Here is a 211,926-nt window from a genome sequence, read left to right on the forward strand (position 1 = left end):
CGTCTAACTTATTCCTGTAACTCGTCCCACCTGATCTGACAGTGAGCCAACGACGCCACGAATGAAAACCAGTCCAAATCCACGTGGGGAGCTTCTCAGAGCAGCTGTCCGGGCACATGGATGGACCCGGGCCACCGAACACGTCTGCACAGAACAACACAGACCTCTGTAGACGAGGACGATCCACAGGAGAGTCAGAAGATCATCTCAGAGTTGAGAAGTTGAGTAAATAAGTGAGATACACTTAGATGTCCCTGCTCTCGACCTCCGACCGAACGAGCCCATGAGGCCCAGAGAGGCTGGAACACATGCTGGGTTCAGAGAGAACAACAAACGAGAGGAGAACCACTGAATGTCAAGTATGTGGAAGCGTGTGTGCGGTTTACAGAGGCACCTTCTAAATGGGCTCCCTCCACCACCTAGAGCCGGCCTGCAGCTGGGAGTCTATTTTAGCCCGGAGCACAGCTGGAGCGCTCGCAGGGCCGCTCACCACAGCCTCAGCAGCTGCCACCACGAATTCAACTGCTCCAACTCCTGGAGAATATGGACACTTCCCACAGAAGGTGGAGCAGAGGAAACGTGTGATCACACTTGGATAATGAAACATGTTAAATGGATTATTTTTGGTGAAGAGGACGATTGTAGACTTTGCATTTTAGACATTTAGCAAATGTTATTGCACAGATCTTCAGACATTCAATGAAATTACAAGTAACTGCAGTGAAGTAGGGAAGGTCAAAGGTCACCTCCACCTCCACCAGTGGCTGTTTAACTGGGACAGATGTGCTCAGGGAGGAAACAAGGAGCCATTTAACAAACTTATACAACATCATATTTGGCTTGTGAGTCAGATTTCTTTTTATTTCCATTTGTAACTGAGCTAATCATAATTTAATTTCCCTAGAGACAAAATGTATTAGAAGTTTTACTCCAAGAGGAAAAACCCACAATAAAAAAGGTTCTTCTACATGTGTTTTGTTTTATTTATAAAATATGATTGATTGATTTTTATTAATGTCATGCACATCATTATCTGGAAAAATAAAAATGAGAAACATAGAAACCAGAGTCAATAACAAAACTAAACAATTGAACCATCCTGACATTTTTTTCATAGATTTTACCAAAAATTCAAATTAAACAGTGCAGAAGAACATTTAAAGAATCTGAACATGTAATATAAATTCACTTATCTCATCATTATAAGAGAAATACAGAAGAAAACATGATTCATTCTCCACCTCTCTTAATTCACTCAATTCACATTTTTTACTTTCAGCTGCATCTGAAGTGCAAACTACAGCAGATACGTGCAAACATCATCTGCATCTCAGCTGCTCTCAGATCAACAGATGGAAAAGCTTTCGTGCATGCGTGTTATTTCTAGATCTTTGTTTTTATAACTGTGCGTCAGTGATTTGGGACTAGAAATCTAGAAATGTAATGTGTTGCATTCAGGTGCCAGTTTAAAAACACCACAAAACTGTGATCTGATAACTGACATGAATTTGGACGTTGTTTTATCACAACGGATTAATTCATTAATTAATTTCAAGCTAATCAACATAAACATTAAAATCCACTTGATGTTTATGACAAAGCATCATATTCAAATCAGTAGTGACCTCTTGTGGTTGAGAGTGAACTCTCACTGTGATCACAACCTGTTTTCAAATCTTATTTTCCCAGAGTGGAACATACTGACTTAAGTGGCAATTTTTATTTTTTTATATTTTTGTTGACTATGTTATGTGTAAAATATAATGTCTCTTGTATCTTATATATATTTGAATTGATTTTTCTATGAGATTTCAACTAGATATCCACTTTACACATGCATAAAGGCTAACCAGCCCCATTCCAAGGTTTGGAAGCAGTTGATCAGGACGTAAAGAGGGTTGTCCATGATGGACAGTCAGTGGTTCGATCCCCAGCTCCTCCGATCCATATTCCGAAGTGTCATAGAAAAATAATAAATAATAAATTAATAGAGCTCAATATAAGATACTGAAGTGTTCTTGAGCAGGATACTGAGCCCCATTACACATATTTATTTTATATGTTTGTGCCTTGTCTATGTCATAATCCCTAACAGAATTGTGCATCAATACATAAGTAACAAACATAACAACAAACACCTGAGTAACTCCACCCTCATTATGTCCTGCAGCCTCCTCCATGGTCAGATGTGTTGAAATCTGACATTTGCATGTTCAGTATCAACTCATATTATCTCCTGAACACGAGAACTGTGGGCTTCACTCTGCAGCAGCTCGTTTAATGTTTAACATCCAGCTCGTCTGACAGGACTGTGACATTTTATGAATTAGGGCAACTGAAGCTGCAGAGGCCACTGACGCCCAGATCCCTCTTTGATGGTATTACCAGCATGTAATTATGTGTTATGCGTTCATCCCGGGCTAATTTTGTGCTAAAGAGCTGTCTGGCCCGGGTCACACGTGGCTCCCTGCTGTCAGGCCTCTGTGCCCCCCGATGGTCCCCCGTCTGCCGCTGGTGCTCGACCATCTGGAGCCTCCGCGCTCTGGAGGGGAGATGGAGGAGGAGGAGAGGGGAGGAGGAGGAAGGAGCTGAGGGGGACACAGGACGGGATGAGGGACAATAGCTCCATTTTTATATTGTTGGGACTGTTGGGTTCCTCTGTACATTTTAAGGTCTTGACCTTATTGTTGTGATTTGGTGCTTGAATTTGAAACCTTTTATTTTAGTTCATTCATTTTTTATTAATATAACAAGAAAGGGTTTTATCAACATGAATCAAAATGTCCAGTTATTTCTGTCATTATTGTCACTTTGAGAGCGAGGCTCGTTCATTTCATGCTTTCACTCAAAACTATGCGCTCTCACTCACATTGTCCCAGGCTTGTGCTTAAACTGGTGCTTAGACTCAAATATTTTGTTGCTGAGACAAATCTCTTGCACTCAATGTTGGTGTGTGTGTGTTAGCTTTACTTCTTTGAGAGTTAACGTAACCGCCCATGTGGGATCTCAGGGGAGTAAAGCTAACACACACACAATGAGTGGGGGATTATTTCATTTGTCAACACTCTACACCTGGCATTCTATTGGTCGCCATTTGTTTATTTGTTGACTCACTTGTTTTGAGCAGAGGAGGAATCCGAGAGCAGACGCGTCACTTGCACAGAATGTGAGAACAAGGACAAGATCTGAAGCAGGAAATCTGTCCAAGCAACAGAACATCCAAATGCAGGCATAATGTGAGCACAAGCATAGATTGAGTACGAGCGCAGGGTTTTGAGTGAAAGCAAAATCCGAACGTAAAGTCCATGAATCCTGTCTTCAAAGACCACACTCTTAAATAAAGAAAAAACATGGATTGAATATGAAAAAGAAAAGCTGCAAAGCTTTATTTATTCATTCCCAAACACTAGAAGGAACATTTCACCACTGTGGCTTTTCAATTTATCCATTTACGAAATAAACAAAATGTTTTCTGAAAACATGCAGAGTGCATATTTTACTCAGTTTGGTTTGGTTAGTGATGAGTGAAGGACTGGACTCTCACTCTGTTACAGATTAAATCTGGACTTTGCCTTGCACTGCAGAGCTCTTTGATAACAGCAGGGGCGATGTTTGAACAGTACGACCTCTCCTGGCACGCAGGAGGACAGATGGTGGCTCTGGGTTCAGCCACAGTCAGATCTAAATAAAGGAATTCAGAGAGTACCCAAGAGATTTTATGATTTTCCCACAACATTGGAAAAACCTTCATATCAGAATGAGCTCATTCATAGAGTGTAGATTATCAACCCCAATGAAAACTGGCTTTAAAACTATAAAACAGACCAAACAGTCTCATTAAACTCAAGAAGGTTTTATAGCGAAGCCAACGGAACAAAGCATCGTGAAATCATGATCTCCGTAGTGGACGAATTATTTATTGGGTTTTTTCCATCAAGATGCATAACTGTTTCTTTTTATGGTGACGTTTATGAGCTCATTCTTCTGCAACTGATAGTATGCTATTATATATATATGTGTGTGTGTGTGTGTGTGTTAAAGCCGAACAATAAAATACAGGCAGCACAGATGCTTAAATGCTGAGAAAACTTGAGTGTCTGCTTTTAATGAAGTGCTGCTTTCTTTACAGCCAGTAGGTGGCGACATAACTCTGCTCTTTAAACGTGAGCCACCACAATAAAACAGGAAAAGAAGGTGAGAATTACTTTTATATTTAATTAAATTTATTAGATACTTGAATTGAGTGTTGGTGGTTCGATTCAAGCTCAGATGTCAATGAAATTCCATATTCTAGATAAAATATATAATTTTAAATTCCTACCTATTTAAGTGACAAGGCTCAATTGTCAATGTCAAAAACATTTTACATCCTGGATAAAATGTATTTAGGATTCTAATGATATGGAAAATGAATTAACATTTACATTTTCAACTTTAAAGGTAATTTTTCAACCCTGGTTATTATTGTTTTGAACTAAAATCCAAGTTTGACTATTAAAATAAACATATATAAATATACACAATATTCATATATATATAAATAAATAAATATAGCTTATAGAGGTAGAAAAGACCTTTAAATTAATATATATATAAAACATACTTTAAATTGCTGCTTCTTAAAAAATCCGGGACGAAACCAGGTTTTGTTAACTTTGTGAAAAACGATACCGGAAGTAGCTGTGATGAACACTCTCGCTCCGCCCCGTTAATCTCCGGTGTTTATTCGTCTCCGCAGCGTCATCAGCGCTGACGTGGAAACTACGTGCGCGGAGCCGCAGGACGTCCGCGCGCACCGTCATCAGTGACGACGTAAAAGTTTGGTAAGTTCACGCAAGACCGTCGCGTTTTTTCACGCAGCGTGGAAGAAAACCCGCGTGTGCGCTGCGGAGGTTTTCACGCGCGAAGAAACGAAGCGGATCTGGTGAGAAACTGACACGTGACTCCGCAGCTTCACTCAGCTGCGTCATCACTTCCGCAGTAACATGAACAGGAAGTGTGAGCGAAAGCTTCAAAATAAAGCAAAAGATAAAGTGTTCTAAAACACGGGAGAAACACTTCCTGCCGAAAGTGTGGTCGAGTCATTTCTATTGTACGGTGGCCGAGAGAGCTCAATGCACCGCAAATTAATAACATACATGCAAGTGAAAAAATCACGAAACTGCGAAAACAGACATGTTTCCAGAGGACCCGATAAAGCGATGAACCTGGTTTTACGTGAACGTGAAGATACTGACGTCTGCTTCTCGTCAGTGGTGGAACTTCTCAAAGCATTGAACTACAGTCAGGTTCATCACTTCTTTGGGTCTCCCGGAAACATGTCCATTGTCGTTTTCGTGAAAAAACATATAATGAGCTTGAGAGATTGATGTTCGGTCAACAGAGATCGTCAATCAAAACAAAGAGTTTACAGTTGAAATAAAAGCCAAGAGTCTGAAGTGTGTTCATTGTGTTTGACACAAACACTGTCGTTATTTCTCTCTTTCCACTGGAGCTTCATTGTTTTCAGATCAGAAGAATCAGTCAAACATTCAAACTGCATTAAATCTGCAATGAATCAGCACTTTGACGTCTCATAATACAAAGAGAGTCCAAGTTAACTGCAGCAATTTCAAAAATGATGAAGCTGTGATCATGATAATGAAGCAATATCTTGCTTCACAATGGAAAAATACTGTGTGTGACGAGTCCTGGAGAAGACCAGTGTACATTTATTTAGGATGTATCATAACGGTCCCGGATGAAACAGTGGAAAGAAGACGTGACGGCCTCAGTAACAGAATCAACGATCTGCTCGTCTGTGTAGGTGACTCGTTATGGACACGTCGGTATCGTTTCAGTTCGACAGCAGTTTGAATGACTCGCTGTCAGATGAAGAGAACCAGAGTGAAGCCAGTTTATCTCCTGCTGCCCCTCAGGTACACACACACACACACACAAACACCCACACACACACACACACACACATCCATTCAATATGTCAAGATATTTTTGTTAAATGCGTTGCCAGCATTTGAAATATGAAAGATGAGACTTTGCATCCTTTTTGGCATTTGTAAATATTTACATTTAAATTAATTTATCATATCAGTCATGTGATTTCATCGTGTGATTGGCTACTCCTGATATTTCCTTTTCTTTCAGGTGTCTGTGGCAGAGTCACCCGGCGGGACCGTGGTCCAGCTGTCTGACGGTGAGACAGTGGAGGTCCAGAGGTTGATCCAGGCGCCTCAGACCTCTGTCATACAGTCACCTCAGGTTAACACTGTACAGGTGAGGGCTCATATTCGACACGAGCACAAGTGTCAGATCCAGCCTGAAGTCATTTTCAAGTTTGTTCGGGGAAACGTCGAGCTAAAGTCCAAGTGAAATGCCTTGTCCTCAAGTTCAGGTCGTGAGGTCACAGCTCCGTGTGTTTTGTGGAATCATTTACAGGTTGTGATGTCAGAGTCGGTGTGTTAGTGAATGAGGATTTAGCTGCTGTGTGCCGGAGGTTCACTGGAGCGCTTGTGCTCTAATGCAGTGCATCTGTTAATAGGATTGATGTGAGCAGCAGGAGATTTAAGCTCGTCACTATAACCTTCACATTCAGGAGATTTTGTTGTTGTGTCTGCGTCGGATGACCCCCCCTCAGAAACACCGGACAACAATGACCCTGCGCGGTTATAGCATGTTTGTGGATGAGCAGTGAAAGTTTATCGGTTCACATGTTTCAGCAGGTTTCCTCACGTCTGATCACACAGCTTGGTTTGCAAAGTGTTTCATGAAAAGTGTCTTTGAGGAGCACTTAAGAAAACAGAGCTCAAAGTCCTCATGACAGAGGAAACACTGTGGAGAGTCAAGGCGAGAACGCGTGATCACGGCGGCAATAATCCGACAAACGCAGCGATTGTGCTGCGTTTATAAACCACTGCTTTTAATAGCAGAAGTGAGCAAATGTCAGTGGACACGCCCCTCTTTAACCTGACATGAATCAGAATTGTGCCGGAGGAGCCTTTGAATTACAAAAACAACCATATCACAAGTTTGAGTCATTGAGATGCAGGGAGCTGCAACAGGTTAGGCAGAGGAGGGAATTCAGCTCGTGACTGATTTGGAGGCAGTGTACGTCACCAACCTCCACTCTCCTCATATATAAACAAACGCCTCCCACTCCGCAGGTTGTGGGAGTTTATCTTCAGGCCCCATGACACTAACTTTCTGCCAAAATCTCTAATAACTGTCGAGGTTTGTTTGAGGACTAAAATGTCTAAATGTGTTTTTATGATGTGTCTGGACGGTGATGCAGGTTTGGACTTTACAATTCATTATTTATGGGCGCAGTATGCACTTGTTCATAATTTTGATAATTAGTTTGGTATCATGTGTATCTTGGGTTTGTTGTTGGGGCCCCTTGGTACCTTTTAGCCTGGGGCCCCTTGAAACGCTCCTGCCAAACACAAATGTGTGTGTGTGTGTTAAACGTCAGGATTTAGTCATGCTTCAAGAAAATCGTTCCCGGTGAAAGACGGGGTGTCGACACCTACGTACACAAATAATTACAGTACATAGAGCGTGTGTAAAGAGGCGTGATGGGTTGAAAAGATCAAGGCTTAGAATAAAAAGCTTCTCAAATTCCTTCTTTGACGTCATCCCTCGCTTTCACAGATTGTTATATCAAACACATTCCAGGTCACTCACAAAAGCCTGTGTATGAAAAGTAACTCCCCTTCAGTCACACCAAACATGTTGCCAAAATAAAAAGTTTAACTACGGCTCGTTTCCTACAGATCGCCACGGCAGCAGAGCTGGAGGAGAACAAGTCAGCCACAGACGCTCAGAAGAGACGGGAGATTCTCTCCAGGCGTCCATCCTACCGGTGAGAAGACGTCACCAAACAACAGCCTGCTGTGCAAAGTGGCGTCAGATTTATTCAATTCAATCAAATCATCTTCTCCCCCGCAGACAAATCCTCAATGAGCTTTCGTCCGATTCGCCGGCAGTTCCTAAAATCGATGAGGAGGAGACTGAGGAGGAGGAAGAGGAGGTGTCGAGCGCAGCCTCAGCCTCCATCTACCAGACCAGCTCAGGACAATACAGTCAGTACACACACACACACACACACACAGAGGTTAGCTGTGGGTGAATCAGCCTCAGCCCCAGAAATATTCCCTTTATTGTTCCGGTATAATTTGCTGGAACTAAACTGAAAGTTGTCTCTGTTACAGACAGCGACACTGGACTCTATAACCACGTCCACTTCAGTTCTGTCAGTTTAATATGACAAATATATTAAATCACACAGAACGCAGTAGCTTCAGCGACTGTCCCTCAGGAGCTAAAGTCTCAACAGATGCATATTCAAAACACTTTTACCAACCAGGAGCAAAACGAGCTGAATTTTTTAAACACAACTTTAAGCTTTTACTTGATGTGTTGCTGCAGTGCTCCTTAGTGGACCTTGAGATTTTCTCTCTTAAGATGAGTTTTCCTGCAGATTTTCATGTTGCACAAAGTCACAGAATTAGTCAAAGTAAATTATTTTTCTGGAATCCTGTTTGCTGAAATACCCCTTCTCATTTGAAGCCTCGTTTTAATATGAACTTCTAGTTTTGATATGAACTTTGATGCCACAGTCGCAGTCACTCAAGGGGGAGCCATCCAGCTGAGCAGCCCGGGAGTCGAGGCCCTTCAGGGGGCTCAGACCCTGACGGTGGCCGACTCTGCCTCCTCGCAGCCCGGAGCCACCGTCCTCCAGTGTGCAGCTCAGCCTGGAGACGCTCCACAGCAGTTCTACATCCAGGGTGGACAGGTGCTCCTCCAAGGTAGGGTTATACTGACTTTTATATGAACTTGAATGAACCAGAAAATTAACAAAGCTGAAATTCGTTGGATATTTTGTTCAGGTATGTCCCCAAAGTCGATGTGTCAGAGATGATGTGGGAGGATAGAAAACCTGCCATGAGGCTCATTCATGCTGCCTTTACGTACAAAAAGACTTTCAAACGATGTCACTGCCCACATACTTCCATGTGTTAAGGTTTACATCCACTAGAGGGCAGCGCAGAGTGGAGAGCCTCTGACGATGACCAACATGGCGACAGTGGAGGAGGTTGAAATAACGTAACTTGATCCAAAAGCTGCTGTTTGTACCTCGAAAAGTTCTTCCCCCCATTTAAATTTCTTCCTCGTGTCTTCTGGTCGTTTCGGCTGCAGTGCCCCCTCAAGACTCCCAGTGGTACTGCTCTGTTTTGTCTGTTTCGTCCGAATCCGTAAGCTTTCGGGAGACGTGCACAAAAACGAACGAAGTGAGCGCAGAGTACGAACAGAGGGTTCTGTTGCCAACATAAACGTGCCTGTATAATCCAGCTCCACGTCAACCCAAGCGTTCGATGTTGCTGTTGAATGAAAACGATTTTTCACATGTTCTTCTTTTTGTTCTCTGCTGGATATTTTCTCTCAGTCTCCTCTTTCTCGCTCAGTCCTCTGTTGTGGCCTTGGTGCGGTTGAAAAGCTTGTGTTTTCATAATGTAGGTGCTGTCGGCCTCTGTATGAAGCTCAGCTGTGGATTCTTTACCGGCACGTGCAGGAATCGTCACTGATCGTCAGTAGAGTCAGACAGACTGAGTGGTTCTGGATCTGGATTGTGAGTGAGAGTGAACAGCAGGTTTCAAACCGGCCTGTCTGCATTCGCTCTCTGCTCTCACGGCGTCCACACCCACCTTTTGATTGGCAGCTGTCAGGGGTGTGCGGGAACGTCTGAGCAGCGAGTCGTCGCACCTGAGATGCCAGCGAGACAGGCCGGTTTAACTCAAACTCAGGAAACAGATCCACATCGTCCTTTGTGTCCTCGCTTCTGTTCTGACTCTTCATCAGAACTCCAGATGAATGAAGATGAATGCACCAAATCATCATTAGTGCTCTTAGAAAGTAACTCAATACTTATAATAATAATAATAATAATAAAGGGATGCGGTGCTGTTAAACACTGAAACAATAACACTAGATAAGAAACACATGTTTTAGAGATTGATTGAATGGTCTGGTCAGAAACTGTTCATAATAATATAATAGTACATGTTCACATCTTTAAAGACCTGCGGTCCCACATATCTACGGTCATTGACATGATTTCACTGAAAGTGTGAACATGTGACCTGCTCACTGACATTTCACAACCTCAGAAACAGTTTTTGTTTAAATGTTTAAAACGCTTGAAGTAGATTTTTTTGTATTTCATGATTATATATCCCTGTGTCAGATTGTGTGTTTGTGTGTGTGTGTGTGTGTAACAAACGAGTAATCAGCTGCTGTTACTGGAAATGTGTCACTTCCTGTGATGAAAAGGATTTTCCCTGCAAAGGATTTAAAGCAGCAAATATGAGTTTTTCCGCAAACTTGTTTTGCTCAGTAGAGTTCAGAGACATGTTGTGATGACTTTGGACAAATAGTGTTCTGCTTTCTGTTCGTTCTTTAGACACATAAACGCACAAACGCACAAAATAGCTGCCGTCAGGGTGCTCAACAGTTTGCACGCAGTCACTTGGGACACAATATCCTCTTGTTTGTCGAGCGTCTCTCCAGTTGCGTCACTAGTGCTAAAAATACAACCCCTCCACCACCACCAACCCCCCCCTGCTTGACTCCCCCGCCCTCCCTGCCTCCCTGCCCCGCTCACTGTGAGCGTCTGATCCGCAGGAGGGGAGGGGAGCGCGAGGGGGAGGAACTCTAATCCAGGGTGTTTTACTGACTTCAGCGGGCAGCAGTGATGTCATTGTGATGTCAATGCCTGTAATTGTAATCGGGCTGCAGAGTTGATGAGTGACTGCTCGTATGCAGAGAGAGAGCAGAGAGAGGGAAAAGGAGACGGAGAGAAAAGAGGGAGAGAGGGAGAGAGGTTTCAGTGGAGCAGGAATAAAGAGTGTTTTCACATTGAGGTGTTCTGCTGCCGTGGGGCTGGATTATTGGAAACGAGAGATGGCTGTAACCGGGGATGAGACTGAGTCAGGTAGAGTTTCTCTCATACATATCTTCATGCGTGTGTCATGTCTGCTTGTGGTCTTGTTGTCTTTCAGGGACATGTTCATATTCATGCATGTACTGTTGTCAGCTGTTTTCCTCTAAAGTTATAAAGTTGCACCTGCAGATACATACAGAATAAAAACAAGAACACTCCTGAGACTATTTTACAACTTGCAAGAGAAAGTCCTTCATTTGTCATTTGTCCAACTGCAGCCAGGCGAACATTGCTCTCGCTCAGGAAACACTGATAAAAACATTGTGCTTCACTTCGACGTGACTTGAACTTCATGCTTTGTGACTTGGAGGAGGAAACACGTCGCAGATTGGACGGCGGCTCTTCCCGTTTCAACACAGGAGAGACGCCAGGGCACTTTAGGGTTATGTTGTAAAACAGATCTGACAAACCAAACGAGTGTTTGGTTAGTTTGCTCAACTCCGTCCCTGCCAGTGTGTATCCTGCTGCTGCCACACACACACACACACACACACAGAGTCACAGGACAATTTTGGGGACGTGACTTTTGTCCTCTGTTTTACCAGAAGTCCACAATTAACTTGTCTGAGAACTATTGTCTGCAATTTGTGGTAACCTTTGACACAAACACACAAACACACACACAAACACACACACACACCACTCCAGTGGTTGTCAGGCAGAAAGGGAGGAAGGGAGGGTAAGAAGTAAAGGGGGCGGGTGTCAGTGGGAGGGGGTGTAAGATAGTCGTCAGTTTGACGTCACTCCGGTTTCCTGGAAGAGAAGCCAAGCAGGAGAGAGAGAATGCAAAAAGGGCGAGTGAGACGCACACGCTGTCGTCAGCAGAGCCCAGAGTCACTCTGTTATCACAATGAGAGTGTGTGTGTGTGTGTGTGTGTACACCTGCTGTGACAGTTGTGCATGTGTGTGTGTGTGTGTGTGTGCGCGCGTGCAGGAAAGAGAAGAGTCAGAAACTTCTCAGGAACAAAGTGAAGAAGAGAAACTGAAAAGCCGAGAGACAGTTGAGTCATCGATGACTCAAACATGAACCACGAAGCTGCTTTTTACTGGTTTTTGAAGAGTCAGTGGGACTTTTACTGACACAAATGATAAACAGCCACTTATCAGTGTGAGCAGCGGTTTAGAAAGTGGTGAACACGACACCACTTCACACACACAAGTGAAACTGAGAGGCGTGGCAAGTGTTATTGTGTTTGACAACATTTAATTCGCGTTTCTGACGACAACAACCATGTTGACAAAGTGGAGGTTCGTCCCTGCGCCTTGTTGAAGTGTCTCTTCAAAAAGTTCCTCCACTGCTGAGATGTCTTCCCTCTAAGCTAGAACTATTGGCTACGCTGCCCCCCCCCCACGATTTCCAGTGGTACTGCTCCGTTTTGTCAGTTTCGTCCGAATCCGTATCCGAGTATTTCTAACAGAGCCTGAAATCTGTCCCACTGACTGTAAATAAAGATGGACGACATGTCTCCACTTCTTCCTGTCGTGCAATAATAAAATGAAAATATCTCAGACAGTGGTGGTGAAGACATCCGGAGACAATTGCAATCGTGGCGTGGAGGCGAGACGTCGATACACGCGCTCGACCAATTGTCAAGTTTATCGCTGCCGTTGACGTGAAAAATTCAGATTTGCGTAATAAGTGCGTTTTCGTCAATCGGTCAGCTCGTTCTGCAACACTGAGCGGAGGCGGCCGCACACAGAAACAAACACAAACACTTCGTCACAGTCAGAGGAAATTCATCTTCTCAGACAGGAAGCAGAGCGGACAAACAATGTGAGTCGCTGAGGAACATCCTCTGCTGAAAAATGCACGTTTACTGAGATGTGATTGAATTAGTGAATTCTTTCATTCATCACATGTCATTATAGAGGAGGAATAATAATCCCCCCATTATAAAGTTAAGACAGTTGGAGAATTTGTAGCTCTAAGACTTTTTGTCCGTCTTCTCCCCGCAGCCGCCACAGGAGACATCCCCGCCTACCAGCTGCGGTCGCCCAACTCGGGCCTGGCGCAAAGCATCGTGATGGCTGCGTCCCCGGGCACCATGCAGAGCCCGTCGTCACAGCACGCCGAGGAGATCACCCGCAAGAGGGAAGTCAGGCTGATGAAAAACAGGTGGGTTCCCTGTAGCAAGAAAAAGTGATAGAGACGAAGGACGTTCATGTTTCAGAACATTAAGTTTGTTCAGAGTTCACAGTCACTACAAGTCTTTACAAGGATATATGAATTGCTAATGGCCTTAATTGGCTGCTTCTTCTTAGTTTTTAATCAAATTATAACTTTGAATTTTTCTCCTGAAATTAAAAAGATTGAACTGTGACTGTGTGGAATTGGAAACTTTGTCAAAAGTCTGTCGGGTAACTCTTTGTGGTTGCCGAGCGATAAATAGTGCTGTCAAGGCTTCAGCAAACTGCTTTTTTTGAGATGTGCATAAATTTGGATTGTTCATTTTTGACAATAAAATGCTGCAGCAGGTTAATAAGAAAATAAATATGGACCATAAGGACAAATAAAAAGATCTTGTCAGCCTTAAAAAAAGGCATCTGCCATATAGGATTGTGGATAGTTTGCATTATATCTGATGGTGCTTGAATTCGGTTTTTCCTAAGAATGTATTTTCCTCCTCTTTTTGTGTCCAGGGAGGCAGCTCGTGAGTGCCGCAGGAAAAAGAAAGAGTACGTCAAATGTCTGGAAAACCGCGTGGCCGTGTTAGAAAACCAAAACAAGACCCTGATTGAAGAGCTGAAAGCACTGAAGGACATTTACTGCCACAAAGGCGAGTAGCGGCGGCTGTTTGTGGTCACGGGCTGAAGACAGTGGCGTTTTCAAACTGCTGCAGAAAAACAAACACACACAAAAAAAAAAAAGAAGAAAAGACTCTGGAACAAAAACTGCTCTGATCGTCGTCGTTTCTCTGCTCACTCAGGTTTTACAAATCCAGAAGTGTCGCGGGGAATTCAAACAGCTTGTGCTTGCCAGTTTCGCTCTCGTTCTTAATCTTGTGCTCTTTGCATGTGAAGACTCGGAGTGTCGCACACTCTTCGCTCGCTGTCGCCGCTGTGCACAGACCTGAAGCCAGCCAAACGAGAGCCGACTGAAGAGGAGGAACAGGAAGAGGAAGATACAGGTGCTTCCCGAAAATGCACAGAGAGAAAGAAAAACCTTTTGCAGGTCAGCCAGGCAGCGACCTGGAAGTTTCAGAGTGCACAAGAAAAAAAAAAAAAAAAAAAAAGCTACGCAGATCCACCACCAGCTGCAAACCAGGCAACTCTACCATGTTTACCACCCGATTACGTCATCTGTGTATTTACGCTTCTGTTGTTGGTTGTTTCATGCATTCCTTTATGCAAAAACACAATTAAGGAGAAACATCCTCCAGCGTTTTGTGATTGAAGTGAATTCCATCGACCTGTTCTCAGTTTGTATGAACACATTTGATTCGTTTGGGGATTCAAGCAAAAGACATGTTTGGCTTTTAATGCACAGAACTTCAAACGCGTGTTTCAAGCGGATGTCGAGGGGCATTAATGTGAATCCAAACCTCACTAGCAAAAGTCCAGAAGAGTCTTTTTCATCACTAAAAGCACAGGAAGGACCAAAGTGTCAGTGTGGATATGATTAGAATTTGTATTCTATTGCATTTATTTAAAGAATTTCACTCCACACGTTTATATATACATGAAGATATATATATATATATTCTAAAGAGCAAATGTTACCGATTCAAAAAAATACAATCATCAAACCTCAGTTTTGTAAGAAAACATCTTAAAATGAGGAACAGTTGTGCTTTACTCCCACGCAGGCATGATTTCGTGTTTTTTTTTCAAATGATGGATCTCCGTTGTGGAATAAAAGCGTATTTGATTATGGCTGGATATTAAAATGCTCTGTTTAAAGGGTGACGCCAACTTTCTCTGTAGTTTCTTACCTTTTATTTTCATGGGAATACATCATCATCTCGTGTTTGTGGTGGTTTCGAAGAAGCGCTTGTTGATGTAGTCGCTGTTCCACTGAATATGTTTGACTGTCAGCAGTGATGGAGAGAGCGTCTCAGTGGCAGGTAACAGCTGTTCAGCTCAATGACGACAGTGTGAATCCTCCTGTGCCGCGGCAGGTGTGATATTTACCAACTAAACGACCTGGCATCGGTTTGAATTCACACCCGAACGTCTCTTAACTTCTACACCACAGCGGGAGACGATAAGATAAGATTTTGCTTGATATCAGTTGTTCTGTCTGTAGTTGTTTTTATTTGTGTTGTCCGTCTTTTATCCTGGTGTTCTTCCCTGTTTGAATTGTAAAATCAAAACTATTTTTTTTCTGTTTGTCTAATAAAATGTTCCAATGTGACGTGGTGTCTGATTTGCAAACGTGGAAACACGAGACAGGGTTTCATGTTGGTGCAGAAAGAGGACAGAGTTACATGAAATGTTTTTTGCTCCGGCCTGTTTGGTTGTTTATCAGCAGGATGACGCAAAAAAAAGTCCTGAATGATTTTCCACGAAACCTGAACGAAGGACGGGACGCAGGCCAAGAACCAACCAATGACATTTTAGTGAGGATCTGGACAAATCAAACAGATCCAGGAATGAGTTCTAATCACTTTCTCTAAAATCTGGCTTATTTCGAGGACTGATATCTACGAGTGTGCAGCTTGATTTCATTTAAGCGACCCTCGTTTTTGGAGATTCTTGTTGTTTAACTTCTCTCGTTACTTATGTCGAAGCTTGAAAACACAAACCGTGAATAGAATTCGAGCTGCACGCTCCAAACAAACACACGACTGGCATCAAGGCCAAAGTTTACAAATGTTGTTACCATTGTCGTCAGTGACTGTGTATAAAGATGAAGCCTCACGACTGACGGCTGAGGCTGACTCACGACTGGTCGAGGTCACAGAACTGGAACCGATGTAACGCACCAGGTTGTGCGTTTATGTGTGTTAACGTTCAAATCTGCACATTTCAACAAAATAACATTTGACAGGACGTCATTCTGAAACCAGCGGAGATCCCGGGAGCCGGTGATTAATTTTACTTCTTGAAACCGGGGGGATGTGCATTAAAAAAAATAGTTTCCATAGCAACCCCTGGTGATACAGCATGGATCATGATGAGGTTGATGGTGATAAAAGCAGAAATGATTCTGTGCAGTGTTGAAGCTCGTAGTAACACATCAACACACACTAACACACCTCTGCTTTATTTCTTCCTCTGTCACAGACTTACACATGATACACAATACTACACTACACACACACACACACACACACACACACACACACACACACACACACACACACAGGTGTATGCATTGATAAAGGAAGAAACAGCGAAACCCTGACTCTGCTCTTTATCAACAGAAAACCTTGCAGCTCCTGAAGCTTCACTTCCTTCAACGCGCTGCTTTTCTTCATTTGATGTAATATCTTCCTCACTCTTCGGCTTGTATGAGTCAAGTAATCATTGTTTATTTTATTAAAATCAAATGTGAACATTCATAATAAGTATTTTTAATTTCTCTGTCACATCGATTGCTGTTTCAAAACGGTTATATTTCATTTTCAAAATTATAAATCCAAACTTTGAATCCACCTCATTAACTCCCTCTCTCTTCTCGTTTGTGCCAAAAAAAAAAAAAATCAGAGCTGAGGTGAAAAGTGGCAGCGTGGGCGTCTGTTTAATATTTCATTTGGTTTTGTTTTTTTCTCTCCAACATCTTCATGGCCTTTTGGTCCAGTGTGGCTGCAGTGGAAATTTCCACACAGAGAAAAGAGATGAGGACTAGGACAACACAAACACAGAGTCAGTGAGCGGAGGAGGACCTCTTCTGTGCAACACACGCCACTGCAACTGAAACATCCCGTCACAACAGGAACTGACACACTGTGGAACATCCTGCTGTTTCCTGAGGTCACGTGGTCCAGATGTGCCCGGTATGATGGACTTCTTAATCCAAAGAGTACATGTCTGTGAACTAGTGCACTGATGATCCAGATTCTTGTCTCTATGCTTAGTAAAGAGATAATTCATCAACAGGCTCACATTTAAAACCATGTTTTTCTCGTTTCTCAAGCTCCGCAAATTTATTCACAACCAGATCACTAAACACTTCTTCACTAAGTCAATGAGCAGAGCAAACTTTTATTTTGGCTCCTCTCAGATCCATACACTTGCAATCCTGCGGGCTGACCAGCAGGGGTCCCCCTTTTAATCAGGTCAAACTCTTTAAAACTTCTATTTTTCCATCATTGATTCTCTGAGGTTCGAAAAGCTTCAGAAAACTACAAACATGGAAACTTTAGATTGAGAAACAAAACTGTGCTGTTGGTATTTTCCCTCAAAACACGTCACGATTCAATTATTTTGCTTTTTAAAAAAAAAAAAATGATCTAGACTCATTTTGGTTTAAACATCTGATTCTGGTTCTAATGAATTTATCTACAGCATCATCAGAAACATTGCAAGCTGCTGAGGCCTCTTTGACATTGTTTTATAATAAATAGAATATGTATTTATTTTAAATAACTGACCTTAATCTAATTCTTTTAACAGGTAACTCTGAATCTGATAAAGAAACACAAATATTATGTGAGATCATTTTATTGTCAGAATAAACACAAAAATAGAAATTAAACATTTTTATTCTGTTGACACGAACTACGCGATTTTTTTTTTTTTAACTATTACGCACTTAAAATAAAAAGTGTTGCCAAAGTCACTGACTGATCCCGCGGATGTGGAGGAGCAGCCTCTTGTGTTGGTGATTTAAATGAATGAAGCAGTGAATCGGCTCCTCCATCGCTCCCTCTGCTCGTTTGTAACCACCCACTTGAACCGGAACCTTTTCTCGGGGTTCGCAGCTCGCCTGTCGGTCTCTCTCTCCCTGACAGCCCGGCCACCACAGCACCCATCCCCGCAGCAGCGTGTGGCCGCTCCTCTGCGCCTGGAGCCCGGACGCGTCCTGGTTGTGTGATGCCGGGCTCAGCAGCGGCGGCTCGGTCCCGTTTACGCATCAGCTGCTCCCGGTAAAAAAAATAAATAAAAAAAAGTGACTCCTCCATCCCGTGTGACAGCTTCTCTCTCCGTGCGCGGACACCGACGATTGACAGGAGGCTCCATGGGCGCTGCGACACGGACGCACCTGACGCGCACTCGTGATCCGCGGTGACCGGGACTCGGTGGGGGGGTCGGAGACCCAGCGTTCCTCGCTCCCATCTCGGCGGAAGTGGACGGATAACGCGCGGCCTGGCTCCGCGGGGACAGAGGGATGGGGAGCACCACCTCATGCTGCGTGTCCGCCAGCCCCAAGCTCCGCAGGAATGCCCACTCCAGGCTGGAGTCGTACCACCAGGAGTCGGACCTGAGCCGGGAGGAGACCGGGGGCAACCTGCAGCACATCAGCGACCGGGAGAACGTCGACGGTAAAAAACAAAACAAAACCATACTGGTGGTAAAGCTGTGAGCCTGAGATGAGACGATGGAGAGACACGCAAACTCAAGGATAAAGTTATAAAACGATCCTGCACTGACAGAAACACATATGATAAAGTTTTATTATACTTTTACTGTGATTCACAGTGATGGTTTCATGTCCTAACTCTAATAACAGAATGAAGTACAACAACACTTTGGAAAAAAACCCAGAATGAAATCCAGAGAACTATTATTATAACAATATGAAGAATATATATATATATAAACATCTACCTGCTAATTCCACAAGCATCTGTCTGCCTGTATTTACCCACTTGGCATGTGTGTTGTAATATTTGTGCCAAATTTGGACACGCCTTGCCTTCAATATAAAAATACTTTATATAAACAAGCAACCAGCGTAGATAAACCAGGTAGGATGACTGTTTTCTGCTGCACCGTTTATTTAAAGCTCTGCACACAACGTCCAGCGAGGAATAATTCTGAAGTAGCTCCGGAGCGTCAACACAGGCCAAGAGAACAAAACAACATAAAGCAGGCGCTGCACTAATAAACTTTAATATGTATTTAATACTGTGTATTACAGCCTGGTGACGGTAAACATGTGTTACTATATTTATTAAAAACACCATTACAGTCATTGGTAATCGTGAATCAATTCCATTCGTGACCTCAAAATCTGCCCCTGTCTCACATCCCGGGGAAGCTGCTGCTGCTTCTACTCGCCATCATCTGTCAGTCTGATGCCGAGAGGCTGACGCATGTGGAGCGGTCGTCAGTGCAGGCCCCGGCACACGGATTAGTCATGTGTCCATTTTGCTCCCATGTGTCCTTGCAGGGAGATGTGTGCACGGAGCTGCAGACAACATCCTGTTCACGAGGGCAGACTCCTTTGTGCTGCTCTTTGTTTTCAGCCTGCGCATGAAAGAGACTGCAACTATGGAACGCAGCCCCCTCCACTGACACATGCTAATATGCATTACAATTGAGCCTTTCACGCTGGAGAGTGTTTGCTAAATGGGCTGCCTATTTTCAGCCAACGGCCCCGCGTTACATAGGAAATTGATTTTCTGAGAAACTGTACAAGACCCTTTTTTTTAATTTCAGATTTTCTTTTACAGGAAATTTAATTTCTTTATAACACAAATTACCGAAAATCAGCCTCTGTATTTTCAAGGACGACAGTTATTGGATTCATATTTGTATTGCAGTGTGTGAGATCGGGATGTTTTCACTAGTGTGTTTCACCTAAATAGTAAGAATTGTTGTTTTCTTTACCTTTATATTTAAATACTTTATATTTACATCAGGAGCGGGTCCTCTCTACGGAGGTGGCCATGTCTTTAACCCAGAAGCCCAGACCGGACAAACTTAACCTTTTGAGTTTTTATGACATCTGACGCTACCCCGGGATGGAAACGTTTGCTTCCTAATTGGTTCTTATCAGTGATGACTCGAGACAGTTCCACCTCGTCATCAGTCCAAGTAAAGAAATCCCTGCTCTTACTTTTCACCGGTACTGTTTCATGTTTGTGGTTTTTTCTGTAAATAAGAAACTGACCGCAGAGAAGACGATCCTCTTTCTGTTTACACCAGCACTGATTAAAAGTTATTAATCTGCATGTAGCCTGTGATCAGTTGATCTTTTGTTAGCTTAGATTGAGCCCTTTAGCTCGTCATCAGGATTCTCTTCCACCATGTTGCACCGCCGTGTTTCTACAGTCGCCTAGAAAACCAAGACAAACCAGAGCTTCTTCGTGTTTTTATCTCACCTGAAGTCACCGTATATTCTCCTTGATGCTCGGAAGGGAGGGTGATATTTAGCAAGTAGCTATTAGCAATGTCACGGTAAGATGCTGAACCTCTAAGGGTGCATGTAAATGGCTGCTCCTGGCTCCCACAAGTTGGACATTATCACGGCAGGGAAGCAGCGTAAGAATCTATTTTTAAGGTCTGCTAATTGGTGGATTGCCACATCAGTGCGTCTTCAGAAGGACTCGTGTGAAGCTGCTCTGTGGAAAGATTTGGTTTTATAAATTCTGATCTGCAGCATTTCTGGATTCAGTTTAAACGATGTTCATCAATGTGAAAAGCTTGTTTGCATCTTTACTGCATCGCACATTTGGCTCCTCGTGTTTTGACCAGTGCCTACTTGACAGAATTCATGTCGCTGCTTGTGTTTTGCACAACAAAAGCAACAAACACTTGAGAAAAGCTCCAACTCAACCTACGTTCGAACCTCCCAACAGCTGCTCAGCCGCTGCACGACGTGGGCGTGATTGTCGGACTGTGCTGCAGTGCGTCGGGTTAAAAACTAAATCTGGCCCAGTCACTGGAAACAAACGAAAAACAGACAGTGGCACGGGTCTTTATTCGAGTGTGGGTTGGTCTGAGTTTCTTTTCACACTGCATGTGCACGGAATCAGGGGAAAACATCTGCTTCGGACACAAACAACCAGAATGTCCGTACAGGTTCAAGCTGTGACGATATTTTGGTCTTTATTCGTAGAAGAAGAAGATGTGACACTGTCTCCTATTTGATCGGTCGTCTCTTTGCTGTGGGACGTCTTTCAGTCTCATCCCTGCGATTGCACCGTGTCAGCGTCCATTGCTGTCCATTGATCGGTGATGTCATTTCCTCTTGTAAACTTGCAACTTACACTGTACGTGCAATTTGTGGATGCTTTCAACCCGAGTGCTTTTTAATACAGCGTGTGATTGTACTGTTGTTATGGCTCCATGGCAGGGTCGGTCATATCAGTGCCAACATTGCACGGCAAAATGTTTTGGATCACTGCTTGAATAGGAGGCGCAGCAGTCTGAGCCTGGAGGCAGATGCTTGTCCTCCCTGAGCAGAAAAAGTGTCATGAGGAAGATTCAAAGGCGGATGATTGACGTTCAGCCGGCGCTTCTTGACGGGGGCTAACGACGAGTCACGCTGTGAAGCCCTCTGTCTCGGTGGTGCCGTGATTGAAACCGGAGCGTGTCTAATGGCTCGGCTCTGTTACGAGTTCACAGACAGAATGATGGAGATTAGGGGGCTTCATTAGGATCTGCACCAAAAAAGAAAAGCCCGGAGAGGCAGCTGTGAGCCTCAGTCGCAGCTGATAGCGGGATCACTGGGGACGGACGATTGTCAAGCGTTAACGCCTCAGTTTGGAGAACGACACGCTGCGTTCAAAGACATCGTCTGCTCCTGATTGAATGGGCTGGATTCTGTGCAATAAAAACGAGCGATATGATGTCATTCAGTTAGATTTTGAATTAGAATTTTGCACATAATCCAGAGTGCATGGCTCTGCTGCATTCAACCCAATAAGTGGAAGACAACCGAGAACCCCTTTGGCAGAAATCTTCAATTCTCCAAACGTTCAGTTGGACACAAAGGATGACCTGATTAGGGTCAAGGTCACGTTGACCTCACACAACGTGTTATCTTTACACCTCCAGAGGATTATTTTAAATTGGACTCATATGTTCGCTTAATAAACTCATGGATCAACTCAGGTTGCCGACAAGAATGGGATTAGAAAATAGCTGCTGATGTACGGAGGGTGTTTGAGGATGTACGGAGGTGAAAGTGCCGCCTCGGGTTTGATCGCAGTCTTACAAGCTGCTTAATGGGGGAATTATTATTTCTTGTGTGGACAAGCTGTCACACAGAAAAGGGATTACGAAGTTCAAGGAGTCATGGGAAACCTGGAAAGACGTAGGATTTAAAAAAAAAAAAGCTATTGAAGTGAAATGAGTGTGTTTTCTGTTGGAATCTGTTTTCCAGGGCAGAAAACTTTACGTGGAATATCATCCTTGAACATTGAGATTGTTTAAAATGTCAACTTGTCTGTGTCTCTTGGTGGATTTTAGTCTTGGAATCCTAAAAATGACCCCCCCCCCCCCCCCCCCCCCCCCCCCCCCCAACCCAGCACCCTCCTTCTTTTTTTCAAACAGATAATCACTTCATCACACCCTCATTTCACTGAGGCCCTTGAAGTCTGTCCGCAGCTGAACCGCTGGATAGAGTTTCAGGAAAGAGCTTAGTTTGGGGAAAATGAAGGTTCTTGCAGTTTTGCGTGGCTCATATTCTCTCACAGGTGCAGTTATTTTTTCTGGAGACGCAGGTTTTTGTCAGCATGTGTAAATGAGTCAAGTGCTTTAGTGAAGATCTTGTATAGATCTGTTACAGCATTTAGTTTATTACAGTAAAAACTCCAGATTAGATGGTTTGAGTGCGAAACTAGAAGAAAACAAATGTCCCGGGATGAAGAAGAGAAGACGCTGACAATCTCCCGCTGCTTTCTTCATATTCGAAAGGAACGGACAATTTGGTGCGGACATTCTTCGTAGTTAATGTCTGAATAAAGCTTCAGTTACCCACTGATAACTATCTAAAGTTTGCTAACATTCATTCACAATAAGTTCAGGCTCATACCAGAATGACTGTAGCAGCAAAACTCCAGAATAGGAACAAAGCTGCGTTCAATGATTTATGAATACGCTGGTTTTTATTTTGTAAGATGAGTATTTTCTTTCACAAGTTGTATCCCCTAAAACCCAAAACTGCACATTCTACTTTTTTACTTTCATTTATTCAGTCAAATAATTACCCATTATATGTGCGATGCTCTAAAAGTCCAATGAGTACGACAATGAGGCAATGGATGGAGCGAGAGAGAGAGAGAGAGAGAGAGAGAGAGAGAGACAAAGCCATCATATGATGTCCGTCTCTTTGACAAAGACGACTGTGTCTCCCTGTTGAGACGAGTGTTGTTTCTGAGGCATCGTGTGTCAGCTGATGCTCTTGAATTTAAGTACAGTCCATGTTCTGTGAGACTGGAAGGAAACTGGCTCCTCTAATGTTTTACAGCAACATTTGGGTGTTGTGGTCAAACGTCGATGTTATTTTCAAACTGATTCCGGAGCTGAACGATGACGCTGCTGGTTGGAAGTCAGGTTGATCTGCTCCATATTATTAAATATATCTTGTACAGCATGTCGACTTAAACTCCTTTAAAACGCTGCTGGAGTCTCTGTTTATTCTCTTCTGCTTCGGTTTGAGTGAGAGACTAAACGTGTGATATCCACTAACACGGAGTTTATGTTTGGTTTTGATTTGATCGTTTTTAATTTACTCCAACGACTGTTAGAGGCAGTCGTCAAAGTCCCTCTGTCTCTCTGTTGCACATTATCGATCAGATTTCATTGCCTTGTAATGTTCTTTTCTGGTGCAGTTTATTTTTTCTGCTTTTAAAGTCCTTTAAATCACTGAGACTTCATGAAAACAAAACAAAATGTCTGCACTCGCAGCACAGTGAATATATTTAACAATGAAAAAAATCGAATCACACATCTTCTTAACCGTGTCGTTTTTCAACCATGACAGCAATGTGAAAGTTTGGCCCGGGGAGAATAAAGCAATACAACACGGTTTTGCTGAAGTAGCGCAATGCATAAAATTCTTGTCACTGTCAAGCCACATCAAGCCCAGCGTCTACTTTCAAAACAGCAGTAGCAGTCATGTGTTTCACCGGGGACAGAGCAGATCTTCGAGTCTTACAGCAACCTAAAGGGAAAACAGTGTGACATTATGAGAAAGTGGAACTCACGTGAGAGTAAAGTCAGAATTTTAGGAGACGTGATCAGAAGATGAATCTGTCTTCGTGTCGGGATGAAGCATCTTCAGGTTTCACCAAGATCAAGACACTCGTCTCATCAGCTCCACGTGATTATAATTATCGAGACTCTGAAAAGATTAAGAGAAAGAAACTGAGTCTGTTGTGAAGAAAGAACCACGAACACAGACCTGGAGGAAACGGTCTCTTTATCGTTGGTCTCATCATATTCAAAGAAATTTGACAATTTCTCGAGAAACAAAATAGATTGACTCAAGATTTTGGATCCAGAAGAAAGAAACTGGTGAGCACCAGTTCTCCTCGCTGCTTATTGCCTGAAAATAGTTTTTCTTTTCTTCTTGTAAATCCAAATTATTATGACCTGTTCTCGTTAAATCGAAACTTTTATTCTCTATAAATGAAAGCTATGTTCTCGCAATATTACGACTTAATATTTTGACTATTTCTCATTAAATCGTAATTTCATGTTTGCTTTTCAAATTTTTCATAATAACACAACTTTATTTCCATGATATTATGTCTTTCTCATTAAATTACAACCTTACTCTGGTAATATGATTTTATTTTTGTAATTTATTTCTCGAAATCTCTGAGTATTTGTTCTTCCGCATGGTCCTAATACTCTGTTGTATAAATTGCGACTTGCAATTTCTTATTTCTTGTCTTGGTAATATATTGCACCACAGAGGATCTGGTTTTTCAGTCTCCTTATTTGATTCATTGACTCGTAATGAGACTCTAATTTCACTCCACAGTCGTCAGCAGGACCTCATCCTTCTAATTACCACTTCAGAAGGGGGCGTGCTGGCTTTGAGCTGCCGCGGCAGACGATCTGATTTACATCATTAGGGACCAGATCTTACAGCACAGAGTCTGTTCTCATTATGAAACCGATGAAAACCAGCGTCACACTGACACAGCTGAATTTGCATCATCTGACTCGGCCTTGTGATCCTCCTCCCAACCAGGGTCAATGCTGGTTGAGCGCCCAGCGTTTTACTGCGCTCATTATTCACATCTACCTACACGGCTCGTGTGTAATCCGTCTATATTTACTCTCGCTCCCCACATGAACAGAAACCGAAAACTGGAGGCGTTAAGCAAATTTTTCATGGACGTCACTGTTCCCAGTTCTTACATTCATACGTCTCTGCCGCTGCTTCTCTTCTCTTCAATACAGAAGTGAAAAACTGGAGTATCTGATGAAACCAGATGGAAATATCACGTCCAGTCTGTATGTTCCATATTCATAAAAACTCCAGAGGTAGAAGAAAATGTTGTAAATACACTTTGAGTTTGGTTTCATGTTTATTAGAGTAGAAAGTTTCATCCGTGAATAACAGACTCACATCACTTGAAGCAGGTAGCTGCCGCAGCTGAACACAACACGTCCTTAATCAATCTCTCACCAATCAATCCTGCATTTGCCTAATTGATTAGTTGCGTACTCCGTATAATGAGGAGGTTCCCAGCAGGGAGATGGACTAATTAATACAACCTAATCAATCCAGTGATTAAAGAGGAGCCAGTTTAAACCGGAATATAAACCTCAGACTATTCAGAAATCCTCATTTGAAACTGTTGTTACGTTTAATTATTCCTGCCTTTACAAAATAATGTTCCTACAGCCAAATGCAAATAAAGTAAAGTTGATAAAGTTGATTTCTACTTTCCACTTTTCACAGACAAGACTTCCTCGGTGCTTCACGATGCCAAACAAGTTAAAACAGTTGTCAAATTAGTTGTAGTAATATTAGTAATAGTGGCAGCAGCAGCAGGAGGAGGTGTGTGTGTGTGTGTGCACCTCGCACATGGGAACTTGCTCTTCCAGGAATACGGGGCTGTATGCATGTGTGCACAGGTTAGTTGTGTTTGTTTAACCTCGCTCTCTTCCACTCGGGGCCCAGTGTTTGTCCGAGGACATGAAAATAAAGATTAACACGAGCAGGTTATAGCTCAGCGTGTGTTTGTCCACATGTTTGCACATTTCACAGTAAACCGAACTCCCCTCTAATATGAAACCAGCAGAGATTAACGTGCGTGACTGAACAGTGACGAGAGCCAATCAGGGTCCATGCTTCCACAGACTCCAACAATAACAGTGGATAACATTCATATGGCTGCACATTGTAGATGTCAAGCTGCGTTCAGAGGCGGAGGAGAATCATCTTTTAAAGGAGACGTATTCTGCTCATCCTCAGGTTTCTATCTTTAATGTTTGTCATCACTGTAAAAATGTTTTCATGCTCCAATGTTCAGAAAACATCACTTTCCTCAAACTGTTGCAGCTCCTCTTTTCAGCTTCTGTCTGAAACACTTTTTTTTACCTGCTGTATCTTTAAGACCCCCCCCCCCTCCTGATGAAGAGTTAGGGTCAGGATTTAATGGATGGGTTTGATTTGTTGTCAAGAAAAACTGCAAATCTCACATTTGTGCTTCAGGCCACAGAGTAAAACACTGGGTCGTCGGAAACAAGAATGTGTGACGAGTTCAAAATGGTTCAAGAACATTTTTAAAGTGCGAACAAATAAACGTGTTGGAAAAACAATAGAGTGATTTTGGAGTTGGCTGCTGAGAGCAGGGTGCGCCTGGAGTTAATTCATTATGTAAGAGCAGACAGGTGCCGGCCTCTCCCGTTTCACCGTGCAGATGACGAGCACGAGTCTTCGTTAACGTTTACCTGAGGTGGTGAATATCGCGTATCAACACTCGACACCAGCTGCTGTGCATTCTGGGAATTCCAGCAGGCGGGCCTCGATCAGGTCCAGTCAGATTTATTCATAAATGTTTTAAACGATCAAACGTGCTTCACAGAGCGTGTGAGACAAACTTCAAACTGAGAAACCATTTGTTTTATAAATATATTGACATGAATATATGTAATTACTCTTTCGGTTCATGGGTTTCAATGAATCCATAAACAGAACGTGCTAACATGAGCCTGGATCTTAATCTTGTAGGAGTCTGATCATGTGACTGATCTGAATAATGTCTCTCGTAAATCAGCAACTGGATTTTTTTCCTTGAAATAAAAAGTTTTGGAAATTAGTTTGTTTGAGTTTCGGATGAGAAGAAGCCTCAGTTCATTAATAACTATTGTCTGTGATATTTTCAGAGTGCTGCCCTCATGCTTTAGAAGATACACACACACACACACACACACACACACACACACACACACACACACACACACACACACACACACACACAGTGCCATGATGAAGTCCAGATCAGTTCTGAATGGAAGCGTGAATCATGTGGATGAAGGTGTGCTTCACCTCATCTTGAATTGAAGAGGAAGTAAAAGTCATTGTGGGAATCTGATATTCCTTCATATGCGTCAGACTCAACGTCGGTCTTCATCTTCATTCATTGTGATTTTAAAAAGCCCGTCAACAAACCTCAACAATCCTCTTTTCTTCATTATGTTCAGTGTCGTGCTGTATCTGCCTGTATGTACTTTTTAATAGCTAATTTAATGCATGTGTCTCTCACACTGTTGTTGCCACTTCACAAAGTGACACATGTGCTTTGTGTGTTTTCAGAGTTAAACATGGAGTACAACCCGTCGGACCATCCGCGGGCCAGCACCATATTCCTCAGCAAATCCCAGAACGAAGGTTAGTGCCTTTGATTCAAAGGATTTAATCGATGTCTTTATTTTTTGGTTGTATTTTTTTATGAGCACGTTATTTAAAACATGTCACGTTTAGTTTTTAATTTAACATCAGTCATCGCGCTGAACAAGGACCAAGATCCTCAAATGGAATGAAGATGATAAGGATCTGTAAAAGAGATTTTCTCTGTAGAGACTCGTTACGTAGAGACTCTGATCTCAGAGCTGGTTGTTTATTCGGATGTTTGCAAATGTATGCGATGGCCTGATGGTGGGGGAGGGCGGGGGGGGGGGGTCACACTGTGACACAGGAAATATTAACATGTGTCTCGGAGCCGTGATCACCACAGCACAAGATCAGCGTTTGTCTTAACGGCCTGAGGAGAAAACAAGGAGACAACTCCGGCTTTGTGATGTCGAAACTGAGGAAAACCGATTCTGATAAATGCTTTTTCCTGTAAAATCTAATCCCTCACATTTTCTACATGTGGATTTTTAGATATTGTTTTGCATCAGTGGGTTTAATCAGTGGAACAACAATTTGTTCACGTGTGTGAGTCTGACATGTAAATGATGATTCGAATGATGAATTATTTTTTTCTTAACATTGTCGTGTGCTGTTTTGTCACATGTGTCTTTGTGGCTTTAAATAATAAAGCTTATATTGTTTTTACACTTTTTTATTATAATTTTTTTAAGTCGACAAATCCATAGAAAAAAACAAACCAAGAGTAAATTAAAATTACCAGCAAGTATGTAAAGTATCTTCACAATAATTTGGCTCCAGCTAAAGCCACCGAAGCTCTCAGAGGATTAGAGGAATAGATGAATAATAATAATAATAAATATTAATGTAAATATGGATTTAAAATGGAGACCTCTCCTGCAGGGGTTCCTCCTGGAGCCTTTTCAAACTGAGATGGTTCCTCCATGTTGAGGAACCCTCAAAGGTTCCTCTGGGTTCTCAGAGTGATGGTTCCTCATATCTGAAAAGTTTTCTGCTGATGTCACTTTGTGAGAATCAATGACTGCAAACAGAATAAGCTTTTTGGTTCCTCTTTTTTCAGAGGTGCCTTTCAGGAATGGTGAGTGTGAGCTTGTCTTTCTCTGGTGGTGTTCAAGCCCTTTCTCTTCTCCCTGCTGTAACTCTGACTCTTTATTAACTCTCACTGCTCATAAGATTATTAGAACAGAAAGCTTTTCATTGTCAAGTCTTGTTTTTCGTGGTGAGAACCGTGTGTGCAGCTGGTTGAGAAGTGCCGGCTTCAGTGTTCGTCTTTCTGCAGAGAAAATGACGTTTATTGATAAAAGCCTGTGTTTTTTTTTTATTTTTCCAAAGTGCACGAAAAGCGAAAGAGCCTCTTCATCAATAATGTGAGTGTGCGATTGTTCCTGTTTCACTAATCTAATCCACGTTGTTTCAAACTATGTTTCTTTATCAATAGCTCATGAAATCACTAGAGATTTGTTGTTTTGTGTTATTTTGAATGAAAATTGTAAGACGTCAGATTCTTAGGTCTGATGCTGGCGATTCTCGTTCCCCACTGTGATGCCCTGACGTGTTTTATGTGGGTCAGACAAAAACATGGACACTCTAATAACACTCACCGTGTGCGTGCGTGCGTGTCTGTGTGTGTGTGTGTCTGTCTGTGTGTGTGTTTGTGTGTGTGTATGTGTGTGTAGCATGGAACGTTGAAGCGGAAATACAGCTCCTGCTCCACCATCTTCCTGGACGACAACACCGTCAGCCAGCCCAACCTCAAATACACAATCAAATGGTTCGAACGCGACAACGACCAACAAACAACCAACATTAGAAATTCATTTATCTGCCTGATTCATATCAACGCTTTATGTTTTTTTCTCTTTTCAGTGTAGCTCTGGCGATTTACTACCATATAAAAAACAGGTGAGAATCCTGAGTCGTTTCAACATCTTGACAATGAGCTCGCATTATTTCCTGTGTATTTTTTATTGTGACCCGGCCTGTGTAATGGATTTTATTTATAAGTTCTAATAAAAATGTTATATTTTCATTATAACAGAAGATTCCTGAGCATTAGTGAATTTTACACTTTATCCACTTTAGTCTCCACAGTGACTCTGTTTCAACAATAAGTGTCGACTTCGCTTTGAAAGGTTTTAATGAACTGCTCTGTCTCGTTCAGGGACACAGATGGAGGAATGCTGCTGGATATATTTGATGAAAAGCTTCACCCTCTCTCAGTAAGATTTCTCATTTCATTCTCTTTTTTCATGTTTGATAGAATATTATATTCTAATTTGTTATTGTTATTGTTTTAATGCTTTTTAAATCTCTTATTTCTGTCTTATTTTCTGGAATTAGATTTTGTTTTACCTCTTGTGTTTATTTTGTCTCTCCTTTTCTTTCTACCTCTTTGGTGTCAATCTTCTCTAACTTTCTCTTCCTCCTATCACCATCGCATTTCTTCCTCTGCTTCCAGCTTTTCTCAAATTTCCTTTCCTTCCTTGACCCTACACTCGTTCCTCCCCTCCATCCCGGTGATGGCACCTTCCCTTCATCCTCTCTTTAACTTCTCTCCTCCCTTCCCCCAGAAATCGGAGGTGCCGCCCGACTACAGCCAACACGACCCAGAGCAGAGGCAGATCTACCGCTTCGTCAGGACGTTGTTTAGCTCCGCCCAGCTCACTGCAGAGTGCGCCATCGTCACACTGGTGAGATTCTTACCCTCCCTCGTCGTCCTATGTTATTTTTGTGGACCATGCACACACACACACACACACACACACACACACACACACACACACACGCGCGCACAGCTTCGACCGCAGGGGAACCTGATGCATTGAGACAAGTCAGGGATGTGTATAAATTGATGATGTGACTGTGCATCCAAAATCCCACACTGTCCACGAGTGTTGCTGAGACTCCGAGAGCAGCGATGAATGTAGGATGTCACAGAGGAAACAGAATTTATTCCTCCTGACGGCACCACGGAGAGATTATGAGTTCATCCACCTTATTGTAGGTCACGATGCCAAAAGATTCCTGAGTTGAAACCTTTACCAGAACTTATGAGATCTTTTTTTGTTCTTCTTTGTCTTTTTGGATCATTTTTATTCCTGACTTCCATGTCTGATATCTCCTTCTTCCGTGTGGCGGTGTGTAGGTTTACCTGGAGAGGCTCCTGACCTACGCAGAGATCGACATCGGCCCCGGGAACTGGAAGAGGATTGTTCTGGGCGCCATCCTGCTGGCGTCCAAGGTCTGGGATGACCAGGCTGTCTGGAACGTGGACTACTGCCAGATCCTCAAGGATATCACTGTGGAGGACATGTGAGTGACAGGCGGCTGGAATTCATGAAGAAATGCGAGGGACATTAAGTTCAGTGCAGGATTAGAAATCATATTCAGATTAGATTTGGAGGGATCAGCAAGAAGATGAATCTCTTACAAGGATAAAATCGTTTTCCTGTAGATTTTGTGTTATATGCAGAATAGAAGACAAACAAATGGGTTTTCTGAAATGAATGCGTATGAATCTCAGGACGGGATCGGATGAAACAAGTACGACTTGACATTCGGTATCTGCTGGGGTGTGTTTTTATTTTTAAAGTCACTGGTTCGGTCTGGTGACGCAGAACTTTTGTGAATCCTCCTTGTGAACAGGAATGAATTGGAGCGACAGTTTCTGGAGCTGCTGCAGTTCAACATCAACGTGCCGTCCAGTGTCTACGCCAAGTATTACTTTGACCTGCGATCGCTCGCCGAGTCCAACAACCTCAGCTTCCCCCTGGAGCCGCTCGGCAGGGACAAGGCCCACAAACTGGAGGTCAGGGGCTTCTACTCGTGAAAATATACACACAGTGACCTTAATACTCACAAATCCTTTTTTCTTTTCATTACTGAAATGTGCGTCTGTAACAGTTTTATTTGAGTTGATTAAAAACTCCTCCCCTCTTCTGTCCAGGCTATGTCCCGGCTCTGTGACGACAAGTACAAAGACGTGCGGAAAGCGTCCAGGAAGCGCTCGGCCAGCGTGGACAATCTCTGTGGAATCAGATGGGTTCCAGCGATTCTCTCCTAACCACTAATAAACTGCCATTTACCACAGACGCTAACCGGATGGGAAAAATAAACTTTGCAAACACAGGTTGATGGGTGGGGGGGGGGGGGGATAAAGACATGGAAGTGTAACAGTGTCTGAAACCTGGAATCAGCCTCTGGGCCGCACAAACTGTAGAAAAAGACCACATCTGTACTTTTGGCGGATGTGGTGAACTCCAGAGAGATTCCGATGCCTTCACAGTGCCTCAACTCAGCGACGACGGAGAGAAGGAAGTTCCTGGTTGTTTCATCACCTGTGGAGAAAAAAGAATCCAGCTTCGGATCGTAACTTCTCCTGACGGCAGAGTGAACCCGCCTTAATGTAAAGACTCAACAAACCTGCCTTTCAGACGTTATTTATTTCACCTCAGTGTTTGAACTTTTCAGCAGCTGCAGCCGTCTGATCCCCTAACTGCAACATTTCAAAACTTTTTGAATTTGTACCCGACTATTTATTTTCCTTTGACAAGTCTTAGAGTAATAAAAGTGTTTGCAAGTTTTCTTCTCTGGAAATCTTTGTGTCGAGGATCACAGTGTTTCTAGTGTCGCTCTTGATACTCAGGTCTGTGTAGTCTGGTCAATCAAACACTTACAAACTCAATGACATCGACACCAGGACACATTTCCCCCCCGAGTTCAAGTTTCATCAGGTTTTGGTTTTATCGGAACATTTTCAGCAGTTTATAAAAAATTGTCCTGAAGCCATTTGGAATGTCCACACTGCACAGAAGCTGAAGTTAACGCAGCTTTCTGCCGACATCTAGTGGATATTTGAGAGAACTGCTCATTCAGGTTTTGGGGGTTGTTAAAGGGACAATTCACCCAAATTCTATAAGTGGAGATTGAATAGTAGTTTAATTTTTCCATATGAAGAAGTTCCAATGAAAACAGAGAAGTGACATCTGAAGAAAGTCTCCTTTAAATACAATGAAGCTTGACTGACAAATTACACTCGTAAATATCGGGCCCCTAAATGTGTCAGATTTCTTTTCATCCAGATCCAAAAGTCATTCCCTGGGAAATATGTGAAAATATCAAAAACGGTGTTGAAGAGAGAAAACGTTTGGTGTTGTAGATGGTTTTGTTTGTTTCTTCGGCTGTGCTCATCCTGACGTTTTGTTTCTACCTGATAAAATAAATCACCTTTGTGTTGGACTGCGGAATCTGCTGAGTCACTGGTCATACTTGGGAGCGGGGAAAGAGGGAAGCCAGCTTATGTTATGCTCAGGTTGCCCGTAGGCCGGGCGTAACAATATTTCTGTGAAAAGTGTAGAAATGCAAAATGTACATTTGCTCATGAAGTAAGAAAATGATTTGTGGTGATCACAAACAAGATACTTAATGAAAACTTATCAATATTTCATCTTTTCATATATTTGATATTCTTATCATTATTATTATCACTGTCACTCTTTACTCATTGATGCTGCTGTCACGTGATGTCACATTTTTAAATTTGTATCAACAAACAACAAACAAGAAAAAGAAAATATATACAAATATATAAAAGTTCTTATTTTACCAAATCATTTCAAATAAACAAACCACTGTTCTCTAATTGAACAAAAGTGACGTCATTAACTAAATGTAATCAAACAAACAGCTGTTATGTCAAAACACAGAACTCCCGGTAAACTACAAAGTGACGTCACTTCCGGCTGAAGTACGGAGCCCGCGTTGGTCCAAAAAGCGCGGACCACCCCCCCCACAGACAGATCAGCTCGGTCAGACTGAGACTGTGAAGCTGAACCATGAGAGTGTTGATCGGTACGTCACGTTTTATATCGTGTTTTCTGTATTTAAAGTCAACGCGATGTGCTACACTGCCAGCTAGCTGTTAGCCACTGTTAGCACGCAGCAGGAGTGAAGCTGCGTGTCTCTTATGCACGTTTTGTTTTGCTCGTCCTGTTTTCGTGGAATCGAACGCGTCGCTCGTGAGCGCGTGAGTCTGAGTTCGTCCGGTTTAGCTTTGAAACGCGCAGAAGTTTCGTTAAAGTCGCACAAGGTCCCGTTTTGTAAGCGTGTCTGCTGCGCATGCGCACTGACCTCGCCTCCCTGCCGCCCTTTCAATGTAAAACACATTGAATTTAGATGTTTTATAATCTGCAGGTTTGTCTTTTTAATTAATGAGGTTCGGTTAAATAACAGAAACTCTTCTCTCTAAGCTGCTAAATGTCCAAAGTTTAATCAAACCTGTTAAATCTGACCATTGCAACCTTCATTAAGGTATTAAATTATCTCATACTGTGTGTATATATATATACTGCTTCTACTTAATACATTACTTCTAAAACATTTATAGTTTTTGTAGTATTGCATGTTTTACTTACCAATGTGGTTTTTTTTTTTGACTGTCCTCTTTGTTGCTGTAAAACTACAAATGTCCCTGTTGTGGGACTCATAATGGATTATCTTATTTTATCACATGTGACAGTAAATGCTAAAAAAAACAACTTAAAATTGTACCTGTTCTCCAGCTAATAAAAATAACTCAAACCTAACACACCTGAGGATTTATTAAGATAATAATCTGGTCATTTTAATGTGAAAAGGCTCAGATCACTAGGACGCAGTATTTAACTTAAATCTTTTATTTGGTCTGAAGCGTCGAGCCAACAATTCAAACCACTGCAGGGAAATAAAACAAACAGATTATGTTTTGATAACTCTGTGTCATTGTGTTTCTGTTCGTAGGAGGAGGATCCGGCTTTGTGGGCCGGGAGCTGTCCCGTCTGCTCAGAGACAAAGGTCATGAGGTCACACTGATATCTCGCCAGCCTGGTCCAGGAAAAATAACATGGGTGTGAAGATCTTTGTTTCATTTAGAATGACAGTGAGCGGAGTTGGTTCAGAAGCTCCTGAATCATCTCATTCACACCTGGATATGTGTAAACGTCTGTTTCAATTTCACAGTATATATCTTCATCATCCTATGCCGCTGAACAGTATTGTCTTAAATAACGTTAATATTTCCATCTGTAGTGAAAGTTGCATATTGTGTACATTCTCTGTTTTATATCATTTCATTTATTTATTTTTATATTTGTTGTATTTTTCCTCCTCTGTGCTCCTGCAGGGTGAGCTGGAGTCTCATGGCCTCCCACCATGTGAGGGCGCTGTCAACTTGGCTGGAGAGAATATCATGAACCCACTGAGATGGTGAGCAGCAAATAAACTGAGGCTACAACTGACAATCTTTAGTCAGAGCTATTGTCTATTAAACATCAGAACATTATGATTATCAGATCCCACAATGGCCTATTTAAAGTTGCTGTTATATTCAGCTCAAAAGTTACTATTAAAAATAATCACAAGTAAACTGGATATGATGAAGAAAAGCATTTTCCCCCTGTAACCCAGGATCTCATTCTCAACCTGTTGATTTGGTTTTATTTGTGGTTTCAGGTGGAATGAAAGCTATAAAAAAGATTTGTTCTCCAGTCGCATCGATACCACCAAAGCTCTGGCTGAAGCGATAGCTGCCTCGCCCACCCCCCCCCACTCCTGGGTGCTGGTGTCAGGTGTAGGTGAGTCTAATGACCGAGCTCCGCTGCTCAGGACGAGGCCGATTAGACGAACTGACTCACAGACACACAAATTGTTGTTTATCTCTGTCCGCAGCTTGTTACAAACCCAGTCTGACAGGTCAGTATACAGAAGACAGTGAGTGGACGCCGTTTGACCTCCTCTCCAAACTCGTCAAAGAGTGGGAGGCCGCAGCGCTTCTTCCTGAGACTGCGGCAAAAACCACCAGACAAGTCGTCATCAGGCCTGGTGATTAATCTCAGTCGGAATGTGTTTCGATTTAAAAGCATAAGAAAAAAATAAGTGCTGTGCAAATAAAGTTATTCTTATGATCACATCCCATCCCCCCACCCCCCCCTCCCTTCACCAGGGGCAGTGCTGGGTCGCGATGGTGGCGCCATGAAGCAAATGCTGCTGCCCTTCTGGCTCGGCCTCGGGGGAACTCTGGGGTCAGGAAGACAACCGTTCCCTTGGATCCACGTCTCGGACCTGGCGGGAATCATCGCCCACTCCCTGGAGCCCCTCGCCGACACCCCCCCGCCCTCAACACAGGTGTTCAATGGAGTCGCACCCGCGCTGAACACCAACTACGAGTTCACTAAGGAACTGGGTCGGCTTCTGAGGCGACCCACCATTTTTCCTGTACCAGGCTTCGTCATTAACGGTCTGATGGGCTCAGAAAGAGCCGTCATCCTCACGCAGGGACAGAAGGTCGTCCCGCAGAGGACGTTAGAGGCGGGGTTTCAGTACAAGTACCCAGACTTGACGTCAGCCCTGAAGGAGATTGTTGGGAGTTAAGGGATTTTGGAAGATGTACACAATTATGTCTATAATAATCCCTTCACGGTTACTGTATCATACATGGACAAAATATAAAGAAACTCTGGATAAATTAAATGTGTTGACACATTTCTGTAAATTGTTTTCTTCAGTTCTAAAGTAAATAACTGCTTCCACCATGTTTGAATTAAGTTTTACAACTTACAGATTTGCCTGTCACAGTAGACATCTTTAAAAACAGCTATGATTGTGTCCGATTGATCGAGACAGAGCAGAACAACTTCATTTTCCACAACAAAACAAACCACTGAAAAAAACACATTCCTTGATCACTTTATGCACCAAACTGGAATTATTCCTTCATAATTCTAGTCCTTAATTTAAGTAAGAGAAAGTAAAAGTTAATATCAGTGGTTATTTTGGATTCTTTCAGTTTATATTCATCTCTGATATTAACATGAACAGAAACGCAGGAGAATGTTGAAAATATTTCTCCACATTGCAACAACCTCTTAATAAACAGCACAGAGCTATGACTTTTTATTCATATTATCTCGATAATGTCACGGTAGCTGTTCAGAGAGTCAGTCCCCCCCCCCCCAATAGAAATGCAGATGTTTGTATAAAAGCTGATTCTTCACTCTGAATCACTCTGGACGTCGTCTTCATCTCTCTGAATGACCGGCAGTTGATCTCCCCAGTCGCTGTTCCGAGCACAACGATACACATCTCTGAAGGAAGAAGAAACACGATATTCAGGAAGATCTAGAAAACCCACGATCACAGACCTTGAAATCTTAATTTACAACTAAAAACTAAATCCAAACTTTGAATCCCAAGTAAAAAAATGAGCAAACCGATGCTGCTGCTAATGAGTTTGAAAGCGGGTGTGATGCCGTAACTTCACCTGCTGTGTTTTCGAGCCGTCACCACCATGTGATGCAGTTTTCCGTCGGGCGAACACATCTGACAGTGGACGTGTCTCGTCCGTCGCAGAACTGGTGCGATCAGCCGAGCCCAGTTCACACCTTCTGTCTCTGCCTCCGGGGGACCTCCGCGAGTCAGAATCAGGTAACTGAACTTCTCTATCTGACGAACGTTGTGCTGGAAAATGAGGTGGACGTGTTAGAAAATTATATCATTTCATATTTTTTACCTTCTGTCAGTAACAGATACAAGATTATTGTAATCAAACCTCTTTAAGTCTAAAAATGCTCTTACGCTCAGTTAATAATGATTATTTGACAATTTCACCAAAAGTATTAATCAGTATAAAATTAGTCAAGTTAATAAAAAACCTTTAAAAATCAAGAATCACCAGTTTGTCAAACATTTATTTTCTGAGGGTCAAAAATAAACTTTCAGGACAAGTACAAATATGATTCCATCCAGAGTTTAGACTCACCCCGGGCAGAGGCAGAGGTTGGTACAGCTGCTGGAAGTTGCAGGGGACGGCGAGCTCTCGGGCCAGTTTAGGACACGTCAGTTCATGAGGACACTGGAAAAACCAAATGATGGGGAAGATGATCCAATAAAGTCTGTGACACTGAAAGTGTTTTAAAAGCAGCTGGGATTCAAACCTACGGGGGCGAACACGGATGCTGGTCTGGGGTCATGGACCATTTTCTCTTGTTTCTGACGATAGAGAAAAGAAAATCACCATCATGTACACATCAGCACTAAACTAATTCCCTGGTGAGGACGTCAGACAGTGAAACCTTTAATAACGTGTCTCTGGCTTCCATAAGAATCTGATGTCCCTCTTTGGTCCCATTTTCCACCAGCACCTAGAAGAAACAATGCAAAATAAAAAAATGAATATCGTTAAATAAGAAAGATCCCACGATACTGAAATACATTTTGAAATCAACATTTATTTGTCAAATAGGAACTTTTACTCTTGGGACAGACACAGTTTTTCGACCATGTCGCAAGTGTAAGTGATCTAATCGGGAAGTTTCGTCATTATCTTGACCAACCAGGTACGAGCTGGTCTTTCTCCACAGAGTGAACACGGCCTCTTCTCGCTCCTTCCCACCGGGAATCTCTGACAGAGTAAAAGCTGCGACCACCAAATCAAACTGCACCTGAAAGTAGGAACGCAGCAGAAACAGGAAATTAGAAAAATCAATAAATCAAATTTCGTATTATTTATTAAAAATCAAATAAACACAATCGGATGGTTGGGCTCCTCCTAACTGAACGCTAAACATTAAATATGGGAAGAAGGAAGTAGAGGGTCTCACCTTAGGAGAGACGGGGAGGAACTGTCTGAAATAAACATGTTGGATGTGAGGTTGAGCCCGTTCATCATCGCCTGCTCAGAAAAACACAAAGATGCTTTGATTGATCAGACAAACGCACAAACTAAACTGTGACAAATCACATGATCTGTGTGTTTGTGTGAACCTTTGAGAAGTCGTTCCGCCAGAATGTTCATCGGAGCAGAGCTGTCCACACACACCATCTCCTTCAGAGAGGCGGCCCAGTGCGAGTGTGACGCCCTGCAGGAGAAAGACTGAATTTATTTTTAAATGTAATTCACGTGAAAACTCTTAATGTTACAGCAGCGTTGTACACGAACCAGACAACTGTTCCCAGCCCTGAACCAAAATCCAGAAGAGACTGAGGAGCAAAAGAGGAATCCCTCTTCTTGATCTGGATCGACAGAAAAAAAGAAAAACTCTGAGACATGCAGAGGCAGAACGTTGGAAAACAAACTAACTCTTTAATTGAAGCTCTGACATCATCATGTGAGTAAACTTAAGAGTCCCACCACTCGCTCATACCTCATTCAGAGCTCTCCGCACCGCAGCGTAGCCCCCGGCCAGCCGGGCCGCCAGGTACACGACACACAACTCTTCATCGTACCTGAAACACAGGCAGAGGGTGAGCGGAACACAAACTCATCTTCATCTCAGACTCCGGCAGGGTCAATCTGAACACACCCGTCATTTAAAAAAATTAATTAATTAAAAGACAAGAGAAATACTTGTAGATGAACATGTTACTTTAAGGCCTTCCAGTGATATGTTGTTCTCCTGAGCTCTGAGAACACTTTCCTCCGGATGCGGTCTTCCAGCGCTTCCTCGTCTATATCTGTAAAATAAAAGCATGTTCACTCTTTCACCAGCTGCTGCGTCACGTGATCTCTTTACAGTTAAGATACCTCCACACCCTCCTTCGTTTGTAGACGTTTACACTGTGTGACTCACTTCCTCCCTTCTCCACTGCTTTCTTCCAGAGTTCCTTCTCCAGGCTCACCGCTGTCCGTCTCAGTGTCACGACCTCGACGGCTCGTTTTCTGCTCCACAGGAAGTTTGCGAAGCTGTGCGTGCGCTCGTTCAGCCGATTCACCTGAGCACCTACGGGTGAAGTTTCATTTCGGGACAAGTCAAGCGATAGAAACATTTGGCATATCAACTGGGAGGGAAAAATAATAATGGAACCTACTCTGAATAATCGACCAGGCAGCCCTCTGGAGTTCCTCAGGGAGGCTCAGAGTTTTCAGGTTGGTCACACCTGGATGCTTCCTGTGCAGTTCTCCTTTTAGGAAATCTGCCTCAGACTGTGACTGTGCAGCCGTGCACATTCTCTGAGGATTGAAAAAAACAATAAACATTAAACTCTTCACAGTACCCAACTTTCAGAATCACTAAAATGAAGTAACTGAAGCACTAAAATCTGATGAGGAAAAACACATATGACAAACTTTTATAATATATACAATATCAGAAACACACGTGTCCTGTTCGTCTGCCGTTATTATACAAAGCAATTTGGAGTCAGCGTAATTTAAGCAATTGAAAATATGTGAATTTTTAAAATTGTTGATTTCAAAAATTCATATAAAATATCAGAACTAATCAAATAAAAAGTAGTGCATCTTATTTATCTAAGATAAAAGTTATATATGATGTGATTTGGAGTCAGAAGGTCAAAGCTTCGTAAAGCTTTTAAAATCAATTCAGCTGTCTCTCCATCGAACAAGAGTTTATTGATGTTTAATATTTTCTGACTCTCTTCAATAGATAAACACACGATTCAACAAATAACACGTTTTTTTTTTAATGCAGAAAATAATTACCAAACAAGAAAGAGTCAGATTTAGTCTTCGCCTACATTTCAAACGAGGAGTCAAAACCCAGAGAGAGAAATATATTGATGAGCGTGAGAATAATCATTTAATGGACAGTTCATTTCTCTTAGTCGTGTTTTTAAACTCTTCCTCAGTCTGACCTCTGGTGAAGATGCTGCGTTCAATGACACCAAGCCACACTCACCCTGAACGCCCCAGCTCTCTGGCCCAGGACCCTGCAGCTCCACGACGCCATGTTTTCTGTGTCTGCTCTGTTTTTATGATAGTTTTATATTTAAACTGTTTGATTTTCATTCCACACGAGGACGAGCACGGAGCAGCGGGCTCGGCTGGTTCCTTCAACAAAATAACTCCGACCCCCGGTTGAAGCGGAACCCTTTAACACCCAACTTCTGTTCCGCAGGTGAAGGCGCTCACTCCACGCTTATTTTTCGTGTCCCCTTCAAACTTAACACTTCACTTCGTTCTCACGGGGGGATTCAATTTATCAAAGTTAAGATCGAATCCGCAGTTTTAATAAACATGTTCGAAACATAGATTTTACACAAGAAGTTAATAACTTCACGCTAAATCCTTAATGTGTGATTTTCTCTGTTTAACCGCGGAGTGATACATCGGCGCGCTACACGATCTTCAGCGGCGCAGACCGGGAAGCGGCGGCGGGTAAAGTTTGAAGTCCCCCCTGTCTTCTCCCCTCAGCTCCTTTGTGTCTGTCCCATAGACTGTGGTCTGTCCTCCAGCTCCTGCTCCTGTCCCCAGCTTCTGTCCTCCAGCTCCTGTCCTCCAGCTCCTGTCCCCCAGCCGCCATGAGGAGAACCAGGGCGTCGAGGAGTCAGAGTCAGGCCGCGGAGGAAGGCGGAGAAGTCCGGACAGACACAGGTTTGTTGTTGACGGAGGAGTTCAGCTCCTTCAGCTCTGTCCGGACCCGGGACGTGTCCGCACAGAGCCCGGGAATCGACCCTGTGTAGCTCTGTTAACGAGGCTGCTAGTGGACGACCCACTTTCTCCTCAGACTGATGTTATCCAGATGTGTTACTCGCTGACTAGCAACACATGCTAACACGTGCTACTGTTTACAAGTTTATCACCGCAAACATCAAATCTATCTCATGATTGACTCTGTTGATCTATTTTATGTTAGTTACCACATCTGCTCCTTTTACTTTTCAATGCATCAGTCGATCTTTATTGTTTCAGCAACTTCCAAACAATTTGAATACAAATTAAACTTTAAAATGAATTAAGATGACTTACAAACATTCAGGTTCAGAGATTTAGAGGCAAATCTGCAAAATGAATCACTAGAGGAGAAGATAAGAAGTAAAAGGTTGAGAGTTTATAGAAGTAAATAAAAGCCTATTAAGTTTTTAATATACCACCATAGTAAACCACACACATGTTATTGTCTTCTTCCCCATTTAAAAAAATAAAAAATAATAATAACTTCACACAGAGTAAAGAAATAATGATAAAGATAAAAATTAATAAAACAAGTTATACACATCATGTGATATAAGATATATATATATATAATATGTCTTGAGAAGATAAATATAAAGTCAAACTAGTCTAATTTTCAGATGTGAACATTTTATAGTTTCCACCCAAGAGATATTTTTCATGTAAGCTTCTCACTTGGTTTAAATTATGTAATGACTTCAGACCCAAACAGGTCCATTGTCCAGTATTTCAGTAAAATGCCTATTGATGATAATAATCATAGTAATACGATTATTTATACAGAACTTTACAGAACAAAGCAAAGTACTTTACATGAATTTCACAAACAGTAAAACAATGTTATATAGCAACATTATTTTACAACCCTTCAGATTTATCAATCAATAAAAGGGTCTGGAGGGTTTTATCCATCAATCAACTGCTTTAGTTTAATAAAGCAAATGCAAACTTGTCTCTTTGTGATCAGTGTGGCAGTGGAAGGGTGACGAGGGTCAATGGGAGCAGTATTCGCCTGCAGCCTGCGCCTTGTTGAACTCCGCCGTCTCTTCGGGGGAAGCCTCCGTCAGTCTCGCTCTGGGATCTGGGACGGCCTACGAAGTCGACCTGAAGAAGATGGTGCAGATTAATCCGGTGACAAAATACAAGAGGAAGATTCGCTCTCAAACAGTTAAATCAGGTGTGTATGTGTTGTGGAAAAAAGTTTTTTTTAACTTTTATTTCATCAGTTTTAATCAACTTGGAACTTATATGATTGTGGCTGTAGTCGCCATAATAAGATGATCATGAAATGCTTATAAAATATAAAATGTAATTATTTTCCTATAACTGAAAAGCAGAAATTTGTGAATATGATTTAAGTTTTAATTCTGTCATCCCTTTATCCAGAGAGTGTTAATGAAGCCAGTGACTCTACTGCTCTCAATGGGATGACAGTTCAAGTTAAAGAGGAGGAAGAGGAGGAGGAGGAGGAGGAGAAACCTGCACCTAAGAGGAGGAAGGCGCAAAGCAAGAGTCAGACAAAAACTGAAAAAACACCCAAAGAAGAAATGAAAAATGAAGGTAACATACCTGTAAATTTCATATACTTTCTGTTGTATAAGTTAAACATTAAGTACACGTTTCGTGGTATTAATTACCTTCACTTAATATCAGATGTGACTTGATGTCACGAATGTTTTGTTTCTGATCTGTGGATGTTGTGCAGAGGTCACGAGGACGGTGGTCATGAAAGGCAAAGCTCCAGTGGACTCTGAATGCAAAGCCAAACTCGGAAAGGTAAAGTTGATCATTATTATAAAGTTTATAGAACGATAGATAGATGGATCGATAGTTAGATTGACCCTTGAATATAAAAAATTCTTCACTTTCTATTTCAGGCTCATGTTTACTGTGAAGGAAATGATGTTTACGACGTGATGTTAAATCAGGTAAAATATTCAAAATGATTGAATGCGTTTGAAAACCGAATGGATTCAGAATGATAACCTGAAATGTTGGGACGGACTTTTCTTACATTCAGCTTGTGCAGCAAAACGTTCAATTGATTAAAACAATAAACTCACCATGGTTTCTGATACTGATGGTCCTACTGCAACATTTACTTTACTACGCTTCACGTCTTGTTTTCCAGACAAATCTCCAGTTTAACAACAACAAATATTACCTGATCCAGCTGCTGCAGGACGACAGCTCCAAGCTTTACAGCGTGTGGATGAGATGGGGCCGAGGTGAGTTCACTATGCACTGATCAATGTAAATGTTTGTATTGACCCAGGAAATGAACACGTGTGCTGTTCTCACAACCAATCGTGTCATTCTGGCTGAATCTGCCAATCCTACCTTTTAATTGACGATTGTTTGGGTGTTTGTCTCTCTCGTATCTTCAGTGGGCAAAGTAGGTCAAAGCAGCCTGACACCCTGTGCTGGAGATCTGCTGAAAGCCAAAGATATCTTCAAGAAAAAGTTCTTGGATAAGACCAAGAACGAGTGGGAACACCGGGCCGCTTTTGAGAAAGTGGCTGGAAAGTACGACATGGTGTTCATGGACTACAGCACAAACGAAAAGGTTTGTTTTAAAGAAACCGATTCTTCTGCATCTCCTCGATATCTTTGTAATTAGTGAGTCTGACAGGAATCTCCACTGAATTGAAGATGGAGTCTGTTTTATGGACATCGATGTGTTTGTCTGTAGCAGGAGGAGACCACAGTGAGCACTGTACCCAAGAAGAAGAAGAGCTCCATGCTGGACGTGAAGATCCAGTCTCTCCTCGAGCTCATCTGTGACCTTAAAGCCATGGAGGAGTGTGTGCTGGAGATGAAGTTTGACACCCGGAAAGCTCCTCTCGGTGAGTCTGACGGAGATGAACAATAACATATTCGTACTAATTCCATTCCCACATTTTATCTACTTCTATGCTGAAGTTGTGACAACATGAGTAAATTCAGCTCTTGATCCTGTGGTTTTCAAACCTTTCCTTGCTTCATTCTTCCAATTCAGTGTTTCCTTTTTTCTTTCCACACCCACAGGCAAACTGACCTCGGAGCAGATCCGTGCGGGCTACACTGCGCTGCAGAGAATCGAGGCGTGTTTGAAGAGGAAGGGCAACAGACGTGAACTGCTGGAGGCCTGCAACCAGTTCTACACCCGCATCCCTCACGACTTTGGGTGAGGAGCGCGGAATGATGAGAGATTTAAAGGCTTTCAAAGCGTTTCTCATTTGTCTCCATCTTCGATCATTAAAAGACGCTATTCTGCAGGTTGAAAACTCCCCCGATGATCGACACGAAGGAGGAGCTGAAGGAAAAGATTGCACTGCTGGAGGTGAAGGGATTATAAATAAATAAAATAAATGCATATTGTAAAATTCTTTATTAACATGTTTAAATTAACCTTTGCTGTATATTTTATTGCCTCTTAATTGTCATATCTGATTTTACCCGGGGCTCGTCTTCTACTTCAAACATCGCATGACAAAGGAAAAACACACAGATAGCCAGTTAGCAAGTCGCCTGTTTGTTAATCCCACTGTTTGTAAAGTGACTCCAGTTTCTTTTGGCCCATGATATAGAACAAGTTATTTCTGTTTTTCTTTTCAGGCACTAAGTGACATCCAGATAGCCGTGAAAATGGTCCAGTCCAGCGAGAACGGTGACGAACATCCTCTGGACAGACAGTACAGCTCCCTCCAGTGCAAACTACAGCCTCTGGACTGCCGCAGTGATGAGTTCAAGGTCTGTGTGTTGAGAACAAAGTACCTAAAACCAATTTAGTTGCATTTCAGCCATCAGGTGAGAAGAGGAATCTGTTGTAGAAGACAACTCTTTCTTGTCTTCAATACTTTTATTGTCATTATACAAGTTACAGGTACAGTCAGAATTAGTGTGAGTTCAGATCCCTGTAAGCACCAAGCAACTCTTTGTTCTGAAGGTTATAGAAAAATATCTGCAGTCCACTCACGCCTCCACCCATCAGGACTACACCATGACCGTCCTTGACATGTTCTCAGTGGACAGAGACGGAGAGAGCAACAACTTCCTCTCACAGCTTCACAACAGGTAACACGGGTTAGAGACCAGCAGTGGCTTCTTTTGCCTCAGATGTTTTGCAGAAACGCAGCTTCTGTATTTGCTTGAAAATCTGAAAGTTGTGGCAATTAAAAATAATAAATCCTCGTTCGTCTACCAGGACTCTGCTGTGGCACGGTTCCCGTCTGTCTAACTGGGTCGGGATCCTCAGCCAAGGGCTCAGAGTGGCTCCACCTGAAGCTCCAGCCACTGGATACATGGTAGGATGGATGGATGGATAGAAATACCTGCACTGGATTCTTAATTTATATTTGTCTCAAAAATGAAGTCTGCTGCTCAAAAACGTCTAAAAAAGATTCAATAAATACACAATATTAAATGAATTCTGGGGAAAAAAATGTAAAATACAATCAACATAATCAAGTCATATGTCCCTGGCAACAGTATAATGGCTGAGAACTGTTAATACTTTGTATTTAGAATATAACACATAACCTCACCGTCTATAAACTGTAAAGAATCGTCACAGTGATATTTTTTACCTCAGTAGTAATTTCACTTCCTTGTCTATCTCATCTACAGTTTGGTAAAGGTATCTACTTTGCTGACATGTCGTCAAAGAGCGCCAACTACTGCTTCGCCAGTCAGCAGAATCACGTTGGGCTGTTGCTGCTGTGTGAGGTGAGTTGACTGAATGTTTTCTGTTTTGTGTTAAATGTAGTAATCTGATTACACATGCCACCCTCACCCATCCCGTCACATGTTTAGACCAGGAGCAGCTTAATGTCTGGAAACAGGAATCTTTTTATTTTGTAGTTTTTTTCTGTGTGGTCGTTTTGTCTGTTTAAAGATTGTACATTCTATTTTTGTACAGCCTTGTTTTTAACAAACTTAACAACTTGTTTTTAGAGCAGATTTTCTATTTCCAGGTCTCACATCTGCTCCTCATCACTTGTTTCCCAATAAAGCCAACATGGTTTTTTACCATCACATGATGAGCCCGGTCCAGATGTGTTGCATCACTGTCCATGCTTTGTGTGTGTGTGTGTGTGCGTGGCCGCAGGTCGCGCTGGGAGACTGTCATGAGCTGCTTGATGCCGACTACGAGGCCAGTAATCTGCCGGCTGGAAAACACAGCACCAAGGGCCTGGGACAGACCGGACCTGACCCCAAAAACTCAGTCACCCTGTGAGTCCGTCTCACAGCACTCATTCATTTCATACAGGCCGGACATTGATTTAACCGTGTTACACAACACAAATCTTTACATTTATCCGAGGGGGGGTTTGTTAATTACATTAACAAATAAAAGACGTGAATAAAAAGAAAAGATTTAAGATGAAACGTTTATAATTTGTATAATGTTTGTTTGTTATGAGACACAAGCTCACGTTTTAGTCAGTTTTATTTCAGGAGTAGTCAGTACTATAAAAAGTTGTTGTTGTTGTTACCTTCAATAATAAACTATTAAAATTTTCCAGAATTTAGGCACCGATTACTTTAAAGTTAAAACTTCAGGTTTGTGCTCAAAGAAATGACTGAAAAATCGAAAATCTGTTAAGAAACGTGTTTTGAAAGAAGTTATGCTGAAGTTTACGATCGTTCAAAGTGTTGATGATGTGATCCAACCATCAGAGTGAGAATATATCCACCTCTCTCCCTCTCAGGGACGGGGTCACAGTGCCGATGGGGCCTGGAGTAAAGACGGGGGTGGGTAAAAACGGCGCTTACTCCCTCCTCTACAACGAGTTCATCGTCTACAACCCTGCTCAGACCCGCATGAGATACCTGCTGCGGATCCAGTTCAACTATTCTTCACTGTGGTGAGGCTGTAAGAAAACCGTGTATCAGGATGGTATGTTACTTGAGCTGCTTTCAGACATGTGCTGAACTCCAGACGTTTTCCATGTAAAAAACTAAAACAATGCGAATGTACATGAAGGAAAAAAACAAGATGTTGAAGACGCAGACGAAAACATCAACTTGGAAAGACGAGCACCGAGAGTCTTGACGTTTAAGGTTCAGGGGGTGAGAGGAAAACCTTGGACATTTTCTAGAGTTCATGTCTGAAAACAAAGTCATTCTTTGTGGGTGGGGAGAGTTTGAAGCTTCTCAAATGTTTTTTTTTTTTTTTTTTTAATATCTGATGTTAAACTGAATTTATTAAAACTGTTTGTCACATAAAACAATTCCAACACATCACTTTGTTCTAAGAGAATATACAACTGGCATTTTTCATGTTTTCTGATGTGAGTCAACAAGTCAAAATATAGAACCACCAATATAATAATAATATTTAGCGCTATCTATGAACATCCTTAGAAGTTGAATTACATGTCACTGAATATTGTTTTTACCAATGTGTCTTATTAATGTTATAAAATTTGTGTAAACGATGAATTCAGTCCCCAAATTTTTTTTATTTATGTAAAAATGATACAAAAAGAATCTGTAAAAACAAAGATCATCATTCAAACTGGATGTGGTTCCGTTTTAATCATTACAATAAAAATAAAATACATTTTCATGTTGTTTGGAGTGTGTGTGTGTGTGTGTGTGTGTGTGTGTGTGTGTGTGTGTACATGTGTGTGTGTACATGTTTGTGTGTACATGTTTGTGGCTTGTTCAGTTTCACCTCCTCCCCAGTAGGAAAAGGAAGATGAGGATTATGTCGAGGTAGATGTTGAGAGCAGCGTTGATGTATTCTTCGGGATCCAGGCGGTAGCTCATCGCCCCCATCATCAGCTGACAGTCGATTATGAGAAACTGAGGCCGGCAGGAGGAGGAGGAGGAGGAGACGCAGGGTGAGAGACATTTTAACACATCACAGAAGGAAAACAATCGACAATGGCCGAATTTCAATTTTGCTGCTTCAGGTTCAGGATCCTGGTTTGAGCACACTGGCTCACAGAGGTACAAGTATTCAGATCCTGTACTTGCAGAAAAAGAAGTAATTGATTACGTTGCAAGTAAGTTTTGCATTAAAGGAAAACTCACATTCTGAGTTACCTTCAGTTATTGCTTTGTGCTCTGAGCTTTAAACCTCAGACTGTTTACAGGCTCCGCTACCTGAGTGATGTTGGGACTGTATGAAACCTACAAACCCAGAACTGCTTCCTAAATAAATAATCTAGAGCAAAAGTACTTTTTATGAATGTGTTCATCCTGCGTGGGTCTTGTTTGTGCATCATCCCTTTAGATAGTTGTATCAGAATCATATATTGTATTTTTTGTGTTTCCCGTACCATTGAATACAGCAGAGCTCCCAGACATCCGTAGGCGATATTAGCGATGTCGGAGTAATAGAAGATGGAGAAGAATCCAAAAATGACCAGGTTGACAGACAGCATCAGCAGCATACCATAACAAGTGGTGAAATCATAACGGGTCTGAAAATAAAACACAATTTCATTTATTTTAATTTCAACCACAGGTACATTTCGAAGCAGCTCCTCGGCTGAGCCAGCTTGACTAACCTGTGCTGAGAAAGCGATGATTGCAACAGTAACCGCCAGCGTCACTCCCATCGTGACGACCACGGCAGTGGTCTCGTACAACGAGGCGAGGGTTCCCACCATGTATGAAAAGCTCAGCGTGACCACAACCTGTTGGAACAAGATGTTTTTAGTTTTGTTGGTGGGTTTGTTCTCGGAAGCTCTGCAGAGCAACCAAACAGGAAGAGACTCTTCTACTTCAACATCCCAACAAAACCTCAGCGGCTCAATGAGAACTCAGATGGAAACCGAACTAGAACAAGTAGTGTCACATGCCAAGAGAGGTTTATGTAGTCTGGAAATAAAGATGACAGCCCCCCGCCTAGTGGAGGACTGCAGCATAGGTCATAAATCCTGCCTCCTCCATGTTAGCAGATGACATAAGGACCAAACTACTTGCGTGGTTGTCGAGTAAAGAGATGTTTATTCAGCAACATTTATCTGTGGCAGCAGCTCACCCAACATATTTCACTTCTCTTTCCAGGATGTGACTTTGTTTCACATTCAAGATCATTTTTACCTTTTAAACTTTCATTGTTTCAGTTATAAACATGAAATATGGGGATTACTGCTCGTTAGATATTTGTTGTGTGCGCATTAAAAACAGCAGGAGTTGGAGTATGGATAAAAGTGTAAATAGAAAGTAGAATTAAACATAAATGCAAAAGAAAGTGTAGTAAGAGACACAGAAGATAAGATAAAAGTTAAAAAGTTATAATAATGAACATGAGACAATGAGTCATGAGACAAAGTTAAAACAAGAATGAAATGTAGGACTTTAAATTAGATTTAAAATGATCGATAGAAAAACTGACAACAAAGGAGGATGAAATGTTTATAACGACGAGAACGTCAGAATAAAATTGTGTTTCTGACTCACCAGTCCCACGACGTTCCAAGGGTAAAGACGACGGAAGGATTTACAGAGGGCGAGGGAGACGGTGACCACGGCGAAGATGATGATGGAGCTGACGAAGACCCATATGTCGTCCTGCACGGCCTTTTGGACCGTGCTGGAGAAGGTGAACACACACACCACACTGAAGGTGAAGAGCAGCTGCAGAGTCACGATGCAGAACACCTGCACGGGGACGAGACAAAAGAATGAAGGGGAGCTTTATCAAAACATCAGCTGCAGCAGGAGTGAAGTTTGCAGCATTTAAAAAGCAAACTGATCGAAAAATGAGTAATGAGTTATCAGAATAAGAATCATCCAGAGTTAATGGAAGTGAAACCAACATAGTGTCTGGCATTGGTCGTTTTACTGTTCTGTCGAAATAAGAATGATTTATTACAGCAAATATTATCTTGAAAGCATCTGTTAATTATATTTAAATCCTTCAACCTATGAGGAGGAGTTTTAATCAGTAGCTTAAAAACTCACCTTTCTCACAAACCCTCTCCTCACCGTCTTGTCGTCAAAAGAACTCGAGGCTACGGGGGGAGTCGTGTCCGACTGGGTTTCAGGGCAAATGTCACGAAACGACTCGTACGCAGCAGGCTGATCGGTGCAGGCCGTCTCAGTTTTGGTTGGACAGTACATAGCTGGGACTGTGGAGTAGGCCGGAGGTGGCTGCTGTTGGTAGGAGTACGGAGGTGGAGATGAAGACATCTCAGAGACGGGGGCGTCCTGCGTCTCTTTGGACACGATGGGGTCTGATGAGTCGGACATTGTGGAGGAACCTGGGGTCCAAACACGACGGTCATTTCAGAATCAAGGTTTTCACACACGAGGAGATTGCTTTGCTGTTTTGGTTCATTACAATAAACACGGAAGAGAAGAAAGAGTAGAAAAATAAGGGGAGAAGCAAATAAAAAAACAAGTTCTAAATAAAATAAGACTCAAGGAAATTATACATTATCTGAGAACAACAAAATCAAACAAATTCACATGAAAAACCCCCAAAAGATTTAATTTTCTCACGATATAATACAAAGGACAGCAGATAAGTCCCTGAGAATATTTAAAAACTCACCTGATGATTGATTATCCTGGTGGTGGCTGATAAATTGACTGTCACTTGTTTAACTGTCTCATTATCTGGTCAATTTCAGCCTGTGTTGATGAAACAATGTGAGGTTGGTAGATTCTGTGGTTCATACTGTCGAGATGGAGAACTGTTGTAAATTCAGAAACTCCATCAGTTCATGGTTGGTTACATCAGCTCAGATTTTTCAAGCTCAACCAGACTTACAACAGACCTGTTGCTCGAGCAGAGTTAGTATTAGGAAATAAAGCTGGACTCGTGGGGACACTTCTGTTCTCAGCAAACAGTTCATGTGAAACACTTTCACATGACATCACATACAAGGTGCATCTACCGACTATTTAAACATCTGTATGTGGAACACAAATCTCACAGTCGGTTCAATTAATCGGCTTCGCACTTGGCGTGTGTGTTGTTAGTCGCCTGAGGAAGTGCACTATTGAGTTTGGTTTGATTTGAACTTGTGATACCTTCAGTATTAATGAAAAAATTAACAAACAAGAGCTCTGTCGCAGTCAGTGGGGGCGGGGTAGTGTGTCTTCAGCCAAGTCTAATCTCTATTTGGCAATTTGTCAAAAGTAAAAGCACATTTTTTGTTTCGTTGTTGCAATGCTTTAACCTGAGCAGAATTACTTTTATTTTGAAAAGTTGTCAATTTGGGTGTGAGGATTGTGTCGGTCATTTAGCAGAATGCTGAATAAGCCAAATGCAATGTATGGATAAAAAAGAATAAAACATTTACTTTAAAGTCTTTACCGCAGATAAACCAGGTAGGATGAACACAAAGTTTTCTAACATCACTCTGCACCATGATTATAAAATATGTTGAATTAAAACATCTTATTTTGCTTTTGGACATTTCAGAGATGTTGTGTCGACCTGCTGAGGTAGAGACTTGTTTCCTTGTCTAGATTTTATTAGTCACAACCTCCTGAATTTATATGAGTTTTAAAAATTCCATCGTTACTTTCAGTTCACCCACATCACAAACACACGCAAACGTCTGATGTATTATTCAGTTTGATTAGATACAAGAAGGAATAAGAGCCTTAAATGTGAGCTCCTGAAATATAAAGTTAAAATAAAATAAAAAGTTTTGTTAGTAAAATGCTAAATTCAATAGGTTACAATGCCTTTTTTTTAAATTTTACGCAGTTGTTTCTAATCCGCTGTCAGAGATCTTAAAACTTCATAACTACAGCAACTGGATGAGCAGATAAAATTGGATAAGATTGAAAAAATAATCTGTCGTGTTGAATTATACGAGGAAAAACTGGCAAAACTGTCACTTGGGGTCCAGTCCAAAAAAACAATCCGGACTGCGGCCCAGAGAGAACGAGGAGGGAAGACGAAACACTCAAGACCGCTTTCAGAAGGAAAGGAAATAAAGTTTTTAAAAAAAACTTTAGCCCCCGAAAATTCCCCTGAAATGTTTACAGGTAATAGAAAACAGATAACACCAAGTAAACAGCAGCACCCATTCACCAAAAACAAGCCCTCAACCTCCAGCTGGTTGAAAATAAAGCAATGTTAAACAGTTCACGCTTTCAGTGTGAGGTTGGTTCACAGAAGTGGGATATTTGTTATTACGTGTTTTAGTTCTATGAGGAGAATGATCTTACCTTATCTGCTGGATCACACTTGTGTCAGGTTGTGTAAGGAGGCAATAAGGACTGGTGTGTTATTTATATTATCAGTTTGTGGTTCAACTTTTCACTTCCTGATTGTGTGAGAAAAAAAAAAAAAAAAAGCCTGTGAGTTTGGAAACAAAAAATTTCCACTTTTACCGCAGACCTGGTCAGAGGACGATAAACTGGAGGCTGAGGACTTACAGGAATCCACAAACACAATCCAACTATCTGGACAATAAAAAGTCAAATCTTCACTTCTGTCAGGGATCATTATGATTTCATGGGTGTTTAGTTAGTTGGATTAAACAAAAACTTTAAACACATTAAAGAAAAGCCATAAATTTGGTGTGGATCCATATCAGGAGGCTGATCCAAGATAGTTTAAGATTAAGTGCCATTTGTCAACTACTAAATTAAATAAGTTACAACTGAAATAAAATAATTTAATAACATTTGTGTGATAACTCGATACCGCACAGTGTAATTTGTGTCATTTAAATTCCCCCATTGCAATAAGATTCTTGTTGCTTCAGGGTCTGAACGACAAGTACGACCACAAACACGTCACTGACACAGAACAGACGTTCACAAAACATCTCTCACACATATTTATTGTAAAAAATACATATAAAAACCATTTCTGAGACATACAAAAGATTGGAGCTTAGAAACAGTATATTGAACAGACAAAGACCAAGCCATTTTTCTTGAATTGCATTACATATTTACAATTTAATAAATAAAATTCAATTTGTTTTTAATACCAGAGTAAAAGGCAGATTGTCCATATCTCAGGGGATGCAGATACTGCTGTGGTGGCTCTTTGAAAAAACATTCTCGTCGTCTAAAGCGTTGGTCTCAAAGCACAGGGCGGACATGGGGCGGCCGGGCGGGAGGTCGGCGCCCTGTGATTTAGAACCGAGGAGTTTAGCGACATCTATACAAAACACCATCCTTGATTGGCGAGGAGCTGGTTTACACACAGAGCGTTTAGTTTAGCATTGGTAAAAATTGAGGTATTGCACCACACAGCTTCAAGGGGGTAAGAAAGTAAATGAGAGTAACGTGGGGTATCAGATTGTCCGTTATTTTTTTCTTCAATATAATCGACAACCAAACCACCACCCACCCCCCACCCCCGTCTCCCAAAAACACACACACACACACACAAACACCCCCTCCCCTCCCAGCCAAAGTATACAACATCATAACTTATCACCACAACAAATGTAACATCTAATGATCAATACACCTCATCCTCCGCACTCGCTCACACAATGCCCTCATTGCACAGACACACTTTTGGCATCATTTTTCTAGTCTCTGATACAAAATAAAGAGAGCAAACATGCACGGGGCTGCCCCCGAGTGGCGGGACGAGTCGTAGCACCTCAGTCTGCAGAACACCAGGGATCAGAGAAGAAAGAAAAACAAACTTGGGCGAATAAAGCAGCCAGTGGGAAGCCTGTGCACCGGGCTGACCTCGAAACTGATCAATGCTCGCTGCAGGAAAGACCAGGACACATGGCGCAGACTCGCCCTTTGAGCAGGCAGCCACAGCAATCAATTTTTGTTCTTTCCCAGTTTCCCTCGGCCCGCGCTCGACCTGCATCTGTCGAGCAGCCTTATTGTTGGGCCTCCGCCTCAGCCGGGTCACGAAAACACTACAAAAACCTGCTTGCACAAGAAGTCCGTCACCAGGCAAAGGCAATCAACACACACAAAACAAGGCAAAGGAAAGCCCTCGAACACGTTAAGCAGTAATCATGATCCTAATGTGATGATATCATATTTAAAAAACTTAAAAAATAGGCGGGGTGGGGGTTACGTAATTATTAACCATCAGCTGTCCGTAGCCTGCAGTGTCGGGGAGAGAGGCAGATGCCACATGGTGTAAACATGCCCCAAAAATACATCCCTCAACCCGTCACTTTCATCCCTCCCTCAATCTGGCTTTAATGGAGCCAGATGGCAAAACTGTCACTTGGGGTCCAGTCCAAAAAACAATCCGGACTGCGGCCCCGAGAGAACAAGGAGGGAAGACAAAACACTCCAGACCGCTTTCAGAAGTAGAACAGGACCGCGAGAGTCACCCACAGTTCGTACCAATGCCACATGTAACAGGATGTTCGCCGGCGTGACTCATAGAAAAAAGGAAAAGCTTTAAAATTTAAAAGGGTTAACCCGCTTCACCAAGCAGACTTCTGGGCAGTTTACAGTAAACACACACACACACACACACACACACTCTTGAATACACAAACATTCTCAGGACATTTCCTGTCCCTGGTTATCATTTTAACACACAGACGTATTCACACACTCACTACCCAGACCTTATGTGGGGGAAATAAAAAAAAAAAAAAAAAAAAAAAACAGCCTTGAGGGACAAAAGTGCTCAAATTGGTGCCAACACCAGCGCTGCTATGACCCTATGGAACTCCCACAACCTTCCAAACACTCACCAAGTAGCAGCACGTTAAACTCAGCGCTTACCAACCACCTACGAGAAACTGACCTACTGAGGAAAAAATAAAAAATAAAAAAGAGGAAAAACATTTAGCCCCCGAAAATTCCCCTGAAATGTTTACAGGTAATAGAAAACAGATAAGACCAAGTAAACGGCAGCACCCATTCACCAAAAACAAGCCCTCAACCTCCAGCTGGTTGAAAATAAAGCAATGTTTATGTGGTTAAACAGTTCACGCTTTCAGTGTGAGGTTGGTTCATTTGGGTTGAGCCGAGGAAAGATAACATTCATCGGATGTACGACGTGGAACAATACTCTTTTTGCAAAATACTTGATAAAATGACTGATCCCATTCGGAGGGAGAAAAATACACAGGAGCGTCCAGTCACAGTCAGAAAAGCTTGTTTTTCTCCATGTTCCTCCTCCAAGTTCAAGATCTGTCTGGGGCACGTTCCGTCATTCTGGTGGGATATCATGGAGTTGATGTTTTTTTGTTTTTTTTTTTAAAGTAAGAGTCAAGCCGAGTCCGTGAAATAAAAAAGGAACCCCTCCACTTCTGTTTCAACAAGGGTCCACAGGTTAGACAGTGCAGCTGTTTTTCTTTTTTGTTGTTGGAGTTTGGCTTGAAATGGTCTAGACCAAGTTCAAATGGACTGATCCGAATGGAGAGCATCGTGTGTGACGCACTGTAGCTTCCTGCTGTGATCTTCTGTTTTCCACTCAAATATGGGTTTGTGTCTGAGAGGGACTGGGGGCTTTTAGTATTCAATAACACATCTTTATTGGGATTTAATTAGGATTCAGTGTAGTCTCCTGTAAAGGAAGAAAAGGGAAGAGAGAGATGATTAGACAAAGTGCTGCATATTGTAAAGAATGTACTGAAACATAGTGTTAGTTGCGGCTCTAGTAACTCTAGTGTGTTGCTCAGTCGTGAAATAGTATAAACTGATCATAACGCTTTGTTGTTCACTGTACACCTTCCTCAGGGAATATAAAACCTGTTGCTATGGATACAGTACCACTTGACACAGCAGCTCACATCTGAATGATGCGTTTGCAGTGGACGTACGTCACTTACTTTAATGAACGTTTGAGACTCTTTCATTGTTCTTCAAGTTCTACAGATTTTTGTGTTCAGACATTTTATTTTCATCTTTTCTCATAGTGGGACATCTAAAAATACAAAGAGCCATTGTTGTTGCCAGGCAGGTTTACACATGCGAAGGATCTGCTGTGACGTGTTTGTGTAAAGCATAAATATAAAAATAGGAAACAGTATAAAAATCATGAGATGAAGGATTCTGTAATATGAGCAATAAATATTTACAATTTGACTTATGTCAAAAGAAATGATGATAACGTCCATGTTTTTTTATGCTGATTGACTCCAAGATTCTAGTTTATGTTACAGCAACTTTTTATTCACAACCATGGCACATGTGCTACTGCGCTTCGTCTACAACAGCACAGTTGTCTCTCGGTCAGTGTGACGTGTGCGTACCTGAGTCGGGTTGGTCACTGTGCAGGAACATGTGACCCGGGAGTCAATCGAAGGGATGCTCGGGGCAGCAGGGCTTCACTTTGGACCAGGAATCAATGCAGCTGCAGGGAGAAAGACCAGAGATAAAGATGATGATTTATTTTGATTCATGTTAATTAATATGTGAAAACCTCAGTGGTAGATTTTAGCTTGTGGCGCCTCCCACCAGGATGGATCCACTTACTGACAATATGAAGTAACACTAAACTTAATCATTAAAATGAGCTGTGAACATGTTTACGGTTTAAATACTCATGTAGAAATGAAACCACTGGTTTAACAAATAGCTGGCCAACATTTTAAATCAAACAAACTAGTCATTCACAAGTTGCAGCTTCTAAACTGTGACTGTGTTGCCGTCTTGGTATTTTCAGAGACTATCACAGTTTGCAATTATTTTTAACCGTCACTGTTTTGTCTCTGAAATTCCTGAGCTTCTCCAAATCCGTGTTGCTCAACTGGATGGATCAGAATGTTAAAAGGACAAACCTAAAAACCGTGCTACAAGACCTGACAACATGCAGCTGGTGAAAAGGAAAAGACTGACGTGTTGGGAGGGTTGGTTTTCCCAAAAATCAACTTAAGCGGCAATTTGATTTGTCCTAAGCTTCCACTGTCTCTCTGCTGGTTATCCATCACAGTTAAACGTGACACTGTCAGAGTAAAGTTGTTATTGTGTGGAACTGATGGGTTTTTTAATTAATCTGCGCTTCTCAGCAGGGACTGAACTACAATTGCGGGAAAAGAAAAAGTTGTTCAGAAGTTGGGAAAACCCAAAAGTGCTGAACGCAGTATACAGCATGCTTTCAAAATGAGAATGACTTGCATGTATAATAAATGAGCTGAAACATGTATAAACACCTGTGGTCCTTTAACAACTCGATGGTAATTTATTTTTCCAAGCTGAGGCTGGGAAACTCTTTGAGACTCCCCTTAATAAATGATGCGGCTGTTCTCACAGTTGCGAAAGAACAGAACGGCAACAAACAAAAAAAGTTCACAGTTGTGAAATCTGTGTTTGTAAAATATTCACATCATTTACTTGAAAATATGATACAAGGACAGAAACACAAGCAAACTGTCTTTTCATCTGCTACATAAAGTGAACAGTTTTCCACACTTATCTGCGTTATCTAATGTTTCACAGAATGAACCTCAATGACGGAGCCTTCTTAGTGGATATTATGAAAACATTTGAGAACATTTTTATCATAGAAAAGAACAACAGGTCTCTTTTCCGATACGTGAAACGGAGCAAAACAACTTTCTTGTTTTTCTACCTTAACCTGGTTAACACACTTTCTCATATCAAGAAATCTCATCTGAGCTGAAAACATTCGCCCACCGTGTGCAGAGCAAAGAACGCGTGTTCATGTTCTTCTTTGCATGACTAAAAGAACATGTTAAAGAACTGTGTGTTTTTCTGTCTGACTGGTTTATGGTAATGTGAACTGAGCTGTTACCTCTTATGGTAGACGCAGAGGCAAGCCAGCCTGGCGATGGTCTCTCCCTGTACCAGATCCTCCAAACAGATGGAGCACTCTCCACTGTCTTTACTTAGCACATCCGCTGTAAACACAAACACACAAAGCAACCATGAGTGTTTCCAGCTTTTAAAAATACATAAATCAATCACACGGCAACTGGTGTGTTACTGTGGTGTGATACTTACTATTGTAAGGTAGGGGAGGAGACGTGAGGCAGCTCAACAGGTGATCCTCGATCCGACCCCCGGGGAAAGGCTTCGAGCAGAAAGGACAACGGATATCTGCACAAAGCAGAGACACAGGAGAGCTGAGTTTAAAGCGTTGTGTCACACAGCGAGGCATAAATGATGGATGATGCTCACATCACATTTAACACAAGTGCTGTGTTTGGACATTTAGATTACACAAAGCAAAGAGCAGACTGACGCACAACCAGGCCGTGTAAGGGACGTGAATGATTTTACTTTGAGTGGAACTGACCCAGAAGAGTTTGAAGCTTTATTTGACTGCGTGCAAAACAGCGACTCCGCTCCGAGGCCACACGTGAATGGGACAAACCGTCAGAATCGGTGCCTTGCTGCCCTACATTCTCCTCCATCCAGGAGCTGCTGCCAGCAGCGAGCGCGCATGTGAAGTTGTGACCCATTTCCCTACACTTGCTGGAGGGCTGGCCCAGGAAGCCCCCCTCTGCACCGTGGCTGTGTTTGGGCTCAAATAAATGTCACGTCTCTGTGTGCGAGAGCAACAATCACAAAACCAAGCACCTACTTTCACTTCCTCTGCAAACTCTTGTTCCCATTTTGATGCACTCCAGCGGTCAGCTGCTGGTGTTTTCAACTTGCAGGCTGCACAAACACTGTCAACCGGCTTTGAGACATGAAAGAGCTTGGATATGTCATCACTTCCAGGTTTTAACGCCACAGCTCTGCCTCACACAATGGGGCCTCTTGATGATTTTAGCAGCATGCAAGCACGAGCAAAGAGATCATCTCTTCAGGAATGTAAATTCCACATGTAATCCATTTTAATTTCAGACTGGATGGATGGAGGGGTACCAAGTTAGACTGGAATACCAATGTTTGCTGCAGGTCACTGTGTTTTATTTAACTTTAAGGTCATTTTTCTCTGAACCCACGTCACTCTTTCCTATCTCCTGCTGCTATTTTATCATCTGTCTGATTAAAGCATCATCAGTCATACCCCAGATGTCGTCACACATTTTAATGCCGCTGACGCAACGAGTTATTTCCTTTTTGCTCCCGTTGCCAAGATGTGACACATCCAGGACTTTCCGAACAGCCGCTGCTGCCGAACATGTCCCTGGATGTGATCTGCTTTCATTTCCACCCCAACAAGTACCGATGGAGCCCAGACAGACATTGTGGGAAGTGTTGTGAATAAAATGTCATGTATAGAGAGTAGAACTGTGTGAACTCACTGCCATGTCGGTTGTTGACACGGTAAAGGCCGATCCATGCCTCTGACACCGGCCGCTGGTGTGTGCCCCGGACCCGGGCGGATCTTGCGCCAACGCTGCGGCTCGAAGAGTGCCGATTCCCGGGCAGCCGCTCGGAAAAAGTGCGGTGGGGCGTGCGGCCTGTCTCCTCCCCGGGCTGATGCTCCGCGTCGACGGGAGCCTCCGGGCTTGTGTTCCCGTCCTCCTCGGGTTTCCCCTCGCTGTTGTCGTCCGCAGGTGACGCCTGGCTGACGCCGGAGGACGGGATGCTGTGGTGGTCGGCGGGGCTGCCGTCGGCGCTCGCCCCGTGCTGCCCCAGGTCCGAGTCGCTGCCCTCCTCCGATCGGCTCCGGTTGGCCTCCGTGTCCTCGAAGCTTCCGGAGAAGTCGACCATGAGGCTGGTGGGTCTGGCGAGGCGGGGTCTCCGGTAGGAATCCCGCTTGGTGCCATCTTTCCCGAAGGCAGAGGGAGCCGGGTCTTCCTGGAGGCGGCTGGCTCTGGTGCCCATCTCTAGCGGGGAGCTAGTTCAGCGGTTAGCCGAGCGGCTGCTTCCTCAAACCACCGCGAAACCAGGCGGGCGAGTTCACCTCCAAACGTCCCCGAAACTTTCCGGTGTTCTGGTATGAGCTCCGGATAGTAACACCCGTCCAGACACCGAGCTGCTCGGAGGAGACGTTCGTAGTTCGACGGAGAGTCTCCGGCCTCAGTTCGTCTGGACTCTCCACATTTTCATTTTCTTTTTTTTTGACGTGACCGACGTCTCTGCTGCAGCGGAAACACTGAGCGCGGCTTCCTCCTGTGCGTCATATACCCACAGTTACGGTAGCGTCATCAACTGACCCCCCCCAGCAGCTGCTCGATAAACAAATAGATTTTTTTTTAAAAATCATATTTAAATATTAACCTGAGAAATATACATCATTTAATAATATGCATTTATAATTCAACGAGGAAACAATTCTAGGAAATCTAAACAATTAAAAAAAAAAATCTAAACACGAAACTATTAAAAGAGCGAAATATTAAGCAACACACGAATCTAAATATTAACCTGTGAATCAAACCTTTTAAAATCTAATTATCAAAGTTTAACATAAAAACAAAATCTATATATATTAAAACATGTATTAAATAATAAAAAACCTAAAAATCTGGTACTAGTCTAATTTCAACACAGATTTTTAACGATGAATTCAACATGATTGTGGAATTTGTTGAAATTATTTAACTATTAATTTTTTATCTATTTGTGTGTCTATTTATACAGATTGTTTTTCAGGTACTTCATTTTATACTAATTTATCTAATAATTTAATTGATTCATTAATTGCTCAGGGTTTTAGCTTTCAGCAGTTTGTTATTTGATCTTTATCCTTTTCACATCTCTTATTCAATCTTTTTTCTAATCTCTTTTGTATGTTATTATTTTATCTTCAACATTTGTATCCTTCTTTGTGTGTTTCCTCATTTCAAACTCATGAGAGTCATGATATGGGGGGGTTATAATATATATAAAAATAAAGCCTCTTCACCTCTTTATTAGTCTGCAAAGCACTTTGTGTCATATTGTTTATGTAAAAAATAAAATCCAAATAAACTGATTGACTGATTGATTAATTGATTGTGATGTTGATGGAATGAAATGTTCCGGAGAACATTAATTCAGGAATTACACTATTTATGCCTGAATTAAAAACCTGATTTAAAAAAAACTACAGTCCTGATCGTTCTGGGTATTTGTCTTTGAAAATGTGACAGTTTCAAATGACCAAACATTTAGTAGGAACCAGTGAAATTGTGATTTCCCTCTTTTTGTTGCATTATAATAAATAAAAATAAAGAATAACGCCAGCGACCGTTGAGGGTTGGCGCCTGCTCGCGGGTTATTACGGTAAAAAAGTACACAACAAACTGACCAATCAGCGCCCTCCAAATCCCGCGGAGGTGGGGCCGAGCAGCTGAATGCGGAAACACAGTGAGCGTCGTTAGCTTCATTAGCCCCACACCGATGCTAACCCCGCACTTCACACTGCGGGAGTCACACGCGTGTCCGGAGCCTGAGGAGGAGATTCTGCGGAAACGTTGCGCGGTGAGTGTTTGTTCGCGCTTCCGTTATAAACCGTGAGTCATCACAACGAGCAGCGACGTGACTCGTGAACTGTCGGAGTCTCAGGTTGACTCAGGCTGAAGTGAAGAGATGATGTGACACAGTCATTGTGTTGTGTCTGTCGTTGGTTTGTTGTGTTTGTTAATGTTTACATGGTGTTTGTTGCTCTGTGGTCTGTATTTTATGCTCGTTACAGCATAAGTTGCCAATTTGGGTAAAAAAAAAGAAAATAATATATGAACTCACGTGAAGGAAACTAATCCAGACCAGCTTAAAAACTTTACTATTGAAGAAAATATCAAAAACTAAAGCAACATAACATTTGCTTTATACATACATATATAGATGTATATATAGAATATTTATGTGAAAAAACGAGATTTTTATTTAATTTTATTTGACTATAGCAATAATAATAAACTTTATTTATTTCACGCCTGGTTACAAGTAATGAAATAATAAAAACAATCAAATAAAGCGATAAAACCAACACAAGTTAGGAGGGTTTTTTTATCCATTTATAGTTATGTGACATTTATAATTATGTGTTAAAATAAAATGAGCGGATGTGTTCCTTTCTTTAAACCACCAACGACATTTCAAATTCACCAGACGCTCAAATGAAACAGCTGCCACACATGCAGAGATGCAGACTTAAGACAAATGTGGAGTTGGTGTAGGTATTTTTTATTTGTTAAGGCTGCAACTAAGAATGAACAGTTTCAATCGTCCAGTCGTTTGAGGGAAAACTTGATTAAATAGTAAGTAATTAAACTCTCTCTGATCATGACGTGTACCTAAGTACTTATAATGCTTTAATACTTGTGAAGCTGAACGTTGCTTGAAAAATGATTTAAAACAATCAGTTGTTTGGTGTAATTTTTATTTTATTCGATTTGCTGTTGCAGTTCCAACATTTAGTTGAGTTTATGGTGTGAAATAAGCATTTCTTGTTGTTGAATTCTTTGCTGATTTGTTTTTCCACTGTCTGTGGAATTTCATAGTATTTTAGTCACTTTTGCATATACTTCATGCATTATGCTGCTGCTGGTGTCTAATGAAACAACGCAGAACATGTTTTCTGACTGTTTCCAGACTTTGGTCTCTTTTTATGGAGAGCGACACTCCCTCATCTACAGTAGCACAATGCTTAGTCAAACAGTTGAAGGAATGCTGCAGAGCTGCTTATCTAAGGACCTCGTCCTGCCTTGGATTGTTCGGGTTTTGTGATTGATGGGAGAGGCTCGAACCCGCTGCAGCCTTTGACCTTCTGATCGCTGTGTTTCTCTGCAGAGATGAGGGCCCTCACTTTGCAGGCGGTAAACGTGGCTCAAGAGGAGCAGCAGCAGGCCACATGTGGAAGAAGTCTGTCCTCCAACTACGCTCCTCTGAGTCTGGATAATAAGATCTTAGCTCAGAGCTCCCTGCAGATGCCCCAGCTCTCCTCCCTCGCCTCTCTCCAGCCCTCCAGTCTCTCCTCCACGTCATCCTCCCTCCTCTCCTCATCTTCCCTCGTGCCCTCCATCACCTCTTCCCTCCTCAGCACCCAGAACAGGCTCCTAACTAGCGATTCACCTCGTTTCTCCTTTTCTTTGACCTCCTCCATCTCTGATGACTCGCTGCTGCCCACGTCCGTGCCCAGCGGTGCTCTGCTCAACCGCTTCGCTCAGCCTCCATCATTCCTGCATCACGGTCTGGGCGAACAACAGAAGAGGGATGTCGGAGGAGACGTTGGCAGAGAGGAAATATCTGAAGAGATGCCAACTAGTTTTGAAGGAATATGTGTGGTACATGAAATATTCTTCATTTGTCTCGTCTTACCGTGGTTGTTGATACAAACTTATTTGAAATACCTGACAAAGACCATTTATGATACATCCCATTTCTTAGTATTACTGTTCTAATGTGTATTCTCATGCATCAGCAGCAGTCTGAAGAAGATGATATTAGTTCTGAAGAGGAGGAGGAGGAGGATTATGTTTGCTCCACTATGGAGTTATCTTTCCTGGAAACAGACTTGGTCAACGAGGAAATCGAACCGTCTGTTGCCATCGCACAGGAGGAGTTTCCTGTGTTTGATGGAGGAAATGAAAATATTGAGGAGCTGGAGGACAAAAAGGTAGAAGAAGCTATTTTACATTTGTAACAGTCTGACATAGAAATACTCTCCTTTTCTTCAGCAGTTGTCTGCACCAGTGACACCAAGCCATATTAAAATGTGCTTGTTTTTATTATATAATCACGCTTCTGTGTTGTTCTGTCTGTTGCTCAGTATCTCCTGCTGAATGCAGTGTGTTGCTCCCTGGTCAGTAAGAGCACACCTCCGGGTCAGGACAACTGGGACTCAGAGGACAGTGTTTGGACCAAAATCACAAGCCTGGCAAAGGACATTTCTGTCCACGACCCTGAGTTTCTTCTGAAGGTGTGTACACTTTACATGTCTTAACATTACAATTATGAATATTTTATATTGTTGTATTCAAATATGACTGTTCTCCTTTTTCTCTTCCAGGTGGCAGTTTATGCTCGACAGGAGCTGAACATTCGCATCACAACAAACTTCATATTGGCTCTGGCTGCCAATCAGCCCTCCACCAAGCCTCATGTCCGCAGATACTTCTGTGCCGCTGTGCAGCTGCCCTCTGATTGGCTGGAAGTCGTCAGGATCTATAGCACAGTAAGCATTAGTGAGCGTCCTCAGGGCGGTGGAATCCTGTTGCAACAGTTCTGTCTAAACTCTACGACTGTGTTTCCAGTGCTTCAGCCACTCCCTGCCGATGTGTCTGAAGAAAGCCATGGCTGACAAGTTCAAGCAGTTCAGCGAGTATCAGCTGGCGAAATATAACACACGCAAACACCGCTGTAAACGCAGCCCCAAAAATCGCAAAGTAAAGGTACTGGAACATTCACTCTGCTCTCCATTTATCTACATATATCACCAGGCTTTGTTCACAAAATGTTTTCCTCTGTCTTCATCATGGTGGTGGAGGCTGTTTCTTTATATATAATACGTCAGTTCTGTCTTTTCTCTAAAATAATTCAAAGATAATCTCTTAATCCCTCCGTTTTGTTCTGTTGATTCACCAGAAACCGACTGAGGCGCAGCTGAAACGGTGGGCAGACACGCTCAGAACAGACCAATCTATCCTGAAGAAGTTTGTGAGTCAACATGCGTTTCCATCGGGGAAAGTTTATTGCTGCAGGGGCTGTGATGTGTTTGAACTGGTTTGTGTTTGTGTTTACAGCTGATGATGGAGAAAAAGGTGGTGGATAAAAAGCAGAGTGAGTTCACTGTGAAGAAGATGATAAAGAGGCTTCACATCAAAGAACCGGCCAAACACGTCATGGCCATTCTGGGAAAAAAGTGAGACACTCTTCACATCCTGGTAGCCTTCAATCAATAAAGTTGTCTGGAAATAAAAGGAAGAAGCTTTGTTGATTTTAACATTTTCAACACATTTTAATTTAACCTCCCATCTATGATCTATAAATAAACAGATATAATTGTTTTAGCTCTTGCATCTCCATCTTTACGGAAACTGAGACAATGGTGTCATTCAGCATTTTTGTCATTCGTTATTTACACAGTAGAAAAGTGGAAAACTGAGATGCAGGAGAAAAAGGTCTAGTTTGGATCTCAGAGCAGGAGCTATGTACATGACACCCGAGAGGTGAGAAACCTGGGTCATCTCCTGCCATTTCGAAATGTGACGCTCTTGTGTGTGTGGCAGGTATCCTGCTGACCTGAAGGCCTTCACCCACAGTGGAATGAAGGGTGTGTGGGAGAGGGAGCAAGCCGGGAAGCGAATGAAGCTCAAAGAGCCGGAGACTTGGGAACGACTGCTCGGTGCAGAGGGCAACAAGGCCGCCACCTGGGAGAAACTCATAGGTTCGGAAAATATTTACTTCCAGCTTGGCATCACACAAGCTTTCTGGCCAGTTCAGTTTTCTTATCGCTACAAGTTCCCCAGAGCCAGTGAATACTTTTCCAAAGATGCATTTGGAAATCACACACCCAACATGATGATGAATGACGTCTTTTTCTGCACAGATAACAAGTCTCTTCCGTTCATGGCCATGTTGAGGAACCTGAGGAACATGATCACTCAGGGCATCAGCGAAGCTCATCACAAGAAGATCCTCAGCAAACTGACCAACAAGGTGAGACAGACGCTCTGTGGTGAAACATGCGGTAAATCTTTACGTAAAAAAATAATACTACAACTCTGACCAGCTGAGAGTTCATTAAGTTCTCGGTAATTATGTGTTTTTCATGTACTTGCAGAAAGCCGTCATTCAGAGCCGACAGTTTCCTTTCAGATTCCTCGCTGCCTACAAAGTCATCATGGAGCTTAACACTTTGGGTGAGATACATCATCAAGTGGCTATAAAACTCTTGTCTGATAGTTATATTAAAAAAAATACAAGCTACTCAGCTGGGTTGCTATTTTTTAAAATAGTAATAAAGGCAGAGGTTGATGAAATACTCAGTTCCTTTACTCATGTAGACGTGTACATGTACTTCAAGGACATACTCTTCACTCTAACTCCTCTTTACCTCTTTGTTCTTTAGCTTCCACATCCGAGCAAGCGGTTCCCTCAGCACAGGAGATCCTGAAGGCAATCCTGAAGAAGTTTCCCAAGTGCAAGCGTACCAAGCGTTTGGACTGGGAGACGACCGACAAGAAAAGGGTGAAGATGACGCTCGGCGTGCCGTTTATCTGTCGAAAGTACAAACTGAAGAAAGCCCAGCTTCTCAAGGCCAAGTATGAAAATATCCATCCATCCATTATCTATACCACTACAGTCAATAATTAACTCGATACTCACTCTTGTTTTTTCATTTGCTGGAGTTTTGTCTTGATTTCTTAAATTTTTGACACAGATTTCTTCAGTATTATGTGATTGAGAGTTAAAACAGTCCAACGTTGTTAGAAAATGCACAAAAGGACAACTGCATGAATTAAAAGGACGTGTACTCAGTGATATAATGCAGCTTCTTCTTTGTCTGTGCATCCAGTCAGAGGCTGTTCACCGTTGCTCTGCTGCAGCGTTACCGCAAAGCTCTGGAGACGGCGGTTCAGATCTCCTGCCGTTACAATGTTCCACCACTTCCGGGACGGACCGCTGTTTTCCTCGTCACAGACATCTCAACTAGTCGGACCACGGAACAGAAACAGGACTTCTGTCTCCCACCAGAATCCGAGCAAGAAAGCGATGAGGAGGAAGAAGACGCCTCAAGCTCGAGGAGGAGGAAGAAGAAGAAGGAGGAGAATGATGACAAGCTCAGTCCTTCTGTATGTAATATTTTATTTCAGATAAGCAATTACACAAAGGAAGTCATAACACAAAGGAAGTAGGGAATGAAATGTTTGACCTCTCCCGGGTTTTAAAGCTGATGGAGGTGGCGACGTTGCTCTCACTGATGATCTGCAGCAGCGCAGAGGACGGCCAGCTTCACTTAGTTGATGGCCACGGTGAAGAAGCAAAACTGACGTCTGACGTCCTTTTGGAAAATGTCAGAAGTGTCATGAAGCAAGTAAAGGTCGGGATTTTCTTTATTCACAGCCTTAGAAAGTTTGAAAAGTCTGAAGACTAAAATGCATTGAATACGATTCCTGCTCACTCATGCTGTTGTCTGTATTAATGAATGCTTCTCTTCTTCAGTCAAGTAAGATGATATCATACAATGAAAGGGACAATAACTACCTCTCCAAAGTACTTAACAAGACAAACAAGGTCAGTTTATATGTACGAATGTATTTTATTTTGATAGTGTATCATTTGTTCTTACCTTTTATGGTTTCAGGGTTATTTTATTTTATTTATAATCAATATTTTCCTTTAGAGACTTATTCAGCATCTTTGAGATCAGAGTGCTCATATGCTTTTTTTTTTTTATATCTTAGATTGACAACATCATCGTACTGCTTGACTACTCCAATCCCCCTCTTGAATACACCATCAATAACTACAGGAAGGACGTAAACAACAAAGCCCTCATGGTGCAAATCAACTTAGAGGGGTAATTTTTCTGGTATAAAGCCGTCATCTCACAGTATTAGGACGCCAACAAAGGTTGGTGATCCTTTGTATTTATTAGCATACAGGTTTGTTTTCGTAACGCACAATTGTACAATAGAGGAAGGTTTTTGTTTCCTGTTTCTAATCTGCTGTTGTGTTGATTTGTTACAGGTACACAAAACCCCCCACCGACAGAAACCATGTGATTTTGTCGGGCTTCAGTGAGCAAATGCTGAGGTAAAATATCTTATTTACATCCCAAAGTCTTTTTAGAGCATTCATTTAGACACAAACTGGAATCTCTGCCCTGCGGTAGTTTTCCTCCGTCACCAGTCCAGTGTCAGTCTAACGGTTTCCCGCGCTCATGCTCACCTAAAACCTTCGACCAAGAAAATGTAAATTTAGTCATAATGTTGTACAAAGTAAGAGATTGTGAACATCATACAACTCTAAAGAGAGTAAATAAGCTCATTTCATGAACTCTTTCTGTCGTCGTGTTTCCAGGTTTGTGGCAGAACGAGGATCTTCTAGGCTGATGGACCATGTGGAGCATTTGGACAAACTTTACAATGTCCCACCACCAGAGGGAGCTAAAGACCCTCAGACCACAAACAGTGTTGTCTCAATTCCAGCCAGCCCCAAGTTAAGGTAAAAAGTAAAACTTGTCCTTAGAACTGTAGTATACTACAGCATTAAATATCCATAACAATCAAATTAAAAAAACAATCTTCTCTCTTTTCTTTTTTTTTTAAAATATAAAAGAAATCTAACGTGAAACAAACGCACCTTTTCCTCACTTCCTTAACACCAGCTCCTTCCTCTGTCGTCAGGTGGCGAGGCGTGCGCGTGTTCATCTCCTCCACCTTCAGAGACATGCACGCCGAGCGCGACATCTTGGTGCGGAGCGTCTTCCCGGAGCTCCGGCGTCGTGCTGCGGTTCACTGCCTCTACCTGCAGGAGGTGGAGCTGCGCTGGGGCGTCACAGAGGAGGAGTCGTGCCGAGCCACCGAGCTGTGCCTGTCAGAGGTGTGTCGCAGCCAGATGATGGTGGGAGTCCTGGGGGAGAGGTACGGCCTGGTGCCCCCCAAACCCGTCCTCCCTGGCCTGCCACAGTACAGCTGGGTAAGACCTGATGTGATGAGATCAAATTACATTCGAATTAGGCCTAGACGATATGGGCAAATATTATATCGAGAAAAAGAAAATATCGTTAATTATCACGATACATGTCATATTATTTCTCTTAAATTTAAAGACAGATTTTTGTGCAATTTTTGAACGTGGGAATTTGAAATGTTGAAAACAAAGAAGAGTTTTTTCGTCTGTGTGCAGCTGGCGTCGGCCCCGGCGGGTCTGTCCATCACAGAGATGGAGATACGTCAGTTTCAGGCTCTTTTCCCTGATTCAGTGAACCAGAGAATGTTCTGCTACTTCAGAGATCTGAACATTACCAAGTATGAAGTCAGCAAATGTAACATGTTCACACACAAACACCACTTCTTTTAATTCTTCCTTTTACAGTTGAAATACATTTGTCTTTTTGCTGTAACTTTGTGACGTCTTTAAATCACATTGTGCTTGAAATCTATTTATAGTTTCATTTATCTTTTTTTTTTGTGTCTCAGATCAGTTCCGGTGGCCTGGAGATCAGACTTTGCTCCTGAATCAAAAGAAGCTGAGTCTAAAATGGCCTCTTTGAAAAGCAGCATCCGAGCCAGTGACATCAAGGTCACTGAGAAGTGAGTCGTCTTTTTTTATTTTTCCATTATTTTTATTGAGGTTTTCCAGGGCAGAGTAAAAGTGCAGTGCTGCTTTGTCACTGTTAATAATGAGGTATTTAAAAATCTGGAAAGTGTATGTTGAAGCTTTTATCTCCATTATTTAAAGCCTAATTTAGACTTAAAAGACTTGTCTTGTCTTTGTCTCTCAGTTACCCGTGTGAGTGGGGGGGTGTTGTGGAAGGGAAGCCGTATCTGAAAAACCTGGAGGACTTTGGCAAAGCTGTGCTCGACGACCTCTGGACGGCTGTGGTGAAGCAGTTTGTGGAAGTTAGTTCCTCTAAAATATGTCTATTTCATCACCGCACCCTTAATTAATCAAACGTTTCCTTATGAAAACAAAGAAATTACAAAAAACCTTTCCCTGGTGTATGGATATTTTATATTAAATGATTTGAAGTGATTTATTCAGAGTAATTTGTTAATACACACATTTGGTCAGATAATAATCACTATTACTTTCAGGAGGTTGAGGAGGCCGAGGGTGCATCAGATGTGACCGAGCAGGAGGTGCACCAGGGGGCGCTGCAGAGGCAGTTCTTTGGCAGAACGAAGCTGCTGTCACGAGCTGTGGAGGTGGTGGAGCAGGTCCAGACCAAAGGGGGGATGATGGTGGTGGACGGAGGACCTGGAGAGGGCAAAACTGTTTTCATGGTAAACTTCTTAAAGACGTTCACGTGTTGACATCATGTAGAGGATCCAGGGAAAATCTGTTTACTTGATCTCTGCACAGATTCTATCTATAACTGCCCGTGTTTCTCTGTTTCACACAGGCTGCTCTCGCTGACGCCCTCAGGACCAGAGACAAGTCCAAGTCCAACCTGGTCTGTGACATCATCTCCTACTCCACAGATGCCAGCCAATCAGCACGCTCTGTCGAGAACCTCCTCCGCTGCCTCGTTCAGTGGTTTAGAAGAATGAAGAACACTGAGAAGAAATCACCTCTTCCTCACTCATACAAGTGATTTTTACTTGTCTTCCACTTAGTTAATAAACTACATCGTGGTTCTAATGCATTAGAAATGTCTTTCACATGTGTTTGATTCTATATTAATCCCTTTCATCAGAGACTTGCTGTCAGAGTTTCACTCCGCGTTGAGCGACGTGAAGCGGAACAAACCTCTGGTGCTGATGGTTGATGGGATGGATGGCATCAAAGACGGCGGAGGTCAGCTCAACTCTGACTGGATACCACAGCAGCTTCCACAGGTCAGTCAAAAAAGACAAACCCACACGTGAGATATACATGTATGTGTTTATGTTTACATCATTTCTCTGCTGTAGTCTAACACGTATTCTCTCTCTCGTGTCAGGGCGTGTGTTTGATCATAAGCATCACACCTAAAGCGGATCTTTTACAAACGCTGGTCAAGAAGAGAAGCACTGTCCTGTTCACCCTGGGACAGCTCACCATGCCGGACAGGAGGGAGATCATTCAGAAAGGACTGGAAGCTTTTGGGAAGAAGCTCAGTGACTCTGCGTTCAACAACCAGGTTCTTTTTATTGTTGTAATTTTCCTGTACTTTTGTTTAATCAGTTTGATTATTTGTATTTTCTCCTAAAAAGCGCTGTCTGTCTGTCTGTCTGTCTGTCTGTCTGTCTGTCTGTCCAGCTCCAGAACCTGATAATGAAGAAAGGAGCGATGAGTCCTCTGTTCCTGCACCTGGCCTGTGAAGACCTGAGGAACTTTGCCTCCTTCGATCAGGTCTGACTGAATACGTTGGTTTCTTCAATTAGTCTATTTAATAGATAATACAACAGACTCCTTTTAACAAGAATATTATCCGCTGACAATAAAAACAATTAGCTGCGGCCTGATTAGCTATATATGTATATCACACATACACACCCTGCTAATTATTTAGCTTCATGCCAAAGGTGTGGATGATGATGTTGTGGTTTTTGTCTCAGTTGAAAGAGACCCTGCAGGACATGCCAGAGTCTCTGAGTCAGTTGGTGCAGCACAACCTGGACAGACTCTGCTCACAGCACAGAGGCATGCTGGGACTGCGTTGGACCCTGGCTGTCCTCACCGTCAGCCCGACCGGTAAGATGGATATCTTTTTTTCTCCTCTATTGTCTCCTCATAATTTTTGACTTAACATGTGACTCGTCTTGATCCACAGGCCTGAGGGAGAGAGACTTGTACTCTGTACTGAACACATGCAATCACCTGTCCTCGCAGGACAGACAGGTGTCATGGCAGGACATGCTTCAACTGTTCAGGACGCCCAAAGGACGCGTTCCCATGGCAACCTTCACCCGTTTAGTGCAGGGTTTACGAAGGTATGGGGTTTTATAGTGATGTGATGTGCTTTAGATTATAGAGGCATGTTAGAGGCATGATGCACATTTGGGTCTATTTCCCTTCAGTCAAAATTTCAGTCAACAACCCACATGGAGATAAATCTATTTGATTGGCTTCCTGCAGTTTGATTGGTTCGTCTCATTGGCACAACACCGACGACTTGCTGTCTCTAACGAACCCGGAGGTGCGGCAGAGTTTTGAGGACTTTTTCCTCCCAGCAGAAAGCGACAGGACCAGAGCTCACCTCGTGCTGGCAGGTAGAGTAAAGCACACGTCGCTTGTTTGTAATGCACAAAGTATAAAGTCACTGTGGCCTGTTTAGATTTTTTTCTCTGTTTCCTGTTCACAGCTCATCTTTGGACGCTGGCTGACCCGCAGGGAGCAAACACCTTCCTCCACTGTGAGGCCAACTCCCTCATGCACCTGCCTTCCAACCTGGTGAGTCACCTCATGTCACCAGTCGTCATATAGATACTGCTCAACATGAACAGCCCATGAATACCCTCCCTATGTAGTTTCTATTGAAACCTTTAAAAAACAACAACTGGATTTTGTCTCCGGAGTTTAAATCCACTCATCTTTTTTCTTCTCTATGTTTATTTGATATATTTTAAGTTCTGTGAGAGCTTGTAGAGAAATCAGAGTCAAGTTGTTATTGTGAATTGAGACATTTTACACAATAAGTACAGTTGCCTCAATATTTTTACTTCACCCCTTGGTTCTTCTATGTGTCTTTGGTCAGATTCAAAGTGGCCAACCGGAGGCGCTCCGTTCCCTGCTCTCCAGCTACTACTTCCTGTATGCTTGCGTGCGCCACGGCCTCCTGCACCGCCTCCTGGAAACCTACAGCTCATACGGTGAGTATGCATGAAGATCCTACATGATAAATGTGTAACTTTCCTTTTAATCCTTCGCACGTTGTCTTGTTTACGACTTCATGAATTAAAAATTGTTGGCAGGGCAGGTTAAATGATAATTTAACAAAAAGTCCTAATGATAGTATCCTGTGAATTTTTACTTTTCCTGCAGATAAGGAGCAGAAGTCTGCTCGCTCCTGTAAGTGCCTGCAAATGGACATCACTCAGAAACATTCCTGCCAGATGTTTTTTAGTCCTCATACAAGTTTCTCTTTAACCTTGCAGTCGGCGTCCAGGACCATTTAGAGGACTGCTGGAGTTTCCTGCGGCGTCACGCCTCCCTTCTCTCGTCCTGCCCACCTCTCTTCATCCAGCAAGCCTTCAACGAGCCTCCAGAGACCTCTGCTCACATCTGGGCACGAGGCATGGTGGGAAAAGGAGGGATCAGGGTAGTTGAGTGTCAGAACAACAAAGATCAGATTGTTCAAGACACCAGGTAAACGCATTGTCTGCAACATATTGAACTAGAGGTGTGTACATCGTGTTTGATTAGATTGTGATAAACTTATATAGAAACCTGCCGGTGGTCTTGTGTGTTTCACCGCAGTGAGCTGGTGTCGACCTTCTCCTCTGATCCGACCTGTTTGGATGTGAGTCCGGATGGAGAGCTGATGGTGATCGGTACTGGACAGGGAACGCTGCATTTCATCAACGCACAGACGGGACAGGTATGAACACAATTTTCCTATTTTTGTTTGCCTCCCTCCTGCATGTTCTTCATCTCGTCAGTCTTGGCTAGTGGCTCGTTTAACTCTGACATTTAGTTTACAAGCTCTACAATCCATTTCTCTAGGATTCAATGTGTCAGGTTTTTACATCTGAGATAAATCACGGTTTACTTCTTCTCCTGACTGTGAACAGAAAGTGAAGTCACTGGTGAGCAGCTGTGACGGCATCTCGAGCTGCGTCTTTCTGAAGGACGGACATCTTGCTACAACCTCCTTTGACGGACGAATAGAGATCTGGGAAATCAAGAACGGCTGCAGGTGAGAGGAGGGAGAATTCGGAACATATGTCAGACTGTACAGATCTCCGACTTTTCTCCAGAAACCTTAATAAACTGATTTGTGTTTCCTTTTCTTGCAGGACTGCTCTTATTAAAGGCCACACGAATGTGATAACAGCGAGTAATATCTCTGCAGACCATAGGCACCTTGCAACTGTGTCTCTGGACTTCATGCTGAAAGTTGGTCCCAAACAAATCATATTTTATTTTTTTTGTTGTGTTTTTTTTTGTTTACTTGTGTGAAGCTAATGGCCGTCCAATTATGCGCAGTAGAATTTACTGCTATTAAATTATACCGTCAGCTGTTTCTTGATTTTTACATGTCAGTGTTGTTTTCTGCTCATCAGGTGTGGTCCTCCACTAAATGTCATGAGGTAGCAGCGCTGCCCAGCCCCAGCCCCATGAACTGTGTGACCTTTGACCCCGAGGGTCGCCTGCTGGCTGCTGGTTGCTGGAATGGAAAAGTGATTGTGTGGAACTGGCTTCAGAATAAAACTCAAACTGTGAGTCACAGTCAGGAGAAACATCAGAAACACATGTTACTTGTTGAAGGAGCTAAAGTAATCTTGATGCTCACTCTCCAAAAAAAACTAAATTATAACCCCATATAGATTTATGGGGACTTTCTTAATTGCTATTTCTATCTCTCTCTGTCCATTTGTGTCCCTAGTCCCTGTGTGGTCACCAGCGTTCAGTACGCAGTGTCTCCTTCTCCTCCTCCTCCTCAATGCTCTGCTCTGGTTCGATATCCGGAGAGGTCAGGGTGTGGTCAGTGCCCACCTCCACTTGTGTGGGATGTTTCCAGGCTCACCGTGGAGCCACAGAGGTCCTCACCTTCCTGGATGAAGGAGCCATGCTGCTCAGTGGCGGCTCAGATCACATGGTGAGACATCGCTGCCTCCACACTCTGAACCTGGATCATTATGGTATAGTTACTTCACTGCTAATAAGGACTGTATGGTCATACTGCTTCACAATTACAAACCTTTACGAGTGTTTGTTGTCCTAAAGCACATTCAGAAACTTGAATGTCTCCCAGTAGAATGCATACCTCTGCCAATGCCCTACAGACGTCTTAGCGTCACTCATTTTGAAATACATTTTCTCTCTTTCCTTTCCCTGTAGATATATTGATCACTGTCTGTGTCTTTTTGTGATCATGTAGTTTCTGGTTTCATGGGATTAATATCCCGACTTCAGGTAGATCTTTAAAGTTTTGTGGTTCGTTTCCAGCTGCAGCTCTGGTCAGGAGGACTCGGACGTTCTGTCACTGCACTCAAAAGTGATAATGTAAGCTCTTATTTCTCTTTTATAATAAACCGTTACCTTCCCACATTGATGTCACACAGTTAATCTCAGTTTAATGTATCATGTCATGGAGTGTGTGTAAACAAACAACTGAATATAAAATAGACATAATTTGGTGAAAACCTAATGTCTGCAACCTGAAACGGTTTATTTTTATACTGAATAGTCAAATTTCTCTTCATATCCCTCAAATTATTAAACAGTTTGACCTGGAGCCTCCTCAGAAGAAACTCAAGACCGTAAACTCAGTTTTCGCTGCGCTGTGTGTGGCTGTGAATGGAGACTACGCTGCTGTGGGTTACCACGGTGAAGGCATCAAACTCTTCAATCTGGACTCGGGTGTGTGTCATGTTTTTTCAACCCCATACATACAGTTAATAAATAGAGGTATGGTCTATAAAGTTATACAGATACACAAGCTTCAAATGATTTTATTTTCACCTTAGGTAAGATGATTTGGTCGTCCAGGGACCTTGATGTGTCCATCCTGTGCCTGCTGTGGGTCGCTGTGGACGCAGAGCAGACCGAACCCGAGCTGCTGGTGTCCGGAGGGAGCGACAAACGTCTGAGAGTCTGGAGGAGAGAAGAGGGAGAGGAGGGAACGATGGGGGGCCTGAAAATGGTGGGAATGTTTGGTGGGCAACCAGGTGACATCCAGGCACTGGCTCAAAACTCTACTTACCTGGCTACAGCTTCAGGTAAGGATCATGACCATAAAGAAGATTTACATCAATGTGTATGTTACGTCTCAGGTAGACGGTGTTTTCAACCATCATATGTTCCGTTGTTTGCTCTTCTCCGTTTCACTTTTATCAGATAACTTCACCATTGCTTTGTGGCTGTTGAGCGATTTGGCCGTTGACTCCCATGTTGAGCCTCATGTGCTGCTGAGGGGCCACAGCGGAGGAGTCACCTGTCTGGCCTTCAGCCCTGATGGTGGACAGTTACTCTCCGGTGGAAAAGATGCGGTAAAAATGACCAAAAATACATTTTATGTGCAGGGATGTAATGCTGCTTATATGATACAGATCCTTTGTGCTCCCTCTGGTTCAGTCTTGATTTCAATGTGTTTCAAATGAAGGATAAACACATTGTCCAACAATTATTTTTTTGTCAGACCAATAATCACTTAACTTTAACTTGAAATATAAAAATCAGAGGAGAAGATACTGTAATGAGACAATCATGGTGGATATGAACCCATATTTACTGTGTCTTTGTCAGGCTCTGATGGTGTGGGACATGAACTCAGCACCTCCTGTTCTGTCTAAGTCTCTCCCTCACGCTCACAGAGACTGGATCACAGGCTGTGTTTGGACTCCAGACTGTGTGGTGAGTGCACGTATCATGAAGACATGTAACTGAACAAACCTGCGCTGCATGTCCTCCACCTTATTCGAGTGACGTCTGAAACTTGTCCTCGTCGGTCTCTTCCAGATCAGCTCGTCAAACGATGGCAGACTTTGTTTGTGGGATCTTCAGACGGGCAAACGCCTCAGAGAAATCTCCTGGAGTAGTGCTCTGACCTCTGTCTGCTGTCTGGTGAGAAAATCATACGACTAACTCAGAAAATAGGCACATCTTCTCTTACACAACTTCTTTTACTGTAAACTGGTGTCTGGGTGCAGTAAAAGAGTTAATAATAATAGTTGATAATCTCTTATTGGCTTTCTCATGACAAATAAAGCATTCAGCCTCATGAACCTCTGTGTTATTTCTGTGTGCAGGGCCAGTATGTGATCGCCGGCTGTGCAGAGGGAGCTCTACATGTGTGGAGCTGGGAAACCAACATAGAAATCTGCCACATCTCTGCTCACAAACAGCGAATACACCACTGCTCTCTCCTCACAGACACAGGTAAGTTGATCTGAGTAATGTAATGACTCACCAAGCCTCAGTTTTATATTGAAACTGACTATTGTTCTAAATTCTCGCCTTTGTTTTAAGACAAGAACAAAGAGGTCAACTCAGAAGAAATGACTGTTTTCACTGCATCTGATGACGGAACAGTGCAGCTCTGGAAACCACTACAGGTCTGCTGGTCAAAATAAAAGGCTCTGAAGTTATTAACATATTTCTGTCATTTTATTTCATGTCGGGTTTGTACCATTCATGTCTTTTCCTCATCTTTTATCAGCTCATATCTCCCATTATTGTTTACGATTAATCTGCAATTTTATGTGGCAATTTCATCTCATCTCATCTTAGTTGTTCCTTTCCTCCCCTTCTTTCCTCTTCCTCTCCTCTTCCTCCTCATCTATGTACAGATGCAACACTTCAACAGCTTCCTGGGTCACAGCGGTGCCATTCATGGAGTCGTCCGCAAGCAAGGAGTCCCAGAATTCCTCACTGTTTCTGAAGACTGCTCATTGCGGAGCTGGACATGGGCAACAAGTAATACTGTGCATTCTGCCTCTGACTAATTAAGAAAGACATTACAGTCTGAGATCAAGATGGAGACTGTTGTGCTGTTGTTAGTTGGAGTAGATTTGTTTGCGAGTCAGCGAAGGAGCACCTGGTCGCATGTATCAAGAGAAAATTATTACAAGCGGTTTATTAGCTGCTGTTTTGTTTTTGGAGTCATCACCTTTCTGTTCTTTGTTTCCTGCTCAGAGAGTCCTCTCAGACACTCGGACCACGTCACAGCTCTGTGCTTCTCTCAGAACGCTGATTTTTGTCTTGCTGGCTATACATCCGGTTTGCTGGAGATTTGGCAGCACAACGCTGTGGTCTGCCGCAAGCAGGTGAGGAAAAGCCCAAGAAAAAGGGATTTATACCTAATGCATACATTTGTGTTTGTGTAATGACGCAGTGTGTCTGTTTGTGTCAGGCTTCAGACAGCACCATCACGGCAATCTGCTCCATGCCTCACGGTCAGTTTGGCGTCAGCTACTCGAAATGTTTTGTGGATGTGTGGAAGCTGGTGTGGAATCAACAGCACGACAGTGGAAGGTAAACAACAACAAACCAGTCAGACTAGTTTCTGATGAACCTAACTAACTTTATTCTGTGTTTCTGTCGCCCTCAGTCTGGTGAAGGTGACCACGTACAAAGTGAAATATCCTCTGGTCAAGCTCTTCTTCTGCTCGTCCCTGATCGGGGTGTCCAGCATCGGGACAATATTTTACATCACTGACGATAGTAACGAAATATACAGGTTTGTTGTACCGCACGGACCAAAATCTTTATCCAGGCTTCTAATGAGTTGATTAAAGCTGATGATGATTTGGTTTTGAATTTGCGAGTAAAGATTTAATTTCACAGAATATTAATGTGATGAGGTTTTTCTTGGCCTCAGTATTTTTAATCCATCGTGGCTGCTGATATGTCTCTTTTGCGAAAATGTACTGATTACGTCCGCACTAATTGTAAATTAGCTGAACCTGACAAATATTGTTCATTTATTGCACAGATTTATGATTTATTTTATAGTTAGGAGTCATTTATACAGCTTCTATTTCTTTCTTATACACCGTGAGCTTTAATTTTAACCTCCAAGGCTTTAAAATGGCAAAATAAAATTCAAAGCTCCTTTGTGTTTGTCTTTTCGCAGCTGGTACTACAATGCCCGAGTTCTGGATTTGATCCGTAATGACGAGAAGAGCATGTGGCTGGTGGGCGAAGGGGACCGAAAAGTTTGCATTGGCTTTGTCGTGAGTTTTACCGAACCTGCGTCTCATATCCTCAATATCATTGTTTTACATGAAGAATACTTGTATTTCATGGTGTTTTAATTTATTTTAGTGGTGAAAAGGGCATTAGAACACATCAGAAGAGCAACAATTAAGATTAAGAACTTTATTTTATTATATTAAATATTATATTACATTGATTAGACTGCAGAATATGTAAGATTAATACAAACATATCATAGTATCCATATGAAGAAGTTTGCTCTGGTTTTCAGGGGTGTATTTTTGTGTATTAGACATTTTTATAATAAAATCTCCCCATTTAAAAACAAAACCCAAGTGTAGCTCACACCAACTTTGTTTTTAAGTAAAAAAGGATGAACGTGATGATTTTCTCTCTGTCCTCAGTTTACCATGAACCCCAAAATGGCACTCACCTCAGCTTTCAACTCGATCAACCTGAAGAACGAGGAGGAGGAGGAGGAGGAGGAAGAGGTAGAGAAGAGGAAGGACAAGAGGGAAAGCCTAGTAACAGCTGTAACAATGGACAGAGGTACAAACTATTACAACTTTATACAAGTAATATTTTGTATTTTTGCTTTAGAAATGACTGAAATTATCATCTGTTTGTCGAAATTGCTGCAGATTGATCAAGAAATCATTGAAGCTCTAATTCAAACTGCAGCTTTTACAATTACTACTCTACTACAGTTACTTCAAGCAAAACCACAGTAACTAGAACTACTGCCACCTCTGTACGTGGCAGCATTGTAATTCTGTGTTTATATATATGTTGAATTGTTTTTCAGAGTTCATGGTGTGTGGAGACACGAGGGGAAACATGTGGTTCAACCAGATTTCAGAGGATTCATTCTGGAGCAGCAGAAAACCTGTAAGAGACTCAGAACACACAACATAAGAGAATACTGCTCGTTTTCACATGTGGTGGGAAATGACAAGTACATTTACTCAGCTGCTGGATTCAACTACAAATCAACCAACGATTTCAGCAATTCATTGAAATAACCAGCTCCGATATGATTTTGAGTCAGCAAGGAAATAAATGCAAAATCAGAAATGATTGTGCGTCCCTTTAAACTTGTTTTTGTTTTATCTTTTGTTTTTTTTAATGATGTTCTATCGTCAGGCTCACAATGACAGGATCAGTGTGCTGAGACTCACTGAAAGCAGCATCATCTCTGCCTCCTATGACAAGACGGTGAAGCTGTGGGACAGAACCACTAAGAAACAGGTACAATCCAGTCTTTGTGGAGAAGTCTGGTGATATTCTGTAGTTTTTGTTTTGATAGTGACCCAAATAAAGAGACCAAAACCACACTGCTGCTGTAAATAGTCACTGGATGAATAAATAAGTTTATCTACTGTTAATCTAAAACCTAACCTGTGTTCCAGTGTTTCATTTTGTATGTATTTGTTCCTCTGCTATTTGTGCTCCTCTCTGTCGCTCTCCTCCTCCAGGTGGGCATGTTTGTGTGTGGAGGTCCTGTCCTGGTGTTGGAGGTGAATCCAGAAAAACCCACTGAACTGGTTTGTGCTGACGGACAAGGAAAGCTCTACTTTCTCTCCTGGAAGGAATAATTCACTTAACACACTTAATCCCGACCCTAACCAAATATTATAGGAATACATATACACAGCTGTTTTTGATTGTTTGTTTCGACGATGGCAACGTGCAATGAAATGTAATGAAATTAAGTATTTGTCTTTTGCAGAGGGGAAAAAAAAATTATCTATGTTTTAGTTGTAAAGCTCTAATTATATCATGTTTACATGTGCCTTTAATTTAGCCGAAGAAAACTTGCAAATATAAGATGCAAGTATAAAATATGGCAAACTTTAAATATATTATCTTGTGATTGTATGGGAGCTAAATTTATTATTGCTTATTTTGGAAAATGTGATAGAATGAATATAAGAATGTTGGACATTAACCATTCGAAGTGCATTGGGTTGTGCAATGGGTTTACTGACCATGAATTTTCTTTGACAATAAATTATTCGCACTTGTGTGTTGTTTGCTTTAATATTTTTAAATGACTGAATCAGAAAACCTGGTTTGGTTAAAAAAACACAAAAAAAACATTTTGGAAATGTGCATTTATCTGTAATTAGCGGTGTTTATTTTATAATCCTGGGTTTAAAAAAGTTGTGGTATTATTGTCAAATGCTGTATGAATGATAGATTGATGCTTGATGGAAACTGCTCTCAAACAAACAGTGAGGCTGATGTGTAAACAGCTTATCATCTAATGTGTTTACAGCTCTGTTATCTGTCAGAATATTAACTGTCGTAAAACACTGTTTAAACAAAACATACCATAAAATGAAAACCATGAAGCTTCTCGCATTGAATGTCTGTGATTTGAACCATGAAAGTATTAGAACCATTAAAATTAGGTTTTCCTCATAAAACCGTCAGGTGAGCAGGATCAACGAGAGGTCTTCAAACTTTTAATTCTCTTGTGGCCTCATTCACCGTGGGGTCGACAAAGTTTTATCTCATCTTACCTATTTTTTTATCTTGTTTAATATTATCTTACCTATTTCTTACTTATTTAATATTTTTTTAGTCTTACGTCAAAAGGTTCACCTCCATTTCTTATATTAAAATAAGATTTAATTAATGTACTCATTCCACCACTGGCAGACACATCTGTTATATCCTGGATATCCTTGAACGCAGCATCAGCCTCCTACCTGCAGCTCAGGTGAGACGGACACGCCCACTGTCATGGCGGACAATAAACAGGTGTGAACAGAGGAGGGTCCTTCATGAACACACACACACAGGTAACACACACACACATTCTAACACACACTCTCAGGTAACACACACACACACACACTCAGGTAACACAAACACACACACACTCGGTCACACAACATCAGGGGGAAGTCTCTGAACTCCGCCATCTTTATTTTCGTCACCGAGGAGGAGGAGGATCTCTAACTCTTCATCCCAGAGTCTGGCGGCGAGTCTCGGTGTCGACTCCGGAACAATGTGGAGGAAATAAGACTCGTTCGTCCTCTGACGTCGCTTCACCGGGTTTTAAACAAAGAGAGAAGAAGAAGAAGAAGAGAAAACTATGGTGAGTGAACTCCAGAAGTTCTTCTTCTCCTCACGAGCTGCTCGAGCTTTAACAACATCTTCTTCTCTGACAGGATCGATACGATGATCTGGATCTGGAGTGTGATGGAGGAGGTGTTGCTGTGAGTAACTAGTATTATATACTGTAATACCATGGATATTAATACTTCACTGTTTGTGTTGTGAGGGGGTTTGTAGTTTTAATACTCTAATGTCATGAATATTAATACTTTAACTTCTGTTTTGTTGTGAGGGGGTTTGTAGTTTTAATACTGTACTGTCATGAATATTAATACTTTAATACTCTAATGTCATGGATATTAATACTTCACTGTTTGTGTTGTGATGGGGTTTGTAGTTTTAATACTGTACTGTCATGAATATTAATACTTTAATACAATAATGTCATGAATATTTATACTTTAATATAATAATGTCATGAATATTTATACTTTAATACAATAATGTCTTGAATATTAATACTTCACTGTTTGTGTTGTGATGGGGTTTGTAGTTTTTAATCCTTTATGGTCATGAATATTAATACTTTAATACTCTAATGTCATGAATATTAATACTTTAACTTCTGTTTTGTTGTGATGGGGTTTGTAGTTTTAATCCTTTATGGTCATGAATATTAATACTTTAATACTCTAATGTCATGAATATTAATACTTTAACTTCTGTTTTGTTGTGATGGGGTTTGTAGTTTTAATCCTTTATGGTCATGAATATTAATACTTTAATACTCTAATGTCATGAATATTAATACTTTACTGTTTACGTTATGATGGGGTTTGTAGTTTTTAATCCTGTAATGTCATGAATATTAATACTTTAATACTCTAATGTCATGAATATTAATACTTTAACTTCTGTTTTGTTGTGATGGGGTTTGTAGTTTTTTTCACCCCTATAATTAATTTAATAACGTGTTTTTGAGTATTTGACCTCCGTCTGTGTCACTGGAAGTTTCACTATTTTTAGATGAATATTAGTTTAAATATAATGTTGTTTTTCTTCCTCTCCTTCACTCTTCAGGAAAAAGCAGCGTTATTTGGTGGGATGTTCAAGAGATCCTCCAGATCTGCAGCTCCAGTTGTCCAGGAGCAGGTGAGTTTGTACTTTTAATATTTACTTTATGAGACTTAAAGCTAGAAATGAGCCACTTCACACTTTGGTTGATGAACTTTGATTTGTCAGTTGTCATATTAACTAAAGTTGATAAGAATATAACTTTTTATCATTTTGTGACTCTCTGTTTTATATTTTATTCTCCATTCATTTCCCGTACCAGGTGTAAGACTCATATTATCCTAATTTTAGACAGTTTTTATGAAGATATACTCAAACACAGACTCTGTTCTGACATCACAGGACAATTTATCAGCCAGCAGTGAACTTTCAAACAGCAGCGACAGCCTGACTGACAACCACAAGGTGGGGAAATCATTTGTGTTTCATGTTTATATTCAAACCTTCTCATGTAAACTGAGGAAATTCATCACATTCTAAATCAGTGAAAGTTTATTATTCATGTTCAGGAGAAAGGAGGCGGGTTGAAAGGAATGTTTAAGAAGACGAGCAAATCTGCCAAAGAGGCTCAACCACAGGTTGAAAAAACAAGTTGTCTTATATCATTTATTTTATTGAGTTTTGTAATTAAATGATCCTGAATGTTTACAGCAGTTTTCACACTGGATAAGATCCAGCAACACTTTTGTTGTGTCGCGTTGACAGGTCACCCTCTCGTTACAAAACCCTGAACTCTCCGGCAGTAATGACAATTTAATGGAAAACAAGTCATCGAAGGTGAGTTCAGTTTCTGCGCTGTGATATTTTACACTTTATTTATGTTTTTCTTGGAAACTAAACTTTTCTCTGCCCTGTTTCATTCTCCAGGACAAACCAGGTGTCCTGGGTGGGATCCTGAAACTACCGAACAGACCGGGACACGTCCGGAGGCCGTCACAGGTGAAACACGACCCTCACCTGGGAAACACGGTTATCGGAAGAATCCCTCGCTTGTTGAGTCGTGAGGCTGACGGATTCATTTTGTGTTTCAGGATCTTTTGGAGAGTGAACTCTCAGTCAGCGAGGGCAGTCAGTCTGAAAACACCAAGACTAAGGTGAGTCTCATCAGTGTCTTTCAGGAATGTTCATTACAACAAAAAAAAAAAACCTGTCCACTGCTTTTTAAACATCTTTACTGACAAAGCTGTGTCATGTTACAGTTTCACACCAGAATAAAGTTCACAATCATCCCAACAGGCACCAAAATATGAAGAAATATATCATAAAACCCTTTAGAAAAAAGATAAACTAATAAATACATAAAAACAAATTGAGTATATTACAGTAGGTGTGGTATTTGTCCTTCTTTCTCCAGAACAACATCATGTGATTCGTCCCTGACACACGTTATGGGCTCTGATGTGTTTGAATGGAACATTTGCGACGTGTGTTGTTGTTTTTGTGAGCGAGGTTAACCTGCTTTCATCAGCACTTTGAACGCCAGCTCGGGCTGATGTGTAAATCCCTGCCTGTCCCTCTGACCGCTGCAGCCAGTCGAAAAATACGGAGTTTATTTCAATTCACACAGCAAAAGTAATTTATTATGTGACGGGTTTTTTTTTCTTTCTTCAGGAGTCGGGTGGGATGTTGAGTGGGATGTTTAAGAAAAAGAAGACGCAGTCTCAGGTGAGAGTTGAGGATCTCGCTCGTCTTAAACCTGTGTTTCATCGTTAGTAGGTGAAAATAAGTGTAGACGCTTGTTTCGGTCTTTCAGGAGGATTTGACGGCACCAAGCGAAAACGACAATCTCTCTGAAACGGGAAACACTAAGGTAAAGGTTTCTTCAAGCCTGTAAACTCTATGAACGTGTCTTCTACAGTTTGACACAAACAGGTTGTGGAAGTTTGTGTGTCAGGTAGAGAGACTGAAACCTGCACGGAAACCAGAGGAATGCTCCTCCGTGGGAAAATGTTCTTTAACTGCAGTCTTAATATTATTTCTATTTTTTTCCAGGATTTCGGTGGAGTGTTCAGTGGAATATTTAAAAAACCCCCAAAGGCAAAGACACGGTCTCAGGTGAGAGTTGTTTATCTCACTCGTCTTACTTGAACCTGTGTTACATTACTAGTTGATGATAATAATATGGACGCTTGTTTCTGACCTTCAGGAGGATTTGACGGCTCCCGGCGAGCTCTCGGGCAGCAGCGACAATCTGTCTACAACTAAGGTGAAGTTTCTTTAAGCCTGTAAACTCTGTGAACTTGTCTTGTCTTTAGCTGTGGTGTAAATATCGTTTTTATTTCTCCAGGAATCAGGAGGAATGTTCAGTGGAATATTTAAAAAATCTCCAAAGCCGTTCGGATCGAGGACTCAGTCTCAGGTGAGATTTCTGTCTATCGTCGTCTTATTTAAAAAAATGTACATCACTAGTAGATGATAATAATAGTAGATGCTTGTTTCTGTCCTTCAGGAGGATTTGACGGCTCCCGGCGAGCTCTCGGGCAGCAGCGACAATCTCTCTGCAACTGGAAACACTAAGGTGAGTTTTCTTCAAGCCTGTAAACTCTGTGAACTTGTCTTGTCTTTAGCTGTAGTGTAAATATCATTTTTATTTCTCCAGGAGTCAGGAGGGATGTTCAGTGGAATATTTAAAAAATCTCCAAAGCCTTTCGGAGCGAGGACTCAGTCTCAAGTGAGAGTTGTGTGTCTCGCTTGTCTCACATTTGCCCGTGTGACATTATTTGGAGATGATAAATTCATTTGTTGACATTTCTTTGTCACCCTCAGGACGACTTGTCAGAACCCGGCGAGCTCTCAGGCAGCAACGACAATCTCTCTGAGAACAGCACGAAGGTGACGTTTGTTAAAAGGCTGTATCCTAACAACTCCAACCGTAACCGAAAATAACTTCATGTTGAATTTTGTTTTCTCAGGAGAAAGGAGGAATTCTGAATAGCATGTTCAAAAAGAAAGGTGCCAAGTCTCAGGTAAGAGGAACGTTTTAAGGTTCTAATTAACTTTGTGTTCTCAACACTGAGCCACTGATTACATGATTTTCCATTTCTTTTCTTTTTTTGTTTTCACATTATGAAAGTTATAGTATTTCACTGTTTGCAGGATAATTTGTCTCTGGAGGTGGAACTCTTTGCCAGCAGTGACAGTCTGTCAGAGAAGTCTTCGAAGGTGAGGGAGGACGCTCGCTTGTTTGTTAACAACAATGTTTTTCATGAAGATGTCGGTTTGAGACTTTAAAGAGCTTTGTCTTCTCCGTCAGAGTGGAGCCAAGAACCTGAAGAATCCTTTCACCTCCTCGTCTCAGGTCGGTTTTCTCCCTTCAGGCTAAGTATCCCTCCAGGAAGTTGTTCATGCTGTCGATTGTTGAAACGCTGATAAAACGTTTTGTTTCATATCAGGACAAAGAAAAAACTGAACGCTCAGGAGAATCGAATGAGAGTAGCTCCTCCACAGAGAAACCCAAAGTGAAACAGGTTGGTTACTGAATCTCTTCTCTGCTGCTTCAACAGCTCGGACTGTGCTGAGACTCGATGCTGTGAACACTAACCGGCTCCAAGAGTTTTTTTTTTAATGTTTAAATTCTGCTGTAGATCAGGATCAGAGCTGTAAACTGTTTCTTTAAGTGGAGAAGAAAAGTGTCTTTGTCCTGTTTCAGAGCGGTTTGACTGCGATGATGAAGAACACGTTCAACGCCGACAAACGGGTAAGATGCTGTTTCATCTCGTGACACGGAAGTTATGAAGCTGAATATAGTTTTATCAGAACAACGATCATCTCCGTCCACAGGAGAAGAACTCTGACACTGATGATGAGGAGACCTCAGAGAATGACGAGAACCAGCCCGGCCACAAACAGGTCCGTCAGGTTTTTAAATGTTCATTTGCCTGAGGTTTTTGTTGCCTTTCATGTATTTGATCACGATTTGTTTTCTCTCATTCAGAATAAATTTGCTGAGGCGATGACAAAGCTGAATCCATTTCGATCTGCAGCCAAAGTAAGGGGGGGGGGGGGTTTAGATTGTGATGTTTTTATAGTGCTCAAGAATTAAGGAACATAACTATAGATGGATGTGATTCAAGAACTTTTTGTCGATATACTTTCATATTTAATATTTTATCTCATGCAGAAAGACACTGAAGACACAGAGACGCTCAAAGAGAACGAGAAACCAGTGGAAGAGAAGTCGAAACCGGTCAGTCGACATATTGTATCAGCAATGAGTCATCGTGACCACAAACACACACACACTCGTTCGTGCTTCTATCTTAGTGAGGACACTCATTGACCTAACGCATTGCCCAGACTCTAACCATCCAAACTAAATCATATAAGTGAGGTCTGGTCAAAATGTCCTCACTTTGTAAGGTCTTTGCTTAAAATGGTCCTCACAAAGGTACAAGTACAGGAGCACACACACACACTTACTTTGTGCCCCCCCCCCCTTCCTCCTGCACAACACACTGTGTGTGTGTGTGTGTGTGTGTGTCTCCTTGTCAAGGTCAAAAGCAACATGATCCAGCGAGAAACAACAGAAAAGAGTGAAACACCAGCGGTCCCACCCAAACCAACTGCAGAGATTTGCATTCAGAGGGAACATACTGTAACTGCTGCTCGGTGACCCGTGGCTCATGTGAAGCGTCTCCTCTGACTTCTCCTCTGACTGTCTCTGGCACTTTGTGTTGCAGGAAATGAAAAGGATATCCACACACGATAAAGTGAATCCACGAGGGACCGAGGATAATCAGGTTCAGTTTGCATTTCCCACATTTACAAAATGTGCAGGAGTCCTGTAAATGTTTGTTGTCTGGTACATTTAAAGATATTTGTGAGAATGAGAATTAGATTGGTTGAATAACAATAACAAGTGGTTAAAGTTTTGTTTTTTTTAACACTGAGTATTGTTTTGTTCTCCGAAGGATAAAATGGAAATGATCTCCCGACAGAAAAAAGACACGGCTGCGGAGACTCCTGTCGTTCCTGTCAGACCATCAGAAGAGGTGGAGTAAACCTTCAGCGTAGACGGATCGTTGACTGTTTGTGTGTGTGGTCGGAGTTCATGTGTGTCCGTGTGAATCGATGCTGGAGTGTTTACCTGAACTGTTCTGCTTTGATTACAGGAGATGAAAAGAAGAGTGAGACTAAAGCCCAGGAGCAACCATCAGGTGCTGCTCTTCACTATCGTCACACAATGTGCATTGATAAGATGCACTCACACATTTCAACGCATGCTTGTGCAATACACTGAAAATGAATCATTTATCAAATAAGTTGCTTACTTTGCTGCAGAGCCACTCCGATGATGAAGGTCTCAAACCAGACGAGTCTGCTGAGTCCAAAGACGGAGACGAGGTGAATCCTCCGGAGAGTAAAACAGTAAGTTTATCTCTTCACTCGTCGCTGTGGGACCGTTTGTCTTAACCTCGTAAAGTTTTGTTTGCCTGTTTATTTGTGATGTTGAAAAATCCTCATCCGCTGCTACATACAGGTGAAAACAAACATGGAGTATTTAACCACACGTGTTCTGCCGTGATTTAATCGTTCTACTTCCTGCTTCCTCATCATCAGTTCTCTCATGCAAACCATATGTGTTACTTATAGACTGGAGACACAGGAGCCTCCACCTGAACTTAGAAAAGTCGGACTGTTGACTGTATTTGATTGTTAATTAATCTTTTAGTGATAAGAGCTGATAGCGGTGAGATCAAGGATCCGAGCCTAGATACAGTTGCTCCAGTCCAATGTAATGATGAATGAAATGTAGTTGTTTGTCCTCATGTCCTCTAACGGTTTTTCAGACCAAGGTGAAAAAGCACAAGCACCACAACCCGTTTATGTCTCGTGCTGCATCAAAGGTACGTGGCACTGTTTTGTTCCATATTTGATTCGTCAACTTCTCACAGTTTTTTAACAAAAGCTTAAAAAGTCAACTTTATTTTAAAGATTTATTCTAGGTTATTTGTTTATGGTTTGTTTTAGGCTGCGTCTGATGACGAAGGACTGAAAGAAGAAGATGAATCTTCATCCAAAGAGGAAAAGAACGACGAGGAGGTCAAGGAGAGAAAAGAGGAGGTCAGTCAATGACATTCATTAGGATCCTTGTTATTTCAGCTAAAAGAATATTTTATAATTTGACCTGAAGTAATGCTGCTTTTTCTTTTTTTTTTCTTTTAGACCAAAGTCAAGAAACCTAAGCGTCACAATCCCTTCATGCCACGGGTCAAGGTAAATCTCAAACACGGGACTTGTCCTAACTTGTCTCCTCCCTTGACGACAGTTCCTGTTTGTGTTAACACTGTCAACGTCTTTTGTAACACGGCAAACAACAGAGAACCAGGTCAAATCACTGGAGAGGAATTTACTGTCAGAGCGGCAGAAGAGATCTAAAGGATGAAATCTTATCGTTTAAACTAAACCTGTTTTTTATGTCACTTTTAATTTGCAAACGCTGGTCAGATGAGAAGTGGGAACATATAACAACCTCATCAGCACTTTTTAATTCTTAAAAAAAGAAAAATCCTCATTATTCTCATTTGAAATGTGATGACGGAGCTGGAGAACGCTGTCGGACACGTCTCACGTCCAATTAGGTTTTGATTTCATGACCATGAACATAATCTTTATCGTCATCAAATCATCAATGAGCCTTTGTGACCTGAATGGAAGCATCTGTCTCTCTTCCTGATTACTCCCCGATCCCTCGTCTTGTCATGTTGTCAAGGTTACAGTTACAGTAACACAGCCCGAAGTGGAAACACATGCTGTTACTGGGTCATCGATATTTTACCCAGAGTTTTATAACTGGATTCTTTTGGTTTAACTGTGTGTTTTAACTGTGTGTTTGTCTTTATCTGTTTCAGGCCAAAGTTATTCAGAGGCCTGGGCAAGACGCTGAAGAGGTAGAGAAAATAAAACCCTCGTCATTCTGTGTTTCTCTGAGTCCAGAAACGTGTATTTTGATCTTTCTTACTCTCCATTATTTATTTACTCACCTCTCTCACACACTGAGCATTTCTCTACATGCTAATTATTACTGTTTCTGTGTGACGTGTTGGAGTCTTCGTGGTTCAGGATTACAAAAGGTCTGTTTCAGTCACCTGACTCTTCGTCTCTTCTCTAAAAACAACCTCGGCCGTGCAGTTATTCACAGCGTTTGTCCCCAGGGCATCGCCTCAGCTCCCAGCAGAGATGATTATAGCCGACCTGTTGAGTTGTTGTTCTTCCCAAGCTGACATGTAACCCACCCCCCACACCTTCGCTCACAGTTTGTGCGCTGCCTCGGAAGATGAGACGAGATTAGGCTGCAATGCGGCCAGACTTGTTTCTCTGCTTCCCTTTTCAACGCGTCCATTAAGGATTTCTTGTTCCCTACACTTCTGCAAAAAAAAAAACAGTAAAAACAAGTCAGTGTATTCAGAATCGCTTTCACTGTCACTTCCTCCTCTGAATCTGAGCTCACGCAGGACAGAAAGAGAAACAACTTATATGATTCTTAATGTTTTTCAGCCTCGTGTCTTCTGTTGTTCAGCTACTCTGCAGAGCCAGAGCTGTGATCTTGACACAGGGTTTTAGAGACTGTGTGTATATTGTTTCACATTTGTGTTATCTGGATATTTAGACATGTTTTTCAGCTGTATGATTTCTGTGGTCTCAGAATGAAGGTGGAAACAGGTCCTTGTTCGACCAGCTGGAGGATTTACGTGTTGACCCGTCAGAGCCTGAAACCAATCAGGTTAATATCTAAAACTAAATAAACATCACCACATTAAGATTTTAACTGATGCATGTTAATAAACATAAAAATTGCAAACCCACACAAACCCTGATGTTATCTTTCAGGATGTGGAGGATCTCATGGAGTGGTGGAACACGGTGGAGCGTAAGTGTAATCTGTAATCTGGAAGAAAAGTATACTTCAGTATATGATGTCCATGGGCCTCATGTTCTGGATATTTGCCTTGTAATGTGTCCAACGTGATTGGAAAACTAACGATTGTCTTATATTTACTTCCTCAGAATGGGAGGACACGCCTGAAGTTGAAGACATGACAGAAAAAGAAGAGGCCAAGTATGTTAAAGCTCACACGTGTCTTTTGCTGCATCTCTTCTTTGACCTCTTAATGGTCACTTCACCATGTTTATCCAGTTTTGAGATTTCCACGTCTAAACTGTCTCTCACTGACCCAATCAAACCACTTCCATCCACCTGGTTAGAAAACTTATTTTTAGATGCAGCGACTTCTTTGTGATAACTTTCAACTTTCTCTTTTCAGGGCGTTTGCTTTAACGGCTGAAAAGGTACAGAAAGGAATCCGTGTGTTCAACAAACTGTTCTCCGAGCGAGCTGAGAGTCTCTGGGAGCACGTCATCGTCCTCAACGGCATCGCCGACAGCTTGGACAAATTCAACAAGAAAACAAAGATCGCTCAAATCACCGGCGGCTCCACCAGCGCCATCGGGGGCGTCGCCACCATCGCTGGCCTCGCTCTGGCCCCGATCACCATGGGAACCTCTCTGATTGTGACGGCAGTGGGGTTGGGCGTGGCCACGGCGGGCGGTCTGACGTCAGCGGGCGCCGGCATCTCCAACCAGGTCAACAACTCCATGGACCGCAAGAAGGTGGAGAAGATCGTGGAGGACTACCAGGAGAAGATGCTGGACTTGAACAAGTGCCTGAAATTCATCAAGCAGGGAATCGAAAACCTGCGCAAGTTCGACCTGATCAAGATGAAGAAACACGCGTACAACCGCGACTTCCCTGTGCTCAGCAGTAGTTTCTACGAGGACGGCGCCATGGCAGGAAAAGCTATCCTCATCAACGCCAATGAGATCATGCGTGTGGTTCAGATCGCCAACGTGGCCGGCAGCACGGCGGCCAGAGCGGTGCAGATCGCCAGCATGGCCACTGGCGTTCTCACTGGACTGTTCGTAGGTATGGACATCTACTTCGTGGCCAAAGACTCCAAAGAACTCAAGAAAGGGGCCAAGTCAGAGTTCGCTGCCAAAATCAGGGATGTGGCCACGCAACTGCACGACGGTCTGGTGGAGCTCAACTCGATACGAGAGGAGCTGCAGTCCACGACGCCAGAGGCCAACGAAGAGGACGAAAAAGCTGCTCTGGAAAATGACGAGAAGGCGAAAGAGTATAAATATGACAGTTCAGATGAAGACGAAATCGACCGCATTAAGAAAGCCATCAAAGAGGACCTCGAAAACCGAGAGTATGTTTGAACGAGCTCTATCTCGTATTTTGATAAAACAGGTTTAGATTTATCAAAGAGAAAAGTGCAGAATCTTTTCTAGACTTTATATTTTTGACCTTTTTGAGTCTCAGCCAAGTTCGTCGGTTCATATCGAGGCACTGGACTTTTTACCGACCAGTGGCAGAGGTCGCGTGTTGTTAATGATTAGAAATACGGTGTGATGCAGTTTCATTAAGTTGTGTAGTTGAGGTGAAAGAAACCACTTTGGATCTGATGTGGGATGTTCATGGTTCGTTTGGCTCAATGATGATAACTCATTTTAAATATTGATCGAATATAATAATATAATAATACTAAGCTTTGTTTATATCTGCTGGGCAAAATGGATTTATTTATACAAAAGAAATAGTGCCAGTCCTTTGTAAATGTAGCTGTTACTTCATTTATACGCACAGGGAGAAAAATATTTCATCTCATCGGGTTTAGAGGGATGTTAGGGGAATAAACTAATGTTGTGTCTAATGTTATTAATGTCATTTTTTAAAATTGTGTTATATTGTGTCTTCCAACTTTACATCATTATTAAACTGCATTTTGAACAAGTGTCAAATAAAACATGCCAGCGATATTCTACTTTACGTTTTCACTCTAAATTCATTGTCATAGTTTAAATGACGATTTATAAAATGTACCAAACAGTGGATAAACCGGCTCCAGGCCTCCAGCCACTTACTGATCTCATTTTCTGATGTATTAGATGATTGAATGGTTTCCAGGTGTAACATACATCCTCCTTAGAAAACTGGAATGACACTGGACTGTTAGAACCAGCGACCTGCCCTGAAAACACCCAGGTCCTTTTGTTTTTTTTTTAAAGAGATTTATTTCATATTGAAGGTTCGATGTGTCGTCTTGTACTGTTTTATATTTATTGATCTTCGGTCTTACTCTGGGTTGATCTGGTTATTTGGTGACACCTTTTATGTGCAATATACTGTAGAGCTTCATGTGCAATAAATTTAAATTGTTAATAAAAAGTCAGAAACACAATCTGTGCAGTTTGTGAAGGTCTTGAAATGCAACGAATACACTTGAGTCACAAAATGTAGTTTTTATGTTGATATGAAGACGGAAACTCTGGAGACAATCGGCTGCAGGAGGATTTGCCTGTTGAAAATCTAGAGTCGTAGCTTCACGTTGACATGAGAATAATCAGCGAAGCAGAATCCGCTTCAATCAAACAGACACAAAGCTGCTGGTCGACGTTCGGCGCAGACGTCATTGTTCTTCTAACCACACCCGGCCGTGATGTCACCGTTTACTGACCCCACCCATGAGTCCACAGTTGACATCACTGAATTCATGAGAGTAAAAAAATAATGATAACAGATGTGAGAAGGAGCAAATGTTGTGAACATAGTGAGTACAAGGGACGTGTAGTTAAATCTCAGAGTTGAAAAGTTCATAGTAATAAAAGTAAGATTGCTCAGACCCACAGTTCTCTGGACTCCTCCAACATCAGGAGGGAGAAAACACATTTATATCAAAGTTTTCATCTAACGCTGATTTGGTGAAAACTGTTTCAATTACAGCAAAATATAAAATGTAATAGATCCAGTACTTTTTCCGATGAGCTGTGAAGTTTTGTTTCGTTTTAAACATTTTCGATGAAAATGTTGAGATAAAATCATTTTAGAAAGTAAATGATTCTCTGAAAATTGTGAAATAATCAAAGAAAACATCAGATTTCTTTTGGCAGCTACAACAAAAATGGAAAATGTGCTGTGAAATTATAAACCTGATAAACTGTCCACTGGGTCCGTTGATGACTAAGTTACTTCTTTTCTATTTTTGAAATCTGCTCCCCTCGTGTTTGTATTTTCTTCACGAGTTGTTGACGCTTGTGAAACCCAGGAGTCAAACCCATGAGTCAGAGTCTCTGCTCCACTCCCACAGACACAGGTGGGCCTCAGAGTGTCCCCGCCCTTCTCCCCAGGTGAGTCCTCCGCCACCACGCAAGCAGGAAGCAGACAAAGCTTTCTGCTCCTGCATCCTCTCAGACTGAAGAGACCAGGTGAGACATTACGCTTCTGATCCCGGTGCAGATCCTCTGAACGTCTCTTTGTCCCGTCACAGACGTGTTCACATGTTTCTCTGTGAGGTTTTGTGGTTCAGAAGCTCTCAGGGCGTGTTTGGTTTGTCTGAGTTGCTTTGTTTGACCTGTGTGATGTTGCAGTGTGGTGAAATATTATGCTTTCTCAACATGGAGGTAAAAACACAAACCATGTCAACATGAGTTGTGTAGAGGAGAGAAGATGTTCACAGTGATGAGCGTGTTGTTGTTTTCCATTTTATTTTACTCTAAATATATAATATTGCAAGTTTCTATTACTATTAACAAATTGATCATATAAGCATTAGATATTATTTGGAGTATTGTCTTTAAAATTGCATTACAAGTATTTCTGTGCGATGCAAAGCTAGTGTGTAGTTTGACATATTTTTAAATTGACATTAGGGTGGATTGTTTTTTTTGTTTTTTTACAGCTTATGGATAATTTGATCCTCAGGTTTTCTTTTTCTTGCTAAAATCAGAATGAAACTTTTGTTTTTCCAGACCCATTCTCATTATTAAATAACTTTAAATGTTCAAACTAAATATATATTAATGTGGAAACAAGACAAAATAAAAACAGCAAAATACCATTTATATATATATATATACAAGTGTTTTAGTGGAGCTGACACTTTTATCACTGAGATAAAACTTTTACTGCACATTACCAGAGCAACAGGAGAGAAGTGTGGGTGGAGTGCTGTGTTTTCCGGGGCTCTTGTGCAGCTCTTGAACGCCTCGCTGTGCAGATGTTGTGGGTGTGGAGAAGTTGTTGAAACTCCTGGGATGTGATGTCAGTGAAGGAGCCTCCGCTTCACGCTGCTTCAGTGTCATCGAGTCAGAAAGTGAGTTTTGATTCTTCTCTGCTGTTTGATCGGTGGGGGGGGGGGGGGGGCAGGTCGGTGTGACGTCACTTTGCCTCTTTAAACTTCTAATTAAAAGTTGAATTCCTCGTCAGAGGATCTCAGGAGGTTTCAGACGAGCTCAGGCTCCACATGGAGGAAATGAGTTGAGTTGAGTTTCTCTAAACGTCTCTCAGTGGAACTGACACAGGATCAGCTGATACTAATACTCAACACCAGTACAACACTTCCACACTTTTGAAGGTACTTGTAGATTACTTAAAAACTTCCCTCTGTGCATCACAGTACTGCATTACTCTCATTGTGTTGCATCACGCTGCTAATATGCTGCCTGTGTTGATCTTGATTTGATTTTTTTTTTAATCTCTAGTTTTATATTTGGAGTTTTTTCTCCTTCTCACCTTTTTGTTTTCTTACTTCTGCTGTTCCGTGTTTTTTACTGGCTTTGTTGGAATAAAGCTCAACTTTGCAGAGCTGCAGTTCTTTATCTTTAAATCTGTATTTATATTTGGCTTCAACACTCTGCCTCGGTTACTTGTGTCTTTAAATTAGCTTATACTTTATGTCTCCATCAGCACAGTACTTCTTCACAGTGACAGCTTTGTGGTACTACTGGTGGCTACAGACTTTCATCTATTTATTCTGGACTCGTTTTGACCTTTGATTATTCTTCTGCTCTTGTGTTTGACTGTTTTGTGTGATGACACCAAGATAAAGTACAAGCTGAACATGTTCTACACTTAAATATGTTTAAATTGCTACGAAGCACTGTCTGGTTCCCTCGTTTCTCCTGCTCATACTGAGTGTTGTACTTTACAGAGCTGATTTACCCATTGAAAGAAAGTTATTTCCTGTTGTGATTCAAATATTTGAAGGTTCCAGCTTCTCCAATGTGAGAATTGTCTATTTCCCTCGGTCATTATGGTCAATTTAATATTTGTGACTTTGGTTCGGTGTCATGTGATGACGTTCAAGTCAGAATTAGCTGGTTTTTTGGTCCCGTGCGTAAAAATTAGTTGGAGATTTGAGTTGTTGCTGCGTTAAAACCAGACACGTCCAGACGCCATCTTGTCTCTTGTTCTTTCCATCAGTGAGATGGACACTTTTACTGTTTTCTGAATTATCAGTGGACAATTAAAAAGACATGTAAAGTGACGATGCTCCAGTTTTAAACCAGTGTCAGTGTCTCACATTTGTGAATCTGAAACAAAACATTGAGTTCCCAGAAGTTGTGAAGCCACGCTGTGATTTGCCACAGGAAGCAGAATGTTGTGTAGGGGCGAACTGGAGGTTCCTTTAACGTGTAGTTGTTCATATTTATCCGTGTTTCTGTCTGTGCTGTTTCCACAGGAGGATGGAGGCGTGCATGATGAAGCCAGAGGTCAAAGGGAAACCGAAGCCGGTGAGAACATCTGCATCCAGAACCGAAAACACTGATTCTGTATCCAAACTCAGCAAAATACCAGAAACACAAAGATATAACATATGTCCTGATACACAGACTTTGTACTAATACACAGTGTTGTCCTCTGTGTTTGCAGCCTAAACCTCCTCCAAAGCCCACCGAGGTACTGGAATCAAACCTCGTGTGTGCTAACGTGTGTTTGCTGTAGTAGTAGTACATGAGATTTATTCTGTGTAGGACTTCTTGCAGCGAGGCCACACACCCTTGTGCAAATAATGAAATCAGAAATTATCTTTCCAGATTAAGAGAAGTGACCCAGAGAAACCAGCTCCCGTGGTTCCTCCTCGACCTTCAGACGCTGTGAGTCCAACATCTCGTGTTCGGCCTGTTACACTTTTACGAGATGGAGGTTCTGAGATGAAGCTACTTCTGGTTGAAGTATTTTGCTCGTGTGTCTCTGGAGCAGATGTGGTTCCAACGCGCTTTAAACATCTGGCACCATTTAAGTAGATTTCTTTTAGTCTGGGTTGTAGTGGAAAAAGTTTTACGGCAGATCCTTTTCCGCAGTCACACTTTTTTTTTTTTTTTAAAGGAGACAAGTTCTACTAAAAAAATATAATATGAAAATATCTACATGTTCACCTGTGTCAGGGGGCGGGGCTTATTACCTGCAAAATGTGCAATTTAAACTTTATTTATACAGCAACTTTCAAAAGACAGTGATTTACAGGTTAGAAATTTCACAACTTTCACAAAAACCTATAAAACACAACAGAGGAAAGAAAAAATCTAAATATTCTCCCTGCTGTTTTTCTAAGAGTCTGTAAATAAGGAGAATTGTCCACTTTGGATGAAAGACTTTGCTTTTTTTCCGTCCAGGAACTGACTCAGACACAATACAGAATAAAAAGAGCAGCAGCGACAAACAATGAGGTATTTACTGCACTTGTTACACATTCATTTTTCTTTTTACACACAAGCGTTGATTTTAATTAGGAAGCTGACGTTACAGATATTTATTGATCGATTGATTGATTTCCGAACATGAAGAAAATGTATTTTATCTTTTATCTTGAACAACCTGTCCGAAGTTATCATGTAAACATGAACATGAAGTATTTAACATGTGGCTTTCATACTGATTTGAATAAATACTGTGCACACGTTTACTTTTATTCCCTGAGTGGATTATTGAGTGTGTTGTGACCTTTTTTTCCGTCTGTGTCAGGATGATGGAAAAAAAGACAGAAAAGTGAAATCGTCTGAAACTCCTCTGGCTGCGCCTCGACGCAGAGACAAGGTTCAGTACCCAACCAGCCATGCATTTTCAACTGAACAGTTAATACGACTCCAGGTATTGTGGGAACACTTGTGTTTGTGTTGTGATCAAAGCTAGTCAGCGTCAGAGTGTGAGAACAGTTTACAGATAAAAATCTCCCTGAGCCACTGAAGGTTTCATGTTTCTTTCGTGTTTCCTGTATCATATTCTAATCGTATTGTTGCCTCTGGGCTTCTTGTGTGTGTGTTTGTTGTGCAGGAACTGGACACAACAAGCAGGAGGACACACACTGAGGACACGCAGGTACACAAACAATGCAACCTCACATTCCTTTGTGCTTTTTTAAAATAAATGTCAGAGTGAACGTTCTTCCTCTTTCCCTCAGAGAGAAACGAACAAACCAGCTGCTAAAGATGAAGCAGATTTCAAACAGGTAGAAGTGTCCGACCACATTAATGAGGCTTGCACACAACATCTTCCTCTTTCTTTACACGCGCTTTGATTGCAGAATAAACCGCTGGACCTGACGGGAATGTTCCGACGGAGCCAGAAGGAGAAAACGTCCACGTTCACTGTAAGAAAAGCACCTGAAGGAACTCCTGTCTGCTCACTGAGCCGCACTTTACTCACCTTTACATGAGTTCCATTGGATTTTACCATTGTTCACTCTGACAGTTTATTATTTTAGTATTTATAACAAATCACACGCTGCTGTTTTTCTCAACGTCTCCAACTGACTCTCAAAATGAAATTAAAGCAACACGTTTTGTATTTTCACGTTAAAAAGCGCCGCAGCACAGAACAAGATATTTTTGATATTCTAGTCTCTATTTTATTCTACCTGTTAATCATAATAAATTGTTAAACATGTATTAATACAACTATTCCGACAACACACACACACAACGATGTCGGTTCAACAGCTGAGTCAAATCCTGAATCCCTGTTGGCTGTTGAGGACATTTTACTTTGTAGTTAAACAAACATGTAAGAATTCAAGTATAAAAGTACAAGAATGAATTCATGAGTCACTTTGTAAAAGAAGCTCAACAGGTTTCTGGTGTTAAGCGGATGTGTGTGTGCGTGTGCGTGAGTGTGCGTGTGTGTGCGTGTGTGTGTGTGCATGTGTGTGTGTGTGCGTGTGTGTGTGAGATCAGTGGGTGTGTAAATTTGTCAGCATCACATGAGTCTCATAAACTTCAGAGAATTAAATTAAAACCGTGATAAATAATATTTTTGACGTAGTAAATGAATGAAGCAGTTTTTTTTTTCCAAAGGGAATTTGTTAAGGTCAACATTTGTTCTCCTCCTCCTCCTCCTCCTCCTCCTCCTCCTCCTCCTCCTCCTCCTCCTCCTCCTCCTGCTCCTCCTCAGAGTTATGCGTTTGACGACTGTGACGAGGAGGAAACAAGAAACGTCGACGTCTCGGCCAAGCAGGCTCCTGGCAGCAAACCGGTGTGTGTTTCTCTCTGTGTGCATGTGGACGTGTGTGTCATCGGCCGGTCTGTGACATGTGACTGTTGTTGACAGGGCGTTCTGAAGGGAGTAAAGAAAGGTTGGCAATTCAAGTCGTCACCTAAGGTACAAAGAAGAGCTGTGTTTCAGTGTTTCCTGCTGCTCTCTCTCTCTCTCTCTCTCTCTCTGGTCGCTGAGTTTGCTGTTTGGTTTTGAAGACGTTGAAATGTTGAAGAGCTGCTTGTGAAGAACATCTGCTAACATTCCTCATTCTGCTCTGTGATAGCTCAGCCTCAGCTGTGTCTGCTGCTCAGCCTGTTAAGAGAGTAAATGCATCTTATTATAATAATTATGTTGGTCTTTTCTTCAGCTCTTTACTTTCTGGCGTCTTTGGGCTACAAGTTTAAAAGTTTGACCGTTGACGTCTCTGGTTCACAACCAACCTGGGACCTTTGTCGGCGTCACACTCGGATGTTTTCATGCCACAAACTTCTGTCTGCTTTTTCTAAACTTATTGGTTCGGTCACTTTCTTGCATCTTGCTGGTTTGAATTAATTGATTTAAAAAAAAAAAATTAAATTAAATAAAAAATGTATTTAAAGGTTCAGTGTGTAGAATTTAGTGATATCTAGTGTTGAGGTTGCATGTTGCAGCTGAACACCCCTCACCTCCCCCTCTCCTTCCAAACATGAGAAAGAAACTGTGTTAGACTTTAATTGTCATAAAAACTCAAAAGCTGTTTAGTTTGTTCAGTCTGCAAAAAACATGGCGGCCTCCGTAGAGAGGGTCCCCTCGATGTAAACATAAAGTATTTTAATATAAACGGCCTTTTCTGGGGTAAAGAAAATTACATGAAAATACAATTTAGATGAAATGAACTCGTGAAAACATCATGAGGATTATTCCTCATTAAATTTCTGCCAGTAGTTCCCTTTCCCCTAAATCTGACACACTGGACCTTTAAATATTCTGTCCGAATTTCTGCATCATTTCAAATCGACCCTGTTTTATTTGTAGAGCAGCTGCAAATATCAACAAGTGAAATATTACAGAAGGATCCTTTTCAATCCTGGAGAGGGTTTAGATTCTGGTGAACGCATGAGCCTATAATCTCTTGTCGAGTGTAACTGATGATCCTGTTGATTCTCGTCTCAGATGAACAGAGATAAGAGTCCAAGTCCCGGCTCCGAGGACGGAGTCGCAGAAAAAGAACAAACTGCAGAAAAAGAACAAACTGCAGAAAAAGAGAAAAACAAGCTGGAGAAAAACACAGAATCCAAACAGGTGAAATCATATAAACACATAAAATCATAACTGACTCGCTGCTCTGCTGGATCAGTGATTTATGTGTTGTATTATATATGATACTGTGGATAAACTGTACATTTGATTTCTCCACGTTTCCTCAGGACAAAGGTCTGCTCACTGGGATGTTCCGGAAAACTCCCAAAGAGAAATTATACCCTTCACTGACGGTAACTGAGTTTAAGTTCATCCAAGACTGAATTCCCAGTGTTGAGATGATTTCCAGCCTGCTCACTCGTTGTTGCGTTCACCTGCAGGTCAGTAAAACAGATCACGAAGACGAAGACGAAGAGGTGGAGAAAATATCCGACCAGCCTCAGGTTCCGTCTTAATATAATATTTATATGAAGGAGAAAAGAGATTCACAAGGTTAATAACAGACTCAAGTCGAATAGTGATGATGATGATAATGATAAAAATGTCTTCATCATTTCACCACAGGAGAAGGGAGGCCTCTTCTCTGCTATCTTTAAAAAACCTGACAAACCAGCAGATGAGACACCTGAACGGGTGAGCTGCCTCTAAAATAATCTGATAATATAATAAAATAATAAAATAATAATATAATAAAATAATAATAGTTGTTTATTTGCATCAAATGTCTGATTCTGTCTCAAGCTGAGTTTGTATATGTGTATGTGTATTTTAATGTCGTCTAATAAAGTGTTGATGTGAACGTTGATGTTTCAGGAGAACCTGAGCGCCCACAGCGAGCTGTCGGCGAGCAGCGACAGTCTGTCTGAACACAACAAGGTGAGCAGCTTCAGTTCATCTTTAACTCACAGAGGTTACGCACGAGTCACCGACCTGAACTTCATCTGAACGAATCCACCGATGTGAAAACTTGTGTCTGCTTCAGGAAAAGGGAGGAATATTCAGCGGGATGTTCAGGAAAAGTCCGAAACCAGCAGAAGCAGCTCAGACCGACGAGGTGATGTAAAAAAAAAAAAAAAAATAATAAAACTTGTCAGTTGAGTTTAATCGTCATGCTGAATTTTTGTGTTTCCAGGAGCAACGTGACGACGTGTCGGGCAGTAACGATAATCTGTCGGAAAACTCGAAGGTGAGCTGAGAGGTGAAGTGATCATGACGCAGCGTTATCGTTAGTATCGTATCTGACGGTGTGAATTCACTGGTGTGACGTCAGCAGGATAAAGGAGGATTCTTCAGCGGGATTCTCCGGAAGTCTCCCAAGATTCCTGCAGAGGGAACATCTGGGCAGGTCAGTGTGTGGTGCTCCTGCAACATGTGGAGCTCCAGTCGAGGATGTTTTATTTTGTTTCCCTGTTCCAGGAGGAAGATTTAAATCATTTCCGTGTTGTTGATTTGCTCATTTGAAATAATCACGTAGCTAAAATCTGTCTGTGTTCAACCTTTTACATTGTTTCCTGCAAAATATCATTAAAAACAAGTTCCCTTTTGTGTTTTTAAAACATTTTTCTCTTTTTACATTTAACATTTTCCTTGTTGAGTTTCAGGAGAAAGAGTCGCTGGGGACTGAGCTGACAGCCAGCAACGAGAATCTGTCTGAGAACAGCAGCACTAAAGTAAGATTTGTTTCTTTTTCACAAACGGAGGAGGACGTCCTGTTCAAAAACGTTTCTGTGTCTCACTTCGTTTCTTTGTTCACCAGGAGAAAGGAGGCGTCTTCAGTGGAATGTTCAAGAAATCTCCCAAACTGTCCGAAGGACCTCGACTGGAGGAGGTGATTTATTAACTTTTACTCTGAAGCTTTTGCAGATTTAACTTCACAGTTTGGCTCAAAATACAAAACAGCCAGTGAACATTTAATGCACCTGATTCAAACATACTGTAAGTTCCTGAATTACCAGGCAGCTGCTCGGCCTCTGCAGTAATGAGGTTATTGCAACATGTGCAAACACGCCTGTGTCAGTATTGTCTCCGCAGCTGGTCCCAGGTCTGTGTGTAGGTGTAGCGAGCGTTCGTGTTCACACAGGTCGAGTAACATTTTTTTGTTTAGGCCGCGGAGCCGCTGCACGGTGAACTCTCCGCCAGCACAGACAGCCTGTCGGACAACAAGGTGAGAGGAGTGACAGACGCACCCACCGCCCGCTGCATGAGTCACAGACACAAACACGAAGTCTGAGCTAAAGTCGCTGGATGATAAAGTTCCTGAGATTTTATTTTGATGAAGGAAAACGATTCTTCAGTTTGATTTCAGTCTGTTTTCTTCCTGTGTAGGAGAAAGGTGGTTTGTTCAGTGGACTCCTCAGAAAAACTCCCAAAACAACCGGAGAGGTACAAACACGAGTAGTTTCCATGGAGCTGCTCTGAACCGACAATAAACTATGAACACAAATATAAAGTATAAAGAAACAGCAGATTTTCGTGCTGTGTGACGCTCGGTGAACTCTGTGAAACTGGCTCAGGGCCAGTTTGAGCTGCCTGGGGGAGGGGCTCTCTCAGATTTAAATCTGCACCCACGGCTGAAAGGGTCATTTTTCTTAAAAGAGTAAATATCAAAGTTAAAATACGTCCCACAAGTTTTCTCATGAAGCTTCACTCACCACAGTGGCGTCTTTATACACGATGCATTGATCCAACACTGATCACACGATCTGATGTGAGCATGTGATTCTTGTTTCAGGAGAATCTGTCGGCACAGAAGAATCTGTCGGCGAGCAGCGACAGTCTGTCGGAGGCGTCCAACACAAAGGTGACGCTCTCAGGCTTCTCTGGAAATGTGTCTGTTTATACATTTAAATGCAAACTTAATGAAAACAGTGTTTTCTTTGTGGTTTTGAAGTCGAATACTGAAAACAACTTACTACTGCACTGCTCTAACTTTCTTTTATTTGCTCTGTTGTTAAGTAGATTTTTTTATTCATACGTGTCATATGTTCTAAATTGATTCCATATTCTGAGGATTAAATAACGTGAATAAATAGAGAACCTGTGTTTCAGGAGAAGGGAGGTGCGTTCAGTGGAATATTCAAGAAATCGTCCAAACCTGCAGACGTTCCCACAGAGAAAGTGAGAAACAATATTTCAGTATTTGTGAGGAAAGTAAATTCATCTCCGCTCTGGAGCAGGTTATGATTGAACTGTTCTTCTGCCGCAGGACGCTGAGCTGAGCGGCAGCAGTGAAGCTCTGTTTGAGAACAACACCAAGGTGAGAGGCTTATTTCTAAACAGCATTTCAAAGTAACTTCCCTAAAAGGACATTTTCTGACATGTTGGCGTGTTTCAGGAAAAAGGAGGAATATTTAGTGGAATATTCAAAAAACCGACCAAACCTGCAGAAGCTGCTGAGTCTGAGGAGGTGAAGTGTTTTCATTTCTTAGAACGTGGACGTTCATCACTGTAATGATGTAATAATCAGTCCTGATGATTCATCAGTTAGTCGACACGAACCTTTTACAGAAATATCCGTGTCACAGTTTCTGTTTGGACACATCAAAACTTTTATTTTACAGAACTAACACCTTTAAAAATTCTGCACATTTTTTCAAGTTCTATATATCTGTGTTTTCTTTTTATCTTCATGTAATTTTCCACAAGGTTTTGATTTTGACATCTTAGGAATCATTGTGATTTTATATATATATGAGAATTTAGGAATAATAAGTTCAGTTCAAGTGATTAGTTGTTTACACTTCACACTTTTCCACCATTAAAGTAATAAATTCTTGTAGAATCTTTGAACAATAACCCAGGAGACTGCAGCTGCATCAAATATTATCTCCTTATTTCTAATGTGGTCACATTAACCACAACTTTTAATCTGTGACAGGATGAATCTCCGGATAAAGAGCTCTCAGGCAGCAGTGAAAATCTATCTGAGAACAAGCAGGTTATTGAAACAGTCTCGTTTCTAAACATTTAAACTTTTTAAAAACACTCGTCTCGTCCTAAAGCTCGTTTCTCTTCTGTTTCCATCAGGAGAAAAGTGCGGGTCTGTTCAGCGGACTCCTCAAGAAAACTCCCAAAGCCTCAGGAGAGAAGTCAGAGTCGCCGGTGAATGAAAGTCTGCTCAGAGTTTTTTCAAACCATCACATGAATCCTCGTGTTTCACTCAGCTTTGATTGTCTGTGTTTCAGGAAAGAGAAGAGAAGGAGCTGTCGAGCAGCAGCGACGACCTGACGGAGAATAAGGTGAGCGGTGACGTGCAGCTGGAACCTTTGGATTAAAGTGTTTTTTCAGGTCTTTCACTGATTCACCAAATTATTTTTCAGGAGAAAAACATTTTCAGCAACATGTTTAAGAAGCCGCAGAAACCAGCAGAGGGCGCTGCAGCAGACAAGGTGCTTAACATCATGAAATGAGTTATTCAAACTTCTCTGAAAGATGAAACTGATTCTTTGACTGTTTCTCTTGTTTGAATTCAGGAGCAGGACGGAAACGGTGGAAAACAGATTTCTGGAAGCTTTGAGAATCTGACGGACGCCACCGTCCAGAAGGTTTTTCTTCTTCTTCAAATCCTCTTCACTTAAGATGTTTTCAACTTGACAACGTGAACTGAAACCAGATCAGAGATATTTTAATAACAATAGTTTGTAGTGAACTTGAAAATGATTAATGATTAATTTGAAAATGACAAATAAACATTAAATACTGTAAAATAAAAGAAAGGAATGAATGAAAGTCTTAGTTGATTTAAGTAGTAAAACTAATGCCACATTGGAAAAATACTTTTTATACAAGTAACTGAAGAATAATCAGCAAAATGTACAAACATAGAAAATAAAAGTATTCAGTACACAGAAGTAAATTATAGCTTTACATATAAATGAGTCGTAAAAACATTAACAGTGTTTGTAGTTTTTATTCCTAAGATTTAATTCTGATTCTAGAAAAGAGTGAATACGTCTGATTCACACTGAAATAAAGCTGTTTTCACTCTTCACTCAACTTCTCGTTGTGTGTCTGAATGTTTCAGGAGAAGAAAGGAGGCCTGGGTGGAATCTTCAAAAGGTCGTCCAGCATTGACAACCTGTTCGATGAGGTCAGTATCAGTGTGTCTGTGAAGAGACGACCTCTGTCAACCAATGATAACTTGTCTGTCCAACACTCTTTGGTTTTTGTTCCTCGTCACTGAACCGTCCCTGCATCTTCATTTTGTGCTCGTCAGGAGAAAGGTGGACTTTTCAGTGGCCTCCTCAAGAAAACACCCAAAGCGTCTGGAGATGATGCCGAGGTGAGTCCGTGTTTCCGCTCCGAGCATCGTCGTCTGTCGGGGACTGACGCTCGTTAACCGTTCATCGTTGTTTTCTTCACTCAGGACAAAGACGAGCTGAGGGCGAGTAACGACAGTTTGTCTGAAAACACCAACACCAAGGTACAGAACTGTCACCTCCCTGAGTCTACACGTTTATCTTAGTGCCACGAAGCAACACAACTGCTCCCGTGCGTTTGATCACATCAGCTGTTCTGATGTTCTCTCACATTATTTCAGGAGAAAAGTATTTTCAGTGGGATGTTCAAGAAAACTCCAAAAGCAGCAGACGAGGTGCTTTTTTAATGTGAGGTCGACGTCATGTGACACTGAACTTGTGTATTAATGTGTTTTTATTTTCAGGAGTCAAACTCAGACGAGGATAAGAAATTATCAGCCAGCTCCGAAAATCTGTTAGAAGTGAACAAAACGAAGGTACGAACATCTCATTCCGTTTCTCTCCTTTCGTCGATCATGCATCGATTATTAACGTGTCGATGTTTCGCGCGTGTCAGGAGAAAAGCGGAGGACTTGCAGGCATCTTCAAAAAATCTCCCAAACCGGCTCCGCGCTCTGTCGCCACCAAGGTGAACTGCTGATGTGCAAGTTGGGTTTTTTTACGACCATGAAATCTCACATGAACTTTTTTTTAAACCGTTCAAACTGTTCTCCAGGATCCACTCTCGAAGGAACTGTCCTCCAGCAGGGACAGTCTGGAAGATGCTGCCGAGGTGAGAGCTTCTACTCAAATACTGAACCTTCATGAGAATACTTGGTTTCCTGCGTACATGTGAATACTGTTGACTGGTTTACCACAATGAATACACAACTCTAAGGAGCAGGGAGGCCCCAAAACTATTTTTATTTATTTAATTATTGCTGTAAAAACTTGGAACAGAAACATTTTTTATCAGTTTGTATCATATGTTTTCTGAAATTGCTTTTCAGGAGGATCCGTCAACACAGCGTGAGATGTTTGCCAGTAACGAGAATCTCCTTGAAGCTACAGGCAACGCGAAGGTGAGTCTGTTCCGGTGAGAGAACGTGTTCGACTGCGTGAGCTGCTCGTGTTCATGTGTTATTTTTTATCACAGGAAACTAAAGGAGGATTTGCTGGGATGTTCAGGAGGACGCCGAAAACTGTGGAGCCACAGGTACGATCGTATCAGCGCTGAGACCCTGACGTGTTTAACTATTTCTATGATCCGTAGTGAGAAAACATGAAACAGATTAAAATACAAATACAATAATATATGTGTTTCTATGTGGACGACTGTTCCTGTGTTTCTGTTCCGTAAATATGTTTTCCCTGTGTTGCAGGAGAGCGTGGACATGGAGGCTCCACAGGGAGGCGGGCTGAAACGCAGGAGGACGATCAAGAAGAAAAGACGAGTGAGTGGTTGGACGTATTCAACCACATGAATTTCTCCTCAGTGAAGACGTGTAAACTCTAATCGTGTGTTTGTATTGTTTGATTTCCTCAGATCGTGTCTTTCAGAATCAAGAAGACTCTTCCTAAAATACCGAAGGGGACACAGGTATGTCGCTGCTCCTCAGTCTCTCTCCCTGCTCCTGTTCTTTAACTGCATCACGGATCTGAAGAGAGAAACATTTCCTTAGTTTAAAATAAAGTTTACTTACAATAGCTTATTTTCAGGGTTTCTATACATTAAGTTGCATAAAAGGTTTTTCAAAAAGTGATTCCATGTGACTCAGATCAACATTTTCATTTATGCTTTGTCCTTTTTTTTTTAAATTTAAATTGTTTGAAGACATTTTCTTCTTTCTCTTTTCTCCTGCTCAGTCTTCAGATAAGATGCCAATCATCACGGAGACAGTGGAGATGCAGGAGCTGAACCCGGCACAGGTTTGCATGAGAATATTATATCATGCATCATGTCCAACAGAGCCTCTCGCTAAAACACATCCACTTAGGATATTTCATTTTTATCAGCAGCTCATTGATAAACACAGATATTTACCAGTTGGTCATGAAGTGAAAACCCAGACGTGTGCAGATGTTCCAGGGGAAATGTTTGTGTTAAAAGTTGTGTTACAGTTGTGTGTGTTTTCCAGGAGAGCACAGTGGAGGTCCAGCCTGTGGTGATGGCAGCGTACCCGACAGAAGGCGACTCTCTTCAGTCTGAGCTGGTGCGTTTCAGTGCTCGTGTGTGGTTTCGTGTTTTTCTCCATGAATTCAAGATCTCAGCTTCTTCTTCACGGTTTGTTTTCAGGAGAACGATGAACTGACCGAGTGGTGGAACACAGTGAAAGGTCAGTGTTCATTTGATAACATGCATGTTTTGTATGTTTATAAGTAGAGAAGTTCTCCAACAGGAGAAAATGTGGAATTCAATCAATGACTTGAAACTAGTGTTAATACCAATCATACAGTTTCTGCTGCTGGTTTCCAGGTTGGGCAGAGTGGAACGAGATTTCCAATTTCCAGCCGGAGGATGGAGAAATGTAAGCATTGTTTTTTATTTCATTTCATTTTTTTAATTTAACAAATCCAATTTTCCCTCAAAAAACTGTATTTGGTATTTTGGTGATTTGTTTGACACATGCATATAAGAACAAGAACTGATTCTTTTCAAAGCGGTGAATCATTTGGTTAAGAAATATTTTTTTTTCAATAGTGAAAAAATATCATCATTTGTCTTGATTTTTTAAAAAATCTGCCAAACAGCTTAAAATCAAATAAAGTTTCTATCTGACAAATATAACCTTCAACCTGATCATTGAACTTTCTTCCAAAACGATAAAAATTTTCTTTTTCTTTTGACCATTTGATCAATCAAAGACAACAAGGACCAATTATAGACTAATTATAAAACTCTCAGTTTTGTTTGTTCATCCCATGAGTTTCGAGCTCTGACTCTCCTCCCTCCTCCTCAGGGCTTTGGAGCAGGCAGCCGATCGTGTCTACATGGCCGCTCGTCTCTTTGTGCGTCTTTTCAACAAGCGGGGCGCGTCCTTACAGCACCGCATCCTGGAGCTCCTGTCCCTGGCCGACGCATCCGATCAGTTCCACAAGAAAACGGTGTCGGCGGCGGTGGGCGGAGGCGTGGCCAGCGTGGCCGGCAGCGTGGCCACGATCACGGGGCTCATTCTGGCCCCTTTCACCTTCGGGGCCTCCATCATCGTCACGGCGGTGGGGATAGGCGTGGCGACGGCCGGCAGCATCACCTCGGCCACGGCTAACATCACGGACGCGGTTCACTCCAACATGGACAGGAAGAAGCTGGAGAAGATGATCCAGGACTACCAGGAGGAAATCAAAGACATCAGGGAGTGTATGGAGTTTGTGCAGGTTAGAAAACTTTTGTCACTTATTCCTCAGCTGGTGTCATCATGTCGTCAGTTACACGTCGATGAGGAAGTTGTCGTGACATAAATGTGAGTGTAGAGTGAATATTTACCCTCGTCTCTCGTCTCTGTGTCTCTCGTAGGAAGGTATGAACACCCTGGAGGAGTGGGACTTTGAAAAATATTCTCAGAGTGCTGCCAAAAAGGCTATGAACCACAACATTAAACACGTGATGAAGGAGGGCGGCCGCGCTGGGAAAGCCCTGATGATCAACACTGACAAACTCATCAGCACCGTGCAGATTCTGGGCGCGGCAGGCGGCGCCGCCAAAGCCGCCCAGGCCATCAGCGTCACCACAGGGGTCATGTCGGCCCTCTTCCTCGCTCTGGATGTGTTCTTCCTCGCCAAAGACTCCCGCGAGCTCCACAAAGGCGCCAAAACCAAATTCGCCACCAAGATCAGAGAGGTTTGTAAAGACCTGCAGGGCGGCCTCCTGGAGCTGAACAAGGTCAAGACGCAGCTGCAGAAAACCATGGACGGCATCGAGTTGGAGGAGTACGAGGATTTCGAGGAAGTGGAGGTGGAGGTCGAAGACGAGTTTGAGTCGGACCCGAAGAAGCTGGCCGAGCTGGAGCAGGAGCTGGACCTCCTGGAGGAGAAACTGGACAAGAAGGTCGAGGAGGAGCAGAAGAACAAAGAGCTGGAGAAGGAAACTCTGAAAAACAAGGAGGAAAAAGAAGATCCAGAGAAAAATAACGAAAAGGAGAAGAAGGAGGAAACAGGGGAAGATGACAAAAAGGAGGAGGGAAAGAAGGGAAAAGAGACGGAAAAGGATAAAGAAGAAGAAAACAAATCTGAGCCCAAAGTGGAGAAGCAGCCTGAGAAGGAGGTTTTGAAAGAACAATCTCAGAAAGGAAGAAAAAAAGACAAAGAAATGGAAAACCGGATAACGGCTGTGAAAGAAATTTATGAGAGCAAGCGAGACAAGGCTAAAGAAGAAACGGGAGAGGACCGGGGAGGAAAGACGAGTTCAGAGAGAGTCAGAGCGGAGAGAGAGAGTCAAAGAAGTGAGAGCAGCAGAGGGGATGAAAGAGGGATGAGGCATGAGGGGAAATCAGCGAGTAAAGCGAAGGAGGAGGAAAGTGGGAGCACGAGGAGACACAGCAGCAGAAGCAAGCAAGACGGAGAGAGATGGAGGGAATATAAAACGAGAGAAACTGATAAGGAGAAAGGAAGCAGCGGCAAAGACGTGGAGAGACTCGCCCGAAGGGAAAGTGACAAGACGGAGAGATGGAGGAGGCCAGAGGAGGAGCGAGGGGTGAGAGACTGGAGAGCTGAGATGAGTAGAGAGGAGAAGAGAGAAAGCAAAGAAGGAAGGGAGAGAGGGACGAAACAAGAGGATCAAGGAAAGAGTGACTCGAGGAGAGAGTCGCACCGAAGCCACGAGTCCGACCATCAGAGGAGTCACCACAGGAGAGAGCAGGAGGAGAAACGAGGGAGCAGGGTGGAGAGCGCGAGGAGGCAGTTTGAGAGAGCGGGAGGTGAGGAGCAGGAGGAAGAGGAGGAGAGGAGGAAGAGGAGAGAGGAAGGAGGGAGTCGGAGGAGGGACAGAGAGAAGAGGGGAAGTGAGAGACACAGAGAGGACGAACACAGCCGCGGAGGATCCAGACCTGGATCCGGAACTCTGATGGAGGACGGACTCTATATTTAGTTTTAATGGACGAGGACAAAATCTACACTTTATTTATTGTGAACAACTCAAACGACAAAATCAGAAAAACACGAACAGGAATCTATTATTTCTCATTTCTAACGTCGATGGTCATTTATCAGTTCTTTAAAAAAAACCCTGGGTGGAAGTTCAGCCTCCTGTTTACACACTTTTCAATATTCAAACCACAGTTTCTCTCTTAGGAGCCGGTTTAATAAATAATAATATTCACAACTTTATTTATTCGTCACTTTTACAAAGATTTCAACATGAAGAACTGGTAATTAGACCGTAAAAAAATCGAAATGTGGAATAAAATACAGCTGCACCGTGTAAAATAACTCAAATATAAGATTAAAAGCAATAAAACAAACAATTAATACAACAGAGGTCTTAGAAATAATTAACTCAGATTTCTGAGTAGAGGTAGTACGGGGATCAAGAACCCTGAGAGATTTCAGCCGGACACAAACTTCACAGATTTCTTAGAAACCGTGTTTCAAAAAAATATAATTTTGAACTTAAGAAAGTGGGAAGAAGAACTTTCTCTCCACCACACAGAAGCTCCGATTAAATATTGTTGATGTTGTACTGATGGTTTGACTTTGCATTAAATGTGCGGCTGTGGAAAGAGAAGCTGCTGTTTACACTAATACTTGTAGAAATCACTGCTCGGCCTTTTAAAGCTGCTGCTGGTAGAATTTAGTTTATATTTAGAAAGTCGATAAATATTCTAAAACGTTTCAGTCGGACATTTTAAAACAGTTTAACATCAGCTTCCTCTTTCTTTTAAACTTCCTGACTTGACATGGTGTAAATGTAAACAGCTTGGAGGCTGCTCGTGTTTGGTTGATGGCTCGTGATGATGATTTACTAACGTTGTGCCGGAGGTAACTCTCGTACACTGACCGTGTATCTCTGATACATGATGCAACACGTTTCTCTGTATTACTGGTGTTTCAGGGTAAAACTTACATTTGTCCTTTTCCTAAACACATGCTGTGTTTGTATTGTGTCGTCCGAGGCGGCGGTGCGTCTTGACAACGTGTCTGGAACACGGTGCCATGTTGCACTTTGTCCGTTTACACTACTGACGCTTCACATTTTCACTGTGTGTGTTTTTTATAGAGGTAAACATTATTTTCTACGGTGCTGGTTTCTTATTGAATTAAATAAATTATTAGTCATTGAAACTTGATGCTATTTTGTCCTTTTAATTTTAAATCATAATTCACCTGCTCATGATTCTAAACCTTTGATTGATGGACTCAAAACTCAGCTACAGACGACGGAAACGTTTTTCTTATAATACCTGATCTCCACTGGGCTGCAGCAGAGAGCTGAACCAGGAGCGTATTCAAACCAATGGGTCCCTGTGTAAACAGTCTGTTCCCAAACCAGGTGTCGGGACCTCTCAGGAGTTTTAGATTAGATTTGTGTCCTTTGTCACTTTTAATCGAAGACGAAATACAAATATTAGAAGCTCAAATTTGAATTATCCTGGCTTTCAAATATAAAATAATAATAAAAAATAAAAAAAATCAAGCTGAAAAGATGCTGAGTCACAGCTTTTTGTCAATGATTTTATCTCAGAGGCCCTGAACGCACCCTCCCTGTGCTTTCAGTCATTGTGGGATCAGACCTCTTCAGTCGGGCGGAGCTGCAGTAATAAGAGGGGAGACCCGATGACTCCGGTGGGAGTGGGTGAACGATGGGAGTCACGTTACGCTGCAACTAATGGTTATTTCAGTCACTCATTCACTAGATGATTACATCACCTTCCAAAACACAACGTTAATCGTGTGAACAAAACAAATCAACGACCAAAGACATTGAATTTAAATTCTGACATCTTCAAACTCATGTTTGTCTCTTTAAGGTCAAATTGCACCTATTTCCTCTTTATTTGTCTTTTCTGGTCATTTATGTCGATTCTCTCTCATTTTTCTGTCCCTGAACTCGTCTTCCAAACTCTTTTCTTGTTTCCTGTGACCTTTTTTGGCTTTTTAAGTTTAATTTGATCAATTTTGCCTCTTTTTTCAATCACGCTTGTGTTGCTTCGGGTCGGCTTTATGTTGTTTTGCATCAATACTCGTTTCTTCTTGCTCTGTTAATCGACAGCGTCTGAAATATTTTCCACTGAGCGATTCCGTGTTGTATTTTCTGCACATTCACATGTGTTGAAATCACCTGTGACGACTGCAGATTGAGAAACACTTGTGCCGAAGTAACACAAACAGATTAAATTCCTCTATTCTGTGAGATTTACTGTGTTTCATGTTATATTTTGGCGTTTGACATTTGCATATTTATGCTTTTTACTCATCAAGAAACGAATTATCTTTTTATTCAAGCTATCCCGCTAGAACATGAATGTTTGAACCTCAAATCACGATGAAGTGTTGTGGAGACATTTTACTCGAAACCACAAATGTTCAGTTTCATGGTGATAATTTAAATTAAAAAAGATTCACTAAAATCAGTGGGATTCAGCCTCTGAGGACCATGAATGTCTGAATGAAGTCTAATAGTCGCTGACTTGTTCTCGCTCAAGCATCATTAGATAATGTGTGTGTATGTATTTAGTGCCATACACATACAATTGAATTGAGTAAAGTCGGTCTCTCTTTCATGGACCTGCTTCCTCCGCCTTTCTTTACTGTCATCGACCGCACACTGCTGCGGGTAATCCTCTTTTTAAACTGTGTATTTAGGCCAAACAGTCCAAACCTAGAGAGCAAACACTTCAGCGTGGAGACGATTGAACCTGCACGTCTGCAGTCTGTTTGATGAGCGACCACCGCGGAGCGACCCTCATTGTGACGGCAGCTCAGGTTAAATCACGAGAAACCTGCCTTTCGGCCGAGAGATGTTTTTTTAACCTAAAACCATTTCGATCAAATACTCTCAAGTTATCACGAGTTGGTTGCGATGACTTAACTCAGTTTTGTTTGAGGTGACGTTCCAGAACTCAAAGTCTCATCACAGATCACATGCTGCCATGGAAACCGTAGCTCTGGTGACGTCCCCCTGGTTCCGTGATGATGAGCGATAACCTTTCTGGAATCAGGAAACTGTTGCATTTTATAATGTGCAGTAGTATTGTGTGACGGCATAGCAAAGTGATTAAGTGATTAAAAGTGTGTCAGACCTAAATTACCCGAATGAATTAAAGCAGGTACAAAGAAATCCAGACTTTTTTCTAGAACTCTGTGTTTCAGTCTTGTGGGTCACTCTGGTGAAGGCAGGCATTGAGTTCAAATTCACCAAATGGACTTTGAGCTCTCACAGTAGCTGCAGTTGTTCTGTTTTGAGATTTCTCCTGCTGTTTTCTTAAATGTCTTGAGGTTTATTGTTTCCTTGTTCTCGGTTGATCCGGGTGTTGGTCCGGTCACACCCTGTTCTCAGGCGCTCGTCATTTGATCAATATCAGGGAAACATTGACAGACTCTCAGTGGACGGTTTCTGTTTTCTTTGTTTATGGTATATTTGTGCTGTGTACTCTGTTGTTCTCTGAGGACGGTTGGGGCTGGAATCATGTTCCAAAACTTCAGCATCAGGAAACAAACTGTCTTTCCTGGAACACAGACAAACTAACCTGACTGGAGTGTGATGAGTCGGTCGGTCATGAGCAGGTGCCAGGATGGAAAATTACACTGTGCAATGTTCCGCTAATCAACGTAATATATGTCTATTACTAGTTTAAGTAGAAATAAACAGTGGAATTTAAAGTTGAGTTTGTCAATTAAGTGGATTCACGTTAACAAAGACATTATAGATTACATTTAATGTGTTTTTTTATTTTATTCATGTGTAACGTGGATGAACAGTTGAACATTAGTTCAATAATCCAAACTAAAGATTCTAAACAGAAATTCTTTGTGATATCAACAAATCTGCCTCCGAACAATGATGCAGCTAGTTTCCAATAAGGTGACGCAGACTCAGAGGTATTAACCTGCAGGACAGGTCATCAGTCAGCGGAATTCTCACAGAGACACGCCTTCTCCAGGATGCTGCAAAAAACCCAGTCTCCAGGCCCATTACCACCCACATCATCCACACACATCATCCACACACATCATCCACACACGTCTGCCGCACCAGCAGCTCGAGCATCAGCGCTGACGTCTGCACACACACTCAGAGGAGCGGAGACACCTGAACTCACAACATCACTCTAACTCCACAGGTCACTTTCACAGCTCAGAGGTGAGTCCCACAAAACTTAAAAAAAAAAAAAACACGTCTCTATTTCTCCTCTTTACTTTGCTGGTTGTCAGAAATCATTTTCACATCAAGTTCATTCTGAGGATTCGATTGAGAGTGATCAATCAAACCATGAGGATTTAAGACAATCGCATTTCCTTGAAAGCCAGAAATGTATTTGTAAATAGTGTGTGCCATTCACCAGGATTCTGTGGTGTTTAAATGTGAAGTTATTGGATATTAAATAAAAGTATGTTGGAGGAAATAGGTCGAAAAACCTGCTCCTCAAGAAATGTTTCCAGAAGTGGGTAAAATTATAATTATAAATATAAATATAATATAAAATAACTGTTTCAATAATAAGATTTGTACTATTTGCTCCATTTCTGTGTGTCTTGTGTCTCCCTGTCAGAAATGGAACGAGGTTTCTTCTTGTGGTTTGCTGCCGTGATGGTTTCCGTGGCACCAGGTGTCAAAGGAACAGCACATTTGTCATTTGCCAACAACACACAGGTTGGTTTTTCATTCCACTTAATGAACATCAATGTCATTTTGACCTTTGCAGTGTTTGCATATAAAATATTTGTTCAGCAAATATATTCACAATTTGACCAGCAGGTTCTACTGTTGGTTATTTGAGTGGACATGAACACAAATACTCACCAGCTGTAGTATCATGTTTATTTTTTAGGTTTATTAAATAATTCTTCTCTGTATATTTTGATGGTTTACAGAAATGTCAAAAATATTTTTAACCGACAACTAAACCATATTAATGCAGGGGTCAATGAACCTGTTACCTGTGAGTTATTATGGTCTCAAACTGGATTAAAGGAGCTCAAGATCCAAACCGGTTGGATTTTACATTTCTTCAAACCTGGGTGATTTCCTCAGACTTTACAAACGTCCTCCTCGTTGTGTGTTTCTCTTCGACTCAGCCACCACCATTTTTATTCATGTCGTGCAGTAAACATCACAAAACATGAAAATGTGGCGTCAGCAAGAATCGCTGACTCACCTCACTCGTCCTCTGACGGCTCTGGAGGAAAAACAACATTGAAGAAAATAACAGGATTTAGTCTCACATGCAAATAACTTAATTCTCAAGAGAATAATAATATATAAATTCTTAGATGTTTTTTCTTCATTGTGATCAACTACAAATGGCTGAAGCTGTTGATTGCCTTCTTTTGTGACTCGTACTGTACGTGAGTGTGTGTTTGTGTGTCTCACAGGTGAACATCACTCGAGAAGGTTGCGGAGACTCTAAACTGTGTTTGGAGGAACCAACCGAGTGTGACCCCGCAGGAAACGACACCTGTCTGTTTGGGTCTGTGGTCCTCGGAGCAGACCGGTCCATCCAACTCAGAGGGGAATCAGCGGGTTACATTGCACTGGGAATTAATGCGTCAGAGGTAAAACACACAAAGCTAGAATGACACAGCACACATTCCCAAAATACCAGTTTCCTCAATGTGCCAGACTTCTTTCATCAAGTTACGCCAATGTTAAAAATAAACGCTCTTCTTCACAATGTAAAAGTTTGACTGATCCAGATGTGCACCAGAACTTTACTGGGATCTTTCCTGACCCACACTGCATCCTTCCAAGTGTTGTGTTAACCCGTCCGGTTGGTTTTGCGTTAATGTCAGACAAACAGACAAAAACACAACCTCCTTGGTGGAGACAATGCAAAGCCGATGAGATAATTGAAGACATTAAATGTACTACAGGCAATCTCCAACACAAAAAAAGGTCAAAATAGCAAATGCTGTTTGCTAAAATGTTCATTAAAAAGAGCATTAAAAAGAAAAAGCAAACAAGGCTTATCTCAATGACCTCTTCCTCTTCCTCAAATCCAACACTTTAGATTTACACAGACGACACTGGCTCCGACAAACAGACAAAACAGGAAGAGTTGGAAACTTGAACAAGTGTCTTATAACATCTTTGAATCATTGACGACTGTGACAAGTAGCACCTCGGCATGAGGAAATAATCTAATCCTTCACCTCCTCTGCCCTCAGGGAACCACCATGCTTTTCGTCTGTGCTCAGAACGCCTCGGACAATGGGACGTTCTTCTTCCGCACAATGAAGATCGACACCGACAATCAGCTCAGTCCACAGGAGACGGTGAGGTCTTACCTCTACTCACAGAGGAATTACCTAAGATATGCTTAATCACCCTCCATACATGATGTGAAACTGGAAGAACACAAAGTGAAATACACTTCAGGATGATTTGTTTATATTACTTGAACTTTAAATTTTTTGAACACAAATTCGAAAAGGTTTCAAGTTTATTTTCATTTATCTGAGCTCATGTTAGTTGAATGTCACTTTTTCAGAGAGTGACAGAAATCCGAGGTTTGGTGAACAGCGACGTGATCCAGTGCGAGTTTGACATCCCTGATGTGAACGGCATCAGGAACAGCTTTGAAACCCTCACGTTCCTTCTGGGGACGGGTAGTTTTAACGGAAGTGAGTGGACACACACTCACAGATTCTCTTATATCATTTAAATCCCTTTTTTTTTTAATCATTACCAGAGTAGAAAATAATCTTTTCTGTGGTTTGTTCTATTCAAAAATGTCCAATCAATCGTGGTTTTCATCTTCCCGCCAAACAATCAACAAACAATTCTCATCATATTTCATCGTTAGTTGTACAGTAACATAAATGAAATGTCACGTCATGTTTCCATGTTCTTACTCTTGGTTTTATTCTTCAGCTACATTCGGTTTGTTCAACATCTCCCTGAGCAGGAGCCTGAACATCACCGTCAACACCACAGCCACACCCACAACAGCAGGAGCCACAACAGCAGGAGCCAGTAGCGTTGTCCGCTCATATGGTAAACAACAAACATCCACTGGAAACATGTTCACAAACACAACACAACTTAGCTCACAATCACAATCACAATCACAACCAGAACAACACCATCTCCACCACCTGAGAAAACGTGGCATCTTTAAACTTGGTTGAAGTTCTTCTTAAAGGGTTAGTTCACAAAAATGAACATTCTGTCATGGAGCGTTCAATTTCAGGTTATTTCTCCAGCTTTTAATTCCTCAGTTTCTGCTTAAACACAAAATTAGACTCGTTAATGCTGAGCAACACAAAGAACAATTAGTGATTACCTCCAATGGGGAAACTCAGACAAATGTCAAAACCAAAAACAGTGTTCATGTCCTTATACCACTGGATGTTAAATGAGACTTTTATTAAAGATGATTGTGATGATTTCTTAAGACTTTAACTGACGAACGTCTCTTCTCTCTCTCCGGTAGCTCTGCTTCTCCTGCTGAGCGTCGTCACACTGTCCGTCACACAGAGAGCTTGAGAGAGTCCAGACGAAGGCTGAGGCCTGAAGACGTGTACGCAGGTTTAATGCACGGAGGAAGACTGGGTGTTCGCAAACTGTACACATGTTAAACTGGACTTATTGTTTTACTTTGTGCACCTTCGGCTTAAACGGCAGCAGAAACCGATGATGACTCAGAAGGTATCTGAGGGTTTTTCTGACTAAATAATTCTTTAATTCGTTGTATTTTCATTCTACTTCCCCGAAGTTGTTTCCCTCTTTGTACCACAAGCACTGTCTGCAAATACAAACTTGCAGAGCTGCAAAAACCAGCTCAGGCTCCCCCCCCCCCCCCCCCTCTATCTTGGCAGTGACACATTCAATGGAAAGTCGACCCCAAACAGTTTTAATACTCTCAGGTGAATGTATTGTGACTGTGAAATACACGTTGATGGTACGAGTGGGAAAAATGCCCGAGTGACCAGAGCCGATGCTGTCGGAGAAATGAACTCCATCGTTAACTGAAGCTTTGAGGACTCGACTGAGATTAATTATAGGAAAAATCAATAACTTTTGTTTGTGGGCTTTTAAATGTCAGTTCTTTTGTTTCTTGTTGGCAACAGAGAGTTTCTTTGTTGGTAAAAATGTTTTTTAATGCACAAAGATTTATTTGTTTCTATGATTTTTACATTTACTTTGACGGCACGAAATCAAGTTTCGTATCTTGCTAAACAAAACCGAGCTTTTGTTCCTGGGACGACTTAACTACTGTAAAACAGAGCATTTCTCAGAACCACCAACTTTAAAAGACTCGAAAAGATCCTGATGTGATGAGTTGATTCTGAATTGTATTTATATGTGATTTTAAAAACAATTTAATAAAAGCTTAATTAATATGAAATGCAATTTAGTCATTTTCATTTTTTCACCCCCAGAAATCAACAATATAGTTTGTGGAAAAACAGACACTAGGGCCCAACCGCTTTTAATATTTTATTGCAATTTATTTCTTTACAGTTAAACATAAATGGAATAGTATAAAAAACTGACATTAACATACAGACACACAAGGTCAAACAAACTCACTGATGAGGAAAAGACATTGAACCTAAAAATCGTATCTCGTAGCTGAATTTGGGGCCTTGCATTGAGACATGTCCGTCGAGCTGTCGTCTCTGAGAACATTAGGTGTCCATTTCTCTGCCTTCGCCTGAAGACAAGTAACGACTCAGTAAAAACACAAAAACCAAAAACTACAGCTAGCTATTCCTGTGACAGTGATAGTGGACAACTGACGAAAGTAACAAAAAGAATTATAAATCAGTTTCAGGGACAATGGAACGACATTGTGTGTGCACCATGCTTGTTTGTGTGTGTGTGTGTGTGTGTGTGTACACATTTGCCTTTTGTATCTACAATGAGTGTTAAAACAGAGTCCGAGCTCCTGTTGGAAGCTGTGTAGCGCTGCACGTGTTGACGTCCGCTCGTCGCCTACGAGTCGTCTTCACCGTTGACACTGTCAGCATCATCGTCACCTTCCACATGCTCGCCTTCCTCCTCTTCATCGTCTTCGTCTTCATCATCCCTCTTCACCTGCACAGTTAATATTGAAGTTTAACCAACAAACAGCCTGATGTTTCATTTCTCTCTTCACATTGGAAATACGTTTATTAAATTAATTTAGGGTTTTAACTGGATGACACAGGAATGTTTCTTTTCAGTAAATAGAAACAGGTTTTGTTGTCTGTAGGTTTTTTATTTGTTATTATAATTATTTTATACGGCTACAAAGATAAATCCCTGTGCAATAATGTGTAGCTGTGTATTTGTCCATGTTCGATGTGTTTGATGATATTTGAGTTAAATTAAAAGTTCACAAAGTGCTTATCAATTAGATTTACTGCAATTTTAGACAAAAATCTTTGACGCAACACAAATGTTATGAACGGCCGGGTCAGAGCCCGTTTTACCAAATCAGCAACTTCCATTAGCAACATGAGATCATTCATCTCTGCGGTAATTTTGATGTTTAACTCATCAGCATGAGCGTTTAAAAGCCCTGAGAGACTCATATTTATCTGTAATTTGCGAGCAACTAGAATTCACGAAACCCGAGGCTGCCAGCATTTACAATTTGTGTGGAAACTGCTTTGCTGGATGAAGTCTCACCTCATCCTCCTCCAGCAGGTCGCCCTCCTCTTCCTCATCCTCTTCCTCCTCGTCTGAGTCGTTCATTTCCTGGCTCTCTCTCTCCCTCTTCATTCCATCATCCTTCTTGTTGCTTGAGTGAGGTGGTGAAGTCACTTCTCCTGGCTCAGGTTTTATGCTCTTAGCTTCTGCCAAACACGGAGACACTTTCAGAAATGATCTATTATATGAAATTAAGTCACGAGAAGAACTCTGGGTTGTTTCTGAACAAAAGCAGCTGCCTCTGGTGACAGTATGACAGATTTTAGTTTACAAAATACCTGGTTAAGTACAAGATTATTATTATTATTATTTTTAATACATCCTGCGTCGGTCAGACATAAAAAGTTTCGCCCGTACCCGACTTCTTGCTGTGGTCCTTCTCCATGCGCTCCAGGCTGTCCAGCAGGTCATCCACTTTGCTTTTGATTTGGGTCAACTCCCGCTTGATGGTCTGCAGCTCATCCACTTTCACTGCAGAGAAAAGTGAAAATAGATCTAAATTCACACAAAGAGACTTTGGCAGCTGACCTCCCCATTTCTAGCGAGTGATTAATGAAGCCGTGGATAATGTTGCAGGAGGCAGTGAAACACTCACTTGTTCTGGACGAAGACATCCTCTGGCTGCTCTTGGAGGAGGAGGAGAAGCTGCTCTTGGTTCGCCGGCTGCTTCCTCCGCTGAGGCTGACCCGTGGGCGCTTGGACGGGATCACGGCCCGCGACAAAGGAGGAGGGGGAGCAGGAACACGGGACGGGTACGAATACATTCTGGCAACAAAGACAACAACAAAAATATGTAATTTCATTGTGACGTGTTTTTTGTATTTTTCTTTTTCAAACCAGGAAATATTTTACTCACCTGTCGTAATAATCTCTTTGAAAGTCATAGTCGAGGTCAAATGAGGAACTGCTGTTTAGGACGAATAATAAGAAAGTGTCAGGAAGGAAATGTGATGAAGTGACAGTGTTTATATATCCTCTAGATAAGTCTGTCGTTTCATGTAAGGTGAGTTTTAGCTCTGTGGTGTAACAGCAGTGACATATATGTATATTATCATGCCGAGTGACCTGTACATGTCTCCAGCGGAGCGTTTAGTGGTTTTTGACCTGTGTGGTTTGGGTTCTCCAGCCAGGTTGATGTCTGAGGAATAAAAAAAGACAGACAGATCAGTACATGGCTTAAATCAAGTGCCTTTAGATTGTGGACGAAATGTGCCTTTTTATTTTACTTTTCAAAAAGTTAAAAATGAATCCTAACCAAGCACTTGTCCGACTATCATCCTCCCATCCTCTCCAGTGACAGCAGCCCGGGCATTCCTCTCGTTGGAGAACTGGACGAAGGCGTAGCCCTTGTGGACGGAGCAGCCTACGATCTTGCCGTACTTGGTGAAGATGGCCTCGACGTCTGCCTTGGTGACGAGCAGGGTGTTGAGGTTGCCGATGAAGACCCTGGAGTTGAGGGAGCGTTGGTCGGTCTTGTTGGTGACGTTGCTGCTGGCCATCAGGCTGGATGTGGTGGGTGAACGACTAGTGAGAAGACACACACACACAGACAAATCCCACATTTAGTAGCGTGCGTGAGCAACCTTCACCCGTCCCTTCACCTCCTCCTCTCATTGAGGTGTAGGAGTCTCCAGCTGTAGGGTCTGTGGACCAGGACGGACATGATCAGGAGGGTTCCCTGGGAAACTAAGAAGGTTAAATCAAAATAAAGTAGTGCAGATGATAAAGGAGAAAACTGCAGGATGTTGAGGTTCACTGTTATTGTTGTAACGAAAGGCATGTGTCCTAACTATTATATATTTCATTAGTTGGTGGATTATACTTAAAAGCATTTTTTGAGGCCTGCAATAAACTCACACTGTGAAGAAGTGAGAAGCTGTTCTTAAATATTTAGTCCCTAACACAAAAGATGAGTTCTCTCTTAAGAACAAACAGTCTCTTTGTTCTATCGACGCCTGACAAGCTGCAGCTGCTTCTTTATATCATGTTATTATATTAGGACATAAAATGTCACTAGGTCAATATGTTGAGCTGAACACTGGGTTGAACATTAACCTGATCACAAAGCATCCGGAAAACAAGGATCCAATACTTTACACACACATCATTTTCTGTGTGGCTAATTTTAAAGACAGAATGACAGTATCACTGAGACACTTACTGAAATCTTTATATTACTGTTGTACCTAAATAAGACAGATGAACTTCTGAGTGAGGCAACCAACTCATTTTCAAGACTTTCACAGATTTAATGTAACCTCCTCCACCTGAGCGACTGACCGCCGATAACCACCTGAATATTTTGATGTAATATTAACTGGCTGATTAAGAATCACAGAGCAGGTCAACAATGTGAACATTATATTCATGTTTTCTAAGCAAGTAGTAGAATATTAATATACTAACAGAGCCCAGGGTGCCTTCATTATGTCTTTTATTGTCTGAACAATTGAAAAAGAGCTGACCAGACCTGCTCTATCTATTGAACAGGGCATGGTACCACTAATCTAATAGACCCAGGAAACGGTGTGACGCTCAGTGGAGCTCGGAGCCCTCATACAGGAAAACATAACAGTAGTGGCATCAACAGTGAACCTTTCCCCCCGGCCTGACAGGGGGCCTAAACATTCATCACTCACTCCATAGCGTCTGTGTGCAGGGCTGTCGTCTGTCTGTCTGTCTGATGTTTGACACTGTGGCCTGGGTTCAGTTTGGGCTGGTGTCTCGACCTTCACCTTCGCCCCTCGCGATTTATACTGAGGCGACAGAAAACACACCTCAGTCAAGCGGACAGGGTTATCTTGTACCAAGTCTTACCTGGTTGGAGTGTGTGTCTGTGTGTAGAAGTCAGTGATGAGGCAAACACAAATACACGTCTAAAAACGAGGGGTGCGTCGCCAAGAAAATCCCGATACAACTAGCCAAGCTGGAACTGCAACCTGAGCCAAATACATGTGCAAGTGCAATATCTCATGATGTACGATGTGTGAAGTGACAAAATACTGAGGTGCACGTTTAGGAGACAAACCTAAGCCTGAAACTAAACACAAAGGAGACAAATCCATTTGATTCATATGTATAAAAGAGAAGGCCCTCGTATGCTTGTGTTTGTGTATGGTTGTAGGTCAGAGGGGAGAAGATGAAGCCCTTTAACAGAGTAATGTCAGCCAAGGATCAACTTGGACCACAACTCTAGTGTGTAAAGGTAAATCCTTAAAATCATTATCTCTACCTCTCAATATCTCAAACTGACTAATCATGTTTATATTTGGACAAACTGAAATCAAATGTAAACAACTGAAGCGACTAAACCTTAAAGTTTTGTCAATTCTAAATTTGTAGTCTTCATGTTTCATTCTCCTTTAACATGGAGGGATATTAGTGTGGAGTGGCATCATGTTTTACAGGTTAGCAGGTTTATTTATGATGTATAAATAAATCAAAAGTTCATGTGGGGTATGACTATGAGATAAATACATGTGCTATGTGATTATTCTGGACCTAATACATTTGAACCATCTTTACCTGACTAATTAAAAATGAGGAAACATGAATTTACTGCTGGGATGCAGAATAACTTTATACTTCAATAGGACGTCTTTTTAGTGTCCTCTAAATCTGAAGAACTCTAAACGCAACACAATGCAATTCATGTTCTTCTTCACAGTTAAGCTGCCACAGAAACAAGGAAAAAGAGGCCTGGAATTATTTGAAAGGGAACAATAACTAGCAGTACTAGAATCACTTGTGTAATGGTAACTGCAACCCGATAAATGGCAGAGAATTGAAGAGGAGATTCAGCAATACAAGTTTTTGACTGACTACTGTGAATTTCTGTAAAATAATACACGTGCAACTCCACACAAAAGCCTCCAGCATGTACAATCAACTGATGCGCTAGTCGACTAGATGTAATAGTACCGGTTTCATAGACATTTCCCAACAGCCCACAACCACATACAAGTGCAACTTGCGATGTAACCGTCCACAGACACATTTTGTAAGTGACATGTTCGTGCTTTTAATCCCTTCTAAAGTTTTTTTTAAAGGATCTACAGATGCCCTGGTCCTGATTGTCCAATTATCCAGTGATTAATTTGACAGTATTTCCACTCGATTACTAATTAAAGACTAAATGTGGCTTTGAGGCATTTGTCACATGAGACATTTCCACACAGCAGAGGAAGCTCGTGTGTTAGTGAGGACACTGCTGGTGGCTGAGTTCAATTCAAGCGTCCCAATGATTCATGTGATGTATTTTCTACCTGGTGGAAGTCAACATGTCTGCTGTGAACCAGGGGGGGGGGGGGGGGGGGGTTGATCAGGATAACACATAAACAGCCATTATACTCGTTCAGTTTAACAAGGTTTAATTTTTCTTTTTTTTAATGTGTATGTGCAACGTTCAGCAACAAAACTGTGCAGCCTCCTCCCCAAAAAAAAAATATATATCACTCTTCATCATGGAAGGAGAAAAACAAAACACGAGGAAAAATCTACTCCACATCAAAAACACACTGACTGAGAGAACCAAAGTCTGGAGGGGGGGGGGGGGCATGAAAAATTACCTAAACCATCCACAACACACCCGCCCTGGACCCCGACAGCGCCACCACCAGGCCTCACAGTGACACAACGGGGCCTGCGCTAGCCTCGGGGGCTCAAAGCCGGCTGGCATGATGGCTAACGTTAGCCCAGCACAACTCGAAAAGCATTGGAGGGGTGGGGGGGGGGGTGGGAAAAATACACAGCAATCAGAACCAGTCCCTCCGCTTGCAAAAACCAAAACCTGCAAAATGCTGATAAACCGTGCAGCCGATAATCTGCGATCGGTCGTGGACCAGGACCAAGCTGCGACTATCACACCAAAAAGAGCCGTTTAGCTAGGTTAGCTAGCTGGTGGGGCTGGCGGAGGAAAAAAAACAGATCAGTCCCGTCAAGGAAAAGTCTTCACAACCAACGCTAGAAAAACAAAACGTGAATGAAACCTTCGTCGTGTTTGTTTGTTTTTGTTTGACTAAAAACCACAAGCAGCCTTCGTGTGTATTGAGGGGGGGAGGGGGGGGGGGGGGGGGACGGGCGTCTCTCTCTCTCTGTCTTTCTCCCCGAGTTAGCTAAGCTAGCTAGCTACCTCGCTAGCTAGCACATCGCGTTCTGTCCGCTGGCGAAACAGCAAAAATTAAAAAAAAAAGAAGAAGAAAAAAAAAAAAAAAAAAAATGAGGACACCGTGGAGAAAAATCCAAAAAGAAAAGAAAAAGGAAGGAAAAATGAAAAATGTCTTGGAACAAAATACTCACCGCGACCTGAACGAGTAAAATGTCTTGCGCTCGGTAAAATCGTTAATTAGTTCGTCCGTTCGCAGCACCGGCGGTTCGCCCCCCTGCGCAGCGAGCTAGCTTTCTTCTAGCCACCGAGCTAACGCGATGCTAAGCGGCGATGGCGCAGCAGCGGACAGGAGCGCTGGGTTTGAGTCGAGGAGCGGTGCGCGGGAGCGGGGTCGCCTGCGTCGGCGGCGTCACACGAGAAACCCCGCCCCCTGCTGGCGCCGGTGTGACCTGGTGAGTAAAACGCACCCACCCGCGCTGTTTAAAAAAAATCCTCCCTCCAGAAATTAAAGAGATTAAAACTTTATCTTCTACTACATCTACTCACGTGTACTTGGTGTGGAGGTACTTTTACTTCACCTGGGTATTTTCCTGTCACGTCAATAGTTAGATTGAAAAATACTTTATTTGCTTTTAATACTTTTACATTATCTGAAAACTTTAATTGCTTTAAAAAAATTAAGACAAAACACAAGAGGAGCTAATAGAACTGTGATGCCTCGTTTATTGATTAAACTACTCCACAGAATGTGCACGTGAAGATGAAACTATCTGCTGATCAACTGATTTGTAAATGGACACAAAATCAACCATGAATAACTCATAGTGATGCATTGATCATCGTTTTGATTATTATAATTATTTAAGTCATTTTCATGCAAAAATGTGGAACCTTTCGTGTCTCCAACTTCTGGAGATTTAGTTCATTTTGCTTTAAAAAAGATTGAAACCATACATTGATTTTTAATAATGTTGAAGTGATTCAAATTTCTCTTTCTGTCTCTATTTATTTATTTTTACAAAAAAAAAAGGCATTTACAAAATAATCGAGGAGAGCAGGAGCTTAATGGGATTTACTGTCGTTTGGGTGAATTTTGCTGATAGAACATCGCTATTTCTAGTGATTTCTCTCATTGTGATTCTCATGGACGCAGAAGCTGCCTGAATATATATGAAAATAAACTGACAAAATATAAAACACATTTTCTAAATGGAAACTTTGGATCCTAAACAAGCAGCAGAAATCTGCTAAATGAAATTATTTAGTGTCTGATTTGGACAAAAAATGTTATTCAATAACACATCACTGGATCTTGACATGAAAATCTCACTGGATTTAGACATCCTTCTGAGAGAGGGACCTGCTGCTGTATGAGCACTTTCAACCAGGGGAGGGTGGTGTTGTTATAAAGATAAATGCAGGGTGATACTGGGACTGATGGAAAACACCATCATTTGGCAGGTGTTTAAATATTTTGACCTGAACGGTTCGTCCCAACACACGAGTGACCACGAGGCAGCGTACTGTCGTCAGTGCAGGCCAGGTGTATGTGGTAGAAGAAGAAGAAAGAAAGAATGAAAGAAAGGTGGCAGAAGCAAAGGGAGGGAGACAGGATGTTTTTGGAGGGAGAAATGAGATGGAGAGAAGAAACAATGACATCAAGACTCAGATTTGGAAACACATGACTTTGCAAAAAATAGGAAAACCTGAGACAGGAAAATGTGGTTATTGTGGGCAAGAGGAAACGTTTTGTTCATCGTGTCATAGTATCTGAAATATGAGCAGGAAAGAATGCAGCTAGTTGAAAACCTTGGCAAGATGAAAGTAAACCATGATCAAAGAGATATCCTATGAAACAAACCAAAAAGCAAGTGTTATCGAATACTACTTCATTATCTTAGAAAAACAAATATAATTGACAGAATATTTTTTTCTTTAACTCAATAGAATAGATAATATGATTAGAGAAACACAAAAGTAATACAATTCAGAAAGCTTCAATGCGATATTACATTTTTTCTAAATGCAACAATTCTCTATTTGTATGCTACGGAAATAAACAAACAAAAAGAGCTCCAGGTAGGAAGGCAGGTGATCAGAGGTGGGAGCTCACTGAGGACATCTAGTGTACAGGTAGAACAGGGCTTTTCTATGAAAGGTGTGAAATGAGGAGACTGTTTGAAATGCAGCCATATCTGCTCACAACCCTCTGGTACAGGTTGCATATGTTTTTAGATCGTGGGCTCTTCACCAAAGACCCGTTTTAGATTCTCACTTTCAATTAATCTGTCAAATATTTTATGAAAATCTTGTTTTGCCTTTAACCGACCGAACAAAATCCCCCAAACCTCCAGTTCACTTCCATACAAAGCCATGAATCATTGAATTTGAGAAGCGACACGTGTCTTAAACAATAAATCAATCATCAAGTCAGGTTGGTGACTGATTTTCTCTTTAATGGACAAATAGTTTCGTAACTCTGTTCAGCATTTCACAAAACACTGAAAGCAAAGACAACAAAAACACGTGTAACAGATTTTATTGGTCTCATTATCAATGATATTACGACCCCCTTGGATTTACACTGGATTTATACATTCAAAAATACAAATTATATTAGACAAAACCCCTCATTTAAAACGTCATGTTAAAAACAATGGATGGAGCACATGCACTGCAACTAATCATCAACTCAAACTGGTCTCGTTTGAATCATTGTTTCCAGCGACACATTCAGAGTTTATTTGTGTTTATTTGAGTTGATCTCATTCTACTGAAGGCCCCTTCTTCTCACCGCAGACATTTTGATACGTCACAGTAGGAAAGGCGCAGATGTAGTTAATAAAGTTAATGGAGGCTGAATTGCCTTTTAGCTGCTTCAGCTCCAGGGTGCTGGTATTGTTCATGCTGCCTCGCACTGTCACACTGTCAGGTCTTACTGGGACACTTGGAAAGAACAGAGCCATTGTTAATGTTATTAGTAACAACTGTTCTTTCCCTGCTGTGACAAGATGAAATGTCTGCAGTGAGAAGAAGAGGCTTTTTTAATATTTCCGAATGACTTTACTGCACCTGAGGAGGGAGGGAGACAGAATGGCAACTGAGCGAAAGCAGTCCCAGCTGTTTTCTGTCTCCAGTTAGGAGATGAAACCCTCGACAATGTCTCAATTTTTCACGGAGAATATGTTCTTTTGTGGATTGTTTTCCCCCCATCTGGTTTCACTTTGAGCGGCGTCCCAGTGGACTTGTTTACAGCTCTTTGCATCATCTCAGGAATCAGGAATACAACTCAGACTCTCAGTTTCCCTGTTGAATCAGATACGCAGATGAAAGCTTCCTCTGTTTGTTTGCCTTCTTCGTGTGTTTCTGTTCGTCTCAACAGGGATGAGGTGAGGGTCAGGCGTTTGACAGGTTGTCACGCATGATGTCCAAGTTCTGATGAGATTTCTGCAAATGTGGAAAAGGATTATACTTCATTGACGCCAGTGCATGTAGCGAGGGGAGGGTGATATTTCGTATTAATTGCAGAGATACAATAGGAAATTCTGGAAAAGGTCAATGCTGAGCACAACAAACACACTGAGCACAAAATTATAGGGATACACTGGAAATAAAAATACCGTGAAGTGAAACAGGACCCATGTGAACCCACTATTAAGTACTAAAGACACTGTCAGTTATTATGTAGGAAAATTATTAAATCATAGGGGAGACGCAGATACAAACAGCGTGTTATATATATTTGCCTGACATTTGTTTTCGCGCACATTTGAATCAATTGTAAATTTGTTCTTTTACAAACAGACATTTCAATATGAGATCAGCAGGAGCCGAAAAAGTCAACCACCAAAATTTGATTAATGACGGACTCGCTTTTAATGCTAAGCTGCACGCACGCCAAGGTTTGTTTCAACACGTGGAAAGAAGGAAAATTAATGTGATGCCATTAAAAATGTATCAAGAAGTTCAAAAAAGTAAATCACCATAAATCTGAAATCGAATATTAATGATTTATGATCATGTTTTTAATAAATATTGATAAAAGGGGATCATTGTGTGGATCGAAGTCACACGCAGGTCTGAGCTGCTTCACTTCAACGGCAGAAACAACAGTTATGATCAAACATATCAGCACAATAAAAGTCCTTCTGGATGATTGGTAAAAATATTACAGCAACACCACAAGTGTTAGAAATACTTTAATGTACACTCACAATGTAAATGCAAACAATGTCATTAATGTAATTGAACAGTGCAATCAACTTGTTGGATTAATGTAATATAGTGTAATATTTTGTATGTTTATCATATTTTGTATGTGATTACTTAATCTATTATTATAAGTATTTCATCTCCAAGGTAACTATAGCTGTCAGGTGATGTAATATACGCAGGGCCGTGTTAACCTCTGTGGGGTGCTGCACTTTTTGTCTCTTTAAGAATAAACTTCTCATCATAGTGAAACGTTCCCCCGGTGGAAAGTGACTATGGTATATGTGTATGTATATATGCATATGTAGGCTGTGTGTATGTGTAGGTTATACAGACAGATAGATAGATAGATAGACAGACAGACAGACAGACAGACAGACAGACAGATAGATAGATAGATAGATAGATAGATAGATAGATAGATAGATAGACAGACAGACAGACAGATAGATAGACAGATAGACAGACAGATGGTTAGATTGACAGACAGACAGACAGACAGACAGACAGACAGACAGACAGATAGATAGATAGATAGACAGATGGTTAGATTGACAGACAGACAGACAGACAGACAGATAGATAGATAGACAGATGGTTAGATTGACAGACAGACAGACAGACAGACAGACAGATAGATAGACAGATAGACAGACAGATGGTTAGATTGACAGACAGACAGACAGACAGACAGACAGACAGACAGACAGACAGATAGATAGATAGATAGACAGATGGTTAGATTGACAGACAGACAGACAGACAGACAGATAGATAGATAGACAGATGGTTAGATTGACAGACAGACAGACAGACAGACAGACAGATAGATAGACAGATAGACAGACAGATGGTTAGATTGACAGACAGACAGACAGACAGACAGATGGATGGATGGATGGATGGATGGATGGATGGACAGACAAACAGACAGACAGATAGACAAACTGCTGCGCACACTCATTCTCATTCTGTTTGATTAGGAAAAAAAGGGGTGTGCGTGTCACTGTGCACGCGCGCAGCAGAGCAGATGCAGCCAGTCGGGCGCGCGCTGCGGAGACGGTGGGAAGCACAGTCCGCGTGCAGCCTGCGCGAGGCACAGACGGACCCACGAGCCGTGGACGATGACACGAGACGGTAAGAAGAGCTGTGTTTTTAAAATAGAGCTGGTGAACAAGTTGTGTTGGTTCTGTTGTAGATTTATAACTTTGCTTTTATCCAGATTGAATGTTTTAATTAATTAATTAATTAATCAAACACCCAGTCTGTTGAATACAGAAGTTTAAATGCAGTTAGTACTTTGTAATGACAGGAGCCACTGTTTGCTGGATGTGCAGTAATGTCACTAACCTGTCAGAGTTCATGATGAATGAAGAAAGATCTCCTCAGACCCAAGAAAACACTTGGACAAACTTTAGTTAAGAGATGTTATCATCAGCTCTGATTACACAATAACTGGCTTTTATTGTGCAACCAGGATTTTTTAGGAAGGCAATTATTAGACATGCTGCTATATACTGCAGTGAACTCTTACCCAAATGGTTCCCTGTGATATTTTTCCCTCTTATTGCTTGTGGGACTCTTCCTTTCCACTCCTCTGCAGTCCACTGATTTATGTAATGTGGCTGGAATGAAAAGTGCTGCGCAGGGGGTGGAAATCTGGCTTAGTGAGATTCAAACAGATGAGGAGGCTTGTTTTAATCATTAGTCTCATGGTATCACTGACATGGAGCTTGTGCTGGGGAATCAGGGTTTATGGTCGCAGGCATGGGCCAGAGATCCCATTGCACAGAGGTGTGTGCAGCGAGGTTTGAATCACACTTAATTTTATTATTTACCCAATTCAGTCTTAAGTGGCTATCGCATCAGTAGTAAATATGTTTCGTGCCGTTCCGTAGAAGCACAATATTGCCCTTATATGCCATTGGGAGGTTGATCAGGTTGTTGATCAATACCAGTGACTCAGCGATTATTTTAACAGATGCTCAGATTGTTTGTTCAAGCGCTCAGATGGAGCACGGCGAGCCAAGATTTGTTTCGCCCTGAAATATTGTTTGCCCTGGCACTGCGTGTTCGCCTCAATTTCACACCAGGGGAAGAAAATAATAAAAAGCATTTCAGATTTTGGGGAGTGTTTTCCTATCGCTGACTTTTCAAAATGTAAACAATGGTTTCAAAACATGTCATTGGATTTCAAGTTGAAGTATGGGCCTCAAAGCCGGATCATTGGTTCTATACGAGATGTGAGGCGTAACAATATTTGGCTTTAATTTAGTGGATGTTGCATGAGGCAAATATTTAAACACTCAACAAGAAACAAGGTTGAAATGAGACTACGCTGCCAGAGAAACACTCCTGTCAAGCTTTACTGCTAATTCTTCACCTTGGAATCAACAAAACAACCATGTGGACTTTGACATGCTTGCTCTTTCTCGAGCTCTCAGTCGTGCCACATGGACTTGATCAGGGTGTTCAAAGTTGACAGTTCATTCTCGGTTTTTATACACATTTTGAATAAGCTTTTTAGAAATCAGGGAAGCAAAAGCAGGAAGGTTTCGTGCAAATTGGGGTTTGGCTAATTGGAGTGTCTAAATTGACCGTATGGTCGTTTGTCTCTGTGTGTCAGCCCTGCGTCCTGTGCAGGGTGGACCTCACCTCTCGTTGTTTTCCAGGTGTCCATCTTAGAGTAATCTTTGTCGTACGGTTCTGGTCCATTCATTGTATCTGCCAACGTCTGATCTCTAGCACCGAACTCTGGCTCTTAATCTTCTAGTAAAGTTTACCTTCTTGAAGATGGTAACTTCTTGTAAAGGTTTTTACTTTTGCTTAGCGTAAAGACCGGAACGGAGGAAACGGCTAGCTTCGTTCTGTCCACACTTCAGCACTAAACAATCGTATAAACCAGCTGATGGAAAAAACACCTGCTGATCCTAATCTTCTCTTTTTGGCAGTTTGATTAAGACTGAAGCAACACTTGGATGGAAACAACTCATCAGTGTAATTCCCTTGGGTGGCCAGTAGAGGTCTTATTAAGTCACGACCTTGTTGCTAATGCTTCTTTAATACTTGTGTTTATATTGCGTAGAGTGGGATGACCTCATGTATTTAATTAAGGTTTCAAAGTCACACAGAGATTCGGGTCATATGGGACGTATTAGTGTTAGGCAAGAAATAAATGTACTTTCTCTTACATAAATATTTGTGATCATGTCTCTAAAGAAACTTCTCTGAGTCTAAATTGGTCGAATCCGATCTCTTGCCTGTTGGAACTCGACAGCTCTGTGTGTTCAGAAACGGTTTCGCCTTGTGTTTTTTCACAGCCGCCAGGTCCCCACATACCTTTCATGGACATTAACCGTGATTGCCCTACAAGCGGAGCTCGTTTTGGTTTGGTTCAGAAATGTTATTTCTGGCCAGAGGTGCGTGCTCTTTTGCAACACCGAGGGTGACACAGCTGGGTAATATGACCCGCTGAGCATCGGAGGTAACTGTTTCGACATTGTTGCTGGTGTGTGTTGTATGGGCTGTATACTGCGGGCCAACGTCCTCTTAAATCATGTTTACTCGGAAAATTATTACAACTCCCAGAACTTTTCTTCTGAGCACAGTCCAGTGAATTAGTGGGATTATAGAAGTTCCAGTTAATACATGGAGGGCAGTTTATCGCTATGATTATAAACTCCAGATTCTTTGCTCGGGGTAATTCTCACAATACAGGAATGGAAAACAAATGTATTGAAGAAGTGTGTGTGTGTGTTTGGCTCAGGTTTGAAACCATATTTTAGTTGAAGGCAAACCTTTTTTTTTCATCTTCTTGGCTGAATGATTCATTGATTTACTGCTGGATTTTCATCATATCCTTTAATTAAAGTTCAAACACCACAATGTAAAAATAAGACATTGCAAGTTTAGTTCCTGTTTTGATATTTAAGTGCAAAGTATTGAATTGAATGTTCACATTGTTGATTGGTTGATTTATTGCTGCAGGTGATCCAGGTGATGCTTGGATCAGCTGCGTCCTTCAGAGGACGAGGTCTACACAGATCACAAAGGCCGTGTCTTTGTGATCTGTGTAGACTGCGAAGGCCAAACAATAATTAGATTCTTGTCTGCGCAGGATTTCCAATCCGTCACCAGCTTAAAGTTGTACCTTTAAATAGCAGTTTGGCCGTCAAATCCCTACTGTCTTCCCTTTAACACTTGTAGCATCAGCTATTTGACTCGAAGCGTGACACTTATTTAAAAATATCTCAGACTCTGATTTATCTTTGATGTTTGCCGCCATAGTGTCTTTCTGAAAAGCGATTAATCACCGGTGCACAATGAGTCCTGTTATAGGTTGACCCAAGAATGATCCACCCTTTGGATTCTTTGTTTCTCGGGAAAGAAAGGACACATTTGAAGGAGCCTCCAAAAAAAGGACCGCTTAGTTTCGCCGCTGTGTTGCAATCATATTTAAATGCGGCCTCCGCAGGATGCAGCCCCTGAATTGGTACACTGCTACTGACCTTTTCATGAGCTGTGCTGTCCAGTTGTTGGGCAGTTCAGTTTGCAGCCATGATTGATTCTCTTAGGTTCTGTTAAATCTCTTGAAGTTAATCACTATGTTTCCTTCATTCTGCTGAACGTGCACATAGAGAAATGTACAGGAAATGATGGGAGAGAGAGAGAGACGTGTAAAAATCTATGTCTGTACCGATCAGCACATAATTGCGGCAGACATCACCCCTTTCTGATAAGGGACCATTTACACAGGGTTTATATACTGTAATTAGTGGATTTATTAATGCTTAACAAGTCACTCATGCTTCATACATGTGTGATAAAAAAGTTACGAAGAGCTTTTGTGTTGCCAGTTTGCAGAAAATCAACCTCAAGTACAAAACCTTTCTTGTCTTTTTAGTCAGCATCCTTCATTGGACTAAATGGGACTGATTTATGTCCATTTGGGGGCAATGGGACAAGCTGAAAACACAATACTGACATATTTTATTAAAGCATATTTAATGTATAAAGTTGCCATGTTGAACATCCAGCATAGAGACAATGAGCAACATTGCATAGATAGCATGAATACAGTTTTTTTTTTTATCCATCCGATGAATGTAAGTCCAATATTCACTCTCTTTTTAACTTTGAATCCTGTGGGAATAATCCTGCTCATTAGCTGCTCAAGTGTCCAAAGTGTTCACCAGTTGGCTGTTAAGATTTTCTGTTTGCTGTTCGGTGCAGAGCAGCTAATGTACAGTACAGAGCTTTCTGAGCTGCAAACAGCTTCGCACATGAGAGAGCTGAAAGCAAACCAGAAAATTAAAGTGGTGGGCGGTAAAACCAAAACAATGATCCAAAATAGATCCAGAGAGGGTTGAGCTACAAAGCTGCTTATATTTCACTGTTGGCTTGTCACTTTGAGAAGCCTCTTTCATATCAGTCATTTAATCTATTATCAAAATAAACAAAACTGATTGTCTTTGCACTTCTGCAAGTTAAGACATTTTAAAAGCCTCTTCACTCCGTTGAATCCAGCTTGATAAAACTGTTGATTGTTCTGTTCCCTGAGTGTTTATATTTTAAAATGGGGACACAAGGCTTTTATAAAGGATAACACAATAACGCTAACTCGTTTATTTCCCATGAGGTCCTCACTGGGAGGCTGGAGTTGCAGCAGCGAGGGAGTTGAGAGTTTGATCAAATCAACACAACAGCAATTAAGAATATTGCAGCATATTGTTGATATTGCTTAACCGGGCGGAGTAGTCCAAGAAAAATTAGGAAATTAGTTTTTCAAAATAAATGTATACGTCTTGCAGGGCATAGAGCCACGGCCAGTAGCAACGTCATGTTCTGCTTTTGCATTAGTTTGTCTTGGGACACGTTCACTGCAGAGAGGACCAGACTCAATGTAGAGGCAGTTGCTGTTTTAAAGTTAAATATTATTGTTGGGAGTCACCAAAGACTAACATACAAGCATAACAAATACAGCAGTTGAATAAGAGTGATCTGTCAAGATTAATGACGTTGCACAGAATCGGCGCCGCAGACGTGCAGGCACAGCTTCCCTCGTTTCATCCACTCCTGCAGGAATTTACACTTCGGAGTTTTCCGAAAAAAAAATCAAAGAGGGGTTTCAAAGAGTTCTGGAGCCGCGCTGGAGACGCAGGGAGTGATGTGACCAGTGGGTTTTCAGTGATTGTTGGTTTGTGGAGTTTAGAGTGTTGTTTTGGCTTGAACACATGTTGTAAAGTTACGATTACAGCCCGGGCCAACTGTGTGTTTTGGAGTGCAAATCTTTTTAATAAGCTTTTTTCTTTCTTATTGTACTGTCCTGGCTCCAGTCGCTCCCCTCTCGTCCCACATGAATTGGCAGTTTGATTCCATTAATTTCACTGTCCTGTGGAGAGAGCTATTGTTATTTGTTAGCAGTGGTTTGGCACAACAACGTGAGCCTGACACAACCGCATCCTCAGCGGACTTCTTTCCCCTTTTTCTACATCCTCCTCCATTTCTCTACAAATAAATTAATAAGTAAACACAGGCACCTGTGGTGGGTATTACTGTAATTAACAGTAGTTAACTTTTTATACCACAAGTAGAGTTTATTTTCTTAGCGTACAGTAATCACAGTGAGAAGTTTTCGCATTGAGAACATATTTCTGTCTTTTTAGGTTTTCATTAAATCTGAGACAAATGCGAAGAGACATTTAAATCTTCACTGTAAAAACTATTGCTCAACTTACTTAAATCCTAAAGTGGAGGATTTTGAGTGAATGCAGTAGAGAAATTCTCGCTCTGCATTGGGAACACATGCGGTGGCTGTGGCTCAGGAGGTAGAGCAGGTCTATCCACTAGCCAGAAGGTCGGTGGTTCTATCCCCAGCCCCTTAAGTCTTCTCGCTGAAGTGTCCTTGGGCAAGACACTGAACCCTAAACTGCCCCTGACGACTGTGTGTGATGGAAAAAGAGCTCCGTGTAGAGATGCTGTGTGAATGAAACTTGTAAAGTGCAAAAGAAATGAACAGAACATGTAAGATTTAATTTGGGAAACTTAACTGAAAATGGTCTTCGTATGGATTCTACTGGTTAAACCCTGGTCAGCAGTTACATTTGAATTCTTTGTGTTTAGAGCTCCATATATTAAAGTTATTAAAGATGAATGATCAATACTAAAGATGATCTGTCGTCACATCGGATTCTTTTTTTTTTCAAAACATTGGATATTGAGTTTCCCTCAAAACTAAAAAATCTACTCCAGACATTTTCAGTTTTTCCTAACTCACAGTGACGTTGGTCGAACAGCTTCAGAAACCAACTCCTTCCACAGATTTGAGGGGGGGGGGGCTGTCATGTCAAGTGCAAGTTAACACAATGATGAGTGCTGGATGAGAAGAACCAGTTCAGCTCAGCAGTGCAATAATCAAATTAAAATAAAAGCCAAGTAGGAAGAGCTTTAATATTTAAAAAAAATCAAATACAATACTAAAAAACTATAAAATGCAATTACATCATGAGACAACAGAAGAGCACAAATGTGAGAGTAACATTTTACAGATGCAAACGATGAAATGATTAAAACGCTCAGTAAGAGCAGAGCTGGATTAAACGTAAACAAACAAAGAAAAATAAAAAGTCCACACGCTGACATTTCTACTGCAGACAGAGAGTGAGCAGCTGTGCAGAGGAGAGAGAGGGCTTTTCTCTGTAGTCGTGTTTTTGTACAATATTTACACAACTATTTCTGTCACTTCATGTGCGAACATCCAAGTGCAACACTGTGGATGTTTGTTGAGAGTCTGAAATATGCTCCATTATCCCCTGATTTAAAGTTTAGTGCACGTCCCTCCTCTTCATAACCACCTCAGCTTTTCAACATTTCCATTTTGACCTTTCAGAGCAACTGCAAACACTTTTAATCTCCAGTGTGGTCACACAACAAGTCTCACAAACTAACCCTGACAACAGATTACTGTGTTAAAACATAATTATTTGGTGTTTGTGTTGTAAATCTCCTTTCAAAAGCTTTAAGTGACTTATAGAAACTTTATGAGTTCATTTCCTCACTAACGATTTATATATCTGATAATGAGTTTCTGCAGATTCCCTCTGTGAGCACATTAACACTCAGGAAACAGGATATTTATCCAATCTCAAAAGATCTAAGTGTAAAGAGGCGTTTAAGACAGATGGAAATCTGATTCCTCAAACCACCTCTGGAGGTGGATTCAGACTCTATGTTCCAGATGTTGAAACGGTTGAAGATGCATCTGTCTCTCTCTCGAATGAATCTTCACCTCTCTCATAGTGTCACTGCTCTGTATCAGTATCTACTGTCTCTCCAGGGTCTAACTCGTCTGTCTGAATGTTAACTGCAGCACAAGACTCTTCTTGTCTTTCTTAGACAGTCTTCTTCTCTTTCTCTCACAGTTGACTCACAAATTGGTTTTTGGCCACTTGGGGGCGATAGGACGAGCAGAAAACACTGATATATATTAAAGCATAAAGAATATATTTAAAGTATAAAGTTGTCGTGGTGAACATCCATCTAAAATTACACTGAAATTAATTACTATTAAACAAAATCAGCGATTTCTACATATACAATAAAATACAAGGAACTCAGAGCTGTGGTTGAGTTTATCTGATCCCTGATCAGTTTAATCCCTGGATCATCTGTCCGGCAAGAGCACGATGAGTAAGAGTCTGATACAGATGAGAATTATTCCGTGTTGTGTTTGTGACAGTTAATGAATAGTTGTTGGCTGAGCTGTTATTGATGTTACTAAGCTATTAGAGCGTGGGAGTTATTATTCTTCATCTGGCTGTTACCAAACAGCTGGGCTGAATCCAAAAGTCCAGATTTCACCACATCTGCCGGATTCACAGACTCTAAAATCCCAGGACGTCAACGAGATCTGACAAATCCACAATTCATCAAGTTCACAAGGGACTTGGAGCAAACGTTCTGCAGACCAGAGGGTTCCCATTGGTTTGAAACTTATTAAGGATGTGAAAATAAAATATTAATAATACATGAAAAATGTTATAGTCAAAAGCAATTTTTCATTTCTGTAAATCTGAAATTAAATCTTTTGTGGTCATAAGAGCCGACAATGGTGTCGGGGGTGATGTAAAAATGATCTTGTGATCTCTGCAGCGGAGTTAATACGTCACTTCCTGCCTCTGTCTGCTGCACCCGGCTGCTCCAGCTCTCGCCTGAAAATGGCTTAATGTTGTAATGCTGCTTTAATTTTATTAATTACGTATAATGATAATAACTTTAATCTACATGGCAGCTTTTGAAACAGCCGTTACAAAGTGCTTCACAAAGTGGACAAGTAAAATGAAGAATACAAAAATAATCAAAGACAGGAAGCAAATTAATAACATGTCATTTAAAATCAAATGCAGCAAATGATACAGGATAATATCTCAAATCAAAGACAGCAGATAAATAATGACACATCATTCATAAGTTAGTACAAAAGAAGAGGAAGTAATAGGAAAAGAACAATTAAGTCAAAGCCATTTGGTAAAAGTTAGATTAGAGGGATGAAGTTTGTTCAGCCAACAAGATAATTAACTTGTCTTGTCAATAAGATGGAATCAAGCTTTCAATAAAGTTTTCAGCCTCCACGTCCCTGACTGTTCCCTTCAGTACGACTCCTCCGTGCTTGTTGTGTGAAACTGATTTTCCCGTGACATCATATGGACGAGTGCTGGAAAGTGTTGCCTGACTAATCTACTGGCTAAAAAACTAATGAGTCACCAAACACACACTATAAAAAGACCCCTGGATGTAAAACATAATCTACTTTCAAAAGCTTTCTTAGACCGAATACCACCCAAAATCTGTTTGGAAAGACACGCTGGAGTCGGCCAGTACCCACCACACCAGACTCTGTCCGCCGGCAAAGAGTTTTAACAGACGTCTAGTGAAGCTGCTCCTATTTCAAGACGCTGGCAGACAGGCCGGTGGAGTCCGAGTCGAGTCTATAGGCCGCCGCCGCTGCTGCTGCTGGCCGCTCCGCTGTATCTGGTTCACGGGCTCTGCTCACACTGTCTTGTGGTTTGGACTGGGCCACTGTCATTTCACTGGAATTTCCTGCCATCTGCACTCAGCCAGAGTTTCTCACAGATTCGCACCTGCTTGTAAACGTTAAGGTCGGCCAGGAGGAGAGGACGCAGGGATAGGTGAGAGCTGACGGAGACAGTTTTAGAAATAATTCACAGAAAAGGGGACTTGTTTGGGAAGGAAACATACAGTTTGGTGGACAACTGAGGATGAGACACAAAGATGAGATAATGGGTTTTAACACTGGCCACTGGGACAATTAAATTGTGTTCTGTGTTTTAATAAAACATCTGAATTAAAGGAAATTCTGAGGACTTTAGTCTAATTTAAAACAAAGTGTTGATATATATAAATAGTATGGAAAATGAATGGTTTTCTAAGGATTTAACAATTCAGATATAACTTGAACTAATTTGTGAGTTTTAAAAGTTAAAGTTTCTTTCATTTAGACAGAGCCAGGCTTCTTTCACTTGTTTCCAGCATTATTTTGCTAAACTAAGCTAAGCTAAGCTAACTGGCTGTTGGTTGTAGCTTTTTATTTAGCGTATAGAAGTAGCACCAATCTCTAAATGTTGAACTGTTCCTTTTGAATTAAGGCCTGAAGTACAATTTAAATAATTAAAAGTAGTCTGCTCATCCATTAGTCTTTATTTGGATAAATCTTAACTCATTCATATATTTTATTTTGTATAGTTTGTGTCATTTAATCTGTAACAGATCGAAAATCTGTAACAAATGAAAATTAATTAATCAATTAATTGAAGTCTGAAATATATCAAGTATCTACAGAATATTTCAAATAAATAAATAAATGAAGTACCACTAAACATGTGGTGTCCTTCCTGTGTGTGTGTGTGTTGTAGAAAATGGACAATGCCCAGTTTTTATATGCGGATCCATCCAGTGAAAACAAACACTGTCAGCTGCTGTTAACTTGGAGATTGCACATTTCTAAAACTGCTATTTGAAGAATGAAGGATCTCACCATAGAGGACGAGTCCCGGGAGTGTCAGTGAGTCTCAAGTTAATATCCAGAGAAACTTCACACCAGGAAGAAATGCCTGAATCCTTATTCCACAACACGTTCTTATTTTGAGCAACATGAGTCTGCGTTGTTCAGTTTACTTTGACCCAAAATCTGAAAAGTGCCAAAGAATTGTTTTCTGGCCGCAAATGGCCAAACAGTGTTATTACACATCATCATGAAAATGATCGGATTTATCGAAACAGCCGAGGATATTTTAGCTCCGCAGACACAACAAGAGTTTAACAAAGGGACACAGTGCAGCCGCACGGATCGTGTCAGACGGGGTCACAGCCCGCTGAGTCAAAACAGTGTTTAAAAGTGAAAATGTGTCAGTGTGGACGCAGCCTAACTGTTAACGTTTCATGAGAAAGTCCCGGCGCCAAACATCTCCTGTTTAAATTCAGGGCAGGTGTATGGAACCATCCATCATCAGTTGACTTATTTAAAGAAGAGGAGAACATATGATAATATTAATATGAAGTCTTCATGAACAAAAACCCATCGAGAATGTGCGACTAAAAGCCTAAGTGTTGAAAAACGCCGTATCTCACAATGTAAGACTAAAATTCCTGGATCCGCCCCCTGATCTGGATCGCCACCAACACGTAATGGGTTCTTTTCTGACCTATCCTGAATTCTTCCACCAGGTTTCATGGAAATACGTTGTTTGTTTTTGTGTAATCAAACCAACCATCCTTGAAAAGTGTTGAGCATGAGACCTTCTCTCCTCCTGACATGTTATAATAAACATGTTATCAAGACCGAGAGAGCGGGAACGCTGCGGACCACGCTGCCAAAACTGATCTGACTTGATCGGTATCATCTCTGTGGGATTGAGTCCAGTAACTTTTTACACTGGTCTGATATTTACGTTTTAATTGGATCTGGGTTGTTTCACAGATTAACTCTTCTCTAAGGGACAGAGCGCTCTCTGTAAACCTCGGCCTCGAGGTTATTTATAATGTTAAAAACACTCCACTGGATCTTAAACTTTTGGCAAAATGGAAAAACAGCAAAGCAACGAGCGTCGTCTTTTGCCGCCTGCATCATCTCCGCCTCGTCCAGCTGGAGTATCGATATAACCGGGGATGGAAGAGTAATACCTCTTGTGTCGGAGCTTTGCATTCCTCACTTCAGTTTCCACAGTGCTCAGTGGTTTTGTCACTTCGACAGCCCTCTCCTTCGAGCAGAGCCTAAAGTTTTAGACATTGAGGCCTTTATTGGCTCCGCTGCTGCTGGTGCTGCTTCAGCCACCTTCACGTTGCCCTCTTCATTACGCCGATCGCTGGCTCTGTCGGTGCAGAGATTTCTACTTGTTTGGAAAATCTGCCATCAGCACGTTTCGCACGTTCCCCCCTCAGCAGCCTTGGCCGGGAGGAGGAGACTGGCACGCTGAGCCGTCAGGTTCAGAGACGAGGTGGCGACTTCCAGCCCTGTGGCCCTCTGCGGTGGCATTAACCAGACCCCAGACTCTCAGTACGCCTGGCAGGAGCTGAGCGTCCGCAGGTGTTTCTGCACCTACGCCGCGCTCGGAGCTCCAGGTCAACATGACGCAAACTGTCTCTGAGGGCTCCGTGTTCACCTTTCACAATCCACAGGCCTTAAACCTCTGACGTCTTTTTTAATTTGAAACAACTACTTCGATGTTGAGTAAAGTAAAAAGGTCTCGTTCACCTCCAACAACAGCTGTCTGTGTCTCTGCAGAGGTTTCAGCTTCAGGTCGATCCTCTTCCCTCGGTATAGATTGTGATCATTGGTTATATCCCCTCACTGTGGCTGCCCACTGCATAAGCAATACATCAATATATATTGAATCTCTATTGTTTTATATATTATTATATAAAACAATAGATATATTATATTATATAGAAAACTCAAATAGTTTCACTGAGATTGATAAATGTGGTTTGAGTGAAAAAACATTGTAGTTACACGTTGATTGATAATTAATTAATTTAATTTAATTTAATTAATGAACACAAAATGTGTGTATTAAAGAATTGTAATTAATATAATTAAATGAACATGTCAGGGTGTTGACTCTGGTTCTCTCACTCTTTATTGGCATTTCTGTACTTTCTTCTTATTCATTAGACCAAAGATATTCAGCAAAGTGGCAGATTACATGTGATGCTTAGTTTTTATCCAGATGTAAAAGTGTATTTAAAAATGTTTATTTGACTGTTTTCTCAGATTCAAAAAATCAAGCAGTTTTTTGAAGTTTTATCACTGATGTAAGCGAGAGACTGGGGGCCTTATAAAATGTTATTGCTGATGGGAGATAACTGAAGAGACATTTCAGTTAACGGTTGGCTTCTTAACCCTGAAATTCAGAATAAGTGTTTAAAGTTACTCTCAGGGAATAACAGCTGGACGGTGGAGAATATTGAGAGGCTTTGTGAAGAGGTTGGAGGTTACAGCAGTTAAACCTGAGAGAATCAGTGTTTCAGTGTTTCAGTCGCTGGTTTGTTTTTCTCGACTGCTTGAAAAATGAAGTCACACTCTTCTCTGCCTCACACGCGGCTGTTGGTTCTGAACTGCACATCATCTGCCAGCAGAAGTCTGTGGTCATACTCTAAATATCCAGGTGTGTTACTGTAAGAATGTAAAGCAGGCGGCTGCTGGAAAATCACAATTAGGTTTATTCATTCAATTTCCCCTGAATGAAAAAATGCAAATGAGCTCAACAAGTGGCGTAAATCCTGATTTATTATTAAAATCCACACACTCAAGAATGGATTCGCAGCATTGAACCATTTTGAAAACAGAGAGATGTGTAAACTATGAACCTTCAGCCAACTTTCTGTGTTGCCATGGTACCGGTCTCCCATGTCTACTATAAAAACACGGGCGACAGTTGTGAAACTTGTTACGTAATTCACATGTTTTCTCTTGTGCGCAGCCAAATCATTTATTCTCTTGCAAACATATTGTCCTCATGTGAAACAAACTGCACCTGTGGGTGTTTCTACTCGAAAACTGTCCACGTGTATTTTCAAAAATAATTCCAGGAATTCATGACACATGTTTTCTCTCTCAAACATCACAGTGATTGCTGTTTTAAAACAATAATGAAAAGCAGGAGTTATGATAATTCCATAGAGGTCGGTGATCTAATTTTGATGATTACAACCTGCGTCCACAAGCACAAACATGTGTATTCTACAATAAACAAGACATGAAACATGCCACCATTGCATTTAAGCTAATGTGCAATGCCTCGACCTGTAAATAGCAATTGTGTTGGTGCCCGCTTGATGAATTTAACTAACACTCTCATTTCTTCCTCTGTTTTGGTCTCCACCAGCTCCAGAGGAAAACATCTGGCTCTTTAGCCACTAAATGCTCCACTGTGTTCACTGGGCGTTCGCTAACGTTCTGCGCTGGGTGGGTCGCCTGGTGGACAGCGGGCTCATCCGGGTCAGTTCGCTGAAACAGCTGCCCTCAGCAGTGCGAGTGAAACAAAACTTATGAGCTGTAAAACCCAAAATAATGAGCTGAAACACATTTAGAGTGAGCTCAGTACGGTGGAGCTCAGGGGACCCGCTGCCGGGGTGATAATTCTTCGTAGCTTCATCTCTTTTCTAAAGACACAGGTCAGATGAGATGGCGGCCACGCTTCGCACAGATGTTGCTGAAGATTTATTACAGTCTTTCGTTCTCTCTTTTCTCACTGGACACTGTGAAAACCACAGGAAAATAAAAACACTTTTTAATGCGCACGTTGCCCAATCTTTTTATCGCCACTCCAGCAAGAGTCCAACGATAAAGACATCAGCAGAACTGAAAAGAATGGAAATCAAATAAAAACACTGAGAGGACGTAAAGTCCATCCGCAACATTATACGCACATGTATTCAAGCATACTACATCTACACTCACATACTACATGTATACGTTGATTCTTGGCTCTCACAATTTAAAGTTATGAACCAGAACATGAGCATTTTGCACAGGTTTTACAAGCACAGTTGATTTATTGTCAATATTAGATATCGATTTGTTGCTGCAGTTAAAAAAACACATAACATTTGCTTGTACTCGTAATAAAAAAGCACAAGTGGTCGTTCACATGCACCTGATGAACCAAAGCTTCTGTGGTCCACAAAACAAAACAGTGAGACTCTATCTTTGCATGACTGAAGCTTCAAATTCCTCTGTACAGTGTAAGTTAAAAGCAGTAAATAGATAATGACAGAATCGAACATTTTCCCGTATTAACGCACATTCAGCATTTCCTGTAAATCCTCCCTGACGCCTCTGTAACAGCCAGGATTATTGAGGAAGAATAGGACGAGGACACTGCGTGTTCACGGCTCCTCTGTTCAATCTGTTTCCCATGTTTCAGTTCAACCAAAAAGCACAAAAAAAAGTTTGCAATTCAAGAACCAAAGTGCTTATTGTTGAGACAACTACACATTTGCTTGTCCTGAGACGCCACAGCTGTGTTTAGCTAACCTCAGCAAGTGAGTCTTTAAAAGACACCACATGAGATGATCCTGCTCTTTTATAAAGTTTTCTGGCTGAGTTGAGGCTTTGTGGGACACTTTTCTTAGTTTTAACTGTCTGACTCTTCTTTTTGGAAAATCACCAAAGCGGTTTGTGAACAGACACTGCTAAAAACAAATCCCCTTTTTTTTTGTTGTTGCTATTTTTGTTGCTGGATTTCGCTTCGCTGGATTTATGTTGTTTACATGCAGAGTGTGACTGAGTGTTTAGAGAAAACAGGGATTAACTAGATGCTTCATCAGATCGAGTCTCACATTAGAGTGGATCTGATGTTTTGTTTGCATCTGAAATCCCACAGTTTGCCCTCAAAACTCTAATATTGGTTTAAACTCTCAAAGCCAACAGGTACTTGGTTTCAATCATCACATTTAAAACACACCAAACCACATGTATCGTTAATCCTTCTCAACCCGTTGACACACAGACACATCGCAGCCTCTCTAATTAAGATTTGACCACAGTTCCCATGACTCCGTTGGGGGGTGGGGGGGACTTCCAGCGACTTACTGGAAGGATCATAAAACTCTAAACCAGACTATACCAGGAAACTATGGGCCTGAACCTACACTTAGTGAGTCCTTCGTCAGCTAATATAACTACGGAAGAGAACTTACTCATCCTCGTAGCCGTGTTGGTTTCTGACTCGTAAAATATCTGCGCGCACAAAAATCCCATTGAATCTTTCCGATGACTAATTACACTTGGCAGAGATGCTGCTGTAAATTAGATCATCAATATCTGGCGGATGGCATCAAGTCTCCTCCAATAAACACTCAAGGACTCGAGCACAGTAGAGCTACTGTATGTGTGACAGGGTCGGCGGGGGCGGACTTCTGTTGGACCCGCCGTTTTCCAGCCTCCCTGTCCTGCATCACTTGCAAGCGGAGAGATGTGGTCCATTACTCGTCCTCTGCTAACAAGCATCTGGACCAGGTTTCAGCCGATGGGCCGCCGCACAACGCCCGGCTGTTTGCTGCAGGGGTGGCCTCCATGCCTGCAGCCATGGATCAGCACCGGCTGTCACAGCAGCTCAGAGGAAACCAAATATACACTCGCTGCAGCGTCGCACTCCGAGATGTTTGATTGAAGCCTGCTGACACGGGGTCGGACACGCTGTTTGTTTGGGCGTTACTTCGTCCAAAAAACGTCCCTCGCTCTGTATGTTGTTGACGATTTACCCCTAGTGTTGCTGAGGGGGGGAGGGGAATGAGGGAGTAATGCACAGGGTGACATTTTTTGGGGGGGGTTTGTGTTTCACCTCGTGGAAACAGCATGGCGAGTTGTCACAACAGCTGAGTCAGAGTTCTGCAACATCACAATAAATCCTGAGTCGGTTCAGCAGAGAGTAGCCTCACAGGCAGCGTGGGAAGGAATTTATTCAATTACTGGGAGGATTAATACATTTTACACACCAGAGGAGCAACACTGAATATGTGAAAACAGTTGTGTTAATCTATTGTGCCTCCAGAGGAAGCTGTGCGAAATACGTCACCTGAGTCAGTTTCAGTTCAGTCTGAAGAACTACAAGAAGGAAAAACAGAAAAACTCAGGGGTGAGGAGTTAGGACTTACTCCTGATTCCTGCTGATAAGGTGAAGGCTCGAAGCTTCATACGTTTAAACCTGAAACTGTTGCAAAAAGCTAATAAGCGTATTGTTGTGTCATTGAATCCTATTTTCATTCAGTGTTGTGTCAACTGACCTTTCCTTCACTTCTTGTACTCTGTCCTAACAATATTCAAAACTGCCAAATTCCCAATAGAGCTTTTCTTATTGAGATATTTTTCTATTTCTTGAGTAACAACAGTGCATCAAGTTTGAAATAGAGACTGTTGTTGCTCTAAAATCTGTTTTAATTTAGATGCAAAATGATCATTCAACAAAAGAGTCAGTGGCTGAATATCTTCCTGATTTTGTCGGTTATACAGATCTGGTAATTCTCTTCTGCAGAAAGTAGCTGAAGGTTTGTAGATTTGTCGTTAGGGGTCTGAAGAGTTGGCAAATGAAGCAATAAATGCACCAAGTTTACAACAATGCCTGCAATCATGATAAACTAGCCTATAATAATAATGACTTAATAGAAACAACACTGACAGGGAACCTCCCAACACTCGACGTACGTCACAGAGTTGATGCGATGTGAGTGTTTTGTATTTGTGCGTGTTGTCTTTGAAGGTGACTCATTGGGTTTTGGTTTGTGTCTCCCACAGAGCACGAGGGATGATGAGTGACCACGCAGCAGTTTGGAACAAATGACTGAAGATTACACATGACGCCAGCAGCTGGAGATTCATCTGATTCGATTACAGTTAAGCAGTGAAAGATGCTGTGGACGGGTTTAACTCTAATGGATTCCTAAAGTTGCTCCGAGACAATTAATAGCAAAGGTTTTACTGAGGGGATCTCTTGGTGGGAGTCAGAGCGCAGGGGGCCAGGATGTGGCCCCCCGACCTCGGGCCTCCAGACGTCCAGATGACACTCCCTGGTTTTGGGAGCGTGTTCGAAGATGCCGAGGACCTCCAGGCACCGCTGTCTTCAGGTGGCTTCTGTCAGTCGTCGATGCATTCGGGTGGTCTGTGCTGTCTGCCCAGGACGTCCCTGTCCCTGTCCTCCCTGGGGAGAGACCTCACCTCCTTACTCAGCTGTAAGACAAATGGATCCCACATAGAAAAGTCTGTGGAGGACCCTAAAAACACCCAGAGGTTCGTTTGTTACCCTCAACCCTCCCTCCCTTTGTCCTACATGCTCACCGGCTGTGCCTCGTCTCCCACGTTCTGCTCCCCCTCATCCTCTGTTTCCTCCACCTCCTCCTCATCGTCTTTATTTTTTGCCTCTTCCTCGCCTCTTTCTGATGCCAACAACAAAACGTCTCAGCAACAACGAAAAGTACAAGACGAGTATCTCTCCATCAAACAGGAGCCTGCAGACGATTTCTTGCCGTGTAAGAGGGAATCGTTTCAAATGAACAACCAGCAGGGGGAGCTGTTTCATGTTGGCCAGCCCCTGGACTGCCACGACGGCGGTCAGGACGGCACCCAGACGCCTCTGCACTCCCCGAAGCTTAACGCACCCGTAGGAGGGAACCCTGCGGTGGACCAACAGGAGCAGCTGTGTCACTGGATCGACTGCAGCGCCACTCACAGCAGCCAGGAGGAGCTGGTGAGGCACATCGAGAAGGTTCACATCGACCAGCGTAAAGGGGAGGAGTTTGCGTGTTTCTGGGCCGGCTGTGTGCGGCGCCACAAACCATTCAACGCTCGCTACAAGCTGCTCATCCACATGAGGGTTCATTCTGGAGAAAAACCCAATAAGTGCATGGTGAGTGAGTCGACACTGTCTCTCTCTCTCTCTCTCTTATCGTGTCAGTGGTCCGTCAAAACATCCGTAAAGTTTTGGCCTTTCTCTGCAAACAGACAGATTTTTGGGAAAGACACAGGTCGAAATGCGGATTATTGTGAAATGTCAGTAAATTAAATTCAGGTGTTGTTTATTTTGAGTTTGAATTGTTGACCTTTATTGTGAAAATTATATTTAAATTCTAATACAGTCTAGCACCAATTAATCTATCGATATTCAGAAAGTTCTGGTTTTTGTTGTCTAGAGCAGCTTTTCATTCTGCCCACAGATGCAAAATGCAAGAAAGAAGCGATTCCTCTTAAATTCAGAGCCGACTCAGCAGAAATTTGAGGAAGAGATTTTCAGTCTCATTAAACCAAATTCATCCAAAGCATGCAGGAATCAAACTGCCGGGCTCAGCACCATTTTCATTCAGTCAAAACACATCTCCTCTTTCCAACTTTCTCGACTTGCCTCAGACCGAGCAGCCGGCGAGACGATCAAACGGTTTCCTCTACTCGCGACAGGTTTCCCTTACTCATGCGTGGTGGAGGAAGAAGTGTGGCAGCGCTGAATGAATGGAAGAAGTGTTTGTAGCGCTCAGACTGGAAGCATCAGCTGATCGTCCTGTGCACAAAGATAAATCAAACATTGTTATGTCTCACTGTGATGTTTCTGCATAATCCATCACGACTGCAGCACAGCCTCACCCTGCTTCACTTCTCATGACTCATTTAACACTTGAATACATCTGTCCCATGATGCCGTTCGGTTTGGTGCCAAATCGCTGTCCCCCGAGAGCGAGTGACTCTCTCTGACTCCGCTGCTGTCGACCTGGAACTCTGATTAATTATTAATTCACAGAGTTTTCACTCTTGCAGGAACACGCTTCCTCTTTAAAAGGATTAGTTCATTAAAAATGACATAATCTGCAGCCAGCTTGTAAATATACAACCGTGTCCTGCTGATAGATTAATAAGATTAAATCTACACCAACACAAAGTAAATAGTCGTTAGTCACAGTTGACCTGCGTGAAAAACATCATGTCATTTTCATAAAGCACTGAGGCCAAGACATGTAAATTAAGTCATTCCTGGTGTTGCAATGGAAAATGAATATCTCACATGAATGTGGTCAGTGTTTGTTAATGAATTCAGCCCCATTTACCAGCTCGTAACGTCCAGTCTCACATGAGACAGGTGTTATCCAGGCTGTAAACACCAGTCCACCCTGGTAGAGTCGTTATTTATAATTTATGGTGCTGGAAGGACATTCTTATAGATTCATTTAAAGGATAAGCCAGGTGATATTCTATATTTTTCTCAATGTCAAAAAGACCAAAACCAACAATTACCCGAGTGTTGTTGTTGTTGTGCAGCCAAAGCTTGAGCCACAGAGCCGCACTGTTAAACTATTAAATACACATCAGTCTTAATACCACACACACCGTCAAGACCGTTCTCATGAAAAAACATCACAGCATCAGTCGCTTTAGTAAGAACCCGACTCCTCTAGTGGCTGCAGGAAGTATGACGCTTGTCCCCCCTGGCGAAGGAGGAAGACGTCCTCACAGCGAGGAGGTCACTAAAACAACTGAAGTTAATTCCCTCTTTCCAACTCATCACTTATTTTTGTATCAGGATCAGAAAAAAATGCTGTTTCACAATCTCAGTCAATCTCAGTTACCCTCAACAATCTATTTACCCCCAGGATCAGAAAAGGCTTCCATGTGTCAGGGCAGGAACAAACAACATATTTTGAGGGCTCCATCCTGCCTCCAAGTATAGTCACAAAAGCTCCAACTCTGTATTCATCCACAGAAAATAGTCCAAGACAAATGCACCGTTTACTGAGTAACATTCACTTGAAACCACAAAGTCCTAAAGAAAGTAATTCAACCTTAAAACAAATAAAACAATACATGTATTAAATATTCTATTGTCTGAAGATTTATGACCTCAGCGTGGAGCACTGGGGACCACTGAAGAGGCATGGACCAACACATTGATTATTTTGGTCTTTCCGTGTGATTTCTCAATATATTGACAACTTCACCAACTTTTATTTGTAGAATGGTACGAAAGAGAAACTTATATAACTAACATCAGGGCGAAGACAAATGATCTCACAGATGTTAAGAGATAATAAACTAAATCTGACAAGCTGTCGATCTGATCTTTGTATGTCAGACAGAGGAAAGATGAACGTGGAGCTTCCTCGTGTTTATTAGGATTAGTGTTCATTTTCTCATCATTTCTAAAAGTAAAGGCAACATCAGTCTTTTTAATGCTGAGGGAACAAAGTACATAAACTGTAACCAGAGTTTAAATAAAGCTGCGCTTCCATTTCTGCTCCGTCAAAGATTTTACGAATCTGTTTCTGTTTAGGAACCATCTGTAAACGCGAGGGTATTTCCTCAGTTTGATTTTTCCCTTTTAAATAGCATTTAAACAGCTGAAGCCATGTGACGGATTGCATGACTGGATGTCTTTTTGTGAAATAGCTCAAACTGATGTGTTTAAGTCAAATTTGTCCTCACAGTTGACCTAAAGCTGAACGTTTAAACATGTCAGTCGCTCGTCTGGTTTCGCTTTTAAAGGTTTATTTGTTGCGCAGAGGAGATTTTAAAGATGTGGGTTAATTAATCACCGTGATGTAGTAGAGTTTTTATGAAACTAAATGAGGTGTGTGATCTAATTCATGTTTGCTTACAGATTAATTCAGAAATCTTTGGTTTTAACTTTTAACAAACACAACAATTTGCTTCATGTAATGTGTTAATTTCTTTTTTTTGTTCGTGGAAGACACCACAGATACGTGGATACAAATAAATAAAAGATCATATTACATGACTGCGTAGGAATTAAGCAGAGAGGGAAATTGAAAATGAAATTGAAAAATCGTTCCTGTGATCGTCCAAACCTTCTCCGGTTCCCTGTTAGTGCTGCAAGAGATTTAAAACAAGCATTGGAAAACATTTACTTTCAAACTCTGACCTGAACGTCAGATTTAAAAATAAGTTAATTTGAAATGTTTGAGATTGAAAGTGACAGGCGGAGTTTCTGTAAAGTTAAAAAGCGTTTATGGCCGACAGTGCGTTTAGCCTCCTCGTCCAACTCTGTGTGTGTGTGTGTGTGTGTGCAGGTGTGTGTGTGAGTTTATAATTCTATAACCTAAATTGTGACAAGTTTCCTCCTCTCTATAATTCTTAGTCATAGCCAAACAAAACAAAGCATCGTCCATGGTTGTTTCTCTGTCTTTTATCATCACCTGCATCAAATATCAGTTGAGTTCTGCATGTTTAATGGTGGACAAAGACGTTTCTGCAGCAGGCGCATGAATCACGTGGGTTTTACTTTTGTAGAAATAATCTCAGAAATCCGATTTCATTCATCTCAGGTCGATGTGTAAAGTCTTTTTATCTTTCCGTCTTCAGTTTGAAGGCTGTTCTAAGGCGTTCTCCCGTCTGGAGAACCTGAAAATCCACCTGAGGAGCCACACGGGAGAGAAACCGTACATCTGCCAGCATCCCGGCTGCCTCAAGGCCTTCAGCAACTCCAGTGATCGGGCCAAACACCAGCGGACCCACCTGGACACGGTCAGTACAGTACATCCTTTATTTAACCGGGTACCAGTGAGATACAACAGCTCCTCTGCCAGATAACCCTGGTCAACAACAGCGAAGTAAATACGTTTCCGATATAAATGCAAGCAGGGACAAATAACGCTCTCACGCACAAAGAACATACTAAAACAGATCACACAGGTTAAAAACGAAGAACATACTTAGAAACATACAGCGGCTAATAACAATTTATGGACAATAAAAAAAGATAATAAAAACGATGTCTTTACACTCACACATCAATTATATCACCAAAGTAACTGAACACGTATTCTATAGAACATGTCTGAATAAAAGTACTCATCACTCTAACAGACACATGGAGAAATGTTAAATATACCGCGTCTGAAAATAGATGTAAAACATAAAACCTTACTCTCCTGTAGGTGTTAAACAAGTATTACTGCACTTTATGGCCATGTGAAATACTTCTACATGATATATAGTATTGGTCAGGTAATAAGAGGCATGTGCAAAACTCTTAACGTGCATAAAATCTTCTTTATATAAAGTGACACCGCTCCCCTCTTCCCTGCGCTCTCTGCGATTAATTGCCTGATATACGGCCCCAACATTCTTTAGGATTGTGAAACTGCATAACTGCTGTGAATTTATTCTATAAACCACAGTTATTTTTACTCCTGCTGACAAGCGCTGAGGATTTAGCAGTAATCCAAAAAATCAGATCTCTCATTACACGGATGAGCTGGAGCTGTACGTTGCACTGCGGTGTTATTACAACAAGACGGGGAAAGTTACAGTCTCCCCCCCGTTCGGAGGATCGTCTGAATGTAAATCCTGAATTTAGCATAACAACCGGTCTGGAGAGGACTGGTGTCGACGCAAGTGATGTTGTGAGCAACAGTGTGTTAGGGGAGATTTGTCAACCTCGAGCAGGAAAATGTGTTTTGAGAATTAGAATCAGGTAACACTCATGCGGCACCAGTTTCTGTGGGATTCGTTGAGATGTGGCGTTTGCACAAGACAGAAACTTTACTGGTTCGATAAAGAGAAGATTTATTTCAGACTTGCGGCTCTATGGATTTCCATTTTTGCATGATTTTGACTCACATGGACCTTTATATTCATGTCCTAATCTTACAAAACTGGAAAAACCACTTTTCTTTGGCAATGCTCTAAATTTCATCGAAGATAAGACAGACTCGGGTTCAGCACTTCATTGAGAGTTAATCTGTTTAGACTCCGGGAGCAATGAGTTGGTCTCCCAGGGAATATTGTTCAGAAATAGTTTCGAAAGAACAAGATATTTCCCAATTTTCTCGCCAGCATGTAAAGTTGGGCACTGTTGAGGAACACTGGATGTGTTGCAAGATCAATGTCGGAGGACTAATGTGGCTGAAATGTGAAATGTTTAAATTAGGAAGTGGAGACACCGGTGGTGGAGAAGGCACCACATCAACGTTACTACTGGAGTAGAAGTAGTTGCATTAAAAGTAAAAGTACTTTCCGTGTGCAGCCTATTCCGTATGTTCTACTACATCATTAACTGCACGTACATTTAACATAAGAGTAATACAAACTGTTGAGTAGAGAGTACAGATACATGAAAAATGTACAATAATAAAGTAAAAGTACTTTGTTACGTCCCGACTCTGGGAGACACAGCAGACAACAAAGGTGAAGCTCACATGACAGCTTCACTTCAGCATTTACACTTTCTCTGTATTAATCCTGCATTTGTTCATTCATTTATTAGCCTTTTTAAACTTAAACTAACACGACGACACATTTTGAGGTTCTCAAATGTTCCATAAATTCACTTAAATACAGGGATTTCTTTTTATTTATGTCTTGAGCACAAATTTGTTTTGGCCCACACACTGCCACACTGTCATCCAGCCCACATACTGTGTGGAACGGTGGCACTTGGCCGGTCTGCTCCTGTTTGCCAGATCTGGGCCGCGAGTAAACCACAGCAATACCGCATGTCAGCCAACGGTGCCAGAGGTTGCCCGAATTAGTTTTGGGATAATTGAGCCACATTTGCTTTTTTAACAACTGGATCACTTGAGGCTCACGTTCTTTTTGTTCGGCCAGAGGTGCCGCATCTTTTCCTGACGTGGCCCACATCTGTGCACTATCTGAGATCACACATCGTGACTCTCTCTCACGTGCAACATCTTTTGAAATCTACCTTGAGTAAATTCATTAATGACTATAAGTCACGATTCATGTTGTTTTTGAAAGTCTTAGAAAGTCGTCTTTGAATCGTCGAGCCAGTGGTATAACGGCAAATGGATGAGTTGTTTCCTGATCATTAGTCCTGCAACGTTCTGCAAAACATTATCCATAAACCTGCTGCATGGCTCTTATACCATTATTTTTTATATGTGATGTTCGGATCTCGGTGCGTAAACCTCCGAGATCTCGAGTAAATACTGTGCATGTGTTTTCATGAAAACCTAATTCACTCCACCTGGTTGAGGGCTCAGTAATGAAATGGGGAAAATCTGTGAGGAATTAGATTCATGGAAATGGGCTCGTTAACTCATCTAAACTCACAGCTTTGATAAAATTGTGAAATACAAGCAGCAGTAACAGAAAACAGCCTTTTCTCTCACTGCATTTCAAGATTAATGGGTTTAAAATATCTCTAATGCCTTCTTTGCATGGGACGCTTCCTACTGCACACATGCGTTTCCAGGTAGAGATAAATGTGCACATTAAATATGATGCAGTCTCTAAATGTTTTCCTCATGAATGCACTGATTTACTGCTGAACACTGAACCATTCCTCCTCTCTCCCTTCCTCTCTTTAAGCCTGCGGACGAAAGGTAAATATACTTGGTTCTAGCTCGAGGATCACGTTGCGTTAAATCTGCGTTGCGTCTCTGTTACTGCATTTGTCTCACCAGGTCGCCTCATTTGCAGTATTTCTCCTCCATGTTTCTGCTTGTAAAACACAGGATTACTGCGTACAGTGTTACACCTGTACTCCATCCGAATGTAAATCACCCAAACATGTTTTATTATTTGTAGTCACACTTATATTTTGTGTTTTGACCTCATCCAACGTGACTGTATCAACGTCTTTAAATCAAACTGTGTCACCTGATTTGAAAAGTCTGGAGATTGTATGAATTACTATTGTAATGGAAGTAAAGAAGATGTAACGAAGCATATTGCTCAGTTTAGCCGATTCAGCTTGTACCACTTTATAAACATTTAATCCTAAAAACCTTAAATTAAGATTTATGTGTTTGGTGTTTCTGGGTTTATTTTGTTGCCTTGTGGAATATTTCATCTTGTCAAACTCGTTCTCTAGAGGTCTCAGTCCGTCAGTATTAGGGCTTAAATGAGGAATGCAGTAAATCACTAACATAAGTACAGAAGTAGACCAAGTCGTGGTCTTTGCCTGTTTCTCTTTGCGGCCAAAGCACCAGCGCACCTCACTGGTAGCTGGAGCGCAGCTGCCTTGAACACTGAAACACGTATCACAGCAGATATTCTTCACGGAGGATGAAGCTTTTTGATTTTTATTGTATTTCCATCTCCTTTGTTTCTGTCTTCTCTCACCTCTCCTTGTTGTGGCTCATTCCTCCACAGAAGCCGTACGCCTGTCAGATCCCGGGCTGCACCAAGCGCTACACCGACCCCAGCTCGCTACGGAAACACGTCAAAGCTCACTCTGCCAAAGGGCCTCAGGAGAGGGAGGTCAAGGTATGACAGCAGTTCTGTTTTTACACACTGAACATTTAGCTTAACCTGTGTTTACGTTAGATGAGATGTGGCAGAACAGCAGCAGGCAGCAGTCAGTTATTGTAAAACTCGAAAAAACTGATTTTTAAATCAAACTATTTTATTTCTAAGCATCTTTTTAAGCTTTTATTGGACAGTTATACCATCGACTGTAAGTAAAGATGGACAACATGTCCTCACTTCCTCCCACTATCCAGAGATGGAGCCAAATATTCCAGATTAAAGCGCTGCCCTCTCGTGCCTCATTTGGAGCCAGAGTCTTCTCAGTAGAGCGATCGGGGATGACGCTGCTGTAACGAAGTTCCACCGATACCTCACGAGTCAGTCAATCATGACGTCTCGCCTCATTTTTACAGCATCAAATAACTCATCAAAACCAAACTTCCTGGAAAAATAAGCACTTAAGTCCGATAAGAACTAACTGAAACGACAAAAAACATCTTTTATTTATGTCCGTGTCCCGTCTACTAACATGGAGGAGTACGGGTATATGACCCACACTGCGGGGCGTGAATGGTGTGTGATAGAAGAGGCGTTCAGAAGTGCTGTTTGAATGTCTGTGTGATCCGGTGAATGAGCTCTGAGTGGTTGATGAGTCTGGAGAAGCTCAATTCATTTACAATGAACTGTATTGTAGAGAAGGGATTTCTCCGAGGACGGTGGTTACGGGTAAGATGCTGTGTCTCCTTGAATGACTGGATGGAGAATGGCGGCAGCAGCAGGAGCAGGAGGAGGAGGAGGAGGAGAAGGAGGAGGAGGATGAGGAGAGCGTTTAAGCATGTTTGTGATTCAGTAGGATAAAATACAACAAAACAAAGTATTACACACACTCCCTGGAAGTCAGAATAGGGAGCCCATTGTTCAGTGTTATCTGGCCCTTGTTTGTTTTCTATGGACCGTGAGTGACACAGGGGCTTTGTGTGTACTCCCATGCCTTGTTTGGTTTAAGCAGAACCACGTGTGCCTGTGAGTTGTGACATGGCGAACACGCCCCGCGCTGCTGTGGGGCTAAATAGGCCTTTGAAATATTAAACATGCACTTCATAAACTCCTTACGGTTATACATTTCTTGGAGCCGATGTGTCACAGCTATTGAAGTTTGTATCTGCATAAACACTGGTTCGAATAAACATTTTTCGCAGATTATTCATAAGTCTTTTTGTGGTTCTTGGGTGTCCTTCACAAGCTTCTTCTGAATCCTGGAGCTGTCGATAAATTGTTTTGGAAAGTCCTCGGGGATGCTCTGTTAGCGCTGGATAATAAAGTAAATTGTCTTTGTTAGAACATTTTGGAATAAGATTGCCTAACAAGATTTTTGGATTTTGTACTTCAAGAAGCTGGAACACAAGACAAAACAAGAACCAGGCATCTGGTGTAAGCATCATCTCTTTTTTTTTTTTTCTGTTTTGAAAAATGAACAGTAGAAAACGGCCTGCGGAAAACTCCCTGTGTTTTCAATTGATCTACTGTATGTAATCAAAAGAGAGAGAGAGAGCACTTTCAAATTTAAGCTCATAGATGTTTGGCCAACAAAAAAACCCAAAACAATTGGAAGGCAGTTAAGCTGCAGCTTTAACGTAATTATTTTCATCCCTACATGCAGGCAACCAAATGCACATGTTCACCAACATGAAACTTGAGACTAAATGTACCGCGCACCTTTTCTCATGAACATCTGTATTCTGTCCTATCGACAGGTTCACACGATGCTGGAATCGGACATTTTGAGCGATTGCCTGGCGCGGCAGCATCTCCACGGCTCCTCCCACCAAGGGAACGGCTCCGCTCTGCCGGGATTAGATGACTTCACAGGTATGCACACATGAAACAGTAGCAGAAACAATGGAAACCTGCCTCCCCCTCTGGAAACTAGAGAAACAAGGGAAAGGTGTAATTGGTTGAACACCTGGGCCGTGAAGCTGTCTCTTTCATTCTCTCCCATGGCCTCACTTGCTCCTTTCCCTCCCCCTCTTCCATTCCTTCGATGATACCTCATCATGCCAGTGTTTACCTTGTCCAATTACCGGGCACTGACTGCGGGCGGGTTGGCCCTCTCCCCGCTTGTCCTTCAGCTTCTCCAAAGCGCTTTTCCAGCCAAGCTCTTTTTTCTTTCCCGATTCAATGGCTGAACCGGGATCAAGAAGCTGTCAGGTACACTGAGGCTCAGTTGGCAAAGCAGAGCACAGAGTGTCCAACAGAGCTGTCCATGTGTATTACTTCAGACTGCTCACAGTTTTACCCAGAAGACGGAGAGGGAAAAGCCTCAAACGACGCACTACAAGCTATGTTTATCCAGAGTGAAACAAGCATGTCAGTGTTTCATTTTCAAAGTGTCCCGAGAGGAATTTGTCCTTATCAGAAACAACCAAATGTTAGAGCAGAACAAAGTTTGCACGTGTGTACCTGTGAGTGGACGTATGTTGGACGCACGGTGACGCGTCCTTTCATCGTCAGCTGCCCTGAAACTCAAAGTCAAAGCCAAGTGTTGAAATCCCTGCTGAAGGGTATATGTGTTAAAACTAAATAAACACACCACTTACAAAACTACGACTCCCAGTATCAAACCCTCCCCGTGTGGATTTAAAGGTGATTCTGAAAACTTTAGCTCGCTCCTTCTTCTCAAGGAGCGGCAACTGTGTCGTCCTCGAGGTTTGACCTGTTCATCTGTTTCTTCCTACCACGTTCAGCCAGTTTGTTTCAGCGGGGAAACGATTCACGTCTCCACAAAAATGCAATTGTTGTTATATTTGAGGTCATTTCTTTAAAATTCAGTAACTTTAAAAAACTTAAATCTCATTTTCATTTTAAAACTTTACTCCAGCTGTAGAGAGAGAGAGAGAGAGAGAGAGAGAGAGAGAGAGAGAGAGAGAGAGAGAGAGAGCTGTAATGAAACGTTTTCAAAAAATTCCAAGAGACATAATTAAACATTACACAAACAAGACATTAACTAAAATATGAATTAAAGATCTAAACCCCTGATCTTCCTCCTCCACAGTGTGTTGTGCGTCAGGAACTACAGCCTTCTTTATGAAATGCAGTGCAGTAGAAGTACACTGTTCACAAAAAATACTCAAGTTCCTGAATAAAATACAGTACTTCAGTAAAGGCCTATTAAGTTTCTAACATTCTGATGTGTTTTGCTGCAACCTGTGATCTTCTCATATCTCCCCTTGAAGGCTGCCCGCGTTGGTGCGTTTATTTTCAGTGAAATGATCCTTTAACGTCTCTGTTTCAGGTGTTTACTCAAACAGCAGCTCCGCCCACAGCAGGGGGAATTCAGAGTTCCTCCCTCCGTCCGCAGACACCTGCTCCAGGTATCAAGGCCTGGAGGGAAACTTTGACACCAACAGCCCGATATCATCGCTAACAAGCCCAGGAAGCATGAGAGAGGGGTGAGTGTGTGTCTGCATCCACACAGTCCATTCTGTATTTATTCAAAGTAAACATTTGAGCTCCCTCGTCGTCGCCCTGCAGTTACACACGCTCGCTCCTGGAAACTGTCATGGGCAGTAGTTTTAACAGGAGAGGCAGATTTCCTCGTTTGATTTTCCCGTTTTGAATTCACGTCCCACGGTTTTGCGAAGTGAAGAGAAATCAATTTTTTTAAATCATGAGATGCAGCTGTTGAAAAAGAATATACATAAAAAATAAAAAAAAATCTCATATTGTATTTTCTCACTGTCCTGCCTTTTGAGATTATATGGCTTTTATTTCTTGGAAAGCAGAGGACTTTAATGATATTTAATGATGTACCCAGAGGCAAACCCGCTTACCCTCAGTGGTGTCTGGCAGGATCCAGACTTATCTGCCGCTGGGACTTCTGCTGCCAACCCAATACAATGGAGCTGAATGGGATTTTGTTTGCATCTGGCAGTTTTCATTCGCGCTATTTTTCGACCAAAGATAAAAATAGATTAAACCGACCGCAGGTTTCTGCTCCTCTTGGCACGAGTTTGTACAATTTCAGGTATTCACCCCCAAAATATGTTGCTCTATTTCTCTATTTATTAAATGTACTAATTTGACTATACGCTGGCATGTGTTAAAGTATTTATGTGCCGTGTGCTTGATGTCGAAACCTCAAAATCTTGTTTCAACCTCAAGTACGTGGACATTATAAAAACCCTGTTTTGTTGGGACTCTGCAGATCTCACTTCTCCTCTTGTCTGGAAATCACATGCCCTGAAACAAGGGGAGAGATGTGAGCTTATGCATTCTTGAATAAACCAGGGACATTATCACCAGAGATGGAGTTATGGCTTTGTGGTTGCACTGATTGGGTAGTTGGAGGCCATAGAACTTATGTGTCCTGTAAACTGAGACAAATCGTGTCTGCCAAGTACAAAAGTAGAAGTGAGACTAAAAAGATTCAGCTGAAAGCCTCCAGGGCAGCAGTTTGTGGACGATATGGCCTCAAATCATTGGTCATTGAAGGTTTGCCTGTAAACTAACTTTTATAGTCTCCACAGTAACAACAAAGGCAGCGTGTCCAATAAAAGAGTGTTGATAAGGGCCAAGATAACATTTTTGTGGCTAAATAAATGATATAAAATCTTCACATATAATGCACATATTTTCTGGTGTAATTGTCCAGCACGTCCAAGCGGGTTTTAGGTTTGGCAGAGGTGATAAGATGAGGTTTTCTTTTTTCTCCCAGAACAAATTCAAACCGGTTAAAGGATGAACCTGAAGGCTCATTATTGACCTTAAAAATGGAACGTTGACAAAGACATAGCACAATGTCTACGTAGTGTAAAGACTTGATTTTTGCAGGCTGTTTAAGAGTTGACATATAATCTTCTGAAATCAAGAACCATCCATGAAAAATTACTCGCACGAGGTCCATGACCTTGAAAATTTAAAGAGCAGGCAACTGCGTTTTGTCATCTCCGTCCACTGATGAGATGAGCGGGATGTTGTCCAGTTTTCCCTCTTTTTTTGTAAACCAACAAATTGTACATTTAATGAAACTGTGTGTATCTGATCGGAGCTCGAAGCGAGCCTTGAAAATCCTCCAAAGGCATTTTGGTGTTTAGTTTGAATCTGATTGTAAAATCTGTGCATCTTGATGAATCTTGAAAATACTTCTGGATTATGTTATGTTAAAGTTTAAAAGCAATAAGAAATGTCAATTTAAAATACTGCAAGTTAAAGAAATTGCAAACACACATGTTTAGCTTTAGTATGTTAGTATGTTAATGTGTTCAGTAGTTTTGTCCTTTTTGTTTCTCTCTCTCTCTCTGATAAATTCCCAAAAAGCTGATGTCATGTCCGTAATAAAACTGTAAAATATTGTTACTCCATAAAACCTAAAACACAGTCGATAATTTAGTACTTAACAGTGAGAAAACTGTATACGTACTGTATTTAAATACCACCTCCAGCAGGAATACACCTGGATGTCTCGACTTGAGAGGATCTTGTTTAGGCGTAAAACTAACTTAATAAAAAGTTTTATCAAAGTTCACCAAACAAAACTATATTTAAAAAAAAAAAGAAAAGTCCTTTAATTTGATGGTCAGGTACAAATTTCATAAAATTTGAGTTGCCTTTCACGAAACTATTCACAATCTGTCCACTGTCTGTTCTTAGCGGCTGAGGATGTCATAGGATCCCGCTGGTGCCCACAGTACATGTCGACCTGCCAAAGCCAATACCAGACAAGCACTTGTTTTTCCCCCAAATGACTTAGCGAGACATTAAACACGTGAAAGTAAATTATCTTTGCTCCGCAGCGCGGCCGACATCGAGCTCTGACCTCATAGGCAGGCGCGTGTTTTCTCTGGCTGAGACGACGCGTGTTGACTTCTTTTAATTACTTAATACCGGAGGGATTCGGAGGCCCGCGACCAGGCTTGTCCGTCAGCAAGTATTTGTGATGTGCAACGTTTGTGTTTTGCGGCCGGCAGGCGAAGAACTGGATCAGCATTTTGAGTGACACGTTCATCAGATACAGACCCGCTAACCAGGATGACGCTCGCAGAAACACTTTTATACAATTTAAGGGAAGGAGACGTTACTTTGCAGGAGCTCAGAGTGACACCGGATCCAAAAAGCAGGATTAGCTGAGAGGTTTGACATGTCCGCACTAACTGCAGCTCTGAGTTTACTACTCTCTCTAAGTTAGATCCCAGTAAATCTCTGTCTGTGTCGCATTCATTCAGCGTGATCCTCTGTGATCCAGTAAAATCTACATTACAGTCAGCAGCTGCTCGTCTGCCAAAACTGGAACCAGATCAGTTTTGCATGCACAACCTGGCACCTTTCGTAAACCTACTCATCCCCTCCAGTTATCCAGCACAAGCACGCTGCTATTAAAAAGCAGCCGTGGATTAAGGCAGGGTTGAATACGCTATAAAGTGCATATAAACAAAAGATCTTAAATTCCGCACGCAGGATTCCGCTCATTCCTGATGTAAGGAGGGCAGCTGGCTGTGGTTAGTCAGAAAAAAAAAGTGAGTGATGCAGGGGTTTAGTTGGTAAAACGTGATCAGAGAAACCGTTTCCTGAGGTCGAGCTAACAGCCGCTGCTCCAGACGTGCAGGCCTCTCTGTTGAGCTCATGCGTCTCAGAGGTTTTGGGCACACGGGGCCACAGAGCGACAGATCGACCCAGCAGGGCCACGCACGGCACGACTCAGACATCTCAGCTATGTTGTTGCAACGTCGCAAGAATGTAAGCCGTGGAGCAGCCGGTTGTTTATAGTTAAGGTCAGCGCTGCTGGTTCAGGGGGCCGCTGAGGGGAATCAAGAGCAGCGGTGAATTCTTGGGGCTCGCAGCACATTCATTTCCACAGTCGTAGTATATCAAAGCCCATTTGTTTACATAATCCTATACAAAGCCTGGGTTTTATTACCTTGGGAAGCCACAGACATCTGTAACTTATATCAGTTTGGGTTTCAAAAAGTCCTCCTGATTAATTTTGGCTTTTAATGTGCATCTCCACTGAAAGACTGTTAAATTAAATGTAATAGCATTTGACATGGGAAATGGGTAATAAAGAGACCTGGGGATGACAAATGATAGATATGTAAAGAAATCTCCAATCGTTTTCTTTCTTTTTTTTTTTTACGGCTGGTCGGATGCATGTATAGAAGGCGTCGGAGCCAGCAGCCATCAGTATCTCTGACAAGGCCTGGCTTGTTTATGAAGCCCCCTGAAACTATTCCAGTAGAAACCAAGGCCATTTGGCTCTCGGGGGACCAATATGCTGCAGCACATCATCCAGGAGGGTTCTCAGGCCGTATGAAACGAGAGCGAGCGCTTTGAAGGAGGAGGAGGAGGAGGGGGCTCGAATACCATACTGGGGGTTTCAGCTGCATATCTCCTCGGAGAGAGATTCGACCGCTTCTCTTTCTTCTCGTGGAACTTGGCTCCACTGACTCACTGGTTTCCATGTTGAGTCAGAGTGTTTGTGCACAGTCAGCACATTCTTGCAGCGTAGCGTTGGATACAGCTCGGCACAAAGACCGCCTACATTACCCCCCCTGAGGTGGAAACACTTACTTATATAAACTGTACTGTTTGGACACGATGTTAAGTATTTACATGGTCGTGTTTGACAACAGCTGGTGCCACAATTACGGATAATGTTTATCTACTAAAAACTGCTGAGAAACACTTGGTCTGTGTTTGATTTGATCAGAGTTTTGGGTTAAAGGTTAAACTAGAACCTCTTTCGACATTCCCCTCATGAAACCACATTTAGATTCACTTGATCCAGACCAATTTGCTCACACTCATAAATATCCGACCCCTTAACCTGCCTGATCTTTTTTTTTATCAAGACCCTCTGACGATGTTAAAGTAAGAGAAAAATAATTCCTTCATCCGCCTCATGATCCAGAATCCGCTCCAAACTTTATTGGGATCTTTCCTGACCTATTGCACATTCTTTCACCGTCTCCGTCCGGTAGTTTTTGCGTAATCCTGCTGACTAACAAACAAACGCAGAAGAAAACATAACCCGTTTGACTTGAACCCAAAATCATTTTTTAAAAACCCCTTCTTTAATTTGTGGCACACTGTGTATTTGTATTTAATTTAAAATGTATTCATGACTTTAATTTGTATGACATCACGGGCGCTCTCTTGGTTTGTAAATCCTTTGGTGAAGTTAATGAAGACGAAAAGAAACACCATTGTGTTTCTTCTCTCTGTGACACAAACAGTTTAACAGAAGATGAGCTGCAGCCAACTGGCAGAATGTACAAAGCGAAGGAACTATTATAAAAATGCAGCTGGGCTCAGTCAGTCACGTATCAGGAACTCTCTTTAACTTTTTTCACTCACGTAATGTTAATGTCTCTGAGTAATTCAGATTCCTGGTATTTCGTGGCCAACAGGAACAGACCGACATCGTTGTTCATGTCCGCTGACGTCAGCCCAGCGAGCTCTTCATCAGACAGAGCGGACGTCCGGCTGCAGGGTTACCAGAAACCCTACAGCCACCAGCAGCAGGTCATGTCACAGCAGCAAGGTACGGTCAGCGTCGTGGAGTCAATGTGATAAACACGACCAGGGTTTGATGTGGTTCTTTCTCATTCGTCGTCGTTTCTTCCTGTGGTTCTCCAAGGTTGTCTGTACGAAGGGGGAAAGGTGGTTCAACCGGTCAACGACGGAGGATTTGAACATAACAGTTACTTCACAAACTCCTCCACCTGTCACTCCACAGGTAAACCTGCATCAACCAGAAGAGCACACAAAGAGAACATGTGATATCCTCACATTTCAACAACATTTCAGTCAGACAACCAAATGTTTATCGCAGCAACAGACCACACAGTTTGATGTCCAAGCTCCGACGTCACCGCTTCCCCAGACGTTGTAACATGATGGGAGTGAAGAGCAAATATCTTTAACCCCTGGGCTGCGTCGAGAGGCAGAAACACAGCAGAGGCAAAAAGACAGGAATCTGTGAACCGATCCAATATAAAGTCTTCAGAGTATATTAGTTCCACCCAAATTAAACTGTAATTTTCTTTTCCTAGAAATCATCTTCTCTGCTGTTTTTAGAGCAGCAAGAAAGAGGTGATTTCTAATAGTGAAGTATTTACCAGAGAAAACCTCAGTATTATATGTATATCACATATTTCATGCTGGAGGGTCCCACAAGTAAAAAAACAATGACGTCATTCGGCTTCAGTTTGGAGAAATTTAAAAAGAAGTCATTTTTTTTGTTCTGACTGTCAAACCAGATAAAATACTTTCTCTACGTGTATTTGTTTCATGGTGAGTAGTACTCAGCTGTTAGAATACCTTATATCTGTACTCTGTATCAGCTGATATGTAAAGTCCAGGTACAGGAAGTGGGATCAGGATGAGACAAATGTTACGGGAACATCATTAAAACGAGTTAACTTCCACTGAGCCCTTTAAACAATGATTATTAAAGTATCTGCAGACTGACATGAAGACCAATGAGCTGCTGGGAAAATAAAAACGCTCCTGTCTTGCTCCTCTCAGGGTTCGACTTGTTGCAGGACCTGCAGGGCCAGGCGGGCGGCGGCTACTCCATGTCTCCCTGCCCGGACGACAGCTTCCTGTTCCAGGCGGGAGGCGTCGACCGCTGCCTCAATCAGATCTACTCCATCTACCTGGACTCGTGATGGCCGCCCGGAACCACACGAGACAGAGTCTTTATGCTTTTTGTTTTCCCAAGCACAAGATGCAGCGAGAACGATGTGTGACGGACAATCGCATCCACGATACGCTGCAAAGACTGAAAGAAGAAGCTTTAATGGTACAAACACAAACTGTATGAGCTGCAGAGCTGAGCGGGAAAAATCATCGAAATCTGGGCAAAGAATGATGTAAATAGCTGTGACTTTTTTATTCAGAGATGACCATAGCATTTGTGATTTGGATAGAACGAGCTTCATTTATCAGTTTGGACTTTTGGAAGCCGGGCAGCTGGTTCTGAGCAGCGAGGTCGATTCTGCCTCATCAGCAGCTTTGACTCGAGGGAAATGGTAAAATGATATTCGATGAGCAGAGTGGACTCATATAATGCAACCTGAAGTCAGTAAATACGTCTGTTAACACAACTTAGTTCAACATCCTGCTCAACGATCCTACTCAGTTTTTAGTCTTTTCTCTATTTAGTTTCATTAGAGCAAGTTGAAATAAAAACAATAACACTTTTGGCTCAACCGCTCACAACCAGAGAGCGTACATAAAGATGAATGACTCTCTCCCACTGTCGAGAAAGGAAGCCAGAAAATTACGGAGCCACAGTCTGAGCAGTTGTAATCAGGAATGGAGCCGCAGTATCAGGGTCAGTCTCAGCTGTCAGTCATGATGTCTCCCCTGTTTTTATAGCATCAAATAACTAATTAAAGGTCCAGTATGTAAGATCTTGGTGAAAAGAATCTATTGGCAGAGAATAATCTGAAATTCTAAATCTAAATTGTGCAAATTGTTGTTTTCTTTACTTTAGAATCTTTATATCTACATCTGGAGCAGGTCCTCTCTACGGAGGCTGCCATGTTTTGTTTTTTTTACAGTAGCCCAGACTGGACAAAGGGAGGGGGAGGGTGACAGAAACCATCTTTGAGAAAAACTTGTTTGATGCCTATTGTGACGCTTTTGTTTGTCCCGTGTCCCATCCACTTACATGGAGGAGGCAGGGTTTATATACTGCAGCCAGCCTCCAGGGGGTGACCGAGACGCCTCGGCTTCACTTATGGGACGCGGCCCGTCGTCCATCTTTATATAAAGTCTGTGCTCACGACTCACAGACGCACTGAATACAAAGTGTGACGAGTGGCGGAAGGAAGCTTCATCTTAAATGTCACGTTCCAAAAAAGTATGATGTCATGTGTTGCATGTGGAAGTCAAAGACTTTAAGGGAATAGTTCGACATTTTGGGGAAATATATTAATTTGCACACACACGTTCATAGAGCTCAGCTTCTTATTTCACCACATCATGCAGCCATAGGAGCAGTTCAATACTTCACCCTTGCCCCTTGGAATACGGACAGGGATCGAACCACTGACCCTCCGGTAGGTGGACGACCCTTTTTGTCTGCTGACCCACAGCCGATGAACCGCTAGCAGGTTGGATTAGAGGGGAAACAGCTTCTCCGCACCAAACAAAAGTACCAGCAACTATAAATCTTTGCATTGTATTGTAAAGGAGAAGTGAAAAAAATATCAGTTTATTATTTGACAGGTGGATTATATGATGTGATTATTGTCGTATTTCCCAAAATGTCAATCTATTGAAGTGAGAAAACCTCCAGCTGCTGCTTTAGTGAGAGTTCCCCGTAAAGCAGCCGCTCGGAGGAAACTGGGGATCGAACAGTAAACTGAAGCAGTGCTGCCCCCAAGTGTTTGAATGAATGTTCATGCTGCATAAACCTTATACTCCGCCTGTGGCACAGAGGGTCAGTGTACGACTTGAAATCAGCACTAAAATATTTATGTCACTCTCAAAAAGTCCTGAGACGTGACAACAAGTACGTCTAAACATGTGTAACCTATAACAACAATCGTGCCAGAAACATAATCAGTTATATATTTTTCCTCTTCGGTGTCTTTCCGTGTTTGTTGTACAGTTTCTCTCAGTGTTGTATCCATGGAGGGAGGTGTGCGTTGTTTACAGTCAGTTCTCTGCACTCTTGTTTTTGTCTCGTCAGAAAATGACCAACCAGAAAATGTTTACACTGATTTTGTAGCAAGTCAGAGATTTCTTATTATTGTTGTTGAACAGTGTGTAGACTGTATAAAAAAAAAAAAAGTCTGTCTTTTATATCAATAAAAATCGTTTGTACATTTTCTGTTGTTGGTAGGATGTCAGACATGAGTTTGGTTTTACTTTTATTTTGACGCTTATTCTGATAATTGATTAAAGTTCCATTTATTGTCTTGATTAGGAGCTAATTTTCACACAATGATAAAAAACTGTAGTTTTCAAGATGACATCTAAAAAACAAAGATACAAAACTAGAGCTGCGGACAGAGAATATGACATTCTTGCATTGAACGTGATTGAAATTTAATAATTAAGATATTTTAGCTGACAAAGAATGAAGTGATGGATTTAATGATTTCACTTGTTCAATAGTTTTTGAGCTCATTGATTGCACAGTGGTTAATACTGCCACCTATTGGCCGTGCGTTTAAACTAAAGTCAACAACCAGAGTTTAACAAAAGCCTCAATGATGAACAAATTATATTCTAATGAGCCAAAGGTCGAAGGTCACGATCACTTCATAAATCACACGTGTATTTGCCTCATGATCGTGAGATTGGTTCATTTTTCACAAAAGTTCACCGATAAGAATTTAAAGTTTAAAGTCAAGGTTGTGACAAACTACTTTTAAAACTTTTTATTGAATTCCTCACGTTGCAGACGAGGATATAAGTTGTGTCAGGAGGTTGTTCTACTGGTTCCCGAAGACGATCAACCATTTTTTCAGATTTGCTTTAGTTTCACTTTTATTTTATTTGTTTGATGAATTTGTTATTTAATCTCGTCCATCTTGGAAATATGAACATTTGTATGTTATATTTGATCAAATAGGAACCAGAGGCTGCACAATGACACAACTCAGAGGCTTCAGGTGAGTCTCAGGGTTATTTCAGCCACAAGGGGGCGCTCTGTCATCACATGGCTACTTCAGCTGAGATCAACTTTGCAGAGAGTGGATCGAGTCTGAGTGTGTGTGCTGCAGGTAAACTCACTTTAACTGTGAGTGGACCAACACACACCTCCTCACACTCACACACTCACACACCTCCTCACACTCACACACACATTAAGAGTGACTGCTGGCTGCTTTTCCACATTCCGCTGTGAGGGAGGGAGACACTCCCTGTGATCCGCAGAGGTTGAACCGGTCCAGTTGATGGGATGCAGAGAGGAGAGAGGGAGAGAGAGAGAGAGGGTGATGTCTGGATCCTGAGGCAGATCCAGTCCCAGGGCTGCAGCACAACTGGAAACCATGGGTAAGAAAACACATGTTCACATCTCATCTTAAACAAATGTTCATATATCCAGCAGATGTGTTTCAGTGCGTGAGGAAGTAGGAAATGTGTATTTTTAGTCATCAAATCTCAGGTTTACTTCTTGCTTCATCTATCTGCAGTCATGGTGGATTATAACTTGCTTTGTGCACAGATGTATTTCAGTAACTCTAAGGTCATGGGTTCAGGACCCCCAATGCAACCCCACCGTTCAGAGAAGCAGACACCAAGAGAACATACAGTTATCTCATTATTTAGCTTTTCCACAGTCCATCGATTCAGGCAACTGTCTGATTATGTCGTGTATGTCTGATTCCCTTGCTTGCTGTGTAAACAACCTATTTTCTTTACCTCAAATCGGTAAAATTTCATTATATCAAGTGCAACTTTAAAACAGGACAAGTTTTGTGTCTGTGCTCGGTCTGGCTCTGTTTGTTTACGTCATGATTAAATCTTTTAAAGCATGTTAAGTTTAGAATGGACAGATACTGTAAGTTAAATGGCTAAAAGAGAATTAAACATCATATTTTTTTTTTCTTTTCTTATCTCAAAAAAGCCTGAACTGTAGATAAATGCTTGCTGTGTAAACAATCTACTTTCTTTACCTTAAATGAGTAAATTTCCATGATAATTAGTGCAACAAATTAGAGATTCAGACTTTTAAACGAGACAACTTTAAGTTTTTGGATTCGAACTCCACAGAGACGCTGTCGCTGGTAATAACTTAGAGATATTGTCTGATTGAAATCTGTGTGAGAGGAGAATGGAGACTGTTATTCCAGAGGAAGCTCTGCAGCCAGGGAGGATGTAGCAACTCACATTGCTCCCGGGTGAGATCATCCATGTTCTTCAGATTTAAACCTTACTCTCCCCTCTCTCTCTCTCTCTCTCTCTCTCTCTCACACTCTCACACACACCCTGAGAGAAGGCGATCCAAGAAAACCGTCCGTTTGCATGAGGACACTTCTCTCTCATTAACTCTGGGGCTCTGCGAAGGTCAATCACTGCCTCTTGCTTGTGTGTCATTTCAAAAACCAAAGATCAACTCACCCGTCAATGTTCACAGCAGACGGCTTGCTTCATACAAATCTACAAAATCCTCACACAAGGCAGATTTTTTTTTTCCAGCCGTCAGATACTGACATGGATTCAGATGAGACTCAGACGCGACCTTTAGACGTCGCTGTTATCGGCCTGAGAGTTTGACTCTGCAGGGTTTCAAGAATCTCAGCTGGAGAACCTACAGGCTCCTTACGTCATCAAGGCTCAGCTCAAGCAAAAGTGTGAATATTTGGTTCAGAGCATCAGGATCTAGATGCAAATTATAACTCACCACATACTTTTCCTTGTCCTCCTCAGAGTGAAAGAGATTTGAATATGTCCCACTAAGAGGTGTCAGATAGAACAAAAGGTTTTCACATTGCAGTGTAACATGCAAACACATTCAGCATTTTGTTCTATAAATAAACACAGGGTGCAAAATGTACTTCAAATGAAAATAAAAGAATATAAAAATAAACATGAGAGAAAAACAGAGAATTAACAGAAAATATTAAAACAATAATAAAGTCAATGGATTAAAAACACATACAAACGCTAAATTTTCCTTATCTGAAATTTGACAATGACAATGGAGGCGTCAGGTGATAGTTTTACTTTTGATTAAACACGATGAAGAAACTGCTTCATAATGAAGTTTTACAACATAAATCATCCAAATGGAGCGACTCTAAACAAAGTTTTCTATATAATCAATGGATCATGTGACTGAATGTGACAATAGAAATAAAACAGGATCGCAGTTCGACTGTTTCAGCAGCTTTCAGGCCTTTGTTTTGAAAAGCTCTTTTTCCTATTATTTGCATTTTAATTATAATGATTGATTTATTGTCTGTTTGAGGGGCATACTTTCTAAACTGAAGACCTCATGTTTATATCAAGCCATAAAACACAATATCATTCTATTTGCATAACACAAACAGCTTTCACCCTCCTATACGCTCCGCTCTTTATATTCGTGATATTTTAAATCACACAGCAGATAAAGGTCGAGCATTTCTTCCCTTTGACACACTTCCTGTGTTTGTTGCTGCTGATATTTTAAGTCGTGGTTAGAAAATCAGCAGCTGGTCTTTACATTTACATGAGATTGTTTTGGGGGGGGGGGTTGGGACTGTTGAATTTTTTTCAACTTTAGTGTCTGTGCTCGGTCTGGCTCAGCGTGTAAACTTTAATAATATATATAATGAAAAATATAATATAGCTTACTAACTTTGGAGTTAAGCTGAAAGTTCCACTGTTGAGAACAGAAGCCTGTGTGACAAAGAAAAGCTTTAAACATCATCTTCTTTCAGTCAGTGCTTTTCATCCTATCTTACAGGTTAAAAGTGATTTTTCCTTTAAAGGACTGGTCTGTGCAAAGTGTCTAGAGGACAATAGTCCAGGAGACAGATTCTTATTTAACCCTCATATTTGCAAAGAAGCGTCAATACTCACAAAGCCAATATTTATTACATCATACGTCCCATTTTCTCCCAGATGGGCTGAAACAATGGGCAGAATATAAAATCACAGTATCTGAACATTATTCATCAAGTAGCCACACCTCATTACGTTTCTGTTGTTTCATCTGCTCCAAATAATAATTATTTTCATCATCGATAAATCTGCCAAACATGATCTCATCTCTGTTTATTTTTAAATCATCTGTGATACACTTTGTTTTAATAGTGAATAGTTTCCACTGTTAGTTGACGGTTGTGATGAGATTTGTTGAGTTCAGTGTGTGAATATGATTTATGCTGCGTTTCTCGGCCTGAGGTCAGTTTACGTCCATCTGCTGCTGTGAAGTGTCACCGTCAGCAGGTGGAGTGAGGTTTGGTGAGTGGGGATCAGGTCAGGTTGATCACGAACAGGCTCCAGCTGACAACCACAGTCCTCTTCAACCCTCCACTGAAGAACTGACCCTGTTGTTGGGGAGTGGGCACATTCCTGCCCCCTCACTGCAGAGCAGCTCTCAGCTCTATTGTGGGTGATGATGAAGTTGACTGAACTCTGTCTCTGTCTCACGCGCCACTCATTTGGAAAACACAGGCGCTGTTTATGTCGACCACATGTGCTTTTATGTGCGTCACCGAAGTAATTAGTTTTTTTTCTGTCTCAAACAGAAGAGTTTCCTAAATGTCGTCATGTCACGAACTGTCAACCACTGAAACCCTGAGATTAGTCACAGGTTTGATTTCTACATCGTGAAATTTACAATTTGACATCATTTTTTCATGTGTCCTGACATTTATTCTCAGTGCATGTTATCATGTATCTTTAATGCATCCATAATATTTATACAAAAACATTCTGGTACAATTTACAGGTTGCATTTCATATTTACTTTATATTCATGTTCTGGAGTAATCACAGGTGTGCACAGTCAGATAATAAAACTGTCTCTGGTTTATTCCCTAATTATACACAACCACTAAAAGGTGGGATTCTGAATTAAAAAACTGAAGCTGGTTTGTCTGCAGCTTTACCATCGAGTAATGTTTGTTTCACTCCCTTATGACGATTAACGGTGCAGCCTTTAACTGAAGTCACAGCAGCATCTGTTTCTTCTCCCACAGCCAAACACTGGACTCCTGATCCCTAGTGACCGGCATCGCCATGCCAACTCCTACGATCCTCACAGCAACCAGGAGTCCTCCGAGAGGTTGTTAGGTTTACAGGTGTATTAACATCAGTGTGCGGATCAGCGCTGAGACCAGGAGGCAGGTATAGGACTGAGGAAAAGGTCAATTCTGACGTGATAAATCAGCTTTTTCTGAGTTTGGCTGTGTTTCCCGTTTCAGAGATGGTTTCCCGGTGGAGTCTCCTGCTGATGTTCACGCTGCAGGTGAAGACGGGACTGGTCCTTGGATGCGTGTGTCCAACAGCCACCATTTTGTCCCAGTTTCCCTCTGAGATTCCTGCTGGCATCTGCTGCCTGAACTACTCTGGTTCTGCTCTCAGCCACGTGCGCTGGTCTGTGTTTACCAATGAGACAAACATAGAGACAGTGGACCTCTCCAACTGTAATATCAGTTCTGTTGATGTGAGCAGCAAAGAGGCCTCCACCCTGCAGAAGGTTTACTTAGCTCATAATAGACTCACAACGTTGCCAAGGGAGTTTCTGTCCGGCCAGCCCAGCCTGATGGAGGTGGATCTGAGCGGGAACCTGCTTCAGGAGCTTCCTGAGGGTTTCCTCCAGGACTCCGACAGCCTTCAGGTGCTGCACCTTCAGGGAAACCAGCTACGCTTCCTCCCCAAGTCCGTGCTGCAGAGAACAGGTCTGCAAAGGCTGGAGCTGGAGGGGAACCCCTGGGACTGCTCCTGTTCGCTCCTGGAGGCGCTGGAGGGGGGCATGAAGGCCAACAGGACCACCAAGCTCCAGGATCTGGTGAGGAACGTCACCTGCGTCTCTCCGGCTCACCTGGCCGACAGGGACGTGTGGTCAGTGAGGATCGGTGACGTGTGCCGCCCCGCTGGCCTCACCGCACTCTTCATCGTGCTTCCGCTCCTCATCCTCGCCACCTTGGTGCTCTGCTGGTGCTGTGGGAGGAAGAGGAGGAAGAGAGAGGCGCCTGTGTTCAGCACCCCTAAGAAGAAGGCGTCCAACTCCAGCAGCAACGGCCAGAAACCTCACGGCAAGCATCCGCCTGCAGCCGCTGAACAGAGGGAAGCCGGAAGCGTTGAGGGGATCCTCAAGAACCAGCTGCTGCTACGTCCGGCCTCGACCCTCCTGGGCAGCACCAGAGACATCTATGAGGAGGTGGAGATCAAGCTGGGCTCAGTGGAGTCTCTTCCCTGCTCCAGCTCCACAGACGGGAAGCAGGGCCCCGAGGAGCCCAACGGAGTCAGTAAGACAGAGCTGGACACGGTCAGCGTGACGGAGGTGATGAAAGACTCAGCCGACAGGGAGAAGGCGTACATGACCCAGTCCACTGAATACTACAGCCTGGTTCCAGGCATCGAGCTGGAGGACTCAGACCACGGAGAGTATGAGAACGTCAGCCTCTCGTGACACCATCATGAAGGAATAGTTCAACATTGTGGGAAATAGAATTACTGGCTTTTCTTTGCTAAAGATCAGCACCACTCACATGTTTGTGGTAAAACATGTTTGATATTTTTACACATGAGATTACACACACACGTGTTTTTAAACTCCGTTGCTTATTTGGTTGTAATATTTAATTTTATACAAACATTTTGAAACCATGTTTTTTGGGACCTTTAAGTAGCCTAGCTTAGCATAATGACAACATGGGAAACTAGCCTCGACCTGCCCCAAGTTAAAGAATGTGATCAATTAATGGCTCACTGTATCTCAGTACAAGGAAAAAATATTTATTATTAGCATAGATTTATTAAGCTACTAAATTAGCTTAGTAGCTTAACGGGATTCAAATTTATAGCGTTCCACTTACACAGGAACAATGTTTACGTTAGCCAGCTAGCCATTGTCCTCCTGTTGCAATATGATCGAACGCGGCATCAGTCACGCTAGCTGTTTCCCCCTGCTACCACTCTTTATGCTAAGCTAAGCTAGTCATCCTCGGCTTCATACGAACTCACAGACACGAGAGTCACACTGGTTGTGTCGTGTAATTCCAGGTGAATGAGTATTTCGCAAAAATACAAATTTCAATGCACTAAAGAGAGACTGAGTGCGTGTTTGTGTATGTTTGTGTGTGTGTGTCAGTAAAAGTTGTCGACACAGAGACAGCGTGGTCCGACCACTGTGGTATCACAATGTAAGAGGAAGTGATTTAATCCGGAGCTTTTCCTGTGGGACCTGAGGTGACGCACTGACTGTTTGAAAGGGAGGCCCACCTCTTCTCTCTGGAAAAAACTGATAACCACCATTTGTGTTTGTTTCTGTTTAACGCTTCGCTCCGTGCAAACCTACACTTGATGTTTCAGGTCTGCAAAGAACAGGACGTGTTGTTTAATTCCTGTGCTTTGTCAACGTCAAACCAGTTTTTGTACATCACTTTCCTTCACCTATCCCATATGCATTCCTCTATGGTTTCTCATACAGGACGTTCTGGATCCAACTCATTCACCAGAAGCTGCAAAACTAGAAATATAGGTGAACAACTCCCGTCACTATGCCCACAGTTAATTCAATAGGAAATGTGGAATGTGACGCTTGGGTGGGAAGTCTAAAATTATATAAGTCATGAGTCTGAGCAAGTATCACAGGACTGATTCATGCTCGTGCTTTGTAGCACAAACTAAAACGTGCACAAATGCTGTGTAGAACTGTTTAGAGCTAAATGCTAGATAAAAATCTGAAGTTGCACAGTGAACTGAGATGCAGAGCAGATCTGTGCAGACTGAAGAGGAAACATAAACAGAAAACAAAACTATTCATCGGTGTCATCACGACAATGCAGACACTTGTAATCTAAGACTGTGGAGAACTGACGGTTCTCACTGTCACACTCGTTGGCTTTGAATGCTGATTGGTTTGTGCTCAGTGAGACGGAGGCAGCGAGGGTGCAGTGGAGGGCGTGGAGCTTCCTTAGAAGACGGGTGTTTTCCAGACGGGTTTGCACATATTTTCCATCAAAGCCTTAATTATTTAACATTGTTAAGGTTAAAAAAAACTGACGAATGAAGGAAAAGTTTAGATTTTTGGTAGAATCTCTGCACAGATTCCTCCAAAGATACTGATTCTTTGTTTTATTTTCTGGGTATTGTGAGAGGAGCTCTGGGGTTGTAGCTTCCAGGGGGTCGTTTACTAAATTTTGCAACTCGATGGTGCTCAGTGATCGTAAACAAGCCAACGAAGCCATGTCGGACTTTTTTACATGTTGCAAGATATTTAATTTTTAAAGGTTAAAAAGTGAAAAGAGCTCAATCGTAATAACTATAAACAAGACTTACACTTCTTTAACCTGCTGCACAAGAACAATTCTTCTTTCTCCTCAAGTCTTTACACATCATGTATCATATATCTAGCGTCCATTAAACCAAACCTTCAAATCCAATTTGTCTATTTACGATCAAATATCAGTTGCCAGTTGTTATAACCAACTGAGCTCCTCTGGTTCGTCCATCCTGAGCAGCTGGAGAAACATGGAGGTGCAAATAACAGACTTTGTGGAAGAGGACCTTCTCCCGGTGTAGATAGAAATGACTCATGAAAACACAATGATTCTTACTTTCAGGTGATTAGACACTTAAAAATCATTTTTAATTCTATGATTATTAATATTATCTTTAATTTCTGACACTGGATCTTGAATGTTGTGTGGCGAGGAACCAATGACCTCAGTATTTCCAAAATCCTCGGATTGGAAAAGTGAAATATGGCATCATTTTATTTTAAACACACACAGTAACATGAATTCGTCCTTGTAAAAAAAGAAAATGGGTAAACTGCTGTGACATTTAATAAAACCATTGATTTTCATCTTTGTGTTTGTACTGACAGATCTTGATTGTTTTTAAATGCAACACCTTAAATAAAGAAACGCTTTTTAATTGAGAGATTTCTGCTCAACGTTGATGTTTACCAGCACAACAAAAGAACCAAACTGTGTCATGAGTTCACTGCTCAAGATCTTTTCACTTGATCTCTCTCTGTGGCCCCCCCGCTCTGTCTGCCCCCACAATGACCCAGGTCGGCCCCAGCTACCTGGAATCCTACTTTTCTTTTGAGCTCTGATTTCACTCACCGTGGGAAGTTGTAATTACTGCATTGGGTTACCATAGCGATCAGCACGGAGCTGCTCTCGCCGACCTGTTCTCAGAGGTTTTCAGGCCCCCGACCAGTATCCAGTGGCTGAGGGCAGGAAATGACTGTTGTTGGAGTATCCATGGATTAATCTGGGAGTGAATTTCATCTAGATGGAGATCACAGACCGACCATTGTCCTCCCATCTGATACACAGAAATCACACTCAGATATTTAAAGTGGAAATATTTCCTGAAGTGAAATAGTTTCACTCACGTATGAGACCAAGTTTTAGAGCAATAATAAACTTAAATAACTTTCTTCTCTTGGATGCTTCATATGTTATTTGTGTTGTTTTCTGTCAATGTAAATAACTTTGAGCTTCTGTGTTTATGAGACAAAAACAGAAACTGAAGCCTGAGGGCCGGAACCATGCTGCGCATCCCAAGAGCGCCATCTAGTGACTGGAATGGAAACTAACATTTACAAGGTAATCATGAAGCTCATATAGTGAAAAGATATTATTGTGGCTCACACATAAACCTGCTGATAATAAGTGCAACAAACTCTGAGACTCATCCGTCTCCGGCAGCTGAGTGACACTTACAGAGGGAGGACAGGGAAGTCCACTCTCTGATGGAGGACAGATGACAACCTCATAAATATCCAGTCAGAGGAGAGCAAACACACTCGGACAATAAAACACAGCTGGTAAAAAAAAAAAGAGTCCGATTTACAGTGGACGGCTGTAACCATGTGAAAGACAAACAATGAGTGGAAGACAGCAGCCAATGACAAAGGCTGAGAGACATGTGGGACGGACCCTTCTGTCCATCGACCTCAACCCTGCAGAGATGTTTGGTTACAACAGTAAATAACAGAGTGTGATTTGTTTGATTTTCTAAAGCGGGGACATTCTATTGGCTCAGATAACAGAGTACTGAGTTTATTTGTAAAGCACATGTGAAGAATATATATCAACGCAAATCCTTTGGAAGTCTAGAAATAATTTATATAAAATACACCTCTAAAATATAAATATGACTAAGAAGGCAACAGCATAAAACATGAAGAATTAAAGGCATGAAACAGGCTGGTAATAAAGTTGATTAGATATAAATTACAGCAATGAATTTACCCCAACAAGTTACTCTGAGGTGTGTTAGATTCTTTAGATGCTTTAAAATAAATAAACCATCAAACTAATTATGTAGGTGACTGTAAATCTTCATTTTAGCAGCTTGACAACAATCAGCTGGCCTCCTATTCAAAATGAAGGGATTTAAACTCTAACGAGGAAATAAGTTTGCTAATTCTTATTTCATAGTTGAGATCTTCATCAAATGAAATGTTTAAAACTATGACAAGCCCACACCCACCAGGGTTAACATGGACACAGCATAATCAATCAACAATATGAATCAATAATCAATCTTATATAATATTTGGGAACCTCCACATAACTTTATATAGAGGTTACTCCCGTGCAGTTTCAGTAGCTGTAGGTGTTTATCTCTTTAGACACGAAGTTCCCAGGTAATAAATCTAAGATGTTAATTTATGGCTGCACAACAGAGACGTTTAAATTGAAACCCAAGAGGAAGAACTTCTCTTCCCAGCACACAGTGACTCTCCTGCATCACAGGTGAGACACATCTTGATTTTGTTTTTCTTAATGAGTTCATCTTATAAAGTTATGATATATTAATATGCTCTATCACATGTATTTTTATCACCTTGCAGGACTTGTCTGCACAGAGTTAACATGACAGTCTCTTACACACTGGAGGTGGCCAACGTGAGGTTCGGTGGTTTCTCCAAGCTGCTGTTCAGATGGAGAGGAAGCATCTACCGGCTGCTTTACAAGGATCTTCTGGTTTTCTGTGGCGTTTATCTGTTTTTCAGTTTGTTTTACAGGCAAATAAACTCACTTGTAATATGTTTTGATCCTAATATCAGCTGCATTATGATCAGGTTTTACTGTTTGACTGTTTTATTTGCTTCCCAGGTTCCTCCTCACACCAAAGCAGCAGGATCTGTTTGAGCGGATCGCCCTTTACTGTGACCAGTTCACCAACACCAACTTCATCCCAGTTTTATTTGTACTGGGTAAGTGTGACTGAACTGGATGTGTCTTTAACAAGTCGAATGAGAAGACGCTGCAGGTCAACTCATTTTACTTTGTTTTATTTGTTCCAGGTTTCTATGTGACCCTGGCCTTCAATCGTTGGTGGGGTCAGTACACCAGCTTCCCGCTGCCCGACAACCTGATGATGGTGGTGTCTGGAAACGTCCACGGGGCCGATGAGAGGGGACGCCTGCTGCGACGAACACTCATGAGATACGCCAACTTGTCTTCAGTTCTTATTCTCCGCTCCATAAGCACCAGAGTTCACAAGCGGTTTCCCACGTTGGAGCACGTTGTAGAAGCTGGTGAGAGGAAAACTATAACTTTTACTCATTTCATAACATTTGGCTCAGAGACTTTGTGATATTTTTTTCCCACTTTCCAAATAAAACCTTCTGTTTTAATTTCACTACATTTCACCAGAAGATAAAAGTTACTTTGCACAACATGGTTTTGCTTATAAAAAAGTATGTAATGTGAGAAAACACTGACATTTTTTAGTTGTAAGTACAATTAAAACTCCTGATTGCATCTGAAATTTGTATTCTTCCTTCAAGTTGTCTAAACTTTTCATAATTAAACCATTAAAGTGTCTCTTTTTTGTTGTGTATAACAGTCTGATATATTCAATTTAGAACTCTTTGAATGACAAATATTTGTTTTTACTCCTGATAATCAAAATGTCGGATCTGTGTGAAGGATTCATGACGACGCATGAGCTGAAAAAGTTTGAGTCGCTGCACTCGAACTTCAACAAGTACTGGATGCCTCTGACGTGGTTCTCAAACCTGGCATCCAGAGCCAGAGAGGAGGGACGAGTGAGGGACGACATCGCTTTGAGGCTTCTGATGGATGTGAGTGATTCTGCAGACAAACAAAGCAACTGTACAATTTATATCTTATAAAGTACAAATAGGAAACAGAAAAATACAACCACAACATGTGAATAAATATATATTTTAACTGTGATCTGCTCTACTGTGTTTGCAGGAGCTTAATAAATACAGAGCCAAGTGCAGCCTCTTGTTTCACTATGACTGGATAAGCATTCCTCTGGTCTACACTCAGGTAGGAAGAACCATGTACCCAAAAGTATTTACTCAAGTACTGTATCATAGTCAAGTTCTTATACTTTTATATTCAGAGTTACTTATAACGGACTTTCCATATTTTACTTCTATTCAACTACAGTTAATTGTGTTTTACATTCACTCCTCTGTCACCTGTACTTTACAAATTAAGATTTTACATTCTAAATCATTTTTCATACAAAACTTAAATAAATGAATTTGATGGTTCCAGCTTCTCAAATGTGAGAATATGCTTTATTTTATTTATTAGTGTAAAGATATCAGTCTGGCTGATTTTATGGGAATTTCATCACTATTTTCTTAAGTTTTCTGAACCAAACAAACTACTGGTTATGTGGTTGCATCATTATTTGCAGCCCTGTAATAAATGATAAAAAATATATTTTCATTCAACAAAACTAATCTCCACCACCTCTGACCTTGTTCACCTGTGCAGGTTGTTACTATTGCAGTTTACTCGTATTTCGCCTTCTGCTTGATTGGCCGACAATTCCTGAACCCAGAGAAGGGATACGAGAATCACACCCTGGACATGTACGTCCCTGTCTTCACTCTGCTGCAGTTCTTCTTCTACACCGGCTGGCTCAAGGTAACACAGCACGCTCATGGATCACTTGTGGGAACAGATTTTGTTTAGATTCTTTGTGAACACAGAGTGACTTCACTGTGTGTCCTTTCTGTAGGTGGGGGAGTTGATCATCAATCCGTTTGGCGAGGACGATGATGACTTTGAAACCAACCAGCTGATCGACCGAAACATTCAGGTTTTTCCCCTCAAGGTTTCTCTCCATTACGACCACTGTAAACATCTGGAATAAGTCCTGACTGGACTCATTTCAGTTCTCTCCCTCTCTCCTGTAGGTGTCCATGCTGGCAGTGGACGATATGTACCAGAACCTGGCTCCACTTGTGAAGGACAAGCACTGGGCACAGAGACATTTCTCCATCCCTTACACCCTGTCCACAGCAGCAGAGACTCTCACACCAGCTTTCAAAGGCTCCACATTTGACATGAGGTTACTAGTATTCTTTTTTATATCTCATCCCTCGTGTCCAGTTCAGAACCAGCGCAGCCACTGCAAAACTTGAGATTGAACTTTCTCCCACTTTCACAGGATGAGTGCGGAGGATCTTGAGATTCACCAGCCTGCAGACACTCCAGTAAAGAAACAGTATTTACCTCTTAAAGGCTCTCAGGGTGATGGATCTGACGGTTTTCTGCAGAGGGGTAAAGGCATCCATGGTGGGAGCCTCCCTTCTCTGATGGATGTCCCATCACAGCCAAACGAGGAGGAAGATGTGGACGCTCTCCCTGAAGGAGACGTCGGTGCAAACAACTACAGAGAACAAGAAATGTCACTGATTAAAGTTGCGGTGGAAAATAACCAGTGAAGATTACCTGACATGTGGCTCCATGTTTCATCTTGGTACCTGTGCTGCAACCACACTATATATACGATAAATATTGGAGTTGTGTTTCAAATTGACACAAATGTAATTGTGAAATAAAACATATTTGGTGTCATGGTGTAATTTTGCAAATCATTTTTTTCCCCACAACTGTACACTGAATTCACAACAGCACAAACTAATTTGGTTTGGTGTCTTTATGTTCTGGTCCCTTCACCCATATCAATCATTAATGATCAAACTCTGAAGGAGAATCTCTTCTAGTTAAAAACAATCATGGAGGTCCACATCAGAGCAGACCCCCCACTGCAAATGAATAAATGTAGAAAGACACAAATACCCTTTGGATTCATCAAACTGTACGTGGTATTATTTTATATATTTGTATTTTAGCAGGACGATGTGTACAATATGCAAAATGCACCAACCGCTTACAAAACACGTGGTCCTGCTTTTATTCTGAAGAGCACCAAACACAAACTTTAGCCTCGTCTTTACAAACATTATTCATCAAATAAAAACTGTGAAAAGTCAAATGGAGCCTCGTTAGACATCTGTTTAAAAAACTGCGGCTTAATAAAACATTTTTACCGCAGTTAACTTTGTACAAATGAAGAAACGACCGCGACACTTTTATTCTGAAACACACAAACGACGGGACGCGGCGAGGGTCAAACGTCGACTTCCGCGTTGTCAGATTATTTTGGAGAAATCCTCCGAAACACCGACACGCGAGTTTCTGCTTCAGATCCTCGACACCGGAAGAGGTGAATGAAACGTCTCCTCACTTCACTGAAGAGTTTCAGCTCATGAGATGTTTCACTCCTTCATCTCTGAGCGGATCCAACGCGTTTAGCTCCAGTTTCTCACAAGCTAACCTGTAGCCACCGCGCTAACGCTAGCTAGCTCTCTCCTGCCGTGCAGAAAGAAACTTTTCCGGCTGCGTCGGTGAACTTTGGTCGCTGATGAGGTTCATTTTTGAATCTTTTACACTCTGAAATCAGAGTCGAACTTTTAATCGACCCCGCAGAGTTTGATTTTTTTTGTTCATTGAAGCTTCTGATGTCAAGAATGTTCGCTTTTGTTTTGGTTTGTTTGACAGAAGCATCCAGGAGCATGGTGTGATGTCAGCTGACACCCGCCCCCTGCCACTGTTGAGCTGCTGACTGTCACCTCCATCCTCTTCATCACCTCCATCCTCATCATCATGTCCCCGGGAGACAACCCTCACCTGCTGCTCGGCAGGATCCGCTTCCTGAACCGCTGCATCGAGAGCTTCCGGAGGAGCGAGCCGGTGCCGGAGTGTCTGTGCTACGTGCCCAGAGAGGTGTGCTACAAAATCTGCAAGGACTCGTCGGCCACCTCCGGGGCCGCCTCCGGAGCATCTGCAGGCGGATCCGTGGTCGGTAAAACTCTGGTGCCGGTCTTTGACAGTCCACATCAGGTCCCGCACAGCAAGAGGACGTGCAAGTACAACATTGAGCCGAAGAAGGGGACGTGTATCCGGACCACAGGGGAGGAGTACTGCAACAGCCAGGGCCTGTGGGTCAAACTCAGCAAGGTACAAACCTACCTGGGTACAGTCACATCATCATCATCATCATCATCATCACATTCATGACTTTATTGCCACACAACAATCACAGCATAACACATAAGAAAACAACCCCCCCCCCTCCTCCCCATACAAGGTAACACAGAATTAAATGAAATACAGTACAATACAAATATTGATCATCTTATTTTATACTATTATGCAAATTATTTGAAATGTGGTGGGGAAAGCGCATGTTGACACTTTGATCCATCTGTGTCACCAGGAGCAGCTGGAGGAGCACCGTCCAGGTCAGGAGTTGGAGGAAGGCTGGATCCTGGTGTGTAAACACACAGAGGGAGGCGACAGGCTGGTGCCGGTGGAGTCACCGGAGACCATCAGCAGGCAGCAGCAGCTCCTCGGCTACGACCACAAGCCCTGCAACAGGTGGGAACAAGTGGTGGATGTGGAGAATGCGCTCTACATCGGAGCCAAGCCCAAAATCGCAGAGTGCGATAATGCCGCCGTCCAGAAGTTAAGGTGAGACAGTTTATTTCAAATGAAAGTGTGGAGATATGTTGGGCTGTTTTTTCTACAGCAGCAGGTTGTGATGTCTTTCCCTCAAATCCTCAAGGTATGTTCCTCCCACATGGACATATGAATGTGACGAGGACCTGGTGCACTACTTCTACGACCACATAGGGAAGGAGGATGAGAACCTGGGGAGTGTGAAGCAGTGTGTGACCAGCATCGATGTTTCTTCATGCTCGGTTAGTCACAAATGTGCTGCTGGGGTTTTTGTTCTCTTATTTTTCAGTCCTTCCAAAATAAAAAAATAAAGAACGAGCTTTTCCCAAACACCCTGGTATTTGTTGATAGGAGGATCCCAGTGGAGGAGCGAGCTGTCTGACTGATGGCGACACAGAAACTTACTGGGAGAGCGACGGCATGCAGGGACAACACTGGATCCGACTGCACATGAAGAGAGGCACTGTGGTAAAGTAAGAAGCCGCTGAACAACAAAAGACATTTAAACCAACTTTAGTGTTTTAATGTTGTTAATTAAAATCCAAACCCTGAGCTGTTTGTCTGCGGTCAGATGTTTTGCTTGCTTTGGTAAGTGAGGCGTCTCATTTCTGTATTTCTTCACTTCTCGCTCCAGTAAGCTGATATTGACCGTGGACTCAACAGACGACAACTACATGCCCAAGAGAGTCACGGTGTTTGGAGGAGAGGGAGACAACTTGAAGAAAATGAGTGATGTCACGATAGACGAGTGAGACTTAAAAAAAATAATTTTCCCTGGAAGGTCCTTGGGTCTCACAGATCATGCTTTTCAACCCTCTGCCTTGTCTCTGCCTCTAGTAACCTGATAGGAGAAGTGTGTGTACTGGAAGACATGACATCCCACCTGCCTGTCATTGAAATTCGAATTGAGGAATGTCGAGGTAATGCATTTTTTACATGTTTGTACATATTTAGGCAGATACCTCCTGTGATTTTAACACTTGTGAATTTGAATCTGTCTTTCTCAACCCTTTGCTTTTGAAGACGAGGGAATAGACGTCCGGATCCGAGGCTTAAAGATCAAGTCGTCGTGTGAGAGAGACTTGGGTCTGAACGCTGATGTTTTCCAGTCCTCTAACCTGGTGCGCTACCCTCGTCTGCAGGGCACCGTGCCTGACGTCCTGTACCGCAGAGCATTAGTCATCCAGAGGTAGGTCATCGTTCATATTGCCAGTGTTCAGTATTTGTCCCTGGTTTTATGGAAGCTGTGATTGTTGCTGTTCTGTCTCACTGTGCAGGTTCATCTGCCTCCTGGACAGTGTTCTCCCACACGTGGTGCCAGCTTGGGACTACAGCCTGGGAACCTTTAACCAGATCAAAGTGAGTTATCTCATAACTTAAAAAATGTTTTGAAAAGGGCTGTGAAAAGAACATGACTCACTGAAAGTCAAGATAGAATTTATTGCCATCTTCTCCATATATAGTTCTCAGTGTTCAATGGAACAGAATCGTGTTCCTTCAGTTTATAAGCTCTTCTCTGTCGCCCTCTAGAGTATAAAGCAGTTCCTGCTGCTGTCAAAGCGCCGCTCAGCTCTCATCACTCAGTGCCTGAAAGACTCTGAGACCAGTAAACCAAACTTCATGCCCCGACTCTACATCAACAGACGTCTGGCCATGGAGCACAAAGACAACCCGTCTCTGGACCCGACCTGCAAGAATGCTGTGTTCATTCAGGTAACGACTAGACCCAGAGACTGCGCTGAAAAGTGTCCAGAGACAGAAAAGTGCAAATTAATATTTTACTCAAACACTGAGATGGATGGAAATAAGTATTTGGTGCAGTGGATCATTTCCATCACGTTGTGTGTATTTGAATGTCTGTGTGACTGTTTCTGTTGTTTCCTTGCAGGTGTATGAAGGCCTCAAGCCATCAGACAAATTTGAGAAGATCTTGGATTATAGGTTTGCATTTTTAGATCACCTCAGATTTTCTTTTCTGAAAAATGTTAAGAACAATAAAATGTAAATCTTCAATCTTTCCTCTGTATTTGTCAGGTGGCCTGCTCGCTATGACCAGTGGTGGGAATGTAAGTTCATCGCAGAGGGAATCATTGACCAGGGAGGTGGATTTCGGGACAGCCTGGCAGACATGTCTGAGGAGCTCTGCCCCAGCTCAGCCGAGTGTCCAATGCCTCTGCCATTTTTCTGCCGCACATCCAACCAGGTAATCATCACCATCGCTGCCTGCACGCTGTCAAGATTCAGACTGGATGTGGCTTCTTTTCTTAAACTGTCTTTTGCTGCTCTCTCAGGGCGCTTTAGAAGCCAAAGATTATTACGTCCCCAACCCATCCTGTAAAGAGTTCCACAAGTACGAGTGGATCGGTCAGCTCATGGGAGCTGCTCTCAGAGGAAAAGATTTCTTGGTGAGTGCTGCTCATCTACTCCAGGTTGTTTGCACTGGATGAACGCGTAGACTGGATTTTCTTACTTGGTTGTGTGTGGTCCGGCAGGTCTTGGCTCTGCCTGGGCTGGTGTGGAAGCAGCTGACTGGGGAAGCCGTCACCTGGAGTAAAGATTTTCCTGCTGTAGACTCTGTTCTGGTGAGAACATTCAAATTATTTACAGCTGCTCGACATCAAACAATCAACCCTGTGTCTTAGCAGTCTACATTACCTTTTACGTTACGGTGAATTTTCATTGTCCTGCTAAGGTACTAACCTGCTGCACTGACTTCCTGTTCGTTGAGTCGTTGTCTCAAGGTAAATATGGATGTATGTGTGTTCAGGTAAACCTGCTGGAGGCCATGGAGAACATGGACCAAGAGACGTTTGAGTTCAGGTTTGGGGAGGAGCTGGTGTACACCACCCTGCAAAGCGACAGCCAGATGGTGGAGCTCATCCCCGGTGGCAGTAACGTGGCAGTGCGCTACGAGGACCGCAGCGAGTTCATCCGCCTGGTGCAGAAAGCTCGGCTGGAGGAGAGCAAAAAGCAGGTCCGACTTCAGTGTCATGACACTTTGTCTTCAAACATGATGCTACTTGGAAAGTGGTAAGACTTAAAACTAAAAAATGTGCCTGATGACATGTGTGGTGCAGATTGCAGCCATGCAGGCGGGTCTGCTGAAGGTGGTTCCTCAGGCAGTGCTGGACCTGCTCACCTGGCAGGAGGCGGAAAAGAAAGTGTGTGGAGACCCAGAGATCACTGTGGAGGCCTTGAAACGACTCAGTGAGTGTCCAGATGTCTGATTAAATCACACATCCTCTGTTCTGGTAGAAGAGAAAACGTCATGCTTGTTGTTAGTAGCGTAAGCGACCTTGCTGTAGGGATGTATATCTGTCAGTCACCCCCAACAATTGAGTTGACATGAAACATTGCAGAGACTTTTACTGACGGTGATGAATCCATGTGACTTTGGGAACATGGTGAAATGGCAAAGATAAATTTCAGTCACACAAAATGTTACCAAGATCAAGTTAAACCAAATGTAATGTTACTAAGATCCTCGTTAATCCAGTTAACCCTGTCCTCTGCAACATTGTTGTACATGAGTGTTGTTTCTGTCTCCACCAGCACGATATGAAGACCTGGAACAAAGTGACGTTCGGGTGCAGTACCTGTGGGAAGCGCTGACAAACTTTACCAATGGTCAGTTCATTATTTATTTGCTAACGCTTCCCAGTAATGAATATTCTGAACAACATATCTTCTTAACTATGAACTTTGTAATTTGTCTTAGTGATTTTGTCGTGATGAAAATATACAGCACGTATCTGCATCACTGTTGAGAGGAGGACTGTGAACTGAGGTTTATGGATTGTGACTTACTGTGTTTTCATATTTGGTTTTCTCAGAGGATCGCAGCAGGTTTCTGAGGTTTGTAACTGGTAGAAGTCGTCTTCCTGCACCGATCTACGTCTTTCCTGACAAGCAGGGGTGAGCGCTAGTGCATCCCAAAAAATCTAAATTACAGAATTCTGTTAATGGCAAATCATTGAATTCATAAAATGTATCCTTGAACATGGTTCTATTAGTTTATGTATTTGTAAATGTTTTCTGTTTCCTTATTTAGCTCTGAAACAACAGATGCACTCCCACAGTCGTCCACATGTTCCTCCACTCTCTACTTACCCAACTATCCCAGGTATTATAATGTTCTGTCTCTTCTGTTGCAATGAATTGATGTGTGTACTGCTGTGTTTATCACGTTCCGTTATCTTAAAGCTTACATTAATATGACACTGAGACATTATGAAGTGGATAACTGTCTGATAACTTCTCTCCTGCAGTGCAAAGGTTTGTGAGGAGAAGCTGCGCTACGCTGCGTACAACTGTGTTGCCATCGATACAGACATGAGCCCCTGGGAAGAGTGATCTCTGCTGCTTCACTGAACAAACTGCACACATTATATGAAAAACGGATTGAATGCAGAACGCTTGCTAAGCTGATCACCATATATTTACAAATGCCAATTAATCTATGCTGTATATAATAAAGAAATATATGGAATCATGGAGATGGAGTTTGTTTTTAATGACGTTTTGTGGATGAAACATGAAATTAGCTTTTACAAGTTGTGACACATGTCCTGTAAAAATGTTGAAATATTTTAGTTTCTTTGGGTGAAGAACACGAATAAAACAAGCAGCAAATAAAGAGGGAATCTGCATTTTGCAAGAGCTCAGTAATAATACAGAGTGATTAATGTTGTTAATAATTTTAAATGCAAAAAAATTGAGAAAAGGTTTTAAATGATAAAAATATGAAAGAAGTTTATCTGTGATTTAGAAAATTGTAATTTGACAAAGAGGATAAATAAGGATCTCCTGGTGGGTAGTGCTTCATTTTATAGATGTATTTCTTTATGTAGATGTATATGTAAGTACATATGAAAGCACAGATATAAATCTTTATGTACATGTGGATAAAACTAATTTATTGCAATATGTGAATCACATCATAAAAGTGTGTTAAAGAAAATAGATTTTTCTTTGCAACAACGTGTTGTTAATTTATCACCATAAAAATGCTATCAAGAAGTACTTTGCGGGTAGTATTTTTTATTTAATATAGGTACTTCTATGCGTATCTATTTAAATGTGAGATACTTATGATACTTATACACATTAACTAAACTTTACTTTACTGTGTTTAAGACACAAAATACAAAACAAACATACAAGTAAAATTAATTTAAATTAAATGTTCTTTACTTGAAACCACGTTGTTGCCAAACCTCGTTCGCGGGTGTGTTGGTTCTCGCGAGACCACGCGGCTTCAAACCGGCCCATGAGCCTTTGCGGTTCCTCTTTCTAGCCGGCGCCTGAGAATGGGTACGTGTTTTCATGCTCGGGTCGGAGGGAGAATCTTTGTCCATCTGCTGTTTTAGCGAAGGAACAATCTCATCATGGTCGGCTACGTTAAAGCTAAACGTTATTTAAACTGTTCTAGTTCCATCTTGACCGGCTGCAGGCGGTAGATTTTTATTTAATCTAACTTATTTTTCCCGTGGACATCTGAGGCAAGATGGCCGCGCTTATCGGCCGTGTAGTGTTAGCGTCGGGCCGTGGACGTGTGGCTGTAAACGGGCCCAGTTGGCAGGTGGTGAGCTCCGGGGACATTTCAGCAGAACACAGCAGCTTCTGTCCAACGTTGAATCTGTTTTTAAACGTGTTCTGTGGTTGTGTTTGTCGTTTAATGAGCGTTAAACCCACGGTGAGCTGGTGTTAGCATGTGCTAGCAAGACTGGTCGTGATCGTGTCATGCTGTTGCAGTGAGACTCGGTGAATTTGACTCAAAGAAAGGTGATTAATGCAGTGAACGCGACTTTTATCAATGTTATTCTAAGTTAGTTTGAGTGCACTTTGTTCTCTTCGCGTGCATTTGGCTTTTTTAAAGTGGTTTTGTATCTGTAGGCTGAAGACGTGGAGGAGAAATGTGCTTGTGGCCTTCTTGACTGTAGTTTCTTTGAGTTGAGTTTAAATTGTGAAATATTCTCACGAGTTAAAAACCAGAATATGCATCAAATTTAAACTGCGATTAGGGACTACTGCCAATAATGCTGGTAAATAATCATTTTGACATAGTTAAAATTGATTTATCCATATGTCTTGTAAATGGTCCAGGACACAGACACGAGGAATTTTGTCAAATGAACTTAAACAAAAAACGTCCCTGCTGGATAAGTTGAATCTAGACGATTAAAACTGAATTAATTAAATATACAATTGTTTTTTTAAGTCACTGCAACCTGGTCACGTGTTCATAGTTTATCTCAAGTCCTGTTAGATTTGATGGTAATTTGCTTGAGTAACATGATGAAAACTCTACTAGCGGAATCCTAATTTAAATGTGGACAACCCTACCTTGGAGAACTGATTACTCAAGCATGAACCATCAGTTTGTGGTGACCACCTTGTGAATCGTGAGCTGATCTAACTCCTTTTCCCCCTTTTCCATCCTTTCAGGTATCTCACGGGACAACTGGCATAAACGCCGCAAAACCGGCGGTAAACGCAAGCCCTACCACAAGAAGAGGAAGTATGAGCTCGGGCGTCCTCCTGCAAACACAAAGGTGAATAAAATCCTGTGGTTCTACCTTCAGAAGTGTTCTTGGTGTGGTATAAAGCGTGGGTGATGAAAACCTGACCTTAGGTATGTCTTTTTTTGGGCCGTTTTGGTTCAAAGCTTAGGACATACCAATGTTAGGACTTGTCATAGTTACTCTGACACGCGTCAAAGCTTGTTTGTGCTACTGTTGTCCACGCGCCTTCAGAATGCATGCAACACACATGGATTTAATAATGATTTATAATAGTACTAGTATTAAGTATGTCTGTTTCTTCAGATCGGACCTCGTCGCATCCACACAGTGAGGGTCCGTGGTGGGAACAAGAAGTACCGTGCTCTGAGGTTAGATGTTGGAAACTTCTCCTGGGGCTCTGAATGTAAGTTCATATCTAATGCTACTCGGAGTTTGTAAGATTCCTTGATGCTCTACTTATCTTTCCATGAAGATAACTTTGTCCAGTTCTGCTACTGAATGAAAGTGCTGATAACAGTGACTCTGAGAAAGACATTAACATGTTGTGAATTTCTGAAGCTTTGACAAAAGTTGAAACATCAGTGGTGAGTCTGCATTCTCTTCATTACTTTATTTTTGTACCCAGGCTGCACACGCAAGACCAGGATCATCGATGTGGTCTACAATGCCTCCAACAACGAGCTGGTCAGAACCAAGACCCTGGTGAAGAACTGCATCGTCCTCGTTGACAGCCTTCCATACAGGCAGTGGTATGAGGCTCACTACACCACTCCTCTGGGACGCAAGAAGGGAGCCAAGCTGGTAAGTGGGAAAACTGTTTGGTGATATCGTTCTCCTGTGTTTATATAGCATCTGTGTCAATAGGCTTAAACTAGATTGATCAGTCTTGGGTGGAAACAGATTCGCCCCTGAACAGATAAGAAATTTTAACATCTATTTTTTCCTGGTACTCGCACGTCTTTCCATGAAGATAACTTTGTCCAGTTCTGCTACTGAATGAAAGAGATGATAACAGTGACTCTGAGAAAGACTGGCGGCCTGAAAAAGACTTGAATACATATCCGCACTTGACACCATCATTAGTGTAAACTTTGCAGGTATTTTATGTCCATCTAATTAGTTTCCTCTTCTCTTGTAGACCCCTGAGGAGGAAGAGGTCCTGAACAAGAAGAGGTCAAAAAGGACTCAGAAGAAATACGACGAGCGTAAAAAGACTGCCAAGATCAGCCCCCTCTTGGAGGAGCAGTTCCAGCAAGGAAAGCTGCTCGGTGAGTCTAACAAGTGTTGTCCTGAATGTTTCTGAAAGCCGCCCAGTGGTTTAAATTTCCTTGAATAGAAGTTGTGCTTCATTATATTGATGGCCTAATTTATTTATTTCAATATTTGGCACAGGACACAATTAATGGTTTCATATTACCTTACGGCAATGTCTAAGATGCTTATTTAAATGTTATTTTAGGGATGTGAAATCAAAAAAATCATGTGTGGGATTAATCTGTAACTTAAATTAATTGAATATCTGTATTAGAAAAGTACATAGCTGTAAGTAGTAGAAAGTGTACTGGAAAACTTCCACTTGAAACCCTGTTTAATAGAAGATAAATCATCAGTCATGAGAACTGTTACCTCTTTGTCTAAAGTACTTTGTCTGTCACTGACATTGTTTCTCTCTCTCCTGCAGCTTGCATCGCCTCCAGACCCGGCCAGTGTGGCAGGGCGGACGGTTACCTCCTGGAAGGCAAAGAGCTTGAGTTCTACTTGAGGAAGATCAAGGCCAAGAAAGGCAAATAGATGTACAGCTCTTTGAATCGTCAATAAATTCTTTCCACCAAAGTGTTTGCTGTCAGAGCTTTATTCTTTTTTTTTTTTTACCTGTGATTGGTGACATCTGCTGAGACTCTTACTGGGTTGTGACTGTGCCGTCACCATTGTGTTCAGGTTGGTGTGGACTCATTTAGAGGCTGCATGCAAGATATAGACTGAAAGTATTCAAGAGTTTGATTTAGGTTGATGGTGATAAAGAAAACTAAACTGTGCAGCAATGGACTTAATATCACCATCACATTCACTAGTATATGAACAATGAATGGCTCTTAAGTGCAAAGTTTACTAAATCAAAAGTATTTTACTTTAGCCTGTATGTGATTCACCCAGGATTTCTAAGGTAACAGATACTTGCATGCAGAGAGAATTTGACAAAATGCAACAGTCATGATTAATTTAACTACCTGCAGAGGTTAATGGCCACCAGTGGATGTTAGGGATGTAACCTCTGCACCATAGAGATATCAAGTGTTTGGCCCTTGTATTAGTTCAGACATTACCTCTGCCTTATCATTTTAGAACAGAAGACAAGATGGTGAACATCCCTTATATGTTCTATCTCACTAATGCCTACCATGAGTTGATGTAAGAACCCCCTTCTTCTGAGGCCCACCACAGGTTGATCAGACCTGGGTGCAGGTCCCTAGCATCTTGGGGCCCAGTTGGGATCTTTTCTCCTGATCCAGAGAACATTAGCTGGGGTGTGCTGTTTCCTTTATGGTCTGATGAATAGCTTGTCTTTGGATCCCCAGATCTTTGAGCAACCTTGATGGTGGACGTTGCAATAAAACCCCTGCAGCCAACCTCCACGGAGCAGACTATTGCCTTCCAGCCACGTTTGTTAGTAACATCTACATCCCATTTAACACAGGTGCTTCAGATTGTGTACACAGAAAATATACAGAAATCGAGTATTGTAATTGTTTTTTGCCATGCAGTTACAGCCTCTGGTCAGTAGAGAGTACTACATATCCTCTCAGCACCCTGTCCTGCCAGAGCCCTTCTACTGTAAACAAGTACTTCTCTAGCAGGTTATGGTGTAGGACCTTCTTGAGTGATGCAGTGGGTCATAATTTAGAAACTGGTCACATCATTTTAATCTAAGTAAGTTGTCAAATGTATTAGAGGAAAAAAAGAATATCAAATAGAAGCAGCAGATAATTTAAACTCAAAGGTCACCCAAAGAAAGTAAACCATCCAGAATCCCCCTAAAACCTGGACACCACTTTTATATGGGAATTTAATGCTCAATTAATTATTTAGATAACTCTGAGGATCACATGGAAAAAGTGAGTTAATTAACATTTACACATGAATTTAAACATTAAAGATGTAGAGACTGGACATCATGAGGCTTCTATAGCTACAGGTTAACTTTGATTAGTGCTGGGGTCTGCCTCTGAGCTGAGGTGACTCTGTCAGGACCTTTATATACAGTCTCTGGTCTCTGGTCAGGACCTTTATATACAGTCTCTGGTCTCTGGTCAGGATCTTTATATACAGTCTCTGGTCTCTGGTCAGGACCTTTATATACAGTCTCTGGTCAGGACCTTTATATACAGTCTCTGGTCTCTGGTCAGGACCTTTATATACAGTCTCTGGTCTCTGGTCAGGATCTTTATATACAGTCTCTGGTCTCTGGTCAGGATCTTTATATACAGTCTCTGGTCTCTGGTCAGGATCTTTATATACAGTCTCTGGTCAGGATCTTTATATACAGTCTCTGGTCTCTGGTCAGGATCTTTATATACAGTCTCTGGTCTCTGGTCAGGACCTTTATATACAGTCTCTGGTCTCTGGTCAGGACCTTTATATACAGTCTCTGGTCTCTGGTCAGGACCTTTATATACAGTCTCTGGTCTCTGGTCAGGACCTTTATATACTACAGTCTCTGGTCTCTGGTCAGGACCTTTATATACAGTCTCTGGTCTCTGGTCAGGACCTTTATATACAGTCTCTGGTCTCTGGTCAGGACCTTTATATACAGTCTCTGGTCTCTGGTCAGGACCTTTATATACAGTCTCTGGTCTCTGGTCAGGATCTTTATATACAGTCTCTGGTCTCTGGTCAGGATCTTTATATACAGTCTCTGGTCTCTGGTCAGGATCTTTATATACAGTCTCTGGTCTCTGGTCAGGATCTTTATATACAGTCTCTGGTCTCTGGTCAGGATCTTTATATACAGTCTCTGGTCTCTGGTCAGGATCTTTATATACAGTCTCTGGTCTCTGGTCAGGATCTTTATATACAGTCTCTGGTCTCTGGTCAGGATCTTTATATACAGTCTCTGGTCTCTGGTCAGGACCTTAGATAACTGAACTGGGGCAAAAGTCATTTCACGTACCCTCCTGAATGTCACGTGGCCGTGTCCCGCTGCTGTGATTGGCTGAGCGGACATCTCTGTGGCTGTAGGACAGAGACGCCTGCGTCATTTCTGCTCCTGTGTCCTCGACGCGTTAGAACGATGCTGCTCAACAAGGTAAATAACCTGACATCTGATGTTATCCAGTGTAATTCACTGCACGTGAAGGTGTCGGTGCAGAGACACCTTCACATGCAGCTCTGTGACCTGGTGTCACCTCCCGAGTCCTCGATGCTACAGCTAAATAACAAGCTAACGACACTTAGCTAAACAGCTAATGTTGTGTTTCCTGTGGATGTGTATTTAACTCGAGAGGCTTTAAATCACACCGGAGGCTGTTTTACATGTGGAGACGTCTTTTCTCTCAGGGTTTGTTTGCGGATGATTAACATCCGCCTTGTAAGAAGCTGCAGCCTCGAGTGGCTCATTGGTTCGTTGCACGAAAACAGGTTTATTTGTTAACAGGAAATCACTCCAGCGTGTTTATCTGAATGCCTGGACATGGAACAAAACCAAACGTGTCGAGGAATCTCTTAAGAATCTCTGGGCTGTAAGAACAGACTGGATTCTCTTCTTGGTTTAAAGTGAGGAGCCACTAACTATTGATAATGTAAACAAACCAAATGTAGAACTGGTTGGAATCAGGTGTGTGTCTAAACACGTTTTCATTTATAAATCTCCACTTCACATCTCTTCTCTCATTTAAATCCAGTCACTTCAGTTCACACACACAGTATCTACATGACCTTAGAAATCCCACACGTTCACACTGATGTTGGCGGAACTGGTTTCAGGTGTTTTGCAACCTTTTGAATGACCTGCTCTACAACTAAAGTCTTACATTCCCCTGGGTGGGTTTTTAATCTTTGTTATCTGATGTTTTTCAGGATTCTTCTAACTGTGTTTGTATTTATTAGCTGATCGTGAAAGTCTCAGGTCGTTCTCTTTACATCAAGATTATATAAATAGAGTAAATACTTGTTGTTAATACATGGCATATTTTAAAATGTGTTTTATACAAAAGAGCAATGGGATATATTAATAATAATAATAATGATAATAATAATAATAACAGGAACTCAATCAATCAATCAAATGTATTTATATATCTCTGGTCAGAGGCTAGGAGAATATCATTTGAGACTTTTAAAAGTGCTGACCCTGTACTATGGTGCATTCTGAATCCAGACTGATAGGCCTCGTGCAGGTCATTTCTCTGGAGGTGATTGAGCAGCTGATTTACAACAGCTCTTTCTAAAAGTTTAGAAGTAAAGGGGAGGTTTGATATAGGCCTGTAACTTGCTAAGTTACCTCTATCTAAACTAGGCTTCTTTAGCAGAGGCTATACACTTAGCTAGGAGCTAAGTTTGCTAACCGGCAAAGAAATTACGCTTCACAGATGTTTAGCGTCGTAACGTTTTCAGAATAATACAAATAAAATAGGGAACTGGGATTTGTATAGCACCTTTCAAGGCACCACAAATTGCTTTATAGAGTTATGAAGGGATAATAACAATAAAACATATTGTTTGTCATTTCCTGGTTGCAGAACAGGAAATACAGCTCCAGCTTGAGAAATGTGTTCATGCAACAGACTATAAATGTGGAACACTGAGTATTTATGTTTGAAGAAAACAGATGCTTGGCGATGTTTCACAAATCTATTGGTTATACATTAGAGGCTGAAAGTAGGGCTAACTAATTATTGACCAGAGTGGAGATGTCCTTAACTATGCATTGCTTATGTCTCCCTCCACACACACAGGTACTCAGAGCCGGCGTGCGGTCCGGGATCCGGCTGCAGAGCACCAGTGCTGCTGAAGCCAGTGCTTCAGCATCCTCCACCCACTCATCCCTCGGGTTCTCATTTGGTGGGTAAAGGCTGTTGAACTTTTACCTCATTGTAAACGCAACTGTACACTCACCCATTATTTCTTGTTTTTCTGTATTATATATGTTCTTGTATAAGACTTTAACTATAATTAGCTCACTGTCGGAGTGAAACGATGGGCCAGCACCTTGGTGCAACACGTTTTTGATATTGGAGGGTTTTGACTGTAAAAATTAGATGTACCCAAAGACACGGTGAAAGTTACAGTTTGATGCTCTGTAAGACTTTGACTAGTCAGGGACTTTAAGAATATTACTTTAAGTGTGTGTTGATTTGATCTTCTTGCTCCTCTCTGGCTCACAGAGATGACGGATCAGCAGAAGGAGTTCCAGCAGCTGGCGAGAAGGTTTGCACGTGAAGAGATCGTCCCTGCCGCAGCTGCTTATGACAGAAGTGGTGAAGTAAGTTTATCCTCAGGGTTTTGCTGCAGGGAAAATAAATGAATCATTAGTTGCGGTCCGAGCACAAAGATCTGCACAGGTCACATACACTGTACAATCTAAGGGCTACTGTATGCTGCATATAGGTTTTATTCTTGTTTGTTGAAGTCTTTATTAATTTCTTTAATATATTATATAATATCTTTGTGTTTGTTTTACCTCCCACCTCTGTGCTCCTATATCAAGTTAATTTCCTCTCTGGGATCAATGATGTCTTGTCATGTATTACACTGTGAATAAACTGTAACTCCAACATGTTGTGTCATTTTCAGTATCCTTTCCCCATCATCAAGAAAGCATGGGAGCTTGGTCTCATGAACAGTCACATTCCTCAGGAGTATGGTATGTTGTTCTCTTGCTCACTGACTATTTCAGAATTTCTTCCCAGGTGTCAGTGTCTCATCCCAGTTAAGTTTTGTAGATGTCCTGAACAGTAGTGAATGCTTAGTAAATATGTCCAGATTTGTCCTGGTGAAATAGCTCCTCTTTAAGTTTGTTAATGTGTTTAATCGTGTCGGTGGGGATTATTTCAGGTCAACGTCTGTTTTAAAACACAGTGAGAGATGCTGTTATTTTCTGTCTCTTTGTATTCAGGTGGAATGGGCTTGTCCATCTTCGACAGTTGCCTCATCACAGAGGAGTTGGCTTACGGCTGCACAGGAGTGCAGACCGCTATCGAGGCAAACTCTCTGGGAGTAAGTTGAGTTTTACTACAATTTATAACATCATTACTCCTGAGCAAGTCCATAATTCATCAAATTAATGTGGGTCCTGCTCAGTGTGGGTTCGTCTTAGTCACAGCACACAGACAAAGAGGTCAGGATGAACGAGGGAGAGACTTGATTCTCTTTCTTTTCAAACTCTTTTGTTTAGTTTTTTACATGTTGAATTTATATAGTGATGTTTTAAAAGCATTTGGTATAATGCATTACATTGAATGTATTCCGAGGTCATCAAGAAGTAAAAATAAAAAAGGATAAAAGATAAAAAAAAACGTAATTTAGGTGATTAAATAACATCTTCTTTCTCCCACACAGCAAATGCCTGTTATTATTGCTGGCAGTGATGCTCAGAAGAGGAAATACCTGGGGAGGATGGCTGAGGAGCCTTTTATGTGTGTAAGTATTAAATTTTAGAAGATCATTACATATTTTCTTTTATTATAGTTTCTGTATCCAGTAGGGCTGCAGGCATTGGCTTCCTGTGTTTGGAGAACTATAGACTCTTACATGTTGTAGTGATATTTTCTGGTCGTGACTCCAGCGAAAAGGTACGGCTCTGTCTTCCATCAGATCAGACAGTGCCTGACTCCTGTGTGTTTGTTCTCTGCAGGCGTATTGCGTCACTGAGCCGGGGGCAGGCTCCGACGTGTCCGGCATCAAGACGCGAGCTGTGAAGATGGGTGATGAGTATGTTGTTAACGGGCAGAAGATGTGGATCACAAACGGTGGGAAAGCCAACTGGTATGTGATCATTTATATTGCCGTTGATATACGCTCAGAATAAACAGTCACTTGACACTTTCGCACAACTGTGTTTTTGTCCCTAAAGGTCCCAAATACAAAAACATCTGTGTGTTAGTCTGAAAGTGGTTTAACCATGTATACATCTTTTATTTTCCCAGGTACTTCCTCCTGGCTCGTACCAACCCAGACCCCAAATGTCCAACCGGCAAGGCCTTTACTGGCTTCATCTTAGATGCTGACACTCCAGGAATTCAGGTTGGAAGGAAGGTGAGATGAGCCACATGATCTGGGATCGTACTACGGTTTAAATCTGTGAAATTTAGTTTAGCAAGTGAATGTACAGATTGAGTAGATAAAGACAGACAACATGGTTTTCAACACTGCTGCATGTTTGTAGGAGATGAACATGGGCCAGAGATGTTCTGATACCAGAGGCATCACCTTTGAGGATGTCAGGATACCGAAGGAGAACGTCCTGATCGCAGAGGGAGCTGGCTTCAAAATTGCCATGGGAGCCTTCGACAACACAAGGCCACCGGTAAGTCTTTAATCACAAGTTGTTTCAAACTTTCAGTTTTTGCAAATGAAATGCTCAAGTTTGATTACTTCTTCAGGATACAAGATCTGTGCCTTTAAATGTTCAATAAACTCATTTCTATATTTTTATAATATATGTTAAATGAATCTGAATTGCATGGCAGGTGGCAGCAGGAGCCACAGGCCTGGCTCAGAGGGCACTGGATGAAGCCACTCATTACGCTCTGGAGAGGAAGACCTTCGGCAAAGTTATTGCTGAGGTTTGTTCACAAAGATCTTCAAGTTTTTGTTCGAGGGTCATCTGCAGAAAACCACATCACAGAGTTTCCTCATTTTTTATTCCACTGAATCACAGAATTGACTTTAGAATGCTGTTTTAAACGAGCTGATTAGTTTTTACTGGAGCTATCATGTCCGCTAAATATTAGGTGACTACAGTGTTAAAAGTACAAAGATGAGTCTTCTGTCTGGTCTCGTCTCGCAGCACCAGGCCGTGTCCTTCCTTCTGGCTGAGATGGCGATGAAGGTGGAGCTGGCCAGGATGGCGTACCAGCGCTCGGCCTGGGAAGTGGACCAGGGCCGCAGGAACACCTACTTCGCTTCCATCGCCAAGGCCTTCGCTGGAGACATCGCCAATCAGGTGGCCACTGACGCTGTTCAGGTGTTTGGGGGCAACGGGTTCAACAGCGAATACCCGGTGGAGAAGCTGATGAGAGACGCCAAGATCTACCAGGTGGGTGATGATACCGCTGTGTACTGAATCTCTGTTCGCAGATATCGATTGGCAAAAATCTCCTTTTTAATTTTTCCTTTTTCTTTTCAGATCTATGAGGGAACGGCTCAAATCCAGAGACTCATTATTGCCAGAGAACTTCTGGGAAAATACAAGAAGTGAACTCTGCACGCCTGAGGTCCTCTTCGAATGTTTTTTGTTGAAACTTTTCTGCTCCTGGAAATAGATCTGCTCACTTAAAAGACAGAGCAAAATGTTGTTTGCCTTAATACTCTTTCATGCAGCCTTGCTTCTTCAGGTTAATCCAGACTGTATTGGTAGAAACAGATGTTTGAACAACCTTCAGTTAATGGTTTTATAGAGCTGTCGGGAGATGCTCATTGTAATATTGAGACCCATGGTGGAGAGATGACTCCAGATCTTCACCTGGTGCTTAAATTTATTTTAGTTTTCAGTTCCATGCAGTGACAATGTAGGAATGTGCAGAGTTGAGAACAAAAAAATTAAAAGATACTAAACAAACAAACAAAAACTCTTCAAACTGAAATCATATACCCGTTACTAGGCCACTGACTCATGGGCTCTCGTACACACAACCTCCAGGCCCAAACTTAACGTCCTCCTGAGAAGCATCTACCCACCGGCTTTAAAGTGGAAGCCCCTCCTACAAGACACACCCCATCTGGACTGGCTTTTATGTGGTACACTCCAGATTCCCCTCTCTATAAATGGAGTTGGAATCTCCCACTTCCTGTTTGCCAGTGTGACCAGGACCCTACATGAAGGGTGGATATGACATCACAAACACATGTACCCAAAACATTAAATAACAATAAATGTTTGTGAAATAAAACTGTCGTTGAGTTACACGGTCACTTGCCCATCATTCTTAAACTATACATTTATAGTTGTTGGAGGACGCTCATGATAAACTTGGACTTATTTGACTTAATAAGTTGATGAGGCTGCCATCTTTTTATTTTTGCGAGGTGAGATTGTGTCTTTGTGGGGGAGGAGGGGCCGGTTCAGTCACACAGACACACTAATGCAACCCTAATACAGTTAAGATTTATTCATGTGACATATCTCCTCCATTCTGATGGGCCATAAAATCAGAGATGATAATGTCTCGTTCATTTCTCTGCATCATGTGTCTCTGACATCAAGTGTGTTTCTGTCATTCTGCGTATCTTAAAGAAATCTAATGTAGTGGGTGCAGTGCACATTTTTCATACAATAAAAACCAATGAACTCTTGTTCTTTGCAGATCTATTTGTCATCAGAACTTGTTAGAGACACAGGGATGTGTGTCTTACGATGTTTTAACGGTAAAACATGTTTTCTGAAAATGTGTCTCTGCCTGTTTTTGTAATGAATCCTCAACAGTCGCAGCTTTACACGTAACCATCTGCAGATGTATTGAGCATTAAACATTTAGCTGTGTGTGGGTTTGTCACCGTAGCATCACTTTTTGACAACAATCATAAGAAGAAGAATTTGAACTGAAGCTTTTCAGCCTGTGAATCATCCGTTCATCAAACAACTGTTTTTAAAAGTTTGCCAGCTATAGCTCCACTCAGTCAAGAAGTGATAATGATCGAATGATGTTTTTTTGTGAAACTAGTAACGGGAATAAAAATGTGCACTGATAAATCAAAACCAATTTACAATCTGTGTATAACTGGTTTAGTGTGTTCACCCTCCGAACAGAAGGGGGCGGCAGTGCGCCTCCTTGCCTGATCTCCAACCACTGTTAAACACAAGAAGTGGATAATGCTAGCAGCGTGAGGATGGTAGGCAGCTCCTGTGTTTACGTCTTTATTTCACTTATTCTTACTCATTCTGCTGTTCATTATCACTAAAGCGACTTAATGGCGGACGTGCGGTGAATCTTTGTGTCCGTTCTGTCCAAATGTAGCCGCTAATCTGTGCTAGCTGTTAGCAAAGAGCCTGAGCTGTAACTAGTGTTAGCATGTAGCTCCCCCTCCAGTTAGCTTAACCTGTCAACAACCAGCGTTCAGACACGTTGTAGATCTTCGCAGGACCGTGTTCCTCCAGCGGCGGCTCGTGTTCAGCAGTTTGTCCTCTGGCGATGAGTCACTGTCAGTCTGTGGCTTCTTTTCATTGTTGTCACGTGTTTGTTTGTTTTTTCTAACGTCAGGGAACCCAAGTGAAAGATGTCATCGTGAAGCCCGACGCTCCCAGCTCACTGATGCTGGACAAACACGCGGACTACATCGCTGCCTACGGATCCAAGAAGGACGACTATGTGAGTGTTCGTCTCAGCCCCGTCAGCGTGGACACGGCTCCACGTCTGGACTGATCTGGACTCAGAGTCTGGTTACAGATCCAGTTCAACTCATGACTAACACCTCACATCTGTTTCCCTGCCTGTGTCTTTGGAAAATGTGCAGTAACTACACGCACACACATGCAGTAACTATACATACACACGGCCAGTAACTATACATACACGTACAGTAACTATACATACACACGTACTATAACTATACATACACATGCAGTAACTATACATACACGTACAGTAACTATACATACACACCTGCAGTAACTATACATACAAACGTGCAGTAACTATACATACAAACGTGCAGTAACTATACATACAAACGTGGAATAAGTATTCACACTCACTCCATACAGTTAAAGTTCACTTGGAACGAATGTCACGCTGCACCTTTGAATGTATGTGTCTTTAGTTTAGTTCTGTATCGTCTTTGACTTTTTTATATTAAGCTCTTTCTCTTTATGCTGCGTTTCTACTACCGATCATCAATATGATGCATTATTGAATATTCTTTTAATCATTTTCTGGATTTATTGACTATTTTTGTCTCTAAAATGTCAGAAAAAGGTAAAAACAGCAGCTCTAGGTCTTCAGATGATGTCTTGTTTTGTCTTAAAACCTGACAGTATTTAATTTACTGTCATGTTTGGCAAAGATAAACATCAAATCCTCAAAGTCAAGAAGCTGACGGCAGCTAAAATGACTCATAGTTGTTATTACATTACCAAAATAATTGTTGATTCTGTTTCCACCCATAGATTAATCGACTCATCGCTGTAGCTCTGTTTCCGTCTTTGTATAAGACAGATGAGCACTAACACTAGATCTTAAAGAAACATAAGATTGAAAATACTGAGATCATAACAAAATCCTGAGAAGTTGATTCATTGTAAGATCCTGTATGACATCACATTCATCACATGTTTCTCAATCCAAACGAAACAATGTCAAACAGAAATTCAGTTTACAGTTACTCAAGAGAGAGAAAAAAAGAATGGTTCACTTTTTAGATTGATGAATCTAATGATTTTATTAACACCAAAGTAAAAAGTCAAATAAGATCCTTTTTTCCTCTGGTCTGCAGTCTTTAAACGTGAAGTATCTTTATCACTTTATCTGTATGAGTGGACAAATGCAGTGTTTTATTTTATCATGGCGTATTTTACCTAAACTCTATAAAAAAAATGTATCCATGGGTTTCACAGTTAACGCGTCTTGTTCTGCTTTTCCCTCATGTCCTGTTTGTGCTCATCAAGGAGTACACGCTGTCCGAGTACCTGAGGATGAGCGGTATCTACTGGGGTCTGACGGTGATGGACCTGATGGGTCAGCTGCCCCGCATGAACCAGGAGGAGATCACAGACTTCATCAAATCCTGTCAGCATGAGTGCGGAGGCATCAGCGCCAGTATCGGACATGACCCCCACCTGCTCTACACACTCAGCGCCGTCCAGGTGAATAAAAGGATTAGTTGAACATCTAAAAACTGCGCTGCCTCTTTAACTTTTTGTTTTTTAAGATTTAGTTTTTATTATAACTCCCAGGAAAAACTTTAGATTTTGTCTGTTAGCACCAGGTTTAAAATATCACCTGGTTGCTCTGCTTCCCTTGTGTTTTGTCTCTTCTGTTTTTTGACTTTGATTTTTGCTTTGATGACTTCAGATCTTGTCTTTATACGATAACGTGGACGCGATCGATGTGGACAAAGTGGTGGAATATGTGAAAGGGCTGCAGCAGGAGGACGGCTCATTTGCAGGAGACAAATGGGGTGAGCAGGGTTTACTTTTAATCAAGTGATCTCAAGTTACTTAAAAGTTGTTGTTAGTAGAGCAGACTACATTTGAGTCCATATCAGTGTTGATAGTACATGAGTCACATGTATTTATATAATAGTTTGCTTTTAATACAGTATTATAAAGTGCAAGTAATTGCGGTAAAAATATTGTATTATAATAAAAGTTCTTTGTGTTAACAGGAGAAATAGACACAAGGTTTTCCTTCTGTGCTGTTGCTACACTGGCATTACTGGTATGTAAATGACTTTTTATCATTCGGTACATACACAATATAAAACTAACACATTCAAATAAAGTGCCCTTTGCTCCTCTGTTCATTCTCAGGGCAAGATGGACAAAATAAATGTTGACAAAGCCGTTGAGTTCGTCTTAAGCTGTATGAACTTTGACGGAGGTTTCGGCTGCAGACCTGGTTCAGAGTCTCACGCTGGTCAGGTGAGTCCTGCGGTGCCAGACAGGAGAGAGAGACATTTACCGTCTCTCAGCTCTTTTTAAACACAAGCAACAAGTTGAAACTTAAAAAGAAATCCTGCTGCTTCCCCCAGAGAGTGAGGTTATGATTTTTTTTATTCACATGAGGCTGCAGCTCGGTCTCGTTAGAGGGAGTCTGAGGTTGTAAATCATCCACAGTAACAGGCTGAAATGTTCTCACTCTGGAACATGGTTGGTTTTTACATTTCCACTCCTCTTGAGTGGTGTCAAATGTAAAATTCTCAAATATCATTTCTGTTTTTCTTCCTTCTGTCCTTCAGATTTACTGCTGCACTGGCTTCCTGTCGCTCACCGGACAGCTGCACCAGGTGAACGCCGACCTGCTGGGCTGGTGGCTCTGCGAGAGGCAGCTGAAGTCCGGAGGCCTCAACGGACGACCTGAGAAGGTTTGTGCTCGACAGATGTCGGTGCATAATGTTGACTGAAACAGCAGCTTTCAGATTCCTGATTAAGTTCTGCTGCTTTGATGCGTCTCGAGTTTTGGGAATTAATTTTGCAAGCATGTGGTCACAGGGGAAATGTAGTCTTTTGAAATAGGACAAGAGGTTCCCTTTCATGATCGCTCACAGTTATAAATAGAACACATGCACCATGTTAAACAAGACATATGATGCACACACGAGAGAATCATTACTTCACATTTCAAACTTTATTGATCAGATTATTTTTTACCTGTGCACTTTGACTTTTGCAACATATATATTCATTCAAGTCTGTTTAATGTGTATTTATCAGCCCCAGTTATTCTCAACAAGGCTTTAATTTAAAAATTCAATGCCGGTTGTGAACTGTAGGTGGTAATTGTTGTGTATAATTTTACTTAAAAGTCGTCAAACAAGATAAACATTCTCATTTAGTTTCAGTCATTACACCCAACCACCGTAAAACATAATTCAACTGTTGCAACTGTTCCACTCAGCTTCCTGACGTGTGCTACTCATGGTGGGTGCTGGCATCTCTGAAAATCATCGGCAGGATTCACTGGATCGACAAAGCCAAGCTGCGAGCGTTTATCCTCGCCTGCCAGGACGAGGAGACGGGAGGTTTCGCTGATAGACCAGGAGACATGGTGAGCTGCCAAACACAACTTCAATCCAAGTGCTGGAAAGAGGAAATATGTTCGACCTGTCGTTTCTCTAAATCCTGTCTCCTGTTTCATCTGTAGTCACCTCCGCTGTCCGTCGAGTATTACTTACCCTCCCCATGTCCTTTTTATTATTCCTCACCCGTCACACAGATCCTATCCTATCTGTCCATCTGTCTCATATCTCGGAGACTTTCTCCAGTGGAAGGTGCGAGTTAAAACTTCTCTGAGAGAAGTTACTCAGGGAACTGCCTCAGGATGTGTTTGATCCATTTTAAATATTCTGTAACAAGCTATACTATAGAATCTTTAGTTTTTAATAATGAAAAGGAAACTCAGACTTCATGAGTAGATGATTTTATGTCTTTGGACTGTGGTGAGAAGCTGAAGAACATGTAAACTTCTCATAAATTACAGAAAAAAGTCAAAATTTTAATTATTTTTCCTCAGACCCACGATCTAAAACCAATATTTATTCAGTTTACGATCATAGAATACAGAGAAAATGAGCTCACACCCACATTTAAGGATATGAAACCAGGAAGCTCTTCAGTAACAGATGTTTTTTTAAAGCTGCCAGTCGTCTCTTAATAAGATATAGATTGAAAGTCTTCTTTCTGGCTCCATGATGCACATCATCTACTTTTTGCATTCCTGCAAATCTGTCTCGCAATCTTTTCATAGATTTTGTAACAACGCCCACAGACGTCGTCCTTTTTTTCTCATCAACCGTCGTCCTCTCTGCAGGTGGATCCTTTCCACACTTTGTTCGGAGTCGCGGGTCTCTCCCTCCTCGGAGACGAGCAGATAAAGCCGGTGAATCCAGTGCTGTGTATGCCCGAGGACGTCCTGCAGAGAGTCGGACTGCAGCCGGACCTCCTGAGCTAGCGCCCTGACACCATCGTCCCAACATCACACACGATGCCCTGCTGAGCACGCCGACCACCGCTGCTGGATGTCAGGAGCAGAGAGAGGGCCACCACTCATCCTAGTTTTAGTCCACAGACACATTCACATGCAGGTTTCTGACTCCGCTCTCTAAGGAAAAGGTGTGAACGTCTCTGAGCTTTTCTGTCCTTAAACCCTCAACCTCTCGTCATGTTATCAAGTCCGGTTTCTTGGGTTCACTGCAGGAAAATGATGAATTAGACAGAAATGCAACCTTTGTTACATAGAAAGTAGAAAAAGCCCAGAATTCATGAAACAACATTCCTTGTTCATTATGTCAGTTTGAATGAAAACGTATCTGTGGCACAGGAAACAGTGGTGGAAAGGCTTCAGCCTCTTTCTTGCTCTCGTCACCTGTTCAGCGAGCCGAGGAAGTTAGTACTGTCGTTCTGTTATTTCTGACCAGAGGAAGAGACGCTGATTTTCTTTCCTCCTTTGTTCCACGTTGACTGAGGTAGATCCTGTTTTACTCGACAGATTTGCACATTGAACCTTGAGAGAGTTGAAGGATTGTGTGGGACGGATCAAACGAGCTCAGCCGAGAGGTTCAAGTTTTCTGATGTGTTTTGGATTAAAGGCATCTCGTGTCTTTTTTCCCGGCACTACCTGCTCCTTATAAAATAACTTGAGCAAACTATCAACTTTCTAATCCTTATCTTAGAGCAGTCTAATCAACAGTGCGCTCCAAATTTTAATGGATTCTTCCTTGAGTCGTTCCCCACACCACAAACGTTCAAGGAATTGGGTTCAGCAGTTTTTGAGTCATTCTGTCATGGCGGAGATAATCACACGTCTCACAGCACGGGGACATGTTGCAAATAAAAATAGTTCTGTTTATGTCACTGTGATTTAAAACGAAACTCTACAAAACAGAGAGATTGTTATTAAGGAAAGCGTTGGAGGAGGGACACGGCACGTGATGGTGTCGATGTCTCGTCACCAGTTTATTTAATGTCTCATCCACAGGCTGAGCTTATTTAAATCCATGTTAATCAGTGCAGGGTTGTAAAGCCGCCGTGGGCAGAAGTTACATTTGTCTTCACTCTGTGTGTAAAGTATTTCCAGCCTTATGCTCAGATGAAACTAAACAGATTCTGTGAAATGGCTTTTTTGAAAAATCTTAACATTTATTAGCTTTGTTAAACTTGTTTATTTGCACTCGTATGTCTCTGTTGTAACGGACGGTAAATAAATCTGATATTAATGCTTCACTTGTGTAAACATTTAATTCATGTTCACATTTTGAGGTTTTGTGTTTTTAAATTAACACCAAAAAATGGAGGCTCACAGGAAAAGAAATGACAATGCAGTAAAACATAAAATGTCTTCATAGGAGACGTTATACATTATTAACAATTATACCTATAGAGTGTAATAAACAATTTATTAAATGTGTATTGACATAACCAATAAATATTATTGTGTTGTCGTTGCTATGCGGAAATCCGGATTTTTAAAAACAACTGAGTCCTGAACATGTCGTCGAACCACCAGGTCTCATCTGGTCTTTGTGCTTCTGCAGCTCTGACTCCTGCACATCCACGTATGTGAATACTGATGTAAGTTATTTTTCTTGTTTGGCAATAAAGGTTTGATTTCCTCTACGGCCGGATTCAGTTTGACTTTTTCTGTAAGAGGTTAAAGACACGAACTGAAGCTATTTTATTTTATATTTTACTGATGCATGTTATATTTGGTTCAATGTTAATTGCACAATAATTCACAGGGGTTTTGAAAATTCAAGGAACAGGTGAGCAGCACTAGATGGCAGCATTCTCCTTTAAAAATCCACTCATGTTCATTTAAAAGCAAAAAACGGATCATCGTGAAGAAGAGTGTTTATGGGATTGAAAGCAAAATACTGACAAAAAGTAATTGTGTATTTTTTCAATATTAACCACTGTGCCCTGAAGTAACCCGTCACTTTTAATGTTGATCAATCTGTAAATTATTTCTCCAATGGATCAATTGATTATGTCTTTTAAATTTCATTAATAATAAGATCTAATTAATAAAATGTCACAAGTTGTTCACAATCAAGATGATGTATTCAAACCGCTTGTTTCATTTACAAGCTGGAACAGAATTTATATTAATTTAAATCAATCAATTAATCATCAAGATTATTAACAATTCATTTTTTATTGCTTCGGCTTTATTATATTTCTGTATTTTACGTGTTATGTGAACAGTCTGTTGTCTGAAAGAAAGAAAGAAAGAAATACTAAACTTTTGGGTTTCTTAAGAATTTAAACACCACATCTGTACTGATTCCTGCCTCGGAGGCTGTGGTAATAATCCCAGAAATGCCACAACTGATGGCGAGTGAGAAATGACGTGTCATCGCTGCGGCAGACTGTAATAACACAGCAGCGTGAAGATGGATGCTTTCTGTCTGAGTAATTAGAGGCAGATAATTCTGCTCTACCTGTTTTTCCCTGCGTGTAATAAAAGATGAGGACTTTCTCCACAACACAGCCTGATAAGAAAGAGACACTTCACCTGGAACATCTTGAACAATTGCTTTCATAAAACGCCAGACTGATGATGAAGTGATAACAATAGCTTCGTTATTATCTAATTACTGCATCATGATAGTGGAGCCACTTTATTTAGGAGTTCCTCTGGGTGGGTTTAGAAACTTTTAGAAAGATGACGGGCACGTTTTTAATAAGAATACAAACAATAATCTCAGGTATATAGGAACTATTTTACAATCCATTTACAAAATAATATCAATAAATAGCTGCACTTTGGACCTGCACATATTCGCCTGCAGGCATGGGGGGAGTTGGAGACTGTGGGATTCCACCTCTCCTCCACAGGAGCAAGATGCCCAGAGGCTAAAAGAGACTCACAACTGCAAATGATGCAGGAGTCTTTGTGTTCGCTTTGCTGTCGATTCATCCTTCTGCATCTGTCTGTGGTCTTTCTGTGTCTCTCTGTCACCATTTTGCATCTTCCAGTTGTCGTCGTGTGTCTCTTTGCCACCATTTTCACATCCTTGTAGTTAGTTTGCTTCTTTTTTGCATCTTTTGCTCTCTGTCAGGAGTCGATCTTGCTTTGAATTTTGTGTGTCCCTGAATTAGTTGTTGTCGTTGTGGTCATGTCACGTGTCCTTGTGATCATGTTGTCTCTCTCTAGTCTCTCAGGTGACAGTGGTTCAGGGCTCTTGCTCCTGTTAATGCGTCTGTGATAGAAACAAAGCAAACACCTCCTGACAGCGGTTAATGGGTGAGGTGAGCAGGGCCGTTGCAACAGCGTAGGCAAAGCAGGTAATTGCCTTGGGCCTGAGCTGAGAGGCCCCCCCCCCCCCAAGAACAGCTGATTACGTAACAGGAGGAACTAAAGCCTCATAGGGGTTTGGTTGAGGTTGACAGTGTCTGAATGAGTGTGTGTGATGTGAGGAGATGAAGTGATGATGATAAAAGAATCGTTTGAGGATTGGAAACTGGATTGATGGGGCTTCAAAGTAAGACTCTCCCAGGTCTCTTTTGCCCGAGGCCCCTAAATTCCCTTGAAACGCTCCTGGGGCTGAGGTGGAGGAGGGAGTCAGCGCCAGCCAAACATCTATTTTATGCCACATGCATTTTTAACCATGTGATATTCTCCGAGCAGCCGGAGCGGCTCTGTGACTTTAGTATTAATTTGTCCATTTATGTAGAGGCAGTAATCTGTGGGGCTCTGATGTCTGGGCTGAGACAAACACGCTGGTTGTGGGGGCCGCTGAGAAACCCCACCGGCTCTCATTAGTGAGGAAGAAGGGAGATGACGAGGAGGAGAGAAGGTGGAAGAGAAGAAGAAAAAGGGAGGTGCTAACGAGAGATAAAGGCGGAGAGCGAGAAAGCCAGAGAGAGAAATAGAAGCCAAAAGACAGATGGATAGATCACAGCTTCCATCGCTCTGTCCTGTTTGTTTGTGAGGAAAGCCTCAACCCATTTCTTCTCCTCCTCCTCCTCCTCCTCCTCCCCTCCTCTCCTCTGTCCTGTCACCCTCTTGTTATCTCTCTGCACAAAATACAGAGGATTAGTTCAGGCCACGGAGGCTGCAGCCAAACCACTGGCAGACAATCACTTAATAAATGTTTCACTCAACACTGTGTGTGAATGTGGAGATGACTCATGAGTTTGGTGGAAAATGGAAAAGTTTTCTTTTTTTTCTTTTTTTTATAAAAGTCCACACAAGAGATCAACTTTTCTCCCAGTTTGTGGTTATTATCACTTTTGTTTTTATTCACCTCCACAAGCTGCGGTGGAGATTTTAGAGCCAAACTCTGGTTTGGACAAAGTTTGTTTCCAGTGAATTCATTATTTACCTCACGTCACTGTGGAGATTTTTTCATCCATCAGCTTTCTCCGCTTTCTGCTGACAGGGCGGTTGTTGCTGGTGCGGAGGCTCTGGTCAAACTTGTGATTTTCATCTGACAAACCTGGAGCAAAGAAAACGTAGATTTTTAGTCTATTCGAGTTTATTTATAACACTTTTAAAAACAGACGACTGACCAAAGGGCGGCACGATAAGAGAAGGAAATGCAAAATACAAGAAAAGAGTGAAATAAAGTCAGATAGACCAGCATAAAATGATGTTATATTTTGTTATAGTTAAAACACTAACAAGACAAATAACATAGACTAACATGAATTAAATTAATGTAAAGATTCAAAGGCTTTATTGTCATATGTAGAAATAATAAGTTATCAATCAAATTAGATTCTTATTTTCTTATGTCACCTAGTTCCATCAATAAATATCAAAATAGAATTAAGTAAAAAATAAATATGTGCGGTCTTGACTGGGGTCTGTAACCTCACGTCCAGCTCAATAAAAAGGTTCTAGCAACAGTTTATATCTGAATAAAAACAAAACTCCTGCTGCTTTAAAAGGAAAAGTTATACGTTCCTCAGTTCACCTGAAAATATACACACAGAGTCATATTCTATTGAAGAAGTGACACCTCCCATCAACACTGTGATAATCACTTAAAAGTAGTAAAGCACAAATTCTAGACTATTTCCCAGCACATGATGATCAGAGGTTATTTCTAGTTAATAGACAGACGCTCTGTCAGAAAGAGAGAATCAAATGACCTTAAAGCTCCCTGAGGGCGTATGAAAGTGGAAAATGAGATTTTTAACCCGACGACCGACACTGCGGCAGGTTATTTATTTCAGTCATAGTTCAACTTACAACATGAATATAAATGAATCGTGTGTTTTAACACGAAGCCTTACATGCATTAACAAAATGACACCACGTCCAAGGACATGTGGTAATTACATTTTCATCTGTGCTTCTTCTCAGCAGCAGGGGAGACACATCTGTCACATGGAGTCGGAATGATTCATCCTCATGAGCCTCCCTGGGAAGCAGAGAGGATCATGGGACAGGAGCTCATCCTCTGTAGCTGGAGGCGATGTGACGTGACGAGTGCAGTGAGAGGATACCTGTGTCACAGCAAGACTGTTTTTACAGCTGAACGACCTGAATGATTCATTAAAACAGAATCAATTAATCAATTAACAGGAGTCATATTCTAATAAACGGTGAAATCTGAACTTCTATTAACTGTCACACAAGTCGCACAGATGTTAATGTTGCTTATTAAAGGTTCAGTGTGTAGAATTTAATGACATCTACTGGTGAAGTTGCACGTTGCAGCTGAGCACTTTATCTTTCTTCTGTTTGTGCACAAACACACCACAGCATGTCTAAACCAACTCAGCAATAAATCCTGATTCTGATTCTCAAATGAATATATTTTCCCTTCTACAGACCGTGAGAAGCCACTTTCCTCTGTCAGCCGGGAGCCATCACCGGCGTCTTTGTGTCGGCGTCTGTCAGCGGAGGAGGAAAGGTTTCACGGAGCAGAGAGGACATCATCTCTCAGGCCTGGGAACCAGACCAGCGCTGACCATCAAACAAATGCAACCAGCTACTCTGAACCTGAAATCAGAGCCCTGCCTCTCAGCGTGGCGTCCAGTGTTTTAGACAAAGGCTCAGAGATAAAACGTCTGAGCCGAATCCTCTCTGCTCTGCACCATTTTGAAACAAACGCTGTGATAAATGAGGTGAACCTGAAAGTACGTGTTCCTCCGAGCAGCCTTATGTATTATAACCAGGCTCTGAGTCTCTGTCTTTGCACTCACCTCATTAACACCCCCAAAAAGACACAGCAGTTGTAAAAATGCAATTACAGTTTGAACTTTTAGTCTTCGGGCGCTTTAGCTTTCACACTTTTCTCCGGGTGAGGGATAAAAAAGTTTCTATGGGAACGTTTCTTCCTCAGCGCTGTGTTCAGATCCGGTGTCTCTCATCTCTGCAGGTAATTATTCATCAGTCGTTCAGCGGCGACTCGGTGAAAAGAAGAAGCACGGACATTTCTGATGAGTACATTTGCTCTTCCTGCGAACGATCCTCTGAATGTTGAAGAAATGTCGACAAAACCATCTCGAACTGTGCGTGTGAAAACGTGACGCTGGATTATTAAGGGTTTGAGCTGCACCAGCTTTTAGTGGAAACTGAAATATCTCAGTGTTCTTTCACTTTAACATGTTTTTGGTC

The 211,926-nt window shown here is 41.8% G+C and overlaps 19 protein-coding genes and 3 non-coding genes across 68 annotated transcripts; 18 read left to right on the forward strand and 4 right to left on the reverse strand.

Annotated features, from left to right (window-relative positions):
* The first annotated feature begins 4,686 nt into the window (after window positions 1–4,686).
* Window positions 4,687–15,350, forward strand: LOC109647480 (cAMP-responsive element modulator-like). Of its 2 annotated transcripts, XM_069511055.1 has the most exons (8): window positions 4,687–4,823; window positions 5,807–5,918; window positions 6,145–6,273; window positions 7,770–7,858; window positions 7,945–8,078; window positions 8,616–8,804; window positions 12,953–13,112; window positions 13,637–15,350. In XM_069511055.1, exons 2-8 carry the CDS (start codon window positions 5,817–5,819, stop codon window positions 13,779–13,781), a joined length of 948 nt encoding a protein of 315 aa, XP_069367156.1. In that variant the 5' UTR covers window positions 4,687–4,823; window positions 5,807–5,816; the 3' UTR covers window positions 13,782–15,350. The 2 variants fall into 2 exon arrangements, with proteins under 2 accessions (XP_069367156.1, XP_019962772.2); XM_020107213.2 differs by lacking the exons at window positions 4,687–4,823; window positions 5,807–5,918; window positions 6,145–6,273; ... (1 more) ...; window positions 7,945–8,078; window positions 8,616–8,804 and adding an exon at window positions 10,582–10,987.
* Window positions 15,351–17,591: 2,241 nt separating this feature from the next.
* On the forward strand, window positions 17,592–32,272 carry LOC109642433 (cyclin-Y-like). 3 transcript variants are annotated; one of them, XM_020107224.2, is made up of 11 exons: window positions 17,592–18,423; window positions 27,612–27,686; window positions 28,750–28,767; window positions 29,022–29,056; window positions 29,366–29,460; window positions 29,556–29,591; window positions 29,851–29,908; window positions 30,260–30,379; window positions 30,835–31,001; window positions 31,335–31,497; window positions 31,636–32,272. In XM_020107224.2, exons 1-11 carry the CDS (start codon window positions 18,270–18,272, stop codon window positions 31,750–31,752), a joined length of 1,038 nt encoding a protein of 345 aa, XP_019962783.1. In that variant the 5' UTR covers window positions 17,592–18,269; the 3' UTR covers window positions 31,753–32,272. The 3 variants fall into 3 exon arrangements, with proteins under 3 accessions (XP_019962783.1, XP_019962784.1, XP_069367155.1); XM_020107225.2 differs by lacking the exon at window positions 28,750–28,767; XM_069511054.1 differs by lacking the exons at window positions 28,750–28,767; window positions 29,022–29,056.
* A 1,132-nt stretch (window positions 32,273–33,404) lies between these two features.
* On the forward strand, window positions 33,405–36,206 carry sdr39u1 (short chain dehydrogenase/reductase family 39U, member 1). The gene is made up of 6 exons (XM_020107222.2): window positions 33,405–33,539; window positions 34,467–34,573; window positions 34,849–34,931; window positions 35,178–35,299; window positions 35,394–35,546; window positions 35,668–36,206. Exons 1-6 carry the CDS (start codon window positions 33,524–33,526, stop codon window positions 36,093–36,095), a joined length of 909 nt encoding a protein of 302 aa, XP_019962781.1. The 5' UTR covers window positions 33,405–33,523; the 3' UTR covers window positions 36,096–36,206.
* Window positions 36,207–36,494: 288 nt separating this feature from the next.
* On the reverse strand, window positions 36,495–40,532 carry mettl17 (methyltransferase like 17). Its single transcript, XM_020107220.2, has 14 exons — window positions 40,361–40,532; window positions 39,531–39,672; window positions 39,293–39,442; window positions 39,089–39,176; window positions 38,867–38,948; window positions 38,662–38,735; window positions 38,487–38,581; window positions 38,324–38,394; window positions 38,057–38,164; window positions 37,796–37,864; window positions 37,662–37,712; window positions 37,483–37,575; window positions 36,985–37,181; window positions 36,495–36,808 (listed from the first exon to the last, which is right to left on the reverse strand). Exons 1-14 carry the CDS (start codon window positions 40,409–40,411, stop codon window positions 36,715–36,717), a joined length of 1,365 nt encoding a protein of 454 aa, XP_019962779.2. The 5' UTR covers window positions 40,412–40,532; the 3' UTR covers window positions 36,495–36,714.
* Window positions 40,533–40,782: 250 nt separating this feature from the next.
* parp2 (poly (ADP-ribose) polymerase 2) lies at window positions 40,783–47,061 on the forward strand. Of its 2 annotated transcripts, none has more exons than XM_020107218.2 (16): window positions 40,783–41,055; window positions 42,104–42,313; window positions 42,523–42,696; window positions 42,842–42,912; window positions 43,014–43,064; window positions 43,268–43,364; window positions 43,524–43,702; window positions 43,829–43,982; window positions 44,164–44,302; window positions 44,395–44,458; window positions 44,734–44,868; window positions 45,065–45,192; window positions 45,323–45,422; window positions 45,745–45,843; window positions 46,226–46,350; window positions 46,830–47,061. In XM_020107218.2, the coding sequence occupies exons 1-16, from the start codon at window positions 40,983–40,985 to the stop codon at window positions 46,987–46,989; spliced, it is 1,959 nt and encodes a 652-aa protein (XP_019962777.1). In that variant the 5' UTR covers window positions 40,783–40,982; the 3' UTR covers window positions 46,990–47,061. The 2 variants fall into 2 exon arrangements, with proteins under 2 accessions (XP_019962777.1, XP_019962778.1); XM_020107219.2 differs by having other exon boundaries at window positions 43,832–43,982.
* Window positions 47,062–47,562: 501 nt separating this feature from the next.
* On the reverse strand, window positions 47,563–52,395 carry LOC109642426 (protein lifeguard 1). 10 transcript variants are annotated; one of them, XM_069511657.1, is made up of 8 exons: window positions 52,267–52,347; window positions 50,633–50,774; window positions 50,041–50,339; window positions 49,537–49,737; window positions 48,639–48,767; window positions 48,408–48,551; window positions 47,746–47,928; window positions 47,563–47,711 (listed from the first exon to the last, which is right to left on the reverse strand). In XM_069511657.1, exons 3-7 carry the CDS (start codon window positions 50,326–50,328, stop codon window positions 47,794–47,796), a joined length of 897 nt encoding a protein of 298 aa, XP_069367758.1. In that variant the 5' UTR covers window positions 50,329–50,339; window positions 50,633–50,774; window positions 52,267–52,347; the 3' UTR covers window positions 47,563–47,711; window positions 47,746–47,793. The 10 variants fall into 10 exon arrangements, with proteins under 10 accessions (XP_069367758.1, XP_019962773.2, XP_069367759.1 ...); XM_020107214.2 differs by having other exon boundaries at window positions 47,563–47,928; XM_069511658.1 differs by having other exon boundaries at window positions 47,563–47,928; window positions 50,041–50,402.
* A 475-nt stretch (window positions 52,396–52,870) lies between these two features.
* Window positions 52,871–60,820, reverse strand: LOC109642432 (E3 ubiquitin-protein ligase znrf2). Its single transcript, XM_020107223.2, has 5 exons — window positions 59,211–60,820; window positions 57,958–58,053; window positions 57,749–57,854; window positions 56,247–56,347; window positions 52,871–55,558 (listed from the first exon to the last, which is right to left on the reverse strand). The coding sequence occupies exons 1-4, from the start codon at window positions 59,734–59,736 to the stop codon at window positions 56,290–56,292; spliced, it is 786 nt and encodes a 261-aa protein (XP_019962782.1). The 5' UTR covers window positions 59,737–60,820; the 3' UTR covers window positions 52,871–55,558; window positions 56,247–56,289.
* Window positions 60,821–61,176: 356 nt separating this feature from the next.
* On the forward strand, window positions 61,177–80,336 carry tep1 (telomerase-associated protein 1). Of its 2 annotated transcripts, none has more exons than XM_069511649.1 (56): window positions 61,177–61,317; window positions 62,629–63,122; window positions 63,260–63,454; window positions 63,608–63,757; window positions 63,848–64,012; window positions 64,092–64,229; window positions 64,423–64,494; window positions 64,581–64,699; window positions 65,067–65,224; window positions 65,387–65,496; window positions 65,621–65,699; window positions 65,909–66,101; window positions 66,356–66,632; window positions 66,731–66,880; window positions 67,003–67,074; window positions 67,245–67,360; window positions 67,531–67,596; window positions 67,864–68,007; window positions 68,190–68,481; window positions 68,692–68,813; window positions 68,985–69,098; window positions 69,290–69,407; window positions 69,603–69,791; window positions 69,911–70,098; window positions 70,205–70,346; window positions 70,451–70,630; window positions 70,750–70,842; window positions 71,049–71,184; window positions 71,264–71,423; window positions 71,569–71,702; window positions 71,795–71,883; window positions 72,188–72,302; window positions 72,475–72,501; window positions 72,588–72,798; window positions 72,910–73,030; window positions 73,224–73,348; window positions 73,449–73,548; window positions 73,716–73,871; window positions 74,039–74,251; window positions 74,602–74,658; window positions 74,880–75,015; window positions 75,123–75,374; window positions 75,493–75,644; window positions 75,901–76,008; window positions 76,114–76,218; window positions 76,404–76,533; window positions 76,624–76,709; window positions 76,944–77,070; window positions 77,290–77,420; window positions 77,507–77,628; window positions 77,705–77,833; window positions 78,230–78,329; window positions 78,717–78,861; window positions 79,118–79,200; window positions 79,456–79,560; window positions 79,788–80,336. In XM_069511649.1, exons 2-56 carry the CDS (start codon window positions 62,631–62,633, stop codon window positions 79,905–79,907), a joined length of 7,809 nt encoding a protein of 2,602 aa, XP_069367750.1. In that variant the 5' UTR covers window positions 61,177–61,317; window positions 62,629–62,630; the 3' UTR covers window positions 79,908–80,336. The 2 variants fall into 2 exon arrangements, with proteins under 2 accessions (XP_069367750.1, XP_069367751.1); XM_069511650.1 differs by having other exon boundaries at window positions 63,263–63,454.
* A 937-nt stretch (window positions 80,337–81,273) lies between these two features.
* apol1 (apolipoprotein L, 1) lies at window positions 81,274–92,696 on the forward strand. 6 transcript variants are annotated; one of them, XM_069511651.1, is made up of 36 exons: window positions 81,274–81,418; window positions 81,492–81,539; window positions 82,459–82,530; window positions 82,795–82,857; window positions 82,962–83,030; window positions 83,158–83,229; window positions 83,320–83,391; window positions 83,484–83,546; window positions 84,064–84,117; window positions 84,206–84,262; window positions 84,445–84,507; window positions 84,599–84,658; window positions 84,740–84,811; window positions 84,902–84,970; window positions 85,052–85,123; window positions 85,219–85,284; window positions 85,365–85,418; window positions 85,549–85,614; window positions 85,706–85,750; window positions 85,845–85,919; window positions 86,102–86,149; window positions 86,233–86,301; window positions 86,387–86,440; window positions 86,573–86,638; window positions 87,132–87,191; window positions 87,363–87,443; window positions 87,564–87,608; window positions 87,733–87,819; window positions 88,233–88,298; window positions 88,423–88,515; window positions 88,618–88,668; window positions 89,304–89,342; window positions 90,098–90,175; window positions 90,283–90,322; window positions 90,460–90,511; window positions 90,717–92,696. In XM_069511651.1, the coding sequence occupies exons 1-36, from the start codon at window positions 81,416–81,418 to the stop codon at window positions 91,672–91,674; spliced, it is 3,102 nt and encodes a 1,033-aa protein (XP_069367752.1). In that variant the 5' UTR covers window positions 81,274–81,415; the 3' UTR covers window positions 91,675–92,696. The 6 variants fall into 6 exon arrangements, with proteins under 6 accessions (XP_069367752.1, XP_019968521.2, XP_069367756.1 ...); XM_020112962.2 differs by having other exon boundaries at window positions 88,242–88,298; XM_069511655.1 differs by lacking the exons at window positions 84,902–84,970; window positions 85,052–85,123 and having other exon boundaries at window positions 81,275–81,418.
* A 946-nt stretch (window positions 92,697–93,642) lies between these two features.
* Window positions 93,643–111,462, forward strand: LOC109645833 (myb-like protein X). 9 transcript variants are annotated; one of them, XM_020111505.2, is made up of 49 exons: window positions 93,643–93,720; window positions 95,976–96,027; window positions 96,167–96,193; window positions 96,331–96,390; window positions 96,910–96,963; window positions 97,259–97,384; window positions 97,568–97,612; window positions 97,695–97,742; window positions 97,818–97,883; window positions 98,684–98,764; window positions 98,840–98,890; window positions 99,920–100,048; window positions 100,174–100,239; window positions 100,327–100,389; window positions 100,511–100,579; window positions 100,760–100,822; window positions 100,929–101,000; window positions 101,079–101,132; window positions 101,217–101,291; window positions 101,548–101,616; window positions 101,703–101,774; window positions 102,051–102,110; window positions 102,272–102,328; window positions 102,678–102,746; window positions 102,995–103,063; window positions 103,152–103,202; window positions 103,281–103,352; window positions 103,824–103,883; window positions 103,973–104,047; window positions 104,131–104,184; window positions 104,266–104,334; window positions 104,419–104,490; window positions 104,970–105,035; window positions 105,162–105,227; window positions 105,312–105,368; window positions 105,486–105,539; window positions 105,609–105,680; window positions 105,761–105,832; window positions 105,920–105,976; window positions 106,194–106,265; window positions 106,340–106,399; window positions 106,566–106,637; window positions 106,730–106,783; window positions 107,050–107,112; window positions 107,322–107,396; window positions 107,480–107,519; window positions 107,660–107,711; window positions 108,144–108,558; window positions 108,698–111,462. In XM_020111505.2, the coding sequence occupies exons 2-49, from the start codon at window positions 95,980–95,982 to the stop codon at window positions 110,264–110,266; spliced, it is 4,962 nt and encodes a 1,653-aa protein (XP_019967064.2). In that variant the 5' UTR covers window positions 93,643–93,720; window positions 95,976–95,979; the 3' UTR covers window positions 110,267–111,462. The 9 variants fall into 9 exon arrangements, with proteins under 9 accessions (XP_019967064.2, XP_069366768.1, XP_069366769.1 ...); XM_069510667.1 differs by having other exon boundaries at window positions 101,220–101,291; XM_069510668.1 differs by having other exon boundaries at window positions 97,259–97,330.
* Window positions 111,463–113,709: 2,247 nt separating this feature from the next.
* Window positions 113,710–118,685, forward strand: LOC109641600 (uncharacterized). The gene is made up of 7 exons (XM_020106113.2): window positions 113,710–114,478; window positions 114,888–114,988; window positions 115,711–115,890; window positions 116,503–116,610; window positions 116,826–116,958; window positions 117,209–117,331; window positions 117,771–118,685. The coding sequence occupies exons 2-7, from the start codon at window positions 114,890–114,892 to the stop codon at window positions 117,821–117,823; spliced, it is 696 nt and encodes a 231-aa protein (XP_019961672.2). The 5' UTR covers window positions 113,710–114,478; window positions 114,888–114,889; the 3' UTR covers window positions 117,824–118,685.
* Window positions 118,686–118,764: 79 nt separating this feature from the next.
* LOC109644414 (heterogeneous nuclear ribonucleoprotein C) lies at window positions 118,765–125,506 on the reverse strand. Of its 15 annotated transcripts, none has more exons than XM_020109799.2 (9): window positions 125,273–125,506; window positions 122,614–122,730; window positions 121,230–121,498; window positions 121,040–121,112; window positions 120,831–120,881; window positions 120,570–120,739; window positions 120,332–120,445; window positions 119,954–120,117; window positions 118,765–119,377 (listed from the first exon to the last, which is right to left on the reverse strand). In XM_020109799.2, the coding sequence occupies exons 2-9, from the start codon at window positions 122,616–122,618 to the stop codon at window positions 119,276–119,278; spliced, it is 948 nt and encodes a 315-aa protein (XP_019965358.1). In that variant the 5' UTR covers window positions 122,619–122,730; window positions 125,273–125,506; the 3' UTR covers window positions 118,765–119,275. The 15 variants fall into 15 exon arrangements, with proteins under 15 accessions (XP_019965358.1, XP_019965349.1, XP_069366784.1 ...); XM_020109790.2 differs by having other exon boundaries at window positions 119,954–120,120; window positions 125,273–125,431; XM_069510683.1 differs by having other exon boundaries at window positions 121,079–121,112; window positions 125,273–125,430.
* Window positions 125,507–130,276: 4,770 nt separating this feature from the next.
* On the forward strand, window positions 130,277–167,357 carry LOC109644406 (zinc finger protein GLIS1). The gene is made up of 9 exons (XM_020109778.2): window positions 130,277–130,430; window positions 147,106–148,213; window positions 151,669–151,830; window positions 155,425–155,538; window positions 157,275–157,389; window positions 158,813–158,969; window positions 163,923–164,056; window positions 164,153–164,251; window positions 165,043–167,357. The coding sequence occupies exons 2-9, from the start codon at window positions 147,332–147,334 to the stop codon at window positions 165,183–165,185; spliced, it is 1,806 nt and encodes a 601-aa protein (XP_019965337.2). The 5' UTR covers window positions 130,277–130,430; window positions 147,106–147,331; the 3' UTR covers window positions 165,186–167,357.
* Window positions 167,358–168,203: 846 nt separating this feature from the next.
* Window positions 168,204–176,084, forward strand: LOC109637765 (uncharacterized). Of its 5 annotated transcripts, none has more exons than XR_011238683.1 (4): window positions 168,288–168,531; window positions 172,170–172,317; window positions 172,395–175,674; window positions 175,761–176,084. XR_011238683.1 is itself a non-coding variant. In XM_020100325.2 (3 exons), exon 3 carries the CDS (start codon window positions 172,397–172,399, stop codon window positions 173,603–173,605), a length of 1,209 nt encoding a protein of 402 aa, XP_019955884.2. In that variant the 5' UTR covers window positions 168,204–168,531; window positions 172,170–172,317; window positions 172,395–172,396; the 3' UTR covers window positions 173,606–176,084. The 5 variants fall into 5 exon arrangements, 3 of the variants coding, with proteins under 3 accessions (XP_019955884.2, XP_069366775.1, XP_069366776.1); XR_011238684.1 differs by having other exon boundaries at window positions 172,170–172,313; XM_020100325.2 differs by having other exon boundaries at window positions 168,204–168,531; window positions 172,395–176,084.
* Window positions 176,085–176,119: 35 nt separating this feature from the next.
* On the forward strand, window positions 176,120–181,012 carry best4 (bestrophin 4). Its single transcript, XM_020109380.2, has 9 exons — window positions 176,120–178,186; window positions 178,278–178,378; window positions 178,469–178,702; window positions 179,097–179,251; window positions 179,388–179,465; window positions 179,925–180,077; window positions 180,172–180,252; window positions 180,350–180,504; window positions 180,604–181,012. Exons 1-9 carry the CDS (start codon window positions 178,035–178,037, stop codon window positions 180,878–180,880), a joined length of 1,386 nt encoding a protein of 461 aa, XP_019964939.2. The 5' UTR covers window positions 176,120–178,034; the 3' UTR covers window positions 180,881–181,012.
* A 532-nt stretch (window positions 181,013–181,544) lies between these two features.
* On the forward strand, window positions 181,545–187,454 carry hectd3 (HECT domain containing 3). Of its 2 annotated transcripts, none has more exons than XM_069510673.1 (20): window positions 181,545–181,665; window positions 182,001–182,459; window positions 182,719–182,972; window positions 183,067–183,202; window positions 183,312–183,433; window positions 183,595–183,708; window positions 183,798–183,880; window positions 183,984–184,149; window positions 184,238–184,319; window positions 184,491–184,673; window positions 184,849–184,901; window positions 184,995–185,163; window positions 185,252–185,365; window positions 185,453–185,542; window positions 185,728–185,934; window positions 186,038–186,167; window positions 186,513–186,587; window positions 186,794–186,875; window positions 187,012–187,083; window positions 187,229–187,454. In XM_069510673.1, exons 2-20 carry the CDS (start codon window positions 182,106–182,108, stop codon window positions 187,311–187,313), a joined length of 2,571 nt encoding a protein of 856 aa, XP_069366774.1. In that variant the 5' UTR covers window positions 181,545–181,665; window positions 182,001–182,105; the 3' UTR covers window positions 187,314–187,454. The 2 variants fall into 2 exon arrangements, with proteins under 2 accessions (XP_069366774.1, XP_069366772.1); XM_069510671.1 differs by having other exon boundaries at window positions 181,554–181,868.
* Window positions 187,455–188,165: 711 nt separating this feature from the next.
* rps8a (ribosomal protein S8a) lies at window positions 188,166–191,317 on the forward strand. Its single transcript, XM_020109368.2, has 6 exons — window positions 188,166–188,273; window positions 189,408–189,514; window positions 189,788–189,887; window positions 190,110–190,285; window positions 190,623–190,752; window positions 191,166–191,317. Exons 1-6 carry the CDS (start codon window positions 188,270–188,272, stop codon window positions 191,273–191,275), a joined length of 627 nt encoding a protein of 208 aa, XP_019964927.1. The 5' UTR covers window positions 188,166–188,269; the 3' UTR covers window positions 191,276–191,317.
* Window positions 189,567–189,675, forward strand: LOC138405203 (small nucleolar RNA SNORD46). Its single transcript, XR_011238887.1, has one exon. It is a non-coding gene; the product is annotated as a small nucleolar RNA SNORD46 (small nucleolar RNA).
* On the forward strand, window positions 189,946–190,014 carry LOC138405202 (small nucleolar RNA SNORD38). The gene has a single exon (XR_011238886.1). It is a non-coding gene; the product is annotated as a small nucleolar RNA SNORD38 (small nucleolar RNA).
* LOC138405201 (small nucleolar RNA SNORD38) lies at window positions 190,444–190,512 on the forward strand. Its single transcript, XR_011238885.1, has one exon. It is a non-coding gene; the product is annotated as a small nucleolar RNA SNORD38 (small nucleolar RNA).
* Window positions 191,318–193,638: 2,321 nt separating the features above from the next.
* On the forward strand, window positions 193,639–199,993 carry acadm (acyl-CoA dehydrogenase medium chain). The gene is made up of 12 exons (XM_020111835.2): window positions 193,639–193,787; window positions 195,436–195,541; window positions 195,865–195,962; window positions 196,274–196,343; window positions 196,596–196,696; window positions 197,039–197,119; window positions 197,334–197,464; window positions 197,626–197,734; window positions 197,865–198,005; window positions 198,169–198,264; window positions 198,489–198,737; window positions 198,828–199,993. The coding sequence occupies exons 1-12, from the start codon at window positions 193,773–193,775 to the stop codon at window positions 198,897–198,899; spliced, it is 1,269 nt and encodes a 422-aa protein (XP_019967394.1). The 5' UTR covers window positions 193,639–193,772; the 3' UTR covers window positions 198,900–199,993.
* A 432-nt stretch (window positions 199,994–200,425) lies between these two features.
* On the forward strand, window positions 200,426–206,969 carry rabggtb (Rab geranylgeranyltransferase subunit beta). Its single transcript, XM_020112414.2, has 9 exons — window positions 200,426–200,530; window positions 200,899–201,006; window positions 202,302–202,499; window positions 202,708–202,813; window positions 203,021–203,073; window positions 203,166–203,276; window positions 203,594–203,719; window positions 204,253–204,402; window positions 205,165–206,969. Exons 1-9 carry the CDS (start codon window positions 200,528–200,530, stop codon window positions 205,303–205,305), a joined length of 996 nt encoding a protein of 331 aa, XP_019967973.1. The 5' UTR covers window positions 200,426–200,527; the 3' UTR covers window positions 205,306–206,969.
* The last annotated feature ends 4,957 nt before the right edge of the window (window positions 206,970–211,926 follow it).

The sequence above is a fragment of the Paralichthys olivaceus genome, chromosome 16 (assembly GCF_024713975.1).
Source record: "Paralichthys olivaceus isolate ysfri-2021 chromosome 16, ASM2471397v2, whole genome shotgun sequence".
Taxonomy (NCBI): Eukaryota; Metazoa; Chordata; class Actinopteri; order Pleuronectiformes; family Paralichthyidae; genus Paralichthys; species Paralichthys olivaceus.

Coding starts and splice junctions, on each gene's coding strand:
- LOC109647480 (XM_069511055.1), top strand. CDS start 5,817: ATGGACACGTCGGTATCGTTTCAGTTCGACAGCAGTTTGAATGACTCG. Junction 8,079..8,615: donor GACCAGCTCAGGACAATACA/GTCAGTACACAC, acceptor TTGATGCCACAG/TCGCAGTCACTCAAGGGGGA. Junction 13,113..13,636: donor GTCAGGCTGATGAAAAACAG/GTGGGTTCCCTG, acceptor TTTTGTGTCCAG/GGAGGCAGCTCGTGAGTGCC.
- LOC109642433 (XM_020107224.2), top strand. CDS start 18,270: ATGGGGAGCACCACCTCATGCTGCGTGTCCGCCAGCCCCAAGCTCCGC. Junction 29,592..29,850: donor TACTACCATATAAAAAACAG/GTGAGAATCCTG, acceptor TGTCTCGTTCAG/GGACACAGATGGAGGAATGC. Junction 30,380..30,834: donor AGTGCGCCATCGTCACACTG/GTGAGATTCTTA, acceptor GGCGGTGTGTAG/GTTTACCTGGAGAGGCTCCT.
- sdr39u1 (XM_020107222.2), top strand. Junction 35,300..35,393: donor GGTGCTGGTGTCAGGTGTAG/GTGAGTCTAATG, acceptor CTCTGTCCGCAG/CTTGTTACAAACCCAGTCTG. Junction 35,547..35,667: donor ACAAGTCGTCATCAGGCCTG/GTGATTAATCTC, acceptor TCCCTTCACCAG/GGGCAGTGCTGGGTCGCGAT.
- mettl17 (XM_020107220.2), bottom strand. CDS start 40,411: ATGGCGTCGTGGAGCTGCAGGGTCCTGGGCCAGAGAGCTGGGGCGTTC. Junction 37,576..37,661: donor CAGCATCCGTGTTCGCCCCC/GTAGGTTTGAAT, acceptor TGGTTTTTCCAG/TGTCCTCATGAACTGACGTG. Junction 36,809..36,984: donor ACGGCTCGAAAACACAGCAG/GTGAAGTTACGG, acceptor TTCTTCCTTCAG/AGATGTGTATCGTTGTGCTC.
- parp2 (XM_020107218.2), top strand. CDS start 40,983: ATGAGGAGAACCAGGGCGTCGAGGAGTCAGAGTCAGGCCGCGGAGGAA. Junction 41,056..42,103: donor AGAAGTCCGGACAGACACAG/GTTTGTTGTTGA, acceptor CTTTGTGATCAG/TGTGGCAGTGGAAGGGTGAC. Junction 44,869..45,064: donor GCCGCAGTGATGAGTTCAAG/GTCTGTGTGTTG, acceptor TTTGTTCTGAAG/GTTATAGAAAAATATCTGCA.
- LOC109642426 (XM_069511662.1), bottom strand. CDS start 50,328: ATGTCCGACTCATCAGACCCCATCGTGTCCAAAGAGACGCAGGACGCC. Junction 48,768..49,536: donor CTTGGAACGTCGTGGGACTG/GTGAGTCAGAAA, acceptor TTGTTCCAACAG/GTTGTGGTCACGCTGAGCTT. Junction 48,552..48,638: donor TCATCGCTTTCTCAGCACAG/GTTAGTCAAGCT, acceptor TTTTATTTTCAG/ACCCGTTATGATTTCACCAC.
- LOC109642432 (XM_020107223.2), bottom strand. CDS start 59,736: ATGGGCACCAGAGCCAGCCGCCTCCAGGAAGACCCGGCTCCCTCTGCC. Junction 58,054..59,210: donor TGTCAACAACCGACATGGCA/GTGAGTTCACAC, acceptor TGCTTTGTGCAG/ATATCCGTTGTCCTTTCTGC. Junction 57,855..57,957: donor TCCTCCCCTACCTTACAATA/GTAAGTATCACA, acceptor TTGTGTTTACAG/CGGATGTGCTAAGTAAAGAC.
- tep1 (XM_069511649.1), top strand. CDS start 62,631: ATGAGGGCCCTCACTTTGCAGGCGGTAAACGTGGCTCAAGAGGAGCAG. Junction 65,225..65,386: donor CACCTGGGAGAAACTCATAG/GTTCGGAAAATA, acceptor TTTTCTGCACAG/ATAACAAGTCTCTTCCGTTC. Junction 70,631..70,749: donor ACTCTGCGTTCAACAACCAG/GTTCTTTTTATT, acceptor CTGTCTGTCCAG/CTCCAGAACCTGATAATGAA.
- apol1 (XM_069511651.1), top strand. Junction 85,920..86,101: donor AGAAACCCAAAGTGAAACAG/GTTGGTTACTGA, acceptor GTCCTGTTTCAG/AGCGGTTTGACTGCGATGAT. Junction 88,669..89,303: donor CCTTCATGCCACGGGTCAAG/GTAAATCTCAAA, acceptor TATCTGTTTCAG/GCCAAAGTTATTCAGAGGCC.
- LOC109645833 (XM_020111505.2), top strand. CDS start 95,980: ATGGAGGCGTGCATGATGAAGCCAGAGGTCAAAGGGAAACCGAAGCCG. Junction 98,765..98,839: donor AGGCTCCTGGCAGCAAACCG/GTGTGTGTTTCT, acceptor TGTTGTTGACAG/GGCGTTCTGAAGGGAGTAAA. Junction 101,001..101,078: donor AAGCAGCTCAGACCGACGAG/GTGATGTAAAAA, acceptor TTGTGTTTCCAG/GAGCAACGTGACGACGTGTC.
- LOC109641600 (XM_020106113.2), top strand. CDS start 114,890: ATGGAACGAGGTTTCTTCTTGTGGTTTGCTGCCGTGATGGTTTCCGTG. Junction 115,891..116,502: donor TGGGAATTAATGCGTCAGAG/GTAAAACACACA, acceptor CTCTGCCCTCAG/GGAACCACCATGCTTTTCGT. Junction 117,332..117,770: donor TAGCGTTGTCCGCTCATATG/GTAAACAACAAA, acceptor TCTCTCCGGTAG/CTCTGCTTCTCCTGCTGAGC.
- LOC109644414 (XM_020109790.2), bottom strand. Junction 120,882..121,039: donor TCCGCTGGAGACATGTACAG/GTCACTCGGCAT, acceptor CGTCCTAAACAG/CAGTTCCTCATTTGACCTCG. Junction 120,121..120,331: donor GGACCACAGCAAGAAGTCGG/GTACGGGCGAAA, acceptor CGTGTTTGGCAG/AAGCTAAGAGCATAAAACCT.
- LOC109644406 (XM_020109778.2), top strand. CDS start 147,332: ATGTGGCCCCCCGACCTCGGGCCTCCAGACGTCCAGATGACACTCCCT. Junction 158,970..163,922: donor CCAGGAAGCATGAGAGAGGG/GTGAGTGTGTGT, acceptor CGTGGCCAACAG/GAACAGACCGACATCGTTGT. Junction 164,057..164,152: donor GGTCATGTCACAGCAGCAAG/GTACGGTCAGCG, acceptor TGGTTCTCCAAG/GTTGTCTGTACGAAGGGGGA.
- LOC109637765 (XM_020100325.2), top strand. CDS start 172,397: ATGGTTTCCCGGTGGAGTCTCCTGCTGATGTTCACGCTGCAGGTGAAG.
- best4 (XM_020109380.2), top strand. CDS start 178,035: ATGACAGTCTCTTACACACTGGAGGTGGCCAACGTGAGGTTCGGTGGT. Junction 178,379..178,468: donor CCCAGTTTTATTTGTACTGG/GTAAGTGTGACT, acceptor TATTTGTTCCAG/GTTTCTATGTGACCCTGGCC. Junction 178,703..179,096: donor GGAGCACGTTGTAGAAGCTG/GTGAGAGGAAAA, acceptor ATCTGTGTGAAG/GATTCATGACGACGCATGAG.
- hectd3 (XM_069510673.1), top strand. CDS start 182,106: ATGTCCCCGGGAGACAACCCTCACCTGCTGCTCGGCAGGATCCGCTTC. Junction 184,150..184,237: donor AGAGCATTAGTCATCCAGAG/GTAGGTCATCGT, acceptor CTCACTGTGCAG/GTTCATCTGCCTCCTGGACA. Junction 186,168..186,512: donor GGAGGCCTTGAAACGACTCA/GTGAGTGTCCAG, acceptor TGTCTCCACCAG/CACGATATGAAGACCTGGAA.
- rps8a (XM_020109368.2), top strand. Junction 190,286..190,622: donor GCAAGAAGGGAGCCAAGCTG/GTAAGTGGGAAA, acceptor CTTCTCTTGTAG/ACCCCTGAGGAGGAAGAGGT. Junction 190,753..191,165: donor CCAGCAAGGAAAGCTGCTCG/GTGAGTCTAACA, acceptor TCTCTCCTGCAG/CTTGCATCGCCTCCAGACCC.
- acadm (XM_020111835.2), top strand. Junction 197,465..197,625: donor AACGGTGGGAAAGCCAACTG/GTATGTGATCAT, acceptor TTATTTTCCCAG/GTACTTCCTCCTGGCTCGTA. Junction 197,735..197,864: donor GAATTCAGGTTGGAAGGAAG/GTGAGATGAGCC, acceptor GCATGTTTGTAG/GAGATGAACATGGGCCAGAG.
- rabggtb (XM_020112414.2), top strand. Junction 202,500..202,707: donor ACACACTCAGCGCCGTCCAG/GTGAATAAAAGG, acceptor TGATGACTTCAG/ATCTTGTCTTTATACGATAA. Junction 203,277..203,593: donor CAGAGTCTCACGCTGGTCAG/GTGAGTCCTGCG, acceptor TCTGTCCTTCAG/ATTTACTGCTGCACTGGCTT.